General features: G+C 38.3%; 2 protein-coding genes, 1 long non-coding RNA gene and 1 other non-coding gene across 4 annotated transcripts; 1 reads left to right on the top strand and 3 right to left on the bottom strand.

The window, feature by feature from the left end:
- Positions 1 to 65,451: 65,451 nt before the first annotated feature.
- LOC126872365 (protein hairy-like) lies at positions 65,452 to 74,797 on the bottom strand. Its single transcript, XM_050632242.1, has 3 exons — positions 74,146 to 74,797; positions 73,478 to 73,573; positions 65,452 to 68,856 (listed from the first exon to the last, which is right to left on the bottom strand). The coding sequence occupies exons 1-3, from the start codon at positions 74,236 to 74,238 to the stop codon at positions 67,672 to 67,674; spliced, it is 1,374 nt and encodes a 457-aa protein (XP_050488199.1). The 5' UTR covers positions 74,239 to 74,797; the 3' UTR covers positions 65,452 to 67,671.
- A 30,414-nt stretch (positions 74,798 to 105,211) lies between these two features.
- Positions 105,212 to 214,423, bottom strand: LOC126872383 (uncharacterized). Its single transcript, XR_007691960.1, has 2 exons — positions 213,934 to 214,423; positions 105,212 to 106,013 (listed from the first exon to the last, which is right to left on the bottom strand). It is a non-coding gene; the product is annotated as an uncharacterized LOC126872383 (long non-coding RNA).
- A 3,755-nt stretch (positions 214,424 to 218,178) lies between these two features.
- On the bottom strand, positions 218,179 to 219,222 carry LOC126872377 (calaxin-like). Its single transcript, XM_050632264.1, has 5 exons — positions 219,096 to 219,222; positions 218,872 to 219,032; positions 218,734 to 218,814; positions 218,541 to 218,651; positions 218,179 to 218,367 (listed from the first exon to the last, which is right to left on the bottom strand). The coding sequence occupies exons 1-5, from the start codon at positions 219,220 to 219,222 to the stop codon at positions 218,179 to 218,181; spliced, it is 669 nt and encodes a 222-aa protein (XP_050488221.1).
- A 536-nt stretch (positions 219,223 to 219,758) lies between these two features.
- On the top strand, positions 219,759 to 219,832 carry Trnai-aau (transfer RNA isoleucine (anticodon AAU)). The gene has a single exon. It is a non-coding gene; the product is annotated as a tRNA-Ile (tRNA).
- Positions 219,833 to 288,358: the final 68,526 nt, after the last annotated feature.

A 288,358-nucleotide genomic window follows, 5' to 3' on the forward strand; every position in this document is an offset into this window, starting at 1 on the left:
TTGCGATCTTCTAATATATGCCGTGCGGATTAAAGTACGTTGCGATTTGCTTGAAATGATTGCCCTTCCTTCCTCCCTGCCTACTTAGCATCGCAAACACGACAAGATTATACGTATTTTATCTTGAGCTGCGAGATCGAGGAAGTATCGGCAGTCGTTTACACGTTCGAAAGTTGTAATTATCGTAGTTACGATCAGATATCAGTTACAATTTTTCTTACGCATACTACACGACATTAATTGAATGCGCGTTGAACCTTAATCACGAACACGCATGCGATAATTTTCTCGCGCGGATAATCGTTAACGCAATGCAACAAACTTCATGAGAAATGTTTTGCAATTTTGAAAGAAACATGTTTTTTCTGGCTAATAATTTGATCGTTAGATCATCATATTCATAAATTTTCTGTGGTTATTTATTGTTACTGTTTAGATTATTATTATTTGATGGATGCACTTTTAGTATTTGTTTGTTATTGGTGATTTTATGAGCTGATTGGTATATTTTTTATTGTTATTGATCACTAGTGATTAGATCAATATATTTGCGTAAAAATGTATCAGAGTATTTCAGGAGATGGTACAAGCTTGGGGAGATGGAGAATTTAAGGAAAACGCGTAAGGAGAAAAGGATCGTCCGCTGTCAGACAAACGTTGTATCTCGTTACCTCTTAGATGCTTATATCATCGATGCGTTATTTTACGTAATACTACCAGACTATTGAGGTTTTTATTTATGTTTTACATTGTTAGTATTTTCACTGTGTGATCAATTAAATGAATTCTAAGTAAAAGATTAAGAGTTTCATGGTCCGGTGTGACACAGTTAACACAATTAAAGTTTTCGTGCTCTTTTGGAAGAAATATCTTGTTTGCTTTACAACCATTATAATGAATGATTATAATTAATTTCATCAGGAGTCGAATAATAATACATAATAAATATAAATAGCAATAAATAATAATTATAAATAGTGTTCTATAAATAACCATTAATCAAATTCGTTCAAATCATTTCAGCACCTTTCGTAGTTATTATTATCAGTCATTAAACACAGTTTGATTATTCATATTTGCATAGCTATTATTGTTTGCTAATCCTCGAGATATTAATATAAATTGAAAATTGTACCGAACGAGCGCGGTACTATTTTTCATGTAATGCTGAAAGGTTCCGCGATGCCTCGATTGAAACCTTTTCGACCGCGGGCTTCCCAATTTCTAAATTCTGGCGAAATAATTTCAATGCATTCGCCGGATGCGTCGATTGAATCGAAAACTCGCGGCATTTAACAGCGTCATGTGCCAGCCTCCGAGAAAGTCGTTCTTTTCCCGGGTATTCATTATCAATTCGTCAAAAATATTCGGGTATGACCTCGGTCGACGTTCGAGCGAAAACAAAATGCGAAAAAAAAGAAAAATGTAAAAAGGAAAAAAAAGGAAAAAAGAGAATGCTGAATTCGTCGCCGAGGAAGGGGGAAAGCGTGGAAAAGAGAAAGCCGACGACCAGTGGGAAGGAGCAACGAATAAAAAAAAATTTCAGCAGTACACGCTGCAAAGCCGAAATTCAATTTATAATATGACAGCAGCTATTCGATTTTAAAGTCCATTTTTCATTCTCGCTTCGCAGTACGCATACACGTCCTGACGTACGCGTGTTTTTCTAAAATTCAACCAAAGTGTCCACCGTCCCGAAAATACCCTGGCACAGACGTTTAAATCGCCGCTCGAGCTTTCCATCGTCGTTCTGATATGAATCTTAAAGGCTCGACGATCGATCACGGGGATTTCTCGTTTTCATCGTTCCTATCCTGTCCGATCAACTACGTTAACAATACGTAAAGCATGTTTTCAGGTATTGCGAAATCAAATGAAACCAAAGGAATATTTTTAATATTTTTAGTATCGATTCCATGAAATTATTTTTACCGTTCTACAAGAGATGTTTCTAATATTGTTTTACAAAGGGAAAAGGTCTCTTTTTTTAGAAACTAGAAAATGATTGCTTAATCGTTTGGAAGCTAGTCCTCAGAATAGGGACGTTCCTTATATTGCTCCTAAGAAATTATTATTGCTGTTTCATATAGAACTTTGACGCCCTATTTAAACTACTTATATTGCGATAAAATATAAATATTTTAAATAGCTGTTAATCAGAACAATGTTAACTAAATAATGTATCCTATTAAATACACAATATAATCCTTAAACATTTATATCAATACCTTAATTAATTGAAAATATACGATTTAAATAGAAGCATCGTTTCCAGTAGAAATATCTTGTCGATAAAATCTTAAAAATGATCCATTTAGAAAATAAGTTGTAACACTTCACCACGTACGTCAGCCAGAAGTTTCTTCGAGCGCAAGACATTCTTCCTCGGCTGGAGAAATCGTGTCAACGACGTCGAAGAAACTGGAGGAAGTCGGTGATATAGAGGGGGTAAAATTAACCCTCCGATAATTTGCATAACCAGGGTAGACGTGTGCCTGGCACGATCCTAATGACAGGGTCCGTGAGGCAAGGCGCGTCGTTATTAGAAATTATTAGAGGGCACGCTTAAAATCAAGACTCTTTCATGCGATGAATGTCCAGTGATTAAGAAGATAAAATTATTCAGCGAGATCGCACGGGAAATCATTTTAATTAGTAGAGATCGTGACGGTGAATCAGCTGCGCGATTCAAACGTCTTGTCGCTTTATGAAACGAAAAACCCTTCTTATCCAACCGACGGCCAATCAGACCCCCGTTGTGCCACTTTCCTACCATTCAACCGTTCCTAATTAAATATTCGCGATTAATTCGTTCAATTATTACCCGAACAAGAATCGCCTTTTTCTCAATGTCGATGCTTGTTTCCCCCTTTTTTCTTCTTCCTTTTTCCTTTTCTCGCGGTCCTTTTACTTCTCCCTGGATTTCCCATAATAAAGCATTAACGAGCGTAGAACGCGCCTTGAATGTTGCATTTACTCAGCGCGTAAAACGTTTACCAGGCTCGAAACGAACGTCAGACAATTTCCAAGTTTCACGTGAATGTAATAGATTTTTACTCGTGAATCATGCAGAGGAAAATTTGCCAACTGTTTAAAAATTACAACGATGCCACCGTTCACGGCATAAATGCGCTAACACCTTCCCCACTTTTTATGTAATTCCGTTCTGATGTTTCTTTTAGTAAAGAGTTGAAGGGGACTGAATATGGATTTATTTCTTCTGTATATGAGATAATTACTGATATAAAATATGGAAGCAAGGCAAAGTCTTTTTCAGCTATGTGTCTTAAAATGTCTTTTAGAAAATTATTGAACTATTTTTAAAGAATTGTTTTGAAAAATTGAGGGCTATCGTGGATTAAATTATATATACGAACTTTGTTCTAGTTGTATTATTCCGTAAGTTAATAATCATTTCATTGCAATGATATCTGTAACACAGTTTTATATGTTAGTTGGTTAATAATCGATAACCAAACACATATTATTTGCGACAAGGCAAGCTATATCAGTCTTAAAAGTTACAAACCATTGGGAACAGAAATATGAAATTACATAAACATTCACGGTACAATTTTTCAGGAAACAACTTACTTCTACAAATAAATTTAGTTCCAGAAACTGACATAAATAATCATAAATACCAAGAAAGTTCTTTAAAAAACGTTTGCAATGTTACGAATTTTCTCTATATTTTAATATATGATGTCGATCGCTGTGCCTTCAGTGCGGCTCACTGAAAAATAAACTGACGGCGATTTAACGACGCAGCTTCTTAATTTAATATCTCGTATCAACTGCGATCGTGCTGCGCGCGATGCTACGATGTAACTTTTATAGCAACCGCGCTGATTAAAATACCAGGCCGCGACATTACGAATGCAGCCACGACGAAATGAATGCGTTTTGCATTACCGCGGTTTCACGGCCGGTGTAACGTTCGTCAGTGGAGGAAGGGCGACTGCGACCTCCTATCTTTTATGGCATAAAATTTTGTCGAAATGAGAATTGCTGTTGAAAAATTGATAGACCGGCCCGCGTACTGCCCCGTGTTTCCCGCGCTACAGATTGAGTTAAGGTTCATTTGTTCTTTTCCTCCTCTCGTCTCTTCCTTTCCTCTTTCTCTCCGTTTCTCTCCCTCTCTTTGTGTATGTATGTATGTGAATGTGTTGTACACGCGTGTTAGCTCGCCCTTGTTGGCACACAACATCGTGTCCTCGGGCGTTTCGCGACAACGCGACGCAACTTGTACGGAAACAACCCGCTTACAACGCCTCTTAATTCGGCCACGGCTAACGTTGCGCTTTAAAACAGTCGCGTCGCTTCATTTTTACGTTGGCCCGCGTCTAAAAAATTTAATTTCTACAGCCCCTCGGCTTATCAGAATTCCGCTGCGTTTTGGCTTATTCAGTTTTCAATTAACGATTAAAGTGATTGGTTACGCATGAAGGTATTAAGATTCGTAGGGATTTAGAATGGATATTAGAAACGTTTAATCCATTCAGTATCAGTGCCCTTTTGCAAAAGCAGTTGCGTGATACGATTTTGCGAGTCGCGAGCTCCATTTCTGTATGAAAAGAATGAGTACAAAAATTATGAAGATTTTCATGTGAAATATATCAGTAAAATGATATTTTACTTATCTCTTCAAACTGCTTCAAAAAATGAAATTATATCCGATATTGATAAATTTAAAATCAGAATTGATATCGGCTAAGGATTTTTTAAGTATTTCGAACTAATTTAGAAATGCGTTTCAAAACTTTGAGATACGTTTTGAAACATTTCGTATCACCCAATTTACCTCCCAACGTTTAAATTGATAAACAGGCAATCCATTAAACGACGATATTATTATCTCCCATGTTTTAATCTCTCTCACTTGAACATCTACTTAAACATAAACAGGAAACAGTCACTTCGATGAAAGGTTCAAAAAATTCTCCAGAAAGAGATTCTGAATAAAGAGATTCTCAATAAAGATCCTTAATCAATAACTTCAGTCAAAAGAAATCCACACTCTCCTCCCCAAGTCTAAGAAACAAACTCGACGTATTTCAATATAGCACCAGCACCACATACATCGTGACCCTTCTTGCGATATTTCACAACGCGTTAACAGCTCGCACGCGTAGGCTCCCTATCGTAGCGCACTCATTTTACCGGCGTTAAACAAAACTGCCTCACGGCAAACGTACAATTTTCAACGATGCCGCTCGTTTCCGTCATCTAATATTCAGGCTGCAAAATCGCTACGAATATAAGCTAAATACCCTAACGAAAACAGTTGAGAGACTGGGTTCGAAGCAGAGAGAGAGAGGGAAAGAGAGAGAGAGAGAGAGAAAGAGACAGGCAGAAAAAGAGACCAAATGTGGGATTTTTATTGCGAAAGAAATATGAATATATTCTATTAACTCGCACAACACGCTTGAACACAACAACGAGTTAGGGAGAGCTCACTGAAAAGATAAAAGAAATTTAAACAACGAAGCGAGATGTTGCCGAGCTCGCCGTAGGAAAGAGAAACAAAAGTAGTAGACATTAACTCTTACTTATTGTGGCGGATAAAAGAATTAAAATTATTATGAATTTTAGTAATTTTTGTATTAAAAATTGTTTATCATATTGCTAACAGTTGTCTATTCTGTAGCAAGCTTATATTTATTCATTGCTCATATTAAATATAAATTCATTTTGTAAAATTATGTTGCCTTTGTATACCTTGTTGCCTGTTGTATAATCTTATTTTATAAACTTTCTTCCGACACTGCATATATGTATATCCCGTGCTACATTTGAACTGCTCATTTCAACATCAAAGCTATATACCATCTTTAGTTAGTTTTCGATATACGTTCATATTCCTTGCAATACCACTATATAATAAAAAACATTGGATTATCCTTACCGTATAAGTGAATTGTATTAATTAAAATAAGCTAACTTCTTGTTTGTTTAAAGTTTACAAAATTAATGTAACTATTATAATAAATTTATATTAATAAAAGCCAGCAATAGACTCGTTTAAACTTCAAACTTGAAAAATATGTCCGAAACGCACTTAAATACTTTCCAGGATATATAGAACACTAAGAGTCTAAGCTGATCCGTATCAGCATGCGTGGCACACACGTGTATAATACAACCGCGTAAACACGCGTATATCCTCGATGATCCCCCGCACGCGAACGATCAACGTTGCAGGACGAAGTTTGCGATATCTTTATTGTAATAAGATGAGCCCGGGCACAGGAGAAGCTACTCGCTCGATGTCACGAACGGCCTGTGTACGGGGCTTTGCGGCCGGTTTTCCAGTGTGTCGGTAAGTGAGAAGGGTGCTTCTGGACTCTGGCCTGCTCGTAGAAGATCATTATGAGCCTGAGTCGCCATGGTTACCAACAGGCCACCGATCCCGAAAATGTGAGGGGAAAGCCCCAAAGCGAAATGGTCAGCCAAGTATCACGTTTGACTTTAGAACCGATTCACCGATGGCACCCCGTCCCTCACAGTTTTCAATGGAGATTGTTATGCTTATGTTGCGAAGGCATATGGTGTTTACATATGAAGTATGTATGTTTCTTATCGGGAGTTATAATGAGAAATATTTCGCTTGGTTCCTGTTTTATGGAATTGGGGTGGTTTCTAGTGTTTGTTAAGGGTTGTAGAGATGATTTTGTGAAGATTGTTTATTGAGGCTTTCTTTGGACGCTGTATTTGGAATGCATGTCAAAATTAAAATTCCTATTTCAAATTAATTAGTAATTAATATGCAATTCTGTAAGTGAGGCTCCATAATTAAATTCTCAGAGTCGAATTCATTGAAACTAGAAAAAAATAATTCTTCTTGCTTTTCCGAGGAAAAGAGATTAAAACTAACTAAAGATTTCACTTACGTAGAGGAACACTTATTCGTAATGAAAAATATTCATTCTATGCTTTAGAATCATGTTGGCATTGAAGAATACGAGTATAAATTTTGAATTGTAAATGGTAAGAATAATCTTGTTTTATGAACGTCACTTTCTTTACTGATTTTATTAAACAATATGTAATGGACACGGTTAAGTTCAAACACAGCCTTTCGCATATTTCAAAAACTAATATCTTAATTTCCTGTCAATTTCGAACGAAACTACAAGATTATAACGATTAGGATAAAAGATTTTTACAAAAGAATAAAGAAAAAAGATTCTTCCTTCATTAAAAGTAAAACTACAAAGAATATGGAACGCCAGAACGTATCATTAGAACGATCTCGTAATTCAGTAACTCTCAAAAGAAATTCCAAATCCACCACAATTACCGCTGCGATAAATCAGAGCGATCGTAAATCGTAGACAAAACTCCTATTATCTAAGATCGACTAAAAAGGGTGCAAAGGATACGATGAGTAGCACGTGAATATTTTTCAACCGAGCGTTTCGCCGGTTGTGTGTCGGTGGCGCGCAATAAAATCCCATCTTGCGGTTCTCGCGTGCTAAATACTTTCGTTTTTCTTCACCAACGATGTACTTGGCCAGCCCCCGTTATTCCACAGGTGTTTGGCACTTCCGTAAGCGATAAAAGCCCGGCTCCAGGCCGACTTCCCGCCCTTTTCTCTCTCCGGCAATCTTTTCGCGCCACTTCGAGCGAACCACCGTTTCGTCGACGCCGTTCGTTCGCTCCCGTTTACCCTCGTATCTTCCTTCTTTTTTATCTTTTCTTTCTTCTTTTTCCTTTTTTTTATTTTTCTCTCCCCTCTGTACATTTTATGCCATACATACAACATATCGATTCATAGGTGAGTCCCTGGAACGGGAAACAATTCGTCGTACCCGAAGTATCTACGAATGTTGGACTATTGTAACGACACGACCTGTACAAACAACAACAACAACGTCGATAGAAAGAAAGAAAAAAAGAAGAGCTTGACAGGATGTAACGACACACACGAGGATACAGTCGTTGAAGCCGTGGTACAGTTCGGTTATGGTACCAACGACGTATCGTCAGCGAAACGCGCGTAACCGGCCTATGACAGATCGCAGATGGCCGATGGGCACGGCCCATAAAACTTATTATCCACCTTTTACAGCCCGGTGGTAAATTTAAATTGGTTTTAAAAAATTCGCCGGCGAATGGCCTCGCAAAAAGGATCGGGTTTTCGAAATTGACGACGTCGCTGAAACTCGATGGACGAGGCCCTCCGCCTCCGATGTCCATCCCTCTTCCGTCTCAATTCATCCCAACCAAGATTAATATTATCCACGATTAATTTGCCCTTCGTTTGGACATTATCGATGATATCGTCGTGGATATAGTGTATTTTATGCGACGTTTCCTATGTTTTTGAGGATTGAGGAACATTGGGCTGATTTGTAAAGAAATTCATGTTATTGTGTTTTTTAGAATAATTCTTGTAGGATTGGGAAAACAAATTTGTAGAAAGAAACTTGTCTCGAAGAAGATTAATATGCTGATTCTAAGATTTCTGTTTCTATGTATATATAAAGCGAATGTAAACAATATAATGATATATTCAAAGAGATACATGGCGTGGAGAATACCTACTACAATTAAAGAAATTTTATACAATATCTATGGAAGATTTCAGATATCATTGTCTGATGAACAAATAAATCACTCGATTATAAAATGTCAAAAACCTATCAATTATATTTATTCATCTACACTATAAAACATACTTTCCAACAACAGACCCCGTCCACCGTATCATCCATTTCAACGGCTAGACTAAACATGGCGTACACGACACGTACTAAAAATATCTAAAAAAAAAATGGCTAACTTCCTCCCAAAAAATTCGAACTACCTGCGATTCATCCTATTCTCAGAAATGGATGCTTATTCTACTAACCCATTCCCATTCTTAATCAAGTAACAATCCAAGAAATCACTAAACTCATATTTTATTCTACCTATATTGTAACAAAATATTATCAACTAAAGAGTAAACAGAGCAGAAGAACAAAAATATTAAAAACAAGTGAGTAAATAAATAAGGATTGCGAACTCTGGCCTTCAAACTCCTAAAATCACTAACTTTAATTGTCACTATCCATAATGTGAATACGTAATGTGAGAAGTGAATGCTATTGAAGAACAAAAGTTTCAGAATGCCTAATATCACTAACTTCAAGTTTTATTGTCTATATCCTAGAAAGATGTATAGCCGGTTATAAATACCGAAGCATGCACTCATTACATTTATTGGAAAACTTGAACAAATTTCGATGCTAAATATACGATATAAAAATATACGATGCAAATGACATAACTAACCTTCTTCAAGAACAAAAGTTTCAGAAACCAATGCGGATAAATAAAGATCACAAACATTCATCTTCAGTTCCTAAAATCACCCGTAACATAAACTTCCTCTATCTATACTCAAACTTTAAATAAATTTAAACGTGAATATAGAATAGAAGAAGGATGGCAAACAGCAAACGGGCACGTAAATAGATAAGAATCGCGAACACCGGTCTTATTATTGGCCAAAGTTTCGCGATGTTCTCCCCGAACAGGAGGACTGCATTCGAAAAAGAAGGATGCCCGGTCCCATCTATATGCTCCTCTATCGATGCTTTGTACGCGGTCGTGTGTGGAGGTGGACATACAGATACACGGCACATCGGGGCAGGGGTCTACGAATCGATAAAAACGCATCCCAGGCAGGCGCCAGCCAGAAGAGGACCGCGCGGATGAAAAAATGCGAGCGGGGTTAATGCGCTGATCATGTCATATCGAGGTGCTCGCTAAACAAATACCCAGCCGTCGACGGGGACACGACGTGGATGTACGAATGTGTCGACACTCGCCAATCCCCCTATGATCGACGTTACACACAACCCCCTCCCTCCTCAGAAAAAGGGAGCGGGTGCGACAGAAATCGCTCGCCGCCTCGCGATTTTCTTTCGCGATGTTCAACTGTTAGACGACTTTTTATCATCATTTCCAGCGAATCCAATGAAATTGTTACTTCACTGAGAATTACAAGACTCCGTAAATTATATTACAGGATAAGAGTGGTTATGAGTGATTGCAAAATCTGTAAGAACGTTTTTAAAGAGAACGGGTAGAATGTAGATAAAGTAGAGCTACAATTTGCAACTACTAAATGGATATACGTATATGATAAATTATTTGGAATTATTATTTCCTGCGCGTTTCGTAAATTGTACTTTTATGTACGAACATATATTACAGTGTGTGGATTCGATTATTTCACTACATAAAAACTCATCAACAAAGAAGAATTTGTTTTTTAAATTACCAACACGCGTAACATCAGTAACGAGTGAAATAAAAACATGAAGATTTAAAGATATATAAGATATTCGATATTACAGTCATTTATAAAAAAATCCATTTCTAACTACCCTAAACGGTTCTTTCCAAACGTTCATCCTACCGTACCAGACAATTTTTCCAAAACACTGCCTCAAAGAATCAACCCCTCCCTATTTCAAATCTCTGTAACTTTATAATACTACCGATTTTCAGAAGATCCCACGAAAGTATGTTCAACTAAGGAGCACGACGATTGGCGAGGGCTGGCGCGCTCCAGCAACCCCCGAACGGGCGATCCTCTGGGTCGACAGGCAGAGCGGGGGTGGCAAAGTGGCGAAAGTCCGCAAGAGTCCGGGGCAGTCGGTTGAACGCGCGCGTTAAGGCTCGCCAAGGTTTCTCTGATGTAATAATATTTCCATCCAATTCGACCTGAGGCCCACCCCCGGTATCCAGCACCGGCACCCCCTCGATATATGCACCCCCTTGGGTGGCGGAGCTCGCACTCGACCGCGCGCCCTCTCACCATCGTCTCGCGTGCATCCCCACCCCCAAGCGTGCCGGGGGGTGGCACGTCGCTCACTACGTCATCTGTCCCCTCGACCAATCGACGGGCGGCGCGCATTTTTTCCCCGCGTCGAAAAAAAAGCCGTAGAAGCATAGAACCGAGAGGGAGCGAGATAGGGTGAGAAAGTCGGACGGGGGTGGGCGCGTGAACGAAGAGCGGAGCGTCGGAAGAGCGAAAGAGGATACCGATACACCGGTGGTACCGACGGCCGGTTGCGGGGGTAGAAAAAGAGCGCGCGGTTCGGCATTACCCCCGGAGCCCCGTTGCGGACCAATCGCCATACGTAAAGAGGCATTTTTTATGGGTGCCGCTCGGTCGGCCGGTTTGTGTGATAAAAATTGACCTAAGTCCTCCTCTTTTTTTTTCTACGTCGACCCGTCCCCCGCCTCCGCCCGTCGTCCGACGACGAGGATAACGTTACACTGGCAGGACGAGTAACAGACAGAGACGCGTGGACCGGTTGGAAAATGAAAGAGACACGTTGCCGGAACGAACGAACGAACGAGGGAGAAAAGACGAGGCCGTGTATTCGGGTAAGCAAGAAAGAAAGAGAGGAAGAAGTACGAGAGAGGAGGCGAACGAACGAACCGCTCGCGTTGCGCACCGGCTATAACTGCCTAACATTAAAAAAGATGGGCTGTGTACGGGGTGGCGGTGGCCGGACGGACGGACGGACGCGCGCGAGAGAGCAGGATAGGAAGGGGTTAGAGGAGCAGGCGGAGGAGATGGTTGCTGCTGGCACGAGAGGTGGAGAACTAGAGCTAGAGGAGGGAGGGAGAGGGTCGTTGGGTTGCGAACGACGAGCACGGTGAGATACAACTGCGTTCCACGTATGTGTCGTTTCGGGGGTGAGGAACGCCAGGAAGATGGGGTGGGTCGCCGTGAACCTCGGGTTTGGGTAGACCTCTCTCACGCGCTCCGACCATTGGAGGGGGCGCAAAATAATGCGCATAAAATGTAGCGTATTTATCATGGAGATAAAATGATGTGCTCGACTTTCAGGCGACCGACGCTGTTGGCATGCAGGTACAGTCCCGTCAGAAATTCGCCGTGGTTCAAGCTTGTGATCGTCGTAACGCGGTGCAAGTAGCTGCAACGAGACGAAACGGGGTATGAAACGGACTCTTATGGAGGGTGGCCGCGACATCGTGCGCGCCGCAACACGTGTGAAAGTGCCTCGATAACTTCGGCTATTAGAGAGCTAGAGGCCGGCGTACGCGACATTGTAATTGAAATCGTTCGCCCGAGTATGAAACGTGTCTTTCGTTTCTCCACCTTCCGGCCGCGCTTTATCTTCCGCCGACATAAATATCGGCAATCGGGATTGCCTTGCTTAACGCATGCTTAGCAACCGTTCCGATACTCGTGTCGCAAATTGTTTCGTTCCTTCTTGAATTTTGATGTTCGAAATCTTAAGACATTAATATGGTATTTAGACATTTAAGAATGACGAAGGGAAAAAGGAGGTAACTTTTCATACTTGACGTCAAAGTTCAACGTTCAAGATTAAGATTTTTATAAACTCTTAGTTTGTAAATAAGTTTCAAATTTGCAATTTAAAATTAAAAATTGACATTCGAAATTTAATTTTTTAAATTTAGAATCCTAAATTTGAATTTTCTAATTCGAAAAATTTAAAATTTTTACATTTTGGAATCTGATACATAAAATTTAAACAAAGAATCCTCATCTCTGTCCGTTAATCGGTATTTTGGATAACAATTACATCAATTTTTAAACAAAGACTATTGGCGATTCGATTTTCAAAAAACAGATTCGCCTCGTGATCAAAATTTCTGTCTGTCATCGTGCTTTCATGAAAAAGCACGGGATCCTAATTTCCTTATCCAGGCAAAATAGGGAGCCCCAGGACGAATTTTCCAATGAAAAGGGTTAATTATACTACATTCGACAAAAAAATCTCGAATTAATGATTCGTCGATCCCGTCGCTGTTCAATAACATGCATTATAAACACCGGAATACGGGCGATAATATTACTTTCTTCCTATTCAAAATTCATTCGTGTTACTACTCCCTGTCTGACAGTCGTTGTTGTTGAAAAAAATATTCCCGCTATGCGCCTTTGTATTCAAGCAGAAAACGATTCCCAAATTAAACTGCGTAATTGCACGTCCATCGTTTCTATTGTTTTCCTTTCTCGTTAATCATTTCGAATAGCCTAAATTATGCTCTTTGATCGATTCCTTTCGAGTAAAGTTTCATTGGAACATCCTAAGGACCATCCTCAACGGGACAAAATGAAGCTCGGCTCGATCTTGGATCTAAATTCCTGTCAGTGGACGTGTTTACCCCTGCGTGAACCCTGATGGATCGTAAATTGCCAATAAAATTATGAACTTGCGTCGAAAGGAAATTGGATGAATGTCATTCGAATCTTTCAATTTCGGCACCCCTATTCGCGCCCTTGCGTTACCATATCCGGCCCGTTAGCAAAGATCTTGAATCTGATCGTGCTTCTTCGATGACTTTCGATGACGAAAGAATTCTCCTGCTCGATGGTACAACTTATTTATTCCCCTATCTGGGGAATTCTTGTAATACAGTGTTAAATGATTATTATTGATTGACACATTATGCTGATTACTTTAATTATATTATATTAGCACTTGTATTGCTATATTAACAGTTTCTATATGAGACACTGGCGTTTTGTCTGAGGCAATCGAACACTGTATTGTGTAAATATTATAGTACAATTATAATATTGTATAAATGCAATGTTCAATACGCTGTATTTAAGGAGTGTTATTTACAAATAATTTTGTATTTGTGATGAAAACTGGAGTAATTGTATAAATTTCTATATACAAAATTGGATTTCCTATGTACATACAGATTACTATTGCGCGTAATAATCGCCATCTGTGAATAATTCTGCTTTAATAAAGATTGAAACAATTGTGATTTTCTATACACATATTTAAAGTATAATGTGTAATTAATTTTAAAAAACTTACAAGTGTAGATATCTCAAACAACACGCAAGTGGATTAAGTAAATAATACAAAGTTAAAAGTCAGAATCCATTTGATAACAAAATAATTAATTTAAAAGATACGACAATTTAAAGAAAACGATTAATCTTAGACCTCATTTTCTGAATACATTGTTCTATGAATAAAATGTTAATATTCGTCTAGATTAATCGAAAGAACATCAGACGAGGTCGGTAAAGAGAAAATTTTAAATAAGGATAATTGAAAGTATTACAAATGGATCCTGTGGAATACAAACCGGCCGTAAGTAATTTCTAATTACTGAGTGTATTAATTTTGACTAAATCGTGCGCACTTGCACGCAGGGAAATTTCCAAACGATTGAAATAATCAGGATAAGGCAACTTTTCTTATGTTTCGTCGCGGAGTTATTGTAACACATCGTCTTAACTAAAGTGAAACAATTTTAAAGATTCCGTGATTATTAGATTATAAATATTGGTATTATGCAAATTTATATTCTTATAAACATGATCAAACAAGTGCAACCTACACAGAGATGTATTTCGCATACTAAATATCGTAACGAGTGCTGTATCTTGAATATTCTATATATTTTCCCGCACTATGTGTACTTCGAACCTTTAAATTTCTTATTAATGTGCATAAACATTCCGAAAATATTTTTTGAAATATTATAGAAATAACTTATTTAACAGGTTTTCAAGAATTCCCTAAAATTCGATGTAACAGAATGCATCGCGACGTCTAAGAGAGCGAAAGGAGCAAAGGAACGAGACGGTCGTTCCTCTCTACTCCTTTTCAACCCCCATAGAAAGGACCTCATCAATTTCCCGTTTCCGTGGGAAGGGACAAAAAACAAACTTAATATGATTCTGACTACATGAAGATGCAGCCCAGCGAAGTCCTTTGTTTTAAACGAGGGTCGTTTGTGGTCCTGTCTATGTACCACGCGGTTCTATACTTATACAGACGCAACAAGGATCGCGCTCTCACACACAAGGAGCTTTAGCTACTCTGTGTGTCCACCCTTCGTAATTCTATCAGAAGCCAATCACGTCCGGCGGAGAGGGTGCTCTCTCATATCCATACATGCGGAAAATCGTTCAGGCGGAGATGTCGATTTCTGGCCCCGTGTCTTATGAAAATATTGCCCTATTCGTGTGTGGGGGCGAGAAAATAGAAACATCTGTGAATTCGACTTATTCCCTAACTTCGTGGAACCCCACAGATGCGCGTTCTTTAGGATGAAGAGCCCTCCGAAAAGGTTTCTTTGATTCGGGAGGTGTATGGTCAGCGTGAACATACTTGAAAGTAAATGGAATTGAGAATTGATGGTTGCGTGATAAGACGCGAGACGAAGTTCGTTTGTGGATCTGAAACAGAGAAATTATAAAATGATAAAGGAATATTCAGAGATAGAAAAGGGGAAAAACTTTACAATCGACTGAATTGATAATTATGAAAATTTATCACTCATAGAGAGAAAGAACATAAAAATGTGAAAGAAATGTAGCTTTGATAATTACATTTAATTAATTCGGAAGAAATAAATGTTCGGAAGATACTCTAACAACAAAATGTAGAAGAAACTATATAAATTAATTGTAAAATTAATCTCAACTTTTCAAATCTAATTACTTTCATGAATTATTAAAAAGAGGAGATAAATAAAGAAAGCATACCAACATTGTACTAAAAACACCATGACTCTTCAATGACCCACGTATGCACAAAATTGTAAGAAAATTTTAAGGAATATTACGAAATCTTAACATAGAACTTATCGCTTACAAGGTTGAAACAGAACTGACTTTGAGTCTCGGTCATGGAAAGTCGAACAGCCGGAGCTCGAAATCCACATTGCATTCCGAACTAGTCAAAATACCTTACCTGAAAAATGTTATTTTGTGTGTAGATTTCGTTTGTATCTCTTGTAATTCAACGAAGTTAATTACCGCCGAGGTTTCTCTGAGGACATAGGAAATATTCCCCAACTTTTAATTTATTTTCACAACTAGATAAATGATAAAATAAATTGATTAAATAAATAATTAAAATAAATAAAATAAAATAAATAACTATTAAGAATATTTGAAATTGACCGTCGTTTTATATTTCTGAGTGTATCAAAAACACATTAGTCTTTTTCTTGTATAATACGTAAAATTGTATAATTCACTAATATTTAATCGTTTCATTACGGTAATTTTTATTAATACAATTTTAACCTTAACTGCAATTCCTGGAAGTTCTGCAATTTCATTACGGCTATACATACGTAGTAGAAAACGCTCTTTATAAGATTTTCAAAATGTAGTATAATCTTATGTTCCTTGCATTAGACATATATATGATCAATGATCAGATATCAAATTCAATACATTCATTGTACCATTGCCAATGCCTACATACATTGAATATACTATATCGTTTGGGAACTTACGAAATGCATAAAAAAGAAATAGATATGTACATCGTTAAACAAAAATAATAATCTCGTATCTCGTATAATCTCACTGGTGTGATTATAATTAATTCCAAAATTCGAAATTCGTTTTCAAATTACCAAAATACAAATCCCAAAATATCCCATTACATTTACATACGTATAATTGTACGTATAATTATGTGACAATTATATATGTTAAAAATAATTTTATACATTTTATCAATCATCATTGTACGAATATTTTCATTTTACAGCCATGAAAAGCAAAATAGTGAATCTTAAAAATCTGAATATAATTCTCATTCCTTGACAATATTTTCACGTATATATGCCCAATTACAAAAATTCGACGAAAACCATCCTCTGGAAACATCCTGTCACCCAAATCCCCAGAGAATCTAATTCGCCGAGAAAACAGTAATACAGCATAACCGTGCAAGACACATAAAGAGCTTCCGTGAAACGGTGTACAATTCCGTGGAAAGGAATAACGTTAATTCCGATGAAAGGAGGAACATTATCGTTCCGGTTTCCGTGGAAATCAGTTCGCATACGTAAGTGTGTAAGGTGGCCGCGGGGAGTGTAAGCTTCTTTGCCTTCGTCTTATCCTTCGTTATCAAATGTCAGGCACGCTCTCTCTCGAGGTGCTTAAATCCTTCCTGTTCCCTATGTAATATGAGAAAAGTACGCGCGACGCGTTACGTCGGCCGCAGAACAAGTGAGAAAAAGTAGCTTAACGGGCTTTAAATTCACGGTATCTTTCGCGTACGAGAAAGGTCCACTTACAAAACAACGTCCCGTAAATCCGGCCCACCCTCAAACTCTCGACATCCAACCCCTTCTCGCCAGTAGTTGCATTATCTTTCGCGGAAAAGGAGGCAAACATTGCACGCGTCGGCGAAAGCTTTTCGTTTCCGTAATATTTTAAAGTTATCGTGTCTCGCGGCCGCGAATTTATGCCTCAATAAAGTTTTTTGACCTCTCGCGAAAGACTAACGAAGAGGCAACGCGTGTATACACGAGATAAATCGGATTTACGCATCATGTTAATGAATCATTAAACGCTTTATTCCTCTTTCTACAAGTTTCCTCCTTTTTTCGCGTACCTTTTCAGAATTATGAATCCGATTTATGCGTTCGCCGGTGACATGTATGTTTGTCGTTTGGATACAATGTACTATATCATTTTCCTTTTTTATTAAAATTGTCTGTGCACAGATAAAGAAACGAAGAAATGTAGATGTTTAATTAATCTTTAATTCTCTCTTCTATCAATCATTAATTATAGAAAGGAGGACATAAATTGTTCGATTGTATAAAAATAATTAACATGAAAGAATAAACATCTAGAAAAAATAAAATAATATACTTTTTGGAATCTACGTTGGCTAAAATGCGAATACAGGAAGAAACGATATTGCTATAAGTAAAAATTACTATGAAAGAGACACAAGAGAGTAACAGCATTCCCCGTCGACATCGACGACATATGGAAACGACGCGAACTCCATACGAGACACGCAGACGCATCGTCAAGGGGTTTTAAGGATTTCCTCTCCTTTTATTATATTTTTCTTTTTTTTTTTTAATTGAAGGGTTCGACGATACGTCCTCAGAAAGATCGCGGCGGTGAATCGAAGAATCGTCGATACGAGTCTGATGCGGACGTAAACTCCCATTCTGTTACGAGTTTTCGTATACATCGATGGCTATAATTAGTCATCGATGGAGGGTCGATTTTCATTGCAACATTTATAAGCGGATAAAGGACCGTTTGGAAATTCAAGTGTCTCTTTCCCTTCGTTTGGCGTACTCGAGCACAGCGAAAAATCGCGAAATCTGGAAACAAAAGTACGTTCCCGTAAGAAGAGGGTATAATATGGATCTCCATTTGAAATAAGCTCACCCCGGTTCCCTCTACCGACCTCCTAGCACCCTCCGTTGTATCTAGTTTGTTGCGTTTGAATATTCAACGCAAGTTTTTTCTCCTTCTCTCTTCCTTCCCTTGTGTGTTTTTTCTTGTCTTCTTCCTTCTCCTCCTCTTTCCTTCCTTTTTTTTATTAGCCTGCTGCCCCTCGCTCCTCTACGTTTCTCTCCTGCTCGCGCGCGCAACTACGGCAACAGACATCTTTATTCATTGCCTTTCCAAAGATATAATTGAGTAATTATTTATAATATATCTAGAATATGCATGCTTCACTTCTCCGGACGGAATACATTACCGCTCACTACCCCTAAACGTAACCTCTTGTTACCGTTTGGATTTCTAGCTTGCACAGTGGTTAACACAGTGGCTCTCACCATACTGCGTTGCCTTCAGATCGCACCAACGCAATATCTGTATCCTTCTCCCTCTTCTTTCTGTCTTTCTTCCACTTTATTTATTATCTCCGTTTCTCTTTTTTATATTTTTACCGTCGCGTATAAAAAGGGTCGTGTTTCGTTAGATTTGCAAAGCTGTCGGTTATTTCGAGAACAAGCCGAGGAACTGTGTGTAAACGCGTGAATGATTATTAAGAACAGAACCGATACATGGCGAATTAAAGGATGCAACCTTGTAACAAGAGAGTCAGGTTTAAATCACTTTCTGCAATATTGTTTGCGATTGATGAACTTTTATTACGTAAAATTTACTCGATGCAACTTTCGTTAGAACCCTTTGCGATAAATTCTACGTTTACAAAGAACATTCATCAAATCGAACCTCCAGATCCATAATTTACTTCATTTATAATGATCACCGATAAAGTTGCAAAGAAATTGCATAAAATATAATTCCTCGAGGAATCTAATCGTAGATGCAAATTTTGTTACGAATATTTAAATTTCCGTTGCAATAATCCAGAAAATAAATGATTTACTTGATCGTTAGTCACTTTCAATAAAGTTACACAAATCTTTGATAAAGTTGCCAAAGATATGGCGTTAGTTTCTCATCCGGCTTGAAAAAAACGACGATTCGAAGAGCAACGAGGGATAATGAGCCAGAGGATTAATCCTTGGCTTGTCCTGGAGCGTGTAGTTCGTATTACCTGTTTATGATTGCTGCTTATCAACAAACTTAGCGTTCTTCGTGCAAAACGGGCGCGAAACATGAAACCCTGTAGACCGGGAAGCCATAATTTCGCATTAAGCGGTAATCGCAATCGGAGTAAGTAATCGATATATTAGTCGTCCGTTAATTAACGTCCTTGTGATCGCGATATAGACTGGCTGGCCTGTCAACAGCGAAAATTTATGATCACGGTGCCCGTGTTAGAAATCAGCACGAGGCATATCCTTTTCGGGTCGAGCGTTCTGATAACTGGTTTATGCAACCAAGAGAAAGGCTCGCTTCTTTCCTCGTAACGCCAGATAAAAACCGGTCAAATCCCGAGAAAATTATTGGCCGGTCAATCACGACTGGCGACACTGTGTGTTTAGCTCGTTCTACGACGAAAGGATAATCGAGAGAATGATTTCGTGTGATTATCTGATTCGCTGTTGAGAAATATAGGTTGAAAGTTTATTTTATTACGTTGGTGAGATTTGAATTTATTTGATTTATGTGAACGAATGTTTTCATATTTTCTTTGAGTACTCGGAGAATTATTCTCTTAACAATTTTCAATGAGCTCCTTTGATTACCTGTTGAATTGCCGATATATGTATACAGATTGATAAGTTTTTTTATCACATTGTTAGATTTGAATTATTTAGTTTATAAATGAGCGTTTCTACATCTTCTTTGAGTAAATTGTGAGAAAATTATTCTGTTAATTATTTGTAATAATCGTAATTTATAGGTTGAAATTTTATATTGTCACGCTGCAGATTTGAAGTGTTTGGTTTATAACTAAATGTTTTTACATTTTCTTCAAATATCTTTTGGTAATAATTGCTGACAAATTTTTTCAAGATTTCGGCATGTATCATTTTTAGAAATTATTTGAAAGAGCTGTAAGCGCTTATAACACAAGTTCCTTTGAACTGATTTTCATAAAATAATAAAATTATAATAGTGTCGCTACGAGGGATAGTTTTTCGTCTACAGTTAATTTATTGGTTTTGTTGATTAAAGAGAAAAGCTAAAAACAGTAAAAAGTTTCGTATACACGATATAGAGAAAGGGAGGTGCTAAAAGTCCAGCCGTGGCTAGGTGCAACGGGCCCTATTTCACATTTGGAAGAAATTATGGCGTGTCTGTCGCGTGTCTGGTCGCAGTTAAACTGCACTGTTTGACCTAACCCACGTCTTGCCCCAATCTTTTCATTCTTTCCTTTTTCCGTCGTCTTTATCTCTTCCGCTATCAACTATTCACGGCCTTACTAATTCCTTCCATTTCCTATTTCCTCGCTATCGAATAAAATAGAAGAAAATTACTTGTTGATTCTTGAATTTAAGAAGTCTTAAATAATGATTCAAGTAAAATAATCACCAGGAATAAGTATCACTATGACAAATTGTTCAGAATTGTAATTTTATCTTTTCCTGACAACTCTGATTCTCATTCTAAATGTTCTTTAACGTTCTGTATTTTCCTATACTTCGGAGAACATTCTCGACTATTCTCCCACTCAAATCGTGATTCTCAGCTATTGCTAAAAAAATATAAAAGCGAAGCTACATGATACTTGACGGGATCTATTCAAAAGGAACGAACCATACTATTCGACAAAATATTAATTCTATAAAATGGCATTCCCTTCCAATTTGTCTCAAACTTTACAACATGCTCTTTTTAACAATCCAATATCCGCCAGCTTTCTCCATTTAAACAACCTTCCAATAAGAGACAATCCGAGCAAACCCATAGCTTTCAAATACACACTAACGAAGGTAGCATAAAACGTCTCGAAAAGCGGTTCGTCTCGTGCACCATACAGTTCCATTGATCATTCGAGCACGGTCGATCGAGCGATTCCCCGACTAGCCTTTCAGAAAAATGCCAAAACCGTCGATGAAAGGATAGAAAGAGGGGAGGGGGAGGAGAAACGGTGTAGGAGGATACACGGTTGGTATCCCTGAATGGCAAGTTGCCGAAAATGGCGTTGGGAATACATCCCGGCAATTACCATTACGTGCCTGAAGTTGGTTTGCTGGCCGGGTAGCATAATGCTGTATTTAATGGGCAGGCACTGCAGGCCGTGTGTGACACGATATACGAGGCTGAGTCAACATATATCCTGTCAGATTTTTAAAATGCCCTGATTTACAATGACCATTGTACTGTCCGCCGCATATCTATTGTCGCGCCCTTGCCAACGGGATATAACCGGTCATCTCTGTCTAACTACCGTGTTATATTCACAGCGCGATCTCGTGCACCTTACGCGAAAGGATCTTCTAACTACGTCACGTGCTCGCCCAGTTTCAAGACCGTTTCTGCCAAGAGATTCTGCGATAAAGAGAGTTCGATCGTTCTTGCGCAAGTGGACAACTACCATGTGGATAATCATGGGAAGATTCGTGTTTGATCGAAGATTGAAAGTAGTAATTTCGTATGAATATTCGAGCTTCCTTCGTATTTACTTCTTTGTTGGTTAGTGCTCCGTTTGATCGTCGTGATACATCGTAATTCGCTTTTAAAAATCCGAGTTTTAGATTTCAAACTTTCACGATGATAGAACATGTTATCGCGTCACTTTACGTCTGCCCTGAAAACATAGACTGCAACGATAATTATGAAGAATAAAATCATTGTGGTTTGATGTATGTAGAATACGAAGGACGAAGTTTGACTTACTCGTAATGTTGTAATTAAAATACATCTTGTCAAAAATCAGAATGTTTTCGGGCGGTAGTCTACGAACGTGAAATGAATCGACGATTTTTACTTTGGGACGGTGAAATCCGGCAAACTTGAGGCCCTCGTTAAATGGATAATTTTGTACAATATCGACAATGTTAGAAATTCTAAAATTTTGTAACGTCTTACACATTTCTTTATTACGGTATAAATACTGTAACGATAAACGACGTGAAATAAAATAGTAGGTCTAATTTTATAAGAAAATTAGAGTGAAGATCCTGTATTGTTGTTTTTTTATATTATAAATTTTGTCCATTTCAGATAAGAGTGGATCTAATAAGAAATCTATATTTTTGAATATCTATCGATATCTTGATATTCGCACGAAGAACTTTTGTTGAGAATATGTATGTTTATTACATCTCATATAAATATTTGTGGTTAAAAAGAGTAAAATGTTCAATATGTAACAGAAATAAGTCACTTTTACTCGTCAGAACGATACGCAAGAAGGAAAATGTAAAGTAAAAAGTAACGAAACTTTTAAGTAGATACGAGTCATTTGTCGTCAGGCACAGTCTATAATCTGATTCTCTATATCCACTTAAATATGCATCACTTCAAAAAACCTTTTTAAACGGAGCTAGTCCACGTTGCTAAGTACCTCCACATCCTCTATAAATTCACCGACTGTTCCATGAAAGTTCCTTAAATTGCAATATAAGCATCGTAACTAATAATCAGCTTATAGCCAACAACTTCTTGATCGGTAATCTTTACACGGAATATATCTTTGTATTTCCATTTATCCGATCGGAATCAGGCATACAAAGTCAGCAAACAAAGAGGCAAGAGACACGCGGTAGCGAGAGGGTAGCAATTTCTCGAGGTATCATTACATCAATCCAACATTTGTAATAAAGCGTCGCAACACTGCAATTTACCTCGAAACATTCGAGACGACGATTAAACCGTGCCAAACAAAACCTCCTGGAGAATACATTCTTTTTTCCAAATGCTGCCTACCGGATCTTCGTGGTCGTCGAGGAAATACACGTATCGAGAATGGAATATTAACGACGCCCTTGAGTTCGACGGACTTCACCGTCCGAAAGTAAAAATTGCCGATTCATTTCGCATTCGTACACTATCGCTCGAAAGTATCCTGATTTTTGACAAGATGCATTTTAATTACCGAATTATGGGTAAATCAAACAATACATTTGTTCATCTTTTACTGATGTACACATTTCGGAGAATGTTATAAAAATTATTTAAAAGGTGTAAAGATACACGTATCTTTTTATGAAAGATATCAATTTCTAAAAAATAGAATAAATAAGTTATTTCTTGGAAGTAATAACATTTGATGTGTTCTGTTACATAAATGAACTTTACTATTCAAACTAATTTTATTCTTTATCATCATCGTAGATACATATTATAGATTATTATAATACGATTAAATTGATTCTTAAAAGTGAATATATGATAATAAAATCAGCATTTGTAGTCGTCTTGTGGAAAAATCTCTACCTTTGGATTTTTTAATCCCTGAATTATCAGTTCTGATATTAATATAAGTAGCGATATGTTGCAGTATTGCATTCTTAGTAAACTGCAGATATTTATACATTTATGACAAAGTATGCAAAAATGAACACAAATGCAAAAATATGCAAAATATATTTTATAACAAAAGACATACTTCTATCCACGTTTCTATGTCTATAAATATATGGATTTACATAAACATCCACAATCTAATTATTAAAAAATAAATAATTAATAAAAATAAATATTGATATCAATCCCCTCCGATCGGTTTTCAACCAAAAAGTTCTTCAGGAGGGATAAACAGAATTCCAAGTTGTTCCAAAATACAAACTCGATGGTTCTTTATAAATCTGTGGATTCTGCGGAGCAGATAGCAAACCCAAACTTTTGACCGGTAGTGTATGTACGTACGTGGGCACAATAATTGGCCGATTTTACTCGTCCCAGTCACGCACCATCACCCAACGAAACGAAGGAAGACGGTTTAATGAAATCGAAGGCGATATAGTTTGCTTTATGATCAAGGAATTGTTATTCGTATCCGTACAATACGGCACGGCTACCGGCTACGAATTGATTCACCGCGATTCTCGCTGGACCGGGCCGGCTTAATTAAGTTATCGATTTATTTTCTATACATTGTCCAACCGTAAAACCTCCCTTAGCCAGTAAGTAAACGTTTATGTAGCTCGTCACGTTTCAACGAAGAGGATACACAGATGCATTAACTCAACGTCCCCAGGAAAACGATGCTGATGAGATCGAGACGCATACTCGTGAATCCCGATACCAGCGAAGTTACGTACATCTTTCTTTCCCCTTTATTTAAATCACGCGATGGCTATGATACGAGTTCACGCGAACAGAAATCCGTCGATTGGCTAAGGCGAGACACCTTAGTTGCCGTTAAGGGAACTTTGATTCGTACTAATTAGCGTCTTCTTGGTAGCGCGATGATTATTCATAGGTCGCGTTGGATATTTAAATCGAGGGCCCTGGCTACAAAGGACTGCATTTATTCCAGCTTAGTTCGCGGTCACGAAATTTTTTACAAAATTCCGACAGAGTTAACGTAATTTAGTCTACATTGTGTTGTAAATTATTCCGATATCTGATAGTATTATTATTATGTCACTATTATTAAGATAAATGAGTTTTCTTATTCTGAATAAATATATTTTCGACATTTTTAAATAAATTTCACTAATATTTATGCTTGTAAGTATTCTTCATTCATACACCCGTCGTTCTACTCCAGATATTTTTGAATCACATAACACAAACTCCTATCATTTCCACTTATTATCAGTAGGCTATAAATGTTCATGCAAGTTTATATGTTAATGCTCAATGGAAACTTGTCTCAGCTAAATATTATGATGCCATACTTTACTTTGAATAATATTCTATGTTAATTATTACATGTATTTTATATATTGCAGAAGTTGTCATCTTTCATCTGTACTCTAACTGTAATTGAAAAAAAGTTTTACACATACACATACTACTACTACACGTACTACACATTCGATTTTTATAGTATCAAATCTTTATAGTCATATAAAAGTGCTATCAAATGGTACGAAATTTAATATACATGAACCAAATTAATCAGTACGTAAATTCAATGATGTCCCAATACTTTTTGTAACCACTCTATATGCAAATCATTGCAGCTTCTAAGAAAAAAAGACAAATCGAATTCCATCAGCATCCTAAATCCATATCATAGAGTATCAACAAATGTATCTTAAAAATTCGAGCTAAAGATCACAATACCGATCTTGGTAAATTATTTCGTGACAAAGTCTTTTCGCGTGACGTTTTTCAGGGTTTATCGAAATCTCGTCTCGCGTACGGTAAATTGCGAATCCATTAAATTAGGGTAGCGTTCGGGGCGGTCGTAAATTCGTTGGCTAAGTCGAAGACTCGCGCGATGCCACGACGAGGTTCCATGGTAAAAAATCGGTGCCGGTAGCCGGACGAGAAGAGACCTAGGAGTGAAACGAAAAGGCAAGCAGGGGAACGTGGCTGATTGTAAGTTATATGCGACTTGGGTTGCTTTATATCTCCGGAGCAACTTTCTGCTCTCGTAAAGCTGCTTCTCGTCCCGTCTCTTTCGCGCTCGAAAAACGTTCCCCGTCCTTCAAGGCTTGAACACGTCGCCGGTTTTTAACGCTGTAGATTACTTCGAATAATTCCTTCTGATCCCTGCAACATCCCCCTCTCCCCTCGTTCTCCAAACAAAACATCGTTAGCGTCAACGTAATTACAACCTGTGTAAAACTCGTTCAACGGATAATGAGATTTCTTCCAGGTGAACGGACCGGGTAAACGCATCATGGAATGTTTCGACTATTCTGAAGACATCGAAGACGTGATACGCAAAGATTCGAGCAGAAAAAAGGCACGAGAACTTGTAAAAGTTTTGAAGAATTACGAGATTATTGTTTCTCCTGTTTTGTATCATTTTCATATTACTTTTTGAAAAGTTATCTGTTGTTTTTGATTGGTTGAAATGGCTTTCTTCAGATACTACATTCTGCAATTATGATTAAACTGTGGAGTTTAACATTTACAGGAAATTTAAAAGCGCAAAAATGTACAAAATGTAATGTAATAGTGCAAACATATAAAAAGTGTTGAAAGTGAAACAAATCTTTATGTAAATTCCAAGTGCCTTAGTTATGTTAATACAAATATGTAGTTGCATAAGAATCCGCAGTCTAGTAGTAATAATACTTTTCAAGTATCATTATAAATTAATAGAATAAATCAAAACTTTTTAAGCCGTTTTAATAAAGTATGTATTAGATTAAGCAAAAGGTCTCTCCTTATTAGCTATTAAAATTTGTGTGTGTCCATAACCGTAGTAGTTAAGGTTCGTCATTCTGAACCTCTTCGTACACTCGTTTTAATTGTAAACGGATGACGTTATGAATTTTGAATGGGATATTGCGTTACGGTCGTTGTATGTGGGGTTCTGAAAATTCGAGGTGAAAGTGAAATATTGGCAAATATTTGAACGCCGATGATATATATATATATATATATATATATATATATTACTATATATAGTAATATATATATAGTAATGAAATGAAAATAATAACGAAGAGCTAATATGTGAACCGTCATTCAATGATTTTGCATGTATCACGATCTTCGCTTTGTATTTATTCGTGTGTAATTTTTATTTAATTTAAATTTTCGAGAATTTAATTATTCAATGTCAGACAATTATAAGATAAAATTTAAATATCCTGAAGTATTCTAGAATTAAAATTATTCATCAGTGAAGATTACTAATTATTCGAATTATTTAAATAATAAAATATTCAAACGATATTCTATAATTTGATCAGAACATTTGCAAAGAAAGTATCCAATTATTAATTACGTAATCTTTGTCTTCCTTCTTTTTACAGACCCAATTACCTAATATATATATATATTAATTACACATATAACAAAGTTATATGTCCCTACACTTAGTATCTATTCTAAAATTAAAACTATTCATCGACTACCAACTATTCCAATCATTTGAAATGATAAGATATTCTAACGACATTCCACGATTTAATCAGTACATCGTCTACAAAGTATCTACCTTGTCATTAATTTCACAATTTCTATCTTCCTTTCTCTGCAAACGCGATTACCTAACTCATAAAATTCAATTTCCGTAGTAAACCTTAAAGCACAATTCCACTTGACTATCCAATATTCCTCTACAAAATCTCTACACCTAGTATTTACATCATCCCTCTCATCCCCTTCATCCACCCAAGTAGACACACCCTAACCCTTGCCATTAATGAAGTACATATTTAGCAGGTCCTACGGAAGGAACCTTAATGGATGACGATTACTTTCGAAGTTTGAACCCTCTGGCTAGTTCCAAGCCCTTCTGAATCGAGCGGAAATGCAACGGGTGAACGCAGCGAGTGAAGAACGGACAAGAGGTCGAACGTGTTATTCTTCGGATGACCTGAAACACTTCCTTATACAAACGAAGCGAAGTTGAGGTACGGCGTTACCCAGATCTCGGGTCGCTGGCTGATGGCCATAATCTGAGCGGGCTGGTGGCGGAGTTGGCCGCGCGCGCGGGGGCTGGGGTTAACTTATAATAACAGAAGTTGCTCGAGAGTTCAGTGACTGGACAGCGCCTAGAAGCTCGGACAGCTACGACAGGGATGAGGGATGGGTCGTCGCCAAGTGTCCGGCCAACAGAATGTGAGCTATAGTACCGGTACAAGACGTGAGACCTGGTCTCACGTGACCACCAGCAAACTAACCGTGGCGTATGCTGCACAAACAGTGTCGAACTTTGGTGCAAATCGTGAATTTAGAACTTCGATATGTCTTGGTGATACTGCTTGGGAAATTGGCCGGTGCGTCGGAACGAATTTCTTCGACGGATGTATGTCCAACCATCTCCGGCTGGATTCAAGAATTTCGATGGTACCGTTGCTGCTTGGTTGCTCTTCTTACAGATTTAATCCGTTGAAATGATTTTTAGGATGTAATATATATCAATATTCCTTTTCATATGTTTTCATGTTCTATCAAGAATTGCGCTTTTGATAAGTAGTTGGTTGTCCTTCTTGCAAATTTCGTGCATTAGAGTATTGCAGAACTTCATTTATCTCTATTTATTGGAATGAAATTTTAGTTAATATCGGATTAACTAAACTTTTGCTGGTTGAATTCATTTATCTGGGCGCGAGTTACTATTATACTATGTGAACAGAAAATAATATATAGGTAGTGAGGAGAATTTATATATTTATGTTTATTCGCCCTACAAGTCCGGGTAAATGGAATTCTGCTGTAGTTTCCAAATCTAAATTATATATATTATATTGTTTTCTATACATCTTTCTTTTCTCTTACTAGAATGTTGCACTCCTCACTAATTGTCTTCAATATCTTTAATGTCAATGCAAAACCGGTCGTAAACTGAGATTTCTGCTAATTAATTGTTTCTTTATTTCTTATTTATCAGCGCAACGTTCTGACCTGCACCATAATGGTTGATACTTAAGCTTTATAAAATTTATTAACTTATATGGGATTAAGTTCTGAAACACAGAATATTGAAATTGTGATGAAGTCGTAAATTTTTTGGATAAATAGTCTTTAAGAGATGTTAATAGAAAGATTGGAATAAAACCTTTGTAAAATCCCTTGACTAAAATAGAATTTATAGGTAAAAGACGAATTATAATTTAATATGAATATTTTTACTATTACAAGGCCTAAAGAGAGAAAATAAAATATCCTTCTCGGATATGCTGGTAAATAATTGAAAGGATGACATCTAAGATTTACATCTAATATTTACCCAGAGAGTTAGGGTTCTATAAATTACACTGTGGTTGCTCGCCTTCCAGAATCCTCAGAAAATACAGCTTTACATTAATATTAGTATTCCGTTATAACCTTCTATTACAAAATTGTGCTCCGATCAATGAAGCTAATTGCTAGACCAAGTTTACACCAATTAAACCTTGAAACCACTTCAACTTTCAAACAACCATTTTGCTTACTAAAATAATAAACACGCGAAACACGATCTTAGCTACTAAATCATCCAACCAATTCAATAACATACGCCATAAACGTTACACCTTGAAAGTTGCATCTCGTTTTATACCATAGCTTCTAACATTACATCTACTCAACATTTATCCTTCTCTTATCCTACTCGGATCAATTTCGATCAGCTTTCAAAAAATCCCAGACGCCATTATCGTGGCTGGCGAGAATTAGAATAACTCATATTAAATGAGAACATCCTAGAACCTAACAGTGATCGCGTTCGAGTTTCAGTGTTCGAAAGACAAATAGATCGGTAGCCTCGAACCGGATCAGCCGAGATTTTGAAGTAAAACGTCCGCGAGCTATACCGCGATATCCCGAACGCGACGCGGTAGGTGTACTCGTTAGAAAATGTCGAATCGATGTTCTTGCAGGTACTCTGCAATGCTCGGTTATCTGAATCATGGCCTTCATAAACTATCATTGGTAAACAATTAACATTCGTGTAGAGCTGCCCACGCGGTATCGCGTTACCAGCCAGCTTAACACGCTCGTCCGATCGGCCCTAACAATTTGCCTAAGGGCTGTTACCTCGTTAAGTGACAATCAGAGGCGTTGACTTGAAATACTGCCTACTCTTGTCAGACATCCGATGCTGTTGCCGTCGCGTCCGTCTTTTCGATTTGAACGATCGATTATTGAAACATAAATGGAATACAAAGACCTTAAGGTTATTGCTTGATAATTGTTCACATTTAAGTAAATGAAGTTGAATGTTACGATTGTTGCTATGTAATGGTGAAAATTGAGTTGCGTAGGTGGAATAGGAGGCATTCCTTTATGATTCAGTAACTTTTTATGGATAAATATTTCTATAAATAGATAGCATATTCCAAAAATTTGTCCATGAATGGATCTAAAACATATTTTCTAAATTGTTTGATTTGAATATAAAATATTCAAAATAATTTTCATTCAATACGGGGTTTAAAGTTCCTTAATTTCCACAATTTTCTGATACGGGAACCTTCTTCTAACGGGAACCAAATCCTTTTCTATTCATTTCCCGTAGACATGTATTTAAATTTGAATACTCCTCGGAATAAGAAAGAATTTTCAAAACTTTCGATAAAATTAAATTTTAGAAATATTTAAGCTTGAAACTTTCCCTCGTGCATTCAAGAAACAATTTAATTCAGTAATAAGGAACACGGCCGAAAACCGGCGAGTAGTAAAATTTATGGAACGCTTATAGAATAAAGTGGTCATTAAAGTAGAAGGGGATCGAGTACTTAAACAAAATGAACCGTCAGACGGAACAAGCGCCGATCGAAATTACAAGAAGTCCTGCGATTTATGTCGATCGCGTTACTTATACGATCGCAATCATACCACCGCGGAATTGAATATCCTTACGGTGGGGCAAGATTAATTGTTACATTCCGGATACATCGATAAATTACAGCAACTATGATGGCAACTAAATTGCATAATGATACAGTGGCGTATTAATAATGCATATCGAGGATCGGGGTGGCGCCGACGAAAAACTCGGTTAGCTCGATAACGATTAGAGGGAATTTATTTTTCCTTCGTCCGCTGCGTCACCCGCTAATTTCGCCTTGAATCAACCCCCTTCTGACTTAAACAAGGGGACAAGTGGCATTTTTTTATCACCGCTTCCGGGCAAAAACTCGCGAGTTATTATCTTCCGAACTTCGTTTCGACTCTCATTACGAAAAAGTTAAGTCCGACGAATTATCGAGAATTATTAACCCGTATCAGAAGGGTAGAAGACGATCAGAGGCTCGTTCCATCGGCACTGAGATCGGTATCGATATACGTATCAATTAGAGAACGAATATTAATGAGTGGCCAAGCAACCGAGCGACGTGTTACTCTTTACTACATGATCAGAAAGCGAACAGGTATCCGTGAGTATTTGACGAGGGATCTAGAGTTGTCCCAAGCCTCCAACCTGGAAAGGGAGAGAGAGAAAAAGAGAGAAAGAGAAAGAAAGAGAAGAGAAAAATAAAAAGCAAGAAGTTGATTGAATTTTACCACGGCCTCGTGTACCCGCGGCCACATATACACGCGAATACATCGTATAGAAATACGCGGCGAGGGTTAAGCGTGTGTATCGGTATATACAGGTATGGAAAGGCTCGCGGGACACTTGTGTGTGTATTTAGTAGTCGGCTGGGCGAGTATACTTACGGCGGCCACTTTCGATGTGACGGTGTTATAAATGGGAATTGAATCGAACCACCGTCCACGCCTTCCCAAGGTTATCGCCCGGCTGAAATCTATAGGGCAGAGATACAATCTAGTAGACACGCTCCGTAAATTCAATTACGCATTAACAAAAATCCGCGCCGCTGCTATTCACCCCCTTCGCCCGGAGGGGGATAAATTGCCCGGAGATAAGATGAATGGTGACGCGATATTAATTCCGATTTTCAAGCCGGTGCAACGATTCTTAATGTGATCCTCGCTCTACTCCGAGACCTGGATTCTAAATGGCTAATATTCTTATGGCGGTGGGTACATTGTATCCTATGCAGGAATGGGCTTTGTCATGAGAACTGCTATGGAGACAGTATTTTGTGATAAACTGTTTTTATAAAATGGTCTGTAAGTTTATTAAAAATCGTCATTATGGAACTTATGCTGTAAGTAAAATAATCCTTGGTATATAGTAGTTGTAGTTAGTACCAGTGACAAAGGAAATAGGTATTAGATGATTGGTCCTTGCCGATAGAAATGAAGAAAATATTTTACACCTTTGTTAAATAGGAAGTTATAATTCTATAAGGTTATATCGTAATTAAATTATCCCTTAATGTACATACAGCGACTCTAATTGACTCTAGTAATAGAATGAAATAACTCTTAATTTTCAGAGCTGTTAATGATTTCTCGAGTTTCATCCTGCAGGATTAATTTCTTCTTTTGTAATTGGGGTTTTTAATGCAACTTATAATAACTTATGAGAATTAATAAATGCCTTCGACTTGAATTCATATACTTCCAGAGCTTGGAAAAATTGAATTTCCAAAAATAAGACTTCGCATCAACTTGCCGCGAGCACGAATACGTTCTTTCGATTTTCCCATTAAGAATATTAAAACCAATTGCTTTAATTACGATTAGAACCGATGATGTATGAAGAACCATCACAAAAGAAAATTGATTAAATTACCAGGAATAAACTTTCTGCCTCTAACAAAATTAACTTTCCTACATCTTCGACTAGAACTTGATACCATTTAACCCGCATATTAATTATAAAATTATCTCTACAAGACGGATACCAAGCATTGGTCACGTTCTACCAGCAAATTAAAATCTACAAACTTCGAACGAAACTCTAATTTTTCTTTCCAGCGAACTATTCAAAGATATCGCCATCGCAACGAAATTGTTTTTAATTTTAATATTAAATAAAGTAACGCGAAGAATAACGAAAGAAAAACAAAGCAAAGACGGTCTTCTCGAAGCTGAACCGACCATTCGATCTTCCAGAAGAAAATCACACATACGTGATACTCTACGATTGATATTATTTTCACCGAGAGGAGAGCCCCAAGTAGACGCCACAAGGCTCTATACTGCTATTACGCGTTATTTGAATGCGTTACGAGAACACATAATGAAGTGGCCTGCCGGCATTTTATTGTACACCTTCCTGGCAGGTTTTTCGCGTCATTCGGCACGCAGCTGGGTAATCATCCGCTCGGTATGATAGGACTGAGGCTACTGGGCGTGGATAAATCTGTAAGCTCAATAAGGCTAACTGTGATTAAGTGCTTTTGAGGCTGTACAAGACACCTAGCAGCGTTGCAACCTCCATCAACATTTATATCGGTTCCGTGAAAACCGTGGCAGATAGAATCCAACGATCGACACAGGAATCATGAATTTTTCCATAGAAATAGTTCTTAATAATTTTTAGATTTTAACTATTAGAATTTAACTTAAAACCACAAATTTTTATATAGATTCATACGCGTATCAATACAATTAAAAGACTAGAAGCTAGGCAAGAATTTGTTTCATCTACTAAATATTATAATAAGAACAGTACTTTAGAAATTTTATATACATGTATATTTGCATGTTACGTGTATTCTACGTTTTCTTATAGCATTAAATTTCCCATAAATGCATAGAAATTTACAGTCTGACAATTACTCACTAATACATTGCCCCTTATATTGTTTACTATCAATAATTACCAAAAAATTTGTTTCTCCTAGCTCAAAAAATGTTCATTGGTGAAATAGTTAAAATAACTGAGATAATCCTAAGACGTCGATTAATACTACTTCTCGATAAGTCAATGTACAATCTTATGCAATATTTTGTATTATACGTTTTAATTCATACTTGCCAGCCTGTTCTTTGACTGAACGATGAAGGTATGCGGAGAGGATCATGGCGAAGAGAAGCGTACAAATATCCATTTCCTTTATCGCGGTAATTTATCTGTCAAGCGTTTTCGTTCTTAACTAACGGTACCTTTAAGTAACGAGACATTAACATAATTCGTGTCGCGTAAATTAACGGTGATCTACGAACGGACATATGTAAATTGAAGGCTCTTTTTACGAGATCATGATCGAAATATTTGCTTAATATACCTTAACTAAGTTGTTTGATAGACGAGCATGTTTAAGAAATCTTGTTTATCCGTGGTATTCAGAACAGACTATAATTTATGGCATAAATGAGAAAAATTCGGCAAAAAGATAGTTTCACGGTGATTTCAAGGAAATCAAGTCCAACAATTCTCCGAGTATTCATGTAACCGACTAATTACGAGTCCTGATTAATGAGACTACTTATAAATCATCATTATATTATTTACCGTGTAAGAATTAACCTTCCAGTATTTGCTCAGTTGTATGTATGTGCCCACGTTTACGTCAATCTTCCTTCTACCAGTAATTATAGTCAAGTACCTTTAAAAATACCAAATAAGTGCCTTGTATATTCGTCCAAAGATTTTTGCAAAATACAGTATTCCTTAAGAAGTATGTACGCTTTAAACTGAAATAAATCATCAAAGAAATTATATTAAAAAGTCCGTATGTCTTTCCAACTAGGAAAAAATGGATAAAAAATTCAGAAGAAGCTTCTGCGATTAAAAATGTTCTGTAAGAGAAACCTCGCCCCTTTTTTACAAATAAATTATTATTATTTGTTGAATATTAAAGATCCAAAAAAATAAATGAAATTTTGCAAGTGAATTTCGCAGACTACCGCATATTTAATTATGCTATTCAATATAACATTATTAAATTGTAAAATTGTAAGAAATGTTATGTAATTCTCACAGTAAAAAATCTAATCTTTATTTTAAGCATATTTAAATAAGCTCAGTCATTCTGAAATATTCCTCATTGCTCTATTAATTGCTTTCTTTCATCTTTCGAACAGTATTCATTATATTTATACAAATTCCATTATAGCAATGTTTAAAAAATATCTCAGAATCTGAAATTATGTTATAGACTGTAAAACCAACAGCACAGAACAGTTTTCTACACTTAATGGAAATTATTTGCGCAACAAAATTCTAGATCTGCGACATGTCAATTAATTAATAAATTATTATGCAGGAAAATTCTAGCAACGTTAATTAAATACTCAATTGCTCGAAGAAACCAGGTTTCTATCCTTACTCAGTCGAAAACAGAACGTGCAGGAAACTCAAATAATGTAATACTAACAACGGAGGCAAATAAAAACAACTTAAAATGATCTGACTTGTCATTAAAGGCACAATTAAAAATGGTTCTGCAATAAAATTGCATATTAATGTAACGAGTGTCGAAGCCGCGGCTGGTATCCTTCCATCGCATCGCATCGTTGGCGTTTATATCGTCGTGGCAATTGGGAACCCGTCCAAGTGAACCAATTTCAACGCAACACGAAGAAGGTTGCGCCTCGTCTCGCATAATTAGCACGTCGAGAAGAAGCCCGGTTCTTTGTCCAGCTCGGTCTCGCAAGGTGCAGGATGATTTCCACCTCGCGAGGATACCATTACCGCCGCGATGGAATTATACGCACGCAGAAGTCGCGCGGGTAATAAATCATGCTCGTAAAACGTAACGCGAAAAGTACGGTCAGCTGTCCTCGGACCACACCTTCAGAAATTCGTTCCGTGTCCATTAATAAGTAAAATACCCTGCTCCAAGTAGGCCGTACACCACGGTTAACTCGAGCCGAGTAATTAATTCTCGTGTCGCGTTGAGACGTTGCACGGCTACTTTTTTGCAACATTGTTGCTTTCTACACGAGGTGTTGCGAGACTTTCTGATCATTTTATGCGAGCTTGTATAATTCTTGAGAGGGTGGTAGAGAAATTTGTTAAGGATACTGTACCTTACAATTAATAGGAGGAAGAGGATATCTTATCTGTGGTGGTTGAAGAATAGAAGAGAAAGAAATTATTTTGGATGGTCTAAGAGATTTACGATCTAGTGTTACGTAATTATCAAAATTGAAGGTGACAAGTGTGAGATGCGACTGATCTTTTGAGAGGAGTATTACGATATCCAAATACGATATTCCATATTTCGTTAAGGTTTGTACGAATTCGTAATATTGATTTGTGCTTTGCACTAACTTATTATATAAAATTACATACTATGGCTGCAAAAAGTATTTAATACCATTATGTTTATTATAACATCTACACGAAAATTATATTATTTAGTCCCAAATACGTTAAATTTCGTATCATTTAGTAGTATTTTGATATGAGAAGATTCACAGAATTACAAAAATATTACACTGTGAAAACGAAATATTGATCCTGATCAAAGAACTCTTCATTGGAAATAAGGATATGTATCAATACCGTTTGTAGCCGCTGTAGTTATCCAATGATTTAACAACTATGTAATTTATGTTCTTAAGTATTACGCTAATTTAAGATGTAGCAAGTCATCACAAGTTTCCACACTAGTGGTACAATTTAGAAAAAAAAATGAATGTACACGTATAAAATAAATCAATAAGATTGATTAAAATTTGTTATAAAAAGCATCATTTTCTATTGAAATAATGTTAAATATTCGTGAAATATAACATGGTGAAATATCAGTTTGGCTAGTACGAGTTTCTGAATTCAGGAAAGTTTACTTGAATATATACAACATTGATATACAACATTGAAATTATGAATATGTAACAAATGAAAATAAGAATTGAACTGTGGAAAATGATCACAAGAATAACCACAAGAATACATGAAACATAATTATTATGTTATTAGAAACACACGGCTTATTTCCAACAAATTTAAGTGCCACATCGCGAAGAATCGAGCGCGAGCTAATCAAATCCCACCACTTTGTTGATGCCATTAAGCGAGAGGTTAATAACTACGGCACCAAGAGGACAACTCTTCCGCGATTACGGCAATTGGAAGATGCTATCTCGTTGACCGATCAGCCAGGACTTCGATACTCCATAGGCACATTAAAGGACCGTTCAAGAATTGAATTCTCATGTTAATCATCCCGCGCTTTATTTTCGTCTTCTTAACGAGTACAACGGAACACAAAGCGCGGCGGCCTAACGAATACCAAATTGAAGCCAGACTACTTTGTAGCCTGATTAGTCACCCCGTCTCCCATAAACGTCAAAATTATCCACCATGAAAAAGAGCACAGCGAGTAATAAAACGAATTGGCAATTAAAATGCGTGCTGATTACCAAGCAGCTCGGTAAAAAATCACTCCTGCGTACGGTTCATCCGATGACTTAGACGAGCGGATGTGAAACGCCGCCATGGTCCAACTGTTCGCAACAATGTACGATAATGAAGAATTATCGTCGCATAAGGTCCGATGGAATAGGCGCTGGGCTACTCGTTAGCGGATCGAGATCGTAAAAATCATTGCGGTTAAGCGCGAACAGGGCATACACGCGCGCTGCGTTCGTTGTCAGCCAATCGAGTCCCGAATGGTATCGCGACGAGACGAAGAGGAGCATCGCGGCGAATGCGCCCAGAGGCGAAGCTCCGCCCGGAGGACCTGTCCGAAAGAAGCTTGTTTTGCTCGTCAACTGCAACTCCTTCGAGCGGCATCACGGGGCCCATACCTCTTCCGTAAATCCATACGAACTTGTTTATCGCGATCGGCCGTCAGTCGCGCGCGGCTAAGTCCTTAAATCGTGCTCGTTGTCGCGGATTACCTGGTGGATAAGGTGACGCCGAGCCGATGTCGCTGATGAGTCCGAAATATCGATGTCTCGCGATTGTGAAAAGCGGCTCGAGATCCTTTTATAAAGGTTGATACGAATTTACATTTTGAGATTAGGTTTTTGTAGAATCATTTAGATCTAGATTTTAAATAAGTTACTGAATCCTTTGGAATTTTTAGACTTAATTAAATCTAGGATAGATTATTGAGTTCTCTGGAAATTTTTAATTTCTTCCAATGGAATTTTTGAGAATAATTTCTTTGGTATTGTTGAAGTTCATCGAATGGGATCTTTGATATTATTTTCATCATAGCAACACGTACTTGTCTCTCGTATATTTATTTGACAATTTATATTGTATGTCGCCAATTATTGTCTTGAAATTCCATGAATTAAATTAAATATATCCACATCGCCGTAATTGCAAAACACTATAACCTTCTATAAGAATCGCACCTCAGATTTTATTGCCATTTTAATTACACTTATTAATTACATTATTATTAATGGGAATAATTTCAGCGAGACGTCTGACCAGTTCAGTTCTCATACCACTTTTACAGTCTTGCAATCAATGGTCATGTAAAACAAAGTCGCCTCACATGTTTCATATGCACTAAAGAATTTATATTACATCTATAAATAAATAAACAAACATATACCAAATCGTAATCTATAAAAAAATACAAGAACTCCTTTGGGAACTCGCATAAAAAGATACGACATAAAATGGGAAAAGAAAAATGTATCATACATTTCGATGAAAAACAAATGAAGGCCGCATGATTTTCTGAATTTTACATTACCTACTTGGTAAGTAAAGAAAAGCGTATCTTAGTACGTAATTAATATAGAAATAACATACTGTATAAATTCTCAAGATTTTATATGAACGGAGCGTAATAAAAATATTTCATTCTAAAATCGAATAGAATTCGTTTGTATAATCTTGATAAAAATATGACTCGTCGTGTCTTTCTTCTATAATCTTCAAATGTCAAAGCTTGCAATTCTGTTAGGAAGAATAGTTGGTCGGACATGCGATCACTCGGTTGCATTGAATGCAGAATAAACGAGGCGAATCGAGCGGCGTTGTAACAAAGTTAAACGGTTTGAAAGTCCCTTAAGTGAACTGTCCGTGGTGTGTTCACGCCGTTTCAAGTCTACCTCACTGTATCCAATGTAATCGTTCCGCGTGCTAGCCTTCGAACAGTAGGAGCCTTTAAGGAGAAGGTTCGAGGGCACCTATCGGCCTCTCACAGAGCACATATAAGTATTGGGGCAATATTTTAGCGGTACTTTTAATTTCGCCGTGATCGTAAACATTTCGACGAGCGAGGGAGCGCGAACGCTGGCGCGAAAGAGCTCACGCGCGTTACGTGGCATGCAGGAGAAGCAAGGAAACAGAACGGACCAGCCGAGAGCTGTGTATTTGCATATTTTAATGAGGCGCTGCCCGTAGAGTGCCGCGGGAGTTGGACGATGCAGCAGGTAGCCCTCAGTTTACCCTGGCTAACGTCAGCCTCAAATGCCGATGATAATGCGACATGGGGAGCCTAACGGCGAAAATGCGCTCCTGTCGGTGCTTCAAACGACCGCGACCGTTCTCTGTAGTTTGGAAAATGTCCCTTTTTGACCCGTGATTCCGCGCTGTTTCTTTGAAACTGCATGAGGCGACGATTCTTTTATTGTTTTATCCTGTTGCTCGTTTCCTTTAACAATAGTATTGGAAATTTTAAGTTGTAGGATTCTATCAATACATCAGTTCTTTCTTTCGAACGTCTATAGTTTGCAAGTTGGTTTATGAATAATTAAGGCAAATGTTATCAGCAAAGTTTCGAGTAATAAAATATTCTAATCGATTTATATCTTTCGCACGGGATTGTCTACAATATCATATTTGAGTATCCTCACGTTTCAATTCACTTAGAGAAACACACACACACATACACACGGTGTACGAATTTTACTATACTCTATACAGTAATTACAGTAAATACCCATAATTTTGTAATTATATTTTGTCAAACATAAGGAAGTGTTCAAATACACTATACGTACATAAATGTGACGAAATAAATATCATATTACAAAGACAATACAACATAGTTTCGAAACTGTTTAACATTTAAAGTTAAATTCAAATAATATCATATATGATCAATTACAAAATTCTTCATATAATCCTAGATGATATTCTAATAAATTTTCATCTCAAGTTTTCATTCAAAACTCTTTCTCAAATTTTTAAACTATATTTCTAAACGCAAATTTCTAAAATGCTATAATTTATTGCATTTGAAGAACCGTATCGAGAGAACAAATCGATCTGCAGAACAGCAATACGAATCAATTTCCCACGGGCGATGAAAGGCTCTCTGGAAAGGAGTTAAAAATCGTGGCAATAAACAAGAGACTTTGCTAATAAAGCTAGATTACGATTCTCTCAAGCATAGACAAGCATTATCTCGTGCAGAGCGCATTAACTCGATCGTCCGCGCGCAGAGAACTCGTAAACCGCTTAGGTTACTTAATCAAAGAAATACTCCTGCCCGGGAATGCAAATTTTCCCTCATCGAATTATGATCGGTGTTCGATCAACAGCCCCTTTATTACGCGTGGAAACTCGTGTATCTGGATTTCAAGCTCGCGAAACTCGCGAGAAACGCGTCGAGAAATAGACTTGGAAACCGGTCCAAAATACGTTCGTTGCCTCTTCGAACTGAGACTCGGCAGAAGAATCCTTGTGATCTCCTTTAAGCTTCGCGCACCGTCGATCCTTCTCGATCTGTCCTTTCGTTTTGCATCGTTCCATCGGCGCTGTCGAGGCCATTCCAAGCCGAAAGGCGTTAATTATAATTAGCAGAGGCGAGATTAGTAATTAACACTTGGGGGTAATCGCGAGCGTTGCGTGAAGATACAGCACGAGCGACCGTGCAATCGTGTTTATACGTCTCTGTGTGCTCGTTTTTCTCTGTGTGTCGGAATCGTGTATACCGTGCACAGGCTGTGGTTCATCCGAGTGTGCGAACGCGGATAATAACGCCTGGGCTCTCGAGAAGGCTGCCGAGGCAGGTCGCCCGATTTATAACGCAGATAATAATTGCGGGCCGAACTTAATATTCATGAGCCAATCAGATTTGCTCTCCGACTCGACGGGACTCTTGCAACCTCCGCGGGCCCTTTCTTGAGATTCATTGTAGTATCGTACTCGCGCGACAACCACGCTCTTTATGCATTCTGACATTGTATTGTAATCCTTTTATTTTAATCGGATTTTTAACGATCGACGCTTACGATGGATTTTTGAAATATATTTATAGCTTGATGAGTCGGTGGGCGCTGCTACAAGGTTTTCTATGTACTCCGAGATTGAAAGATTATCTTTCAAGAAGGAAATTATTGTATATGGTGTTAAAACGTGATGATTACGACGAATTACGAATTTTAAAACTGATCTGTTTTAGAGAATACTATTTAAATCTTACACTATTTTCATTGACGATGAATGATGTTGAAGTGGTTACCACTTCTAAAAAAACTCTACATCTGGTCTTTTTAGTTTTCTCAAGCACTGAAGCCATCGACAGCGCATAGACAAAAGACTGCGACGAAGTCAGACCATAAACAGTAGACAGGCGATGTTGGCTTCGGGGTTTTCAGTTATTGGGTAACACAGCTAGCGTGCGGATCTGGACCAACTCAAATTGTATTCTTACTTATAATTATACTTCTATTTAAATATATTTTCTGCCTTACAATTTATCCACGAGTTTTCTCTGTTTACACATCGAATAACCTCAACAAATGAAAACAGCAGGAAAGATATTTATAACCTTTTTTTTCGAACTTAGTTTCGACAACTACGAGAATGTGCTGGAATTCTTGGTTGACCGTATTATGAAAATTTTCAAAGTGCAAAAGATAAAAATGCTATCGATCTACTCTTAGATTCCTTGAATTGTCAAATATTCACAAGGATAACAATTCCTAGGTCTAGATATTCCACCTTCATTTCATTGAAAAATTTACAATCTTAGAAACTAGTTCTCTCCAAAATCGGATTTGTATTGAAAATAACAGGTAAGACATCGTACCTATTCTACCAATAGTCGTATCATTAGCGACTATATCTGATAATATAGGTATATAGGAGAATATCGGATGAAATAACCGTAAAACGAATAGGGTTCTATGACGGCGCGATCTACGAATTGTCAGGACGACGGAATGGTTATTATGTCGGTTGATTGCATTCGTGGCGGACAATATTAACGACGATTCGAACGTAAGAGGGTGGCTATCGATGCACCACTTCCTACTGATGAGTCACTTTAACCCGAAGCACGAGCATTGATGCATGCTGGCAGTTAATCGACGTTATGCACCCAGCCGAATTACAATGGAACAACCTGGATACGAATGGTCAATAATCTGGGCGAATATACGTCCGATCGTCAGATCCATCACGTTCTCGAGGAACATCGTTAATTTTATCTCAAGGATTCTTTATCCTGCGCCCGTTTAAGGGCAACGTCGTCGTATATGATTATGGAAGATATATCCGTGCACGATCAAATTCGCGGAATACCATCGGTGTATATAAAGTATCGGTCAACGCGACGGTAACATAAGTATACTTGACTGACGTTAATTGTGCATAATTTCCTCTGTACCCTTCGCCTGATCCGCCTTAACGAAACACGTACGTTACGTCTTACGGCATTTCGGCCCGCATACGAATGAGTTGGAACGAGATCCCGATGGGGAACGCTCGTATTCCTTACATCCCTTCTGCTTTTATATCACTGTTGTTAGGTTTGATTGTCTTCTTGGAATAGAAAATGAAGATATTTTAATCTTCGATGGTCATGAAAAACCAATGTCGACAAATTAACATCAGCTATTTAATAGACAATAGCTTGGCGAATATCCATTTGATCTATCCTTCTATATCACTGCATTTTGAAAAATTGTATTTTACAGCATTACTTTGAAACATATTCAAGTAAATTACCACACACAACAAATAAATGCCACAAACAAAAAGAAATGGAAAGAGAAACTTGAAAAATTAAAAGGCAAGCAACGGCAACGAATTATCAAATTATAATTATAATTATAATTTATTATACCACAAGACACATCGTTGTGCTATCCTCATATATTAACATACTTTAAACATTTCATTCTAAAATTCCACATTTCCCTGTTTCGTTCTTTCGATCATTTTCGATTCAATTTTATTCTTCTAACAAATATCTCAAGTTCATACGCGTGATTTCTCATTTTAAGCGTATATTAAAATCTTCTTGAAACATCGCAAATCCTTTTTGCCTGCTAAAAGCAGAGCGGGATTAAAATATAACAATTCGATGCTCGTAACAGAATAAAATTTTAGGTCTTGGTATATGTACGTATGTATGAGTCGACTCCAGATATTTATACAAATTCATATTTTTTATGAACACGACTGAACAAGTTTCGATTTGTTGTATCAAGGATCATGTACAGCATCTTAGTATTTTATAAGCTATGATCAAAAACATTATAAAGTAAAGACTTAAAATGAATCATAACTACATTCTAAAAATTCTTAAACTGATCTTCTGTCTGTCATAAAGTACCATTATTACCTCTGTTTTTATTAATTTAGAATTATATTCTTTTCGTAGAGTTTTCTTAAAACAATGAGGATGGTTGCAACAGTCCAGTATAAGCAGTGTAAATTACTTACAAAGGTCCTCAACGAGTTTAAAGCTCTCTCTACTTTTCCCACTTCGAGCTTCCCACGCTTCGTCTTACAACTCTGCCACGATTCTAACCTTGAGAAAAATACATCTCTCTACAGCTTTTAAATTCCTCTTCTCATTAGAAAGAAAAGCAAGGGAGAAAAAAGATCATTTTCAAAGCTTCTATACTCTTACCAAAATTCTTCGTAACATAATAAATTTCTTAATTTTTGCTTAACCAAGATCATGAATGTAATATTTCTATAAGTAAATCAGTTCTTTTCATAAAATGTTTATAGCGATCGAAAGTATCGCAAATATATTGTTTACAAAAAATATCCATTTCTCTTCGTGTATTACTTAATCGTTTTAATCCTTTCTTAAATTTCCATTTCCTTCGCCATAACGTTGACGAAAATTCACGCAAGGCAATTCGTCTCCGGCGCGTTTCTGCCATTCGAAATCGCCGACCATCCGCCATTCATCTCTCTGATTTCCCCTTGAACGGGCGGAAAATCGAGGGTGACAGGACGATTGCACGTAACGGCAGCGGCGCTTGGAGGAGTACGCGGGCATAAGTTGGGACCATTCGAAACATTGCGCGGCCACATTTTTTCCTGGCGGCCACGCGCGAAATTAATAACCACAATGAAGCGACTGAATTATTCGCGGCTGGTCGCGCGGCTCGAAAACCGTCGCGGAAAAAAAGTGTCGTCATTTGCAGCGCGCGGATGACATTTTAATCGCGCGGTTGAACTATCGCGAGTTTTCCTCCTCCTTCTGTCTGTACGCGTTGAAAAAAGAATTAACGAACAAACAAACAAAAAGAATTAAAGTAAAGAAACAATAGCATCAAAAAAAAAATTCCCCAAGAGGAGGCGGGGGTGGTTCTGAACGAGGAGTGCAGAGCGTATGACAGAAACAAAAACAGCGGCGGCCGAAAAAAATAAAACTGGGGATAGCAAAAGCAAAGAAGAATAGAAAGGGAAAAGACAGAGAAGCTCGAACAAAAATATGGCCACGATTTTTGCAGCCGGGGAAACTCACGGCGGTGCGCGGCGCGGCGTTTCGAATTTCGACGTTGGATACACGAACGCGGGGACACGGTCGGCGGAGCAGTTTGGCGGTGAACGCGGCGCTCCGAAATGGCCGGAAGCCCCGGGTGTTTGTAAGTTTCGGCTAATAGAAAAAAATGACGAGGTGCCGGGTGTACCCCCCGTGTCCATTTCCAGCCATTATTTTTATTCCGGTGCGTTTTACCGGAATGGCCGCGCGCGCGTCCGCTCCGCCGCCAGACCAGAACGTACCTACCAACCGCCATCTATATATGAAGGCCGCGATGGCGCGGTTCTATCTCTTTCGTATCTCATCCTCTCTTCCCGTCCTGTTCCTCACCATCGCCAAGCGGTTCCTCTCTCTTACCACTGCCACTCTTTCTGCTCGGTCCCGCTCGTTGTTTCCTCTATCTGTCTCTTGCCTTCTCCAACGCCTATCTCTATCCAACCTGATCCCCCTTTACTCGTGTATGGACGATCACCGCGCACTTCGATCCGTGTATCTCTGTCTGTCTCGTTCCAGCAGATTTACACACTTTTTTTCGCGGCCAACTGTCTGTCATTAGACGCAGCACGTGGATCGACGGGGGAAGAGTGGCACAATAGCGCGCGCGAACGCGCGACCAGCGGCAAGTTGCGGGGGTGCTGGTGCATCGGGTGAGAGGGGATCTACCGGCCAGGGATGAGTTTCGGGGGAGCCGGGAAATGCATTTAACAAGGACAGATAGTGATTTAATTTTAAAAAATTGACGGAACGGCACACGGGCGGAGCTGCACACCACTGCTCTCTCTCTCTCTCTCTCTCTCTCCTCTTGTCTCTTCCTCTTTTATCATCCCTCTCTCTCTAACCTTCTCTCGGTTTATACTCTCTCGCTCTTGCTCCCTAATTCTCTCTCTGTCGCTCTCTTTCGGCTCTCTGCAGCCCGCTACGGGGGCATTGATTAACTTTCGACAATGTCAAATCGCCGGCAACGCCGCTCTGCCGACGCCGACTACGGCGATGCAACCTGCGTTTTTTAACTCATTTGTCTGCATTTTCGCCGTATCCGCCCGTCGCCTCCAGCCCCTGTCTCTCCCCTGCCTCTCTTTTCGATGTCCATACACGCACTCACACATCGGTCGACAGGGCTCGACGAGGAGGCGTAGGGAGAAATCGTCCCCGCGACCGGTTCGAATAACGCGGACAAATTACTACGACGCTAGTGCATTCGTGGCGTGTCTAGCCTAAGCGATCGTCGTGTTGCGCGATTTTAACCGGCTAACGGCCGGCGATTTTGCAGATTTTTCCGACAAACGATGCGACCCCGTTGTCCCAGGAAAGTTATATCCCTCGCTGGGGGAGTATTTTGTTACGTAGCCTGCATACACAGCCTCCTCGTATCGTTCGATTCCGTGCATTTTTTTATGTATACCATTTTTTATGTATATATATATATATATATGTATAAAGTATACACTCTGACAACGATAATAGGCAACATGGAAGTTTTCTATAAATTTTCATAGAAATTGTTGGTTTTGCGAGCGCGGGCCACCACGTCGATGACCAACAGACAGTGAGAGAACACCCTTGCCAACGTATCAAGGCATCGATCCGCGGTATCGATTTATGGGCACAGAGATGCCCTGGTCGGTCGCAGCCACCTAAATATTTATAGAATAAAAAGGCCGCGCTTATTACTTCCACGGTTTACCGATATCGCCGCGCCTAAATAACATCAAAGAGCGGGGAAAGTAGCGGCCCGTGTGGAGTGTAAATTATTACGTAGGAAACGACCGGCCGACGTTCAAGCGGCCAAGTGACGTGATCGGGGTTTGGGGGCCGGCAGGCAGCCGTTTCGGTAGGCGGAGGGATGGATCGCTCTCGAAAAGCCGTGACAGAGAGAATCTAAAAACCGGGCAAGTTTCCGCGAGAACGATGTATAGCGACGACTAATGAATTAACGCGCGTGCGGTATGTCCGCTTTGAAAAAGACCAGCGGTGGCAACGGAGGCAGCGGCGGTAGCTTTCACGTTACTGCCACTGCGAGGAAAATAAAGCACAATGTTGAATTATAGGATAGCCAGAGGGCCGGCTCGCGGCGGCTTTTAATGCTAATTTAATTATTTAAGCTTTTTATAAGTCAATTAACGGACGCGCCGTGTTCTATTATCGCGAGCCGACGAATTTCGAAACTTTTCATCTTCCGACGTTTGAAAAGTCGATGGTTTTAAACTGTTTCTCGTATGAATGTATTTTCTGAACAACATATTTAGGTGTCACGTAGAATTGCGCATGGAATGCTAATCGATTTATGTAGCTAGAAAGTTCTTAAGAAGACGGATTTGATCGACAGCGAATATAAAAGTTTGTGGTAGTTAAATGTAATCGCGAGTAAGTGAATTAGTCTCGTGGATTTATTAAGGGATAACGACTATAAATCATTTTGTGAGCTATTTTTTGAGATTTTATCATTCAATTATTAAGATTTAGAAGATGAAAAGGGCGATGTCGAGTTGTCGATCTATAATATTATCCGTCTGTCATTTCCCTAGCCATGTTTTAACTAAAGAATCTATATTTACAAATTTACGATTGTTGAATATAAATCAATTTCAGTTAGATTAATTGTAGTTTTTGTAAATATTAATATAATACTATTTATTTTTACTAAAAATGGAACAGTACGTAAAGAGATAGAGAATCTCCAAATAAATTCTAATAAATATTCCGTAGAAATTTTGACTTTCTAAATATCAAACATTTTAATATGCTTGAGGCTCAAAATATAATTTTCATCCCGCTTTACCTATAGTCTATTTTCATAAATCCGACCGATTTTTATTTTACATTCTACTACACCATAATGAAATCCTAAATATTATCTACCTCTCTTAAATATTATCACCTCTCTTAAAATTCATCATTCGTCAACTCGATTTGCCTCTCTGACCATCAGCCACCCCTCGAATATCTCACCCTCTATTTCTCGCTATTTTCATCAATCTCTTTTACAATCTTCTACTCATTTACCACGTATTTATCGCGAATCACACGAACCAGACTTTCGCGTAAATTTTTTACACACTAACGGCATCATCGGACGATCAGACTGCAGCGTTAATTAGCCAAGACAAAGGAGCACATTACTCCTCGTTTAAACAGCTCACAATGAATCTACATTACCGTCATGTATATAAAACGTTCCACCTGCAGCGTCAGACCCGCTGGTTGTGTCCACGTGTGCAATCTAACCGTAACATCGGTCTTAACACCGTTTCAAAGCTACAAAGTCGATTCACGGTGAACGACGATCGAAAATGGCCAACGTCTACTAGGCGATATTCACGACGTTGCTTCGAATTATAATAAGTTATTAAGTTCAGCCACCGGATCTTGGGAGAGGGGAGGGTGTGCTGACGAGGGAACGTGTAGCCAACGTTGGTTGGCAAAAGGTCGACGATACCGATGTAGAAGAGCGAGAGGTGAAGGAGGGGTTGGTTCGAGGATGATTAAACCCCCCCGAGACGGTAATTTTTCATGTCCGATCATAAATTACCGGGCAGCGCTGGGTTCGCATGCGAGGTGTACCAGTGTGTTGCGAGTTACGAGAAAAATTTCAGCCGGTATTATAATTAGCTATGTTAATTATGCATTAATTTATTATCCAGCACCGCGCGACGTTTTAATTATAATCTTGCCAGGGCCGCGGGGGCAACTTGAAAAGTAGTTTGGTAGTTTCGAGCCGGCGTACTCGGCCCTTCCACCTACTTCTCCTCCTGCCCTCTATCTTTCTTTCTTCATCTCGCCCTCTCGCGTCCTTCGACGTCCGCTACTTTCTCACCCTGGCCACCTTCCCTTTCTTCCTCCTCCTTCTTTGTCTGTGTGGATTCTCAGTCGAACTTTCGTCTTTTCTTTCTTTCCTCTCCTTGGATCGTCTCACTCGTAATATTCCTCTCCTTTCTTCTTATCGTATCTTTCTACTTGCTTTTTCTTTCTTCTTCTTCCTTCTTCTCGACGACGATCGCGCAAAAATAATTTCATTCGAATGCGCCGAGTTAATTAGGTTCCTTCGAGATCTCCAGCCGCTTCGCTGACTCGTCGAGGCTCCAGGTAGCGGTATTATTCCCGTGGACCCTTTATTTCGTCAACTACGCGCAACTTCTGGGGAAAAGATCCGGCTCAAGATGCATTTCTACCTGAGGAAATCTTTTCAGACTTTTTCCCCCTTAACTACGGGCTCCTTCCATTTCTCGTTAATTGATCGATCTTGTTCTACCGACAGATATTTATTAATTTCACCGTGACCTTTGGATCGTGAAGCCAGAAACGGCGATGGATCGTCGAACTTTTGTCAAGTTTATCACATTGGAAGGTTCTAATGTAAAAATACGAAGTGTATTTTAAACCGAATTAAATTAAATAAATTCTGCTAAAAAGTGTCAAAACGATTAAACGAAAGTGTTTTATAGACGTTTCTTCAAGCACGCTGAAGAATCCCCTCTGTTTGCATTATTAATTTTTATTCCGACTTCATAATGCGAGAATTGTGTCCTGGTCAATTTTGAATATCAGATCCCGCTTCTTTATTCGATTAATTTACATCCAGCGTCGGTTTTAACAATAGCGGAACGCGAAAATCCAACAAAGATCGCCGAACGAATACTAGGTCAAGCGATGATTAAACTGAAATTCCACGGATCACCGATAAATTGTATTATACTTGAAGCAATTATAACGTAAGCTATCAATCTGTTAACCAAATTACAATGGTCATTCAAAAAAGATCCGCTCGTCCGTATAATTTTATTTCTCGACATAACTTCGTTTCGTGCAAACGAAAACGGCGTCCTATCCAGAGTTTCCAATGAGAAAAATATCTTCGGACAAAAAGGTAGTTTGATAAACTTAATAATTATTCGGTGAAGACTAGCCAAGTATCCGAGCATCCTTGCGTTACATCTTAATATCTAGTCTGTGGATGTTCGAGGACTTTCAATTATAGTAAAATTCACGGGTGTAGGGGGAGTTGCGGAAGAGAAGGATGAAGCGGGAGGACAAGCGAGAGAAAGAGGGTGAGAGATCGCCAATCCATGGTCGTGGCCGTGCAAATTGGATTGCAACGTACATAAGTATTCAACAAATGAAAATTGATTTTGATGCGGTGCCATTAATAACCTCGGCGCGCGCGGCACCGCATTGCCGGCGTCATTTAATGAATGCAAGAACGCCGAAACCGGTAAAGCGGCGTAGTGTATTTGTCATATTAGAGAAGTCAGGATAGACACAGCCCGTTAAAAGCACTTTACTGTTTCGCTAATTCCATTTATTAATGCAATAATATGACCAACGGGGCCACTATTTAAATTTTCGCGGTCCGGCCGGTTGAGAGACACGCGGTCCGTGCGTTCCATGCGATTTGCACAAGACTTCCGCGTCCTACGCGCAACCGAATTCGCATGTCTCCACGTCTTTTTAATCTTCCCGGTTTTCATCCCACTGTGAACAACCGACTGTTACCAAGGCTGGAAGTGCTTTCATCGCGCGTTCTGCGCGTTTATCAACCGGCCCGGATACGTTTGATCGATCGGATAGATGGAATAATGCGGATGATACAACATTGTTCGCTTAACCGCGACGCGTGCATGCAATGTGTACGAGTAATTTAATTGATCGCACCTATGTGGCGCTCACACCTGTAGCAAACATTTTTTCGTTCTTTCGTGTAATAAGATGCGTACAAAGACAATTTACAGAACAACTACTTCAATAGATAGATTAGAACCTCGCTTATCCGTAGCTCGTTTATACGAACAAATTAATGTTGAGCCTGTATTATCTGAACTACGATCGAACTTAACTTCAATTGTACACATATGAACTTTTAATAAATATATTCTTCTTATAATATTCTTATAATAAATATATTAATATGTTTGACCCTTGTTTTTATTTGAAACAAATTCTACGTGTAAACAAAGGAACAATTGAAATTGTAATACTTAAATACTAAAATTTTAGTAGAATAATAAAACCCAATAATATGAAGAGCTTGTCAGGATAATTATCTAGTGAACATCTAGGTATTATTGAAACTGCTCGATTATAACGAACAAGTTAATACTGAGTCTCTGTTATTCATACTATCATCAAATTTAAGTTCGTAGCATACGTACGTATGTTCTTCGTATAGTCTTCAATAACATCTTCCCCTCCTTCTCTTCCTTCTCCTTCCCTCCTCTTTACATCTCTCATTTGTTGGTCGTTTTTCAATCGTATTTGCTCGAAGCAAATTTATAAACATTAATCGAAATAAACAATAGGTATTGTAAAACGAAAATAATGATAAACATAAACTCGAAAAAGAAATTCAAAATAACAATATATAAAATATACAAAAGTATTGTACACACGTATGGCTTGTGTGTATTTCCGAATCATGTTGGCGAGTTAGAACTAACTCGAAAGATTAATTTCCTATAACAACTCCGAAGTACCAATCTCCAATAGTTCAACACATAATCAACAAAATTGATCTGCAATAAAATCAAATACATTAATACATATTTCATACCCGCGCGAAACTTTTGAACTTTCGAAATTAACCTTTTGGCGAAATATAGGGGGAAAGTGACCCGAACATAAATGTGCGTACGTATACATATATAAGTTCCCATTTTGGATAGGGTATGCATTCAAAAAACCGATAGACAGGAAGAACAGGTGGGTCAGAGTCCTCGATAGCCCCGACCGAAACAATGCGGTTCTTTCCTGGTTTATCAGCTATTTTTCGAGGGAACAGGGCCGAGGCGCAGGGCGAGGCGCGGCCAGGCGCACGCACGATATTTAATTTTCGTCCTGTTCCTGCGTAATAACTGGTTGCGTCAGTACTCGAAGCGACGTGAATCCGATTTGCGCCGAGTATCACGACAAAGCGCATCCCCGGGGGCAGGGTCGAGCCCGCGCTACACCGAGTAGAACTCCGAGGATAATAACGATTTGAGTAGTCGGGACATAATGCTAATTCGCAATTTGCAATTCTTTTTACGCGTTCCAACCTCACCCCGTTCCACCGTTCGCCACCATCACAACCACCGCTGTTGTACAAGCCTCTTGAAAACGAACGACGTCGTGGCCCGGCATGGTCCACGGATGGGACGGGACTTCCATTGGATTTCTTACTAACTATAACACCCGTACGACGCCTCTTGATTACAAATTGCTTATTATGCCGTGGCGCGTTGGGCCAAGGGGTGTAGTCCTTCCTCCTCTGTTCGTACCGATATTCGGATGGTCTGACCGTAATTTTCGATGCATAATTTATAGTCGATTTAATGAGCCGCGAAAAAGGAGTAAAGAGCCGCGGGGACTATTTTTAATTATCTACCGGACGAGAGAGGGGCGGCTCTCCCGATCACCATCTCCTTTCTACCATCTCCTTTCTTCGTCGTTCTTCCGATTCTACCAAGCTTTCCATCTTTCTTCCTTTTTCCGATTTCTTCAATGTCTCTTCTCCTTTCTCTCTCCCTTTCTCTCTCGATCAAAGATACTTTATTACTGGCTGCTTCTACTGTAGTCTTTCCTTTCTTCCTTCTTTTTTACCTTTTCAGGAAGTTAGAGGAGCGAGGAGATGGATCTTTTTGATACACATTATATATGACAGTAGTGTATAAAGTGGTTCGTCATGAATGTTGCAACATTTAATGAAGTATAAATAATTTCGGGCCATGAGACAGTAAGATCAAGTTATTAAAATTCTAATTTCCTGTAAATTGTATGGTTTGATTGAATATGATTAAGATGGACAATGCAAGCTGAGTGTTACTTTGTATTAAAAAATTCACAAGATTTCAGAAACGTATCCTTTTTAAACTATTTAATATCTGCTAACATTTATAACATTATGACAATAAATTGAGTGAAATTTTGTTCTTTGATGTTCAGGAATTTTGAAGAAATGACGCATGTCTTCATTTATGGATCACAAGTGTATACTGTGCAACAAATACAATACACAAAGAGCTATAACTGTTGTTAAACACGCGCACAAACGATGAGTCGTATTAAAATTAATGCACAGATATATTGAACTATTAAATCATTCGTAGCTAATATTTTAAAAACAAGGTAGCCCGTTAAATCTTTTTCTTTAGACTCTCTACTCTAAAATTTCCTCATAAATATCGAGTCGGTAATTTAGACCTACAGATCCGATGGCCATAAATAACGAGATAAGGGATTAACCTTGATGGTATGCTGCGATAAAAGCTGCGATCGTTATATCAGGCCGTTTCTCTCGTTCGATTGACCAAATCAACAAAATCTTTCGGCGGTGCGTGATCATTTGCAGGGTTTCGTCTCGTTCGAAATACATTCGCTTTTAAATTTCGATCGCACAATTTGCGAATTTCGTTTCGCGATGCTTCGCCTGTTTATTCGACCGCGTGTCACCTTTGCTCCCATGGGCTCCTGCGCGTGTTTGACTTGGGCATATATTTAAAGTCGTCGTTTACAAGGCATTCAAAAACAACAGAAACGCGTAAAATTACCTGGAGAGCGTGCGCGAAATCAGCGTACGCATTATGGATTCTCTTTTCTACACTCGTTCACCACGCTGAGCTATCGCACCCTGTCATGTTTTGACAGTTTTGATGATGAAACTACGTACAATGAAAGACTAAAAACATTTAAACGTTTAGGGAAATACTTGATAATAATTATAATTAATTAGTTGAATACTGTATTAATTTCCTACCGTGACCAGTTGTTTGTGACAAAAAGGGTAAAAATGAGAAAAGTATTTCACAAAACATATTTCTAGATTATAAGACTTCTTCATGTGTGTACTTTGGATAAATTATAATAAAAGATTTTTTAAAAATTCGTGACACTTAATTTGCATACGCATATCGTAAATGTAGCTCGAATTCAAATCATAACACAGCGAACGTGTCGTCTGTATATTATTCGTGCACTTCATCACATAAATTGTGTAGAATATCTCATTTAACGTGGCCATCTAAAATATTCTCGTGCTTTTTAATTTCTAAATATTCCATGATAGATTGAGTTATTTGTGTTATCTCTGCTGAATCTATATTTTTTTAAACTTCAAGAGCTATGCATCGCGTGTAAGAATAAAAACGACCTGAAATTATGAAATACACGATTTAAGTTTCATACATCATTTCGTACGATTCACGTAACATTCCCAGAATAAATATGTAGATTCGAAAAATATCGAAAATCTACATCTAATAAGAGCAAACTCGATTCTCAGCTATTAATGATGGATATGGGAAATCCATCTTAGTGCTCCTAATAAATTTTCGATTCAGAATCGAAACAAACATGAAAATCTACTAAATATTCCTGTACCGCCATTACCTCACCCCTTGGTCAGCGAGCAGAATGACGGAAACAATTCCAAAAGAAAAATACGGTTACCTAGTTCTTCCGAGCATTGTAACCCCCGTAACGTGCTCTTCTTTTTTCCCCCAGCAAACGTTCCTCCGCAAACCTCTCCGCAGAGAAATCTCTGGTTACAACACACGTCGCAGGACTAATAAACTATACCTAATAACTATTTCCATCCGGCAGCAATAACGTCGCAGCAACGGAACACGTACTACAGAACGAGCGGCCCTTCTTTTTCCGCCGTTCGACCGCCACTATTTTTGCAATTGCTCTCGCTTCCTCGGCCAAGCCACCATCTCTCTTCTTTCTGTCGCCTTCTGCACGCCGCACGTACACAACGCGGTGTCTGCTTGGTGTTTCACGCATACACGCGTGCCACCCACGGCCAGCAACGCTCGCATGTTGCCCGTACCTATCAATCGTGTTCGGGGGACGCATTTTTTCTCCTCCACCACCGGGCGGACCTCCAGAACGTGAGGCGGAATGAAAATAGAAGTGCAGTAACGCCGACAAAAAAATGATGGAAGCCCCGGGCCGTGCAGTGGCATTTGGACGACCAGGAGGACGACGATGGTGACGAGGCGAGGACACGTCGCGAGCGTGAATCGGACACCGGTTACGCGTTCGACGAAATCACCGATCAGACTTTATGCTCTTGTTGTTTTGCGCCACCTTCTTAACGTTCTCACTCGTTTGATTCGCGATTGCAGAAAGAAATGGCATGTAAAAGGTTTAGAACGGAGTTGAGGAATGTAGAACAGTGGTGAGTTGTTCAATTGTTTGATTAATGTCTTCATTCTGGCGAGTGATTGGTACAGGGTGGTAAAATTATGATTGGTGGTAAATTTACGACTTCAGTCACCAGTAAATTGTTTTCTTGATGTTTTTACTTCTAAAGAATAGTCGGCGTGAGGAAGTTAATTCAGTTACTAAAATGGCTTATAAATCAAATGGTTTGAGTAATGTTTCTATTTTTTTTACGTGCATAACAAATGTTAGAAACATTATACAGTAGCGAAGTTGTGGAATTCCTATATATATTGTTTTATATACACTCGTTTCAACAAGCAGGAAAATTTTTCATGTTTATTGAAAATTTGTGAAAGGAAGAATTGAAAAATCTGAAGATTTTTATGAGTGTCAAATTGTCGTTTAGAATCCCTATCTTCATTTTTTGTAGCTGTAGAGTTTGGAAGAATGCGTGAAAAGTTCGAAATTCGATGACAATCCGTTGACAGGATTAATCCATTATCCGAATCGTTCACCGCCAATTCCTCACCTTTCACGTTCCAACTACCAGTATCCAAAATAAAGAAAGATATTCCTCCAATTTCCCATGTTCCTCGAAAAAACAAACGAAGTCAATCACCGAGAGTCCAATCATCAATCACCGGAGAGGTCCGCGACGCGAGTCCATAAAAACCTTCTCGCCGGGACGTCTGTCACGAATCCATTCTTTCACAGGTGGGTCCAAGCGAGAAAGTCCAAAAAGACAGACAAACAAGTAAAAAAAAAAAAAGAAAAAATAAGAAGAAACAGTCGTTAACAGAGCAACAGAAGTTTCAGGAAAAGACATAAAGCGGCGATGTATACGCGTCCGCGCGAAACGATCCACCCATATCGTTTTCTTTCGCTCAAATTCACACGCCCCTCGCAGCTGGTAGACGGCTGTCGCAGGAAGAAGTGCCGTTTCCGCGGTACACGCGTGTCGTCGTATCTGTTTTAATGGCAAATGCGTTTGTCCCAATGCATCAACCACTTCTGTCCCGATCCAGCCACTCACACAATGTTACGTCATGTACGTTTGTCATTCTGTCTTCCTCCAATGTTCCTACGAGCTTCCTTCTTTCATCCCTTTTTAACCAGTCAACTGGTTTTCCTCCACTGGCACGAGTATAGTCGCACAATAGTAGAAGAGGGCCGCGTGTCCGGCCGCGGAGATGAGAGTAACTGGCATCGGGCTGCATCGTTCCTCCACCTCCTTCAACTCATCCCCTAGTTTCTCTGCTGTTCCCTCTATCCTCGCCTCTGCTTCGTGCCACAGTCGCGTCGGTCCTCGTGCTTTTTTAATGCTAAATGTAGCCTTTTGTTTGTGCGGGTGTATGGGAGATTCGGGCGAGGCGACCGGCCGGCCGAGGGCTTTTTTCAAATGCTAAACGCGCGCTTCGTGTGCCCACCCATTCCTGTGTGCCAGCCGTTACGTGTGGCATCTACAGGGTCGTACCGAACGAGGAAGTCGACGCACGCCCGTCGGCGTGACGCGTCGCGACACCCGGCCCGGGACCCGCTGATCCTTCGGTCTTCCTCGTTGTATGGCATTCATAACGCGTTGCTGACTCGTGGGGTGAAGTAAAAAGATTCTTTCTATAGCCGAGGATTTTAAGGGTTGTGGAGATTAATAAAGAAAGAGGACGATCGTTTGGTTCTTGAAGTTGTAGAATTGCCTGCAATTTAGTCGTCACAGGTCAAAGTGGTCATAAATCCACTTTCTGAAATGTTCAAAGTTTTTGTGCTAAAACACTTGATCGATACCTATATTATACACATAATTTCATTAATTTTCCCTTCTGTTTATTTTGTTCAAGTTAATCGATTTGAAATAATAAGGTGAAATAATCGAAATGACCAGAAGTATGCGTTAATATATAACATGTATGAGGATTGAAAATTTCTTCTTGAAAAATCTTGTAATAGAGTAGGATAATCTTCTGATCCTCTCTTCAGAATCAGATAACATGTTAAAAGTGTCAATATTTTACATATTAATAACGTATAGGGATGCTATATCAGATGTTTTCACAAATTCCTGAAGAAAATTCAGTTGAATATGACGAGTATGTTGATATATCTCGCGGTAGACCAGAATGATCTTACAGATTAAGTTTTCTGGAGATAGACAAAAATGTTGGAGCATTGCAGGATTAATTGAGAAATGGAAGAATGATTATAATCTATTGGAGAAGAATCGGGAGAGATGTATGGAGAATATATGGAGAAGAAATCTTCAAATTCCATTGAAAGAAACGATGAACCATCGTACATTGATATTAAAAATTTGTATAAGGTTCTTGAAACTACATATTTGTCATGCATTCTTCGAAATTCAAGAAACGTTACCTTGCACTCAACCCTAACCTAACCCTGACAACAAATATTAATATATCCTCGATGTTTCATCCTAGTTTCAAAATATCTTCCTTCCCTCTACACTTTCAATCTTCAAAACAATGATTAATCCAAGAATTCCCCAAAACTTCATTCAACGCATTCTTCAAATACCACCTCAAAATGGGACCGTCTTCATTGTCGATCACCGGCTCGACGAATATTATCAGCAATTTCCTCGACTCGCATCGTGTAGTTATTTGACAAACGCTATCAGACGACAAGCGCGGGCAAATCGAGGACGAATCGACGGCGGTACAGACCGACTAGGAAAGCACCAACGGGTGCAGATTGGCCCGTAGCGTATCGAGAAGCCACCGGGTACGTGAAAAGCTATAATGCCACCGAAGCATCGTGGGTGGTTCGGTGTGTGGGTCTGTTTTTCGCACACCGACTGGCCGTTCTTTTGTGCCGCCCGTTATTGGTATTGGTTAGTGTCCGTTTCATCCGCGAGTCGGCGCCAGTGTGTGAGGGTGTAATATTTTTTACTCTTTCCGAACAGCCACCCCTTCGGCCGCCTCTTTGCCCCTCGCTGTTAGCCCGAGTCACGGACCGAGAACCCCTTCGCCCCTTGCCCCCGAAATGGCTCCACGAAAGCGTCGCATTCGTATGCGTGGCTTCGATGGGTATTGATATATTATTCCCAATAGTTCGCGCTCCTTCTCTCTTCCTCTTCTTGTAGTCGGCCTCGCACCCTCCTCTTTCAGTACGTCCCTCTTGCTTCGACCAATTCATCCGCTCTCGCTCTTCGTTTTTTCTTTTTTTTTTTTTTGGTCAGCACTCCGCGTTTTTTTCAATTATAATTCTTTTTCGTATCCAATCAATCATTAGTATTTCCATTGTCCTTCGGTATTTTCATTTGGCGTCGCGCTTCGAGCGAGATAGAACGACGCACGGCGGGGGTGCGACGAACGAAGAGCGATCGGGGGGCTTCCAAGTTTCGACGAGAGGTGCGAGGGGGGTTTCGTTGGTTGGTTGTTTCAGCTAGCCCGTTTTCCGTGGCCCCCTTCTCGCGCGTCCATCGTCCTCGAGCCAGCCGTACGCGTACGTTCCTGGTATAACGATGGCGTCGCCAGCGACGATTCGTTAATGCGATTGAATATTAATTCTCACTTTGTCGACGCCTCTCCACTTTCCCGGCCTATTTTTTTCTCCCTTTCTCGGCCCGCCGATCTGTCTGCCTCCTTCTCTCTCACCTACACCTTCCAACGTTTGTTTCTCTCCGTCGATTTAGTAGTTTCCTCTCTCTTCCACCCTTTCCCACCCTTTGCTTTCTGCATGCGATGCGGACGAGTCCGCCGCCGGACGAACACCGCGGATGACGTATACCCGTCACCGCTGACACATCTCATTGACGGCTGAAATAATAGATGGCTTGCTTCCTCGGCTCGCTATAGCTGCGCGTTAACGATGTATGCAATCCTTTTTTGTCTTTCGGACAACGTTAATGCCGCGTTAAGGACCGGGAAAAATGTTTGATACGCTGATCATGGGATGTGTACGAAGGTGAATCCGGATGAACCGATGGCGGATAAGCTTCTGTGCTTCGCGGGAGGGGATTTTGTAACTCGTCGTTACGGTTGCACGGCGAATCTAACGTGCGATTTGTCGTGAAATATTACGACCCTTCGCGGAGAAATATGTATATGGCTTTGTGTTTGGTGAAAAATGTGATTGTGGGAGATCGGTGAGATTTAAGGTTGAAATAATAGTCACGATTGGGAAAATCTATCGGTATCGGTGTCTTTTGACACGTTCGGTGCGTTCATCTTGGAGCAGAATCGACGTATGTTTCTGTAATAATTTTTGTACTGTCGATTAGGATGTGGAACGTAGATTTTGTAAAATCTTTCGCCAATTTTGCATTCAAAGCAATATTCAAATAGTATATATATACTCATATATACATATAATAGTATATATACTCTTGCTATAGTAAGTTAGTAGATATAGAGTATAATATTTGTAGATACAGTGATGCTTAAAACTGTCTTTTAGCTGTTAATCATAGGCGATAAAAGATTGGAGATCTGATTTACAAATCCGGCCACAAATATTAGGACAGCTACTCGTTACAATATCGTAATATTCCACTAAATTTTATTTTATTTGGAATTTTAGATTATAAGGCATATTATGACACGAATAAATTAACAGATTTATAATAAAATAATGAGGGAAAAGAAGAGGGAGAAAGTATGTTAACATCGCGAAACGTTCAAATACTTACGGCTAGCAGTGTATCTTGAAATGGAGCAACGTTTGATTCTCGCTTACTTTTTCTGAAAATATTCGTGGATTTGCGTCTCGTATGAAACCAAACCAACGATAGGATACTTAACTCAAAGTGCAGCCAAACTCATCGTCATAACCGATCAAAGCACGTTTAAAAAAGCAGTAAAAAAGAATTAGCGAGCAAAGAGCAGCAACGAGCAAGCAAACGGACAATTATTTCCACTCGAACGACAGAAAAGAAACAGAGAACAGGAAAAATCAAACGCCACCCTCGAAGGCCACTGGGGTCGTTATCCAGATACGTTAAGTAGAGATCTGTGGGCGTACACGAGACGGCAGAAAATAACGAGTTGAAAAGTGTAACGGACTGTTTCAAATGTGGTCCCGCGTTATCAGCGCTCCCTTTAGCACCTGAAAATTGCCTCGCGCTTTTTCCACGCGCGACGCACTTAATAAAACATGCTCGCGCTCCTCCCGCTCTTCGGACCTTGCTCATCCTCCGCAGCCCCTTCTCAGTTGCTCTCATACGGCCAAACACACACACGTTGCTCTTCGTGGACTGCACACACGTGCATGTACACATATATACACACGTGTGTACAGTGCACACACGCCTTTAATACAAATCCACGTTTTACACGGTAGCATTCTGTTTTCCTTTCCCTTTCCTCTTCTTTTTTCCCTTGGTCACGCTTCAACACCTTTCCACCGGTCCTTCTCTCTCTCTTTCGAGTTTTTGCACCGCATCGGGAACCAGTCTCTTTATCTTCCTTTCTTTCTCTGCTCCCCTCTCGTTGTATGCCTGTGTTTCTCTCTATCTTTCTTGTTCCTCGTACTTGGGGGTTGCTTTCTTCCTCGTCTATCGTCCCTCATTTCTCTTTCCACTTGCACACAGGCTCGACCAAAACCTCTTTTGCCTCCCTCGGTAGCACGATGCAGAAGTTTCCAACTGCTCCAGCGACAGCCAAATAAATGTCTCTCCTACTCCTTGCCCCGACGCTTCGCTCCTCTCTCGCTACACTCGGCTAATTCGGCACGCGTACACGGTAAAACTTCGTAACCAGCCCCCACTGGGGAATGTTTGGAGATTGGACAATTGGTCCGGATTTTATTTCCGCCTCTCTTTCGTTTCTAGAGAGGGTTGGGGATCGCGCGCTCGTCACACCTACGACGTCCCTTCGGTCTGACTCTTGGCGAAGCTTACGGCCGGCTGGATAATTGAAATTCTTCCCGCGTCAAGTATGTTGTGACGAGAATTTGCGTTACGTTCGCATCGGGTTTATTAGTCGATTTCTTTCTTCATTTCTTCTTCGTTCGACATCTTTTCTATTTCTTGACCGATCGTGTCTTAGTCATAGATCAGGTAGTGACAAAAATTATTTGCGGTGAAAACTTCTGAAATTATTTTAATCGCTCAATTGTTATCTCCTGATAACAAGGGTGCGAGGTCACCAGAGATTAAGCGATAGTAAGTAAGATTGATTCTAGCCTTTTAACTTGAGTTAAACAACAAAAAACTGTTCATTAACCCTAAGAAAATTGTAAACCTCCCATATTGTATTCTTTTATGTTTAATACGTTGTTATGTATTACTGTCATGTGGTACAGCTTGTGTATCAAGTCTGGTCCAAAACTGTTATCTAATAAAAAAATATTGTCAAAAATTGTGACAAAGTTTCGTTTTAGATTTTATAATAAAATTCGATCTTGGTTTTAAATCGTAAAGTTAATGTGAACTTCTTAAATTATTTCTTAATTTCTTAATTTCTTAAATTATCTACACTGCATCACATTTCATTATTCCATAAATTATTTACATTACATTAAATTATATCTTTACATAGCATCAAAGAGATGAATCAAGAGAAACTTGCATCTAGAAAGCACTGCTCGTTGTACTTGACTACACATTGTACATCTGGGAAAATATTTGACGTGAATGTACATAATGAATGACTGACTGCTAATTTTGAATATTAGGTATGAGAGAAAGCATTTGTATTTCACGTGAGGAAGGAAAGAATGTATAGTAATACAAGGTTTTAACTATGCATGACTGAGCATGTTTCGAGGATATGTCTGCTTAATTTGTCTAAATTCTGTAAAAAAAAGGGGGGGAGATTATGTGATTACAAAGAAAATAAATATTGTGTATTGAGCGCGAGCACAACATAGCTGATTGAAACTTACAATATAAGTCACGTTGTATTGTCCCTTTTGTTTCAGTGACTAATATAACTATACTGATCCATTAAAAATGATTTGAATCAATTTATTTATATTATTATTTAGTTCCAAAATTATCTTCTAACCCTACCTGTAAACTACATCAAAATAGCTACATATTAAAAGCAGGCATCTAACAATAGAAAGAGTCAAAAGATAAAGCGTCAAACTTTCTTACATAACTAAGAAGATCCAAGCACTTCTAAAAACCGCCCGATGCAACTCGGAAACTTGATAAACGTCCTCATAAAAGACTACACTTTATCAAAGCCGTCGAGATAAAAACGAAAAAGCGATGCCGTTAATTCCGACAAGAAGACAGCGAACGCCGACGTTCCCATTAGCCGTATCAACTTTATTCAATAAAATCGTTCTCCCTTTCGCTGTCATAGCGGGCGTTGTGCACGCGACAGTCTCCGGTGTTCACGGACGATGGTGTACACGTGTACATAGGACATAGGAAGTGCGGGAAAGGAAAGGGAATACCACGATGCTAGAGCAGAGAGAGCCCGTGGTGTACGTAGCGTTGTTCTCGGCCGATGGGCGTGGACAAACGAGCGGAAAAATGGCGGGGTTTGGAAATGAGATTTGCTGGTAAACCGACAATTTATCGTAGGTATCTGCAAAAGCATCTCTTGACGTTCCTCTGACCAGAGTTATAATTAATACGCTCTCGTCACAGAGCGGCCGACCAATATTCCGTCGCGCCCATACACGTATCGCCACGTACACGTATTTAATACACATTCAAACCTATATACCCGTGTCACGAATGACAGAGAGAGAAAGAGAGAAAGAGAGAGAGAGTGAGAGAGAGAGAGAGAGAGAGAGAGAACGGTTGAACCAGCCGTTATACGTCGCGCGCGCTCGCGGCTCGGCCTCGCGCGGACTCGGCGCGTAACTGGTTGTTGATTAAGTTTGAATGACTGATGCCGCAAAAACACATTAAAACTTGAATGAGTACAGATGAAAATTTAGTCGCTAGGAATCAAGAGACCGCAGAGGCAAATGGCCTGGCAGCCGCACATACGCGCGGACTAAACCGCTCTTCTCTGCCCCTCTCTTCGTCTCTGGATCGGACGCGCGTTTCTCTGTCGTGCATCCCGATCATCGGGACACCGTTACAGTCGGGCCGAAATATAACAACGCGAAAAACACTCCACGATTGCTATATCCGCTGGGCCGAGACACTCGCCCTCGGTTGACCACTGTGTAACGGAAACAACTTGCACCGACGATTTTCACCGGTGATTTTCCTCGATCTACTCCGCTCGTGGAGAGATCGTTCATCGTGGGTTTGGTTAAAGTATTTTTCGCGGGTGAAAACTATCGTGAAAATGTACTATAGCGTTTCTTGGAATCTCCCTGGTTGATTGAAACAGGCAATTTGGCATTGGAGAATTTTGAAGTTGAAGAAGTGGAGAAATTTTTGTACGATCTGATGGGCGTCTTTCTTCGTCGTACCTAGATTAGCAGTAGATTTATTCTTTGCAAATTAAACCTCGGCAGATCATTTATTTATTGATGAGATTCTGAAAGAGAGACTCCTTTCTTTCTCTTCTTCTTGCAATACCACAGAAGAGTATTTTTTGTTCTTCAGAAATTAAATTACTCTCAAAGAATAATTGCTTTCTTAAAACAGGCTTATCATTCTATCGACGATCAAGCATGAAAAATCGACTTCTATCCTGAAGAATATATCGCAGGTACTTTGTACTTTCTGTACACTCTCAACTTCGTTTCTTCAAATCGATAAGTTGTAGATTGCAGGATTGACAACCGGCGGAATAAATCAACTCTCCGTCTCTTAAACTAGGATCAAATTTAGAAGTCAATCTTCCCAAAGCTTTCCCAGTACCATACATTTCTCCTGTTCTTACCAATTATTCACTCTGATTCGCCATAAAAATCTTGTAACTCGTGTCCTAATTGGAGAAATCCACGTCAAACTCGTCTCCGTAAACGTATATACTCAGGATCTGGCGTTCTTCATCCAAAGACGTCGCCCCGCCTCCCAATGCGCAGATAACCAACGAAGGCAGAGAAAGTCCAAATCAGGCAGAAACTGCAACTTCGATCCAATCGCGATTCGAACGATCCATCTCGTCGTCGAGGCTCTTCTTCGATTGTCATAAAACAATTGGCCGGGGAGATTATCGCGATCGGTAGCGTCGTAAATACTTCAAAGATCGATCGGAAATCGCAAATCCAGTTTAGCGACCGATCGAGGACGGAATGGGAATGGGCATCCATCAACGTGCGCGCAATAGTAAAATGGCAGAAGGGGGAGGGCTAGCACAAGTGGAGCAGAGAAAAGGCATCGTTGCCCGTAACCAAGCGGGATGATCGTTTCCGTAATAAAAATCGTCAACCAGATCGTAGCTCACGTACAGATACCAGGACCCGATGTACACCACTCCCTCGTCGGCCAATCAGCTCCTCCCGTTCCGCCGTTTAATGTATTCAAATGTAAGCGGTAGCAGTGTTTATGTCTTGACATTGCAAATTGTGCCGGCTAGGCCATAACTTATAGTAATTGCTGCGCACCGAAGTAATTATTTATACACGTGATATAGCGTATAGATGTTCTCCTCTCTCTCTTTCTTCGCGTCCCTGTCTTCGTCTGTCTTCTTCGACGAGATGGTTATTCCTACCACGGGGTATCTGTATCTCTCGGATGCTACGTAATTCTGAAGCGTGAATATCGAGAAGGGGGTCTGCCTCTTGCGGAACCCGCGATATTAATCTCGAGCCGTACGCCCGACGAATCGGCGACTTCGATGCCTCGCGCCACAGACAAGACGGAATCCGCCGCGCAAGGAAAAACTGCTGCTCGCCGTTTCTCGTGTCGATTGGTGTCGTACTTATTCTACTTCGATGTTCGAGTGCAATATAATGGTGCGATTGAAAGAAACAAGAACATGATCGATTGTCTCCCATTTTAGTAAGATTTAGTAGAACGAAAGTGTAAATGAGTATTCAATCACTGTTTTGGCGATTATTCGCCGAGTCGAAAATCGAATATCCAAATAATTTAAAAATACTCTGAGAATTCTGGTTCGATAACCGCGGAAACAGTGAGCGAATTATGTTATGCAACGTTCTTGTAAGTGTTTGGTTCGGTTCGAATGACAGAAAGAAACTGGTGATGTGCAATTTCTCGGCTATTTTTTGTAATAAAGATTATTTTCACGTGTATGAAGATAGTTGGATTCATTTTATCTCTATTGATCATATTAGATTGTCCAAAATGTTTCTTTCGTTTCATAAGGAAGTAATAGACGCACGATGTTTTTTGTTTTATACTAATTTATTGAATTATGCACGAACATAATAATAGAAATAGAACGAAATGGATCATACCTAATTCAATAAAATAATATAAAACAAAAATTGTTGCTCATCTATTATCACCTTATGATACGAAAGAAACTTTTCGGACAACCTAACATATAAACATCTAGTAAAAATTTGGTAGAGGAAAGTAAGTTTTTCGTGAAATATTTGAAACAATATAAGTTTAATTTTGATACATAACGAAAAATGAATTTTCCATACTATCTTGTTTCCGTCTTTATCGAATATCGAAACGTCGTTATACTCCAAAAATATTTGTTCGATTCTTTAAAAAAAAATGCGTTTAGACCAAGCAAACGAATACTTGTTCTCCCATCTCTTTAGTAAAATGAAAATATGAACGAGCATTATTTCGTCGGTTGCCGATCGTTCGCTCGCATTCATCGCGAAGAAACTCTTTCGGCGCAAATAAGTTTACGAACGGATTGCTCGATAATTGTTTATACTAAACGAACGCGAGCAAATGCTCTCGTCCTCGTTTTACATTCTTGCTCGTTTAACAAACAATTCATACGTAAGGTGAAAATTTAATAATTCTTCGTACTTCCGTCACTTTTCTTCGGAATAATAGAAGTTCATATATTATATAGATAAGGATATTCAATCGGTAGGAGTTTTGTTAACTAAAATTTCGTTCCAATAATTGGAGTTTAGATATATGTAGTTCTATCATAGATGGAAATTTCTATGATCGAGTATCGAGGTTTTGTGAGATGAACAGGAAGATATAGTTGTCATAATAATTTATTTTAGTGTGTTTTAGTGTATTTCGGTATTGGTATTAATCACTATTAGGATGTTTTGTAGAGAAAACGACGAGCTGTTTGACATTTTGAAGGATACTGAAATATAAATTTGTGGGAAGAATACGGAAAATGAACGGGAAAACACTAATTTCTAGTTATTAATTGACACGTTTTGGTAAAAGTTACGTATCATGTATTATTATAAATATTTTATGCATGTACATTTCGTTTTTGTTTAATTGAAACACAATTCCAAAAGACGCAAAATATAATAGCTATCTACGTGTATACATATTATCTTCCTCAGATAACAAAAAATATTTTTTCAATGTTATATTTCTTGTCGAATATTTATAAATATTTTCGAAACAAATAAAGGCAGAAATTAAAAAGTAATTATCTTTTTTAGACCTTAACAAACTCGTCTCTGAAAAGACTAAAAAAATACGTAAGTTTATTTTATTGGAGAAATATACACTTTCAGAGTAACGTTCGTTTTCATTTCTTTTTCCGCTTTTGAGCAGACAAAAAATAAGCGATATAGAAAGTATTTTCGGTGACGTAACATGATTTTGTATTTACAATAAATTTAAATATTCTTCTAAGCAATTCGTCCATTTTGAATACTATAAAACGTTAAAAGCAGAATTATTCATGTCACAATGGTTACAATATGTCGCTCTAACAAAACTGTTATAGTAGGCAATATTAAAATATTTCATACTACATGCATGTATTAACTTCGGAGATTTACTTTTAAAGTTATTGCTGCTAGACCTTGCTACTCTATCCATTGGCAATAGCAGAGAGAAATATAAGATCACCAATGTAAGATCACTTATCAATTAAGATAAATTTTAATTAACATGGCCGCTATCAACGAGCAAAATTAGAAAGTTGTCTAACTAATAGTCAAGCAATTTTCTAGAAAAACACCGACACAAACGTACAGCTCTTGTTCCGAATACTATCGTGGTGCCATCTCGACCAACGCGAACGAACTCCTAGCCATAAAAAAATCGCGTGAAATTTTTTCAAAATACATTCACCTTTAGTCCACCGTCATAAACCGTGTAATCGATACATCTCTAGAAATTCTCAGCCAACTTAATTTTACAAAATGGACGAGCTATACGCGTACGTGACGCTTCGCCCACGTATCGATAGGTCTAGAGTCTAGAGAAAATTACGGTGTTTCTCCTTCTACTCCCTCTTTAGTCCCATAAATCACGATCGAAATTAAGAATTTCAGCGACTAGAAGGGAAGACGCGCTCGTTCGTCGAGCAAACGCTAAGGGCATTCAACAAATTTCACGGTGTCTGTCGATAAATCAGTTTAAGCATTCAGCCGATGAGAAAGGGGGTGGTTTTGCGGTGTAACAGGTGGTTGAAATTCTCATTCGCCGCGCCTTTTTACTCCTTTATCGGCAAAAAAGGAAAGAATAAGTTCCAGTTTATGAATCGGAGCGCGTTTAACGCTTCTTAAAAGGATAAAGCGGCCCCGACGGCTTTTTCAACAAGGGAAATTGCTCAGCCTTTTACGAGACTACGGGACATATCGATAGAAAGATCAGCTCAGACGATTTTTCTTTCTTTTTCCTTTCTTCTTTTCTTTTTACTCTCCTTTACACTTAATGAAATTTATATATCAAGCAGAGATTCGTTTCTCTGCGACGATTTTTATCGCACTCTTCTTGTGAATCATGGAATACGGGGAACAACGGAAAATATTCGTTTCATTTCTGTTTTCTTTCTATTTTCCCCCCTTTGTTTTTATCACAAAAACTGGCAATAATTAACTTAATTCGTAACGATAGTATTACATCGACTGAAAAAACACATCACTCTTTTTAAGTTCTTAGATTAAAATACAAATTAAATAAGATCGGCGATTATTTACATGACTATTCACAGTGAAAAATTTATCGTACAATATATAGTATATTAAAGCTTGAAAGTCTTTGTCAGCGAGGATACAAGTTGCATATTCCTATCCTGTGGACGTTACAGCTAATTAATCGTCGTCGTGTCTCTTCTTAAATACTATTTCTTTAAATTACTAAAACTACTCAAGAAAGACTTACATTACTAAACAGTCGGGATCCTTATTATATATAATCATGGTAAAACTAGTTTCAATAATATCCTAAAATGTTTGAAAAGTAAACAATTATGTTTCTTCTAAGGCACAATTTTCAATGTAAATGATCATAATGTATTAGCCGAGAATCGTTTTAAACTGAGATCTCAACCTGGCGACATCTCAATTGTGTAATACTTCTTTATAATAGCCAATTATTGTCAATTTTATGTACTTCGGTTTAAAAGGAATTCCTCCACTTCGGTTCAAAAAGAAACAAATTTTTTTAAAGGAAGGGAAATTTAAAAAAAAATGAGAAGGCACGTTATATTTAAATCACCAAGGCCTCCACATATCGCCGTTGACGCCAGAAGGACCAGCCACCGCTACAAATTTGATAGGATTAGGATTAGAATTTCTATTAGCCGAGCAAGTCCCTCTACTTGACAAATCCTCCACAGAAACCGGCTGATCTTCCCCGGATTTTAAGGGACCGTTAGAAGAATTCATGGTAGAGCTGATAGGTTCTTGGTACCTGGCCTTCTTATCAGAGATTACTAAAAGACAATCCGAGCTATGTCTCTTGATTACCTCTTTCTTTGCCACCATAGAATCGGTACAATTATACGTTTTGTCTGTAATTACTGAAAGGGGTTGTCTTAAACTGTACGTCGCCAGTCCATTGTCGCTTAACGACTCAGAAGATTCTGCAAATTCTTTTTTGTTTGTATAACTCGTGTTTGACTTAGGTTCCGCAAAAATTGGTACTGGCGACTTGCTATCGCTGGTTGAACTAATCTGTGGCTTTTGAGTCTCTGGCGATGAAGAGAAGCTCTTGGAAGCTGGACTCTGATCGGGAATCTTGAATCGACGTTGTTGCTCATTAGGAGAGTGCGCTTGAGGATAGTGTTCAGATTGTTGACTCTCTTCACCATAGCTCGAGATGGATGTCGATGGACTCAACAGAGGACTCTGTGACCTATGAACAGTTGTGAAGGCGGAGCACTCTCCAATTCTAGGGACAGACTCGGGTGCTGGTGGAAAGAATGGAAAGTTTGCCGAAAACGCAGCCGATTGTGGTACCAAAAGAGCTAGCTCTCCGGTCGGCAGTCTGCTAGGTATCAACTGAACACCGTTTGGTATCTGTATTCTGGCACTTCTATTATTATTCTCGTCGCCATTCTGGAAATCACTCTGGAAACCGACCTTCACCTCCGGATAGAGCCGTTCCGGCATGTAGGGCACGTAGTGGCTGTAGAACGGCGCCATTTGCTGGAGATTGCTAACGCAATTGTTCAAATGTGATACCAGTCGTTGCTTCACAACAGGATCCACGTTCTCGAGGTGACTGACGTACCGCGATACTTCGGTAGCACATTCAGAAAATCCGGAACGGAATTTCGTTAGCACCACCGGATCGGTAGCGACCGCCGTGCTCAATTGCTGACGCTGTACCGCTTGTAAATGCTTCACCGTCATCTCGAGGATATCGGCCTTCTCGAGTTTAGAATGCCTCGTCGGCTGTAAAATGAAAAGAACCGCACATTAATAATTTATTTTTTGAGTTACGAGTATATTTTCATTGATTAATTTCGATTTCATATGCGTACACCGACTTTCTATAAGATTTTTCGTACAATACGACGCGATGCCAGGGTAAAAAACGAATCTCGAATGCAGTCGGTAATGCTGGAACTCAACAAAACACGGTCGAGAGGGGGAGATCTGTTTTATCGACAGGCGGTGGAAGCAAGAAATTAACCGGTATGATGAAAAGGTCGTTTCCAACATGTTCAGAGCATAGCAATCGGAGCCGTAACCCCAGGCTACCCTTCACAAGCGAGCATTAATACCGATCGCTCCATCAAGAAATCTGTGACGCCTCGGTAACGCCCACGTAATTGACTTGATACGACCTGTTACCTTAATAATAGACTACCAACTTCGGTAGCTAGTGTAGAGCAATTTTGTAGTTAGCCTACGGCCACGCGTGTTACATTTTGCGGGAATTTTTTCATTGCGATTCCCTATCGCGTAACTTCTGCATCGCTCTTATCGACTGCATACAAATCGTTTTCTAAACGACCAAATAAAGCAACTTTACGATGAGTGATATTCATATAAATTAGAAACGAGTTCAGGGAAACGTTTTCGAGACACACATTTCCTCTCGAAGGAAAACTGTAGCAAGTAGAAAAAGCTGAATCTTCCGTGGGAACCCGTTAGAAATTCGAAAGCGTCTCCAAAGTTTTTTCTCCACGGAGCACAACACTAGCCCTTTCAATATTTCTCAGATTGCCAGCAAGGCAATCCTACCTTTCAGAGGATCGATCGTTCAATACCGATGCACAACAGCGAAATCCTATTGTGCCCTTCCTGTAGCACGATCCTCGTCCCAGGATCAGCCGAGTGCTCGCATTTTTATGGTAAACTAGCGGTCACCTTTAAAATAGGCGTGGGAGTCGAAGAAGAGATCGCTTACACATTGAGGCTTTTCTCTCCCCCCCCCCCCCCCATTCTCCCTTGAATAAGCTTCCATTCGAATGAGAATAAGTTGACGAACAACAATGAGTCTTGAAACTATATTCGAAACGGCAAATTGCACCATTCAGCCTTTCCATTGAAAACAGAAATTATTATATTTATCCACGATTAAAAATATTGTCCTTGGAATATCAAAAATATTAATTGATCTTTACATATCCTTTATGGTACTTAAGTAGGATCTAAAAATTTCAGTCGTTATGTTCACGAACAATCCGTTCGAATGTTTCATTGCTTCAATAATTTCAAGAGCCATCGACACGGTACAAAAGGATACAATTATAAAACTATTGCAGGATTCAGTTTAATGTAAAATTACAATTGACAAATCTTCTAACTTTTCTAAATCCAAAACTGATATTTTAATATATTTATCGAATGCTGTCAGAAACCATAGAAAGTGATTAAAAATGTTTGACGTCTCCGTAAAATAAAGTTCACGGATGAGGTTCGTGCTACAAGCAAACACCTTTCAAAGGTTGAGAGGAAGAAAATCGATGCGGAAATCGATTTTCCCGTAAGCGAATACGACACCGAAGATCAGAGGAACGAGACACCTGCTAAAAGAGCAACTAAAAGCAAAGGCGTCGAGCATCGCCTCTTTTTTTCCTCATTTTTCTTTTTTACAGCGATCGGTGCCGTCTTCGCGAAGTTGGATCCTTAAAGATGATACGGTCAACAAAGGAAGGCTGCAACCCGAGATGAGATTCTTTTTTCTTCGTAATAATTATTTCGAGGTTCCCACGAACGCGGGGGGCGTTTCGTACGGGCGAACGGGACGGACACTGGAGCGAGCAGGTAGCGGAAGTCATCTGGACGCGGAGGAGAGAACGGTGAGAGCGCTTCGCTCTCTCGTTATGGCTCTGCCTGAGAAATCAATCTCGTTGGATCGAGTTACGCGGTGAGGAGCGTACTTATGTCCTCGGATGTTGAGAGGAAATCTCGCGGTTCCAATCGAACTTTTTATCGAAAATTGATTTTTTTAGATCCCATGATTTTTTATTTGCCATATAACATACAAAACTCAGAAATTAGTTTGGCTTCAAAACTTTTTAATCTATTACGTACTGTATGTAACAAATTCTGAAAACCTTGTTTTCTTGTTAGATTTTTTAATGTTCCAAACAATGTTACTGGAATTTGAAAAAGTTACTTTCTAGCTTTGAAATTTTTTAACCTTGCAACTAAGACAGGTTTCATATTTTTTAACACTCTGAATAATTAGTAACACTCAACGAACATGTTTAATTACAAAATCCACGTTATTTTCCTTCTAAATTTTCTACTGTTCCATTACTAAAATTTGAAGGTTTATTATCTTTGGAAGCTTGTTAGCCAAGTTTGCTAACCTTAAAATTTCCTATTCTTGTCGAAACTAACTCAGTGTTCCAATGTTTCAACACAATATTTAACAAAGATACTAGTCAATTAGTGAAGTTTCACAGTTATTCGAAACTAACGTAATTAAAATCTGTTTAAGACGGGAATTAAATGGAATGTGGCTGACACCGGTCAGGTACGCAGCCGAATAGATCTGAAGTGCCATTGTAGAGTCTCCAGTGGAGATTACGCGTTGGCAAAGAGGACTTCCACCATCCGTTCCCACGCCGAGGCGTCTAAAACACTAAAACTAAACCCGTCTACCTCTTGCTACCACTAGTTTACCGACCTTAGTCTCGATTCTACGGTCGAAAAACAAATCGTATCGCGCAGGAGGAAGGCGGCGAGGGAAAAACGAGACGGCCTGTTCAAACACTTCTGTGCCAACATCCGCTGCATGACCTCTTCCTATCAGTTTAATTAAAAGATCGACTCTTGACCTTTAGGCTAACAGTACCGAAACAATTTCGACCGACTGATGCTCCGTATATGACTGATGTGGCCGATTATAATTTCGGCCAATTTCAATTGTCACTTGATCATACGTGTGAATTATAATAAGAAGAAAAACTAGAAGAAATTTAAGTTACATTGCGATAAATGATTAAACGAATTAGAATTATTGACAATCATAAAATTGCTAGGATAAAATTGTTATAAGGGATGTACAAATTTGTTTGTTTATATTGTTTGAAGTAATTATATAGAAGAATATACCCCACTGATTTCAATGATTTGAAATCCCGATGTGGTCGGAAGCATGATTCTGAACAACTTTTCCTACACATATAATCTTCGCTCGACTTTAGCTTCTGAGATATGTTCATAAAAATACTCTTGCTACTTTTTATCTTACAATTAGGTTTAGAGCCAGGTTTAGATTAGATTTATGTATGGACATGATGGTACTATATCTGTATTTGTGGCTCTCGCATAGCTAAACTAAGTTGAGTTCCATTCTTATCTCTCTATGTTTACAAATTGAAACGTAAGACGTATGAACACATCACAGCACGAATACGCCTATAAAATCATCATATCCGTACATAAAGCTAGCTCAACTTAACCTACGCCAAGAAAAAGAGGTAACAAAAGTATTTTTATGAATATCTCGGAAATTAAGCCGATGATTATATGTATAGGAAAAAGTTGTTTAGAATGTTAACATCAACAAAATATTCGAAATTCATCAAAATCGGCGAGGTGTACTCTCTCTTCTTTATACGTAATTACCGTGCTTGATAGTGACTTAATACAGGTAATGCTATTGAGTTATTTAACTTCAACGTTTGGATCTTATAAATGATTCTACTAACTATCCTTAGACACTTTCGTGATTCATAAAGGTATTATAAATATTTTATCATAGAAAATGTATTCTGAATATCGTTATTTATTTTACTATTGTTTGAAATATTATTCAGTGGCCTAAATCTTCCTTCAGTTTCCATGAATGATCCTATGGAACTGACACTGATTACATACATACAAAATGATTGATTTAGAAATGTAAACAACCACATTCATCTTCCTAAAACATATTATCTAAAATCTAACCAACATTCCAAAGATATTTCTCAATTGAACATTGTCAATGTGTCACGCTACAATGGAACATATCGGAAAAAAGACCAAACACTAGAAAAAATAGCAAAATAAAAAACCGAATACGTTATCCAAAAGAATAAAAAAGAACTACAAATACATATTGATTGTCTAGCCTATGAATATCAACGATTCTAAATATCATCGAAAGATCTCTCATCAGGATTCATCAACGCGCGCAAAATCCCATCAGTCTAAGTGGCAACGAGAAAAAAAATCTACGTTCGGTGTCGGTCGACAAGAGAGGCTGCGCATATTTTCGTGTTATCTCCCGTAAACTCGTATCACGTCGCTAGATAAGTCGTGTACCGGTCACGTTTTCCATGGCACGTTTCGGGCGCCGGCGACAACGTGGATTCCACGAGCGCTAGCTTCAAATCACGCGTATAGGCGCACACTCTCTTATCGTTTCGCGCGACCATTGCTGATGTCTGTTGTTCGTTCCTCGTCAAGAAATTTCGCCTCTCGGGTTTAGTTCGATTAAGCGATTAAAACACTTTGTCTGCTCGCGTGACATGTAACTGGTACGACTTTTCGATCGATCGCGCGAAAATCACTATTATCAAACAGACCGATAAATGGCGCTCGACGTATGGAAAATAATGCTACTCACGTCTTTTTTCATCGCCTCGAGTATCAAGCTCTTCAGCTCATCCAGACACTGATTTATCCGAGCACGCCTCCGCTTCTCCATGATGGGCTTATTGCTCTGCAGTTCGAGAATCATTCCAGTTATGAAACGTTCGGTGATCGTTGTAATTTTGATAGTTGCGGTTTTGGTAATTGATTTATGAACGAGTCACGTGAGAATTCGTGTTTCTTTAATTGAAATTGTATTTTATGATATTTAAATATTTAAATTAATTTGGAATCCAACGAAAAGATTTAGAATTATACAGGTAAATAAGTACGAGCGTGTAATTTTAGAAAGTTCTTGATTCCTTAAATTTTAAATCATTTTTCTTTTTTAATATATAGCACGTGGTTTCTTAAAGAAAATATAGGTATATGACTTGTTTTATTAATATTAATATTAACTATTGTTTGAACAAAGTAGCCAAAACATATCTAATATCTTTTAAGTTATAATAAATGAGAAAAACATTAAATTAACCTCCATAAATATTGTTTGCCACTCAAAATATTGAAAAATAATGATTTCATAACGGAAATACGAATAAGAAAACTTTAATAAGACCTCCAACGAAATCCCCCATTACTCTATTCTTTGCCCACAATTCCGCAACAACCAAAATAATGGAGATTCAAGCTAATTTTTACCCTTCTTAATTCCGCCTTGGTCATCCCTGGTTGCGTGTGCGATTCAGGTTCCTCCTCGCTGCCTGACATTTTGTAATTATAATAATCCACCATTTATGCACTACAGTAAAAATCACTATAACAAACCACACAAAACTCCACGTCTGAAAACGTCTTCCAATTCGTCTTTTTAACGATCCAAGATCACATCCACGTAAATGTAACTAAACTATATTTTCAAAGTAATAAGAACGAATAGTATTCACAATATTTCTTCATAGTTCTTCGTGTGTACATCCCGATGGTGAAACTCCAAATGACGAACTGTCCTAAAGAAGGGGATGATCGTCAACAATACTGACGACGTCCTTCTTGGGGTATAGAGGGTAACTGTTTGACGTTTTGGATTCCGAAGACCGCATGCCGATGCACTCACCGTGTCTAGAGTGGGGTGAAGTGCGTTCTGGAGTGGGGTTCCGGGATAGCATTGGAGAGGGGAGGTCTGCGGACCTACTGAGACTTGTTGATGTGTGGGAATTCACGCCGTCCCCTAGGACGCAACGAAATTTGAGTCTTTCTCCTATCGCGCTTCTTTCGTCCTCTTACATCCACCTCTTTTCTTTCACATGACAGTTTCTAAAAATTGGGAGAATGATCAGTATTATATATTGTAAAGCTCATATTTAATTTACCTGCCAGTTGTAATACTGAGTTGTTTGTAAAGTTGCCAGGTAAATTTATATAAAGAATCTAATATAAAGTATTTTTTTTCATGATTCAACTGGAAAACCATTCATATTGCAATGGTCTTTAGCGTCACGGCTATCGTATAAGGTAAAAGTTTGATAATATATTTTGGTTATAGTAACGATAAAACATATCGATAAAGATTTCCTGTTACTGATAAAATATGTACTACATCAAAATTTCCAAACTATTATTCTTATCTTCGTTGCTAGAACCTCTCTTCTTCCTGTTTTAGGATTTCTCTAAAATCGTAATTACAGAAGACTAATTTACAACTACCCACAAATTTCAATGTCATCATTTCTCATTTAAGTCACGACGCTTTATCAAGGAAATTCAAAATCTTTGGTCGAAATCCCACCGATGTGGTTTTTGCGCGCAGTTCCGGTAATCGTGCACGATATCGTGTTTTCCCATGGGGTTGCGTGCGCGACGCGCGCGTTTCTCCACAGGGTCATTGCGTAAAAGAAAGAGTTCATTGATGAAACTGGCGGGCAAAGGCATTCGCGGTGCATGGCCCGACGAGTAAACACTGTTTAACGTTTCAGAAGAATTCTCACACAGGGCCCTCATCCTCCCGTATGCATCGTTGGCAGCGTATCGCGCTGCGCACGCCAGCGTAGCTTATGACACACGTATACACACGTCCGGCACACGGTACCTTTTCCCTTCTCTGTTCAAACGTTTCTTTGTCACACGCATGCTATTAACATGGCACAGAGTTAGGGTCGATCCATGATCTCTAATCGACTGGCCTCTTGCAAATGCTTCGTGACAACCTTACTTTTCTTTTCTTCATATTTTAGAGCCTCGCTTATCTTTTTTCCTTTCTGATTTAGAAATTTGGGACAACTAATATTTCAGTCTGTTTGACAGGCAGTATACTTGTTTTATTACCGAAGAAATTGAAACAAGAATTTTGGAGAATTTTTCGGATATTTTATTGAAGTATTCTATGAAATACGGTACTTTTGTAGAGTTGTTAACGTAATTTAGAATAGAGAGTATCTTCGTTTCAGTATTAGCAATTATTAGACTGCGAATGCAGGATGACTGTACTTGTGGGAAACTTGAAAGCGCAAAAGTTATATAAAATATTGAAAGTATATTAACATTTAAATAGTAAAACAATTCTCCATTTAAATCCCACTTCTTAGTTTTTACTAAATACGTATTCCTAGAAATATGAATTTCCATAGATATCTACAGCCTATTAACTATCATAATTACTAAATACAAAAATGGAAGAAGGATTGACGATTAGAGAATGTCTTGTTTCTTCCAAAATTGAAACATTTCTAGCGCACGAGCTAGAGGACAATTCAAATAATGTTGCTGTCCTGCCTCGGAGTATCAACACCGTTAGGGCATACATACTGGAATAATAAGTAAACTCCGGGCAAGAACAATCTCGCCACTATGTGCAACCGTCAAACTAAGATGAATTTAAATTTTCCGGATTTCCTTCGACCCTCCTCTTAGCAAACATTCTCTGTATCTATTATTTTAAAATATATTTGACGGTACAAAAATTTTGTACTATGAAAATGAAACGTAAAACTTGATAAAAAAGCGTTTTGTTAAAAAATGAGAGTATGTGCCAATACTTTGTAGTCATTGCGAATCAAATTAAATATACAGGTTGAAAATGCTTCATTCTTTTAAACAAATGTTAATATTTAAAAGCTTCATATATCTGTTTAAAAATGAAATCGACGACACTCTGTTCATTGGAAAACTTCGAGTATGCTACAATAATCCATATTACTGTTCTATTTATTATATTGCAGAATGGACTATTTTTACTCAGGGTCGACTGAGAAGAATCTCAACCTAACACGAGTAAAGCTATAAAAAAAAAAAAGAAAAGTCCTACGACAATCGTAAATGCGTGTAGATGCGAGACAATAAACGCCAGATATTTGTTTCGCTGGCAAAATCAGTTACGGCCCGTTTCAAGAGGCAATGGCCACCGTAATAAACAGATAAACCTTTATGACCCACGATTATTGTACCGTAAGCAAACTTTTACTTTAAAAGTTCGGAACTGGCCATTGCCAGTCTACCGACTTTACACTACTTGAACGTCCTTTCGACTGCTGATTTATTTCGTTTATTCTCGTCAGGTAACCCATAACGATTTTAGAATAGATACGGAAGTATATTCATCAGATACACAATTTATATCCCAGCTTAAAAAGCACTTCACATGTTATATATTTTAATTTATTAATAATTCTTTGTAAGCAAACTGAGTTTGGTGATCTAAGAGAAATTTAATTCTTGAGTTACTTTCCTCCCTACTTTTATTTTTGTCAAGGAAAGTTTCAAATATTCGATTGGACGAAATATAACAAAATATAAATATTTATTTTCCTCGGATCATTCTGAAATGTAGTAAAATACAATGTAGTAAAAAATGAAAAATAGTAAAAGATATACACAAGGCTAGTTGACGAAAATTAATAGTAGAGCTGAGACAAATTTTCTCAGGACTCTCTGAAATCTAAAGAATATAAGTCTATGAAGTATAAAAAAATATATTTGTCTATTATCGATTATTATATCTAGAGATTCTAATAGGTATCTATTATCAAGCATCTGTATTTTATTTCACGCGTGAAACAAGCATTTTGCCCGCGAAATAATTCAGTTTATTCGAAATGAAATTCTCTCACGGTCGAACGTTTCCACCGAACCCGCATCAAAATTTTCCCGGACACTGATCATCGGCAATGGCGAGCACACAAATTTCAGACACACGAACCAACGCGATATTTGTCGAAGAATTAAATTTGCATGCTCAATATGCTTTTCATTATTCGATATTCGGCTGAATTTCACAGAACGTGGCTGTGTTTACCGAGATCCTACATTGTTGAATCAATGTTCGAACATTTATCTTGAAATTTCATTCACGTTTATCTTCCAAACGAACTACCCTGTCAGGACACATGACTTACAATCCACATTATCTCTTCGCATCAATAAAATTTTTATTTATTAATGGCTTAGATATTCGTCGTCGTTTGGATTTATTATCGTTCGTCATTATTGCTTTCCGAATCAATTATCGAGTTCATATATCATAATTTCCAGACGTGACCGCGATAAGCAAGCTACGGTTCAAACAATTTTCAATTGCGTCATTGCGTCACAATATGTGTGTGCGTGTGCGACGCGATAGTTTCGCGATAATAAATCGGTTCTCGAAACCAGCTGTGCCCCAACTCCACGAACTTCCGTATTAACATTGCTCCACCGTATTATACACGTGCGTGCAAAGCAGATGCACGAACAGCTAGCCAATCTGAAACCTCTTACGCACGATTCCAGATCGAAAAATCAAGATCCAACCCCGATGAGATCATGGAGCGAATAAAAGCTGACGTTTCTTTGCAAATAAACAGGGTGGCCTGCCTTGTTTCTCAGTCTGTCGGTCATCGACTCGCTTTCAAATTTTTGCAGATCGGCGATAAAATATTCAAGGGGCAATGTATGAAACCTTGAAGGTTTGTAAATTTCGTGAGGCAATTATTGTTTTATAGTGCTTGATTGTGATAGTGGAGATTGCTTTGAAATTTTGCTAGACTCTAGACGAAAGTTGAGTGTATTTTTCTTTTTTTCTGTTTGCAGTTGAGTCACGTACAACTATGCTGTAGAATTCTGCATTGAACGGAAATTAATCAGATTTTGATCGAGTCTTTTGAAGAATAAAATATAATTTTAATTTATAGCTTCCTGTGCTAAAATTGTTTCTCTATGATCTTGTGGCATACGAACTGTCAATTTCAAATTCTTCTATTATGTTTGCATCTCACATACAACATTCCACATTTGAATGAAATCATTTGTAAATGAATTGTTTAGAAACTATTAAGTGAAGCAATAAGTTCGTTCGCTTCTCATTAATATACGGTGGATATATATTTGCAAGAACGTTACAAGAATTGCTTAAAAACTGTAAAGATATTTCAATTTAATAGAAAAAGGGGATAAATAAATTACTCCTTGGTTAAATGGATTTTACGTGGATTAATTGCTCAATTTAATATAATATAGCTAACTTTACACATTGAAAGGTAGAAAAAATGATGAAATTGCAGATACTTTAAAAAATTTATCTTGAAATTGTAATTCTTTTACGTCATCTGCTTTAGTAAATAATCTTGTGAAAGTTAATCAGTCGTCTTTTTGAAGTTAAATGTTAACTAAAAGATGAAGGTGATTAGTTTAGTTGGAGAACTTTTAACGAGCAGGAAAAGGATAAGCACTTTAAAACTAAGTATTCTACGATTTTATTTCGGGTACCAACCATCAGTAAATAAGTGTATAATGCGTTACGCTAAACTACAGCTTTGTCCCTGGGCTGGTATATTATTGCGTAGCCATGAAGGACCCCCTGAGTTACAAGAACGCCGTAGTAAAGACCCCTCCTTAATTCTGCATCTGCAAACTCTGGACTCAGAAGTTTCGACGAGGGTAGACTGGCTTTTACAATAAAACAGGCCGCGGCCTTGAATTTCTTTTTTTTTTTAATTTTATTGTCTCTCTTGTCACGACCGATGATCACAATTTACCGTTAACGTTCCTTATAGCACTTCTTACTAAGTGTTTTATTACCAAATCGGTTATCGAAGAAATACTAAAACGTTTACATCAAAGTATATTATTGTGACAAATGATGATATGTTCTATTGTAAATCGTACTTGAGAGATGTTATTTTATGTGTTAATTATCGCACACAAAGATTAAACAACGTTGCTGCGTAAGAAGACGAAAGAAGATAGAGTGATCAATAATTTGTGTTTTGGAATCGTTCCTTTGTATTTCAAGATGTTATTTGAATCATGTTGTTGTTTTGCCTCGGAGTATCAACATCGTTAGGACAATTTATTATTACATAATGTAATGATAAATAAACTCCGAGCAGAACAATGTCGCCGTTACGTGCAACACGATCGTAAGGCGACCAATTCTTCAGTCTCAGTTTCGAGCGATTTTATTAGCGATCAATACACAGTCTTTAGCGAATCAGTTTGTACCGAGCGTCTTAGTATTTAACATTCTCTGTATTTATTAATTATTTTTAAATGTATTTGACGATTTCAATACCAAGTAATCTCATCATTTAAACCACATGATCAATTAATCTCTACAGATTTAAATATACAAACCTTAAGAAGATTACTTATAACGATTTTGAAAGATTTCCCTCAAACTTTACAGGTTAATTTCCTGCAGATTCAAAATAGTACAAATTACAAATAGAAGAATCAGTCTCAAACTTTCTTACAAATCTAATTTTCGAAATGAAGCCTTATATAACGGAACAAAAATTATTACAAATCTCGAACTTAAACAAATTTACATTCAGAATTACGACATATATGTATTTTCATCCTTAAGAATTTTCTTCTTCTTCTCCATTATTCCAACTACAGAAACCAGTATGAGCTATGTATGTCCCAAGTATGTACTCAATATACCGAAATGGTGACAATCACAAGCCATGCTACAACAATTTTCAGAACTTGAAACAGTCTGACGAAAAAAGTTCTCATGAAGCATAAAATATATTTTCATTCCCATGATCCACAGTTTCCCATAAATATTCGGAGCTAGCTGTCATAACGGAAGGCGTTCGGTCAGATGTCGCGACCTCCTCATTAACCCCAACAGGCTGCTTAAAAGAGAGAAAGAGAGGCAAGAGGCTGGAGTGGTACGCTTGACCACAAAACCTCTTGAGGAAGATCAAGAAGGCGAAGCCACGGTCTAAATTTGGAACGCCCACCCTCTGCTACGAGAATCGATCTTGAGATACACCTGCAGCGAAAGGTCCGACAGGAAGGAAGCACAATGCCGTCCCCTAGAATCTTAAAAATCTTTGCTTCCGCTGGCCGAGCGTGGGCTTCCTAGTTTCACAGGGATCCATTTAATCGATTTCTTTCTTCGAGCCGGTTCCCTCGACCGTCTTAAAATTAATTTACTTTCACACGATTAATCCCGACTGTATTACGATCGTCTTACGGGTTGTCGGGATCCATGTAAGTACACGCGAATCGATCGAGCTGAGTATAAAGAGTGTGAACGAAGACTGAGTGAAACCGAGAGTCGCCAAAAAAGGCCGTTTTTTGTACGGAAGATATAAGGTTTCGTGGTGTGTGAAAGGATGTTAAGCTGAGAATATTGCACGTAAAAAATACTGAACGATATAGAAGCCATTGATAAAATTGCTTTAATTTGTTTTATGTACATACGCATTATGCATTACGAATAAAAAGATAGAGGGTTTCAATACAATAGAATTAATTTGTCTTCGATATCTTCCCCACTACTATACTTACAGAAAAATTATTTATACCACATAATGTCCCCCTGTATATCATACAACTTTTGTACGAACATTTTTTCGATAGTTTCAATACCTCGCGAGATTTTCACCGTCTCCATTTAAATCTAACACCTCGTATATGATACTATTCCTTAAATATCTTAAATTGCTGTAATTTCGCAAATTTCTAAGTTTTAATGTATGAGAAACTGTGAATGATTATCTTTTTGATATCTTTTGCATGTGAAAATTATATAGTAATCTTTTGAAATCGTAAAAAGATTCTACAGAGAATATAAATAATTGGTAAATTGTATTAGATTTTTCATATTAGTATTAATAAAGGAGTAACGTTCTTTCTATCAATATACGACTTTACTCTGATATTTTTAGAATGATTCATCTTTCAAAAATTAAACAAAGAAATATTAATGATTGATAAATTGTGTCACATATTTTTTACGTGTATCGCAGCACTTCATTCTACAAAAAAACTCGGATACAATTTTAATTGTGTCAGAAAGGCAGTGTGTTAGTAGCACATCTCTATATAGAAGCAGTGTAAGATCCGTTTGAAAAAATGCGTGTGTGGGGTCGTTTTTAGCCGACATCTGGATTACCGTCGCAGGGAAATGCTTAGATTGTGAAATATAGGAAAATATAACTCGTTTCCGTGGGAGTTCAATGAAAAAATGTCTCGTTTGCGCGACAGACGGTGCCATTTATTACCATGGGGTATTTGTTTCAACGGGTGGGGTGAAATACCCATGAATTCTGTTGTAGTAAAAAAAATCAACCGTCTGCTTGTTTTACATATGCTTTCAGGCTTGCCATACACTAAAATTACTTCGGGATATTTTTTCTCACATTTCGACGATCAAAGATTTCTTTTACACATTTCATTCAAACAAGGTGATAGAAATTTAATTTTTAATAGTTAAGAAGCATTGTGAATATTGAATTTCTCGAAGGCTTATGTTTATGGTGTCATCTTACTCATTGCATGGAGAATTGAAGATCTATCGTATAACGCTTCTAAAAATCTTGATCGTAGATCGGAAGAACCTTATTCAACTAAATCAGGTCAGTGTGCCGTGCCGCTGGGAATTGGGTCGTGTGCTGGACACACGCAAGGAAAACGATTACAATAGCGAATTCAGTCAGGTAATGTTGGAGGTAGCTATCTTCGGAAGTACTGAAACCGTTTTTGTATCGAAACAAATCCCGCTCAACAGCCACACGCGTGACAAATTTCACAATAGATTTTAAAGAAGTTTTTCAATTCTCGTTACCCGCTTTTGTACTATATTTTATAACTTTTAACAAAGTAAAATCAAACCAACTCTTTCAGACACATTTATCAAGATGTAGTTATTCAATATATACATAGTAAAAACAACTACATAGATTGCGAATGTTTCTACAAATTAACATTTCTATGAATATAAATGAAAAAATAGAAGCTAATTAGAGGTTTGGATTACCTTCTGAATTTTCTAAGGAGTATTTTACATTAAATATTGTTTATATTCTTGTATACAGTGGCTATAAAAGGTATTAGCACAAATTCTTTTTCATAATATCAAATTTTTTTAGATATATGATAAAAATAATGCGAAATTCAAGATATTTCGATTTAATGAATTATAATGCAAGTTTTACAATAGATACTATAACATGCCAATATTTTTCGTTTATTCTAATTCGTTTATTCTAATTTCGTTTATTACGTGCATATTGTGCAATTTTGCATTTTAAAATTCCTAGAAGTACACAAAAATTCATAGTGCTAAAATGCTCATCACTAAATGAATTTTCACCTCTCGATAATGTCCATATCACCCACCCAAAAGTTCATTGATAAAATCCAAAGTAATTGAGCATCCAGTTGCATCGCGTTCCCAACAAATCACCTAGGAAATGTCGTGCATCCGAAATCTCTGCTCCCTTGGTCCACCTCTCGCAGTTACGTCTACCCCTTTGCATCTCTGTGCACACCTAGTCACCCCGTATTCTTAGTATACTCCCTCCTTTTCCGGAGAATGCTTAGCTCGGTTGGCTCGTAGAAGTTCGTAGCTGGCTCCTCGACGTGGCGTAAGGAATCACCTGGCTTGGGTTCCCACGTTTCTGCGATTCGCGTTTCGCTTCACCCTTTTCGCCTTATATTCCGTCGTTCGCTTCTGGTCCTCGGCCGTGCCGGGGGATATTCCGAGCGCTCGTAATGCCGCACACGATGGAAAAGGGGGATTCCACCTGGTGGGGGAAGGAACGGTGAAAAGAAAAAGAGAAAGGAGAAATGAAAAAGAGAGAAGCATAGTGGCGAGAGCGGGAAAGAAGGAAGGTGGAAAAAAAGAAAACGAGACCGTGCCTCGTGCATCCATTATGGGGCCCTGACCGCTACGAAAGTGCGCGTGGCTGACACACGAGGGACCTGCGATAGGGAGCCGGCATTTTATTGGCGAAGGAAAAAGAAAACGGTGCTAAGTCGGGATCGCTTCGTCAAACAAGCAGGTATGTATTTGCATAGAAAGGCAGAAATTTCATTATGACCTCCCTAAGACGTAGCATTAACTGTTTCCCTTCGAGGATCGTGGGAGGTTGCCAAGACCCTTGTGGGAATCCTTTATAAACTTTATACCATTCAGGATACCTACCTGGTGAGCGAGTGACGCTTGCAGTAAGTTCGTTTCTCGATTTATGATTTTATGACATGTACTTCGGGAAGCGCTCCAGAGAGCAACTTTGCCTTAACGATGGATCTGTGAGGGAAAAGTGGGTCATGTGGAAGTTTGCAAAATTAATTAACATGTGTCTGTCAAGGGAATTTTATATATATTTTGTATATATAAATATTTTATATATTTAAATATATATAAAATATTATGTATAAAAACAATATATATAAAAATAAAAAATATATATATTTTTTATTATATATATACATATATTATTCTGTCCGCAATATATTGAAATACCATTTAATTTTTGCAAAATATTATATATATTATATTGTTGTAGACTGTATTTATATATTACATTGTATTTGTAACAATGTAATATATGTCTACTGTCTAAGCTATTCATATTATTGAAAATTTGTTGGTCCATGAAATTTATCACATTTTAATAATTCTAAAAAATTGAGTAAAACCGTTCCATGGTAGGTGACTATCGTGGCAGGCAACATATTAAAAATATGTAGCTACGAGTAGATGTTAGTAATGTAGAAAATCTATGTAGGAATATACAGATATAAAATTTGTTGCAAAACAGCATTGCGTGAATGAAAGACAAATAATGATCCTAGAAAGCACTTAATCGAAATGATAGCTAATAATACGGTGAAAAACGATCCTATATGCCGTGGAAATAATATTCAAAATATAATAAAGTAAGAAGCCACCTACATAAATTTTAAAGTGAAGTTAGAAGAATATCCACAAATCATCCGAGAAATATTTCTCGTTAATAAATCATTGGTCTTCGTATTGTTCCATGATGAAGTTGAGATTAAGAATTCTTGAGACTGTTATGAGTATAGTAATTCAATCTTTTCAACACATCCGGCACAACTAGGACCACAGGGTCCAAACATGCGAGGTGAATGGTATTAAGAATCTGTTCACGAGTCCGTTAAAATCATTCGGCGGTCGATCTTTAGGAAATACGATCTGTTTAGTCTTTGCTGCTTGAAAATGAACCCCTGTCGTTCTTTCGTGGGACCAGGAGCAGAAAACTGTCTGTTCCAACTGCATGAACGATAATCCGCAGTGGGGATTGTTTTCGTATTGTTCTTGTAATTGCCTCCGCTTCCAAGAATGCTACGATTTGCTAACGAGGGTTAAGTCATCCCTTTCTTAACTGAGAATCTCAACCGGAAGTAAAGTTATGTTTCTGCTAATGAACATGATCTTGTAATACAAGCTGTCTCTTCTTAGTTTAGTAACAGATGAAGATCACACGTGATAAATATGATGAGTGCATTTTTGTGAATTCTATGAATTTTAGTAAAAGGCAATAGTTTATTATAATATGGTTGGAAGAAGAACCGATTCGTTACATTCGAAGATATAAATTTATGAAGTTTCGTAAATGATATTTCCTAAAAGAAGTTTTGTAATGGATCAACAATATTATAATAACATTTTTTAAATATAATAAATTCCATTTCGTAAAATTACATGGTGCATATGTGTACTTCTTATTTTATAATTCTTCCCTTTTCTCTATAATATAATAGTGGCTCACGAAAGCATCTGAACGGTCTTAGAATATGCGTTAATATGTTACACAATGCATTTTAAAATCTCATTAGCTCTACGATAAGACACACCTATCATGATTATATTGGTAACATTTGAAATGGAACTGAAAATGTACACATATAAAAGACGCGAGATATTAGTTGGAAGCATTCACCTTGCAATTATCACCAAGGTATTAGAACAGACAATTATTAACTATATTAATTAATAACCCAATATGCGAGACTATTCTTAGCGCTAATTGTATGTTGAAGACTAATCTTTAACTGTCTACTAATTTTTCATTAATATACATTTGCATTAAATGTCTTGTAATTTCTATATAAATCTTCAGATTGATTTCAAATTTTACTATTATGATCGCAATAGTGTATCTACCGTGTTAACGAAATTTAAAAAATTTCACATGATGCACATAATATATCCATAACAAAGTTCTGTGGCGAATGTTAGAACACTTTGGTGAGCCATTGTATTGAAGCAAATATCTTTAAACTTAGCATGGCACGACATAGCTGAGCATCTCTAGCATTCCTGTAAATCCTCAGCTGAAAATCATGAGCATTAGATTGCACAAGCGAGAGACAAAGGACTTGGCGAAAGCAGCAAGGAATATCACGTTGGGCCAGCTTTCGAAGCAAGTTGTCGTCTGCCGTGATTTCAGCGAGGTCGACTCGCAACCTCACCGCAGGTTGCTACAGCGACGTCAGCTACGACCTGGTCACAGGAGAGCGCCAACGAGAGCGGCGACGCGCACAACCTTGGTCCTCGTGGATGCGCTCCTCGCAGTCAGGCGTCTCCAGAGAGAGAGAGAAAGCTGGTGAGAACACACCGCGCCACGCGTTCCCACCATCCTTCTCGGCAGTCTTCGTCCATCTCTTCGGACGTGTTCGGCTTTGGGTTCCCGATATCGGCGCCTGGGCTCCTCTACACGACGGGCCCATGGTCTGCCTTTTTGTTGCTCAAAATTGGCAGCTTCGTCGGGCCCCTGTTTGCTCAGCCAAACGCCAATGATCAAGATGTCGCAATAAACCTTCGCAACTAGTTGCACGATGAAGATTCTTGAGTCCTATGTTGAAAGCAGGGAGGGTTAATTTACGCCAGAACGGATTTGGACAGATGTGTTGTCTTAGGATTAGACGAATCTCCTTAGGAAATGGAAGTTTGTGATTTGAAAGTAGATTTTCTTTTTCGGGTTGCAGCTTTTTAGGGATAGTACAGTTTGTGTGACTTCTTATTGAAGAGATATCTTTGGATAAAGTAGCAGATTCTTCGTACAATCGGAAGTCTGTGTTGCTGGAGTTTATGTTATTATTTACAATTTTATGTTATTAATTTCCATTAATGTAAATGCATACATATTTGGATAAAATATTAATTTCTCGTGGATTTTAGATATTTATGGTCCTGTAGACTCTTTGTCGGATCACTCAATGACTTTCTGCGCTGCTTCGCTTTCTTAATGTAGAAACGTCTTGAGATCCAATTTTCTATATAATTCCTCCCTTTGATTTGAATAATTTCATAGCTGCTCTCTATATATATATTTTTTAATTATTTTACACACATCATACTTTATTCTTAATGAATCATAATCCAAGTATACATTGCCCTCTTCCGTTTAATCGCCCTTAAATGTGTTCCCTGGGAAATTCTATATTCAGCAATCTCTATTCCTAAGACACAAATAAGCTACCATTAACGACTGATCTAGCTTGATTTCCGACAGTTCCTCATGTAATACTATAATTTACCTACGAAACAATCTACCACGCATCCTAATACAAACTTTAAATATCCACAAGTTTTCGCAGGCCATAGTTAAGAGAGAATTATATCCCTTATTCCTCTGAATTTCAAGGCGTTGAAGGATCAGCCGAGGCAGCAATTAAAAAGCACGATGTCCAGGTCGAATAGTTCCTTGTGCAAGCATCTGCTGTCCACGATGATGTAACATGACGTTTCAACAATAGCTCGTTCGTTGAAGCGGCGATCGACAGGTCCCGTTCCTCGAAAAGCAGCTCTATGCAAATTTTCCAGGACGTCCCATCGGGGGACACGGCACCTTCGGTGAAATTTGTCACTTTAGACGAGTTAGTTCACGTAAGTAAACCGGCTACTAGGCCCGCAGAAATCGCCGCTGCTTGTCTCGCAGCGAGAACAGAGGTATTGTCTACGCTTTAGTTTATGTGAGAAGGCTGCTTCGTTTGAAGAAAAAAAAAAAAAAGAAACGAGCGTAGCCTTTCTATTGCTTTGGGTTAGGTCTTAGCAGCTTCATTTATTTCGGTGCTGTGCATTATTCGATGTTGCGAAGCCTTCTTTGGAACACGAAGGTCTAATTGGAGCGAAGAGAGTACGGCGAAGAATATAGTATTAATGGTACAGCTATGTTGAGAGTAAACTTTCTTGCGGCGTAGAATATTCTTGCAGTGAACTTTTCTGCAGTATAGAATATTCCTTCATTCTAATAAGTTTAAAAATAGCAGACTGCCTTGGTACACTCTAAACTAATTCATCGTTACTTTATACATACGGAAGTTATTAATAGTTTTCCTCTTTAATATTGCGCATAGTTCAAAATTTTATCTTTAACATCTTTCAATGCAATATCTTCAGCATCTTCAATACCCTAATATAATTAATTTTCAACAAGAATCAATGCTAAGTTCAGGAATTACTTTTGAATAATCTCTGCGTCAAAAAGCAAGGAATTAACAAGTCTTACGGCATACCACTGTGATTATCGTAACTTTCGGTAACCCAATAGTAGCCCAAACCTTTTCTCTTGGAATAGAAAGATGAGTAGGTGATTAACTTAATACAAGATACTTCTGAATGGAAAATTCTCATAAATCTTTATGTCTTTGAAATGTCAGAACATTTATACTTCATATTTTTTTATGTAATTCGATACTAACAAAGATGGTTGCATCAGCTGGAAGAAATATTCTCGTGCTTCGAGTCTGAGGCATTGAACAATGCATCAGTCCAGTAGGAATCGTAGGGGTCCTTCTTACAGCAATCTTCGATTTGAAATGGCCTTCGGCTCCCAAAAATAACGGCACGCGCCAGAAGTCTGCCTGCAATAGATTTATTGATTTGCGGAATGCAGCTGGAGCGAAGAAACTGATGACGCACGAGGAAGACGTGGTTGACCTGATTCGATTATGTAAAATTCTAGGAAAACGTTTTTAATTATGTATTTTTGTACCACGATTCAGGACAGGGATAACAGAAACGCGCGAAAGATTTGTTAGAAATAAATTATTAAAAATTTTCTCATCTTTAATATAGAAGATATAGGTGTCATTATAAGTTCATAAATAATTTTTCCATTTAGAATTGACAATGAATTTATTATTTACATGAAATTAATAGACAGGAAGCAATTTTAATATAGATATAATCGTAGCAATCAATTTTCTAATTTCATATTATCGTTAATAATGACCCTCAAGCTTTATTACGTATAAAAGCTATCACGTCTTCCAGTCCATGATAACAATTTTATATTAATTACAACAAATATACATCCTTATAAATTTCCTATTCTTTTAAAGGAAACATACCATTTAAACAACCCAACAAAAAAATCTCTAACCTCGACAACAAGCTTGGGTACTGCCAGAAATCGTGACAAAAGTCAATCTTAGCGGGATACACGGATCATTTCAAGATGCACGCGCTATCTACCCAGGCTTTGGATCCTTACCTCTTATTCCGACCTGTAGAGAAATCCCTTAACAACATTCGTCCAAGAAGGGTGTCGCGGCCTTCTTCGACCCTACGTTAAGAGGACCACAAACCATGAACGAAGAAGGGTACATGCACAATGGTTACGCAAAATACATTTCTTGCTGGTAGTGAAAGGAAGGGGATCGCCTGGCACGCGACCAACGTCACCTGCCTACGTTTCTCTACGGCCTACCGAAGTCCTTGTATCGATTTTCTTCCACATGCAGCTGCGATGTCGTGCTTTCTTGCGTCGATCAGCGGACCGAAACGATTTCGTGTCGTTATCTGTTTCTGGACAACATATGGCAGAAACGTTGAGATTCTACTAAGTTTCGTGGGATTTCTCGAGGTGATTTCGCGCTACCTTCACTTGGAAATCCGAAGGCGTTTCCGTGCACCTGCTACTACTTGCTACGATTCGAATAAATTGCTTTCCAGGTTACATATGGTCCGCTAAAAATTTTCTCTGCCCCTTCAACCTTCGTTTCCTAGGATTTTGTGTTTTATCCGAAAAATCATTGTGAATTTAAAATATTGAAATGTAAAATGTAAACGCAAGAAAATGTGATTGAACGGTGTTTTATTATGAAGAGGTGGTAGTAGTCTAAAAGGGTTAATGACATTTGTCTGGAACGTTGTCGCTTGATTGTTTCTTTTTAAGAATCTTCTTCGCTGTTTATTAACGCCTTGATGATAGACGCCATACTTGAGATGCCATGTGTCTTAACTGTTAGTGTTGTATAGTGATGCCTACAGACATCGTTTGAGACCAAGGAGTAGTTGCTTCTCCTCATACTATAAAGATATTTTAATTCCAAAATTACACAAATTGTGTCCTTTTTTATTTACTCTGTATACAGAGAAGTAAGAAAATTAAATATTGTTTCAATCGAACATTTCGTAAGTCAAGAACTTAGGTTAACTTCCATTTGTTTATCACGTGTGGGTCTTTCAGCAATTGTTAGAACCAATAGTATCTACTTTGTTCTTTAATATTTAATACACATATATCTTTACCAGATGTTACTACCAAAACTAATACGAAAAATTAAACCACGTTTCAATTCTGCTATCCAAGCATAAATTCAGTTACCTCGAATTTTCCGAAACCCCTATCAAATCAAATTTCCTCCCGTCGAACAAGAAGAAAAAAAAAAAGAGAAAAAGAAGCCGAAGAAGAAACAAAACTAAAGGACTTAGCATTTTGAATGGCCCCTCGCAATCCGTAATAATCGTCTCTTTGATCGATTCTCGAGGCCGCCACGCGAAGTCACACGAAGGAATCCCAGCACGCATCAGAGACCGTGCTGATAAATGCCCGAAAAATTCCAGGTGTAAGTGACACCGGGCCAAAAGAGGAACGCGTGCCGTTTTCCCACGTGTGCACCCCTCGCGTGTGCGCCCCGCGCAATTCCACTTCATTCTCCTCGCACCATCTCTCCTGCTCCTTCTTCTTACCGCTTCTCCTTCGAGTTGTGATTTCTTTCCCCTCGATCCACGACCCACACACATACACAGCGTGCAGATGTGCTCGAGATTTCGTGGCCCCCTTCGGTCAATCGACGTCACGCCACATGACGTGTGCATGGCATGACGTCACGAGCATGTGCCACGAAAACTCACGTGACGTAAGAAATAGGGGGACACGAGGTAATCATTTCTTTCTATTCTTTTCTTCTTCTCTGCCCTTTCTTCCTTTATTCGCTGGTTTCGAGAGTCGTCCAGGCTGATGATCCCTGGGGGTCGTGGGATCGTGAAATTTGCAGATGTAATGTACGACAGATGCGAACGAGCACGTGTGCGTCTTGATACGTGTTTCTTACGTATGCACCGAGGAGGAAGCGTGTGCTATCGAAACATCGAGGGATTCCGAGCAAAGACGGGCGAGAACGAGTTTTTGTTCCGGTTTTCGACGTTTTTATGATATTTTGGAAATAAGTGAAGAATGAAGGAATGAAAAGAACGAGATTGGGGTAGAATGTAATGAATCGGAGGAGTTTAGTAAGTAGATCCATGTTACGTAACTTTTGCAAATCGAGGGATTTCTTCTTTATGTACAAACTCGGAGTAAAATCGGTAAAAGAAATATTTAGATCGCACGTGTTAAGTTTCATTTTTCGTTTCTTCGAGATGGTATATAACGAGACGACAGCGTCTTAACTATCGAGCTTTCTATCGAAGGCGGTCAATGAAATTTCGCTCGTCATACTATGTGCATTGTCTGTTCCATCTGTCTATATTACATCAAATGCAGACATTATATTACAACTTTATATTCAAATAGCGTGTTTATTTTGGTAGCTAATAAAACCAAGTCATACTATTGTTGTATAGTTAGGGATAGATTTCAAATAAAAATTTAGAAAACTTCTGAAAATTATGAAAACTGAACGAATTTTTATGTTACGACACTGTTTGCGAATCAGAGTCCAGAGTCCAGTTGAGCTGAATGAGAGTCATTTCAGAGCTAAGTAACCATTGTTTTTTTTTCATATTATACATAAATGCAATGCAATCTAATATTTCTGGAATATTCTCGGAGAATAAGCTGCGGTGAAATTATTATATAGACGAAGAGTATTCTATGCATCCGTGCTCAAAGAGCGAAGTGATTCTACGTGCCCTCGTATTTTTCAAGAGTAGGTTAATCTTTCTCGACATACAGGATGCGTACAACAGCTGGCAGAGCGGACTTGTTATTGTTAAATTTAGGATTATGCAAAATATGCCGGAATATTCTGCAGTTTGCTTAACTGGCACATGCATTTGCATCTAAAGACGCGAGGTCTTGCTCTTTACTCGATAATTAGAGTACTATTTTCTATGATAATCCTGTTTTTCCACAGAGAAAGAAATTAACGAGCTTAGATGTTCGATACTGAATTAAATATTATTAATAGGCTATCATGGCAGATCTTCGATCATTAAAGTATCGCCGGTGTGCTATTATATTGAAATCGTTCGCCATGAGAATTCGATACCAGGTGCTTCCACCATACACATGACATGTGCATGATTGCGAGGCTATCGTTATGGGAATGTTTCAGTTCAGATACAAAAGCAACTTTGTTTTTGCTATCTACAGGCGTCGGTAAAATAGTGAAACTTATAAAACTATTTGAAATCAATTACATACATTTTTTAACTGATTCGTAAAAAATGATACAAAGCTACGAACCCGGGCTATTTGGAAATAGCTATCGGAGTTTAATCAAAATTTTATTAAAAATTTAAGTTTTACGATGAAATATTGTACTGTCAAAGATAGTATTATTAAAATTTATTAGGTATCAAACGCTGAAACTATGTAGTTTTATATCTGAATTTCTTTAAAAAATGCAACAAATCTTGGTGATAATTCTTAATCATTTTTAACCCTATTGTTTCAAAAATTTCACGTAATTTTATCACGCTATTAACTGGTTAAATTTTAATTATTATGGTCACATTTTCTGTTTTTTTTTTTTTTTTTAATGTTCACGATTGCTTCAATTAATTCTGCTCGTTCGAGGACCATAAAGAAGCGAGAAGTGTGTTTTTGAACCAGCAGGTAGCACGATGCGACTTTAATTTATATTTAACGAGAAATAATTACGCATTTGCATACGACATCGTGTGTTGGACCACCGTGAGAATGCGCGATGAGTTATCAGCACAATTCCCATGGATGCCTCAACACCTGGCAGAATGCGGTCGAGGTGGGAAAAGTTTTGTCCTTAAAAAGCCGGGATCCGCTCGCAATGGTAGGTTCCAACGTTTGTTCCTATAGACAATAATTGTCTGTTAATAACGTCCGGTGGGTCGGTGACGCACATGGCAAATAGTTTAACTCGTTGTGACAGATGTTATTAGATGAGCCTCGTTTTAAAGAGGCGTGTTACGCATTGAATATGATTAATTGTTCAAAAATATAAATATACAGTAGATCAATACAATTTTTAGATATTACGAAGTATAATCAAAGTATGATCCTTCTTGTTTGTATAAATATTTTATAAAAAGATTAGATAACTATAGTTATGGTGTGGTTTAATATATTTCAATTTTTAATAAGTGTTACGAAATAGATTGACGTCTTATTGTAAATGAAATTAAATAATATTTCATAGATAAGGTGCAAGATAGGTCTATCATCCAATATACTTTTTGCCTTATTCGTTCTAGGTTTAAAACACCTTTCCATGTTAGTGTCGTTTTCAATTTTATCGATTCAGGATAGAACACGATTGTAGCGCTAGTAGTGGTTGGAATTAGAACTACGGATACTGAACATAGACAAGACATACGCTATAAAATTAATGTAGATGTTTTATATATATCTCGATATGTACTTATTCCAAGGATAATTAAGTGTAATTACAAGTAGAATTAGAATTTGGTATTCTAATTGGTAATAGCTGGAAAAGTGAGATTTTAGAAATAAATAGGAATAAATAGGAATTAAGATAATTATATTTTATCTAGACGAAATCTTTTATCATCTGTTAGTAATTTAGTATTTCTAGATACAAGTACATTGACTAAGGACTGATAGGATAGACCTCATCACTGACGACGTACAGAACCTTTCCTGTACTTCGTCTGTGATAAAGTTGGTGATCCTCAAAACATAGGACTCGAATACGATTCGATCGTCAACTTGAAAAAGCACTGAATGTCATTTCTATTCCTGTAGCTCGTTTGTAAACTTACACGAATTTTTTCTAACTATAGATTATTATCTACTGTAGGTCTAAAGAAGATGTAGCATGCTCTAAAGCTTCAAGCGCTCTCCGTTAGGTGTCGAATCGAACTTATGTTAGTGGTTCTCAATGTATTAAATATAAGTTTCACATCCTTTACAAAAATTAATAAGAAAACAATAGCGATTGAAAGACTACGTCTTAAACAATTACAACGGATATAGCAATATATTTTCTCGATATATTCACATATATATTCTTCTTCTTTATAGCCATCATAAAAATTCTACCAATTCATAGAAATGCGAAAAATGTATAACATTTCTGTATAAACTGTCTCTAAGTAATATGTTTAATACAATTTCCTGTACACATCACGAAATCTAGAAGCATGTGAAAACTGTAAATCTTCGAACCGGAAGCAACGCCTTTTTATAACGGACACAAGGCATCATTTTAAAAACGCATCACAGGTAAGAATAATTCTTTTCATACTCTGGAGCATACAGCTTCCGGAATGCATTTCAAGGAAAAGAAATCCTGTTATGTAATACAGTTAGCTTCTTATGAAATTCTTCACCTGCTGTGATCCTGCAGTTATCACAATTGATCCCATGTCGCAACAGCGACATATGTACAGGAAACAGACATTTTTGTTCAGATATCCCATGTAATATGTACACTTATCTCTTTTTAACAACTAAATACTTTCATCAATTCTTAATATCTATTCCATAAAATTTCTATTTTTAATATCCATTCATTCCAATTCGATGTTTATTTCTTAAGGAAATATTCCAAGAGAAGAATGAAAATTAATGTTTTGATCTCCACAAATTCTTAATAAATTGTATAATAAATGATGATTTCTCAGAAAAGTAGCAATTCTTTTTCCAGCGAATTATGAGCTCGTCTTCCTCGTTTCGTGTATCATTCAAGTATCATTTTGCATCAATCGAATAAATCAAAGTAGTTTCTTTTGTAATATCAACGCCTACTAGATGAAATAGATCAGAATGTTTTCTCTTTATTGTACAGGGTGGTTGGTAAGTGGTGGTACAAGCGGAAAGGGGGCGATTCTACGCGAAAAAAGAAGTCGAAAATATAGAATAAAAATTTTTCGTTTGAGGCTTTGTTTTCGAGAAAATCGACTTTGAATTTTCGCTCGGTACGCGTGCACTTTATCACGTCTCGTTATAACGGATCTTACTATAGATCGTTGTATCGATGGGAAAATTAAAAAAAAAAAATTAAAAAAAAATTTTTTATTCTATATTTTCGACTTCTTTTTTCACGTAGTATCACCTCCTTTCCGCTTGTACCATCAGTTATCAACCACCCTGTATATTACATTCTTTTTTTGTACACGCATAATTCATGATAGTTTAGCTTTCAATAAGAAGATCATAAAAAAATTAAATCATTCCCGAAAAAAAATCTTCCTCGGTTCTCGTGAATGATATTCAAATAGCATTATCATTGATAATTCGAATGGAGTACTTTCAATAGCAGACTTCACCCACCATGATTATAATTTTCTTTTCGTGATAATTAAAAGTACTTTGTCGCCCTTTCCATGAAATTATACGGCAAGTATTTGCACAGCTTGTTTTCTCAGAAACAGTACAAAGTAACCAGCCGTGTGTGTGGTCGAAAATTAAACACATAATAACCTGCATCCTCGTGGATATCCGTCGCATTTAGCCACACTCGTGGCTCCCTTTTTTATAGCGTGCTACGAATGTTGGCTCGCCGCTCTCCTCGTTAGCCCAATTTTACGATCTAGCTCCAACAACCGTTATTTTTCGTAATTCCGTGGCCAATTACGCCACTATAGTTTCGATGCTCTAAAACTGCGTCGGCCAGGGTAATTACATCGGTTGCAGCGTTTTATGGACTGCGACTATACGGACCGTGCCGTGTTTCTCCCACTCTCCCCCGTTCACCGAATCACCGAAATTGATTGTAATAACCGAGCGAAATTACGAATGCCATGCTATTACAGAGTAATTCGCGGAAAAAAGTTCGAAAAAGAACAACCCTACCATTCACGGCGTGTGTTACGACCTAGCAAATGGATTTTTATACTCTATATTCTATATAAATATCTTGTTTTTCTTTCCTCCCTATTTAACTGATATTTTAACCTCGATTGTTACACAATTTTTGACTCGTTTAAATGTGATTTTTATTAACATTACCTTAAGCTGAGTTTAGGGAAATTGATAGGTAGGAGAAAAAAAATTGGTGTTGTAACTAGGGTGAATATTATGGAGGATAGATAATATTTGCTTCCTGTTTTTTGAATAGAGATCATAAAAAGCATTAAAATATCCTCTAGGAGGAATAAACCTATATTCCTGTGATTTATCGAGTAATATTCGTTTATGTATTTGATTACTCTCCTCTTGAAGATTCAAGGTTATCTCCTTGAACTTCAACTACCAGCATTCATTAGTCAAATGGACCGGCACAAGGAAAATTAATAGGATATACAGCGCGTCCAATTAGACCTTCTGGTTTCAGCAAAGGAGGAGGGCTCATAATTGCTTCTAAGGATATGATGAACTGCCTGTCTTTTTCGAGTCTTATAAACTACCGAATACAGAATTTACACTTAAAAACCGATAAGCATTCATTGTTCAGAGTCGTCAGACTTCTTCATCACTCTTTTCTTCAAGTATTTCGAATTTGCTAAATCGTATTGTGTCATAAGTAACGTATAGCTATACATTAAATAATACAAAATAATTTACTAATTGTAGTAATATATCAAGTTAGTACTTTTATAATATGCCTAATCTATTTCAAAATTCTTTACTATGATCTAATGAAATTTGAAGAAAGTATTCGAAATAAAGTACAATTTTACAATAAAATCTTTCAAATCACAATGGAAGTAAGACATCTTAATTTGGATATTCTAACATCTTGCTACGCCTATTTTTCTGTAATTAAACCATTATATGAAAGAAATTCGTATAGTAACACAAACAAAAATACAAACAAAATACCTGAAATAAATTTGCCACATTTCACGTTTTAACTCTATTAATACGTTGGCCGTCACGGTGGCCATCGATGAACCACATTATTACATTTGTAACCCTGTTCCAGCTAACGCCGGATATATCCGGCATGCATGAAATAATCCACACAGTTTAACATTTGCTATTTCTAGCATACGCCAACTCATTTGTTAATCAATGTTACTACATCAAGTATGTAAAAACAATATAAACATTTATACAATAATTGCGATTCGTCAAAATATGACACTAACAGTTAAATAATTGTCGCGTTGCTTGCCTTATTTATTAATATAAAAATGATTATTATACTTTCCCTCGCATATTACTTAGTCCATAATTACATATTTTAATATACCTAATGCAATTCCAAGTTTCGATGTCTTCAAAATATCTTTTGAAAAATTTGCGCTTGTAAAAAATTTCATCATCCGCAACATGCCATAAAGATTAAAACAAGATAAACTTTATGGGCTAAAAATTTCTCAATAATGCGAATGATTTGCCAGGAAACGCGCGCAAATATAATATTTTGCAAAAATGAAATAGCGATACGATACTTTACTATGGTGTAGCATATGTCAATCTATTACGGCTCCCAGGGCAAGATATACAAAATTCGTATGGCAGTCAACGTGTTAAATCATATTCAACAAATCGCAAAAAAGATATTTTCAATTAAGATAATTTAAACATCCTTGCATCTTTCTACGCCCTCTTCTCTAAATTTTAATTTCTCCCGTTCGAGTACACCTTCCAGGATACTCGTGGCGATAAATTAAAATCAGCTAGATCCGCAGGAAATATAATACCAGCATACAGTGCTCTAACAAAAGAAGAGTAGATACACGAACGCAATTAATGCTACTCATAGCGGTTGCGTGTTTAACAAGTTCGCCTTAATTGCACGACGCGGTGCTGTGCCTCACCCTCACCGTTTCTCGAGAGAGAATCGCACGGGGCGAGCGCGTGGGACTTGCTCCGCAGGATCGGAACACGTGGTAGGCATCGGTTCACGAACAAATCCGAGAATTACCGAGTACGAACGACCAGAGGAACGCACGATCCACGTGTGGAGAGCGTGCCACGCGTGTACGGGTATTTGTTGGTGGGGGAACCCGTACAACGGATGGAAATGGAAGGGGATCCATTGCATTCCACGAAATGACCACTGGACTCCTGCAGTCCCGTGGCGGCCTCTTGGAGACGTTCAAGGAAGCGAACCAAACGTCCTGCTTCGCGTTTCGATCGTAAGAAAGTTTTGCTTTAATGCTTTATCTTCAGACATTTAATAAAAAGGTTGGAAATTTGGGGAGGAATTTTTTACTATGCTAGAATTTGTTATGATTAAGAGTGTGGAGTGGTGGTTTAAGATTTATGAGATACATTGGCTACAGAAAATTTCCGTACACCTTTCGATTTATTACAGTATGTATATAACAATTAATTGAGTTCAATTGTATTAAGCTTCATATCATTTAATAGTACTCTCATATTACGAAAATGAATGAAATGGAAATATGAAACCTGATGCTTCATTGTAAAATAAAGGAAAATAAGTCAGAAATCGGGGAGTTCTGCCTTTTGAGGATTAAAGGAAGAGTTTTCTTCTTTCGAAAATGTTTTTTTTAATTTTGTTACATAAGAATATAATTAACATTTGGTTCTCAAGAAACAAGTAAACCACTTCCATCAATTCATTCATCACAAGAAGATGACGTAAACAATGGTAAATTTTAAAGAAAACTTGAAAAGTACCACGTTTTATAACCATTACTTTTATATACTTTACAATTTATAGAATTGATTAACGTAGCTCCTGAACAAGTGGTCCGATTAAGGACCAGTTTTTAATAATCGATTACATATATTTATTCTTATCTGAATGAAAATGTTGAAAGAGAATGTATTCCGAAAAATCGAGGGAAAGGGAAGGATACTGACCAGAATGTACAAAATATAAAGTATTTGAATAATGTGGCATCTGAACGATTCAAACGTTCCTCAACGTAAAAAAAGGAGGGGAAAAAATAAAATGGATAATCTTCTTCCTTCTTCGATTCATCTACAATTTTTCAGTTTAAAAATACCATCCAACTTTCTTCATCGTTATATACATAATACAATTTCCCCTTGTGGCTTGTCTATCGAAGGAAACGGAGAAAAACGGCTCTGTCCGGCGGTCGCGAATGTCTCACAGAGAAGGCATGCAGCGCGCAAAATAACCCGACTCGCTTTTTCCCGCAGTAAAAGTTAATTTGAACTTTTTGCCGGGTCCAGCTCGTGGTCTTGCTGAGCTCAGGTCGCGATCTTACCGTGTGTCCAGATATTTTGATGAGCAGAAACACAGTGGACCTGCCAGAGAATCGTAATTTGAATTAGCCGCGAGAGCCGAGGTTAATGATCCCTAAAGAGCAAAACCACGGTATCTGAATACACGAGTCGACGATATTACGCTGATTTTACAAAAAAGCGCCTCACAGCTATCCCAGCACTGTGCAAACACACAAAATTCGTTTTTCTTTTATTGCGTTACGATATCGATAAACATCGTCCAATTTAATGCTCACCTCGTATTAATCGAAAAGAAGTTAACGAGAACTGCTACAATCGTCGCCGCCAATTACCATTGCTAATATTATCGTTACATTTTCTTTGGCCGAATCGAATGTCACGCTTGGTTATCATTTTGCGATACGACTAAATGAGTTAAATTAAACGAACACGTATGTATTTGATATATCTCTTATATATACTGTGTATATAATATATCCATCCTTCCGGATTGGGAGCTATATAATTGTATTTACTATCGATAAAACAAGCCATTTCTAATGAAATCTCTAATTCTTTTGATTGACCAGGTATGTTATGAAGAGACGTTTTAATAATAATGAGATAAAGATGTTATCAGATTGCACTAGGAATATTTTGATGACTATCTACTTCTAAAATATTACTTCGTATTAATTAGTAGGATTAGAGTAGGGTTATAGAAAGATGTTTGTGTAAATAAGAAGTTATTGTTCTCGATAAAAAAATATCTTGGATGATGATTGACAGAATAATTGGCAGATAGATATAAAAAAATACCATCGATATTATTGTGAACAAATATCTCTAAGCATACGTGCGTTACATTATTTCTATCGAAAGAATAAAAAATAATTACATTCCTTTAATTCAATAAATTTATGCTTGGGAAGATTAACATTTAAGGAAACAATAATTCTCATCTACTACCACCCCTAAAATCTTCTTATCATTCTTCATAATTCATCTACCGTCAATAGCTCCTTCGATTCTAATTTTCCCTACACAATACACATCCTTTGAAACTTGGATTTCAAAATACGAGCTCGAATTCACCTCCAGGGTATTACAATCCGCTTGTTGACGATGCATTACAAGACTATCGATAGTTTATGAATATCTACAAGCACGAACGATCAGCGTGGCATACGAAACCGAGTTGTCGGCATTTCCTGGCTCACAGAAAAGTCTCGGTAGAACCAACAAAGAGGAAGGGAGGAGAAAGAAAAAGATATGAAAGAAAGTCTGAAGATCTAATCGCAGTCCGGTGACGTGAGTTACGTGGGTAACCGTTGTCGGCGAGAGACAAAAGTGAGCTGGTGCTCGGCTTCAGGAGCCCCATGCCGCACGATCAGCAACACCCTTAACCGCCATATCGCTGGTTTCATCATATTTATACACCTTGCCAGGTTGTTGCTTTCTTCGCGCCGTTTGAGGCTTCGCACGGCGTTTCGCTTGTTCGTTGCGTGCTCTCCATCTTGATACGCCTCATCATAAGTGTCATCGACGTTCTGTGCACGTAACATACGCGCGACACTTTCCGGGACGGCCCTCGTGAGAACTTCAGGGACGATCGATACTCCATGTTATCGGTGAATTCCAATTGATTCGCGGTTCGGTAGGAAATCGTGTTCAGAAAAAAAATGGTTGATTCTATGGAAATTTGGGAGTATAATATGTATGTGGAGAGGAGGACGTAAGGGTCGAGGTGAATGTTTATGAGCGATGTGAAGGAGGAATGATAACGATACCTATAAATATTCTTTTGGTACGAAGAAGTAGGGAAATGTGGAAGCATCGCGTATTTATCTAGGTTTGGTAGATATTGAAATAAGGGAAAAATATGTTAACTTGTATAATATAAAATGTCTGTTTGAAGCATTCTTTACGTAGATTATATAAAAAATTAAGTGGTTTGTTTGTATTATGATTTGAATACAATGAATCTCAATTTACCTTATTTTTTGTTTGAGATAGTATTGAATGCCTTTTAGTATCCCCTTCAGATTTAATTAGTATAATAGTATTGATATATGTAGCGCTTCGAAACCGAATATGCATTTATAAAAAAAGGTAAAAAAATGAAAGATTGGGAATCTTACTCAAAAATCATATCCGTCTATTAGAGAACTTACGACATGATTTATTACGATTTCAACAACACTTCAATTAACAGACATACTTTTACGAATAGTAAAGTTATATTTATATAAATCGAAAGGAACGGGCAATTATATTACTTAATAGAACGGTAATAGCATGGGTACATTACTAAAAAATCGATATACAAATTTTTGGAGAATACATATCGTTCATTAACCCATACTTTCTGATACTTTTCATCGTAACTTACGAAAGACATAAAGAATCTATATGATGGTTCTGATTTTACCAACCATAATGAATTTTTCAATTAAAAAAATGTAATCTTATACAGCCGGCACAGATTGCTTTGATGCAATTGAACGCACGTTATAATTGATATCCCTATCCTAAATGAACGTACATTTAATTAACATTCCAGCGGTAATTAATTCGTGAAAGTTTGTTAGAATCGGAGGAAGGATTACGTCACTAGTGGACCGGAGAGCTGATGAGTTTCTCGAAATTACACGTGGCCACGAGGCAATTTTTTCTTTCCGAGAGAGTCCAATATTTTTACACTTCCAGCAAAGGGGTTAATTACGATCTACGAGGGTCAAGGGGGAAGAGTCTCTCTAGAGGAGGATCGAGGCCGCTCTTTGCTTTTTGGCTTTGCCGATTTTACACGGGGAAGATAGATGAGCCAATTACGGAATCGACGAAATTTCACACCGTGGACGAAAATTCATTAGGGAGGTTCGTGAGTATAAATAAATTTCGTACACCTTTCCACGCCCATTCAGACAAAGGCAGGTGTCGGCGTGGTTTCTCGCTACGGACGACCACGTGGTTCCAGGATGGATTTACAATTTCAGGAACCTTTCAAGGGAAAGCCTTTCGTTGAGCTCGTAGGAATCCAAAGAATTCTTTAAAATGACGATCACTCGGTTTCTCGGCATCGGTTACATGGTAAGAACACATAAGGAGAGAGAAAAATTTAGATAACGAAGCAATACAATCCGTAAAACTGTAGTCTCTTCGACACGCCGAAACTGTTCTTTTAGTAGAGAAATGGGTTGATGTTGATCTGAATGGTTTGAACAAATCTCATAATATCAGGAAATTAGTTCGACCAGATAAATAGAGATGTTTAAGTAATTAAAACATATCCTATGAATTAGCTGACTTTTTTGAATTAGACGTGTTAGAAAAATTAATTTTATTAAGCGCGTCTATCCACTATATAGGTTAATTAGATGCATCAAATAGATCACCTTTGATAAATTAGAATAATTCAACGAACCATGGATAACTTATAGATAAATTCAAATAACTGAAATAAATATTCAGAGTAATTTAATAATCTGGTCTTCAAACTTAACAAGAATTAACTTCGTCAATGCCTTTAATAAATGTCTAATTTGATCTTAGAAAGAATTTTATGGCTGAAAATTTACACGTGATAAGCAACAAAGATAACGATTTTTAATTAAGAATATTACAACAAGAATATTCAATATGATCTTTTTTCAAAGAAGGAAGATTTCGCGGGAAACGAAATAGGTCAGGATGTTCCACGTAACTGGCGGATATCTTCCCCTTATTCCGTGAATTTTTTATCCGGCAAAAAAGAGGAAGATAGTGAACGGTGTTTTTTATTTCATGGCCGGTCTTCATGAGCGGTATACTCGTAAATTCATCTTTTAAACCCTCAGCAACGTCTTCTCGCTGAGTCGGAGACTTCTTAGAGGCCGTCGAGACTCATTTATTATTCAGATTTATAGCCAGACTCGAACTGACTCCCACAGATCGGCAGGTCTTTGCGAAAGTCTCCAGTGGCCGCGAGGCCCTTGAAGAGAGAGAACCTTGGAAATTCGACGTTTTTGCATACGACACGATCTTCGCTCGATTCGAATGAAAGCGGCGCATAACAAGCGACTCGCGTCGGATCTTTGTGCCTGCCTTTTGCAGAACACGCGTCTCGCTGATCTTTCTGAGCGAACAATCCCACGTATCTTATATCCTGTGTGTACCACCGCAAACTTGCTACAATTCCAACGTTGTTACTGTAGTAACGACATACTGTATATTCGAACGAGCGTTTTAAACCATTCACACTAACACGAAACTTTAAGCGAGCCACCATCGAGAAAGAGAGAGAGAGAGAGAGAGAGAGAGAGAAGAGATCCATCGGAAGTCCCCTAAAAACCGGGCAAACTCGTTAAACCTTGTCGTTGAGGCAACGTCCTCTAATCGCAATGAAAGCACGATACAGGAGGCTGACTTGTTTTCGTTCAAGCCCATTGCCAGGGAGCAATAAAAATAATTAAACAATCGCGAGAAACGAGCAGTGACAGCCGGCTGGAATTCTTCGAGTCGGCATTCGAACGTTTTACGTGGTTTGGGCGGCGAGGGACTTTAGAAGAGAGGGAGAGAGCAGCGTGCGCGAGAACCGGCGACGGTGAACAGACGGAGAACGGATGGAAAGAGAGGAGAAGGCAAAAGCGGCGAATGGATGGACAGACGGACACGAGGCAGACAGTATCGGATTGATCTTACCGAGTGAACCCAATTACCCACCGAACGGCCAGATTTATTGTTCAGACGAGGCCCTGACTGAGGGCTCCTGATGGCCCGATGGTGGCAGCCACTCTTTACGACGGCCCTGGGTCCTCTCCTGGACCAACGCGATCCACTGGATCCACCGGTGTGCTCTCGAAGGGAGTCGTGTCGCTTTGCTCACCCAATTATCAGCGGGTCTGACAACGTAGAACTAAACCTTCTGCGTTTGACCGCTACCGTATCAAACATCGAGCCTTTCTACGCTATGAGCCGTAGGTGCCAAGCGATTCGATCGAATCTCGGGATTCCCGGAGACCCGCAATGGATCATAAACAATACATAATTGACGTGATTTATCGGTTGGCCTGGACTATCTTCGCGGTCACGCGAGTGATCGACGCTGATACGTATCTCGTCAGCGGCGCTCCAATGGATTGGAGTTTCGATAGTCTCTTGCTCGATCGCGATTTCCTATCGTAGAGTTTAACTTGTAACGCCGTAGCTAGCGAGATGTGGTTTCCAGACCTATCGCTTTGGATTTAACTCGATAGGCTCTTGCGTAACTGCAATTATCGCTTGAATGCTTGTCGGCATACGACAAGATAGAGGATTGTTCCTAGAAACGCAGGGCGTGTTTCTTATGTACGATTAATTTGTTAATGCTGTTCGACCAGTGGTTATGGAGATAATTGGTGCGAACGCTGAATGGTTGGATAAATGCTACCGTTAATGAAGGGAACGCGCGTGGTAGCTTTTACACAAGATATATCCGACGATAAACTACAGCTAGCTAGAGGCTAGCGGTGGAAGTTTACGTTTGATGGAAGAATATGTTGTAAGACAAGTTACAGTTTGCTAACTTGTAGCGGGTTTTTGTGGGAGTTGCTATGTTAATCGCGCATGGCATTTTCTTTGCAATGTTCAGATTAATTCGAAATAGAAAAGATTCCTTTCACTCAACGCTGTTTAAGTAAAATAGGCAGCTTGATAATGTATGTAGATGTCATAATTTGATTTAGACGACGACGATGCAGTACTGTTATGTAATTTTTAATAAGGTGGGTTATGCATAGGTTTACGAGGAGTACATTATCAATTCATGGATAAGTATACCGGCTTTTTAGTTACACTTTTGAGTAATAAAATTTTCTGCTAAATTTCATAACACCTATTGAGAATAGTTACTAATAATAAAAAGAAACATTCATATTTATTGTAGCACATCGTAGGTGTAATAAATAGATTGCAATAGACTACGGTGGATGCGAACGAATTATTATATCATCTACGAGAAATTAAAAGTGTAAGATTGTACCAAAAATAAAAAATATCTCAAGTATCTCAAATAAAGTATTTATTATAATATTTAGAAAAAGAATAAATTCTAAAAAATTGAGAAATTCAAAAATGCAAAAGAAGCACAAAGCGAGGAATCTGGCTTAGGAGACCCAACCCCATAACCAGAAGTTTTAATGGTTCTCCAGAACTAAAGTTGACTGAAAATAGAGCGTTTCCGCGTCGTCAAAAGTGGCGTTTGGCCTGACGCGCGAGAGTTATGCAGATCGACGACAAAGGGGTGCCTGTTTGGCGAACGGCTGCAGCTGGCTGTCAGAGAGGGCGGGCATACTTTAGTCGAATGGGACCAAAGTGGAAGGATTCAGGCTCTTTGCGAAGCCGCCGCTGCGCTGCTGTCTCCGACGCACCGCCGCGATGCTAACTGACGCCTTAGAGGCCACTGATTGAAGTATTTATTGCCCTAGCCCTGGCTGCCTCGCCTTTATGCCCGTGTAATGATCCACTTTTGCATGCAGCCCTTATCTACGCAGCCTCCTGTGTGGCAATCTTCGGTCATGTCCACTTCTCCTTGGTCCACGTAGAAACCCTCCTTCTTCCGTCTTGCGTCCATTCTTCTTGCTTTCCCAGATTACGAGCAAACTTTTTAATTTCTTTATCCGCCGGCTCCAGAGAGATCAACAGAGATTTCTTGCCACGGATCATTTGCTGGGAATGGAAATTGCAACGGAGTTGGCGTTCTCTCTGCCGCGGCAAAAAAGTTCCCTTTTTGCGTCGTGCGTGGACTCCACCACCGATTACGCTTCTGATCTTCACAGTTAGAGTGTTTCTCTTTCATGAAACCACCTGTAAAAATGTTTTTTATGTAGAGTAGCAGTGTAATTAAATTCGTGATGGTTAAAATTTGTATAGACGAGATATTTGGCAAAATTTTAAGAAGCAAAAGAAATGTTTTAGTTCGTTCTAAATATCAATTTCGTTAATCTACTCTTTACTTTTCTAAAATCTTCTTTCAAGTAAAAGGTTCCATAGTTGAAGAATCACATCCATTTAGCATACAAAATATCCCCCTTTTTTTATCACAATTAAATTTAGCAGAAAAGTTTCAATGCAAACATGAAAAAAGGTATTTCTATAGAAAATTTTTATAGCAAAATCCAAGACTAAAAATTTACAACATTCAAGCAGCTACCGAAATGTCAATGTTCTTCCAATCCTATCTGTCCTCACTTTCTCTTCATCTCCCGATTAAACTGTTCACAATGCCATTTTCCAATCGATTTCACGATGATCGAATTAGAATATCAGGACGTATCCTAAACACCTTATCACCGAATGGGCGAATTTGTTTTGTCAGTAGTAATCAAAGTCCACTGACTGGTTTCGAACAATTACAACTGGTTCCGTTTATTACAAACTGGAGAAACGTGTCACGTGCAACTCGTTTCTCTTCGTAAGCAGTTGCTATCGAGTACCGTGCCGATGTTATTGAAATCCATCTACGTAACACCGGGCCATGAACAACAGTCCAAAGAATTAAAAAAGAAAGCGAAAAATGGAAAAAAGAGGAAACGATAAGAAGGAACCGGCGATCGTAAATCAAGTGCGCTTACGCGATCCGCGGTGTCTCGCGTAGAGAGGCAAGGGAAGGCAAGAAGTTGAAACTGAAACGTCGAAAGAGGCTGGCAGTCCTATAATTATATTATTACCCGCTGCGTAGCTCATGACTGCGAAGCCAATTTGTCTTCGGCCGCAACGAGTTCGTGCAATTTGTGATTTATCACTGTCCCTCGCCCTCCCCCTCTCCTCTCGCCTTTTCCTCTTGTCCGAGCCCGCCGCGGCACACAGTTCGAAACCGTATAATTTCTACAGCGTCGCGCGGATCCTACCGAGCGGATTCCGCTCGCCAGACGTCCATTCTGTTCTCGATACGACTGACTCAAGAGGAAGTTGCCAAAATGAGTTACATAGATAAATGATCCTTCAGTCGGTTACGAGCCGATCGCAGCGATCTCTCGGTTGCTTCCTCTTCTAAAGAAGACCTTACGCAACCACAGATCTCTATGCGCTTGAAAATGATTCTGAGCATAGAACTTTGATCACAAATGTAGATAAATTTCAACGCTGGATTATGTATTTAAATGATGCAGCATATAATACGTGCAGATCACGATCTAAACTTAATAAAAAATTTTTCTCAATATATCCTCACATCTTTATACGCATCTCATTTAAAAATTGTGGACCCGAATATGAAAGTAGAGTAGCGCACTTTAGACTTGATCACTACAAAGATATAATACAGTTACGATTTCCTGTAATTCCCATAAGCTACGATCCTTGCGTTATTATGTATATTGTCATATAGAGATTGCAAGTGTTCAATTCTTAAGGCATTAGGTCTCTGCTGATTATTATGTTATTATAAATAAGCTATTGTATTCAAGATTGTAATTTTATGTGGCAATAAGCGCAAAAAAAAAAAAGGGAAGAAAAACGGAAAAAGAAAGGCGTGACCTTTGAAGGTCCTTCAGGTTAAGTATTCTTTAATTCAAAATTCAATCCCTGAGTTTTCAATTTTTCTTTGATTATCGAAGTATCTAAAGCTCCTCTACGCTATTAAATACAACTTCCTAGTCCCGATAACCTAATATAGACAGAGTCCACCTTCCTGTGCTTTTTTACACTTGAAAAAGCAATTCATAATGTTGAATTTCAAAGGTCAATTTTAAAGACGGGAAATTGCAATTTTCTCCTCGCTTTCACAGAAAGATAAATTTCATCACTTACACAATTTTAAGAGAACACCAAAGAATTAATTGCAGCAATACGAAAAAGAGAACAGTATAAAAGGATATTAAAAAGACAGCCTCGGTAACTAAAGGTAACAGCGAAAGAACATGTGAAAAAGAGATTCCAATAATACAGAACGCAGCGGAAAAATAAAAACGCTAAAATGTTGAGATCGCATCAATGAAAGAATCCACACTACATTAATAAATAAAAAAGATGTTACATTAGTACAACAAGCAATGCAACGACATAAAAAAGGAAATTGCAACAGCAATTTTCTTTCTGGTGTATTTATGACAGGACAAATGCACCAGAAAGATATTCCAGAACTAAAAAGATAGCAAAAAGAAGCACTTTGTAGAGCCCATTCAGACACCAAAAATCATATATATAAATAAAAAAAAAAAACCCTCATCTTCACCAAGAGATAAAAGTATAACCGTCAAAGTGTTTCGGCCAGGGGGTCAGTTTAATGACACCCAGAGCGACGGATGAAGAACGATCGCACAAAGTCGGAGCGGTACGAGACCGAACGTTGCGAATCACACGTTGCCCGCTAGATGATAAATCGCGGGGCGGCTCTGTGGAGTTCACCACGCGATAATTAAAATCGGTCGATTATAAGTGCATTTGGCCGCGGTAATAGTCGGTTGCCCCGAATTCCCTCAAATAGCTACGTCTCAATTAGAGTTTCTTCCCTTACAGTTTTCGAGGCCTCATCCCCATGTTAGTCCGATGCTCGCGTTTAATTGGTCGCGCAGTTTTAACGGAATGCAAAGGGAACTCCGGTGGCTTTCAGGGAACAGAAGAGAGCAATTACCCTGGAATTAGAGCGGTGGCAATTTCAGTGCACGAATTACGCGTGCGAAAGAAATCCTCCAACTCTCCGAACGAGGAGAAGAAGAATGTCAGCGTTCTGGAGCCTCTTCGAGTCCTTCTCGGACAGGAGAAAATGTTGAAAACTTTGGCAGAAGAGAAGGCTTCGTGTCCTTCTTCTCTCTTCCCCGAACGGTTGATTAACGTTCCCCAGAGATCGACCGCTTCCATGAATACAGATGGCAAAATGAAAAGTTTGTTTGCAACAGCTGTTGTCCCTCGGGCTCGAATTAAATCAATTACGCATCTCGTCGTCTTTCATGTTTTACGGTCGTTGCGATTTTGTTCCTTGAACTACTTCACCCTAGGAAACCCTGATAGGGAGAGAGAATCAACTACTCATTTGACTCATTTTTACTGAAGCTGTTCCTTTCATTGTATTTTTCTAACTTTCTGTAGTTTTTATTGTTTGCTACTTTACCCACCTTTTGAGTGGGAGCACTGATTGTAATTAAATTCTAGTATCATTGAATATCATGGAAATGGTGTACATTTTACTTGCTCATATCATTTTAGCCCTTGCCACGCCGTTGTTGAGTTATGAGTAATACAAAATGTACTGAACATAATTCTCTTGTCAGGATTAATGGAAATTTCATTTTCAAATAAATTGCTGTCTTAAAAGAGAAGATCTTTTGTCCTGAAAAATATATTCGATAAAATACATCCTTATCTATTGCACTTAAACCCTATACTTATCTTGAACGAAACCGAAATATATTTTCCTAGAGTTTTCACAAACATCTAGACTGCAAACGTTTATGCAGATCATGAACATAATTAAACATATGGAATCTAAGCAGAGATTCATTTCATCCTCGAGTGTTATAAGGAGTACTATACTTCAAATACTTTATATAGATACCTATCTATATTTGCGTATTAGGTATATGCACTCGGTACATTTTTTCACATTTAAAATGCATAGAAATGTATAATTTATTACTAACGTGTGTCTAAATTTCCAAACATTCTAAACTTGTTCACGTTTCTCTCTCCCACCCCAAATTTGAAACTTCCATAGGTAAACAGTTTCGGGGTCCACCGTTTTTCCTATTCGTTGGTCACGACGAATTACCGATTTCATCGGTGCAAATTAAATTTTCACGTGACGCCGTTGCTGGCCCCGGTCATTAAAAGTGAATTTAGTCGAGATTGGAGCCCAGTGAAAAGCAGGGCATAATGGCGCGTAGTCGAAAAAAGGCGAAATGGCGGGACGGTAGCGTGGAGAAAAAACCGAGGCACCGTGTAGACAGGAGGCTCGCGCGCGAACCCGACAATGAGATTTGCATTTTTATGCACGGGTGTCGTCCGAAATTTTGTGGCAGTGTGTTTTTGTCTGGGAAGAGGGGCCGGTCGGGCACGCGACGAAAAACCGCGTATGGTCATTTTAAATTCATTAGGCGATTCTGAACGGGGCCATGAGTGAATCTGGTCGCTATAGGGGGAGGAAAGACGATTTACCGCCGCTTTCCGGCCCGCACGCCGTGATTCTTCGTAATTATTTTCAGTCTTGTTCCTCTGGTGGATCAAAGCGTGTACGGATACGAAGTTTTGAATGGACCGGGGCGCATAATGGCTCTAAAATTCGTCCATAATTACCCGGGAGTTCAACGGGTGCGCGGGGAAAAAATTTCAATTTACCCGCGAGTACGAGAAACAGCTCCAGCCATCGAGGAATAAATTGTTCCGCGCCAAGACGGTCTGTCTTCTTTGGGGATGTTTGCGGTTATCGCGCGTCGCCAGCTGCGCCTTGACAATTTGGTTTTGTTACTGTTTCTTCTAGCTGATATTATTCTAATTTACATATGATTGTCAATGCTTGAAGATAATTAATGTCTACGCATACCTATTCCGGCACAAAAAAAAAATAAATGTTCTCATTCAAATTAGATTCTTATATACAAATTCATATTAAAAATTCGCAGTTAGTTTTATAGTTAAAAAATACGTTTGCGGCAAGAAATTTAAATATTATTCCTATTCTTTTTTAATTTATTTTCTTAAATTATTACATGAACAACTTAGGAGCTACATGCTTACCGTAATAAATTGAAAAATACAGAAACATGACGTTACAGACATTGCTTTTTAAGTTTACAAATCCTCTAAAATTAAATATAAACCATGTCCTTATGTGGATGAAATGAAGAAGCGAATAAAAGGCGAAGCTGATCAGTTTGGCTCCTAAAAGATGCATATATTTTATTGACTATATGTAATAATAAAAATACAGATACGGAGTCTGTAGAAGAGTATAAACATTAATTTTGTTTACGTCAAAAATTGAATGTTTAGAAGTTTGCATATGTTTAAAATATATTTTATTAAAAAAATCTTCATATTCTGTATCGATATAAGGAACGATTCGTATCCTTCGTTTTACTCTTGTTCGATAGCCCATGGATCAAGCTAATCAGCCTAAAGTTGGTCGATTTTCAACCAGTCCCGCGAAATTTGCACAAGACCGACTTTTTCGACAAACATCAGGATTGTTCGTTACATCTAAGTGTCTAACAAGCCGAAGATACGGGAGCCACGTACTGCAACGTCGAGTTAATTAATTCGCGTAATAAGGGCGGGCAACCGTGTGCACGGCCATCCGCTTAATTAGGTAATGATCCGATCCATTGAAGTTGAATGCGACTTTCGATCAATCTCCACGGCGAGCCTAATTATCGCAATCGACCGGCAGATGTAAAGTTATCTTTGGCATCTAGGAATCTTACGATTCTCGTATACCCTTTTTCCGATCGGAGAGCTCGAGTACGATTGCTCGGAGTTAATTTAGTCTGTTGGGAACACGGAGATCCTGCAACATCGGCAATCGAATCGTCATGGTCGATTTATATCTCGCAGATCGTTATCGCTGATATTTACTTTCATCTGTCTCGATTGAAACGGCTCGGTTAATTGTGCTAAAATTGAATTAAACGGACTGGACATTACTTAGGACAAACGTTAATTAGGAATGCGAGTTCCAGAAACTAGACAGATTCTTTTGTGAAACGGTGTTTTGAGAATTTTGTGTCTAGCAAGATGAAAAAATCTCTAATAAATTTGAGGGATGTCCAATAAATTCCTGTTGCAGAGCATTGATTTATGGAATCGTTTACTAATAAAACGTTTCGTTGTAAAGTACATATCTACGTAATAAAACGGTTTTAAGATGTTAATTACTCTATTTCAATCATCCATAAGCAGTTATTAATTTACTTATTGAAATTGAGATATAATTATATTTCAAATAAATTAATATAGAATATTACACTATATTTTAGAATATAAAATATTTTTTACATTTCAGATTTTATTTGCCATTTGTCAACTACCATAAGACTCTAATTAAAAAAAAATCACAATATAGAAGAACGTTACGCTCAGTATCGAACAATTCAATATTTCATTAAATCTGAAAAATTTCGATGTGTACATATTTGCATTTATCGATATGAAATAAAATTTCAGAAAATATCGCGCGTTTTATTAACAACCACCCGTGTCGCGTCTTCCACGGAAGAAAGCACGAAAAGAACCAGTTGTACCTGTCACTACCTTACCGGTCCGGCTTTTACACCAAAAAACTTTTGCAACGTAAATTGCCTTCGAGTCTCTACAGTGCTTCTCGATAAAGTACCGCGTGGCCAGAGGTTCGTAGCACATTGCCGCAGTGTGCAACCCTCTTGTATCTCGTTGCATCTAGCGATGGGCATTTCATGCGATTTCCTCAGAATTTTCAATCAAATTTATCGATACCCATACCGTACACATTCCACAGGTAATAAAATATCGATTGCTTCCAGAATCGGGGAGATCTTCGAAGATGCAAACGACGGAGATTTCTGTCCACCTGCACAGTTAAGATTTTTTCTATATGTCGATACCTCGGCGATACTGGAAACTGAAGTTTATTGGAATGTACCATATGGATGAATGAATTTTATTACATTCTGTACAACCTTCTTTAAGTTTCCTTTATACTGTTTTGAAGTTTGAAGATCCGGGTAGGAATTACAAAACTAATGATAAATTTAAAAAATTCAGAATTAAGAATATAATTATACAGTTTCTTTAATAGCGAAACCGTAAAATTTAATAAACGTACAGCATAATTAATTTTGTACAATAGAAAATTCAAGGGATTTAATTAAATTTAATTAATATAAATTTGTAGTAAATAAATTTTAATATGTCGCCCCGTTAACCTTAATAAAAAATATTGAATAACGCAAAATAAAATACGAAGTAAAGTAAAAATAAAAATATTGTAAACTAAAATATAAACGGAAACAAAATCGTATGAAAATTTGATTCTACCTCCAAAACAATTATTCTCCATTTACTTTCACACATTTAAGATAAATATACAAGCAAAGTAACAGAATCCACTAACTTTTAATATTTAATTATTAATATTTGATACTCCCATAAGCAAAAAGCTTAACTCGAATTCCAGTACACCTTGCTCCCATCGCTAGATCCAAGGCGAACCAATCCGTGTTTTCTGCGGGACCTCGTCGTTAGAAGGATGTTACGAGAAAGAAAGCGAGACCACGAGAACGGAGAGAGAGGCGAAGGTGAAAGGGGAGCGTGCAGAGAGTGTGTGAGAAGGATTGCCAGAGATGCTGGGCTCACGGTGACCTGTGACCCGCACGGTAACTCACCGCCCACGTTGCACCTGCTTCGCCGACTATCGCGCTGCTTTATTGGTTTATCTCGACTGGCTCGAGGGGTTTATGAACTCCCACAGGGTGAGATTTTACGTGAACCTCGTCCTCCGCGTACCACCTTCTGGGAACTGGTTATATGTAGGTCTTAATCCTTTTATTTCCTTCTTATTTCTCGCCGTTTTTACGACTAGTCTCGCTGATATTCCAGGTTGAATTACGCTATGTCGATAATGAACTTCAAGACCACCCTATTGGTAGGCAACTTTACTCTATAATTGTATATTCAGTTTATTTGAGCACGCCGCAATTGCTGAAAGGAATTAGTTCATTAGTGATGATTTTTTTTTTATTTCTTCTAATTTCATGTAATTCTTTTCCTGTAATTGAATTCTTAGCTTGTCTGCTTCATCTTGGCACCTATTTATTCTGCTTTTGAATTAATTTGAAAATTCTTCGCTCGTTTCTCTTTGAATAATTTCTATCAACAAATATATCGCATAATAAATATCACATTCGGTGGATGCTCCTTAATCTATAATTAAAAATCTTTCCTACTGTATGTCGCTTATATATCAACTTATTTGATGTAAATATAGTTGTGTAATATTCGAACTTTTCATTCAAACCTTTTCCATTATTTCAGAATATAATTAATTTCGAAATAAAATAGGTGGTTAAAAGTTTTAATTCCAATACAAATTAATTTTTAAACATCTTACCTTCATGCACGTACTTTTAAAAATTGGAACAAATATCTGTTATTGAGCAAACGGCGCATGATTGATATCAAACAATTAAGGTCCACAGGAGTAACAATATGTAAAATCAAAAACTCGTTAAAGAACATCGATACAGAAATGAATAAGATTGCTATAATTAGATCGTTAAATATTCTCACTCATATAAATGCGTATATATGTATGTATCTACAAGGTTCCGCGTATTTGCGGTGAGCTAGACTCTGCCTCGCGATTATCTTATTTATTGTCGCATCGAAGACTATTATTAGCGGTAAATTTCTACTTTAAAGCGGAGATAGCGACACGATGAATGCACGCTGCCACACACGATGCTCTTTCGAAATTACCATGGCTGTTAGTAATTAGTTGTGCGATATGTTGGTTCAAGTTGCTTCTGTAGAATACTTTTTCGCGGAATTTTTGAGATAGAAGCGGAATGTACTCAACGAATTTTATCGATATCGTTGGAATTAATTATCAAACAGTGCCTGCAGACTAAAATGTTCGTAGGAAATATGCGATTTCAGTGTTCAATTTGCTTGTATCACGATGGTTCGTTCCTTTGCCTTCTTTTATAGACGTGCTAATTAAAAATCACTGTTTATGTTTCCTCGTTAATTTCGAGAATGCAGCTCAATTTTACTACCTTTGCGTCTCTCACGACCTTTATATCTTTTTATGGAATTAAACGATGGTCGGGGTAGAACAAATGCATGTTTTTCAAAAAATTATATTTCTCTACTAGGACTCAACTGTCACCATAGTTTTCTCGAATTAAAGATTTTTCGTGTCGTTGATGCAATATTTTCAGAGAACTTTTTAAATTACACTGGCTCAAGAAATTTTAAAGAATTAGTAAAGTAAAACCATAATATCCAATTCTACTTAAAAGATAAAAGACACCATCTTACTAAAAAAAAAAAAAAAAAAAAAAAAGAAAATAGAAATAAATATCTTTAAAGGTCTATATTTTAGATCGTTGACTTAAAAATTTCTAAAATTTAAATTGAGAAAAAGTTTCAAAGAAATAGGATTTAAAATAAAACGCGATAAAAAGATTGAAAGTCGAGGGTAAGTGTTCCAGTTCTGTGGGAGTGTACAACAATCTGGAGCACGATCGTGAAACACTCGTTTGATTTAAGTGAAAATACTTGGTCGCCATTATCGCAATCTTGCTGATTGTTCGATTGCGAAGGACGAATCGAAGACTGTTCTTTCTGACGATAACCCTAAAGATACAAACTTAACTGGTTTGGTCTCGATAAGGGAAACAGACGAAATAGTGTAGTGTGTATCTGAAGTTATTTCTTTTATTGCTATCGCTTAATCCGTACCATTAACGACTATGAAAACGATGTTACACAGACTCTCCACGTTATTTCTTTAAAAGTAGAAACTTCGTTTCTTCCTACTTCCAATAAATATAGTTGGATAGTTCGAAGAAAATTTGGTTTGGCCGATATGTAAAAATTAGGTATTAGATTGCGATGTGTATACGTTCTATTTTCAGCGTTCATATAATAAATCTAAAAACAGGAAAAATTTATGTTAAAACTCAGTATTATTTTAATATTCAATGAATGTTCTTTGTTATCTTCCCAAATTTTTACATTTTGAAAGTACTAGTAGACAATATTTAACTGAAAGAAAGTGTAAAATTTTCATTCTAAAAATCTGAATAAGATGGAGATAAAGTACGATACTCTTTGCACTTGAAAAGATTCTCTAAACATTACAGAACCTTCTTCTAATTAACCTTTATTTTATTTATATAAAATATCTTTTTCAGTTAACGCTCCGTAACCTGATTTTCCTATTAGCACAGTCAACAACGTTATATAAAAATATTAGAAATTGTGCGAGAAAATGTATCCTCTGCATTGTTTTGCGAATCGTATCCATCGAGTCGACATTCGCGTGCGAATTACAATCGGCGCGAACGATATCAATGTTGTAGCACGCGCGAGTACTCGCTCGCGCCACGAGATTACCAGAACGTCCACGAAATGTACACACGATGGACCACACAGAATATCACCTGCAGTGCGGCTTTGCACGTGATACACAGGATAATACGTAACGCGTGAGTCGCTCGACCGGACTCACGGCATAATTCGCGGCTTCCGGGCGAATACAGGACCGTTCTGAGTAAGGCATTATCGAATTTCAGATTCGATTCAGCCAGCCCTCCGCCCGTGTACGCCATCGCGTATAAATATTTAACGTGCCGATCGTTTCATTTGGCCCTGAAATACGGCCAGTAATTTTTGATCAGTCCGTATTCAGGATGATTGGCGTATATAAAAAACAAAACGAAAATTGTACATCGGAAAACGTAGAAATGTGGAATATTTTTGTCTTAAGAAATTGTAATTTCTTTAATTTTTAAAATTTTTCAGTTTAAGATATTAAAAGAGATGCGTTCTGAATTATTATCAAAATGTTTGCTGAATAATAGGATCTGACAAAAGTATATGCTGATGATTTTGTACTAAACATATCTAATTTTATATGTGCGGGTAAAATATGTACTTTCATAAATGATTCTCTCCAAATGCAAAAAAATAACAAAGCTGAATATTACACGATGGATGCCATGTCGTCGCTCGTTAAGCACAACGGTATTTAAAGAGTCAAAGAAAAATTCCAAATAATTTCCAAATAGTAACCAAATTATCTACGAAAAGAAACCTCAAGGAGAATTGTAAGCAAAACTAGAAGTAAAAATACGTTAAAAAGAATCCTTTTTATAAGTATTCCAAGTACTTTATCGTCCACGGAATAAGTACATATTCATATATCTCTGTAGGTACCCCGAAACTAATTTTACCGCGGTAAACGAATATTTTACTCCGACATCCGTGCAAATTCTCTTCCCAGCGGCCTTGAACAAGTTGCAATTATCGAGTGGATCGTAGATCAACGAATTTTTCACTGAATACGCGAACGAAATGATCGAGTAGCCATTACGAAGCGGTGCTCTCCCGCGGAGACTCTTTTTGTCCGTGATCGTAATTAAGCTCGCGAGCTTGATAGAGACAGCGTTTTAATTAACGTATTGCATTAAACTGCCGATCAAGTGAAGGTGACGCCACTAAAAGAGACCTCGGCATCCAAGTTCCCGATGAAATTGACCCGTCAAACAGGTGATGTCGATGAGGCCGCGTGTCGGCATTTTTGCAGACGCCTTTGACCGCCGGCTATGCCTTGGCTATCTTCGATCGACCGAGCAAAATCGGATCGAGCCACCATCATTTCCCGTTACCACGTTTCGGTCTCATCGGTTTCACGACATTACTATCATCAGCGTGAAACTTCTTGTCGGACATAGTATCGTCGCGCGATCACCTGTTTGCCGCGAGAGATAATAATAAACTGAACGATCTCGTTCGATGCGACCGGTATCGATCGGAAAGTCTCTTTTATAAAGGGCTAGGGAATCGCTGAGGCTCGTGGTTAATGGTTTAATTGAAATAGAGGAAGAGGCTGCGCTTACGCGAAGATCTCCCAGTGGAGAATACAAGTGGCTTTTGAAGATATAAAACGTTGTATAATACGATGATAGCAGGGTAGATAAAGTCTGAGTTTTAATTGGAAATTTTCCAGAGCATGCAATTTAATTCGTTCCGTGGTGAAATTGAACTTTTTGGAGAATTTTGAAGATGCGAAAAGTGTATTCAATATACGATATTTTGCAATTAAAAGTTGACGAAGTTAGGAGTACCAGAAGCGATCGACGAGGAGAAGCATCTCACGGTCCATCTTTACAAACACGAGTACCACACGTCCATCAAATCTCCTCTGAAAAGCACACGAGTAGGACCTCCCTGTCGGAGTAAGACGTCTCGCAGTGTAATCGAAGTTATGCATGCGCGCGGTTGCGGTCAGCCACGGGCGTAATTGAAGAAAGCGATTTTTTCCAAGGGTGGCCACCACCACTTCATTAAGTTCCACGCGGGACCGAAGATTATCGATTTCGTTCGGTACCGATATCGAGCCACAGCATCGTGATCTCTATCAGTTCACCGGTCTCTCAAAATCGACCTCCCAACCAGGCCTCCTGTTCGTTGCAACACGAGGGGCAAAACGATCTCAACATAATGAAATAACCATAAACATGCTTGCACCATTATCGAAGTATCTTCTTCGGTGGCCGTCCGCTTTGGGTCTACCAGTCACTGGAAGCCGCTTCTACACCAGCTTTAATGCGAATTCTGAACAAATTCCGAGGGCATTCGTGGCCGCGATATCGTGAAAACCAGGTACCAGTCCTTAGAATTCGTGGATCACTGCAGTTTATCGTATTCCCCCGGTAGTAGGAGAATATAGGTATCGATATAGCCGTGATGAAACGCGTGGGAAACACCAAAGTGATTCCCGCGTGTATGCTCGATGCGTCGATAGAATTGCTCTTTTTAATGAATTAATTTCTGCCTCGATCTGGGAACGTGTTCTCTCAAGGATGATTTAATAAGAGGCGAGATGAGATTTCTTCTCTGGAGGTGGAGAGACTCGATGGTCCTACACCTTCATGTTTCTTGCGAGGGTGAAGTTCGGTTGTTTCTTACAGGCAGTTTCTCTATGAAGTTGGGCTGTTTCTTACAGACCGCTTTTCTGCGAAGTTGGGCTGCGGTTTACATACCATTTCTCTATGAAATAAGGCTCTTATATAGGATAGATTTCGTTATTTTAAGACACTGAAAACAACATTGAAAGAATTGGAAAGAATTTTATAAATGCCACTTATAAGAAATATAGAAGGCACTGATTATTATACTTTAAGTATAAATTCAATTTTATTGCCGGAGAATTTTACCGATTAAACGAATATTTCATAAAATAAATTTCTCGTTTTCGGTGATGCTACATATTTAGCATCCATAGAAGTCACGGTTATACGTTGTTTCGTGGTATACGCATATCTAAAAATTCGAATGCTACAATAAAAAAATGGGCATACAGGAATGCAGAAATGCCCGCCTCCGCAACTGGAAAGGAATGACTTCGTTTCAGCTGATGGCAGCACGAAGCTTGGCATTATAATTATAATTGTTTATTCGACTATGAAATATGAGGGTAATTTCAGATGTCGTTAAAGGCTATTAAGTGGAATAAACACTACGACCAGGCCAGATACACATTCTTCCATCTTCCCCGTGGTGCAACGCCGTAAATCTACCTTTATAGCCGTCGAATTCGCGCTGCGAATTCTCTTGTTCTGCCATTCGGAAGATCCTCCGAAATTCGCGCGCGATTATTGCTTTACATTGTCAGTTTTTAATAGTTGGATCCGCATAAAATAACTACCTACATTCGTCTCTGAGTCGTAATTCGTACGAGATGCATTTGTAATACAGAAACGAAAGGAATATTTATTACAAAATTGATCTGTGCAATGTGTCGTAAAAGTGATTTTTAGAAAACTAGTTTAGAAGATATATATGTTGTTATACTGATGCCAAGTGTGGATATGAAAAAATTATTTCAGAAAGTTCGCAGTTTTTATCAAACTGAAATGTGAAAAGAACGTATGTACTCAATGTAGTCAGTGGACATTATATTTATAATAGTTCTGTAAGTCCCAAACAAATCAATGTATGACATGATATTTTAAAAATTAAATAGACACTGTAATAAATATTTCTGTAGATTGTAATATTAAAGACTTCGAATTCTTCCAAGGTAGATGAATTAATTCTCATCTCAATATCATCTTATCCATTCTTCTTATACTTGTTGCGATCATCGAATTCTTTATATCTTAATCTCACTTTCGTTTCAATGAAGAAAAGAACTCTTAATCATTGAAGAAAATCTTCAGCATAGAATTTGAAACGAAAAATCGGGCATATCCATAACGCTTCTCTCGTATCTTCTTTAAACTTGAAAAATCTTCTACCGATAAAAAGATATGGTTCGATGAAAAATGACCTGAGATACGCACCGAGGTTACAAATTCTTCAGCAACGATTAAACACTCATTAATTTCGTATAACGACCCCAAACATTTCAATATCTAACGTACAACATTTTCAACTTCCAACATCTTTACCAATTTGCTCTTCGTGCGAATCCAAAGTCATGTACTCATCTTACGACGTCGTCCCATCTGAATCTTCAATTTAAGCACTCGTAAAGTTGTCGCATTTGCGAAACATAAATGCTAATGCCACACAGCGGCGTGCAGAGGTCTTTGTGATGAATAGCAACACGAGCGGTCGGTGTTAGTCGCGGCTTGTTCCTATATTTTTTCGTGGCTCGTGAAATTAATTGGAAATTAAGCGCGCTGCCACGGCAACGGTGATTCGCCATTTTCTGACCGTAGGTCTCCCTTTTCTCCGACAGACGGTCCGGCCCCCATGTATGTATATCTTTGATCTACGACAGCTCGTTTCTAGTTATTGGCCGTTCATGGAGATCCCCTTTCGCGGTGTTCGGCCGCGCATAAATTATCAAGATGTGGAAACAGGACTGAGAAGCTTCGAGACGGCGTTCGCGCGTTAAGGCTTCGTGCTGTCAACTTTTATTGAGACTACGGCAGAGTGTAAATTCAATTAAGTCGGGGGAACGCGAGTATGCACGCTGTTTAATGATTACTCGACACGGGTATGTAACGTGGAACGAATTGCAGTTGTGAGCATGGTGGAGTTGATCACGATTGCGAATGCAGGTAGCCGTTAGTAGCTTCGACTACCGTAAACTCGTTTTCGTAAAGCTGCTTGGGCGAAATTCGAGTTATCATTAGGAGAATTCACGCGTCGTGTTGGGTGAGCAGCTGGGAAATATTCTGCCTTTGACGGGGATCATATGTTGCGTAGCGTTGTAGTGGAAACTTAGTAACGGAGAAGTTCGAGTTTACGCGAAGTACCATCTGCTTGACGGTTTGAAGTATGATGTAAAAGGAACTGAAATTTATGCAGTGTCATGCGATTCCAGGTTTCTATATTTGTAGAAACTAACTTTGTAATTGAAAGCTTCGATAAGGATTCTGTCATCTATTGAAACTTCACATAGTCGACGAAATAATAAAATTCCCCTTTCGTCGAATTTGTATATAGTACTTGGAATAATTTGATTTTTAATCAATGAACTATACATTTTTGATGACATAGAGTAAACTCCTCTTTCTTTTAAATCACATACCTTTCTCGCTGTTAACATGTTGTGACCAATTATTAAGTTACAACTACTCCTGACTGGCATTATAAAGATATTGCCAACGATGGAATACGAGTCCTACAATACTTCTTCATCTATCTACAATGTATTAAATTAACTTATAACTTACGATACCGAATTGTATCTGCTCCAAAATTATTTTTCCTTATTACACACTCTGCGTGTATGCAATGAGGTATTAAACTATCAAATCTTAGTGCCGAAAACAAAGGTCTTTGGATCTTAGAGTAACAGAACCTTGTATGGATATACCACCATGATACATGTTGTTCGACGTAAAAATGGTCACTAATGAACTTAGCACTTGGTGTGACTTTAAAGAACAATAACAGCAATAACAAATTACCTTCCCAAAAATATACAGAAAAAATTCCCTTTCTTTTAAGGAACAAAGTTCCTGCTCGTTGCCATGAACTTTCGATTTTTCTTAACTCGAAACATGATCGTACTGTGAGCTGGTCCAATTAAACGTTTAATAAGCTTCCAGTAGTACGAAATGTCGGCAACAGCAATAATCTTCGAAAGTTTCATTAAACTTAATAACTTTAATTTCACGAAGGAGTCGTACTTTTGAAATTACACGCTGCCCCACGTAGAGAAAATTCGATTGTTGGTTGCGTTCGTAATAATTCGAGCAATTCCAAGACTATAGTCTGTTATTAGCGAACTTTATGGATTGGCACGGATTGTAATTAGGTCTTTATCGATGATTACGCTGGCACGCAGATTTTTATGGTTTTCATTCGCCAGATGATTGGGCATAGATTGGTAGGTGAATATGGCGCAGGTATAGGTGCTAAATGCTTTCAGTGGTATATCGAAACAAAAGCTCTCGCGATAATTATTGGCCAGCAACGGGATGAGATATCGTTAATGTCCAATAAATTAGAAAGAACGATGATACTAACAAGTATTACAAACGATTAAGCTTGTTTCTAATAAACACCTGACCAACGTCCAGTGGTTCCATAAATATTTCCCGCGATGAGGAATTTAATTGACCTCGGATTAATGATCGTGATAACTATAACGGCCGTTTATATTTGAAAATATTGATATTCGAAAATTGCATATTGTACTTCGCAACTTCTGACAGAACAGTTCACATTTTACGTTAACAGCTTTTTAATTTTGATATTGACAATTTTTTTTCTAATTCTTTACTAATTTAAGTAACATAAATAGTTATGTGACATATTTGTGATCCTTCGGGTTTTGATCGTGTTTGTAACAACAATATGTTGTGCTTTGTTCCAACATTTCGGGAACGTTCCAGTTTATCTCTTCGGAGCAGATTTAAAAAACACGATCGTAACCCGGGTAACTATTAGTATGTAGTCGTGAAAATTTAAAATCTAAAATAAATAATTATAATTTTAGTAATCTAGCAATAAACTATTTCCAATCGAAAGTTTAACAAAGAATTGCAATTGTATGATTTTTGCTCCTTTTTAAAGATCCCACAAAAAAGATGATAATTACATGATAACGACATAAAAACGATAAAGTATATAACATTTGTTTGGCTGTGTTATTCAATACGATATAAAGAAAGAGTTTCACGAGGCGGCATCAATATCGAACGATCCCCGGAACAAGGCCATCGTCCTTTTTCATCCCGGCTGTAAATTGATTTCGTGTGGTGGCGATATTTCATACCGTGTCGCGTTCTTCATCTGTCATTCTCGCCGTTCTCTTCTGAACATGAATCACGGCCTGAAAGAGAATCATTTCACCGACAACATATGAGCGTTGCGGGCTGCCGCGATGCCAGTACTAATGAATGAACGGAAGCTACGAGCATGGGCCCTACTATCCTCGCCAAGATGGTAGATAAGATTCAATTACATGGAAAAAAGCACGATACAAATAAAGACGCGTAATCAACCTGATCTTTTAACTGCTTTGTATTTTCGCCGCGTCAGAAGTCTCATTTCAGACTATTCGTGTGTTAGTAGATTTTTATCTTATGATAGGAAAGTGGCTTTCATAGGAAATTGTTCATAACTTAATAAGGAATAGGAGAAAATTGTATATACGAGACAGAGGAAAATAATTATTGAGAAAATAGCAGGAAATGTGATAAAATAAAACTCGAGGTCACTAGGCTCAAAAAGAAAATATTTTAATACTAAATAGAGTAATTTATCATTCACGACTTAAAAATCAGATTACTTTCACATTCGTATTTATTATTCATTGCATCGCCTTTCGACTATATCTGCAACCTGGTGCAAGCCACAACCGGTAGAACTTTATCAAGATATTGAATCAATTTTAAAGATGCTATTTAAAAGAAGCCACTGAAGCCAGAGTAAAAGGGGGCGAGTGTGTTTCTTATTGAAAATCTGAGAATGTCAATGGCGTTTGACGTGGCTGAATACATAAATCGCTTTCTTGCTCGGTTTCACTTTAAAGATAACGAGTAAGAGAACAGGTTTTGTAAGCGGCCGTACGTGCTGCCGGGCGTTACATAGTGAAGACAGCGATGATCGTGTGATAACGCACAACCTGGTCTTACGTCTCGAAGAATCATTGTAGTAGCTACAGTTTGTGCTAGCCATTTCCGGCAGATCTTGCATCGTTACGTGCGAGTAAAAAAGCGAAATCTCCTAGTATCGATTCAGGAACGGACGAACGAGAATGAATCGAGCAAGCTCGATCGCTAAGGGTAATAAAGCTACAAACACGAAACCTACTTCCTAATAACATTTTCTAAACATTTATTAGTTTATTGTACTGTTATAAGTATTTGGTACTCTGTTACTATGCTTTTTAAAATTAAATCTGGAATCATAATTCATTTTATAGGTTTGATATACCTTTCATGGACTGCGGGTGCATTTGTACGAAATTTGAAAATGCAAGGATATATGAAATATCTAAACTACAGTATTTTGTAATATTTAAAGATTCAAATAAATTTCTGTGTATTGTTAAATCTTATTTCTGTGGTCGTATTCGTGGAAATATGAATTTGAATTAAGATCCGCAGTTAAGTTATTTAATATTTAGAAAATGTCAAGGATTCACAAATCTAAAAGGTAAGAAACTTCAAAGAATCCAAAAAGATCTAAAAATCTACGATCTACCAATTTCCTTCACACACGTAGTCCTACCATTCACATTATACAAGATATCATCTACTTTAACATTCACTATCAACCTTTAAAGAAACATTTCTTTAGACAATCTATCGACCAATCTACTCGCTAGTGGCAGTCTATAAAAATTAATTAGTATCGAATTAAACGATCAATAGACGTCGAGATTTCGCGCGAACGTCGACTGAATATCAAACGGGCAAGGATCAAGCGGATCTAATCTAGGAACGCTTGGATCCACCGGGTCCTAAACCTGGAACCGGTCGCCAAGGCTGCTCGTTCCCGTCACGGCCTGGCCCATTTTTCAAAATCGTAATTGCATTTTTTATCCTGCTCGCGGCCTACCAGTGTCCCCCTCTTCTTCTGGTGGTTCCTCACCGTGTTCTCTCTTCTCATGTATGCTACGTTGCTGCTGTTGCTGCCACTTCTGCGGGCCCCGTGGCCCGGGAGGCAGGCATCCATATTCATACGGAATAAGGTGCAATTAAACTCCGCGAGGTGTCAGCTACGAGGAGGGCATTAATCACACAACAAAGCCACATTTGACGCACTAACCGCTGCGGATAGCATTACACATGACCCGCGTAATAAGCCCGCATTACGATGGAATGATAATTTCACTCTGAGATTCGTAATGATTCGATCGTTCTCGCTTGGAAATGTTACCTTAGAATCTCGTCTTTGTTACTTCGTACCCTTATCTCTTCTTGTATTTTAAGCTTCTGCTTCTTTCTGCTCCTTTATTTCTTTTAGAGGGTGTTTAGGCATGATAAAGTCGCAGGTGTAAACGAGTTCTTGGTCATATCGCTATGGCGAATCTTTTTTTTTTTTTGGAGAAAGCGAATTGTATATGAGTTAAAATAGAAGTTAAAATGGTGGTAGCAAAATAAGAGAAAACAAAACGAAACAAAATAAGAGAAAAATAGATAACGACAGAACGACAACATAGCATCTCATATTTTAAGCCGACCTTAAATAAGAAAGAAGACATTTTAACGATGTAAATATCGTACACATCTACGATTACTGAATAGTAGCCGAGCCTAACATAGTATTGTATAAGTCTATGAGATACAACTATATACTATGGTAGCGGCTAATAATTCTCAGAGGACTATGCGACTTTAAATAAATAAAATAAAAAGAACAATAATGTAGAAACATTTCTAATTAGCTCCCTACATCCATCCCACGAAAGAAATAAACGTAATTCAGAATACTCGTATTTTATAAAGAAAGCGATCGTGTAAAATTACTCCAAGTCCCGTTACTCTGGTTTGTCCCAATTTTTAGTCGGTAGGTAGACACGTTCCATGAAAATTTCATAAGGTAATTCAGGCTTATAAGGCCCCCACTGTGGATGTTGTACGCTCGTCGCGGCTTTTATTTTTACTTCCCCGTTTGCTCCGCGACATAATGCCTTGCAATGTAAAAATACTCGCAAACGCTTGAACAAATTATGCCGCAGGTGGCCCTCGAGAGGGAAAGTAATGTCTACATTTACACGCAAGCATGCAAATTGCCCGGTGAATTTATTACTTATAAATGTGAGATTATTCACCGGTGATTCATCTTTATTATAACTGCGCGCTCACCGGGGTTGCGGCTTAATTTCTTTTCACCATATTTTTGCCCGTGATTGATAATCGGTCTCACGACATTGCATCACGTTGGCGACGAAAAGTTGCATGGTTATAACAAAATGAAAGTCCGAAGACGATTTAAGTACATCGAGGGGGAGAACCATGGCAGTGAGGGTTAATCATCGGTGAAATGAACGGCTGCCTAATCTACGGACTTCAAATCGGTCGATGATTTAGGAGGACCGCGCGATTTATCTCCTCGTTATTGTACCCTCGGATCGAAATTACTCGTTCAGCCTGTGACGATCGATACCACCGATCCTTGATGTGGCCACTGTCCCATAAGCAGAACGCAATAATCTCTTCGAAAGAAATTGGTTTCGCCGGACATCGAAAATTCTACTTTTTCATTTACACGATGAATATAAACAATGTTCTTATAAGGTAGTATTCTTACAATACGATCGAAAAGAATTGAGAGAGGATCTATTTATAATCAATATCAAAAAACAATAAATATATTGTATATTTCACGAGAAAAATCAAAGAAAAATTAATACCGTACAGTATATTACTTAAATAAATGGATATTCTTCAAATCCACTTATTTCCATTAAGATCAAATTTGTCTATTCACATGAATGCAATAGAAGAATTCCTCTAGTTCGAATAATTTTGGAGATACTAAATCAAATATATTTATCATCGTTTTAAGGATTTTTTAAAAAATATGAACGATTACTGATAAAAGGAAATACCTATGAAACATATTTTTTTAAACTAATAAATACCAAACCAATACCAATAGATTATATACCAATAAATCAAAACCAATAAATGTCGTATGTGTAAATAAAACAAAAATAGTGTAAGTACTTGTATTAATTTTTGGAACTTAACCTTATTTCTCGTCCTAGTTCTTCATATAATACAAATTCTCATAAAACAGTCTTTTTCAAAGAATTTAATGACCATATTATATAGAAGTTACTTGCACAAAGCACAAAATACTCCCTTAATTCTGTAACATAAAGTTCTCCGTTTATGCGGTTAAAGAACTACGTTTATCATGCGAGCGTTACGTTCAAAAATATAAAGGGATTCGCGCGAAAAAACAAGACCGGCCCGCACAACGAAGCTCGCTAATTATTTCAAGCGGACTTTTTCACCAGGACAGTCGGCAATTAAGCGTCCCCCGTCAACTGGTTAAATTGTACGCTTTTCCACGCGTTTTTATTTCTACTTGGCCTGATGTGGTTCGTTGTGCGTGTATGATTAATTAACAGCCCTGAGAGGAACGACAGACTGTGATTAAGGATACGTCGACCGTAGTAATAATTGTGCTCCTACTTTTACCGACTTGAAAAATTCGCGTTCGATGACGCCAAAGTTCATTGGAACAACTTCCAAAGACTTCCAAACGTTTTCGTCCTTTTTCTTTCTTCTTTCCCCTCTGCTTGGTCTGCTCGCTATTCGAAAGGAAAGGAAGAAAGCGCAAATCACGATCCGATGGTTCGTTGGCTCTGTCGAAGGTCGTGAAACGCGTGAAAGCGGCCGTGGTAGAGGAAACTTTCATCTACAAAGTCTCGTAGGTGTGATTCTTCATAATAGCGTGTCAACGACGCGAAACGTTACGAATCAATTTGTACGGGTCTAGAAGACGATTCACCAGCACCGAAATAATGTTTCACGGTGTGGTTTGTATCGAGTTCCAGGGAGAAAGAGAGAGAGAAGGTTGTCTTGAATAGCCCTAGGACACAAGGGAGGAGTGACTTCGATGGAATTCATCGTGTCGATGGGGATCGCCGATTGTAATAAAAAGGAAATGCTGAATGTCATGCCAGCATCGTTCCACGAACTTGCGATTTTCGAGGGGCGGCAGTGCAGATTAGCATGAATGCGGTGTTAACGGGTGGATGTACCTTCCTACAGGCAAATCGGGAATAACAGTGACTGATGCTGTATTAATACGTTCTTCGTTTTACGGGTGGATTGTATGGATGGTCAGGTGCTACGAAAAAGGTTTTTGAAAAGCTTTGTACAGAATTTTGCGTCATGCAAGTTGAAAGCATAAATGGTCACATCTGTCGAACGATATTGCTGAATAAATTTTTTGATGTTTTACAACGATATCGTGAGGATACATTGTTAATCATATTTGTTCAATGATGTTGTATAATAAAATTTGTTGACGAGACTGTAGAGACATTTACATATCCTTTCTTATACGTTCAGATTGGAAATTATTGCTACGGTATAATTTGACGTTTATGTCTGTGTGTGTCATATATTCTGAAGAAATTCTTATTTATATAAAAATTCTGCAGTAAGTAAGCTGGTAGAGAAAACTGCGATTAAGCAACGTTTAAAAGCTTTTATTAAAAATTCACAAAAGAATTGACTGCTTTCTTCTGTTGCAACGATACTAAAAGATGGATAAATAATCACCATTCAAAGACGGAAACAATATCCAACCCAGCCCACAAATATATTCCTTACATTTATACAGTTTATACCTCACAATGTATACCATCTCCTTCTGCCAATTCCGACACTCTTACATCACACTTTACGGTTCAATAAATAAATCGATCTCTGTTTCTTCCGCCATCTTTCAACTTAACCGCCAATAGCCGATCGAACGATTTGAAACTTCTCCATCCTTCCATCGAGAAGCAACCATTCACTGCTCCACCGAAAGTGTTACGTAAAGTTCCTTAACGGTGCCCGGCAGCGATCGTTGAGAAGAGAGGAGCATCAGGAACGAAGCCAGTGGAAGGAAGCAGACATCTCCTCGCTCGTAAACAACGAATCCTTTTCAGAAGGGACGAACGAAGCCCGCGAAGTGGCGCATCTGCCGGCTCGTTATCTAATGGCGGCTCATGCCGGCCGATAATTGAGCCCGCTGCCACCTGAGGCGAGGCTCCAATAGACGTTGCCTTATTAGGCTCGATGCTGCGTAGTCCGCGGTAGCCAACCCACGAATCGGTGTTATGTATCGATTCTTGATTAAAATCCACCCTTCGGCTGCCACCTCATTACGCCTTCCTCTCCGTCATTTCGAATTTCTTCGAGTTCCTTGTTTATCTCGATATCTGTTTGTGTTTTCACGAAATTGAACAATTTATCGGAGGCGACAGAAAGAGTTGCCTTATCGCGACGAATATCGTTGCGTTAAGAAACGAGCGTAAAACCGAGTGTAGGATGCAGGTGCAAAGTGATACTCGACCTTACGAAGTTGATCTTCGTAAGATATTTGTTGATCATGAGATCTTTAACTTTGGATCAAGGGGAAGTTTTCTTAGCGTAGGGATGAAAATGGGATGGAGGATCGTAAGAAATTGAAATGCCGAATTTATAGTAGAATTCTAGATTTCGTAGTTATAGTTTGGCAACTTAGCTTGCGAGAAAATACTGACAGTAGTGTAGATTGAACTTGAAAGAAGCAAGTTAAATATTTTAAAATAGCCATTAGTGCAAATATTACGAGTAGAATATATTAGTTCAATACTCTAGCCGTCTAGATGCTTTTGCATGACATAAAGTTTCTATTTCTTAATGCTTCAATAAACGTTTACTGCGCAAGTAACTATTCCATTAATTAATTAGGGTAATCAAGTATCGAGCAATTTGAAAAGTTTACACAAATATCGTGCAAGTTTCTAGTATACTAAGTATACTACATTTCTAAAGTCCAATAGTTTCACAACCACCACTCCGAAATCCAATACCTCGAGCCACAGTGCTAACTTCGATTAATCCTAAATTATCTGAACCACTTCCTCGAGAACTGAGTCTTGCAACAACGCTAATTGGAGTGAGCTATCGAGGCTCGAATTACCGGCCACCCAGAACGGTTTCAATCCGTTGCAACGATCCCAGGCAATTTATTGATCCCGTCGATTCTGTCGATGAAACGCTTCTTAACAAGCTTTCCGCATGAACTCGCGCCATCAGGATAAGCAAATTGTTGCCAGGTCACTGAGTAACCTTATCTACGATACAATTACGATATCAGCTTGTCCAGCAACGTTGTAGTTACATCGACTGATAGAAAGTATTCCGACGTTGCGTGAGTTACTGGGGTTGTAAGTCTCCCTTGGAGGTGCCCGTATGCATAGAAACCGACAACCGTAATAAATATACGCGACTGAATCAAGTTGCATCGCGACGGAAACGCTGGATACAAGCCAGATTATACCTTCTTCTCCGTACGAGTAGGTTCTGCCTTTATGAAGGCCAAAACGTGTATTTCATTGATAAATTATAGCTTTTTTTAAAGATAAAAGTTACGGAGGAGTTACTAGTTTCTGTGGGAAGGTTGAGTAGAATCTATGAATGCAGCAATATGTTAACTCGACATTTTCAGATTTTCAATTTCTCAAACATAATAACCTCTTTCTTTGCGGATCTTCGTATTTATATCAATTTGAGACAATCTATTTGCTTGAAAACTTACTCTTTCAAACTGTGCCTTTGATGAACAAATTTGATCAACCTGCGTGATTATAGGACTTCCTTATTGCAGAATGATCTGATTAATAGACCAATGAAGACCATAAGCAAGGAGTTTACACGACAAGATGGAATATTTCAATAATTAGCAATATAATCTGTATTTTCCCGAAAGACACTTTTTTATATTTTATGCTAAAAAACTTTTGTTAGGATTATTTTCTAATAGCCGACGATAATACGCTTACCACGAAAGCAACAATTTCTATAAAGTTAAATGCAAGCTGCAAAATGTACAGCAAAGAGAAAAATAAGTGGAATCTGCAACAATGGGACTCCCACGAAAACTTTCACCAAGACCGACGATAATCCCGGTCATGTTTATGGCGACCACTTAGCATGTCCATGGGACTGTTGAATAAGGGAACGAATGGAAATAAACAGACACGCGTAAATAATGCAAAACGAGGAACGGACGAAAAATTGACGGTCTCCGGCGTAGGCTGGCCGATCGCGTATTCACCGATTTTTCATACAATATCCCATTTTCGCGAGCGTCGCCGCTTCGTCTGCATATAAGATGATATCGAGGCGTATGGTTTCACCATCCCTCGGGGAATCGGGCAGGATCGTGTCAATAAATCGGATGGCGTGCGCGAGCGCCCGACCAAAGAGGAAGAAACGCTGTTGCACGAAGAGAGTGTGTGCAACGAGAGAACATCTTGAAGGATCGACAATGTACAGTGGCTCCCAGGCATGATCGTACGCGATCGAGAACAGCAACCAGTCACGGCATTTCGAAGATTTAGCTCGAGGTTTCAGGAAGCATTTTGCACCTCCCCTAATCCAGTTATGAAACCATGCTTCGGGATTTGACCATCTGTTCCGCGCTGTCTTTATAAATCGTTCGAGTTCCGGCTAGTAGCTTTTTATAGACAATTTTGTCGCCCATTTGGTTAATATTTCTTGTGCTTCTGGTAAACTATGTACTTTCAACTTTTTTGTAGGACGTAAATATTAATTTTAAAATCACCATATTTGGTGATTCGTTCCAGTTTTTTCACACTACACCGTGAAAGAATTAAATTGCTATTTAAAAGTGTTTAAAAAATGTTTCGTGTATCCTCTTCCCGTTTGTCACTCTATTGTGCATCAATTCACAATCTTTTTTCGTCACAAAATTTATCGACAGAGAGTTCCGTAGATGTGTTTTCTCTCTTTTTTTCATTCCTTTTGTATATCAACAAATTACCTATTTCCAATTCCATAGCTGTTTCTGTCAAAAGTGAGAATATTCACGATATAAGGATTTACAGGCTCTCTTGAAAACCTCTATTACATCGTAGTAATACATCTCGAGCCACCGGTGCAATCGATCGTAAATATACGCACACCATCCAACACAAGATCTAAGGGAGCAAAACTGTTGGAAGGTTTTCTGGATAACGATGTCATCAAGCTTTTTGCCTGTTGACCAACATTGTACACGTACAACGAGTCATTAGAATGGTACATCCTGGGGCTGCAGAGGAATTTCGACGGCGGCAATAATCTAATAAATCGGCGAAAAAGACGTATGTACGAGTTTGGTTGGCGGATGGAATAACTGGCGCGCGGTTATCGGGCTGCTGCATTCCCGATTCGATGTTTACGAGGCCGGTTGGACGAAATTTATGAAAATTATTCGCGGCTACCTCGATTTCGCGTATTCATGCGCCAACGTCTTTCTCTCTCTCTCTCTCTCTCTCTCTCTCTCTCTCTCTCTCTTTCTCTCTCTGTGTTTCGATTCATGAACGTAGCAACGACATCCGGCCGGACCTTGTATTCCCATTGTTCTGCCCGCGACATGTCGAAATTTCCATACGCGACGCGGGGTTATCCAATAAAGTCGGACGGAGATATTCCCGCTGACTTCGCTCGACTTACTCACCCGGAAGTTTCTACATCGTTGTGTTCTACCCTTTGTCGATGCACCTCGTGTTGCCTTTTGTATACGCTACTCGTCGACTGTATCGTTTTCAGGATAAACTATTATACGAATAGTCTACAGGGTAATTTCGGCGACTGGTGATTAAATTGCACCGTCCTTGATATGGATTTCAAACTCTAATTCTAGTTCAGTTTGCTAGCGGCGTAAGTTGATTGGTGTTTGTGTAAGTTGATGGTACCAGTGAGTTGTATTAGTGGATCGAGGCGCTAAGTTTTAGACTCCAGAGAATTCGTAGAGTCAGCTAATTCTAGAAGGATCGACGTACATGAAATAGTTTTGGAATAATCTAAGTATTTACTTCATATTGATGAAGTTTAAAGCTAGAGAATTTTGCAAAAAGTTCTTGAATGAGATTATATACAGTGCGACACAAAAGTATTCGTATCATCATCAAAATTCTCATCAGTGAAAATAATAATTAAGTTTAGTTATATCGACATATATCATCATTGATAAAAATTTTGATATTTGCATCGTAAAAGAATAGTATTCCTTCGAAGTCGACAATCAGAAGCGTGCGAATATTTCTATAACTTGCAGTATTAGAATACTTTTGAACTATTTTCGTAATCTTGAAATTGCAATTTTTAATTAAAAAGTAAGAAAGTTCTTAAAAAGTCAGCAAAATTTGAATCACGGTTGATAAGTATTAAATATATTAATTTTCCAAGCCTGAAAGCTGATTTTACGAGCATAAGGAAAGTTTGCAATATGGGAGTCAATTATCAGGAAATCGATAAATTATCCATTACATGTTTTTACATTTACAACCACATAAGTATCTCATGGTAAAAAGTGTTATTTCACGTGGCTACATTTACTTTCTTCCTGTTTACTTTACACGTGCAAACACGAATGGATTCTCATGAACGGAAGAGAGAAATAAAAAGGAGAATCGAATGGACCCGAGTGTGTTTCCATCGAGATAAACGCGAGCATTGCGGTGACTATCGTCTCCCTTCACTGACCATGTTCTTCATATCCCACGGGTCTCGCTGCTATCGGCGTTTCTTCATCCGTGACCGGAAATATACTTCTTGCCGTGTAAAAACGAGATGTAGAGAGCCGTATGTCGACCACAGACTCATCAGGATTATTGTAGTCTAGCGGGTGTTCGTATAATTTCAGTTGCTTTAATGTCTCTCATTTTGGTTGATATTTCATAGTCCAAAGAATTTTAATATCAGAAAAAGATTCGCCTATTCTGAATTATTGTTTTAACTTTTTTAGACGAATGAAATAAAATATCAGTTAAATGAACTTGAACCGTAAAGACAAAGAATGACGAAGGAAAAATCATTTTATTTGTATTTTGTGCAACATCAAAATGTCTTGAAGAACATAGAACTACAAAAATACAACTTTCCCACTCAAATATTTCTCTCAGCATGTAGTTTCGAGTAGCAAGATATTGTCAGAAATGTTTGAAAATATAATAAATCTTCCAGTTCGTCTTTTTTCATTTGAAATTCCAATTACTCCGAACGTTTCCTCGGTTTTGAAACTCATCTCCCTTTCCCCAAAACTAATCACTCGCACAAACTATAACACTCTCTGCCCTCCCAGCGAAACTCGTATAATTTCAACTTCTGAATTCGAGCTACTCCCTCCAATTCCTCGTTGTCAGAAGCTACGTGTTCAAGCAGCTCGTCTATCGAAACTTCAGAAACTTGAACAGACAGGAAGTTGAGTTCGCAGATAATTCAGCGTGAAACAGCCACTTTTGCGAGCCGACTGTCAACCTTCCTGGAAAACGATCTTTCAGAAACAGAAAGAGAGAGAGAGAGAGAAGGAGGGAAAAAATAAAAAAGAGAACAGAAGCAGGCTTCATTTTGTGAGCGTCAGTCGAAAGATTGCTGAACGCTTCTTTCTTTCTTTCCATGTTTTTCAACCGGCTGGTGATTCACGCAGTTCGATCGTCCAGCATTTTTATTCGCGAACGAGATAGCGCTAATGGCGCCCGCTGAGTTACGCGCTTCCATGGCCGCTGGTTAACCGGATGCTCGGTTATCCAGCCGTCAACCTGCCAGGGGTACCACCTGCTGCGAGTAACCTGCGCTGGACACGTTCCTAAATCCCAGATATGGCACGTAGGGGATTGCTTCTCCTCCTGTTTTCAGCCACCCTCCCTTTTTCACCTCCACTATACTTTTTTTAGATTAAGAATACCGGGGTTTGATTTGAGTGTGCGGTTAATGGGCACAGTCCGCTGTTTGAATTGATTACCCCAGTGTAATTAGGGTGGGTATTGTATAAACCGGGATATGCTTTCACAGAGGTTTTTGTTTCGGAGAGATATTTTATTACCTCGTGAATAATTATTTGATTGAATTAAGTTTTTATTACGTGTACTATTGTATGCATTACTATGTATTGCTATGTGTTGTATGTGTTGCTTCCAATTAAGGTTTCGAAGACAATTTTGTTTCAGAAGTTATTGCTATTTCCTTTCAGTATAATTATGAATCTTTTTCATTAAGTTAGTACGTTTATTTATGCAATTATTTTTATATTATTATTATAATATGATTCCTTTCTAAGAACGACTTTTTGTTGAATCTGTCTGGACTAGAATATCCTATTGAATTTTCCATTACTTGAATGTAATTAAGTTTTATTACGTTTCCTTCATGATTGTAGGTTTCATGGGAATGTATATTTTACTGTGGATACACCTACCTTTGATAACGTGTACCTAGATACACGTTATAGAAAAGCCGATTTTCGTCTCTAGGAATCGCCTTTGATTTTGTACGTTGCATTGAATGTGTTAAACTTTCTAACTGTGCATGACTCCCTCAATTTTTTTCGTGCATTTCTTTTTCGACGGATCTCGTTAAAGTTTCGCATTCTTAACATTCCTTCTTGACATTTTTTCTTGAACCTTGTTTGAAAATTCCTATTTCTCTTTTGAAACATTGATGTCACAGAATGATTTCCCGAAAGTGGTCTAAAATTCCATACACAAAATTCCACAAAGTTCTCCGCTCCGTCTATTTCTATTTCTATATTAGTTTAACTAATATAATTCTCCTTTATCTTTCATCTTAATGCCCCCCCCCCATACAAATTTGTGAAAAATTTCTAATCAAAAATTACACATTCACGAGCAAAATTCTGTCTTCGACTTTATTCCTCATCGAAATATTTCTCTTCTTCTCCCGTTGTTCATGCTACTATTAAGTTAGTTGTAAAATCGAACAGAGTTGCCAGGCGATTCCGCTTTGAAGGCCAATTAAGGCCGATTCGAAGGATCCACGCAGCTTCTGTTCCCTCCCCTGGTTGTTCGCGATCGGGTCCAATAAATTCGTCTTTTTTATATCGGTCGCTATTAAGCCTCTTACGCGACCAGTTAAAATTTTATTTTCCTTCATTATTTATTCTCGAACGACGCAGGGTCCTGCAGCGCAACGCGCAACATTCTCCTGTTGACGCTAATTGAACAGGGTCTCGGAATAATGCAACGATCTATCGGCGATGCCGCTCCCGGCTTTTCCCGCGGGAATCAATCAGAACTGCTTCCCTCGCCTGGAGAACCTGCACCTCGATGTCATTGCTTAATGGACGAAGCTCAGTGAATCAAGGGAACGCGACTAATTCGTGGCTCCGCTTGATTGACCGATCCAATTTTCGATGCTAACCGACGTAGAGAACCACGTCGAGATTATTACACCGAGATTTAGGTAAATCGATTAATTGTTGCTTTGTATCATGGGCAGGTTTGTAGTTTTGACATTTCTATCGGATCACAGTGAAACTTTAAACATTAGTCAAGAATAATGGAGATTTAGTTTACGTGAAAGAAGAAACAGAAAATTAGAAAGTAAGTTAACGGCTATTACGTATTTATGAAAAATTTAGAGATGTAAAAATACATAGAATGCAGATAATCTGCGAGAACGTTTAAAATATTCAAAGTATAGTAATACTGTAATAGCCTTTGTAATACTTAATAAATAAAATAATTTTTATGTAAGTGCCAGATTTTTTATTGTATTGGTGAAAATATGAATTAGGATAAATATCCGCAATCCAATGATAAGTGATATAGTTAATTCTAAATAGATTAATCTAAAAATTCGTACCAGTTCGTAACACTAACCACATTTCTATTGAATGGTAATGAAATTTTAAGTATCGGTAGAACGATACATGTATGCAATCGATATCGAGAAAATTTCAACTTGAAAAGATAGAATAGAAAATTAAAGCGGTAACAGAGATGAAATTAGTAGTGATTATACCGATAGATATGCAAATTTAAGTCTCAAAATTACGAAATTTCCCTATTAACGTTAATTAAACGAATCACAACGCTTTTTTGATCCCCCAATGCCTTCCTACCGGAGCCAATCAGAAACAAATCGCGCAAAAACCCGGATTTATGGCCAGTAGGCGGTACAGCGAGGATCTCGGGACACCAAAGAACCACCAACCCACACAAGAATTACACCAGAAATTTAGCTATAAGGGGTTAAAAAATAGATCCTCTGGAACTAGTAGAACTCGAATAAACCAAACCAACAAATAAAACAAACATGGAAAAAGTAGGGAAACAAAGAAAGAGGTAGAAAAGAGAAGATATAAAGAATGAAAAAAAGGTAAAAGAGTACGAAGAAGCGGAGAGAAATATCTCTCGTGTTCCCTGAAGAGGATCAGCGTCGCAGGTAATTACTTCGCGGCTGCACCGAGAAGGCGATTTTTTGCCGGCATGTTAAGTGTGTTCCTTAATTGAATTAAAGGTTATTTAATATGCTTTTAGCCCGCTATCTTGGATCCCCTTACATACTCCTAGAAACACGAAGGGATCCGATCGATCGAGGTAGCCACGTCGTGGTACCTTCTCTCCTCTTCACCAAACCACCGTATACGCTTTTCTCTTCCTTCGTCGGCGGTCCGTCTCCCTAGCGAAATGTCACCCATAAACCTGCTACGTCCTGAATTATGTCGGGGCCTTATCGAAAATACGGGCTTAATTTCTGGCCGCCGTCGCGTCGTTTCGATTACAAAGCGAGAGGCTCGCTCGCCGAGGGAGAGATTTAATTGATGCGAACAGCCAGCCGATTGTCTCTCTTGGCCCGGCGCTGTGTTCCATCAGTGCTGCTGTAAATCCTCGAGAAATTAACGATTCCGCGCCAGACCGTCACCGTTTCAGCCGCTGTCCTTTTATTTCGGACCACCGACTTTTGGCGATCGTTGAGTACAGAAGTTTGATAGTTTAGTGGAATAATCTGAATGGTGGAATTTTTGGTACATTCCGCTGTTAAAATAATGATTCAGTGCACATTGTGACCGTTTGAGCGATTTTTCCTCTATTTGGAACTAAATTTGATGATCATCGAATATAGAAGTTTAATAGTTTAGTAGATTTTAAACGGTGAAATCATTGAAAATTTCATAAGGATAAACCTTTTTGTAAAGTTAATACGACTCAGCATCAAATCATAGCTGTTTGAATGATTGTTTCTTTACTTAAAGCTTGAATTCGATTATGACCGAATATAGTTTGACTCTAAATGTAAAGCAGATAAACATAGAGATATAATAGAAATTTTAATTTTGTAAATTACTTTAACAAGTCTCTCAACCTTTCCATATAACTAATATAACCAATACTAATTTAAACATGGCAAAATGATTTTCCAATCCGCGAACAATTATTCTCTTTTAGTCAGTACCGTTGCACCGCCCAATGTTTAATCGACGTGACATTTTTCACGCCGTTGCCGCGAAATTAATCGGCTGCTGAAAAACAAATTTGAATATCAAATGACCGGGCTACCGGATACTAAATTACGAAAGTGGCTGCAAGCTGTGACAAGAAGTTTCAACGACATACGCCAAAGTATTCCGCGAATACGTGCCTTAAATCAGGTCGCTGGTATCGGTCCTCGAGTATATAGAGGGACAACCGGTGGCGGTTGCGATCCATGGACCGATTGACGGGGTGGTTAAATAGCCGATGTAATTTAGCCAGCCTCAAAGAGTAAATAACCTTCTGGTCGGCCACTAATTACCACCGGTTTACCACGAAATATCGACCCAAATCAACCTTCCGTCAATCTACTGGATGTAGGATCTGATGTTTCCAGACCTTTTGAAGATGATTTAAGTTAAGAGAATGCAGAAATTTTCAATCAAAATTGATCAAAACATCTTTTATAATTAAATTGTCGAAAAGAAATTGTTCAGAATTAAAGATATGCATTAGTATAAGTGTTCGGAAAATATAATAGTATAAATGTAAATATTGTAGTAATTATGAATATAAAAGAAAAAACAAGATGCCCTATAAACGTAGGCTCACGAATATTTCCTTAGCATAGTTAATAAAAATATGAAATTATAATTTCAATTCAGATTGACAATGTTTGTCTCGATTTCATTTCAAAGTGCTCAGCTGTAAAAAGTGAATTCATTATATTTGTAAATTTCTTACTAATTTCAATTTCAGTGAATGGACTACAAATTACTGGCTCCAATTCCTGCTACATATTTATTTTATTTTTAGAGAATGTGTTACGACGCCTAAAACATCTGCACGCCAGCCCGCGCGACCGGACAACAACCGACCTGCGTAACGGCACTTCGACCCTCAATAAACCGAAGGACCCACCATAACTTTCACTTCCCTGCATTGTTTAGCCATATGTCTTCAATCCGATTGTCTTGAAGAATTGCTAAAACCTAAAAATATGCTCGAAACACAGTCGGTTTTATAGGTGTCCTTGGGTTTATTAGTCGCCTTTAAAACACGGAGAAAGCGGGTATGCACCCATTAGGAAAACCCGAATAGCCCTGTAATAAAACAGGCTAGGTTTTCTCATACACACAGTCATTTACGCACCCCGATGGTAGAAGACTCCCTACTCATCCCTTCGAGCAGTAGTGCAGCATGACCAATCGACACCGCGGTTCGTTACCCTCACTTTTCCTAACGAAAGTGGGACCAACGAATCCGCGTTCTTTAGGCACAGGGGCACACCCACACCGAACTTTCTTCCGTATTAAACAAAAGAGCGACAAACAGTCTACCAGCTAACGCCTAACGCGACGGTCTCCAAACTAACGCCTAACGCGACAGTCTACCAGCTAACGCCTAACGCGACAGTCTCCAAACTAACGCCTAACGCGACGGTCTCCCAACTAACGCCTAACGCGACGGTCTCGCAACTAACGCCTAACGCGACAGTCTATCACCTAACGCCTAACGCGACGGTCTACCAGCTAACGCCTAACGAGACAGTCTACCAGCTAACGCCTAACGCGACGGTCTCCAAACTAACGCCTAACGCGACAGTCTCCAAACTAACGCCTGACGCGAGAGTCTATCACCTAACGCCTAACGCGACGGTCTGCTAACTAACGCCTAACGAAACAGTCTCGCAACTAACGCCTAACGCGACAGTCTACCACCTAACGCCTAACGCGACGGTCCACCAACTAACGCCTAACGCGGCAATCTACACATAGCGCGAGAGTCGCATACTTCACACAAATCCTTTTGTAACTAAGTGCTTGGAAATATATACTTTATAATACTGTGAATCCCAGTGTTATACCAAATCAATCACCCCTTATTATCCCACCGGAAATCAGGGGATCGATCAATTCGTGGTGTCGATTGTTATAATCGTAACGGGGATTTACGACCCCCGTTGACGACTCTCCTCGCGAGTACGTCTCCCCGCGATTGGTCGAAATTACATGGTCCTTCGAGCCGGATCTCGTGCCACCAAAAAGTGCACTAACCAGTGACTATACAGTGTCGTGTGAGATCCAAGTTCCAACCACTTAGTCAACTGAGCAAGGGAACCGCCATCGGAGAGAAGCACCTCCGTCGCGCAGCATCTACACGAGCCCACGCCGCATCGTAACGATTAGCAACAGAATCCCAGATCAACGTCCATTTGATCAAGGTAAGGGCGTTCATTATCAAAATCAAACATGGCCCAAGCTGAATCAATCAGCACGTTACGGCGGAGACGAGGCGTCCTAGCCCGTCGACTTGCAACCATAAGGCGCGAACTCGATGAGTACGAAGCGTCTGGGAAGGCAAACAGAATCTTCCTAGCATCTTGCCGCAGCTCGTTCGATGAGCTTTGGAAGAGGATACTCGAGGTACAAGAAGAGTTAGGTGTGGTAGATGAGGGGGAAGATGCACGGGTAGATTCGTTATCGCAAGAGCATCGGGAGCTTGACATGCGGTTCCGAGAGCTCTTTGAACAAATATCAGCAACAACCCCGTCGACTACAACAAGAGGTGAGACATGCCGGAAACCAGAGCCGACCACCGTTCCAGAGGTCCGCGTGCCCCAATTCGACGGTGCCCTCGAGAATTGGACCTATTTCTACGACACGTTCACATCCATAGTGGACCGTAACGAAGGTTTGACGAATGTCCAAAAGTTCCAGCATCTACGCTCATCTATAACTGGACGGGCCGCACAGAGTATCCAGTCATTAGAACTCACAGAGGCCAACTATTCCATCGCGCTTGATACACTGAAGGACAAGTTCAATTGCCCCCTCCAAATCTGCATGCGCCATTGGAATCTGATGCGCAATTATCCGGAAATAAAAAAGGAAACTCCAGAGGCCCTGGAGGATTTGCTGGAAACCATCAGCGTAAATCTAAAGGCGCTCGAACATCTAAAGGAGCCCGTCACTTCAAACATAGCGATGATCGAATTGATCGCGTCGAAGTTGCCCGCGTCCAGCCTGCGTAAATGGCAACGCACACTGCCCCGCCAAAAGGTGCCATCCTATCAGCATCTGATAGACTTTCTCAAAACACGGGCGAACGGGACTCAATTCCTCTCTAAAGAGAAGGAATCAAAAGGGTCAACACACAAACACCGCAGTCAGCGGACAACCATACCGCATGGGCGAACCCTTGCTACAACCAGCAGAACGGTGGTGTGTCCGACCTGCAACGGACATCACGAGCTCAGACACTGCAAAATATTCAAGGCCAAATCAGCGACCAAACGTTTTCAAATCGTGAAGAAGGCGTCGTTGTGCATAAATTGCCTAGGCACAGGACATTCGCCGACACAGTGTACATCGGGTTCGTGTCGTATCTGCGGTCACCGACACCATACGTATCTACACCGCGAAAAAACCCAGGTAGATTCATGGTCGTCGAGCGGTCGATCTTCGAGCGGTCGATCTTCGAGCGGTCGATCGTCGAGCGGTCGATCGGCAAGCGGTTGGTCGCCGAGCAGTCGGTCGTCGGACAGTCGCTCATCGAGCGGTCGGTCGTCGGGCAGTCGCGCATCGAGCGGTCGGTCGTCGGGCAGTCGCGCACCGAGCGGTCGGTCGTCGGGCAGTCGTTCATCACAGAAGCGAGCCTCCACCGAACAATCCCCATCGGGATCATCGAAGTCGCGGTCGTCCCACAAATCGAGGCGAACTTCCGATACTTCACGGAAGCATACATCTTCGGCTCCAAGAGGTACGAAAGAGCATTCCTCGTACGAGTCACGCTCAGCCCGGATCCGGAACACCACCCCAACCTCTTCATCCAAGTCCCAACCGGGGCAAAACTGACTGTCCGAGACTACGACAGCAAAGGGGATCGGACTAACAAACACATCTCCCCACACCCCTCTGCATCATGATCTGTTGGCCACAGCACAGATCAAGGTTTTAAACAAACAGGCACAACCAATCCGAGCCCGAGCCTTACTCGACACTGGGTCGAGCATGAACTTCATGACCGACAGGCTCGCGAACTCCCTCGGTATAAGGCAAAGGAGATGTGCGATCCAGATCGGAGCCCTCGACAATTTGAGCACCACGGCAAAACGTTACACCACGGCCACCATCACGTCGATGGACGGCGAGTACAAGAAGACATTGAAATTTCTTGTTATCCCGGCCATATCGATCCTCGTACCAAGCGAGCCCATCGATCCCTCGAGTCTGGGATTACCCAGAAACATTCATCTAGCCGATCCACAGTTCCATTGCCCAGCCCCGATCGATGTATTACTTAGTACCGGATCAACATTCGCGTCGCTGTGCATCGGGCAGGTCAATCTGGCACAACCAGGCGAACCTGAATTACGCCTACAGAAAACACGCTTCGGCTGGGTAATCGGGGGGAGTCCTACGTCCCAAACCGCGATAAATACGTTCCACGCAACCACAACGGCTCTGCAAGAGGACCTCGCACGGTTTTGGGAGATCGACGAGGGACCGGCCACTACTCATCTTTCGGACTCGGAACGACTATGTGAAGAACATTTCCGAAACCATGTCCGACGAACCAAGGAAGGCAGATACATCGTTGCATTACCGTTCAACGAAAAGCTTTCCTCACTAGGGTCATCGAAGGCCGCTGCAATGAGCAGGCTCGCCTCTCTTCATCGCCGATTCCAACGCGACAAACAATATGAAACCGCGTATAGTGCTGTGATTCAAGAATATTTAGACTTGGGTCACATGACAAAGATCAACACGGATCACGCCACCGACCACGGATATTATTTACCACATCACGGCGTGACCAAGGAATCGAGCGACACCACCAAGCTACGGGTTGTGTTCGACGGCTCAGCTTCAAGTACCACGGGAGTGTCTCTAAACGACGCCCTTCATACGGGTCCGAAATTACAAGAAGACCTGAGGAACATCCTATTGAGATTCCGGTCATTTCAATATGTCCTTACCGGCGACATCGAGAAGATGTACCGCCAATTCCTCCTACGTCCAGAAGATCGTCCCTACCAAAAGATTCTGTGGCGTGCCGACAACGGAGAGATCGAAACTTACCGACTCAACACCGTAACGTTCGGTCTATCCGCAGCCCCGTATCTGGCCATCCGATGTCTCAAACAGTTGGCAGAGGACGAGGGACCTCGATTTCCGAGAGCAGCACAGATCCTACGGCGAGACTTCTATGTCGACGATGCGTTGACCGGAGCCGATACGAAGGACGAAGCCCTATCAATCAGGAATGATCTCACGAGATTACTTAAGCTAGCCGGTCTAAATATCCGCAAATGGGCCTCAAACGATCGGGATCTGCTGAGAGGGCTACCTGAGGAAGACACCAAGCAGAAATTACATCTCGGTGAGTCATCCACGTTAAAAACACTCGGCGTCTTTTGGGATTCAGCCGACGATACTATACTATATTCGGTCAAGACGAACAGTGACACTTCCCGAATCACAAAGCGATCAATCAGCTCAGTCATCGCACAAATATATGATCCACTAGGATTGCTCGCGCCGGTAATCGTTCGAGCAAAAATGATTTTGCAACAAGTCTGGACGTTGAAGGTAGATTGGGACGAATCCCTTCCGTCAGACGTACACACAGCATGGATCAAATACCACACCCAATTGCCGTTGTTAAATGCGGTAAGGTTCCCTCGGAAGACCATCCTAGAATCCGCAACGAAAATTGAGCTCCACGGATTCTGTGACGCTAGCGAAAGGGCATATGGGGCGTGCGTCTACGTGCGGACGACTGACCGAAAGAACCATATTTGGACTCGACTCCTCACGGCGCGGTCGAAGGTAGCGCCGCTCAAATCGCTCTCCATACCACGTCTCGAATTAAGTGGGGCACTTATTTTGACGTCCTTGATTTCGTCAATACAACAGGCCCTGACGACCAAGATATCGCGAATAGTTTACTGGACTGACTCCACCATCGTACTCCATTGGATCAGGTCTTCGCCGCACACCTTGAAAACATTTGTGGCGAATCGAGTCGCTGAGATACAGACCAAGACCAATATCTCCGACTGGCGTCATGTGCCTACCGACGACAATCCAGCGGATCTCATCTCCCGAGGCCAGACGCCCAAGGAATTCCTATGTCCGTCCATTTGGAAAAACGGGCCAAGGTGGCTCCTGCAAAGCGAAAGCTATTGGCCGGTTTGGAGCCCGACACCGGTAGTCGACCTCCCGGAGCAAAAGAAGACGATCTGTCTGAGGACGAGTGTTAACGACAACACTCTCCTCCATCGCTACTCGTCTTGGCCAAGACTAATAAGAATCGTCGCCCGGTGTCTTCGATGGAGACATAAGCAACACCGAACTGCCCATCTCACCACAGACGAACTGACCGCAGCGCACAACAGGTTAATAAAAATCTTACAATCCCAGCATTTCGCGCCTGAAATTCGGATCCTCCAAAAAAATCGAAGCGAGGACGTTGGAGGGAAACTACAGCCATTAAACCCCTTCCTCGACGAAGATGGGCTACTCCGGGTAGGAGGGCGACTAACCAACTCCGCCATACCCTTCAGCCAAAAACACCCGATCATCCTACCGAAATCCCCGGTGACAGAGCTAATTATAGAACAAGAGCACCGGAACAATCATCACACAGGGACCCAAGCTACCCTATACGCGATGAGACTGCGCTATTGGCCGATCGACGGCCGTAGCCAGGTATGGCGCACTCTCAGAAGGTGCGTCCGCTGCTGCAGAGCCAACCCTCCACCAGTGGAATATTTGATGGGTGATTTGCCAGAGGCGCGTATTACCGAATCGCGGCCGTTCACGAACGTCGGAATCGACTACTGCGGCCCATTCAACATCAAGGAGAGGAGGGACCGCAACCGACGTAAAATCAAGACGTACGCCGCCATATTCGTTTGTCTGGCGACAAAGGCGGTCCACATAGAGTTAGTCAGCGACCTAACCACCGACGCCTTCTTGGCCGCGCTACGCCGTTTCATCTCGCGGCGAGGATACTGCGCAACGATCCTCACCGACAACGGCACCAATTTCGTCGGGGCTAATCGGGAGCTGCAAGAACTCCGGACCCTATTGCAGTCCGACGACCACCAGGATAGGGTACAGAATTTTCTCGCCGACCGACAAATACAATGGCGTTTTAATCCTCCGAACTCACCACATTTTGGCGGCTTATGGGAAGCCGCAGTTAAATCGTTCAAACGCCATCTCATCCGCGTGGTCGGCACGGAGCTCCTGACCTTTGAACACCTCAACACCCTTGTGGTCGAAATTGAGGCCATTCTCAATTCACGCCCACTGACTCCCATCTCATCCGATCCGAAAGATCCCCCTGTCCTCACTCCCGGTCATTTTCTAATCGGTGATACCCTAACCAGTTTACGGGAGCGTGATTTCAGGACAGTTCCATCAGGACGGCTATCCAGTTGGCAGCGCATTCACCAGATTAAGCAGCACTTCTGGAGCCGATGGTATCGAGAATACCTAAACGAGTTAACCCGCCGCAGCAAATGGGACAAGGGCAAACACAACATTCATGAAGGCACCGTAGTAATCCTCAGGGAGGACAACGTGCCCTCTATGCAGTGGCCTTTGGGCCGCGTAATCAAGGTCCATCCAGGAGCCGACGGAATCATCCGGACCGCTACCGTGCAGACGGCAACAAGCATCCTGGACCGCGGCGTCAAAAGACTGGTCCCCTTACCCATCCACCCAGATCCAGACGAGGCCGAACGCCCACACGGAGCGAAGGAGGTCACCAACGACACACCAGACTCCACAGCCAGAATTTGATCGGTGCCCTCTCAACGGGGGGAGGATGTTACGACGCCTAAAACATCTGCACGCCAGCCCGCGCGACCGGACAACAACCGACCTGCGTAACGGCACTTCGACCCTCAATAAACCGAAGGACCCACCATAACTTTCACTTCCCTGCATTGTTTAGCCATATGTCTTCAATCCGATTGTCTTGAAGAATTGCTAAAACCTAAAAATATGCTCGAAACACAGTCGGTTTTATAGGTGTCCTTGGGTTTATTAGTCGCCTTTAAAACACGGAGAAAGCGGGTATGCACCCATTAGGAAAACCCGAATAGCCCTGTAATAAAACAGGCTAGGTTTTCTCATACACACAGTCATTTACGCACCCCGATGGTAGAAGACTCCCTACTCATCCCTTCGAGCAGTAGTGCAGCATGACCAATCGACACCGCGGTTCGTTACCCTCACTTTTCCTAACGAAAGTGGGACCAACGAATCCGCGTTCTTTAGGCACAGGGGCACACCCACACCGAACTTTCTTCCGTATTAAACAAAAGAGCGACAAACAGTCTACCAGCTAACGCCTAACGCGACGGTCTCCAAACTAACGCCTAACGCGACAGTCTACCAGCTAACGCCTAACGCGACAGTCTCCAAACTAACGCCTAACGCGACGGTCTCCCAACTAACGCCTAACGCGACGGTCTCGCAACTAACGCCTAACGCGACAGTCTATCACCTAACGCCTAACGCGACGGTCTACCAGCTAACGCCTAACGAGACAGTCTACCAGCTAACGCCTAACGCGACGGTCTCCAAACTAACGCCTAACGCGACAGTCTCCAAACTAACGCCTGACGCGAGAGTCTATCACCTAACGCCTAACGCGACGGTCTGCTAACTAACGCCTAACGAAACAGTCTCGCAACTAACGCCTAACGCGACAGTCTACCACCTAACGCCTAACGCGACGGTCCACCAACTAACGCCTAACGCGGCAATCTACACATAGCGCGAGAGTCGCATACTTCACACAAATCCTTTTGTAACTAAGTGCTTGGAAATATATACTTTATAATACTGTGAATCCCAGTGTTATACCAAATCAATCACCCCTTATTATCCCACCGGAAATCAGGGGATCGATCAATTCGTGGTGTCGATTGTTATAATCGTAACGGGGATTTACGACCCCCGTTGACGACTCTCCTCGCGAGTACGTCTCCCCGCGATTGGTCGAAATTACAGAATGTGCTATTATAATCTTGTAGAAACAAACTAGAACAACCAGTGACACTTACACGTGGTACAAAAATATCCCTTGCATAAATTTGCATAAACCTTTTGTGATTCTATTTTATCAGAGAAGAGTTAAAACTCTTTACCAGTACTTAACAATTTTTAATAAACTGATCAAGAACAAATTTAACAATGAGTGTACTATTTACTAGGTAAAATCACCATGAACTAGTATCACACCTATTCTCGCCAAAAAATCAACACGAACATCGCCCCCTTCTTCGATTCCAATTAAATTAATTATCTCCAATTAACCTCGATTTCTCCCATCTCCCTAAACTTAACCAGACCGTGTAAACGCACTTTATTAAAGGTACACAAAGGAGTTGGTCACGGTAGGGTATGGGTACCATTACCAGCCCGGTGAACTCGATTTCAAATCGAGCCTGCTTATTATTTCGGAGAGATCCCCGCTGTCGGATCTTTACGTAAGCCGACGTGGTGTCAATCAGACTGACACGAGCCACATGCAAGGCAGTCACGATCGTTAAATCGGGCAACAGTACACACTGGCCGTGCACGAATGAGAAGTCAGCTTCTCGCGTTAATTGTTGCAATCACTCTTCTGGCAGTAGCGCAGTAGTTACCTATAAGGAAACCGTGCAGACGATCGACTTCACTGAAAGACGCCAGAGGTTCAAAAACGAACATCGAAACCGGAGGATGCGAATCGGAGGATGCAACACTGTTGCGGTACGATGCATTGTGTTGCGTTACTGGAAATCGATTTTACGGTCTTCCAACTCGAGGAGTTCTTTATCTGATCCCATGGTTGCGATAGGATAGCGGTGTTTCGTTCATCAAGAAAGAAGCTTGGTTCGTTCTAGCTTCGTGTTAGATTGGAGAGTTCGTTGGTGAACTCTATTGGTTGGCTGTTGGAAATTTTTCTTATTATGTGCTTTCTTTTTGTCGGTGGAGGCTGTATATACCTAAATTGATATGATTTTGATGAGAAATTTATAAAATGAAGCTTTACTGTAATTTATAATTGTCCAATATTCAATAACTCACCGTGGCTTATTATATATTCAAATTACATATTAAATAATCTATTGGTATTAATCAGTATATGCGAAATTATTCGTTAATTTCGACAGCACGGATTTATTCGATCCATCGAAGATTTTAAGAATAAACTTATTTCGTGAAAATAAACTTAATACTCGTATTTTTAATTATACAAACTTATAAATTCGTTCTACTTGGGCCAAGAATAATCCATTCAAAGGCTTCTCTCTATAAATATATAATATTCAAAGCTATTGTCCACGGAAAAATAATTTACTAGTCTTGAATACAATGCTCAAGATTACTTTCTAGGTGGAAAGTGAATTAGATCGAAGATAACAATTCGCTTCGATACACAGTTAATCGTGTGGACTGACGTTAAAGAACCAGAAAAGTTAAAAATTTCGACACAGTCTACGGGAATAGAACGGCCGAGGTATCATATTTCTGGTTGAATCTAATTTATTCCGACAGACGAACAGTCAAAGATTTCTAGATTCCGTCCTACCTGCGAGACTTTCTTAAATTGCCAAGCCGAAAGATTTCTTTGGAGGAGGAGAAGTTATTACTAAACAGCGGGGTGTCCGACTATTTCATGTTACTACGTTCGAATAACAATTACACGCCGAGCAATTATATTTTCCCCAGTGATGTCGGTCCCAACAAAGATTGACAGGTATCATTTGTCTGTCAGAAACGACGCGAATAATTAACATCCTCCTTCCACTCGTCCGTCTCTAATTAAAGGACCGATTGGTTCGTACACGAGACGATCATCAACGTCATTGACTATTTTTAAAGCTGCAAATCGATATGATTCAAATGTGGTATTTGCAGGGTCATCGAATATTGCGAGATATTATCGTATCATATTCTTATACAAGCAGTAGCTTTTTGATATCATATGACGAAACTTGTTTTTTCTTTTTTATTTGAAAAGTTCTATCGTATAATTGTTTTTACATAACTAAGAGCTTTCTAAATATCAGTTGATGAATATCGTTTCGTTCTGTTTGACTCAAGAATACTGGAAGGTGGAACTTTTAGGTTTATGCCTTCTCTAAGAGTAAAAGAAGCTAACTAATTGTTGAATTAGTAGATAGCAGGCTCGTAGACTTAAAAAATTTGTAAAATATGTAATTATGTACTATTAAAGAGTGAAAGACGTCGTAAGTGGCAAAGTAGTACAAGTAAATGATAAGTGTACCAAATATTTAAAAAAAGCTTTTAAAAGAAAAAATACTTGAAAAAGCTGTAAAAAATAATCTTTCAAAGAAAAATCTTTCAAAGCGTACTCAGAAATGTCCAAAAAGTTATTAAACAAGCATGTGAAGGAATATTTAAAAACTTAAAATGATGTAAAAGAAAATGGTTCTCTCAGAAGAAGATTCAAAGAAATCATCACTACTAAACAACACTAAGAAATTCCTTTAAAAAATCACCAAGCCTTCGATGAGAAGTATCACTTATATTATACCAAAAAACTGAAGAAAAATAACAAAAAAGAAGTGTCGCGAGGGGGCAATTTTAACACGATAAACCGCTCTTAGTCGTAGGTGGTAGCCGTGTCGCATTTCCAAAGGCTGGATTCTCCGTCAACTTTCGATAATTAATCAACGATGGAAGATCACTATCGCGGCTGAATTATCCACGTGTAAACTAGCCGTGTGGCTTGTACCTCTATTGTACGAGCATTCAACCCTTCCATTGTGACCGCATGAGAAATCGTCCGACGTTCGAACGGTTCCGTGGGTTTTGTTTTACTTGGAACGCTTCCTGCGAGACGCGTGCAGACCTCCTGCCTCAGCTTCCCTCGGGAAGCAATGTATCGCGCCGTAATATAACGACGAGGAAACGGTGGGATCGGTTTGTCGGGGCATACTAAACGCCTCGTTGGAATATCTCATCTCGACGTGCGACGCGGTAAATTGTCGTGAACGAATGGGAGGCGAACGTGAAATGTGATATTTACATTGTAAATAGTTTTACACTAGAACCTCTTCTTCTGCTAGAGATGCGAACATTTTTAACTGTTGTGAGAGGCAGAAATTGCTTCGACCTTTTTCATTTAAGATACATAGGCTCACGAAAGAATTCGAACATTTGTAGACACTTTTCATGTTATATGTGATATTTTTTAATTTCATTAATATTGCAATAATGAAACTCGATTGTTAATGATCGTATTGGTAAAGTTTGAAACAAATCTGACAAAATATATAGAATATATTTTACAAAGGTTACAAAAACATTTCAACAATTAATTATCCATTACATGAATAAATCTCAATATACACTGAAGCCATTTTTATACGTTTTTATTACTTATTATACGTTTAAGATAGTTATTTATACTGTGTATTACTTTTTTACTACATATATATATGTTCATAACAGATAAATATACCCTGTAATTTTCGTATATATTCTCAGATTTGTTGCAAATTTGCCCAATATAAAAATTGAACAGTCGAGTCTCATTACAGCGCTAATGAAATCTCAAAACGTTTTATGAAACGCTTCTGTGGTAAATTTCCAAATATTTTTATGAGCCAACATATGTTGCAGAGACATCGGTTTCGCGTAAATTTTCTCTTTGTTCGGGGAGGAAGCGCAGAATTTTTTCGCTAAAGTGTAATGAATACAGGCCACATCCCACAATTCGCTTCGCCACAAACGATCTCCGTTAGCTTGGAAATTTATCCTGAAAACACTCGCCATAAAAAGAACGGCTTCCACATTTTCAGGACTTTACGTATCCGTAATTAACCAAGGTCTGTTCGCAGGTGTTTTTAAACGCGCGAAAACAGCGTGTCCCGGTTTCCTCGTGGACCAAGTGGCATATTCGTGTCCTTTATAAAAATGTCCACCTCGTCGTTCGTAATTATCCCGGACGTCGTTGATGAGATCGCTGGGAGCAACGAGGAATGAAGCAACGTCTCGTCGCGAGATCTACGCCAATTATGTAAATTCGCCTGACCAATTAAGCTTTTCATATTTTTTTCTCCATTTTGGTCTTTCCTCCTTCCACGCAGGACGGTCATCGTACATCACTGCACGCCTCTCTTTTTCATCGTCGAAATCACACGTAACCTAACTGGCGTACCTTTAATTCGAAAATTATGACTGGCACGTGGAATAATTTGAACGCGTTGATCGTTATCGTCGGACTGAAGGGTGCTGCAGCAGGGGGTGGAATGGATGACGCGGAAGAACCGTTGTAACACTGCTCGTTTTCGAGCTGAACCCTTAAACGTCCACGTCGAAACGTTGGACGACCAATCATCACGGACACCGTTCACTGACTGAGATAAGGATCAGGGAAAAATCATAAAAGCTTGCTTTTTCGGACAGCTTGCTCCTCTGCATACTAATTTCGACCATTCCATAAGGATTAGTTGTAAATTATACCTTTATGTTGCTTCCATTCGAGTTGATTGGCTCGTAAACAGCGTATAGGTAATTTAGTTCGAATGGTCGTTGTCATTAGATACTACCTTTTCGAAGTCGTAAACGAATATTTCTAAGGGGCTAAATAGAGTTTTATAGGAAATTAATCTCGCAAATGTTAACTATAGAGTATCTATACGAAATTTAGTGGCATTTAAAGTTTCATTATCGATCAGAAGTCATTTTCAAACCGCTTGTCACCTTTCTTTTATTCCAAATGAAGTCTGATGTCAGATATCGACTTTTGAGAGAAATAGAATTGAGCCTTAATGGAGTCGTAAAATTTCTATAGGTGTCACGAAATATTTTTATCTTCTATCCTGCGAAAACAACTAACTTGTTCCAAGTCCGAAAGGTGTCCGAGATGACGGATGGGTGGTCACGAAGAATGCCGTAGGACAACGATATTCCTTAAGAATCTCCACGAGAAAACACCTGCCCTGTACAAACAATTTTTCATCGTAACCATTCCTCGCGTCTTACATCGTTTCTGGTTGTCCGTGTCCTCCATGTTGGATCTACGACATCCATCCATCACTTGCTGCAGGTACTTTTGGTGTCCCTTCCGTTATCATCTCGGTTTTATCACTTATCTGACTTTGTTTTCCGTATGCTCCATTAATTCGTAACATTGTTACGCTTGTTAAAGGTTCCAACCATTGCCAGAAGTTAAATTCAAATGACACTTTAACTATTAACATCCATAATAGTATTCTCAAGGTACACTGTAATTTTATAAACAGAACGGGTCGATTATTATAAATCTCCGATGATATTTCACGTTACAAAGAATTTCTGGTAACTCAAATCAGAATCATTGTTTAAATCTTATTTGTTTCATTGAAATTATGCGAAGATCTTGAAGACTTATAACAGTGCGTCGAAGTTCTGAATATTTTTAGTAAGCAGAACAGAATATCAACGGTGCATCAAATTTATCGAATTTTTTACCGATTCACAAATATTGTAACCAACTATGAAATATCCACGTTATCTACATTTTAATTCTCATACACACCTACGTCTGAGTTTTGATACTTTGCTCGATATCGACGAAGCACGTGTTAATATCTTCTCATATCATCATAATAATTTCGCATCAGCTTCTTTTGGTGTTTGCCTCACTATTGCCTTCCATCGAATCCTGGCATAATCCTCGCCATGCATTCCAGCTCATGCGTGTCGAAACGAACAGAAGTAACATGTTTTAGTTCCTCTTTTCTCTCATGACACCAGGGTATCCCATTGTATAGCAACGTTTGTGTACAAAATACGGTATTGACACGTTCAGAGATAATCATTAGCGTTCATTGTTGACGATATATATGTCGAATAGTCCCTAACGCTTCATTCTGATGTTCTGGCACGTTCTAAAGAGATCAGTTTTGAAGGATTTCGTGAAATCGGCATACCATGCTTCCGGCCTCGTTATCGCGTACTCGCCAAGTGAAAGACACCTCGGTTGAGTCACGTTTCCTACATAAATACAGCCTTTTCCTACCTCTAACTGTTGACACACGAGAAACCCACCTTGTGCGTACAACTGAAGGAGTAACGATCAGCAAACCTAATTCAGACATCAATCTTTGCCGTAGGTGATGCTTCTTTCCTTTATATGGCGTTTACATTGACACCTTTTAATACTTTCAACAGTATTCTTTATTTGAGGTTACTCAAAGTTCTTGACATATTGCACAAGTATTCTAATATCCCGCTTAAGTAGCACAGAATTTTATTCATCGATACATTAGAGGTGATTTCGAAGAAATTGCTATTTTCCACAATTTCCTTCACTAAATTAAAGTTCAGTATGTATAGAGAACATAAATTGTGTTAATACAAGTATTATTTCTTAGCAGATTGTACCGTATCAATTCTTCTTCCTTTGTCTTAAAACTTACTAAAATTTTTGTTTAAAATTTACTACGAGTCATTAAATGTATGTTTAAAGGTACAAAAATATTTTGGACCACAAGATGTATGTACAAATTCGTAATCATGAGAACCATACCAAATCTGTTATCGCATAAAAACACGTTTAAATATTTAAAGCCTTCATATGCTTTTTTCATTTACGTTATACCAACTTCCATTATAAATTTTCCATCAAGCACTTGTTATTTTTAAAATTCCACTTAAAATTCGTTAATTTAACCATCGTTACCAGAGTTACTTAGCGCACGAGATTAAAAGCTCGCAATTAGTAAGTATTCTGGGCAGTGGAGAAACATCCGGATCCTCTGTGGGGTTTTAATAATTGGAGCACGTGGAACGCGATACGACCACGCACAGGAGTGAAGTACGTGAGCGTGGCCGAGCGACATGCCGGTAGAGTACTTAAATCTGAAGAAGCCCGAGGGGAGGCGAACGAGAAAGGAAAGCATCGGCCCTTGGAAGGCGGTGCAATTACAAGCAGCGACTTTTAATGGACCTGCCGGGAAATATTCTGCCCGTTTTCGCCGTGCCACACGTACCTACACTCTGTTCGGACAAGACAATTAAAATTAATTGTCCTTCTTGTTACTGTACACCGATCACCTGAAAATATTCCGTCTCTTGTTCCCCAGCTGTTCCATGGATTCACTTTTTGCGGGTTCCCTTCGCCAAGGAATGGAGTTTCGCTCACGTTGGGGAATGTTGAATTTTTCTCCTCTTTTTTTCCTCGAAATTTTACCTCTGTGAAGGTTTCGAAATTCGTCTTTCAATAATTTTGTCAAGAATGGGATTATCAGAAAATATTAAATAAATTAATCTTAATCATCTCAATTAGAAATTCTTTGTCATCAATTTATTAGAAAATGAGACACTGTATTCGTCCATGAATGCAATGTTTCAACTCATTCTAATTCTACATCTTTCAATAATTAAAAAACGTAAGAACCAGGATTCTTATTAGAAACTTCAGATTTTTCAGATCATTAATGTATCACAAACAAGACATCAGAAAATAAGCCACGTTTTTAAGATTTTGAGTTTGGTGTATTAATAGAAATTCGTAGAAAAATATTCGGCTTATTTTTTAATTATTGTAACATTTCAGACATATAAGTAAAAGTTTATAGAACTTTTTCAAAATGTAGTACATAATTAGAATTCTCTTAAACAACCGACAGTTCTTATTTTCTGTAACGACTATCCATAATATAGGTGACTTTGTATTAAACTAAAGAATGTTTTCACCTAGAATTTCATATACCTGTTGCATATTCATGGTATAAATATTGTTGAATAATTAACGCACCAGTGATTAAATCACTGAGGTATCATCGAATTGTCAGACTACGATGATAATAATCTCGAACTTCGTTCGCGCGTGATACTTTCCACAGTATAATATCATAACTTCCTTTGAGAAATATATTTGACAAACTGGTCGATAAGCTCCTTCGAATTCATGGCTTGTACACGTTGGTAAAGAGTTAATAAGTGCGGAATCAATGTCAGGAATCCGATTAAGTATACGAAGCAACTTCTGCCGAGCAAGTGCCATCAATTTACTTTCCTCGCAGCAGATAGGTGTGCTCGTAATTACCAGCCACTTAATTAAAAGCGAAATTTCCTGATCACCTGTTGATCGTCAACTCGTTTTGGCTTCGCGCAGCCACGGAGGGAATACACGGCATAACATGATTAAGGCAATTTATAAAATCCAGCTTAATTCCACAGGATTCGCAGCAGTCTCGCGTTTAATAGCTGTAATTACGGGGTGTAGTTTTGCACCTTTTCAGACCGCCCTTTGATGCCATGCTATTTATTCCAACTTCGCCTAATTGCGCAACTGTATAACGTACGCCAAAAAATCAGTCGTGGAGTTTCAAACTTGATGGTCCATAGGGTTATTCGAGTAATTTTCTCGTTTTTGGTATTTTTTCTTGCTGCAATTAAAGTACACAATGTTTCCTCACTTTTTCATCACGCATACATTATATATATGTATCACATACGTTAAAGATTGATAGTATCTCATAATATACAACGAGTTTGGTTATTCTGTAGGAATACTTAAATAGAATTTTAAAGCGATGTTTAAGCCGAGTCAAGTGATATTAATATCACGCTATAATAATATGTGGAAAATTCAATATTTCAACTTAAAATAGATATCATTAATAGAAATTTAGTCATTGCAAATAAATTTTCTACGATGTGATTGACGCAGCATTACTGGCATTGATAGATCATTGGGATATGAGGTGTCATTGCTCTCGGATCATTAAGGCTGTTTAAAAATTTCACGTAGTCATCGAGGTTATGTCATTGATGCTCGAAGTCATATGAAAAATAGAAAAGTTATCATGACCATGTTAATAGCACTTAAGATAATAATTAAAGCTATGTCAAGGAAGTCATAAATTGATTTTTAAGCCTTCATGGTTATGTTATTTATCGACAAAGTAGAAAACTCTCAAATTTATTTCGAAGTCATAAAGGTACAACGTATGTGGCTAAAGTGTATGTGTATACACTTTATACTGCATCTCATTTGCATCGGTATAATTAAGAGTAGAGGTTGTTTGCAAAAGCAGTATATTAAATCTCTTCTGACAGTGATCCATATTTCAAAATTCATTGTAATACTTTGTTACATCCAACGTAGATATTATTTTCACCTTCTGTCCTGAATTCGCGTTCCAAGCTTTTGCGGAATGCTTTACATTGTTCGTGGTTGCAATGGAGACCATTTGGATTAAAGTTGCCCAGGAAAGGCGTATGGTATCCAATTTCCGAGAACGCCATGAAGGCAGGTGTAAAATGTCGCAATTAATTCTCAGCTTGAAAAATTCTCCTTCATTCACTGGCGCGAAAATGGAAACTCGTCTTTTCAATAAACCGAAACTTAAATTTCTCTATCAACGATGCTAATTCATCTCCAGGATGAATAGTTCAGCGTAATTATTTGATGTTATCCGACGTTGAATGTGAAAAATATCGTAAATCGACGTTTATTTTCTCTACAACTGCATGTTGGTGTAAGAGACTTCTTGTATCAAGAATCATCCACTTCAAGGATCGCGTAGCTATCGCGAACACGGCTAGAAGATCGTTGCAACAAGGTTGCGAAACAAGACGATTAATGATCGGAGATCGTCGATCGAGGGAGATCATGGGAATCGGAACGCTGGTCGAACTCCAGGCGTCAAATGCATCTGCATCGATCGATCGAACACGTCTGCCTCGTAAATTTCCTCAACGATATCGCGGGAAGTTCAGTAATGAGACGTCCATTATTTTTACTATCCTCGAATCACCGGTCGAATCGGTCGACTGTCGCAATTGAATCCCGTATTCTGGCGCTGTCAAGCAAACCAGCTGGAACTTCGATAGATCCTCGCGATAGAAACGGTGAAAGGCAAAGCTGGACTGTTTTCGTTCAAATTGTCGATTTAGCGTAGATTGAATTTTTGACACGATTGTTTCAAGAATTTAATTTTTTTATAACACAAAGGGATTTAATCAAGGGACTTTTATCAGTACGAAATTTGCATTCATCTTTTACTAGCGATTTCACATACTCAACTAAATTTCTTTATACTCGTGCAATAAAAAATTTGATTCTTTTGAGACACAAGAAAGTGTAATTAATTTTGCAGAACGGTCTATAGTTAGTTATTGATTTCATAATTTGTTGAAATTTCTACAAATTTTTGTACTATTTTTAACTAATAACTTAATGTAATTGAATTTTTATAATACGAAGTGGTATAATATTAACTTTCTACGAGTATATTCAAGCAATTACATACTGCCTCAATTACTTCACAATGAAATCTTCCCATAAAAAAGTTCCCATAAATACGAGCAATCAACGATAAAAAGGAGTAGGTAATCGTTAATCGTAATTAGATAAAGCATTGCTGCACAAAAAAAGAATTTTAATACAACTTCAACAAGCACGATCATAACGTCAAAACCTCGGAACATCTTTCAGCATTTACGTCGTGGCAGCCGTAACAATTTAACGATGAAGATGAGACAGGACCTGATCGAGACGTTCGATGAGGTGACAGAAGAAGGGAACGAATTTCACGTTTTCCTAATAAAATTCTACGATCGATTAGCCCGATAAAGAAGCAATTCCTTGGCAGGAAAGTTCGCGTCACGATAAATCACTGTCGAGGTAAGTAGAGGGCGGTAATCGACGTCCAGGCGAAACTCGTGGCGCGTTCTATCCGCCAATAAAACGCTCAGTAATTGGCTCTTAATAATCTCGTCATGACTTGGGACTGCGAGCCTGATCGGGATGCCCGCCACAGTGCTCTGTTATTATCTACGACGATTTAATTACAAAATTAATGCGCCCTATTAACCGAGTAAGCACGGGCAGACGATCGAACCGTGAACGAGGGGCAGAAAGGGAAAGGACAGAGTAATTTCAGAGTATCCTGTGACGGACTGTGTTCTTGGAAAATGATACTGAAGCGCAGGGTGCTTAGATGCGATGAACATTAGACGTGAGTCCTCCAATATCACTTCAGATAGTAGAGTAAGATAGAATTATTTGAGTCAAAAGAATTTTTCAATTAAGTTAACAATACGCAATTTCCCTTATAATTCATCAAATTTGATTATGAATAGATAGTGGATATTTATGCGAATTAATATTTTTATAAAAGCTATTCTACGCAGAAATTTACTTTATCTGTTAAATATTATAATGAGTATTCCGTTTCGATTATTTCATATATTTTTTTCATATTATGTATATTTTATGCATATTCCGTGAATTTTTTTCTCCTTAATATTTTAAAAGTCCAATTATGAGCAATTTTTGAACAATCTACAGTAGCCGACTAAGCTATTCGAACATTTGTAAACAACCAGTTATGAATATATTATGCGTGTTATATGAAACATTTTTGAATCTCATTACGTGAAACTACAGTTTTACGTGGAATTGTATTTTGCAAGCTACTATGTAGGGAATGCAGTATCTCGTTACTACATTTCCTTTTATTTTTTGTACTCCTTTTGTGATTCTCATGCTTGAAACATAATTATACCATTTTTACAAGGACCTAGTTCCATTGAAAAATTTTTACTTGTTTACTGGTAAGAAATACGTAGTACGTAACAGTTAAGACAGTTTTTGCCAGTTTTATTGCAGGTGAATTTTTGCATATTCAAATTTATCCTGTTCCAGGGTTGGAGGACTTTCAGCATGGAAAAATTTCTAGCAGAAATTTGACTATCCAAATATTTTTCACTACCATGCCCTAACTCAATCGCATTCGTTTGTTTGCGTTTATATTTCATATTCTACGTATTTTCCCGATACTTTACCTCGATGCGAGATATCTCATGTTTAATCGAATTTAATTCAATTTCAAATAACGCATATACGATGTAGTTAAAACAATTTATGAGTGAAAAAAAAATGGTGATCAAACATTGGAAGGACTATAGAAATAACATTAAACCAAAACACGAGTGTTGTAGAAAGAACGTTATCAGATTGAAAATAAAGAATAAAATTTTAATTAATTCTTGGGTAAATAATAATGAACGAAAATTAAATAAATTATAAATATTTTAACACTGTGTTTAAATTCGAAAAACACAGCCTTACAATTTGTTGAAGCAACAGATACGGAACACAAGGTTTCATTTTATGATCAGCACGCGATATCGAGTAAATGTAAACTCGATAACGACGTAAGTGCATGTTTTGTATAGCTGGTAATACCCCCGCTGTGCCATTGGTTTTAATTAAAAGGCCGATTTATCTTGCTACGGATTACTACGTGCCGATTACAAAAGAGGGTATCGTCGCGTGTAACGGGCGGTTTTCGTTTGACGATCGCCACGGCTGATATCGGTTCGTTTAATTTTAATCGGCATCACTCACCCGTTAATGCAATCAAAAGAAACAATTCAAAATGTTTGGTACGCGTAACACGTTGCGATTCCTAAACCGGATAAGATCAAAATAAAAGGTATTTTCTTTTATGTGAATCCGAATATGGGAGCACTGTTTTTAATTGTAGAAAGTCCAATTACATCCGGATAATTCGTTAGCAATGATTATTCACGATATAACAATCTGAAATCTTCCTATTTTGTATGTGTATGAACGAATGAATGTTTTTCTTTTTTTTTTATATAATTCTGGATTGATCTTTACTAATTATTTTTAATGCATAAAGATAAGAACCAAATGTCGAAAGACTCGATGGAAAACTAATATGAATGCATTTTGTTCAGGTATGAGATATTTATTAAATTGTTTGGAAACATTGTAGTGTTTTTGATGTAATTATTAAATTGGTACAGACTTTCTCTTTTCTCTGTTTCTCTTTTTTTTCTGTCACATTCGAACAATACATTCTGCCCTTACTCGAAAGAACGGACTTCCGTACATCTGTCTGAACGGACTTCCAAACAGACCGCACAGAAACTGTGGTATAGCACAATAAGGTATCAGCTTCAAAATATGCAACAAATACAAAACGAATTTAGTTAATCAATTAAAGATTCAGTTCCACCTGTGAGATAAAAAATTTATTAATAAATTTTTGACAGGTTTTTTCTTGAGTCAGAATGGACCAGGCGAAAAAAGCCAGATAAGAAATGAATTATTCATGGATATGTCTCTTTCGCATGTTCTTATGTTCGACCACCGGGGTATGGTTACTGTTCGAAATCGCAGTTGTTACACAGACCACCCTGAAAATCGTATTAGGTTAATATACCACGCAAAATCACGCTTATAATGAATGGATAACAACAGTTTTTACGAGTCCAATGGTTTCGTCGTGTTTCTTTCGACCAAATGCATCGCAGGATACTGTCGATCGGTTTCGTTATCGCTAATATCGAATATGTATGGAACCGTCCGTGATTCCTTCCACTGAAACGACTCTTTAGTTCGATTCAGAAGAGTAATCACGGAATCTAACGAAAACTATCAACTTCCGTGATAAAATCAACGAGTTCGACTCTGTTCTATAATTTTATCGAGTTTCAATTCGAAATAGTTTCTACTTTCACGGATCACTGTAACAAAGTTAAATTGAGTTTGGGAAGCGCAAATGAAAAGTCCTATCTGTCCCAATAATTCAGAAAATCTCGTAGTCAAACTATCCAGCAACTTTTATCTTACATTACATACTATGTTGTCCATAACATTTTAAGTGGCAGTTCTCGGAAATAGTCTGTGGTTATTCATCATTTTTACATCTCTCTTTGACATTGTCGCGTGTTCTTTTTATCTTCCAACGAAACTTGGACTCCATCAATACGAATTCCATCCTACATTCAATAGGTAGGTTATTCATATACACAACAAACATACACGATATATATATGAAGCTTTCGGAAATATTTTAAAAAGATTAAGCTAAAAGATTAAGCTTTTTAAAAATATTTTAAAAAGACTTTACTTCACCTTAGTTCATTCCATCTTCTCCAAATTTCAATTAGCGCTCTACTAAAGTGAACACCTATTCATTGAACATATTTATCTCAACGTAAAGTTCTATTATACGAAAGATTATATAAAATGGGAGTATCAATGAATTTCTATTGTACAATACGTTCAAACAAACAAGCTTCTATTATTAGTTTATTTAATTGTAACAACTACCATTAAATTGTACAAATGGTATCCACTGAATAAAATCAATCTCGAAACGCCTGAAACTGTTCCAGTGCTAAATATCAAATGTTACATTAGAATTATTATTTTATGATGCTCGAAATCTCCCTTACGCAAGCGGACAGAGAACAATCTTAACCTGGTATGAAAGAATCTTCGGCTTCGTAATCGAGACGATTAAAGATTGCCATAAACAGCTTCAGGCTGTGTTGCGTTATTTCGTACATTGTTTTCGCGGGCGTCTTTGCCTCAGAAAATTTTCCTTGCATGTCAACGAAGCGGGCAGGTGTTTCTGTTGGTTCCTTCACGGTCGTCGCGTGGCAGAAGCGGGGTCGAGGCGAGACCAAAGCGAACTCCAAGCATTACCGGCTCTCTGCCTCCTCTTTTCTTTCGTTTTCTGTCTCTGTTCTTCTTCAGAGATCGAACGAAGAACCCTCTCTGCTCCCTTTTTCTCTCTTCTTTCATCTTAGAACATGTAACTCCGATCTTCCTTGTTTCAGACTCTTTCTAGCGTCTTCTCCTCTTTCGCTTGAGTTTGTGTGCTCCGTTCTCTGTCGTGGCGAGTGCCTTGGTCCCTCTCTGGTTCTCCAGAAGAACGAGAACTGCCATTAGAAGCACTCCGTTCCATGTAATTTGACCACGGACAATGTGGACCACACGAAGCGCGATGCTTACCTACGCTACGGTACGCAGAGGTTCTCACAATTGCTAGCTAGTTTGCAATATTATTTATATTGAAATTGTAGGGATTCATTTTGCGAGAAGAATATAGTAAATCTTAATTTTCATGATGTAAATTTCGATCAATTTCAATTAATTTGTTTAGAAACTTTTTTTTAATTCAATCCTTTTCGTAACTTTTAAACGAAAATTTAACTGTATAAATATCAATACGATGTTCATATTTTTATAATTGATTAATTGAATTTGCGTTGACATTTCTTTTACATCAAATTGAACGAAATAACGACCAGCACCAGACAGAATGACAAAAGACAGTTGTAATAAATTCTGATTCCATTTATTTTAAATTCTCGTCTCAACATTCTTTATTTTATCAAAATTCATATAAGAATTTAAAATACAATTTTAAATAATCCTAGTCCTATAAAAAGTATGGAATTCCTCACTCATAACAAAAATTTAATACACCTCGTATTTTGATTTAGAAATTAAAGACTTTAAAATATCGTGTTATATGGTATTCTCCTAACTCAACAAGAAAATAATTTTGGCGCTTATTATCCCAATCCGATGGACTTTTTGAGATACATACAGAATATTCAAGTTAAAGAAACACATTCAAAATACGGTACTCTTAATTGCGGCATTGAAATCATGCACCATCGAGGCTACATCGGTAAATCCTCGATAAACCGATGAAATTACGTCATATTGGTTGCACAGCGAGAACAGGACGGATTCTTTTCACGTTCCATTGCGAGGCAGGTGCACAATCATAAAGCGTGTTTCGATGAAATGTTTCGCGACCAAGCTTCATGCCTTACATTATTACTGCATTACCGCTGATGCATCGTTGCTTGCAAGCATACGTTATTATAGTGCTGGTTCGCGTTCGATACTTGAAAATCTCGATGTCGTACGATCCCGAAATTACAGTACACAGTCATAAAGGCGTACCTTTGGAACGTACAATTGTCCAGAATGACGAGTCGTCAACGTGGCATTATCATTATTAATTAATCACGAATCCATTACGAAACCGGATTCTTCGTAATTTCAAGACGTATAATTGAAATTTCTTTCATTTTTGGGTATTAAACTGAACTGAAAATAACGTAGGAAAAACATTAATTGATACATCTTCCTGTAGAATTATCAAACAAGCATTTCTTGTGATAACGTTCATTAGGTAACCTAATGGCTGGACTGCGTTTACTCTAACTGAAGGATGCAGTATAATTAAGATTTAATATTCTAGATGAATATAATGGATTAATTTTATTGTTCACGTTTGAGCATCACTGAAGACAGATGCTACTTCTCTATGCAAAGCAAAATCGCTGTTCTTCGGTGTTCACCAGTCTTTGAAACCAGAATCCACGCGCGCGCATATAATTATAAGACGATCATCATCGTTCTCCTCGTCACCAGGAGGATCTTAGCGCTCCGTTCGCCGTCGAGAACGTTCCAAACCATCTGCAGAATTGCCTATTCATTATATTCGAGCGCGACCAGGACATTACACGAATCGAGTCTCATCGCTAATGAATCATAATTTAATAGCAATCAAGCGACACGAAAATGTCTTATTTTCCAAAGACCGAGGAGGTCTGTGTTAATAAACAGAGATAGCTATAACAAATGTCTTTCGGAAGATGATCGTGCGTCAAGATTTCGTTATGCAAATATGCAGACAGAATTTTATTTTACGAACAAGGAATCCAGACGCGCGTTTGATCATCAATCACTTTGTGTCAAATTTGCAAAATAACTTCGATGCGATTATCATTCAATTCGCCGATACTCAGGTAGAAATCATGTATCTGAATATGGTATGATGAAGAAAATTATCCGACGTTGTCGATGCTTTGCTGAATCACTATGGTTTTCATTGTAACACGCGACTTTCTGTTACAGGTGCGAGATATTCATTTCTCGTAAGACAGCACAATGGCTTTTTAATAGATGTGCAAATTGCCTTGAGAAAATAATAAAATTCAGCTACGTTTTTCTCTCCGAGATAAATTGAAAATATTAATGGATGAAGATATTAGATTGCATAATGAACTGTAGGAAATATTATTTCATTGATAGTAGGATTCTTCGATTTTTATATTAAATCTGTGAAAAGAATAGTTTGTCAAAGCCACTATTAATTCTATAGGAAACAGACATAACGTCGAAATTTGCGAAGCAATCAACTTCTACCATCTGCTATCGCGTTCAATCGTGTTTTCATTAAAGAAATCATTTTGCACAGGGAGGTCACAACGTCATCAAATGCGCCGCTCTCTGGTGGAGGTCCATGTTGCGATTAATGAAGGTACTGCCGAATCACTGGCCGAAGATAGAAGCTGTTGCACATGCGAGCGGACATGGTAGGCACTTTTGACTGACTTTCAATTAGGCTTCTTTGACCATGACAGAGGTTCTCAATTCGCTTTATAGAACATTTGTTATTATTTAATTGCAAATTATTCTTACTATAATAGCAACTCATAATAACTTAACAGTGATCAAATTTAATAACTCCAAAAACATAACCAAACAAATTAAAAGATATTCGGAAACATATACGCAATGTCAAATTACTGTTCAAAAGTAACATATCTATTTATGATTTATTACGGTTTTCACTATTTTCAGAGCAAGAAGTAAAATAATGAATTTTTGCTATATTCTAAAGTATGATTTGCTAGTGACAGTAGAAAATATTTGGAACGGGTGCAAATTTCGAGTGTACACGAATTTCACGACGTAAACATCCATGTAGCCATAATGTTCGAAAAATCAGAAAATTACGCGAGCCGAAAAGGATAAGTGCCGTACGAAAATACCTCATTTGCATACCTTTGACTCTCTCTTTTTCTGCCGCCGTAATAAAACATCCTTAAAGAACGGCCAGCCACCGATACACGTTCCTATAGATCGCGCCTTAATTGGCGGAATATGCCTTACGTAATCAATTCAGAGGCTAATTGGAATTATAGGGATATCAGATTTGGGTAATTAAGAAAGGACACTTGATTACATTACATGCAAGCGGTTCAGCAACTAAGGAGGAAGATCCATCGTTCCAGTAAAGAACGGTAAAATTAAAAATTGTTCAAATTATTGCTTATTGCTCGAAATTACTAAACACAACCCTTTCAGAGTATGCACTTTGGGAACAGTTAATTATTGCAATTTAAAGAATTCTTTTTTAAGTGCCTCTTCTAGCCTTCTAGTGCCTCTCATCGATTACATCGAATCGAGATTTGCAGTGAAGAGTTCTGTACTATTTTAACACCCAGTAATCTATGAATTCTTCAAGACGTGTAATCTATGTTCTCTCATAATCATCAAGAGTCATTACTATTACTTGTGAGCACACGGTAAAGTTTTTTTTTTTAAATCTAATACACGTTCTCGATTGGCTCTTGCAGTATAGTTCGATTTAAAAATACTTCCTATTTTATAAATACTGAATTAAAAAAATCATTAATCGCGTAACAATTATATCAATTGTTATTCTTCATATTTATCTATCATTTCCACCAATTTCTATTATTCTAAACTCCAAAAGTCTTCGTTAATGATATTATTGCTTCTCTAGGTGGATTATTAATGTATTAAATTATTTGTATAGCTAGGTCCTGATTGCAATAAAAGGAAACGATGGTTATTGCAGCGGTGGTAATTTTTTATTAGCTGTGATGTTTTGCGAAACAATTCCTGCCATGGTTTTTGTGAAAAGAAACCGTGTATCGCGAGGACCATGCACTCACAAAATCACGTCCGTCCGTGGTAGGGTCAGGACCCCGGTTTCCCACAGATTACGACGAGGCATGCTCAGCAGGGAATGCCATTACATTCGCGATCGCCGATCTTTATGATTCCATCCAACCAAAAAGGTCGGGCCAATCTTAAAACCACCCCACCAGCAATCCTCACTGACAGCTACGAGTCGTGCCACAATTTCGGAACAAGTCAACCAATCTCTCTTTTTACATAAATGTGTAGCAATATTTAGGAAAAAAATAATACCGTCCTATATATGTACCGTGTGTAAATTTGTGCAAGAATAGTGAATTTTTTCTTAAATTAATTTGTGGGTATAATTTGTTTCTTCATCATTTGTATTAAGTATACCATTGTAGTATCTCACCTAAACGTATTTCGCAATAATTTTCTTCTTTCGTATTTTTTTTGCAGGATGTCTTCGATAAATTAAACAACGAATTTGCTAAATAGTAAATTCAGGTGTAGATGTTAATTGGTAATGAAGAATACCGAATAGAGAAAGGTTTCCCAATCGACATCTGTGTAATGGGCATATCATATAGTTATACTACTGTGACACTGTTATTGCGGCCGTTGAAGTCCCGAAACATTAGCCCGGCGCTTTCGCTTAAAGCTTTCGCTTTTCGACATTTAATCGTATCAATCCCAAACCACAACCAGTTATTATCTTACATTCTATACTTTACCTTCCACAGATCACTGTTAACAAATATTTACAATTTATTGAGAAAAGTAACTTCTGTGCTTAAAAAATCTATAACACTCCCCACCGTTATGTATAGAGTAACGTAGTAAATACCCCAAATTACTTCGATAAATTGCATGAAATAAAAATGGATTCCTCAACAAATTCTTTACATTAAAACACCAACAAGCATTTTACAAACTATATTGTATGCATTATGTATTTGTGGTTCTTCGGGTTTCAGTCATGTTTTTGTTAGCACATTGTGCTTTATTTATGAAACGTTGGAAGTATGTCATCTAATTATCACGACAAAAATTTAAATTCTAAACTTAAAATTGTTACGAAATTTCATGGCCCTTTCAGAAAAATTTTACACACAGATCGTCGAATATTTGGTCAGCCGAAGTTAATGCCAGGGGTTAATACGCGTAACAAGAAGAAATTCTTCTCTCGTGACAGTTCGTTCCGTTCCCTACTTAGAAGCCGATTCAAGGTCACAGGGCACGCGTTATACGACTGACTCTTAATTAGAGTTTGCGCTACACGGACGAGCGAAAGTTAATCTGGGACGCGTTTACGATCGCAAAAAACTATCGACTGAAATTGGAGACGCGCCTATTAGTCCGTGTAGTGTGTCTAGCGGCGATAGTCGACTGCATATTGGCGGTCTCCGATCAAAAGCAAGCGAACCAAAGTGATTGCGAGCGGATATGTTTTTTTTTCATTGTACTAGCCACCGGCCTTGTTGCTGGAATGAGTTTTTAGCGCAAGATTCGTCTCGGTGATAATCCTCTAACGGCTACTGGTTATTGCTCGATATATAGAGAAGTCTGGAACGGTAGGTCAAGGTAATCCGATACCTTTCAAGCCACGTTCCATCGTAGATTATGCCATTACCTTGCCTTCCAAGGTATTCTCGATCGTGTTTCATCGTATAGACGAAGCGACCAAGCATGGTAACTTTATTTGCTCGTGAAAAGATGTCCACGTATCGGGTTGGGACATAAAAAGATTAAAAACGTGTTAAACGAAATGGACGGTTTTTATTTCGAAGATGTTGAGAAAGATTGAAAGGGTTCATAGAATACGAGACGCAAGGTGTTACATTTTTTGCATGTTAAGTGGTGTTCTTTGTGCATTTCTTGCGATACCTAAGTGAACGTAGTTATTAATATAAAGTAGATTTCTGACAGGGTGATTCTATCGAAATATGTCATCAATCTTGCCAGTGAATAGGGCAAAGACGTATATCAAATTTAACATTTTAGACGTCTTCATTTTATTTATGCAAAACACCTGTTCAAGAAAAAGAAACACTAAACCTTTTACCGTTGTTATACAATAAAAACACCTAACAATTAAAAAAACAATTATACTCTCTAATAACGAAATGGCGTATATTACTTAAAAATTTACTACGCTAAAGCAATAGAAATAACCAACAAAGCCAAAGTGGATCATTCTTCACCAGATGGTCAAAAAACACTATCGAATCTATTACTAGCGAATGCAATCTCTCGACCAATCAAATTTTCAAAGAGCTAAGAAACGAATCACAGATGTTAGGTGAAAATCACCGAAAGCGAACGCTTCGTATTTTTAACTCGTTTTCGATCACGGCGTCTGAGTTACGAGGAGGATTCCTCGAGCAACTTCTGGGCCATTGTGTGGCTGGAAACGCCTCGCCACGCTTTAACGCGTATAACACGACGATACTTTTGGGTACCCACCACTTTCCTAGCACATAACTTCTACCTCCGGCACCGGTTACGCCTATGCCAACTGACTTACGCCGAAAAACTTATGATTCGAGCGGAGCAGGTATGCCATTTCACCTCGCTGCTGGACCGCAGCTACGATTAGTTGTCACCATAAAGCACAAGAACGCTTTGTTTGGGAGCCGTTCTAATTTTCCGACGGTGCTTCGTGCACGTGAAAACACATCGTTTACGTCACATAATTCAAACTGGCCGGGAACAAACGCTTGAAATTTATTCGCCGTAACAATTGTACGATTATTGGAAAATAATCTGAAGCAGATGGATTACACGGTCACCGGTGAAAGTTGCTTTCGTGAAGAAAGTCGAGCCTCGCGAAGCGCCACTTTTCCCCCGTGTTCTTTTTGGATATTTTACGAGACGGTGTGGGAGGACGTGAAATAGAATTTCGCGCGAAGAGATAAATTTGGGTGCCTTTGGTGCCTTGGAAAGACAGCTGTGAAAATGGAATTGGTTTTTAATTTTATGGAAGGCGGATACAGGATTTGTTAATAATGTGTAGAGGTTTATGTGTAGAGGATGGTTGTTACGTGAGGTTTAAAGGACGAGATTGCTCGTTGTTGAAACCGTCGAATATATTTAGAATAATAAATTAATGTACAGCTTGTATACGTGAGTCGTTAGTACAAAGTATAAATCGCAAAATAAAATCGCGGATAAATACTCGTTAATGCTCGTCGCGTAACTCCGTAGATACTCGTGAGATACTGTTAGATTCTCGGAGATACTATGTCGCGCGACTAACTGATTGATAACTGGTTATTAACTTATAGAGACTGTCTCGTTCGCGATCGCGTCCGTAGTTTATTTATACCCGTCGGAGAGAGTCGGAAAATTTGAATTCGTCTTCATTCGACGGTTGCATGTAGCGGCAACACTGTTTTACCCGAAGTTTATTTATCATTACGTTTCTGCGTCAAGGCTGTGTCAATGTCCTGAGGCAAAACAACAACATGAGACGCTCTCGATTCGCGTCGTCCTTTGACTCCTGTGCCGCTACAAATGGAAGAGGGTAACAAGTTACAGTTTATGGAATAATAAACTCGGGAATTCGTATAAATAATGAGAAGATCGAGAGATTATTTTATACGCTATTTCTGAAGGAATAGAACGAGGTAATGGGAAAACTATTTTTGCCAAGAGGAGTTAATGAAGCTTCTGTTATGACAGAAACTACAGAATCATTAGAGTGATTAGTCTGAGGGGATCAAAGGGAACGAGCAAAGATCGATCGAAGATTAAAAGTTCTCGATAAAGAGACCGCTTAAAGCGTGCCTAATGTGAAACTATTAACCCGCCAATTTCTGAAATTAAAAATTCCTTATTCGATAGCGTTTGAAAGAGTAAAATGTTATCGGCCGTACCCATTTGCGACGGGATCAGGTAAAATGAGCACGGAGAGTATGCGAGAGATCGATCTTCGAGACGAACGAGATACTGGCCCGAAGATCGATCGACTTAAATTAAAGATTCGCGATAAAGTCTAATCTAAGCACGAATCTCGGATGCAACGGATCTTTGATTAAAGTGTCACTCCTTACACCATAGAAACGTCTTTCTCTCGAGATGAAGATAAGTTTGTTTCGAAAATTAACATGTTTCTACAATGTCGGTTTTAATAAAGCAGAAATGGGACAGACACCCGCTAAGGTCGATTTGTTGGAACCTTGTACTCTTTACTTACTACATGACTCTCATATAAATGTTATACAACTCGGTTATTATTCTATTGGTCCAAATACTCCGACAGAACATACATTTCCACGAAAATTGAGAAGAGAAATTTATCATGGAATCACGAGATGGTACGACAAATGGACAAATATCATGTTAAAAGCTAAGCTATTTCAATTTCATGAAAGTAGAGTTCTCTATTTGAGAGTGTTTCACTGATAAACAAACTTCAAACTTTTAGGTAACAAGTAATATACTTATTTACAAATCTGAATTTGGCTACATCAATACCTATCGCTCCATGTTTTCAATTTACGTTTTTCCACCAGTAACGCTATCTTTTCACTGAACTTATCAAACAGGACAAATTTATTCACAAGCAATATACGTCTATTACACTCTACGCCTATGCCAAGCGCAGAAAACGCATCCTAGATCGGCAACTCTATCGCGAATCTCTAATTTCGAATCGATCGACGCCGGCCCCCTCGGTTTCGTCTAGGATCGATCGTGGACGAGATCCTACGGGGTCCTTCCTTTTGTGCGAAGGGCGCGCTTATTCGGGCGCGGACATCAAAGGGCTCCCTCGAAGCGACCTGTCTGTAATTACAGACACGAGGCGTGGCCCTGTGGAAGAACAATAGGACCGCTCTTTATCTCCCTCCCCTCTCACCCCATCAGGCGCGATGGGATCTCTGATCTGCGCGCTTTTCGGCCCCTCTGCGATCCCATCTACCCGCCGCGAAATATCGATCGGCTATCGATCGTCGATAAGACGATTTTAGGCGCTAAGGAGTTTCCATTCGGACGGCATACATTAAGCCGAATGGCCCTACCCTGCCACCACCCAGGGGAGGATTTGTCAGATCTGAAACACTCCAACATTCGACGAAAATGTTGTCTTCCGCCATTGCTCCGGAATATCAAGAGGATTGCAAGGGATGCTGCGCGAGATACGACGGTTTAATGATTTAATGCTGAGTGTCTTGTACGGCAATCAATGTGTTTAAGGATGACCGTTGGGTGTGTTCTTGGATTTAGGATTTGAGTTTGGTAAAGTCGGATATTACTGTATTCATCTTGCGATAGAATTTGCAAATTTCGTTTGGAAATGAATGGACACATTTGAAAAATTCAACCGAAATCTTTATGTTTTCTTGAATTTAAGTTTGGAGTTTAGTGGTAGTTTCTTTTGATAAAGGGAGTTTGTAAATTTCCTTAAAAATAAATGGCTCCAAGAAGAGATGATTATTATAAATAATTTTATAAAATACGTTATTCGTTATCACAAGAGTATTTTAGAAGAACTATTTTCTTAAAAATATTTGAAAAGTCGATGATCTTTATCATCTCTATATTCATTTTATAAAACAACGAAATAAGAATTTGGAAATTCATACAAATAGAAACGTTACGAAATAAAAATCAAAAATGTCTAAAATAATAGTTTCAAGATCTTAAGAACAACTTTATATGTAGGAAAATAAGCATAAAATCTTTTATTACTCTTCCTTCCTGCAATCTACGAATACCATCAGTATTCACACGTGATTAGATCAATTTAGCGTGTAAAATGTATCATTCTTAATGAGCCATGTACTTAATAAATTGGAACAAGTATATAATAAAAAGAATCAACAAAAATCGCTTTACTGATCGTTTAGATCGCACCAAGAGATAGACATAATGGGCATAATGCAATGCTCGTAAGTACCTATGCACCTGACACTTGGCGAACGCCTAAATATATGCCTGGCCGACTAATTAATGATGCCGCCGAAAAAAAGGAACAGTGTGAAACTGTTCGATCCAGGATGCACTGTGTTTCGTATCGCGGTCAATTTAGATAGCCATCGAGTGGATCAAAAATTTAAACGAGGATGGGGGTGAGCGTAATATTCCCCGTCAGTATTATAATTAATGAACCTGATGCACTCTTACTGTTCCTTTTTTTTCAAACTTTTTATTCCAGTTTATCATTGCATTGTCTAATAAAATTCCGATAATCGTATACAAAAATACCATTTCTATCGAGATTACCACAGCGACCAGACATATGTTGGATCGGTCGATCCAATCGAAAGGAAGATAGCTGCGGAGCGGACCGGATAATCGACCGTGCATCGCAATATCGCGAGTCTTTATCAAGCGTGAGATGGAGACAGGAAGTAGTGATCGATCGGGTGAAAATGAGATGCTTGGGCATTGATCGATCGAGGAATTCGTCTTTTGTTTTTGATACTTCAGATACGTAATCGATATCTTCTTCGTATCGAAATTGCTCGCGCTCGTTAATCATCCTGTCAGAATGTTTAATACATAATTGCAAGGCAAAGCGACGAATGCTCTGTTTTTCGAATAAGTTAATCTGGGATCCAATTAAACCTGGTGCGGTTCTTCGATCAGTTTCGGCTCCTACGTCTTTTCGTTAAAACATCCCCCAATTTACCGAAGGATACAAACAAGCTGTTATTTTACAAGGTCTTTTTTTAAAAAAAGAAAATTCTTAATCCCTTAACGCTTATGCCCGTGAGACACGAACCAATCATCATTTTTTTTACAGAAACACTTGCTTTCTTGTTTCACTTCCTGCCACGCATTTTGCATCTTATTATATTAAATTGAATTGTAAGGTGTATAGCACTGGAATTATAAAAAGATATATTATTATATAGCGAAGAAGCAATTCCACGAAAAAAAGTTGTGCATCATTGATCGATTAAAGTATAAAGTGAAAAGATAAAAAAAAAATTGTACATTAAGGTATTAATAATAATTCTTAAAAAATTCTTTAGCGATCACGATGAATAATGCCCATACCAACCTACTGTTACAATATACGGCATAATCAATACTTCAAGCACCTCTAAATAAGGTTTTCTAATTATCTTACCAGCACATCCCCATTCGCCTCATTCCCTCTACCAACAATTAATTTCCCTTATCTTCCCGCAAGAATAGTTGCACTTCTTCCACCCGATAACTTCACAAATCAAGGAGTCTCCTAACAAAAACTTTAATATCAAACTCCATAAATCCAGCCCGAGCAACGAGGAGTAAAATCAAGATCCCAGGGAACAATACCACGGCTTCCAATTCCGCCGTTCCATCCAGGATGGGCGAATTAAAACGGGTATACCGTGCGGCTCGTGCCTAATTAAAATTAGCAGAACAATGCCTTTGAAATAAGAAGAACGCCCTTTTATACGCTGGAGGGTGGGGAAGTCGCATAGCCGCGAATGTTCGAGGGGGCAAAACCGCGAGTCACGGTTAGAAATTGGCGAAGGCGGAGAATAAAAAAGGTAGCATCGACAATACACAGCGAGCTGGACCGTTATTCTGAACGCATGAAGACGTCCCGGGGCGCGATCACGCGTGAAAAATATTAATCCACGGTGACGTGGACGCTCGCTAACGGGCGTCGTGTCTGTCAGTCACATTGGTCCCCGGAGAAAGACGCATTGCCGTGCACTTCGCTCGCTAATAAGCGGTTATGTCAACCGAGCCACCGGTAGATCGGTGAATGATAGTATTTTCGGCGGTTCGTACCTCCGTCAATTATGCTAAACTAAGTGCAAGGATACAGCGCGGACGACAATGGCGGCGCGGCGCTACCGCGCATAGTGACCGCGTCCAACAGAAATCGAATCGACGATCGGCGAGATATCGCGCGTCGAGAGAAAGATTTTGATCGATTATCGGGACGTAGATGATGAATAGCAACGAGTCTCACTCGCTGTCTCATTCTTAGCCTTTGATCGATGTCGATCGCAAAGGATTAACGGCAAAGGGACAGGTCGATCGATCCTGATTCTACAACCGTGCCTCGCGAATGCGATTAATTTTCTTTACGGAGCTTCGTGGTAGTTTTTTGGAGAGCAGATGCGGGCAAGATCGATGGATTAACTTCTTCTTTCAGGTACTTTGACCAACGTTTTGGTTTTTCATTTTAATTGACTAGCTTGATTTTTTGAAGCGTTGTGTACATGCAGTGCTATTTGCGCGCTAATCATTTAGTTCCAAGTATATGACATTTCATATCATTTAGCGGCACTTACATATGACTAGAAAAATGTGATATGAAAATGGAATATAAAACCTAATAAAAATACACTTCTTTGGAAAATAAAGGTATGTGCAAATACTTGTTGTAGGCATTGAGCTTCTTCTTGTGTTATCTTAGAATGTGTTGAAATTAAAAAAGAATGAATTTAATGTATTAATAGATCTTAATAGATCTGGTATATTAATATAATATGGTAGATCTCAGATATTAATAGATCTAATAAAGAAAATCGCGAGTTCTCTTAGGTCTAATAATATGTCAGTGAACATATTCAATTATATTATAGACTTGGTGATTCCGAGTAACCATGCATGTTCCAAGATCAATTTGTTGTTTTACGTACTTGTCTCGTTCAACGTTCGACATCACGCGAGAGCCTCGTTTTCCAGTCGTAAAAGGTACAAGAATCAACCTGACTGCCAATAAGCTACACCTGCCCTTCAGATTTTTCAAACGATCCGCATTAACCGAGTCATTCAAGCTTGTTCTAACACACTTTGTGGTCTGACATGCAGTTATTAAAATACAAAGAAATATATCTTGGATAATTTTTGTATATTAAATATTCATCAAGCGGTTTATTATTTCCACTGCTTATTACAGTGTTCACACTTTAACTCGTTACAAAGCAACTAAACCTCTTCAGAAATTTATCAAGGCCAGGAAGAGATAATTATCTTCGTTCCCTTTTATGGGCTATAATCAATGGGGAAGTATTAATGTAATGTTGTGGATATTATGGTTAACTATTCACGGAAGGACTTCACAGTTCAATAGAGATTTTATATATTACTTTTACATTCAGAGATACATTACATTGTATAATAAGCATTTTATTTGCACGCTAAAACATGCTTTGTACTTTAAAAATATTTTTTTTATATATATCAAGTTTATTTGCTATCAATTAATTACCGGAGATTATAAGCAAATGTGACGTCAGTACAGACTTTGAGCAATACGGGGTGCGTTCCTCCATACTTTCTAACTTGAAATATATTCAATCTTTCAGTGGCTTTATTGTTTAGAAAAACGACGGGAGAGTCTAACATGTGGCGCCTTCTGAACCTTGATATCTGTAGGCTATTGTATAAAAGATTAGTAGCGTGGAGATTCGGATGAATTTCTAACCTAGGTTTAGGTTTCGAAATTATAAGGGAATATTACAAATAACACTCTTCCAAAGATCAATATTTCCTCAATACTCTGGCTACGAATTAAACATTCAACACACATCGCTTAGCCAAGTTCAAAGAGCTTTTCAATGCCACTTGTAAGCACCTCCCAAGCTACCGTAAAGCCTCTCGCGTGGCGCGAACCTGCGAATCGCGAGCCACGCAAAGGGAAAAAGAAGGAATGGCACGGAATGGTCTGCCCACGTAGAGGTGGTTCCGTAATAACGGCTAAGTAGGATCTTTATATTCCTAGCCGTGAGGCAGAGAACGTGGCCCCGATGGGAGAGCGACTCAGAAAAGGCAGAGAGACGTGAACGACTACGAAGGAGAAAGGCCAGACACGGTAGAACAGAGGCGCGAGCAGAGAGATGAAAGCAGCGAAGAAGAGGGAGAAAGAAAGAACGAAACGGGCGAAAGGGAACCGAGAGAACAAGCAGCCAAAGTGAGTCTCATTTTAATTAGCATCAGCTGGTGCGACGTGTACTTAACAACTACGACTCGCCGTGGAGGAACCCGCGAGCGTCTGCGTCGTCTTTCTTTCTCTTCACCCTCGCGGCGCACACAGGCTGGAATTCCTCGCGAGAGATGTTTTATTCAGGGACACTGCGGGCCTCTGCCAGGGCAGAAACGAGCTGCTGCCCTTCCACCAGCCGTTTAAATGCACCAGCCTCAAGTAGCCGCTACCGTAATTTGCATACAATCCACGCTGATTCGGCTCTTCAACCGAAGAAAGAGCAAAGGGGCACCCACGAGCGCCTCTCGATCCTCCAAACGAAAGCAAACGCCTCTTCGCCTTCCTGAAACGAGCGCCTTCTTGAATCCGGTCATTTCGATGGACGCGTGCTGCGCCAATTACTGTCCTGGCGAAAATCACTGTGTTTTGAGGTACAAGTTGTCGACGAGGGCAATTGGCATCGTTCAAGAGAACATTGTGTGTTGCTATTCGATTGGCTTGATGAAAGCATTCGTAGCATTTGGAGGGATGATGCGCATACGTAGGAATAATCTTATAGGAATGTTTGAGTGTTTTGGGAAGAGTGGTGATATATTATGAAGAGGATTTTAAAATTCTATGGACTAGAATCGAATAAATCAAGAGTTAGGTATGGGAATAGTTTAGATTAAAATTGTGTAGATGAAAAATTGAAAGGTTATTAAAAGTTTATTAAAAACTATCTCGAACTATTTGAGTTATCCGTATAGAATCAAGATTAATTGCTTGATTTCTGAAGAATTGAATACCAATTATGTGCTTTAACGCTGAAAGTGAAAAACTTAAAGAAATTAAGTAGATCAATTTAGCTCCTGCGTGACTTATTTATAGAATACCTAAAAGTAAGAAGAGTATTCCTCCTAATACCGGCGTAAATATTTTATCAAATTTCTTCCCCAAAAGTCATTAAATGCTAAACATTTTGATAAATAATGAAATCTAAAATAAATAACATGACTAATTTACAAACGAGCCAAGAAGCGAATGTCGAAATATATAGAAAATTTGACCGCACACCAAACAGTATATAGATTAACGTTTTTAAGATTTTCGGAGAAAACCGGGCACTAAAGAGCAGCGCAAGAAAGTTAAGCACGGTGGGAGGATCGCTTAATTTGTTTTTAATATTCGGGAAAAAGACAGGGGAGCAGTAAATACTTGTAACGTGATCAACCACGTGCAGGCAATCTGCAGTCAGTGTGCTTAACTTCCGAATTGCAGGCATTCGCCTAAGGAGAAATAATCCTTGTAGAAAAGCATCAGCTTCTTCGAGCCGCGAGCGACTCGATTTGCAGTCTTGCTACTGTTTCATAATTACAATCACTCACTTCGAATCTACCAGTAGACGCTTGGATTCATTTCGTTTTGTCATAAACCGTTCTACTCTAGATTTCTTCCATATATTTCTTTTTATTTTTTTCTTTCTTTTTTTTTACTTTCAGATTATGATACACACCCCCGCTAAAGCTGACAAGATAGTGCCTCCTAAAAGCATCCCGCTAAGTCTAATCAGTCGACGTCAAGATGACCTCCGGTGAATGATGAGGAGAAGAGTAGGACAAGACGTTGCACGCTACTTATGCATTATTCATTCGTGTAATGCAGCCTGAAGGGGACTCGCTCAGAATTGGATTTTGATGAATTTAATCTCGAATTTGCTCTGGGCTCTGTGCACCTCCGAACGGGATTAACAAGTTCTTTCGGTTTCGTTGTAATCTTACCTGACCACGTGTTACTTTCGCTATCCTGCGGTGGTTGCCTCTTTAAGTATCGAAGCAATTTTACAAAATTTATCTTTTAGACACTTTTTCTCTGCTTCTTCGTAACGACAGGAAGAGAAAATCTAGCAAATTTCTTGGAATAATGTAATTATTAATATCCTACATAATATATAATATAGAGATTCCAGGAGGAAATTTGTATAAGAAATCCAATGAGCGAAAATGTATTTTAATTTTCCAAAGGATTTCAATTTTATAAGCTTTAAATGCCTGCCGTTATACCTATTCACATGATTTTTATATTCAACTCCCCAAAAACGCTAACTTCTCACCTACGCCTCGCGCAACACGCGCGACACAAAGAATAAGCGACGATTACAAAACACGCTCTACCAGAAGCACCATTCCACTTGATAATTGTCTTCCACGTGTATCGCGAGTTTAAAGGAATTTTTTAATTAATCCGAAGGAAGATACGGAGGGCTAAGGGTCTTGCAGCATCACGGGCCGATCGAGAGCAGCCTGTAAAGGGACTGCTCGAACGTATTGGTGAACAGTGGATTCGGTGTAGGCGGAGAGTCTGTACGTTCCTTGTCGGTGAAACGAAGAAGAAGAAGACGAAGAAGAACCAAACGAGAAGAAGAAGAAGAAGACGATGAAGAACCAAACGAGAAGAAGAAGAAGAAGAAGGAAGAAACAGAAAGGAACGATGGGATGGTGAAACGGAGAGGCTTAATTAATGAGACGTACGCGGCAGCTGCAGATACCAAGATGCATTGTAAATACACTGAGGCCAGAAAAACTATTGTCCCTGAACGAGATTTATACCTGTCCCAATTACACTCGCGTCGGACTGTTCAATTTTTTTCGCTCGCTGGACAATTCGTTGAGCTTCGGAGATCTTTTCTGCATGAACCCCGTGGCTCGATAACGTTCCTCCGTTTGGTCGACCGCGATCGTTACACTCGAGCACACGCCAGACAACAAAATGTCCATTCCAACCTCCCCGATGAACGTCCAAAACGTAAAAAGAGTCGTAAAGCTCACCCACGCGGATTAACGTTGGCGCGCAAGAGTCGCCAACGTTTCCATCCAACGTTGTATCAATCTTCGCCAAAGTACGCCACACAGGTATTGCTCGTGTAGACCAACGCCTAGCAATTTGTTTCTGCGATATTGGCTAACGACAGGAGAACGCGGTGCACGCGTTTCAACAGGTGTCGAGCGGCTAGCTGGGGCCTCCGGAATTTAAATATAGCAAAGTATTATGGGTCCAGAAATTGATGGACTTTGCGTGCATAAAATAGGTTGCTCGCAGATCAGGGTGTTGCGGAACGATCTCGTTTAGAATTTCGATTTTTGTTACTGACGTGTATAATGATCAATGTATTAGCAAGTCGTTGATTTTTCGATTAATCGTGATCGAATATGATGAATTCTCTGTGAAAGATTATTATGAAAATGTATGACTGTCGACACGTTTTAATAAACCGATATTTGAGAGAGAAATTTTGTAAACTGTATTATCGTGTGTAGTGAAAATTGGATTTCGTGGGTTATTCACTAGAAGCGAACATCAGATACAACATTGCGACCGAGTAAATATATTACCTTAATAAATATCTGCCAACTTACCAGTCAATGTACGTACATATTAATTTGATGAGCAAGTGTATTTATATTGCGATTATTCATCTTTGACGAGTAATGAAATTCAAACTTTTATTAGCAGAAGTATACCTACTACAATATCTTGTAAACAAATATATCTTGGCTACGAATAATATGCACATTCAAAATCTTACGTAATGCATATATTGACTAAGCATTATATACATTTAGCAAATTTTACACTTTCGCTGACATACACAGAAACATCGTAACCAAAATCCTAATAATCAAATAATCAAATCAGTTAGAAACTATCAATAATATCGTAGCCAGCTGAATGACAAAGGAACCAATTTCAACTTGGCTAAATAATGCTTTCTTCCAACGCGTAGCTCGCGCGTTAGCACAAACAACGGGTAAATTACATTCTAGTTAATTGTACATGCAAGCCGCGTGCGACGTCCAGCAACGTTGAAATACCATTATTACGGGGGAAGTGTACTCGTTGGTCGCAACATATACGCATAATTACGGTAATTACGCTCCTAAGTACATTTCGCGTTGCTCGACGACCTGTCGCCTCGGCATGTTCACGAATTCCTGCGCCGGCACACGTAGGATAATTCTACGTCATTTTACGCGGCTTGTTTGAATTGTCCACGACAGCTGTGGTTACGTGCGAACAGGATTTTCGTGAAATGGCAATAATCTCGCCGACTACTCTCGCGGTGGCTGTTGTCAGAGAGTAATGACGGCTTTAAACACAGTAAGCGATAGCCCGTTTCGACATGATAATACCATGGCATTAGCATCTTTATGTGACATCACGTATGAACGCAAAGCGCTTGCTGATTTTATCGTGGATTTCGCGCCGGCCATCTTACACGTACGACACCGTGTAACGCTGTGCCGTACCTGTCAATAAGTATACGACCACGAAGAAATCACCATTCGTACGCTTCCATCGTGTCGATTGCGACTTACTAGCTTTCCTCCGCCGTCTCTGCTTCCATCCTATCGCCAAGAATTTTAATGCAGCCGATCCCTGTAACTCTAAATGCAACGCGTTGCACTTTACACCAATGTTACAGGAGGTTCGGGCTGTTTGCTCTTCCGCAAAAGTCGTAAAACTGACGTAATGAACAGAGAATAACTGGAGATTTTTTTGCCGAAAAAATGCATGCGTGCGAATGAAATTTAAATAATAAACACTTCTGAAGAATGCAAGGGAATTTATTATTCTAATAATTGTATTGTCGATCTATTGTCGCATGTATAATTTCAGATACAGAAATAAAAGGATAAGTAGTAAGAGTAGGCATCGATGAAGTTTGATCGAACTAGTGTTATATACCTTAATTTTACTTAATATATACTACTTAAATTTTATTTATAGTGCATAGATTATTAAGTAAATAATTGAAATTAATATTTACGTTTTTGTACAAACAAACCGTATTTTCACTAATACCTGTTCCATTACCTGTCCTCTTATTTACTCCCGGCTGTACGTATCAACGTAAGTCGAAGTAAAAATAAGAAATATTTTTCGTGCGATTCTGGTGAAGTTTTTAAATCCCCAACCTTCGATTTTTTAATTTCTCTGAAGTTGCGTGTTAGAATATTGGCTATATGCACTCAAGTATTTATGCAAGAAATGTGTGGAAAGCTTCTTGAAGTTATCTGTAGTCAAATATATTGAAGCATCAAGCTTGAGAAATACAACTTCCAATAAAATGTTGAACATATGATGTTCAATCCTCTCTGTAAGAAAACAACGATAGTTTTGTATTCAGAGACACGGAAATATGGACTTAAATTTTCAACAAGTATAGTATTTCATCCCCTCGACTATTATACTTTGTCCGACTTTACGACTACGCTATATTTCTTTCAAAAGCAACGCATAGTTTCGATACGAACAATAAGATGGACAAAAGAACGATTAGGAACTATAAGAGGAAAGCAGCGGCAAGTTCGCATAGGCAGAACCCAGTGTGGTTGAACGATGTCAAACCGAGTAGTATAAAAAGTCTCGTATTTTATCGCGAGTTATGATTGCCAGCGCAAAGAAAATCGAGCCACAATTTATCGGGCCCCGCGCGGCTGTCGTAGCTAAATCATTTTTGCCCGATCTCGTTTGCTGCTGTTCTTTGCACAGCTGGACGTGAGAACCAGCATGCGAAATCACTGAATATATTCGCGCGGATACGAAAGATAAATTACGCCCGGCGTCACACTCGTATGTCCCGGCTTATGCTTTATGGTTATCGATTAACGTAATTTCAATATCAGTTTTCAATGCTTCTTCCCCCTGATCTTCCATTATCCAACCCGTTGGATCCTTCTTATTCGCATTCTTGTTTCTCATCGGTGTTTTGTAGCGGAGAAAAAGAGCATGCGCGTGCTCTCGTTGGCTTCCCTTTGCGATACTCTGCATTGAAACGAGCGCAATCCGATTCGAGGGATCGCGTTTGATTCGTTGACGTTTCAGCTGGCGTAATTCCGGCTTAATGAAGTATCACGTGGTGCTCTGTTTATCGCGCAGGTGTTGCGATTCCGAACAATGAAAAATACATAAAAGCAAAAGCAACAGAATCAATTTGTCAGAGATAGACCGACATTTTCTAAATATCCGTATATTACCATCCTCCTGATGTTCCTCGAGACTTCAATAGCGATGAAACCAGCTCTTCTACCTTAACTCGCAATTTGCATGCTAAGATTCTGTACAATTAAAATAGCGATATTTCCCAAAATCTTCCAAAAGTATGCCAGGTAATATAGCGTGATATCCGAGGTTCTGTTTCGTTAACTACTTCCAAAAATTTCGAACTTTCTACTGGAACGTCCCCAAAATGATTCCCCTGTCGCATGCATAATGTAACAAAGTTTACTCGTCTGGTCGATAAAAGTTCGTGGGCTTGTAACAGAACCGAGTCTCCTTGATGGTCCATTGTCGAGAAGTACCAGCATACGATGTTCTCTGAACAAGGGGTTAGCGTGTCTCGCAAAACGTTGGTTAATTGGTGAAAGTATAAAGGCTACGGGTTGAAGCCTGTGGTTACACGAGAATTATTATTTACAGCGTCGTCGATGTGATTCCTTGTAAAGTAGAAGCCTCGAAAAAGCAATAGCCAATGGAATGCCAGGCGGTGAGCAGCAGCAGCTGGCCGATGCGCCGCCAAAGTGCTCCCGTTATTGATTTACGTTGATAGCTTCTTGGATCTTCGGTGCGCGACTCCTCTTCCCTTGCACGCTTGCGTACCGAGGCCAGTGTAAACAGTGCGTAAAATTACTTTTTGAGTCCGTCCATCCACGGCGTTCCGAACAGTATGCCGTTCCAAAGCAAATTACCCAAGCATTCACCAGCATGCGTTTAGAGGGAGCTTCGAGTTGTGCGGCGATTATCGTGATATTTTTATTGAGCTCCGCCAACGTTGGTTTCGCATCGTAACAGGCAAGCTGCGTCATCGAGATGGAGATCTTCAAACTCCAACGTTAATTGTTCGCTTCTGTAATTGCATGGGCAGCTCCACGCTATACAAGTTACGGAATATACAATTGTGGTCAAAAGAAAGTTAAAAACTGGAACTTGTATACGTGTATTGGTAACTTTATACAAATTGCTTTTCACCATATTAGTCATCTATATTGAGATATACATATTGTCGCATAGTTCAACTTTTGATCTAATCTTAATAACGAACCAATATTTCAGCTGATAAACAGGATTGTATTTAATCGTAAATATACACATCAAATATATTACTCCATAAAAATTATATAAATAAATTCCCACTTTGATTATCGAAATCCAACATAAAATAATATTAAAGCACCTTACACTTTACATCATAAAAGTCATCACATATGCTCTCATCATACCTTATTTTCCATTCCTACCACAATCTCTTAAAAAGTGCATAAAAAGACACCCTCCGCGAAGAACGTAAATACCAACAAATAGATTCCACGCTAGAGATGTTCAGTAGTTTCCGTGAACTATTGATATCGATTTGTAATCAAGCGAGTGGAAGATCGAGCAGAATCCGACAGATCGGAATTCATCCTGTGTGTTCCGCGATGTTACCCCGTTTTCTACCGCCATCCGTTTCATCGCTTCGAACCGATAGCTTTCGTATTGTGCGAAGGACGGGAGAAACAACGCCCCTGTTACCAGATTTTTCGAGTTCTGGCTAATTACGCGTTGTAAACACTGGTCCCAGGAAAATTTATGTAGCTCGTTTGCTCCGAGGGGGATGCGCTGCCTTCTTTCGACCAGCTACAGTCGAGTGCTCAGGTGCACAGGGCAATTACGCAATGTTTCCGGCCGCGTCGCCAGCAGGAATGCATCGGTCGAACGCGGTTCTTCCACCCAGCGGCCATAGTTACATCTTCATGCACGAATTTCGCGGAGCCAGCCCGCAAATTTTCGGAATTGCCCGATCTCGCTGCGGGATTCGCGAATATACGAATGAAATTAAAATGAATATCGAGGTTCGATACACCTCAGGCAGAGTAACATTTTTTTTTTACGAAATCAAAAGTTGTTGCCTTCTTGTATAAACAGAAAGCGCAAAATGCATTAATACATACGAAATCGACACGAAAAATTACACGTTTCTTCGAGATTTCACTTAACAGGTACGAGAATCGTGCTTGCGTGTATTGTTCGTTGTTAAAAAGTTGGATAGCAGAAGAAGTACAGGTTTACTCGAATCAGAAAACGAGAGCACAATCTTTTGTGATACGATATTACAAATAAGACACATACATCTCCAGTATTGGTTACAATTAATTATCGACATTTACAAATCAAAATAGGAACGAACATAGTATATTCCCTGTTGAAAAATCGACGCCTCTAACAAATCTTCAATCTTGAGATACCAGAGAAATTAATTATCTTTAGTAATGGAAATGTTATTACTCTACCTAGTCGAAATATGATATTTCCACAAGAAGTCACGATTCAAAAGTAGATTTAATGTTTTAATAGTAAACAATGTACATAAAGAACATTTTATTAGAGACTCCTAAAACTCGAAGATTGTCATCCAAATTTTAAAAGAAGATAGTTCCATTACTAAATGATCCATTCATTAATAACTTTTTCACTTCGATATGCCACAAAATGTTCACTTTTCCTAATCGTGTCACTCCTGTGGCAAATCATGAACACATTCTTCGAAGGCACAAGTTTCTCGATGGTGATAAATGTTTCATAATTTAAAATTGAGCTGCGTTTCTATGGAAATACGAGGTTGAAACGCGAGATTCGATGAAGCTGGAAAGTGGTCGAAAGCCTCGCGGGCCGAGTCAAGGAATCGTGAAGCTCGGTCGGTGCCGAAGTTATGTGAAAAGGCGAAGCTAACGTTCATATATCACGCGGCTTTAAATTAGATCACATAATAAATTCTTCCCTCCCGGCTGCTTGGTAGCAGCATTCTGTATGCATAGGGTAGCCAACATCTTGCCAGGTTACTTGTTGCCGTTGCAGGTTCTCGCTCCGGGCACCGACATACCACCTTTGATTCCGTGAAGAACAGCCCTGCTTTTCGATATCGGAAACTTCTAGCAGAATCAACGTTCGATGTGATGATTATAGACCCCGTTGATCCATAGTGATTTATTTAGTCCAACGCTGGTAGTGATACTCTTATTTTCGAAATATTATTGGCGTTATTTATTATCGTATTATCGAATTATCGAGTTGCGAATTACCGAATTATCATTCAGTGTGCGAACCTGGAATCGAATATTTTATAGGGAATCACTCGCGAACTTAGAATTTTATTAAAAAATTTGAAAGATCAGTTCCTTCTTTGTTGCATTACACTTCAAGTCTGTGTCTAGACTACGCACCTTTTAATTTATTGCAAATTTTAACGATACTAACTAAGTATAACCGCATAAAGCATCAACAAATTGTATCCTTCTGCAAGAAACCAAACAAATTCTACTCGTAAAAAGAAACAAAGTTAAAATTTGATCAAAAATATACAGAGGTAACGCGCCGTTCCTTTGCTATCACGAGCCAATTTCCATTTCACGAAACTCTGGAAGTTCGTGACCACGTTGGCCGAGTGCTGTCCTCAAACGATCATTTTGACGAAGAAGCAGGTTGCAAAGAGCGAAGCCCCATTGTTCAGCGAACAATCGACCGTCCGCTGGGTAAATTGGCAAAGTGATAATTTGCGGGTCACGATTAAGACGTGGCATTATAAATCGTCGTCGTGGCACGTTCGTGGTGCGTGACCAATCGGCCATTAAGGTAACGTCCGGATCACGCGAGAGGTGCCGGGTTAATTTGCGAGTCGTGTTTCTCTAAAATTATTTCCAAGCTACCCGAGATTCGCACGCATGCCACGAGGAAGCCCGATTTCTCCCTTGCGGCTCCATGTTTTTTCGACGATTTCTGGAATTCGAGTCCCGCACTCTCCCGCATGACCCACTAAACGACGATGAAATTTCACAAAAGTCGTGATCACGCGCGGACTGACACACGCTTTAAAATGATCTTTAAGATCGTTTATGACCTTTTTAACTCGACACGCTTAAGAGTCTCCCGAGGATATTTGCTATAGAGTGGTCGTAAAATTTCAATTACGAAGGAGAGTCGAGGTAAATTTGCACGGAGCGAATTGGGTAATTTGTGACACACAAGCGAATTTTTGGATAACTTTAAAATCGTGTCTTAAGATCGCCTGACTATTTTATCGGAGAACTAAAGTTACCATTTTTGAATTTTGATTTATGAAACTTTGCTTCGTAGTTTAATAGTATATATATTTTCTCCAATGGGTAAAATTATTCTTAAAAATTCAGCATTCTTATACAACATTTTAGTTGCCTTTTAAGTAAAATTTCAAAATGGTCAAGAAGATTGTTCGTGTAAAAAAATCACGAGAGCACGTGCGTGACACGAGAAACACTCGAGGCCAGTTTGCATCAAAGTATCGCCGCCTCCTCAGACCGATCGCCACGTTGTGTCGTGACATCTGGCACACGGCAATCTCGTTTGTCTCGTTATAAATCGGCGAAATTGGATAATGCGCGCAACTTTCGCGCCGCGCCTTCATCTTCCGCTAAGAATTTTACATTCCGTAATTTACCGTATCTCCTCCGAGGCAAAGAATAAACGAATGAAACGAAACGTGAAATAATTAAAGAGTCTACACGATGAAATTGTGGCCTTTCGCAATTTTACAAGTTCCCTTCTACTCTCACGTTGTTCAGAAATTCGTCCCAATTTGGCAAACGCGATTGACTTAGAAAAAAGGAATTTAACGTAGAAATCGTAAACTAGTACACAGAAGAGTCTCTCTAAGACCAAACGGATCAACTCTATTTTTTATCAATTTTTTTAATTTCGTTTTCAAGATTGTAAGAATATATCTCGATTTCGTTGAAAGTTACGCCACTGGTCGGTGGGTTCCATCGTCGCGAGGATTCACCATGGCAATTTACGCCTCATTATACGGGGTTACGCTAACAAGGCGCGGCCAGAGAAGGAAGCTGAGACGCGTTTACGTGAAATTGCGAGCACAGGGACCGCGATGACTCCGTAAACTTGCGCACGAGAAAGGGCGTCGCATGTTCGCGCCAAGATACGGTTGCGTACAACCGCGATTAATTCGTCAGGTTATGAGGTTCTCCGCCTCTTTTATTCGTTCTGGTGACGGAGAAACGAGAGATTCGCAAGCATGTAGACGAGTTCACGCTGCGATGCTCGACAAACGACACTCAAGATCTTGAAATTGGTCGACACGACCGAGCGAAGACAGCTCGTGGAACATTATGAGCACGCAACGCGGAATCTGCAAAAAAGAAATCGGATTCGATGGTTCTTATTCAAGGAGGAAGGAGGAGTTTTGGAGCTCGTTTGCCCAGGCACCGAACCTTCTTCTGCACGCGTCCCTATCATTTTATTTCCAACCGATGCGATATCCCATCGTGGTTGAATGCCTCGTAACGCGCACACTCGTCTGTATATTGAAATTTTAAGGGTGAATATATTTCCGTGAAACTTTCGGACGCTTCAATGCGCACTGACGGACTGGGAATTTACAGGAGAATAAGTGATTCCCTGATGCCGCTGCGATGTTGTAATATAACTGCACTTTGTTGTTTCGGTAACGTTTCTTTTAATAATTTTCCAAGATTATGTTTCTTTTCATTGTGGCGAAGATTCTCCTTTCGAATTTTCATCATGAAAAATATCTGTGTTGTAGCTTTAAGAGAGTCAGCGTTAAAATACAGCGATGTTTACGTATATTACACTTATTACTTTAGGATACGTTACTTCAATTAAAATTATGCAAGAAATATTTTTTAATAATTTCCCAAGGCGGAGTATCTTTGCACTATAAAGAGATTTTACTTTTGACTGTTATTAATTCTTTGATCGTGAAAATAAAAAATAATCTACAATAAACCTAGACTCTATACAAGATTCAAGTTTTTAAACAATCTTTTAATTCCACAGCCAACCTCTGATATCCAAAGAAAGATACTAATCTACATGTATGTATCGTAATTAATAACTAGATTAGATATATCATGCGTATTCTGTCTACTATTTAATTTTCCCATAAATGCATAGAAATCCGCAGTCTATTAACGACTTTCATACTAACTAATCCACCAGTATGTTCTCTACAGGAATTATATCCCCAGTCTACGATATTATAATCCAACTTTCCCGCTATACAATCTATCGAATCTCGAAACTCCAAAATTCTATTCACCTATCTGAAAATAAATTTCACTAAGACCTAACTCGAACCAAATTGTTCTACTCGATATTACCACGAGAACCGCTGACTTCCATCCAACTACGAAACCCCGAATACGAATCAGCCCACATTGTTTTATCGTCCTCGAAACATTTCTCTGTCCGTTCAACCGACGGGCAAGACACAGAGAGTTCCGCGGGCAAATAGCATTTCACGTGGAACGCAATCGGCCGCGCGAACGGGGTCGATTCGTTGACCGGTTTGAACTTTTCGCGAGAAAAGTTAAAGTCACGACTCGGTCCGGTGAACACGAGTGGGCAGCAGTTGGTCCAGCATCGCAGGCGGGTGGCCTGCGGACGTGACTTTATGCGATGTAGGACTCTCGTTCGGATCCACGAGCGCCGGTGATATAACGCGCAAGCGACCGGATACAATAGAGTGCCATCCTCCGGGGTACAAAAGAGGACCAACGTTTCTCTCAGCCTGGTGTTCGCAATTGATGATCGTGATTCAATTCCAAGAAGTTCGCGTTGCGATGCGTGGGCGATCTATTAAATGTGATGTGATTGATAATCGTTATTCGTTCGCGGACGCGTGATATCGTTCCAATTGCGGGTTGTTCAGAAGTTTTAAGTTTGGAGCGAGTATAACTGGTAATTAGAATCGTCGAGTTTTCGAAGTCGTGATTAGAGGTACTCTTTGAATTAAACTTATGGTTTTGCTTCTGATGAAGAGGTTCTGCGAGTAACTTTCTTAGGAACTTTCTCTGACCTTTTCATTGAAGATTTAGGAAAAGAAGAGGGCACAAAAATTTATGAACTGATAACGTGGTGTGTCTAAGGTACAAAAATAAGTTATTACGTTTTTCTATTTTAGAATTTGATAAATATAATATATTTAAAAGCTCAAATACTTCACGCCTCTTTTAGTATCATCGTCTTTAATAATATTTACGATCCATTAACTAAATAAAAATACTAAAAATAAATACTAAAAATCAAGTTTCTATTCCAAAACAACCTGCTTAGTTAAGACCACATTCTACATCGTATACCAGACACCATCTGGACCCAATACCTACACAGATTCGAACAAATTTCATCGAATGAGATATAATCGGGTCTCGTTAACACAGTCGCCTAACTTCGAATGCTCGATTTACGCCCTCGGAACTGTTGCGTCTCGTTCTTGGAAGTCAGATGTGCTGTTTGAGCGTTCCAATTAAGGGAAGACACGAAACGATCGAGCTCGAATCTCGAGACACAGACCTGGGAATCGTGATTATCACGCCACAAGTACGTTACGTGACTATCGAGGCTTACCGAATCGAGCGAGCGGAATCACGGCCGAGGGCAACGTATCCGTGACAATAGTCGGCTTATTTCTCCCACGGTGTCAGCACGAGGTCCGTGAAAATCGGCCGACGATGCTTCGAATCGATTTCAACCGCCTCGAAAAACGGACTAAACCCCGATGGTGGTCCCGAGTCATGGATCGGTGGCGACGAACGAGCCTGATCAAAGCAAGGTTCGTTAGGAATTTCAGCCGGAAAATCTCGATCTTCGAGATAAGGTTGTATCGATCGTTTAGTGTTCTCTGAGGTTACGTGGAGAAAGTAGGAGAAAGAACGAAAGAACAGGAGAAACGTGGATTCTTCTTATCGTGGGTATCTGATTTGAAGATTAATTGCGTGTCGAGACTGTTTCCGATCTTAACTTATTCGAGGTACTTTAAGGGAGGTTTTCTAAGTGACTGGAATTTAATTTGATGTTTCCTTCGTTGCTTTTAAAATAAACTTATAAAAGTTTAAAATTCCTCGAAGAAATAAAATCAGAGAAAACATAAATCGTTCTTGAAAAATTGCATTTAAGAATAGTATTTTACAGTAGACACAGAAAACGTTCAACTAAATCTTCCTTTCTTTCAGCATATACTCGATTACACATTTATCATTCCCGAACGAGTACAACTATCCAACTTAATTTCTTCAAAAGTTCATTTTATGAGTAGCAATTCAATCACTCAATGTCTTCAGATAAAAATATTCCTACACTATATCACTCTTTGCCACTCGGTTAACGCTTCAATTACAAGCAGAAAAACTCTTCCCTAAATCACGTGTCGGCTTATCGGCTAATAAATCTGGAGCTGACAACCAAAGAAAAGTATCATATGGACCACATTTGCAATCGACTACCTGAATCTCCGCAAAAAGAAAGATGCTCATTGTGTTCGATTTGAATGCAAGAAGCAGCCACCGAAATGTGCTTTATCGCAGGTACGATAACTCAACGTTAAAGCGGAGAAGCCGCCGTATTTGATCCATTTAATGCCGCGACGACGACAACGCGTTGTCCCCGCGGGATGATTTGTGGCGGCGTGATTCCTCGTTTTCTAATGCCGCGGCTGGAAACCGGGCGATAAATTAACGGCGATACAGGCCGCGATAAACCAAGAACTCGATCGCCGCGCGAGAATGAATTGCAGGCGCGTGTTCTTCGTGGAAAACGAAGAAGGATGGGGCGCAGGTGTAAACGCCGATAGGCGTAGGAAACTGGAGAACGCGAAATTCGTCTGTAAATCTCGTCGCCGCAGGGTTCCACAACACCAATATCGATCTGCAATTATAATCTCTGCCGCGTAGACAGAGGCGACCAGTCGTTGACATTCTACGAGCCCGAGAGCTCCAGTATGAGGAACGTTCCCGTATCGCAGGCAGTATCGTGCCTGAACGAGTTAATTCAGACAAGTACTGGGAGATTAATTGCACGTTTCTCCTGTTCCCTTCTTTGCACATTGTTGTAAGGATTTATTAAAGCAGTAGAATTTCAAGTGGAATTTCACGTAGAATTTCAAATAGAATTATTTCTTCGCAAAGGAAAAAGAGTAATTTATCTCTATGTTTTAACATTCCTGTATTTAACATTTTTAAGATTTAAAAATATCTTACAAAAATATTGAACGTTGATTAAAATACTGAAATAAATTTATCCTTCTGAAAGAAAATTCTTTTAGATTAGAATCATAATCATAAATTCCAAACTTCGTAATATTATTAAAGGGAGGGGGAAGAAAATTTATTTCTAATTTACTTTATCTTCTTGTAATATTACTATCTTCTTGATATATTGAAACCGTATCTTTAATTTATGACGTATATAGATCTTGCAAAGTAGTCCATCGTGTCATGAATATTAATACTCGTCGGGCTTTTTTTTAAAGTGGTGATAACATAAGGATAAAGTACATGTAGCCCTATATTAAAAGAAAAATATAATAAGCTGCACCAGGAACTTACGCGCTCTGGTGACAAGTTTAAGAAATAAGATGTCCCTTTACTCTAATGTTATGTCCTAATATCTTTATCATTTCGGATTTATAATATTCTCAAAATTCTACAAAAAACATGCCAATAAAAATTACTCATAAAACACGTACAAATTTAATTTATTAACCGCGTAATCGGTTTATATAATCGGAAAATATAGATTCTCTACAGAAGAGAATTTTCTTCTTTCGTCTGCGCAAAGTAAAACACAGAGAGGGCAGGATTTGCCGAAATAAAAAGGGGGCATCTGTGAAATCTGAAATTATGCAGATCGCCATCCATAACCCGGAATTTTGATGGCTATGTGCTCCAGATTAATATTAATTTAATTCCTTACTCGCGGCTATAAGGGTAGCCGGACGTTCGCTGTTGCACGTTCCTTCAAAGGGATTCCTTCGTTTTTTACAAGCAGACTAATGATTAAGAGCGTGGAACTCGGGCATGCTTCGCTTCTGTTATTACGGTTCGCTTCGCGTACGATTGTCTTACCATTGAAAAATGTTGCCTTGATCCTCAACCAACCGGGTTATTAAAATTTATCCAACATACCATCCGATCGCGCGGTTGTAATTAAAATGTACGGTCAACTGACTCGAGCAAAACTCTTTCTAGAAGACTCCAAATATGACGTTTCAAGAGCAACGTTCTTAGACGTCTGAGAATCTTCCAAGCAAATCGGCTGGCCTTGTTGAATATTCAGCCTTTAAACGAGACTGTTCGGTTCGATATCTCGTTTTAAGGAATTACAAATATCTCGAATAAATATATCCGCATTTTGTTCGAATCGAATACAAATTAATTGTTTGTTGCTTGGATTAATTTTACAGTCCTTTTAATACCATTGCTTTGAAAAAGTTAATACATTAAACTGCCAAGGATCTGATTAATGAAGAATCATACGAGTGCCGTAATTGAGTTATAAAAAATGTATTACTTTCAGTGCGGTCGATATTTTTGCTGTGCCTCAAAGGAGAGATCGAGCTACGTCTGTTTCGTGTATCGGTGCGCCTGAATACAACGGACCCGGTTATCACCGTTGTAGTTTCAAGAACCTTGAATCTTTTCTCTCTTATGCAAACGTGAACCTCGGAAATTTTCAAATTGCTTTTAAATTGCCTACCACTCACCAATTTTAAGACTGGTTTTAAATTGCAATTACCACCGATACGGTTTTATGCTATAAAAGTTCCTTTATTGACCGAGAATTTTTAACTTTTTGTACATTATATACACCTGTGGTATGTCATCGGTTTTTACTGAAATGTTGGATATATTGTCATTTTATGCGTATTTTTTAGAGTAACTTTACATCAATTAAAATTCATACATAATCGTGTCGATTCCTAAAAAGTACAACTATCTAGATCCCCAGATGCAATCAAACCGAATTCTAACTAAACTAACTAACGAGAAACTAGAACGCAATAATCCTTACAACAATCACATCTGAGATTTTAACATTAAACACGCATCCAATATTCAAACCAAGCACTAACTCGTTACACTCACATCGACAAGAAAGCTCTCAAAAGAAACGCAACGATATATTGGACACTGCACTGGATACCACCCAAACCTCTCGGCTCCTCATCACCAAAGAAACAGTATACGTTCTCCATTTTCTTTAATTAAAAGCAAATCGGCACACCTTCACATCAAGGCGCGATAATCAAGGCGGCTCGGTAATTAAACAAACCATGTTCTTTTCGCTGGTTCTCCATCCGCTGTTTAATGGTGGCTATCTCGTTGGAGCAACGCGTGAAAGTGCGTATACACGTCGACGAGCAAGCGTGATATCCGCAACGTGACAGTGAACGTTCCCTTGCATGACCCCATGGCACGCACCTGCCTGACCCCGGCCGACCGACCACATGCACTCGACCAACGCGATGCACACTACCCACGCGCCTCTACGCAACGCTTATGCAATTCTTGAAATATCTCCAAAGAGCATGCAAAGGGCGTTGAATCTGTACTCGCCGCGAAATTACCGTAAAACGTGCAAGGATCGAGAGGATCCACCTGAAATTATTTGGCTATCGGCGTGATGGAGATGCCGAAAGATCTGAAGGTGAGTGCATGGATTGAGTAAGACGCGATTGGTATATTGGAATAAGTGAAATTTGGTAGCGTGTTTATCGAAAGTGACCGTGGAAGGTTGAACTCTTAAATTTGGGAAATATTAATGCAGCAAGAGAAATTTTTGCAGCGTAAATTGTGAAAATCAAATTATTTTCATAATCGAACCAATTTGCGATAACATGGGGCAATCTTTTCTCTTAACATGAGATTGAATACCTATGTAAACGATTCCTTTTGTGCTGTGATTGTAAACTTTTGTGAGTTTCAATATTGAGAGTTACATTATTTGTGGAATTCCGATATTAAAGGTATTTTCTACGATTACAGCATTGAATTGCTACAACAATGATTTTATTTTATAGTTACAAAATTAACATGGATACCTTCCTTCTTTTATGATTTTAAGTGGTTGCAAGGAGAATTCAACTAAATAAAATGTATCTATTCGTTAAATATTTCTATAACAAATTCACAAGATTTAGTATAAAATATTTCACCTACATCTTAAATTTTAATTCCCAAAATGTCTTCAAATTAAAAAATTTTTAAAGTTATCAAAATATCCAATACGAATACACAATACACTTCTAATTGTAGAATCAAGTACTCAATACTACAAATAAAAGAAGTTAAAACGAAATAAAAGAAAATGTAATTCCGTACGAAAGGTAAATCTTCAACAAACTTCACCCGTGATTGTTCGCAGATTACTCGATCGAAAGTTCGTTTCTTCTTTCCCTCAAATATGCCTCTTTCCCTTTCCTTTATCGATCAGGCACCGATGAAAATTAGGGCGGAGTGCAGAATGGCTCGAAGTGGGATCAAGATTCAGAAATAGTCGATTCCATGAGATTATAGGTTCGATTAAAGCGGCGCGGCGGCTGGCCGGGCGACGCTGAAATTACCTGGGCAGCTCGTAAAAATCATGAAAACCGGGGGGATTCCCCGAGCGCGGGCAAACAGCAGACTTTATGGTGATTGAAATTTTACGGAACATGCCCCAACCACGAAGTGTAAATCTCGGCGCGAAGCCGATATTATTAAACGTTTCATTGTAATTAACAATTGGTAGGGCGAGGCGGCTTGGATTAGGAAATCTTAATTAAAATTTTATGCCGGTTAATTTTCAGTTGGCCGCTCGTGACGCCGATGTAAGAAACGCCGTGACTACCATTATCGATGAACCATCTTTTCAAAGCTTCAGTTCCTTAACTTGATCTTGATGTGAGTAAAAAAACAAAAAAGGGAAAAGTCAAGTCTAGGATTTATATCGTGTTCGTTACGGTTGATAATATCACTGAACGCTTTTTACGCCTTAAAAAGCATCGCTATTTAATTCTTAATTCATTTCCTCGCTCAAGAAACTAGATAACTTTTCTCAATGTTATACGCCATTCGAGACTTTAACTAACAACCCATGTAACGTTTAAAAATCCATTACACATTCTCCTCTAAGTCGTAGTCTTGCTATTAAAAGTGAAACTGACCAGGTATATGCGTGTACGTGTGAGTGAGTACTTATCGGAGACACATCTCATAAATTCTGTTTTAACAGGATAACATCGATTAAAAGCTTTACGACCAGTTGGATCTTATCTGGGCGCGTGGACACATGGACTTACAGAGAAGCTGCCTTTAATAGTTATCGATTGGGAATCTTTGGTATGAGAATTCTGGAACTAGAATTTATATTCTTCATGGGGTTTCTTGATTCTAGAAGGTTGAATCTGGTAGTAGAGGACCACCCTTGGAAGCTGCAACCGGCTGCACGCACAAGCAATCGTGCTATCTCTAATTCAGGAACTTGTTTAATTTATTAACGAAAATAATCAATTGGACTCTTCTCTATTTCTTATTTTAACTAACGTGAATTTAAATATTATTTAAGCCAATTCTTAATACGTGGTTACGTATCAGATATCATAAGTTTGATAAAACATTACTAAAAATTTCTTGTAAAATTCGGGAGATTATAATATTACAAAACCATTTCTAGTGTGAAAAATCATTATGTAACAAAAATTGAAAATTTGCTCTACAAAAATCATAGAACAAATTATCAAAAAACAAAACAATAAATCAAGAAATGGTTACAAATCGTCAATCGTTCAAATGAAACTTGAAAGCCAATACACAATTTCCCAATTGCAAATTAGGCATGTACCCATTTTCTGGGATCGGTTCGGCGAATGCCCAGAGGCGCGTTAAAATATTCAAGCGTGCAATAACGACTGTTACCCATGGTGTATTTATTCCCATCGATATCCAACGCTGCCTATGTTTATTATCAGTCGCAGACGGTCAACGCAATTTCTGCGGTCCAATGCGAACCGCCAGTAAATTCAGCCGACCCACTTCTACGCAATTTCACGTGGCAGCTTTTCGTTATTGCCGCGTCGTTACACCGTCGTTCGTCGAGTATAACTTTTGCCACGACGACCACGAGAAGTTCGATTTACAACACGAGTCTCGGAGAGTTCGTATCGTTTTGGTATCTCATGCTGGTCCACGTGCATCGAAAGGTATGTTACGGTGCAGAACAAATCGACACGGCCCATCGATGCTGTTGCACTTGCGATTCCCAAACGTTTCACCTGGCCTGGCGACCTGTTGACCCTCCACGTCAAGTACGTCGAGTCAGGCCCGGCCTTGGACCACGAAAATGAGAGGAGGCATGATTTATAATGGTGTAATGGGAGCGCGAGATGATACCGCCGTTATTGTGGAGCCGCGAGGCATTATTGCGATGCCTGACCTCGGACTGCCTTCCAGGCGAATGCAGCCTCCAGAGAAGATGATCCTTTGAGAAAAGTCGACCGTGATCACACGAGATTGTGTGGTGGAAAAGAATGTTGAGGTGGAGAGCTTGATTACTAAATGCGAATAAAATTGATAGTTAGCATAATAAATTGAGAATAAATGGAAGAATTGACATAATAATTCTTTATAATTCACCAAAAAGAACAAATGATTCTTTGATCGTTATTTTCTGTTGCACCTAGAAGTTTAGAGAAATTAATGAATTATCTATATACAGTAAATGTTTTTATATTTATGAATACAAATGACGAAGAGTACGTGGAATACGGTATATGTATGAAACGTATACAGAATATGTTAATACAATCAAGTACAGGAAGTTTATAATGATTAATAAATCGTATTCTTTATTACCTGAAATCATTTAATAACATACTATGATTGAAAAAAGGAAATTGTATCAAGTGTAAAGAAAAAAGCAAAATTCGATAACAAGTCCACGATAAAGATTAATTCTTTTGCAGCATTCGAGTTATTTCAACTTATATAAAGATATGTTTGAATACTGCAAATAAGTATCTCGTTTGATAAAGTGTGCTCACTTGATAAAAAGATAAAAGTAATCGCAGGAAACAATGTATATAATTGCGATCTCACCATTACATTCAATTTCCAAGAAATCATTACTGGTCGCTTGGCCGTTCTCGTCGAATCTTCTCTCGACGTATTCGATATCTATTTCTCGATGAAAAATCGCGACGACGCCTATGAAGACCACGAGGCGACCTCGGTTATTACCATAATTACGCACTATGTACAATTAAGCGTACTCATCGTTGTAATCATGATTACCACCTTCATCAGAAGCAGCAACGGCAGCATCATCATCATCATTATCGTGGTACGTTCGGTGCCGCGTTTCTGTTTCGAGAGGGTTGCATTTAAAAGCCGCGACCAGGACTATAATTTCCCGAATAATTCATAAAATAATGCCCGATGTAATTGAAATAATTTCATATGTACTTGAGCGTTTAATAAATTAACCGTTGACTGTAATTTCGACGATAATTTCACCGGCAAACTGGGCGCGATCTTGAATCGATAAGCAGACTCTCGGCCACCGAACCTGCCACGGCCACTAAAGTGAATAAATCAATCAGGTTTCAGAACGATCCACCAGGTTTCTGCGCATCACTGACAGAAAGATCGTTGCTTCTTGATTGAGAGATGTCGTCAGTTAACTTATCGTCCATTTTAATGCGTACAACTTTCAATCAACATTATTCTTGTAATTATAGTGCTTTAGATTATTATTAAAGATGTAATGCTATAATTTATAAAGTTGCAGAAATTTCGACATACTATATCCAATATTACGTAAGTATTCGCACTTGAAGATTTTAGAAATGGACATCGAAACGACTACATACATACCTATCTGATGTGTTTTAATCAGACGAAATGAACAGTGAAAGTACAATTGAATGATATACATTATCGTCATTAACGAAGAAAGTTTCTTCAACAATTTACAGAGTGATCACAGTTGCACATTTCCTGGAACATCCTAATGTAGCATTCGTATACCATATTGCAGATAATCAGCCGATTAATCACTTTCTATAGAACATAAACTTAATGGCGTAAGATACGACAGAAAGCGAATAAAATATAAGCGAAGTCTTTAAGCACAACAAAGGGAAGACTAAAACGACGTTAATCGCACCACGTATACACTGTGCCGTTTTCATTCGCGAAAGATGATCGTATGTTCCATTTCGAAAAGAAAAAAAGCGCGCAGGATCGATCTCACGGCACCCACAGTGCCTTGTAATTCATTATCTGCTACCAATGAATAATCTTCCGGTACCAAGCAACCCTGTGTTTCATCTCTTGGCCATCGACAATGTAGCTCGCCGTTGCACGTACAGATTTTTTCAGAGAAGAGCCTCGAGAACTCAATCCACTTGTATCATCGCTGGAATTACCTATCGAACAAAGTCACCGTGAAACAGCTGCAACGTTTGACGTTTCATAAAATCACTCGAAAGATCAAAAGGTTTCTGCTTATACTAAGATGGCTCGTAAGTTTGCAATTCTCATTTCAAATTTCTTGTCATTTCATCGGGATAGTCGAGGAACCTGAGTTTTCTTTCGAGATCAATGTCTGCTGATGCTTTCTGTCCCTTTTCCGCTATATTGAGCAATGTTCCACGCCGAAGACACCGGCTACCCAACGGCTATTCAATGATTTCATAAATAACCATTATTGTCCCGTTTAGGAGGGCCACCCGTTAAATTCTTTCAAAGTAAAAGAAACGGATATCATAATTTCGGGGCTGGTTTGAAGCGGGGTTTAAGATTGAAAAATATGTCATTTCGAGAAGAGGTCCTCGGGTAGATTCCGAGAAATTGAAACGACATAGAGAAGCTTAAATTTCGAAATGATCGAGCGTGATGAATTAGAATCAAAATATCCTGAATCGAATATACACCCTTGTTCAGGAGTATTGAGAAATTTATGGAAAAAGTAGGAAAACTTTTCAAAACTGCTATCTTGTATCATATTTCATATCATAATAAAATCAATTATTTCAAATAAAATTAAATATTTTTATATTATCTCTATTTATCATATCTTTTAATTTTCTTTTTCATCGTCAGATTTAGTATCTATCTACTCTATTTATTAAGAGTTTCATTCACGTTGCTAATAATCATAAAAAATGATTTCAATTTGATCAGATTTCTGAAAGTTCCCTTATTTATCACAAATTACTTAACTACTTTAATTAGTTTATTAATGATAAGTAGATTGAACAGGTGTTAATTGAACAGAGAATAATGTTTGTTAAACATGAATTAATCGCAGCAAACGTATAATAATTAACACAACTGAATAATTAATCAAAGACTCTCATCAACGCAATCCGCACTCTCTGACATCTCAACTCATACTGCTGTTAATTCGTTTATTGTCCCCTATCAACCCCTTGTCTTTTGTCTTAGCCTCACTACATACACGCGCAGTAACCGCTTGTTTATAATCCGCACAACACCCCTCAGGCCCCTCATCCATGATACTACAACATCAATAAAGTTTAACAAAAGTAAAGATCAACACATAATTCTTCTATAATCCTTACAAATTGTTCGATCTTTACAAAGTTTTGTCCTGCATTGCGGATCGTTATCTAATAGGGGTACAAACAAAATGAAAGCAGCTTGATATTATGTTTATGAATGTAGGTGTAAAAAACCTCTTTTAAACATTTCTTTTATCGTACAATTCCTTTCGTCGATGCTCCTCCGTTTCCAGTAGACAAACCTACCGTGCATAATGTTGAACATTTGTCGTTTCAATAAAATTTATTGGACATCGCCCGTCAACGCGCAAGCGATGGCCGCGACTGATAACGCGTGACAGTTTAAAAACACGAGACGGCTGTCAATAACGAATCTCCGTTGCGTGGTACCGCGAGACGGCAATGAGGAAGTCGTCTGACCTGCGGGACCACTCGCGTAAGTTCACACGGACGTAAATTTACCTGACCCGAATGGGAGAGACAAGAATCGCGGACGACAGAGGCGCGAAACCGCATATGACTACTTTTTCTTTTGCCTCTCCGACTGGGCCGCGTCATAAATGTCGATGGTCAAACCCGGTAGGTTCCCCGGACTTTGTCATTTCGTGTTACACGCGTGTGCCAGCAGGAAACGTAAATCGTTACAATGTTGAAAGTGTTCGTGGGAAGGGAAGGTCTTATTACGTGAAATAACCGATGATAACGTGCGAAGAAATGACATTTAACTTCGTAGAATTTTTCAAACGTGGGTGTGGAGAGAATATTTTTTAGTACAAAGAGAATTTTTACAACATGGGACATTGGTTTCTTCTCCCACAGGATTGTATAAAATATTTATGAATACAGCGATGTTGGGTAATTTGATATCTATGCTTTTCAAATGGAGATTGCTATCTAAATTGAGTCTTGAAATGAGTGTTATGTAAGACACATTCAAATGAAAAGATGTATGGGTGAAGCAATTATCGGCATTATTGTGCAGGATGTCTGCATATAAAGAGTACTAATTAAAATTGTTGCTTGTCTTCGAAAGGGCATTGGATAAATTAATTGTTCAAGTGCGTACATAGAGAAACGTTTACAGGCGAAAGGATACTGGATTAATTAAGGTAATCCAAAGGATGAAAAGATACTGACTTGTAATCTGATGGAAAATATATTGCATCAGCTAGTGTAATATTTTATATAAAATGTCAAAATTCTATATGAAACTAAAACTGGTCTTACCTGAAATGTGGTTAAAGGCGAAATGTGAGCAGTTTTTTTCACTCGCCCCATCAAGATTAACTTATTGCATTTCCACTTCACGAAACTGCATACCCATCACTTGCGATACATTCTTACTTCTAATTTATATTCTGCAAGTACCATGGATCGCAGTATCAATTCCAACACGATTATTCTCGCGAGCATGTGATAAAATTGCACGTTGCTGCGTCGTGTAGCGCACGCATAAATTGCTTTCTTCTTTTAGTCTCCTTTAACAGCCTTTTTTATCCTCCCTATCAGTTTCTCCCTTCGTCTTCAATTATGTTCCTCAACTTCAAAATCTCTTCGTTATTTCACTTCCCTGTTAAAAACTGCTTGTTCCTTTCGTATTATTCCATAGGATTTCATTGTTTGATATTGTATGTTCATATGGATCAAAAAATATTACTTCAATTATTGGAAAAATAAGATGCCTAACAATGTTTTCGACAAAAAGCATAAGTGGAAATTAGATTAAACCATCCTCCATCGAAAGACACGTTTATCAATTATAGATATTTTTCAAACCAAACGCGTTAGTCACAATCCATGTATTATTTACAAGTTCATCAAACTGGAAACAGATTTTGTTTAGTCATACAACAATCGAAAGAAAAATTTTCGATGTAACATATGACGACGATGATTTTTATTATCATCTTTCTTATTATTTTTATCCTTCAACCTTTACATTTCTCTTTTCAATTCCACAACTCGACTTCCCTAAACATTTCGCATCTTCACCCTTCTTCCCCAACGCCTCTATATTCTTACTCTATTCCCTCCAACAATTTCATTTCCTTCCCCTCTTTCAATTTCCTCTGCCTCGTCCCTCTCCTCCATGACCTTTCAGGTTCCTTCCTCGTTCATTCCTCATCTTTCACCTTCCTTCGCAAACTTGTCCCTTTTCTCCCTTCGCTCGGCGCGGCGTGCACGAAGGGTACGGTAGGATACGTGATTACCAGCAGCCTCCGTGGCAGCAGACAGTGCCCAGGGGTTAGGGGTCGTCCCGCCTCGGCTTACCGGCCAGGCTGCAAGTAATTGCAGCCGACTGCAATCCCGGGAAACCGCATCCTGGCCAGCTTGTAGACGAAAAATTGAGCGACCCACGTGAACGAGCGCACCGTTCTGCGTCGGACTTTCGCGTCCACGCGAGAAAGTCAGCATGGAATTTGCCACACGAGTCGCTCATCCGATCTTAATGGCGGATTATCACAGATATTATTGCGGCAATTACACGATGGACGAGATATCGAGCGTTTCGTGCCGGTCGAACATTCAATCGGTTCTTCTTTCTCATATTATTCTCGATCGAGTATCGTGCTACAAGCAAACGGTTGGTTAATGGTTCTCCAGGTTCTTTATTGCTCGTTCCCAACGATGAAAGTATTCGTTGTATCTTCTTTTATAATTGGTTTATTGAATTAGTAGAAGGTAGGATGTAATTTTGCATCGTGACGGTGATTGCATTCGGTGGAATGATAATAATTTTTCGTACACCTGTTCCGTCGCCGTGCCGTTTCATCTTTATTGCTGTTAATTTTCATGCATTAAAATATATAAATCCATCTTCTCGAAGCAGAGTGTTAAAGACGTAAAGAAATTCGAGGTATGCGTTTTATCTTTCTTTGTCAGTTTCTCGTCGTTATTCGCCGTGTAATTTTCAGGATGGCGGTTATGACGAGAAGACAGGAATTTTGACACGACTGGGGACACACGCGTGTGGTATTGTACCGCATGTCAGTTGGGAAATTATTAGTTATTATTGAAATTTGCGACCGAGAGGTACAATTTTGCGTACAGACCTTTTGGTTATTCAATGGAATATCAGTTAATAAAGTCACACGATCACGCGCGAAGAATTCTCGCTCTACGAAGCCGACACCTGCGTCATCGTGCCCCCTATTTACCACGTATCAGGTGATGGTAAACTCGGCATCGTTTTACCCAAACCGGTCATTTCCCCCTCGGCTAAAGTGTCGATGCAAATCTATTAAAATTTCTGAATATATATATATATATGCTTTGAATGCAACATCGTCAATGTAGACTGCGTTGTTAGTAACGAAGCAGAAAGTATAAGAATATATTTTACTACGATCTCACTCGTGTTGCACCATTGATTTAATATTGTTAGTGAAATTTTACGAGGTTCTTGTAAAACAGGTACGAGTCTGGCGACGAAGTAAATGAAATTTGACCAATATATTTTACAAGTTACGAGCTGTTCGATTATCCTATTTAGCGAAAAATGATAAGATCATAAAACAGAAGTCTATATGCTATAACTTATACCTTGGTAATTCTCTGTTATTATTAGTTGGTCAATTCATGCACAAGAGCATCATCATATATGCAATTTTAACAATAAAAAGATAATTAGTTTCGAAGCTATTCTCTCCTCGTCACATCATTCTCTACACCGTGAAAGAGTTAAAACTTCATTCACTTTCTAATAATAGATGGAAACCGATACAGTTTCATTTTCATCGAATAACTAGCCTAGTTACGAGCATAAGGAGAACAAGTAGTCTGGTGTTGAAAAGTCGATAAATCTACAACGACCAAGTATGCAAACTAGACGAGTCTCGATCATCGTCCGTAATGAAAGATCGAACCAGCTTCAAGCAGGCACAAATATCCCATGAACTCTCGCGTTACACTCCTCCAAGCCATAAATACTTATCTCTAAGCACGCACCTGTCAGCGATTCATCGTTGTCCGGAAATTGATCCGTTCGTAATTCACGGTAACTATGATCAGCGGCAAATCAGCCGTAATAATGAGTATTAAATAACGACCGCCGTTATAGACCAGTCGATTCCCATGTATTGTAATCAAGTAATTCGCGGGCTTTATATCGCCTTCAGCCACGCGGTACCAGTTGCTTGGCAAAGTTGCCGAAGATTCACCGAGAATATCAAGATATCTTTTATGTACAAGCCTCCTATCGATCCGTATCGATAAATATCTACCCAGGTATAGCCGATATCCGGCAAACGTATACACTCATCGGCCATACTCGTAACGATTATCGATCATTTCCGCGCCGCTGGCCCGGCCGGGTCAAAAGTTAATGCAAAATCAACGCCAATTCGTACTGCTGCACGTTCACTATGATTTGCTTCGATGTTCGTGATGTATCATATGGTGGAAAGTGTTAGATAAGAGCCAGAGTTGCAGATTTGGTTTGTCAGGATGATAAATTTGTACTTGAGTTGGAATATTCCAAGTCGATTGGTTTCTAAAAATTAAGTTACATATATCATCTTAGTGATCTTTTTCCACTTTATTAGAATAATAGGAATGTATTTACGTTACGTTCGTAAGAAGATGTTACGTAAAGAGACTCTGATGTTTATGCATTTATAGTTTTAAAATTAAAAAAAAGTGCATGAAATACAGGAAAATATATAGAATATTCAAAGTATGGCACTCGTTATAACGTTCAGCGAGTGTGTTTACATTTCATTCCTTAAGCTGCATTCACAAAAATATGAATCTGCATAAAAACCTCTAAAAAGTAAATAAACAATAATTAATAGAACGCCGACTTAGATCTGAAGAAATTGACTTAAATTCTTTTGTTTTTCAACCATTGCATTGTGAACAAATTGTTTCAGATATAGTGCAGACTTTGCAAATGCAGTGTTTCCAATCTATATCGGTGTGCCAATTCTTGTATGAATACTATTCAAAAGAAAATTCTGAAATTGAAAATCTCACGATCTTCAACAAAAATATGTTAATAACGAATTTAACTCAGTCAATGGTTTACAATATGTAGACACAGTGTCGTATTCACAAAACTACCTCCGCTATACCTTCATGAGTCAGCGCAGAAAATATTTTCAAAACACACTTTGAATATCAAAATTTGAAAGCGGTGGGTCGTGAAGGCGGATCCTCTTTGATTCGATTGTCCGTGCTGCATTAGAACCGACAACGACGACGACAATGGCCTTACAAGAATATTTGCAAACGACGTGATTCCATTGTCGGCGTGGAAGGCTCGTGGATTCCATGGGATACATGGAAAGTCGAGTTTTGAAACGCGTGACGACACTCGTATAATGGCTCGCTAACGACTCAACATCTGTCGTGTAGTTATTCGAGGCAAATGACGCTCCGACGCCTTCCCGCAGAGCGAGGATCTATCCATCTAACTTTTTGAACGTTCTTCCGCAGTTTCCCCTGACATTTCGTAGCAATCCGATGCTATTTCGTAACTCAATACGAAAAATTAACAAATAATTCCCAGGGAAAATTCATGTATTTCTTTGCCAATACATCCCAAATTCTTTAATTTTCTAAATCCAAATTATTCTACAACAATAGAACGATTTAAAAAAAATATTCAATATGGCAGTAACATATATAGCAAAAATAGGCGAATTAAGAATTTAAAAAACAAAAAAAAATATTTTTAAGAAGATCGAAATTGAGAAACTTTTGATAAAAATAACCTACAGGTCTATCGTAAATATACAAGATGGAGTACCTAAATATCTCTGTTATTAATGGTCATATGAAAAACTTCAGAGGACAATGCTTGAAGATGCACATGCAATGGCAAACGACATTCTTCTTGGAAGGCATATTTTTATCAGATTTTAAGATCTTGATCGTTTTTCAAATGGAATCATATATATTTTAATATAAAAAGTTATTATCCTATTTATATCGAAAAAGTTTAAGTATTTTAATTTTCATCCCGTATAACTTATCGTATGGAAGACAAGAAAACAAATAGGAAATAGAATTACTATAAAATTTTCCAAGAAGCTCTTCAGATTCTGCAAAATTTTTCTTTCAATTCCTACCAACAAACAGTTCCTACTTACCTATTCCACATTTACAAAATTGTTCCATAATAAAGCAGCGAAATTGTTTGAAACGCGTTTGCGTGCAGGAATAGAATAACGTCTATAGTTTCATTTTTTTATGGTTCCTATTTTTGCTATGGTTTCATACTGCTACGTCAAAGACGGTGAAAGCGAGATCTGGTCGTGTTCGCAACGAAGCGATACGAAACAACCATTACCGGTGCCGTAAGGCGAGGAGGTTGGTAAATCGCGATTGATATGCAAATTCGTCGCATCATTAGTGGCGCGTACGTGCGCCGGCAAAGAAGCAAGAGGAGGTGTGACCATTGCAGGAAAGAGGATTCAAAGGGTGCACGCTGTCGTACATTCACTCTCGAAAGAAGGAGACACGGATGGTCATCGGTCGTTAAAGTGAAAAATTATGCTTTCCTACGATCCTCTCTTTCCCTTCTTCCCGGATTCAAATTCAAACGGTTACATCTGCACAATGGTCAGCTGCACGGGGTCAAGCCAATTAGAGACGAGATGTCGTGGTGAGAAAGTAACGACGTAAAGGGTGGGTGAAATGGAATTCTCGTAACCGATATGCTGGTACGTAAATAGGTTGTTATAATTAGGATGTGATTATGGAACCATGCGAATTTAACGGAAGAGGCGAGTGGATGTTATTCCTGAAAATTCTTCGAGAAATTTCTATTTTGATAAAACTTGTTCCAAATTAAATCCTAAAAAGAAAAGGAGCATTTTTAAAAGAAAGAAAAATCAGTTTCTTCGTCGCTAATACATGAATCACAAAGTGGAATTGGAAGCTCATATGTCAAATTAATTTTTCAAGAAATATTATTTCAATAATTATGACAGACAAAAATATTTTAAAAATCGTTCAATGGTTTACGATATTGCAATAAGGAAAGCTTCATAGAACATAAAGAACAATCAGATGCAACCAACCGCATGTATTAATACCCTTCCGGTTTCATAGAAAATACAATATAACAACATTTCCTAAATACACCAATAAATATTCCAGCAGGCTAGCTAAAGTCTATTATTTCCATGTAAAGGAGAAATTTGCTTGGAAGACTTAATGGGACGTGAACAAAAGGATCGCTCCAATGGTTATTGTCGTCCTTATATAATTACCATCAAGTTCAAGTTGGATTAATATAAGTACCTACAGCTTCATCGCGGATCCGAAGAGAGCCGGTGACGACGAGAAAAGCACAAACGCACTTCTGGTATTTAGCGTGAAGAATGGCGCACGTCAGCATGATGGATAAACTCGGTTTCCCGACGTACTTTATCGTAAATGGCGGACGGAATATTGCGGAGGCGAAAACACAGGTGGTCACGGCTGTGCATTACACGGAGGAATACTAGCTTCTAAGTAAGAGATTCCTTGGGAATAATTAAGAACATTTATTTCCAAGCAAGAAGCTCGTTAGCAGTTGCCATTGCTAGGAAAAGTTCAACGTCCCTCGTTACGAATATTCAAAAATGATGAAAGAAGCTACATACCCGTAAAAAGAAGTATAACAGTGGAAGTTCTCAAATTTAATGGAGATTAAAGCGAAAAAGTTTTGCATGAATACTTATAGTAAAATAGAAATCAATGAATTTTATAAAAGCTCGTGAAAACTGATTATTGAATTTTAAGATTGCTTGCAACACTCTTGATCTGTGGTTTTTATTTATTTCGTTTTATCCATTTTTCAATTTGATATGGTTTCTATATTTCTTGACTCTTTCTTTTTTTCTGATAATCATTGACCATAATTTCTAATATATTTCTCAATGATAAATCTGTCTTTCTAAAAGTAATAACTGCAGAAGAAGATAAAAGTTAAAGAAACAGCTTGGCATTTATTTAACCCGTTCTATTATACAAGAAGTTTCTCGTCTCACTATGCAAATCTTCATGATAATCGCGCAACGATGCAATCGTTATTACTGCTATTAAAACGAAAAGAACAAGAACCGACGATTATCTTTCACCATATTACGCGGAAAGTTGTTAACATCGACATTGGCTAAGTCCATCGAAACCAGCTGGATCTTATACGTCGAGGATCGACGGAGGATAAAGTCAGCCGTATCTTTTTGACGAGTCAAAATGTTTCTTCTCTATCCCCGTCATTATGCTAATCCTACCGTATTTTAAATTTCATGCCGGCTATGCGACCTATTTTGTGGAGACCTGTCATTTTCCCCGCGGGTATCCTGACAGAATAATGAGCCATCCTGCGAGCATCGGCTTACGTTCAACGAAACGAGGAAAAACGAGTTGACACGATACTATGCAGTATCGTTGGATTTCATGAGAAAATAAATTAAATAAGATTCTGCTAATCCATCAGAGAATGTAAAGATAAATTAATATCTTTTTCTTTGTCTTTTTTAAGAACAATATTTTTGTAAAACTACATTACGGTTTAAAAAGTAGAAATAATATTTTTAATTTCTTCACGGTTAAGTATCAAGATGAAATTTCTCTATAAATTTACCTTTTTCGATGTAGTGATTGTTTGGGATATTTTTACTGCAAATAATAGTTTCTAGAAATCTACTTTTTTTATAATATAATTTCGAACAAAAATTGATAACATTGCGCAACATCATATTTTTCAATATTTTTAAATACTTTTATATTATTGCTTCTTATTTTGAATATTTTTTAAACATAGTAGACGTAATTTAAAAATAATTAACAGAGATCCAGCAATTCAAACGGCTCGTTGCAGCATTTATTATAGATTTAAAACTTCCGTTTCTCAAACAAAAGTTTCCTCAAATATACTACCACCGTCTCGCCGAGTACTGTTCGCAGAAATGCGCATCGTACGAGAGCAGGCACTCGAGAGAAAAAATTTCAAGCACATAAAGACGAAAATAAAAAAACCGAGAATCCTGGTGCAGTTGGAATCAGATCGTTCTTACGATCTCTCCCAAGATTCCCCTAGGGAACAATGCGAAAAGCCAGTGAAGAAGCATAGTCTAGCTCGCTCCTTGTGAATGAATGGCCGTGCAATGGATGTTTAAACCGCTCTCGATATCCCTCGAATGTCTGTAGACGTTCGACACCAAAGAGGGGTAGCGAAAGGAAAAAAAATTAGACAGAAATGACCGGATGTGGATAATCCCTCCGGTTACCCACGGCTACGAATCGTAGCGAAGAGTGTAGGATGAAGAAAAAGAAGGGGAAAAAAGAAAGAAAACAGGACGAAGAAACGAGCAACGAGAAAAAGAGAGGAGAGGATGTCGCTGAAAAATGGACGATGCACGTTTCGCAGTCTGAAGAGATACGGCGCTGAGATCCGGTCGATGCGACGCCTAATCCTGTTTTGAAAACTCGGTCTCGCATGACCGTGACAAACTCGACACCTACAGATAGTTTATGGCGATGGCTCGATCCTGAGCCAAGGATCCAGCGTAGCTTCGCCATTATCTCATACCGCTTGTCTCGAAAGTTTTGCGCGCCTCGTTCGAACAGGCTGCTGCTGGCAAGCCTTTGTATCGGAGGCGAATCTCGCGCGTTCTTCTTTCTCGCGTTCATTAATTGACCTGGTTATCTGCTGACGCCGATCGAATCTCAAGGGTGAGCGTTCAATAAGGCGCCACGATATCGGTCGTTCATTTTTTACGCGCCTTTTATTCAGTCCTTTATTAATCTTCCTTTGTACGACCGGTCAGATTTGATAAATATTTGAAGGAAAACATTCGCGGCTATCTTGATGGAACCCAATACAGGAAACGACTGCTTCGCTCATTTGCGTCGGATAATTAATTAGGAACGTGTCGTTGGAGAAACGATGGAGTTTTGAGAGATTCGTAGAAATTTGTATGGAGAACTTCTCGTATACCTGAAACGAGAACGGAAGTTTCAAAGTGTTTAAGGAAGATTTTATCTTTAAACATGCATTCATAAATATTCCGATCTGCCAATGTAATACAGTTTGAATTAAAATTGAACATGTTCATCCAGCCTGTTCGACAGGTGCGTAATCTGAGGTCGCGTTTCTTTAAATTCCGTTATCTCTTTTCAATTCGAGTTACGTTTAATATTTCACCCAAATTAAGATATTTATCATATAACTCTCTCAAAAGTCATTTATCTAACTGCATTTTTATATCCGTACAAACAGCTGCATGAATGTATTTTTGGATAATGCATAATATATATTGATCCAAAGTTAAATCAAGTAATTTAATAACCATAATATAATCATAATAGAAAAAGTTAAATGCAAGATAACATCAAGATAATACTTCGATTACTTCAGCTACTTAAAATTTAATCTTATTTCCACTCAGGAAATTTGATAATATGAAAATTGTTTCTTTTATTGTTGCATCGATAAAAGATTGAAAAAGGTTCTTTTTTAATTATTGAAAAATTATGAAAAAAAATCTGGATTAACATTGTAGAACAGCACTCTTCAATGGGCAATATTAGTGACATACGGAAACTATTATATTATTCTTTCAAATATCTCGAGACGTAGATTTTGAACTTGTATTATCCTCTAACTCGCCAATTTAAATAAACCGAATTCTTTTCACGAACCTGAATTTAATTTCACCATTAAAAGACACGTTTCGAGAATTAACAATATCACGATAAGCCTGTAATTCAAACGAAGACCGCCAACGACGCCACTGGGGCAGAAATGCAGGCAGTTGCCGTGCGAATTTCGGTCGTCGCTCGATTTGTGAGACGTCCGGAAGAAAATTGAATCTGGCCAACGCAGAAACAAACAGTTTGAGTGACGCGGGATGGTTTAACGTGGTCGTCCGTCACGACGCGTGTTTTATACGACGAGATGAGGCCACGCGTGACAGACAGTTTCCCCTCTTCCTCTTGGAAATCTGTCTAGTCGCGTGGCAAGTCGCGGGCGTTACCCGAAGCACGCCTTTCAAAGATCCTATCGTTCCTGTCTGACGTTCCCTTCGTCCCGTTTCGCCGAGCTAATTAACTCCGTGCCACGCGAAATGAGAAACTCCCTCTCCTGCTCCGACTAGCGTAGTACTATTTTCGGGAGAAACGTTTACAAGGAACTTCAACGTCCCTGTTTTTTGCTCGAGACCTGTTAAAGGGTTAAAGGAGCAGTTTCCGATGCTTAAAGACACGTGTTTCTGGAAATATGATGAAGTGATGAAGTTCCGTGTAAGATTTAAAATGAAAATCCTTGTGCTTTAGCATTGTTAAGGGTATACAGTGTGTCACAAAATATGTAGATATTTAACAACATCCAATAATTAATTTTCAGACATTATTATAACCAATCTATGAGCATATCATTAATTCTCGATATTCAATTCTATTTACCTAAAAACCATACCATAAGAAATGGGTGTTCAGAAAGCAAAAAGACTAAAGGATATACTATAAAAATCACAAAATATCAGGAAAATGAACGTAATAAATTCTCGATACTCGATTCTATTCACAAAAAAGCAATGTTATAAGAAGTAAGAACTGAAAAATCAACAAAGCTAACGAGTAGATAACAAAAACTACAGAAGAACCGAGAAATAAATCTACGAAGCTCCTGTAATCCATTCTATCCTGTAACAGTAGCAACAAACCACTCCTTCATTCCGTCTCTCTATCAGCAAACACTCATCACCGCCTAATCCCGGCAACAATCCTCGGCATTGTTCCCAATCTGGCCGTGTACCCGTATTTACCATCCGTTGCACCAGAAACAAACCGCTCTCGTATTTCCGTGGACCATAATTCTTGCTCTCCGATCGCCGTACGTGGAAACTGACAATCTACCAAGGAAATGGGTCCGCCACGATAAATCAGCGGATTCGTTAGCGGAATCTTCCTGAATCCATTTGTCCGGCAGTTGTGTCAGCCGAGTAGATCCCGCTGTTTCGACAACGCGGTGTCGTGTTCGAGCGGGTGACCTCGTCGTTTTCAAGTCCCTTCTCTTGCTTCAGAGTAGCAGACCGACTCCCGACAGTCTCGTTCCTCCCTTGGGACCGGTGGTACGCGCATCTGTACGCTTCATTGAACATTCCACGCGCGAGACATTGTGCAACCCGTCGCGACTCAGCTAGAGCAGAACGGCTGCATCGATATTTATGGATCTCATGTACACGCAGACCGAAAGCTGGCTGTGATTTTTCTGGCCAACTAAACAATCTGGCGAACGATCGGCCGGTTCATGGTCCACGCTTTCCCCTATCCTTTAATTAAATTTATTGGTGGCGCGGCGGCCGACCTTTCGCCTGCTTCCACCATACGCGTGTCCCCACGTTTGTATACGTGGCAATCATAAATTTCTGGATGCTTGATTTATCGATTTACACGATTGATCCCTCGTAGGTGTCTCTATATCGCGGGCGAATGATTAACGCTCGATGAACGCGATTAAGCAGTCCCGATTTCTGTAGAATTCGTGGGAGAAGCGATCCCGCGAGATTTCCAGATTGTTTTAGGACTTTGAAACTACTGTGGGTAATTGAGATTGCACAAAGATGAATATTTGATACAGGCTGCGAATATTAGAATTTAGATCAATTACATCCAAATATCTAAGATCCTGCAAGACCAATAATACGATAAATGACAAGTAATAACTACACAAAATTATTGTACCGCTTTGTAGTTAAGAATAAGGAATAATACGTGTTAAATAAATTTTTCTATCTGTCGAAATGGAAATTTGCATAAGTGTCACAAAAATTGTAATTCTAGCTTCCCAAAACTTCCTGTAAGGTTCTCCTTTGAACTCTTCATATATAATATATCTTGCATCCAATTTTCTTTTCCATAGAAGCACAAAATTCTTATTTCTTATTACACAAACATTGTAAAAACTGTGATTCTTCTTCTAAAGATTTTAATCTTTAATAAAGTACCTTAAAAATACTCCAAATGTTCCACAAGACAAAATCGATTTTCGGCTTCGCAAATTGCGCGTTTGACTGGATTCGAAGGCCAGGACGTCACGTGTTGCGCGAACAAGAAGCAAAACATTTTTATTTCTCCTTCCTCATCTTTCACCTTTCCTAAACCCTCCCCGATTGCATATGAATACGTGAATGCGGTCTACGCATTGAATTTGACATGGATCGTGCCCCTCCACGAATTCACCAGGTTGGATTTATCGCCAAGGAAAAAGGCTCGTAAGATATTCTCGTAATCCTTTGGCGTGGATCACGATGGCGGCTCCTTTGATGCGTGGGCGTGGGCCACGCAAATCGAATCGGTCGTCATCTCATCACGTTCTGTCCGAATCACAACCATTCCACGTAACCAGATGTGATTATAATTTATGCCCTTTTTTCGATCGACCTTGTCGACTTCCGTCGTATGATCAACACTTTTGATCATAAAAAATGGTTTTTTATATGTATAATTACACGTCAATTTCCCTGATTTGAAACAGCAGTAGCTAGTAATCGAAGCTACAGTCAAATAAAATTCTTTTAGATTGGGTATTTTGGAAGACCATTAGTTCTATTAAATTTACTTATTGCTAAATACTTACTTATTTTAATAAAAAATATAACGTGACCTTTTCTTTGTAATTAAATAATTAAGCAATGAAAAGTCGTCACTCTCCGAATCTAAATTTTGATTGACTCACTTTCACTCGAAACGTTATAAATCATTATTAGGTTATTTTGCTAAAGATTACAAAATGACGACCTCTTGGTAATAACATAACCGAGCAATTATACATTCCTGAATCTACGTCATGATTGATTTAATTTTATCTAAAAGTTCACAAGCTATCGCTAACTGACATATTTGTTTCATGCCATCCTTGCAGTATTTACGTATGGTAAATCGTGTAATTAAACGCGATACTGAAAGTTGAACGGAGCGGTTGGTTACGTTCTAACCAGCATGCTCTGGAAGTTTCGCAATATATATACGGTTAATTCCCGTAGCGTAGATGCTGTCTTATGAATAGCGTGAACGTGTGCAATGAATCGTGCAGCGCGTGCACCTCGTGGAAAAGATATTCCATAGAAATCTGGGTTATTCCGCGCATCCGACGTTGATTATAATTTATTCCGGTCCCAGGCAGAAACGCTTCCGTCGTCGGCAAAATAGTCTATCTTCGAGATCGTGTTGCAATATATCATAAGTCGTGATTTCACCGTATGTAGAATGTGAATCCCTGCTATGGTTTACTTATTGTTACATACCGTGTATCTTCCTCAAATCGAAATAAATATCTTCTCTTAAGTATTATTTCTCGGTTTAATCATATTAAAAGAAGTATTTATTTCTTCGATACATTGTCTGAATTAGTTTTTAAAAATCGTTTCATGACCTAATCAACAGAAATGATTGAATCGTAGTATTTTATATTTTAAATTCTATTGCAGTTTATATGCAAGTATATGCATGACAAATAATTAATAATAAATAATTTTTATTGTACTGTATCGTCATTATGACTATGTAATAATTGCAGCTTTCATAGCAACGAAGTCGGAGGACATACTATTCCTCCACTATGAAAGCATGGAATATTATAATTTATTCTTCAAAGCACAATATTGATCATTTAATAAATTAGTGATAATGAAAGGTAGAGGTCTATTATACTTGAAACATTAATAGTAATAGTAAGAATTGAAATTCTAATAATAATACAAATTGGAACATTGATAACGATTTGAAATCAATTTACTTTATTATTTAATATTGAAATTGTAGGTTCTCTACATTTCATTTCAATAGAAGAATAATAAAATTAAACAAAATGGGAAATGTTATAATTTATTCTTAGAATGGAATTAATTGAAGTATAACACATAGAGATACTTACATATTCTTGTATCCTAGAGAGATTTTATCCTCTTGAGAAAACACTGACTCTAATACCGAAAACGAATATCAAAAAAAGATATGTATGAAAGAAAAGAAAAATAAAAGGCTACAAGCTCGTCCGTTCGGTTTACTTTGTAATCGACGAACAAAAACTTTAATCTCGCGTGTTATCATTATAATTAATAATTATATAATTTAATTGAGCTATTGCACTCTGAAAAATATTTAAGAATTTATTGCACAAGAAGCACTGACTCTACTGATCGCATTGCGCGCGGTCACAAAAATTTTCTGAAAATAAAACTAAAATAGTCAAAGAGGTTAGGTTTAATAGATGTAATTGAATTGATTTGCAAAAATTATATCGTGAATGTTCCTTACCAAAGACAAAAGCACATTTTGTAAGAATAAACTACGTAATGTTTTATAAATATGCAAAAATACTTGTAAAACATTAAAAATTCCCGAACTAAATATGCTTGAGCGTAATGACACCACACAAACTCGCGTCTAACCTTATTTCGAAATCCATGTTATCGCGCTTCCTCCCAACCATGGTAGAAAAAGGTTATGTATAATATTTACGAACCACGTTACTAGGCAATTTACAACCAAAACGTCACCGAAACGTAAATGGAAATGTAAAGGTTATTTCAATTTCTTACTCGAGTCGTTTTCAAATTACATATTTAGAATTCCACAATATAAATTGAAACAATAAAATAACACGTTTAGTCTATTTAATATAAGAAAATGAATTAATGATAATTAATTAATATTAGTACTAAAATTAATGCAAAGAAACGTTCTTGGAATCTTTTCTAGCTTCATCTTGGTATTTTTAATAAACTATGTAATTATTTATGATAATTAGTTATCTTACATATTAAGTGATTGTGTGATGTGTGACTGATTTGACAGACATATGTATGTATGTATGCATTCATGTATATCATGAAATAAATAGAAAAAGTATACCAAATATTATCAATGCCCCAATTGAAACGTATATCTGAATTTATTACAATAAATTTAACGTTACTAAACCTCCATGAAAAAGCATCAGGCTGTTCGTTAATCACCATAACGTTCTTATATTAACCTCCTTATATCATCCATGTCAGCAATAATCTTTATGCAAGAAAATCAAGAATTGAAGACAAACCTATAATGTTGATACCAATTATATTAATATAAAATAATAATCTCATTCGAATCTTGTCTCGAAAGTAGGATTCTGACCACCAAATAAACGATCCATGACCGAAGAACGAAAAAAGGTCGAGTGACTGATTTTGTTATAATAATGTTCCATAAAGTACCAAATAAACGCGTATTAATGAAGCGAAGCTAATATATAATAAAATACACTCGGTAACGAAATAACAAGGGAACTAACACTTAAATATGTAATAAGTTACCTTAGGTTACGTTACGTACCATTACGTCTTATCGGCCCGATTTTCGATATTTGACTGATGCCCCCAATCATGGCGTCACTACGCGAACTTTTAATGGGTGGAGATTCCGGTGCGCCTCTTAAACATAACCGCGCGTCGAATTGAAATTCCGTACGCTTAGAAATTTTATATTATTGAATGTCTAATAAACAAAATTAAGAAATAATAAAGGTACATAAAATTAATTTTAGAGAAACATAAGCAAGAAATTGTTTTTTATATAATATAATTCCAGAATATATACTTCATAAGTATAGATTATTATAATTAGTAATTATTATCCATATGTTTTAGGAATTGTTAATATTATTAATACTGTCAAAACAATCACTATTATTAATATGAATATTATAATATGTTACGACCGTTCGCGGAGAGACGCGGTCGCTAGGAAAACGCGTCAGCGAGAGGTGTAAATTCTCACTACGATTATGTTAATCAACGCCGCGAAATAGTCGTTCCCCTGTTTCGGTTAAGATAACAGAGGTGGTTTAATGAATGTAACACTGTATTAACAGGTTAACATAGAATAATATATTTTATAATAATATGATGAATATGTTACAGAAATTTGACTCGACTTTGCGATATCTCTAGATAAATTCGTTTGCTCGTCAGATTTGTCGAAGTGTCACGTTAGACTCGTCAGAAGGAACTGAACGCCCTTCGATTATTCCTTTGTCTCATTTGGAAGACGACCCCCACTCTGCTCGGATCACGCCACCGTTCACGTCTATGATCACGTATGCCTCTTCTTGTGTGAAAACGTAACGGTTAAAAATCGACGTTTCTAGAGCTCGCTGCTTGGCGACAACTATGCTCTCGTCGATACATTGTATATGATCCGGCGGGCAGATAAGACGGTTTGCCTGCGACGTTGAAGGACCGCGAGCGACGGTTAGAAAATACAGCCTGTGGTAAGCCTCGTGGCGTAACATAATACGTTATTTAATTATATTCACATAGCTATTGCTAGCTAATTTCAATAAAAGATGTCAAATGAAAAGATCGTCCTAGAAAAGCGTTCTTTGTTTCTTTAATTAAAATACGTTAATTAATGGAAAAACTGGAGGAATATTCAATCGTATGAATATTCGTATTAAATATAAATATTACTTTGAGAAGAAAAAATATATTAAAAGTAACTTTTAGTGTTTCCACTACAATTGACTATAATATTCCATAGAACTCTCCAAACTGCTGTACAACTACATATAGCACAGAGGAGAGCAATGCATATGGCCACTTTCCGCGTGCGCGACCTACGAATTTACGAACATCCTGGACTACCACTATCTTCCCTCCACTTGGACATGTAGCGCATCCATGCCGACACAAATACGAACATTTCGCTGTCGACACGCCACGGGCATGTTTTCTCAGCTGGTGCCCTAACTCTCGATCTCGAACGATCCTCCTTTCCCCGTCTTCCGTGCTATGGTGCAGACCTGGTGGATCCTTTCAAGACACGGTCGGCTACCCACAAAGGATCTGCCCTTTCATACGCACGTTATTATACTCTTTACAGAATATCGTTCCACCTTTTCCCTTTTAGAAGGAAGGAGAAGGTAGAAAACGCAGAGAAGGAAGAAAAAGGAGGACTCTCAGCTTGATCATGTGCATGTTGGTGTTTTACACGTGTATATATACATACGCCTACGCTTTGTGAATCGAACCTAAAGGCAGGGTGGACGTTTCGACGAAAGCTTCGAGATTTTCTTGTTTAATTTGTTGTTATAGCTGCTTGAGACGCACAGATCAGCCCATTCGCTCAGTCTACGATCCTCAAACATTCATTATGTTTTTTTGTAACACATCCACCAATGCGACTAGAATTGCGGCTTTTGCACGCCACCCTGTTTGCTCTCCAGTTGTGCAAAGATCTGTATTTCACCGCGTTCACCATCCTGCTAACCGTCTTTATTAATCGAGGGAATACGAGGGCGGATTATGGGGTTGCTATTGTGCGTGTGATGGGGGGGGGGGGACTGCGAAATGTGGGCACTGCCTAAGGAAAGAGATTGAAAATACTAAGCGATTAATGATGTAATAACTTAAATATCTCTGAATATTCCAGGATTCTTTCACTTAGAAAGTAAAGAACAGCTTTAATAACAGCTGCAATTAAGACATTTTATGTCTTACATCCAGATCTTGAACTTTATAATTTTTTACTCAATTCTCTGCTATTTCATTACTAGTATGTACAATTAAGAGGATACAAATTTATTAAATACAAATTTCATACAGCTTGCAGAATGTTATATAAATTGTAATAATTAAGAGACGTTAGCATATTCAAGTAACTATTTACACAACAAAAGCCGGCGTTCGTATTATCATATGTATTTTTCAACTTGAATAAGAATGAAACGATAATGCGTGATGGACTGAAATTGAACTCACGAAATTCAATTGAGCAATTAATCACATCCTATCGACGATTGCATCACGCTTTGCATCTGATGCGATTACGAGATGGTATTATCGCGGTCCATTAGCGATTGTTTGTAAGAAACAGCAAGTCAATTTTCCGCGTTCGATGAATCGTGAGAAATTCAGTTCAGACAGTCTAGAAAACTTAGTGAACCGTTTACAGGCCCTAGACGGATATCTTCTGTCTGATTTGGCACATTTTCCTCTCCGCTTTCGGAATGTACTGTTAGCTTTCCTCGACGAGCATTATGCTTGACAAAATCTCACGACGAATTGGAAGATACATACATAAACGATGTATTTCCTCTTAAGAAATTATTCTTCGGTATGGATGGCTCCGTAGATTGTCAGTATCTTCCTACACGATCTGTAAAAGTAGACAGGAACACGTGACGTGCGTTTCTCGAAGGAAATACTGGACCCATGCATTCTAAAAGAAGTTGATTTCTCTCTTTTACGGCGGTTTTGAAATCCTCCTCTGATACCGCGCCATCGCGATCCACGTCTAGCTTTTTTATTAACAAATCTATCAAGTCCTATAAAACGAAGAATATATTACAAATATTGGATTGAATCGAGAGAATTTATTGAGAATTTAAGGAAAATGTAAAAGATATTGAAATTCGCATAGCAAAATATACTATTTTTCTTGTGATTCAATTATTAAAGCATTCTAGTACGATACCTGCACATATATAGATTACTATACCTTCACAGCTTCTTCTGGGTTTTCATCATTCTGCAATTTAATTAAACATCCGCGCATCATAGGAAATATATGCTCCTTTTTTAATTTGTGAGTTCTCATGTTATCGTACACCTAGAATTGAATTTCGGGAAGGACGGTAAGAAAATTTATTAAGGGAATAATATTGGTTGAGCGTAGAAAGATGGTTGTATACTCTATAAGCAAAATGAATTTTTTCATCTAAAGTTCCGCGAAGAATCACCGACAGACCTTCGACCCATTGTTCAGAGTATATCTAAATTATAGTTTACAATAATTAATCGATATTTAATACTTTTAAACAGTTGTTTACCTGCAAAGCATTTCGTTTGTCGACGACGGAAAACATTCTGTCGATCAATAAATGACGAATATTTTTTGTGAAATCCAAACTAGCGTGGAAAATGTTTCGAAATATTAATCTGCTTATTGGACCCAGCATTTGCACGCATTTACGATGGATAATTGACAAAGCTACCAATAAATTAATCAGACCAATAAAAAACATGAAAAATTGTGACACAATGAATTTCTAACCTTCAACTTCTCTCACATCAAAGTGCGTACTGCGTGCCAATCTTTTGAACCTTGGCATATTTTTCGTTCTGTAAACGATTTCTGCCAAGGTGTCATTTAACATATCTATTGGCTGTTCTGCCGGCATTTTGAATAGTTATACTTGTGAATTTTGGTCACGAAATTTGAAAAGGCAAGTTATCTCTTGAACGACGTCACGTATCTTCAGATTTGTTTTTACACTACGATAGATTTTTTCTATTATTTTCTAATTTCATGGTGTTCTATGTATTCTGGTGCTGATGATGACATTAATGTAAGGATAAAATATTTCTCAGAGTCAACGAATGACTCTGCACTTATCGGTGCGCATGTTGACGCTTTTCCGAGAGCAACTGGAAAAAGTCCACTACCTTGAAACATCTTATATACAAAGGTATAGGATAACGGGCGAAGAACAACGAAGGAATCTGTCTCATTGACTTGGCAATGAGAACCGTGCATTTTGTAACAGCGAATTTACTGTATCAAGTTGTAGTCAGAGATTGACAGAATTGTAGAGTCAGCATAGTGTAGTTTTTATTGCATATACAAAATATTAACATTTTATAAAATATATTTCTTATATTAGTTTACTTGTGCAATACCCCTTATTAGAAGTAGAAATGCACTAGACATCGCAGCGGCCCATTAGCTCAGTTGGTTAGAGCGTCGTGCTAATAACGCGAAGGTCGCGGGTTCGATCCCCTCATGGGCCAAGTTACTTTTTTTAAATTTTATTTAACATCCAATGCTATAATTTTCTATGTAACAATTTGAGCAATAATTTTATAATGCTTTTGAATACATAGATATATAGATAGAAGAAAAGTAATCACTTGAAATTAAGGTTTACTGTAATAATGTATACTGCACTTTACCGCATGTTGAAATAGCGCTTCGTGGTTTACTCATATTAATTTACATTTGTACATTGAATCTAGTATATCTTATGTAAGGAGATCTGAGTTTCTTCTATTAACAAGTACTACGTTCATTCAAAATTCAATATCTGCAATATATTTTATCTCCTCTAAATGACTGTCACTTGCTACATACTATTGCACAATCTTCTATCGTGAAAGTGATAAGAAACTTCGATTACCCAACTCGCTGCGATATCTGGCTTGCAAATCCAACACAAGCATTCATACCTAATCCTTCTCTTCCAGAAAGTTTCACGTGGAAAGTTGCCGCGAAATAACTCACAATAAGAAAGATCATAAAAGATTCTCACGTGGTTACGATATTTAAGTGAAAAATAAATTTAAAAGCAAGACCAATGATCGGTCAACCGCTTGGCTTTCGTATTTGTTTCGGGAAACTGTTCAACTATTATAAAGGGACGCCAACAAAATTCTTCCTAAGTATATCTAATGACATCATTTGGATGAACCACGGAATATACACAACATCATGAGAATTTCGTTTATCCTGTAAAAACATGGAAACGACTTAAGAAACATCCGCAAAGGTGACCATGGAGTTCTGAGGACATCGGCCATGTAGAAGAGGTTGGAGATACAGGACTGGAATATTATATGGGATTCGAGGTCCTATGGGAATAAACGAACAGAATACGAAGTTTTGGCTCCTTCTCCTGTCACATGCGAATTGTCGCGTGATGTTAGAAACCGACGGTTACTTGGCTTTGAACGTAGGACGAAGATTTACAGTAAGATATACATTAAGATTCTTGGAAGAACGAGGTTAAGAATTTATGCAGGGTTGCATGGAAGGTTGAAGTTTTATGTGAATGAAGCTAAACTTGTGAATGAATATAAATTGAGCAAAGCTAGCTACGCGATGTTCATTGTGATTCCGTGAAGGGTGGGATAATTGAGGAAGAAATGGATTGTGCTTGGAATTAATGAACGAACAAGACCTGTATGCAACTAGTAGCTGCATGAAATTAATCGCGAATTTGTGCAGCATAGAATAATTAAAATTTTAATATCTTTCTTTTTTGGAATCCTTTTAACAAACTTGAAATTTTTCAAAAAATGAAAGTAACAAGAAATTTCAATGTTCTTTTATTTTCAATTTATAAATTGTCAATCTTACTTGATGTATTTCCATCTTTGTCACATACTTACGCTCACTTCGAAAATCTCATCTAAACATTACTGTTTCCTGTCAATCGCATCTTAACATTTTTTAGCGATGTAAAGATTAATAGAATTTTACCATAACCGTACTATGTCCATTTCTCATCTTTCTTTAATCCTCCATCGCCACCGCTGAATTTTCAGCAAAGTGAAAGACTCCTCCAACCTATGGCGATGCAAACGTAGCATCATCGAGCATACTCGCGAGGCATTTCAATGATCCGAGCTCGGGCCGACCCCTGTCACCGTTAAGCACTCAATCAAGCCCAACAGGCTTCGAGCGAAACAATGCGCGTTCGTGTGTACTCGCGAATGAAATCTTGAGTCGCGCGTGGGCGTCGCGCTTGATAATATGCATTCGCGACGAACAACGAGCCTGATCCGCGACGACAGACCAAGCGGGGACGCACGAACGGCCGCAAGAAGTTCCCTTCTCGCACGGTCCCTGTAATCACGGGCTCATTAGTCCTCCGCCGGCGGATAAATAACGACGAGGGAAGAAGGCAGCCGCATTGTTTCGCGTAAGTGGGCATCCACGAGTACCAACCACGGTTGGATCGGTTTCAACGAAAGGCGCCATAAGCAGTTGCTCGACTGGACCTCGTGGTAGGAGGTGGAGAGGGGACGAAAAGAGGGAGGCAAGACGCGATGGAGAGAATTCCTGGTGTCTTCTCGGGCTTGAAACCGAACGACCGTAATCTTGGGCTATCTAACGTTGTAAACGTAGCGAGGTGATGATTTGCGACCTCCCCGCAGCGAACGTGGAACGCTCGAAGGAAGGAACGCCGGGGCCAGCCTTCTCTTTTTCTCTCCCCCTGGACCCCTTTAGATTCAATTTCGCGGGGCGTCAGCACGCTGACGCGACGTCCGCCCACCTTCTTGCGGGACGTTGATGTACGATACGGTGCACCGGGCCGGACGCGTGAAACTTCGGGAGATTCGCGCGAGACCGGATTGTTTTTCGACCCGTAAACGCTTTGCAAAGTAACGCGTTCGTTTTCTTTCTTTGGATACCGCTGACGGTTTCAGCTGGCCGAGAAGAGATTGAAACCGTGAGGAAAGAGGGTGGAGATGAAGTGTTGCTTTTGTAGTTTAATGGTTTGAAATTTTTACAAGTTTTGCCAATCGTGGAACAGGACGATTTAAAGCCAAGTGTTGAGTAATACGATTTTGATACGAAAGTATGTAATTAAAGAAGATATGATGTTTTGCAATATAAGCGATATATAATAATTTTTCCTATATATTATATGTGCATAGTTTCTTTGACTTTTAGCAAAATTAATAAGACCTTTCTTTGAAGGAAATAAAGAAGCTCGTAAGATGTTTCATTTCAAGATATTATCATGCAACTCGTTATCTAAATAGGGTACTCATTGCATTTCACCACAAAGCCATAAATTTGTAGCGGCAAAATCATAAAAGTGTTGTATCGATGAAATGAGTAACGTAATTTCAGCACAATTTCATGTTTCTCTCAACGTAGAATGTTTCATTTTAACGTGAACACCGAAAATAATACCAACATCTCGTCTAATATGAAATTATAATACATATTTAGGAAATAAGGGGTACAATCTGTATAAAGAAAGACATTGTACGATTGACAAGCTCTTTATATTAAAATAACACATTATGAGATTCCAAAGTTAGTGATACCTTTATAACTATTTTACAACTATCATATAAATTTTATTTTATTTCTCGCACAAGAAATTCTATTGCCACCATTCCCACAGCCGAACGATCGCGGCCAAAGGCTCGCCAGAGCGTATCGATCTTTTGAAAACCCGCACTCTTCGCTTTTTAAATGTTCCATGAAACAACGTTGTTAGTCCAGTAGAAAACCTGAACCAGTGAAGGTATATACAGCCTGGCGCATTAATTAAGACACGGACAGGCCAGTAAGAGTTGCAATATCTTGCGAGGTAGCTCGAGCGGTTTAGGATCCAGCCGTGAGAAAGACGCATCCTCGCGCATGTTTCACAATCTACATTTCACAAGGTATACGGGAGCGGATCACGTCCTCGATCGTTTAAAGCTCGATTTCCACCGGTGTCCGAGGAAAAACAGGCTTAAGTGAAAATCACAATCAAAACTTTTTGATTATCAAAGAATACGAATGTTTGTTTTGTGATTGAAAGAGTGCATTTTTATGTGAAAGCATTTATGAAAAGCATTTATGCGATATTTGAAAGTAGGAAAATTCAGATAATGCAGATAATATACAAGGATAGTATTGCTAAAGTATTAATTACTGCTTGTAACATTTAATAGCTCAAATAACTTTCTATTTAGGTTTCAGTTTTTTATTTATATTCATAAAAATATAAATTTGGGTAAATATCCGCAATTTAGTGATTACGATAATAGCAACTTAACTAAGCTTTAACAGCTTACTAATTGTTTTTGAAATGAGATGAATTCATTCACAAATAGAAACATTGTGGTTAAATCTAATGAGAAATTCGAGATATTGGAGACGTTATACGTTGGTAATATAATCTTGAAACTCCTTGAATGCAAGTGAAAAGCGAACTTAAGTATCTTGTGTGTATCGCGTTCCAAAGAATTACGCGCGGTGCGGCGGGAAGAATTAAAGATCGTCTATGAAGAAAGAGGCACGATCGGGGAGGGTGGTTGATCGAGGTTAACCTGTCGTTACGCAAGCATCAACACGCAACGTTTTCATCGCTTACTCGCATAGATTTCACGTACCGTGGCTTTCATACTATACGAGCAAGATAAAAACTGTGTAATTAGAAATGTTCTCGGTAATTGGTCGAGATCGTGGTTTTGAATAGTTTAGATCGATCTAAGAAACGATATGTCGATCGAGAAAATAACGAGGTGTTCTATAATGTTTCCACTAGCATGACTCCGAGATAAGCATAGTTTGATAGCTTTGATGAATTGGGTATTGTATTGGGGATCAGAGCGATTGCAAAGGATGTAATAAGAGGATACATGTGGTATTCATATGTATATCTCAAGAATATTACAGGTGAGCTATGGCATTCGTATTAGATCTACATTAAGTTATTACATTTTGAATTTTTTTTAAATTTAAATTACTACATTTTTTAATTTTATCTAATTATTTTAATTGATATTATTATGTCGATCATATATCTAATATTCGTTTATCTATTTAAGTATCTAAATCTGTAGCAGACATTTATAAAATCTCCATTTATCTTACAAAAAGTACATAAATTCCTCGAGAAAGGAAACAGTGATATTAACCATTACTACCATTCGTCCTACAACTTTCAAAACCTTTCAAACCACTCCTTCCCGGCCATATACCTTGCAGTTTCTAACCCTCTAACCAAGTTCTCCCAAAAAGATCATTAACAAGGCTGGAATTAATTAGAAATTCAAATCGCGACGAGCCGTGGTCCCATAAACAAGCGGATGCTGATCGAGGCTGCACACGAGGGCCAGATAAACGCCAACATCTGAAAAATCGTGCCTGCCCTCTCGCGCTTAAACACGCGGAACTTTTTATAGGCGAGGATCGCGCAGATTCGGCGCGAGCTGGTTCCCTTCGCGTCATTTACAAGCGGTGCAAGCGGTCCATCATAAATTTGGCTTCCTATCGCCGGCTGGGATCGTATTTATCTAACAAATAATTATTCCCGATTATCTCGCGGGCTGATGCATGCGTTGGCAAACAGAGATCAAAGATACGGCGACCGACATCACCGTGGGCCTTTGTTTAACGCTTAAACCAAGCCGAAAGGCAGGCGGTCAACAATTTTCGCCATTATTTACGATGTGGCGCTGCCTTGAGACGCCACAGGCTGGTGTGCGTACACGTGGGTGTTGATGCAAGGGTTGAGCGCCTATTACCATGGTTGCCTTGGGGGTAAGACTACCCCGATGCCCAGTGCAATCAAATTTTAGAGTTATTGCCGTGTGACTGCACGTGTTCCACGGCCATGAACGAGCGGGCGGTTTCACGATGAATGTTTGCTCGTGTCGTTCGAGACGTGAGGCTTCGCGGTCCTTTCATTCCAAACCAACGGCTCCAGCGATGAGTGATATTTATTTGACGTTAAAGTGCACTCGCCTTCGGTCGCTTTGGTCACAGGATGCGGGAAAATAGGGGGAATTTGGTCAATAGACGTGAAGAATGAATTTATTGCAACGAGAAATGTATCTGATGAGAGGTTTTGTCCGCGTTGTGGAGTTTAGGAAACCCTTCTAAACTCCATGGAGGATGCATCAATGAATTCTGATTGTGTGAAGTGTGATTTTTAACATAAAAGAAGATTAGAGATTATAGTTGTGTAGTCCGCAATTTAGGGGATTAGAATTTTTCTTAATGAATAGATTTATCGTTGTTCCAGTGAAGAATTTCGGCTGTAGTGCGGTAATGTAGTATGATTTGCATTTTGTGGGAGCAACATTTTTTGTGTGAATGATAAATAAAATTGTCGAATGGAGAATAGATTGCTATTTTGAGAAATAGCTGCTAGAGTCGTCGAGTAGGGTCAGGTAAACTTTTTCTGGGAACAAGCATTGCTTCTGTCACGACAAAAAACGAAAATCAAACAAAGATTTCCTCGATGTAGGAGGAGATTGATTAATTGCCTGAGGAAGTAGTCCGTGAAATGTTTCCTTAGGCATTCTGTAAAAACAGACCTGTAGCGCGTGTTAAATTCATCAGGGAATTTCACCCTTCTTAATGACCCACACTTTGCTCACTCGAAAAACGGAAAATGATTGATGATCATCGAATATTAATTGCTGAAACTTCGTTGGTACAGCTGCCAATGTTTTCACAATTGTCGAACATCCTCTCACGTGCAGTTTCCATTACTGCATTTTTTACATTATAGTTACAGTTATACATATATCAAATAATATTGTTTCGATATCATTACTTTATTTTTCTAAAATTTCCTGTCAAAGTTCAATTCTGATTTTAAAGAAATTAGCTTAGTTCTTAAAATAGTTTTCATCATTGTCGCTTTTCCATGTCTTAAACATTGGGAAATTTATCGAAAGATCTCAATTTGAAACATATATTGTATGTAGATTGTAAACCTAAAGAAGCAAGATTTTTTCTTAACAATATTATTTAGTAAAAGATTCTAAATTGCATCGTGTTCATTAACACTAATTAAGGATATGCGCAGATACTTAGAAGGATATGCGTAGTTACTGTAGATTTTCAAACGAATATTTCTTTTTCATTGCAGAAAAATAAGTGTAACAAACGATGTCTCCACAGATTGTTAGAGTGGCCAAATGCCACGAGAAAGAAGCTTTTAACCATCAACTCACAAAGAGCAACCAGAGAATCTCAGTTCTCACAAGACGATCGTCGACGGGCGGTTCGCGTCATGAACACGCGGAATTGTTATGTAACAACATCGTAGTAAGTTGTACGACAAATGTCGAACGAAGGCTCGAACTAAGTGAACCGTGAATCGATGGGATCACGGGTTCGCAAGCCGCTCCGTTAAGAATTCTTCTCGTTGCCGCGTTTTCCCCCATTGTGAATGGAACACCTTTGGACCTCATACCGGGACATTGTGCAACTTTTACGAAGAGAGAATCGACGGTCCAGAGAACGGAGGGCTGCTTTTTGTACGATGAATGCGTGGGTGGCAGAGTCACACGCCGCCAGAAAACTCGAAATCCGGTCTAATAGGGCGTTCCGACGTTACAACACGGCTCGTTAGATTTCTCGAGCGCTGTTTACCTCCTCGCAGGATATATATTTGCAATGGTATCTTCCTTAGAAAAATATTTCGAACCGCATAGAAACTCTGTGAAGTCTTCTTTATTCGTATAACCGATTTGGTGTTAATAATCCTTTAACGCTAAAACTGCAAACAACTAAAGAATAACATTTTTACCAAAGAAATAACAACGAGAGATATTATGGGAATAGGGGAAAAATAAGCCTTTATCCATATAATTTATAAAAGATATTAAAAAATTCCAGGAGATGCATGTGTAAATTTATAAAATTGTTATGGGAAATTATGAATTATTTTCAGCATTTTCGATTTGGTTTGGTAATTCCACTGTTAAAATTCCAAGAATCTTGTAAAACTAATTTCTTTTATTTTAATCGCCATATTTTTTCTTTGCGATCTATTCGTGGAAACATTTGGCAGAATTAAAACTAATGTTTTCGGTAACTGAAAGAAGCGAAAGTTTTTAAATAATCTTCAAATTCAGTTGTACAATCTATAAATACACGATTGATTTCAAATGGCGTGTAACAGACCGCCCCCTATTATCGCGAGCTTACATGAAAAGGGTGACGAGAACATGAATAAACTGCTGGCAATTTCCGGTGTATTTATAACCGAAAGATGCGTTCAACCCTTCTTATAAATGGACCGAAAGGGATCAGACAAATGGGGTGTTCTATGTCTGGTGTTTCGAATAACAGTCAACAAGTTCGCTTACGAAAACCTATCATCCGCTATCAACGCGTTCGTAAGACTGAAAAATCGCGCCAACTTTGTCACGATGCCTTTTTTGACACAACTAAATCAAGCGAGGCACCTTAAGAAGTGGTGGGCGTTGAAACGCAGTCCGTCTTGCCGTAATGGCGTAAGTTCGGTTGTCGTCGGGTACAGGAAAGCTTCTAGTACTAGATCGAAAGAATAAATTGCCTAAGTCAAAGAGAAAAATGAGGAAATTATTCTGGAGTCTTTTAAGGCGTCCTAGGTGTGTTTCGTAACTTTTTGTCGCCTGTTCGTTTATAAACTTATGGCGAACGTGGAGCTTTAGAACGTTTATTGCGGAATATCTTAATCAAGAGAGTTATTTTGATTGAATTTATTCCTCAGGGATAGGACATCTTACCGTATAAGAATATTCCTGAAAGTAATTTTCCGTGCATGAAAATCTTTACGAAGCTGATAAATTGATAATTACTTGTAACGGATTGTAACTGATCGCTTGTTAAAAATGGAAGAAAAATTTTTTTCTAATTTTTGAGTTTATGTTTTTATGGACAATAGATTCGCCTTAGAAAATATTTTATATACGATTATATAATCTACATCTCGATACTGCATAGAAGGGGGCAGATGTCCACCGACAAACGGTGGCATAAGAAATATTTAATATACAGGAGTGAAAGGGCCAGTCCTAATTTTCAGTCTGGCCAGCATCCAATCTGAGTCGTCGAGATCCACAATGCCGCTCTATTTCCTTGACGCGTACACAATCGCGTCATAGTAATCCTGTTAGGAGACGCTTCGCTGGCCAGAATACACCCTGCTGGGAGGAGAAAAAGGGGGTGCCATCTCTCAGTCGGGACCAACCAATCTCAGCCCACGTTAAAGCCAACTCGATTTATCGCAAAATAGGTTCTGCCCGTAACTATCATCGAGTAGATCTGCCCGAGACAAGCTATTACGAGGTTTGCAGGAGAATTTTATCCAACTTGAATGATAAGCTTCAATTATAATAAAATTTATGGATTTTAAATATTCGATATTTTTAGTATTTACATACTTAAATGTTAGACATTTCAAATATTCGCATCTTCAAATGTTCAGATTTTCAAATGTCTGAATTTTTTCATCTTTTCAACTCTTCTCAAATTTCATTCTCGGCAAAGCTAAAACTCATATTTCTTTTACATATTTGCTTCATTCTCGTTTTCAGAATAAAGACAAAACAAAATTATTTACCTTTACCGTTCGAATATCATGTTATAAAGCTTTGATCCTACCTGTCCAGTTTACACACAACTTCCACGTTTTTCGATAAAACTCCCAAAAAGTATGATTCAGAGGTAACAATCCCGAAACGCTTTTCAGATTTTCGTCCAGTAAACAGAGTTCCCTATTCTCGAGCCAGGGGACAACATATATACAGAGAACTAGTCGAATTCCTCATGATCCGTTCCTCTATGCATACACAGAGAGAATCTCGGAATGCTAAATAACAAACATGACCGATATGTGGGCATCGGAATAATTCACACTTTTGTGAGCGCGTAAAGAACGTGTTTGACAGACATCCCGTGACAAAACGCGTTTCCCCTGTCCAGTCCAGGTCTGGCGAATAATCCTTTCGCAGTAAATTACACTTTTAAAGGAGGCTTTCGCGAAGATCGGCCACGAGTGGCATTAAATCCCTTACACCCGGTATTGTGGAATCTGCTTGTAAACAAGATTTAAGGATTTGTCCCATAGTACGAAAATATGATAAGCCTTTCGTTTCTCATCGTTCCCTCCCCTTCGTCTCTCTTCTCCTTTCAACCCCCTCTACGTAACCCCTTGTACTTGATCTTCCCTCGGACACATCGTCGTGTTTATGAAACGTAAAACCGTGAAAAAGCTTGCAAAGGGGATTTTAAACTTAACCATCGTGGACATATTCAGCATCAAGCGAAAGATTGCTCGGGTATACTGTTGGTAGACAGTTGGTTTCGGTGCATGGACCGTGGCTGCATACGGTATAATATCGCGGAACATGATATTTTTAATCCACTTTTTCTACCGAATATCAAGTACACATTCGGCTCGATCCAGGAAACTTAATATTTGATCGAGGCTCTCGTGTTCCACTGATTCCCGTATTATTTCTCCAAGCAAGAAGGGATTACCCTGTGAACGGCTATATATTTTTTAATCCCAGCCGCGCCGCCCCGTAACCGGATCACGCCGATAGATCGTGGTTTATCGATCTTAAATTACCGATACACCGGTCTGGAACTGGGTCGCGTACACCCCTTTTACTCCCACGTGCGTACAGGCTTCTTCGTTTTTCGTCGACTAACCTAACAGCCGACGCATTAAGAATTACCCCTGGCGACGGGGAATCTCGATTAATCACCGAGAATGCGTCCCACCGCGAAACAAGAAAAAACCACTGACAGTTTATATATGCACGCCGCTACATTCAAATATTTTTTCTCGGGTTTTAAGGTTTTGATGATGCGTATAATTTATATTTTTAAACGAGATGACGAGAGATTTTTATTATCGAGATATTTTATCGTTAGCTTACTTTGGGCGAATTGTTGTTGAGTGATAGAGTGTTTGGAGAGACTTAGAAATTCGTGGAACTTGTAAAGCTTTCATTAATTTTATCTTTATTAATCTAGAAAACTATCATTCTTTCTCGAACTCTCAATATATCGTGATAAAATAATTCTCAAACGAACCTAGAGTTACATTTCATTGATTATTTTATAAAGAAGTATATATGCATAACTATCATCTTAAGCATTTCTTCATATTTTTTAAGTAGCATAATACTTCTGATCTGACTGCCTATCGCTTTATAAAAGTCAATTTAACCTTTCGTCGATTATATTCCGCAGATGTGAAGTACATCCATAACGATTCCAAATCTCAACGCGCTATCTTACAGCAGAAAATACGTGGCACAGGAATGATTTCGAGTAATTTAGCTCGTTGCGATGGTCTGTATCAACTAAAACAGAATCGTAAAGCGTAAGTCGTGGCAATGATTTGAGAGAGGCCTGTAATCTAAGGTGACGACCTCCATCAAAATGTAACCTTTGTGATTCGATAATTCGTGTAATTGCGACTTTCGCGGGCCGGAAGTTTGAGAATTAATGGTTATTCCAACGATGCTCGGTTGGCAGGGATGAAATCGATGCACGGTTCCTGGACCTTTGCCACTGAGACTATTCATCAAATATCCACGTGACCGAATCCTTAATTAAAGCTATGCATACAGCGCAATTAGAAACACCGTGCTATAGAACGGTAGGCGTTCATGTTCTTTGGCAAATAATTTATACTTGGACGAAATGTTTCACAGACTCTCGACGAATCGTGCTAACAAGGATCGATTTCCTGATAATTAAGGGGGAAGCCTACAAATTACCCGCGTTTCATTTGTAATATTTCATAACCAAACCTTGGATTTTATAGGAAAACTTGCGGCGAATTGCATTACGTACGCTTCTGTTTAGTGTCAGCTGCACTTTCAAACTTGAGGGAAACTGTTCTAGAAGCCTCATAATAAATAGTTCGCCGAGGCATCTTGTGAAAAATTAACTTCGAGGAGCGAAGTCGAGAGTGTGGAAAATTAGCTGCTACTGAACAAGTAATTTCAAGGAAATAACTTTCCAATTCACTGCTCCCTAAAGGTTGTGGAAGGTGACGTAAGATTGTAGAGTACTAATTAACTGTTGAGTTTTGGGCAAAGTGATGACGATCACAGATGTGATAGAAATAGTGCTCGACATTTAAAGAAATTCGAAAAATATTAGTGGTTAAAGATAAAAGAATTAAGTATTTAACGCCACTAACAAATCACAAGTAATTTAAAAACATTTGTTACAGAGAAATAATCTTACTAAATACGATTAGCAATGAAGTAAAAGCTCCTGAATGTGTTAAGAAAATAAAATTAAATAGCGTAAATTCGCAACTCACGCTGCAAGGTTCGCGATTTAATATAGACAACTACAAGTAATTCATATAGTGAAAACATAATCTTCCTCGTCAGAATATCCACACCAAGCGTGTCACGTACGAAATACGTTTCTCTGATCGTATACGTTGCTAATCATCGAAGGAACCTCGATATGTTGATCGTCACGTACGCTTCTGAATTTGCCAATCGACTTATCGATGCCGATCGTTTAATTGACGTTGCGGAGAAAGTGTTAATCCGACGTGTTAAACAGATGTCCGATCGATACGCATCTTTAATTTCGTTTCGGTTCTCCTGTAATTGGCTCGACGAGATACGCTTGTGTTCTCGTTATGCTTGAACGAGTTTGCTTTGTTAATATCGAGTCCCGTAGCATTGTTTCAATGTAATAATATCGTATCTGATAAGGGGCATGTTCCTCGTCCGTTCGAGATCACGTAGCCACAAGATCTCTCCCCTTCACCATTTTCTCCTTTAACGCTAATCAAATCGCTTTATCGATAGAAAGTGTCAAGTAAAAGGAAAGAGAAAGTCTGCTATCGGTTTTGTATCTGTTGTTCATTGTGTTCCTGGACGACTAAGTTGTCAATCGAAATCGCGACGATTTTATTTCTATGAGTTTTAAAGAGTATCAATAACTATGAATTTTGTAGGGGAGAACTTGTTTTGTTAGAAAATAAATTGCAATACTTTGATTTAGACATTATGGGGTAATGCATGAATACTTTTTTGGTCCTATGTTAATTTTTATGAACGCAGATCTTTATAAAGTGAGAATTAATTTTGTGAAGTTTTAATATACAAACCTAATATGCAATATTTAGCAAATATTGTTAGAAGTTCATAGAACTTGAAATATTTCACTTTCAGGATAGGTAACTTCGGGATACTGAATTAGTTCATTACACCAACTATTAAATTTGAAAACTTATCAAACACATGGAATATTATACTTGGAAATTTGCCAGACTTCAAGTATCGTATTTGGTAATTAACTAAATGGAAATACTCTGTAATGTAATGAACTTCAAGCGTTTTGTTCAAAAATTGACTATACTTTAAATATCTTATTCGAAATACGAATCGTTATACACAGAATGTTACGGCGGAATAAAACACATGACGGAAAATTAAGGAGCGTCGTAGATATTACAAAGAGAAAAATATTTCTCTTCAAACAGGAAGCATAAATTTGCGAGAGCACTTAAGCCAGGAATGGAGATTCGTAATTTTGATTGCAAGAGAAAAATTATACGCAACTTACGATTATTATTTCGGCCGATCGAGGATCTCTGATGCAACGTGAAAGTACAACTGAAACGCAGTCAGTGCAACCATAAACGTACCTTATTGGCCATATCGAACGGTACTAAACAATAATAATTCGCAATTTCGAAATGTAGGAATGTTTTATAATGAATGTTGTATAGCAAAATACCCTCATGTATCATGGTACTGTAGCTCGTAACAAAGGAAATGAAGATTGTTTTAAAACGAATGGGCACCGATCGAGGGGTACAGCAATCAGAAAATCCATCAAAAATCAATCAAGGAAATCGGTGATCACTATTATTACTTTTCTTCAGCGAACGTTGATAGCTTTTGAGGGTTCGTTATTCATTCTATAATTCCGTTACTAAATTAGAACCGATCACAAATAAAGAATGAAAGGTTACATGATGCGATATAATATGCCTAACAAATACATAATAATTGAACTTGAATTATTCTTTACTTCATTGTACACATACTGCTTCTTAAATAAATTTTGATTGATGAACGTTGGTTGCTTCTTTCCTAACACATAAGTACCTAAAACTATCTTATTCTCCTATTTTTTTTAATTTTTTAACGATGTTAATGATATAACTTCTCTATCAATATAATATTACCTACTGGATATTACGTCAATATTTAGTATTACTTAACTGTTATGCTTGTTGTTGTTATGATCATTATTAATTTTGTGAAAATTCTCAGGATTTAAGATTTGTGGAAGATAACAAACGTTTCTGTGGTATATATTTCGCAGAAAGACCATACTAATGGTTTGGAAACCTGAAAGTGGCGAAAGACTCGCGTGCCACATGTCATAAATGTGAAAAAAGAGAAAAATGATGCGTGCTTCCGGCGAAAAGAATTGTATGCCGATTGTATACGATTGTATTTTGAGAAAAGAAGGTCGCCGATAAATGTAACCAATAGTTTTGTAGTTTTCTAAATAAGACCCAGTGAATCTTTTTCATCTGATCATCGATGTACAAAAGTGTAATGACCAAAAGCAGAATTTCTTTGTAGTTGCCTTAAAGTATACCATTGAGAAATCTTCCAAGTCTATTGTGTTTTTCACAAGTGGAGGAACAATGAGCCGTATTCTTATGAAAATCTCCAGCGGCCACTTAGTGACCACGCTGTTTGTCTCGAAACCAGTTTGAAACTACTACCAGGAAAATTTAGTATCTATCAATTCATCCGTTGCTTTTACTTTCCTTATTTTCCTTGAATTAATTTAAATGAAATTCGAATTTGAAGTTCAATTCTATTTAAACTAGCATTTCACATTCAAAATTTAAACTTCAAATTTCACGCGTAGTTTCAAACGTGGAAATTTCTAATTAATCAACTTGCAAACTTTCTCCTCTAACTTCCATTAAATCTCTTCCCATAAAATATCCTCTCCACGAGCAAATCTTTGAAAGATTTTGAATATTCTCTATTTCACAATAAATTTTTCCACATCAGACATTCTATACTCCGAAATTTAATTATAGCATGCGAATGTGAATCGGCAATACTTGCTTTATTCTTAAAGAACCTTGCCCTTTTTTTGTTTATCTACGAAATAAATAAAAATTAAAATTTAAAATGATATTTCAACTCACTCGGTACAAAATATGTATAGTGGCTACGTAAAGTATTCGTACAGCATTGCAATTATTATTGCATTTAATTATTTAACTATTTCTTATTAGGTCCAATTATATTAAGTATCATATCACTTATTGTTAGGGTTATGATTAGGTTTTCATACTATGAAATGATATGCAATAATTGCATACTATGAAAATGAAATGTAAGACCTAATAAAAAAAAACGCTCATTGGAAGATAAGGTTATAAATATATACATAATAAATGTATATAAAATACCTTTTGTAGCAACTGCACATTTTTTATAGACTAATAGACCTATTTTTCAGAACTCGTTAATTTTATTTTCCTTAAAGCTCTCGTAAACTCTTATCTCAATCTGAAAGAGCAATTCACTCTTTCCAAAATCCCTTTGCCACTCTATCAAAGCAATTTCCTCTGGAAACAGGAGGCAAACTAAACGTAGTTTCGATCTCTAATATCCGCGCTTCCATTCCATTCCTTATTTTACTTTACAATCCCTGACTCGGTTCTGATAACGATCGTTAATAGGAAGTTTGTTCAATTAAACTACCTAGAACTCCGATTCGAAGGGGCCGTCTCGTCGGGGTCATCGCGGTTGCACGAGGTGCTCGAACAGTAGAAAGAGACTGCGGTAAGATCAGCGGGAGGGAAGGAGAGAGGCAAGAACGTTATTTCTATTCCACGGAGAACTGGTTCTACCATTGGAAGAGGCGAGCGCGCGCCGCGCGTGCCACTCGCGTGTGTCACGTGTCTCTACAGAGAGGTAACAGGCAAAGAGGTAACAGGTAAGCGGCAAGGCTGGAACCGCAGGTAAATACACTCTGCGTCTTCGTTGCGGGGACGCTCGTAAATCCACCATGCAACGCGAATTATTGCGAAATTAACGGCGGCGGCTCGATCCCGCGGCGCACGTGTTGCGCGATTAACGCGAAAAAAATGAACGCGTCCGATTATGCAGCCGGCTGTGGCTGCGCGAGATAAGCACTGTGTTTTATCGTCCGCTCGGTTTGCTTCTGATTATTCGATGCTTGATATTTATCGTTGAGTTCTCTCGTTCGAAGTTTTGTTGTTTGGAGAATTTGATTTTGTGATTTAAAAGATATTTTGGGGCATGGATAATCTTTTCTTTTTTTGATAAAACGTTACTTCTCTATTTGTTGTTACAACTGCTTGTGACATTTTTGTTACAACGTGTGGGTAAAATTTTGTTTGATATTTACAGATATTATGCAGGCACTTCGGGAATGTCACATTTAAACTCGGGTGTTTAATGCAGGAATGTATTCGGGTTCGTTATGTCGTTGAAGTATTCGTAATTTATGTTTCGTCGGTATTAAGAAATTATCATTTTGGGATATGACGGCGTGCATTTAAGAAATTGTTTCAGCTTCTTTGAATCGTATAATATATCGCAGCTTGTAAATGACTTCGAAGTCATAGCAGATTAGGAAACAAGTCTCCTGTAGAATTCGATGCATAAATTTGCAACGTTGAGTTTGCATTCTTCTGTAGATTAAACTAGTACCCTTTTTCAAAAGGCCAATAAAATGAAAGATCAAAATATTTGAAGAATTTAAAAAAACAGATTTACATTATTAACATTTGTAGGCTGTTTCTAAATAATTTTACATATATTCCACTATATTTAACTACGTAATTATCAAAAAAGAAAATCCGGAGTCGTGTAAAACCAAAAATAAGCAACACTACATAGAAAATACTTCTCAAAAACATGTTCATCTCTCATTAAAAAACCAGGATATTGATGCCTCGTCTCTCGCTCGATAATTTACCAACTAATAACATTAGTAAATTAACAAAAGTTACAAATTATAAGTTATACATTTCTCCTTTACAATTTTACGATAAGATAATCATATAATTTGCAACTTATAAAATTTAGTTATAAAATCTCCTCTCGTTCGTCACCAATCTTGTTACTATCATACAAGAAAATATATCATGGTGTCATTTGTCACTTGTGACTTGTAAAATTAAAACTAATATTAGACCTAAAATAAAAAAAATAGTGATATTTGACCAATTGTGTAAAAAAGTCCAGTAGTACATGATCCACGATACTTTTGCACAGTACTGTAGTCATAACACAGAGAAATAAAACTCAGCAAGGAACTTATAATGGAGTACTACTCGAGGGAAATTCTAAATTATTTAACGAAACATTAAGAAGCACGATAGCGGCAGGAGCCACGCGAGATCCTACGGTCTTTAATCTGCCGGCGGAGCTAAGCCTATTAGGGATGCGTGCGTGTAACCACGAAGCGGGTCGCGGTTGCTGACGCGGATGCAAGAGGATTCACCCATCTTTGAGGGCCTCCGTTTCGATTCTTGGTTCGAGGAAGGAACGCGATCGTTGATGCTTCTTGTTATTCCACGTAGGTTAAGTCCCGACACACGTATGCGCATTGCACACGGTCAAGCGTGGCCGCGCGCGTACCACACCGTGGGAAGCGGCGTACGCCGATGGAAATGCTAATTTTATGCGATTCCTTCGAGAGTTGCCGCTCCTACGCCTCGCTCCCCGGCGCTCGCGCGAAACGTGGTTACGCAATAAAACCGGCAATAATTGTGAGAACGTTCTCCGCTCGATCGAGCCAGTGCAACGCGCTGCTACGCACTCCCTGCGTGACAACCCGCCATCAGGATGGACAGAGTCTTAATTCCTGACGACCCCGTGCTTCGCTCTCCACGCGATTTACGCGGCTCTCGCGGTGCATATCGTGCCGAGAAATCTGAATACTCCGTGATTTACTCGGTGGAGATGAGGAGAGCATGCTGGTGGTGGTTTTTATGGGAAGGAAGAGTTTCGTGGAGGTCAAGATGATATTTTCAGTGAGAGTGGTTTTTACCAAGCATGTTTCGAAGGCTTTGTTGTTTGGAAGTACTTTATATCTTTGATGTTATACAGTGAGTCAAGATCGAAGCCACGAAATTTATTTAAAAAAAAAAGGTATAGAGTGTTTCAGGATACAAATTATATAATGGTGATATAAATAAGAATATAAATTATATAATGGTAAAAGACATAGTTACGTGAATGTTATACGAATTTCATTTTTGTAAGGTGTATAGCCACTTTTGATACCCACCATATTTAGAAGCGATGAATTATATTTTTTAAATTCATATATGGTATCTCAAGTTTTCTGGTGTAAGGTGAAATCGAATACGTCAACTAAATTTATTTCAATCTCGTAAAATGTAAATTATAATTCATTAGAGATGCTTTAGCGCACGATTCTCTGTCTCTTAGTCGAGCTACATGAAAATGGTTTCTGGAACGAATATCTGAAATACTTGAAGCTCTATTTTGGAATTCGATGCTATTTCGGAATTTGAGGAGATCTAGGATAATATTTCGTGCTCTAGGGTTTAAGCAAAGTAACTTTATCCCAAATGAACGTAGTAGACATTGGCTAATGAAAATATTATACAAATTAATGATCCCTTTTTATACCACTTATTTCGTAATAATTCTGCAATATCTAGAGGCTTTCACGAAAATAAGTTCTACCATACAAGCCAAAGTTAAAATTGTGTTAAAACAATGTTCCACCAACTATTTGACTATCGCTTCAAAAACTCAAGATACTTCCTTAGCCCAAGTAAATTTAAAAAATGGTACGGAATGATAATTTATCAAAGCATAGCTGGAATCCGTAGTGTCCAACCCTAAATTCGCTCAAACCCCTTAGAACATAAATCAATGTCCATAGCTGGAAACGAGCATCGTGAAAATTCGGTCTGATTAACGTTGCGATGTCTGCCCTCTGTTTTAATATCCACCCAAAGGATTTCGGCCAGCCACTGGCGTTTATTAAAAATAAAGAGTCAGGCTGGTCCCTCCTGGAACGGACGGTCGCGTCGCCTTTTTACCATAGACGGGTAGATCGAGATATCGCGTACCGGAGGTGGAGACGCCTGGTTCGAGTTTCGTAAAATAAACAGCGAATCGAACCACGCGGTTCTAAGAATGTTTCGCTCGATTATGAATATTCATGAGATCGGCAGTGTGGCGGAGGCTGCGTACGTGTCTCCCGCGGCTTCACCACACTTTTATTTTTCTATAATAATAGCGTCCTGGCGGCACGAATTGGCGGCGGTACGATGTTCAGCGCGCCGCTTAAGCATTTTATCGGATCATTTATATCTCATGAAGAGCCATAAAGACACGCGTACACTGGAGGAGGGATGGTGATGGTGTTTTGCATGAGAAGTGGTCGAAAATACACAGGAATTAATTAGGTTGCCATAAATAGCGGACTCTATCGCCCTTCTCTTTTCTCTTGTTTCCCACATGTTTTCTTTTCTTTTTCCTTTCTTTTCTTTTCTTTTCGTTTCTTTCTTACAGGGAGGAACGATTCTTCGACGTTGATACTTGTGGAAGACTCGTTTCGCGCGGAGGCGTGTTTGTTGAAAGAGGACTTTTGACACTTAACCGTGCCACGTAACGCGCGCTTAAAAACATATTTCAACGTCGTAACGAACCAATGAATACATTAACGTTCCCATCTTGTCGATCCCTTTTCGCAAACCGATCCTTCTACCGATTTCTTGTTTAATTTATAACATCCGCGAACGAGATGATAGAAAGAGAGAATTAACTCGAGGAATTTGCATTTCCCTGCTCCGCCTATTAAACAAAGAGCTCCGCTTTTATGGTCCCTAAATCATCGTACTGACTCGGTCGGTGCTTTAAAGAACGATCTCTTTGCTTTTAGCACTTAGACCATGTTTGTTCACGCGTGAATATCCGGTATAGTTGAATAATTACATTTTTATAGTAAAGTCAAGTCTAATGATATCCAGACTATTTCAAGACGCTTTATTATCTTATTGGAAAAAGATTTACAAATTGTAAAAATTTGTTTATTGGAAAAAGGGAAAAATCATCAAATGAAATACTAAATTCTGTGTTTAATCGGATGTTAAATAAAATTACAGAAAATATCTGTAAGCGATTAATTTCGAAAGCTTCATCTTTCAACAATTTACAATTTTGTCAACAATGCTATTGAATTTATTGATATCCAGGCACGTAAAATTCAAGAAAAATATTTGGAAGTGATCAATTTCGAATGTTCTTTTTTCCAAACGAGATAACGTTACTATTTTGTCAAAAATATTGCATAAATTCAAGCATGCAAAGTTCGAGGCTCGATATCGCATATTCAATATATCAGGTATTCAACCTTCGGAGTTCGCGAATTTAATAGTCACATGGTCGATTTGAAAGCCAAAGAGAGTTTCTATTTCACGGTCGATTCTCGCCGATCTCGGATAGCCGTTAATGGAAAATCGCCTATGAACGCACAACTTTCCGGGACAACCGGCTATTATAACGGATTGGCAACGTATCATTTCGCCTCAGTCCCCTTCTGCTTTCGATCCGCTCGTTTTCCACGCGTGTGTGACACCCAGCCACGAGTTTCGATAAATATGCAAAACAGGCAATTCGCTTTTAGGGAAAGCGAAACGTCCGTTTTTCTCCACGTTCATATGTTCTTCGGGTTCTGTGGCCGACTTCTCATCTCGCGTGGACGTTTTAATAACGTGCTGAATACTTTTATATAATGTACATGTCTGATGATGAAAGTTTGAAATATTGGACCGTTTCGTAAGTTTTGTCGCGTTTCTGTTAAACTCAATTCGATCATTAAAATATCATCTCCTCGTATGTGGAAAATAACTTTTCTATCTCTAATTTATGAAATCTCTGTAATTTAAAATTAAGTCAAAATTGTTTAATTAAAAATTTCCTGATGCCTTGAAAACTACCTTTGTTCGTTAACTGAGAATTTCTAGATTCACTGGATTAATCATTTCGCTGTTGATTTCTCTCGATTTTGTCTCTCATTCGATATCCTTTCACTATTCTGTCAATCTTCGAATTCAATGGTGAAATTCATATGCACAGAATGCACATAATATTATGCACAAAAAATATATGGAGAACATTCAAATTATAACTGAAACAAATTTTTACATAGATTCCATTTCTTTAACACGTTATAATATTTAAATTTTGCAAAATATTATATTGTAGTTTCGCATACACGTGCAAGCCATTCACTTTATTGAATATTCTTCAGTCCATAAAATTTATTTTATTTTATCATTCTTGAAGAATTTAGTAACGTGGGTCACCAATGACCACCGTGACAATCAACGTGTTATCTATGTTTCTGAGAATACAAAAATTTACACTAATATGCGCAGTATAGGAATGAGTAACGGGGTGCTGACAATAGCCAATTATTAACGATGGTAGTAGATTTCGTTGAACTGGTGGCTGCTTTCCCAGAAAAAAAGCTCTGTCACGATGAACCCGACGATCGATCGATCCTTGAAACAAAGGTCGTTCTATCTTCTTCTCACATTGACGAGAAATAGAATGAAAAGGTTTGGAACGTCACGGGTGTCAGTTTTGATTTGGGTCGAAGAAGGAGCCGATTCGAGCGATCGATAAGGAAAGTGCTCGAACGGTAGTCTGTAATTAACGACGTTAAAGAGAAGGATTTTCGTTTCTGTTCGCAGGCTGCAGCTGCATTGTGAACGTTCACGCGCGCCTTTTCTCTCGTGGTACCGTGATAAGCTGCAATTAAATTGATTGGCTCGCGGAATTCAGCTGTGAACACACACACCGGAATATGCATTTATGCCGGGGTCAAAGGTTGCCACTAAGGGAACTGCAAGCGCGCGAGAAAAGTGTTGAGACCTTGAACGAGAGCGTGAGTGCCTCCGCTCTCGGAATTGATGCAATAAGAAATAGTTTAAGAGATACGAGCATAGAAAGGGTTCGTTTTTACTCGAGCGTTTATCTGTCGTGGTAGAGGAATGTTGACCGAAGTATCGAGGCGATAAATAGTACTCAGATGGTAAGTAGATAGTAATAGATTGCTACAATCGGGGAAGATTAAAAGAGCTTACTATGTAGAGCTAATGATAGACGTGGAATTTCCTTTATCGTGGAATTTTCTTTATCGTATAAAGTCATTGATCGAGCAGCTCGAGAGGAGAAATTGATTCGGAAGCGAAGAGGACGGTAGTGAATAGTTTGTCATATAATAATATGTCATTTCTTGTTTTTCTTGCAGCCAGAGGCGATATAATTTGACGAGTACTATGTCCTGCATATTTTTCCATTATTCGTGATTCGTGTGAATTTATACAGAAATCTTATTCCTTTGTCTTTAATAACAGAATTTTCAGATTTCTAACTGTTAATCTTTTCATTATATCGAGTCTTTACTATTGGATCAATTTCTCAGGAAGCAATAGATTAGTTCAGATAATAAGGGAAGAACAAGTGTTAAGCTGTCTTCTTTATGAATATTATGTTGCATTAGTATTAGTATATACGTATATATTAATAAGTCAGTATCATTAATTGCTTTACACTCTACGTTCCAAATTATTGATGTATTTACACCCATAGCGTATCTCTATTAATATAGTTTCAACGAAACAACGATAATGGTCGAATAAATCCACTGCAGTAATTAATTAACCGCAATAATTTGATTCCAAATATCAACTAAACGTTTTACTAAATGTTTACAAAATCTACCAAACACGATCCCAACAGTTATTTCTTTCCTCCGTTAAATTGTTCCCCCACCAATACCTGTCGTCCCCAGCACTCCTCCTTGTTAGTCATCCAATTTCCAATCCACACTAGAGCCTCACCCAATACTTACTTTGCTTAGAAAAGATACAAAAACTGCTAGTTGCAGCTTCTAAACACACAGTAGAGGCAGCGTTTCAAAGTACAGTTTCTCACGAGGAAGGTGAAAGAAGGTGTCTAACTTGCCTAAACCGGTGATTGTCGAGCGAATCTATCCGGCTGCCGAGCAAACGGCGCGGTTGCCAGTCTACTTTTTCAACGGCGCGCCTGCAGCGATCGCGAAACGTGTCATTAGAGCAGCGTAAAAGGGAGCATCGATAAGAAAGGTGTTGAGAGCGCGAGATACGAAGCGGACGAGTCTTCGACGAGATACGAGGCGATCGCGAGGTGTTAAGAGGCCGCTGCGTTATGAATAGGCGTTCCACGCGAGCAAACGAAACGGTAGGCGTTCGTAACACGTGGTTTCCTTTTATCGGTCGGGCACAAATCATCGCGAGAAACGAGGCAGTGCAGCACCCATCTGCATCATCCTTTACGATTCGATGATGCACCGTTTGTAGAGTGTAGTATACGAGAAGATGGTCTCTAAGCTGTGATTATTTCAATGTCGGCAGTCACGTAATGCGTGTACTTACAAGAAGGGTGGAGTACTGGCGCGTGTGCTGCGTACCGTGATAGTAAATCGTTTGTGGTTTGGGTCAATGTGTAGTTCGAAATAATTATTGGAGGTTTAGAGATGTAATTGAGATTGATCGATAGTTGAAATGGTTTGTTTACGTGTAATCTCTCTTTTGTTGGATGGAAAAAAACGTTTGTTAAGTGTAAAGAATTTGTGAGACTGTGTTTCACGTACCAGATATCAATCAATTTGGTAGTATTATTTTAATTAATGTAGGGAGAGATAATGTCCTAGTAATAAGTATCATTACCTGATTGAAGTCATTCTAATTAAGAAATACGTGGTTCCTTTAGCATTAATAATTTTGGAAAGCAATTTAATCTTAAAAATAATCTCTGGTGCAAGTATTATGATTGAAAGTTCTAAATTAGTAACTTTTGTTAGTTACTTTCCATATGAAATTTCGAGACAAGGACTGTGGTATCATGGATAGCTCGCAGTTTTCGAAATCAGTATATGCAATTCGTTTAATCCAAGAACAATCAGCTTTTCACAGTTTTGATTCTCTGTCTTCGATCATCGAAAGTTTTTACCAATTCTCTCAAATGTCCATAAACGCACATCACAATTAAATACAGTTATTGTGAATGAATATCAATCGTACATACAAATCCACCTAAAAATCATTTATATTCCCTGTACATATATACCTCACATAACTTAAAAATATTCCACCCCAATAAGAGACCCCATCGAAACATTATAATTCAACGAACACAAAAGAGAATAATTACTTTTCCGGTCTAAATCATTTCAGCACAATGCAGCACCGAAACAGAGGCGAAGCGATTCAACGGTCATGGTCCAGGAGCATGGATATTCGGAGCGAAAAATGATCAGCAAGGAATCGGCCTTGGGGCGGCATTTCGCGCGGGTCGCGCAGCGTGGAATTAACCGGTGCTTGGCCCTTTTCTAAAACCAACACGTAATTATCTCGCCGACGGTTGTGCGGTAATTTTCAACCCGGCGGCCCTTTTTCCACCGACAGGTACCGGACCGTGCAGATAACCGATATTTACATGGCAGGTGATATCAATTATCGTTCCAGAGGCGCCGCGCTTCGCCCCGGGGGCTGAAATTGCAGCCGGGCTTTTTCGGCCCACTTCTACCGCCAATTTACTCGATTCGCGCCTTCGACGACTTTTTTTGCGGAGACTTCTCTAGCCTCTACATCGATCGTCCCAGTGAATCACGGCTCCCGAGTCCCTTCGATTCAATAGGACGCCGCGCAAAAAATAATCCACCGTCCCCTGATATTCGTTTTCAGCCGGCGATTAATTTTCACTACACCATCCACCGTTGTCTGATGGAGAACGGGATTCTTTTGAATGAAGAGACTATATATTATTTTTAGGCCAATGGAGAATTCTTTTGGATGTTCTGCTGGAATATTTTCGGCGTTTTGAATGGATATTCCTTCGGCTATGGTTTACCGAAGGTGATTTGTAATAAGTAAATTGTGGGTGATTATGCATTTATGGGAAATTTTAAAGGGCGATAATATGCACAATGCACATTCTTCGCAAAATCATACACGGTGCTTTCGATTTTTTTATGCGAAGAGTAGGAGCGTGATATATGCATAAACGAATATAAGAAAAGATTGTTATGTGAAGTTTTGAAGTAAACGCTTCGTTACACGCAACGTGAATTATTGCTTTTATTGAACACGTTTTGAAATAAGTGTTTGCGAATGTCAACACTGTTCATTTATGTTTCTGTGAATCTACGGTTCTAGTATAATTCCTAATATAAATTTTAGTTTCACATAGAATTCCCAAAGTTACCGACGGAATTGTATGAAGCTTAGCATTTAAATTTTATGTTCGCCATACATTACTAATCACCCTCCTCAATTAGCCCTCGATACCAATCCTATCACCATTCCACCAAGATTCCACGTAATAAATTTCGCCAAAAACCCGGCATCGATCTTGGGGAACAAAATGGCCTCTCCAGGAGTGGACCAGGTCCCAGCACCCACGCTTTTTCGGGGAACAAGCTGGTCTCTCTGCTCTTATTTCACTTGGAAGAGGATTGGGCGTGACGCACCGTTGCAGCTGAGGCAAACGGTGACTCGATAAGTACCGTGATGGTCGCCCAGGGCAAAAACAAATAATAATTCGGCCAGGAGAAGGCCTGTTGGTTAGCGGCGTTTGCCCCAGCCAGATCGAAGCAATCTCACCTTATTTTCGGGGCGACTATCGCAATTTTCAGAATGGTTGTCTCATCACGAAAGCTCGACTCTGACTCTACCTAGTGAATTACAGGGCGCCCGTCACCCCATCGTATTACGGTGTTGGTTTTCGAGCCTTTTGTGTTAAAAAGACACGTGTAATCATCTCTCTCCCGTCGATGCCTTTCCGGTCTCAAGGAACCCTGCCGGATACCACAAACTGCCGTTTACCGAATCTTGAATGCTCCCTACTCTCCACCCATTCCTTGCTACCTCTCTCTTCGTCCTTATCCTTTTCTTCATTCCTTCGTTTCCTTGGAACACGTGAAGAGCCCTGCTGACGCGCAATGAGCCTCATAAGATTTCAGAAGCTCAGGCTACTTTTTCTTTCTCAAGTTCTTTTTCTTGCTACCGCTGCACAATGTACGTTCGAATTTGCATGAGAATCATAGAGAACGTGCGTCTCGATAACAGGTGTCAGGGTGGGCTGATGCTGTAGGCAGCCAAATTGTAGACCGTGCAACCGTCTGCGGACTCGATCGCGTGATTCGATTCTTGCTTGAGTTTCGAATTCGTGAGTTTAAGTGTCCTCATGAAGGTAAGTGAGAGTACATTTCGATCGGTTTCGTGCAATGAGTTTGTTTTAGGCTAAGGAAAAAGATCGTTCGAACGGTTCATTTATTCAGGCATAATAAGAGGCATCGCTTGCCAGAATCAAGAGGATTAACTTCTTTTTCTTGAATCTCAGGCGTACCATGCGTGAGAATGTTGCATGTAGGGAGGTAAAGATGACTTAATGATTTGAGCAAATTAAGTATAGCGGATTATTATTGAACATAAAATAAATCGTTAAATGAGATAAATTTTTATAAAGCCTTTTGGTACTATTTGTATTCAGTGTACATGTATAAATAACTGAATTTCTCAAATTTACATACTTTACTTACAAACGCGCTTACTCCACTTCTTGATTTATAACAATTTCTAATCATTTTATCAGCATCACTTTTCATATTCACTGCCTATAACAACATAAATGCATTATCAATAATATAATAATACTTTTAATATCCAAATTATTTCCACTTTTTTAATATCCAACAAGAATATCGCTTCAATTCTTTGACGCTCGTGTTTGTGCGAGATAAATGCACAAATCATTTTTAACATATTTTTTGTACTAATGAACAATCATGTTTTCGTATTTATAGACACTTGTTTTTTTTCACTTCCCATTATGTTTTGCATCTTATATGTAATAATAATAATACGTAGAATAACAAAGAATATATTAAGTTATAGTCAAGAAACAATTCCACTAAAAAGAAAAAAAAGAAAAATGTATATTTCTGATCAATTAAGTCGCAAAATATTGTACTTTAAGATATTAAATAAATTCTGTAACATTTAATTCGATGCAGTACGAATAGAGTCAGGGTGACTACCTCAAATCCCATTTAATTTACCATCGTTTCCTTCACATCCTCTCCAATCAATCATCGCAATAATTCTTCTGGCGACAAATGAGAGTAATCTACCCTCCCCAAACGTCACAAAACCCTCATATCCCCATTCTCTGGTTCACCTCGTGCAACTCGATAAAAAGTCAACGAAATCGTCAAATTCCCCGCGAAATTCCAGCTGCAGGTGCCTCGATTTGAAGTCAACGAACCGAGTCCCTCTCGTTTCGAGCCTTTAAACGCGGTTTACTTTATGATTTATAAGATCCATCTTCCCACGACAAGGGGACAAAAGAAGAGAGAGAGTGTTAAATGTCTCGCGGAACGCGCCTCCACGCGCACCAACGTCCCGCCCTCCTAAGATTGGCCACGCTTCTTCCCTTCCTCAAGTATGTTTCTGAAAGATGCGATTTGTTTTTGCGCGGTAAAATTGCTTGTCTTCGGGAACGTCTTCCGCAGTGGGCCGCGTGTGCGCACCTTTGATGCGTGTATTTTGCACCGTGGAAAGAGGAAGAGAGAAAAGAAAGGACTAAAAAGCGAAGGCTCGTTTTGTCCATCGCGAGCATAGAGAGGAAGGAAAGGGGCGAAGTTCCAAGTGGCAAAAAGACACGCGCCGCGAAATTCGTTTCTGGACAAAGTGGCAGCTGGATCGCGCTGATCACAGGTCCGTATTAACGATGGTCGATGGAACGTATCATTATGGCCGGCGACTCGATAGAAAAACCGTTTGTCCATTAACATTAATGAAATTATTCGAATCGCCGCGCGCTGATAACACAACACGCTGACACACGCGAGTGGCTCTCGTTATTTAACAATTTAATTCATTTGCCGGGATATATTTATTTTCGCATGTGACTTTTATAGTTGATTGAGAGAAAATTTGGCTTTTAATTTGGAATTCTATACTTGATGAGAATCTATTTAAGTATGTTACGTTGGACTGTTAATGAATTATTTAATATTCTAATGAAATTATACAGGCTAATTTAATGCGATTTACATTTGAGATAAAAGATATCGACCGATGTTAATAACGTTCCGAATAATAAAATATCTATATCGAGTTCGTTCGTTTAATTACTGTTTGAGCGTCAGAAGTTCCGAGAAACGGTTAGCGTGGTAAACCTTGCGCGTTATTTAAATTACGTCAACAAATTAACTATTAGCAACGCGGCCTCTAATTATAAAAATCGCGTGGGCGGTGCTTTGGCGCCATAGGCCTTCATCAATCATCCGTCAATCCATGACCAGAAACCGGCGGTTCTTTTAGATTATCTGATCTTTGTCTAGAAAGATAGACTATAGTTGCAAGACAGGTTGATTCTACAACTTACAATTAACTGCTAAATCGTGGTTCTGTATTATTGTATAATAGAAAATTGCTACTCAGACGTTGCTAGGTATTTAGAAATATTCTCTTCACGGTACAAAATTAAAATCAAATTTGTCGAACAGAATACGGGTAGAATTAAAGAAACATCATACTAGAAATTTCTCAACAATTTCAGGCAAAAATATTCTTAAAATCTTTAGAGACATAAGACTCGCTTCATTGAAAAACTTACTTCTGATTACAATTTCATCCAAAGAATCGATCTCTAAATCTGTTAAGGCTCATACAGAGCAATTTAGTTGAGTGGCAAGTAATTTAGTAAGGTATGATGTGTAGACGCTAAAATTTAGTCGAGTAGTTTGGTAAAACAATTTGGTCGAGTAGATCTTTCATCAGATTTTCCAAGACGAGTAGAGTTCCTCTACCACTTCTAACCAATTGCATCTGTAACTCAGCTGTTCTAATTCTGGACGCTTTCTCTCAACTAAATCATTTAGCAGTACAAACAGTCGGTTTTCATTGATACTTATATACCTATTCACTTATTTTATCGCCAATTGTACGAGCCTTTAATCGTGTTGCATACACCAAGCTCAGGTACAGAACACGTGAAGGATAAAAGATTTATGTTATCCGGATATTGTTTTTTCGCCAGTTTCGTAGAAAAGAAATTTCAAACTGTGTGTTAAACCCTGTGCATGCACAATAAAAAATCATCGTCTAGAGGAACAGCTTCTTGGTTGCGAAGGTTTAGCGCGGTTCGCGGCAAACGGCGGGGATTTTTTGCCGGCGGTGATGGACAGGAATGATGAATCGTGCAGAAGCGGTGCCAGTGTCCGGCCGATTAAAATCTTAAGACTCGGCGGTACACGAAATCGCGGCAGTAAATCATGAAACAGAGAAAATCGATCTTCACGCCCAGTCTTGACAGAATCTGCGCGCGGATCGCCACGGTTACCTCGGGGCTACGCTTCTGGCAAAAATTCAGTCCGCGATCAAACAACGAGCCGGACCTTAACAATTTTCGCCTGCCCGTTCTCTTGCACTACACGGTGCACTTTTGTATGTGCAAGGTGTTCAATCGGGGATGTAAAAGGGGAAGTTGAGAAAAAAAAACAAGAAAAGAGAAAAGAAGGGGAGAATAAGAACGACGAAAATGCATCATCCAGAGCATCGCCCGCGGTCGATTCACCCACGTCGACCAGGCGATCGAGTTTCGAAAGTGTGTATGATGAGTGTACAACGGTGATGCAACTTCATCGACGCGGATGGTAAAGGTTCCGATGGTTCATTGAAAATTGTACGAAATTACCCAGGTGCGCGGAGTTAAATCGATGGAAGGATATTGAAATCGTTTATCCAGGATGAAGGCATACGCTTGTTTCAAGGGATGAAACATGGTATACACTGACGGAAAGAATGCATGAATTTTATATTTAATAAATCTCTCAGTCTCTCGTGTTAATGACTTCTCGAAATTTTTATGAAGTGGCATCATATGTTTCTCAATTTTCTTAGTTTAATAAGAAAAATGTTTTGAACCCTTTATGGTCCTATGTGGAGTATGACTCGATATCATATTTCGTATATAATGATGTAATATGTGTGTAATATACTTAGTATAATTTAATATTTAATTTATATCTCCATTGATATGGATAAACGTGGTATCCCACTAATTTACTGTTAAAATATTGAAATAATACTGATTTAATACTACATTTACTGATTTGAAATTATAGTGAGTGACGAAATTACCGCGGATCAACTGGAATGAAAATTCGAAAAAAATTTTAAGGACCTATATATTTTCAATTTAGAAAATTTCTATTTGGATTTCAGATCCATGAAATGAAATTAAAAATTACATCCAACACATTACAAATTTCTTTTTATAATCTTCAAATCGTGATCATAGCATTTAATGAGATGAATTGTAGATTATATGTTGCTTTATTTTTGATGGATTGAATATATGTACGAATTTTTCAGAAATTTAAATGTAATTTCTTCAGTCATGCAAATTTCATGCAAACAGAAAAAGGGTACGGTAAGAGGTGAAAAAATTTAATGTTGTATATTCAACTGTATTTGGACGAGCCTACCTAGAGTTTATTCATATTTCTCCCGCATTTTAGCAACTGGCCCCTGTTCTGGCTAATTCCCTGCTGTTTGACGAACGGTCTGACGAGCCGCTCTAAGTTAACACAGATTGCTGTTTATCCTGAGGTTGAGCGTTAGTTCACGTATTGGCTGAAAAATATGAGAATTTGAAACGCAAAAGTCGAGTGTTTTCCTTGAAACTACTCGTGGCGTTACCATTTTCACAGAGGTAAATTATTTCGAAACCAGAACAACTTTTCCTCTGTTTCTCATTATAAACTTGCGTGTAAAATTTCAATTTCCTTTTCTTACTTTCGTCACAATTATCAAATTTATAACATGATCATTTTTATATTTAATAATTGTTTTGCGTAACTCTTTTTTCTGTTAAAAACGAATTATATTTGCTAAATGACAAAAATTATAACCGACCTAATTATACTTGACTTATCTTCATTGACTTCTAATTCCATAATTATGACAATTTCTGGTTTAATAAGCTACAGTAAGAAAAACAACTTCCATAAACTCCAAAGAAATCCCAACAACTACCATCATACTCCGGATAAATTCCAACATCGTATAAAATAACCAGCGGTTAGGTGCAATCTAAAATCATTCAATTCCGATCGACCTTAGTCTCAATTTAACGGCTGTTAAGAGTATTTCAGGTTGCGTTGTTTCTACATAAATTGCTCTAAAAGCTCCACAGAATAGGGATATAATTTATCTCGGGCGATTCTCGCTGTCAAGAAAATTTGTTTCCAGATCGTACGATTCGAACGGGTGCGGGACGGCCCGTTTCAAAGTAGACAGTTCCAAAGTTTCCGATCGGGTGTTTACTCCAAAGATGGAATAATCGCGGCCATTTTCTGATACGTGTCTTGGCTCCGCGGCAATTGCCGAGAAAATTGCAGAAATACCGAGAGAAGTGGGTCGATTATATCGCGTTCTGTAGCGGCTAGCGTCAGAAACGTTGGCCGAGGCGCGACTCAGCCAGGTTACAAATGACTGTTAACTGTATGGTTTTCGCTTTTATCGAGATGAACGATTCCTCACGCGCACCACTAACCGAATATCGATTGTATCTGTTGCGAGAATGCACGATAATCCATCGAGGAGTTCCACTGATAATCACAAAACGGAGAAAGAAAAGAGAAAAAGAGTGTCCTGGTTTGCCATTGAAAAGAAGATTCGTGTGAATTAATGCAATAATGCATATTTACTGTCTATCTGTAATTATCGGAGATCGAATTAATATTTCTGCTGAAAGAATCCTTTTTCTATAGATAGTAGGTCGAGTGAAGATTATTGTTCTGGTTCGAGTGTTGAAAAATGATTGAGTTAGTGAGAATCGATTTTGTGCTTATGAATAGTGAAGTATATATTGAATTGTCCTATATATGTTTGGTATTCTTTCTTTCTGTGGAATATTGGAAGGAAATTTTTTTATTTGTTTTGTTCTTTCTTCCTCTCCTCCCTGTTTCACATTAGAATTTCAGATAATGTTGCGCAAAATTTTTTTTACGTATCTACTTTAAGTCATATAATTTATTAAGTTATATTGTAGATTCTTATATACTGTCGGTTCTTAGTTGACCATTGTTATGTTTTAGTTAATTTGATTGATTTGATTGATGATTTAGTTGATTGAACATCTGTATTTTTTCATTCAGTTTTGAATTCGTATTTTCTTTCATCGTTTTATTTGGAAATGCAACTATATCTTTAGCTACACCTTCTCCTATGAAAATAATATTCTTTTCACGAACAAGCGTAAATTCCAACGACTTTCGAGAAAGGAAACTCCGTGCTACCTCAAAGACGAGAAATTACACGCCACAGATTAATTGCCATTCTACAATAAAATCAGCGCGAACAACAGAAAAATTCTGCCACTCGTTAAATCCTCGTTCCATTGGCGACTTTTCACCATAGTCACTCAGCATCTACACTTTCATTCTATCTATGGTAGTGAAAAAGAGAAGAACGCTGAAGCAGCAGATTTTGCCATCCACTTTGCCGATTCGCGACGGTTTTACCGTTCTCCGAACAATCTCTCGCGAGAGGGAGAGTTGCCGGGCCTAAACACGACCACTCCTCGAGCCTGCCAATTATTCCCTGCCACACGTCGGCGCACTGATGGAACAGGCCGCGAAAGAGGCGTAGGGACGTGATAAATCTCCCTCGGGGAAAAAACTAGCTGCCCAAAAATATATGCAAGCTGTAGATGGATGGGTGGAGTGCCAGGGCGGTGCCCGGTCTCGAACAGTCTCGTCTTAGTTTGTTTCTCAGGACTCTTTTTCGACGCTGTTACCACCGCGTTGCCACCCTCTCTTCCCCACCGGCGTCCTTTTTGTGAATTTTTTACCGATCGAACGATTAAGAGGGGGCGGCGCTCGTCAGTCAAATGCTGAACTCGTTTCTGGCGTGTATGCAGATGGGGTACGTATTGTCTTCGATGTGTTCGAAGGGTTCGATGATTTCGACGCAAGATACCGGAGATTGTTCTTTTATTTCAAACGTTTCGTTCGGTTACTTGTAACAAGACAGGATTAAGCAGCATCTAGATCTAATTAAAAGCAAATTATTTAACCCTCAATCGGTATGAAGCAGAATTGTAGGTGTGTAAATTAACTCGGTGTCTCTTGATTTACCCACTCTTATTTTAAATTCAAATATTGTATAGTTTTATGTTCTAAAAGGAATTTCAGTTTAGAAATTAAACTTTTATAAAAACAAAGCTTTCGCTATCTGCCACTTCTATAAAATTTTCCTGGTTAACCTTAGCGAGACCTAGTTTTCCTCCCTGAGCCAAAACCATAACAAACAGTAACCAATTTTCTAATAAACACATCTCAACTGAACAAACAATTTCCTTGCCGTATAAAAACTGCGCGAAATATTTCACACAACCTATCCACCACACATAACCAAAACGAATAAAAGCAATCTGAGATATGCGTTTCTAGATTGTGAGCATTTAATGTTATTTGCTTTTCGTTGGTGCGGCGCTACAAAGTAAGAATAAAAAGCGAACGTACTTTCGCGAGCATTACCAAGTCAGTTCGTTTTGCTGCTCGCAATTGATGTAACGGGCGAAAGATACGTCGAAAAAGCCGCGGCGGAGCCGCCGCCACGCTCGAACCAGTTATTATTCAGCGTAGCACCTGTATTTGCAAAGACTTGGTTATTTCAAGGTCCATCACGAGGCACGCCGTTCTACTTCTACTTTGGTCCTAGTAAAACACTTCTGGAAACCTTCGTTTCTATCCTCTCTATTCGAGAAACCTTGTTGCCATCGGTAAAGTCGCTAATTTCAACTTGTCGTTACAAATGAAAGGGTTCGCCGAGTCTGTAACGTTCCGTGGCACAAATATTTGTTATTCCAGTCGCCGGATGTCCTTAAGGCCACGCGGAGGGATAAGAAGCGTTCCGTTCCTTATGGAGCAGCCGCTTGGATCGCAATGGCGTCGACGCACTCTTCTTTTCCAGCACGAAAACGCGGCGCTCGTTTGAAGTCCAATGCTGTTTGAACAGCGGTCATTGTCTTGCCTTCCCTTTCTCTTCCAGCGTCGTTTTCTTCCTTTTTCCGTTTTTGCTTCCATTCTTCCTCTCTCTTTCTCTCTCTCCCGTTGCCTCGCTCCCGAGTTGAACATCGCCGCTACCGAAGGCGGCGAGAAGGCAGCTCGTTTCAGATAAGAACCGACTTAAAAGCTTCCCCCGGGCTCTCGCGAAAAGCATTTTTTTACGACACCCCACGATTGAGGTGTCTTTGCGCGGGGACGGTTGATTTAAGAGAGATGCGGAACGTTTGGCAGACGATTTCCGGGCCTCTTCGTCTCCCGGCTATTTCGACTTCGAGTTCTTTCGCTGGATTTCAATTGACAGTTGAGCTCCGTTGCTCTTTCTTTTGCTTTCTCGTCCTTTTTCTCTGCACTCGGATCGAGTTAAGTAGCGAGAGATTTAAAAACGGGAAACTTCTTGTCCTTGCATTTAGAATGAGTGATAGTAACTTGCGGTTGTTATAAATTGACTGCAGATGGCTTAAAATAGTTTGGGTTAAGTTATTTAATCCTTTAATACCTATGCCCGTGTGTGAAACACGGGCGTAGCCAATCAAACAGTTAACATATTTTTTGTGTCAACAAACAGTCATATTCTTTTTCATATTTGTAAAAATACTTACTTCTTTCATTTTCTGCTTTGTGTTTTGTACCTTATTGTATTAAAAATGTAATACGTAATACTAGAATTATAAAAAATGTATCATTATATATTCAAAGAACAATTCCGTTAAAAAAATTGTGTATCTTTGGCCAGTTAGATCGAAAAGAATTACGATAATTTTGTTCTACGTTAATTTTACATTAGTTTATCCATTAAGGTTGCATCGACACAGCGTTTCATTCGCAATTTTTGCATGCAATTTACAGCATTGAAATCTGCTTTCTCCGATTGCGATTACGAAAGGGTATTCCAAAATATTCTGCTTGATATTTTCTCGTCGCTGTTTCTTTTCGTAGATCTCAGATCCTAGATCCTCGATATTTAAACTCCTTTCGTTGTAGAATCTAAAATTCTACTGAGTTTGAAGAAATTGAAGTATTTATAACACTATGATCAAGTAATCGTTTTACGATAAATTATTCTCATACGTCGTTTCAGCATTCTTAAAGTTGGAATTGTGGATAATTCTTCTTAAATGTGTCACTAGAGAGAATAATTTTTAAAGATTAACGTCGGTATCGACGATAAAATGGGATTAGAAAAGGATGGCGTGACTCGCCATTAAATCGCAATGACTTAAATGGCCCGCAAAACCACGTTCTATTTAGTCACCTAATATTTGACTTTCGCCAGATTGGACTGCGGTACCCTCACGTCCCGCTACCACCGTTTGTTTGCAGTCTGCCTTCGGTTACGGCTTTGCTGCAGGTTGATTTAGGATTTAAGGATTTCTACGTTTGTTGTTCGAAGATCACGTGGATAAATATACTCGAGATGATTCCTCTATTTAGGGAATCGCGGGTGGCCCTCCTTCCGAATTCATCTAGCGAAATAACGCTACTGAAGTAGATTAAGTCGAAACTATATTTTGAGAGAAATCACGTATTTAATTCAAATTATTGTTAATAATTTTGTTAAAGCGTTAAATTTCACGCATTGTTCTCGCGTAATATTAGATTTACATTTTCTTTTATATTCATCTTACAATTTTATCTGAAGTCTATTGGAAATCAAAATTACGTTTTACTAATAACAATGACTTTCTATTTTTCTATTTATTTTTAAATTTTCATTGCACGTATCGTGAAATGGGATTTAATTAAATTTTCTCTAATATCAAATCCTTGATTTCAATCACTGAGAAATTTAATACAGAAAGTAATTGATAGTTGCTAGAAATTTAATAAAATAAATCCGTTATCCGATAAATGAAATCAATTTTCAAAAATAACCTCTACATACAGTTTCTTACAAAAGTATTCGAACACTTACCACAACATCTTTTTTATTATGAGCATTATTGATTGTATTATGAGCATTATATCAAACTTTCTCAAATTTCGTTAGCACTGTTCTATAGAAGTTACAAGATATTTATTGCAAACACTTAGTGGGAAAATAACACACAGCATGAATAATGGTTGATTATACATTTAGTACTATAGATGATCTCGCCACGTATCGTAGCTTTTTAATATAGTGAATAATTGATTGTTTAAATATCTTGGTCACTTTTGCGAAGTTGTGCTTCCAATATGTATTTTTATATGTATTTCCAGACCCACTTCAAATTTTACCAATCTAATGACGATAGTCGTATCTCGTTGCAATACTGATGAAATTTCAAAATATTTTGTATAATATGTGCATAACAAATTTCTAAAAGTATGCAAATACTTTCGTGAGTCACCGTATATAAAATTTTCTCCGTAAAGTCTCGAAGCAACGAAAAATAAACTTCTCGCAGGTTAAAAATTTCCGAAAAACGTTTCTTCTTCCAGACAAATCGGAAGCGCGGGATCGTTTATGCAAAAAACGACTGCCGACCACGGGTCAGCTCTATTTCCTTAACAAAAGTTTACCATGAGAAAGTACGGAAGGTCTCATCGAAGCAGCCGGTAGGATCTCATGTTTGGATAGTCTTTAACTGATTATTACACCTGAATGGAAGGTCGTGAAATGGAAAAGGCCAGCATGGCCCTTGATCCGACCGGCCCACTTCCTGTCGAACCAGAATGGGTAGATTCGGAAGACCAACGGTCAATGGTAATAGTGATGAATGTTTCCTTCGATGAGAGAAGGAGAGAGACACGCATCGATTCGCCATTTGCGACTAGTCTTATCCGGTACACGAATCTGTATCTCTTTCTTCTTTTCTTTGGTCCTCTTTCGAGGGTCACTCGTGGAATCAACGAGATTCGAACAAAGAATCATCGTAGATTCGTTGATCCTCAAACAAAGATCGTGTTGGTGATCACCGACCGTAGACTAGGAAATGGTATCTCGATCGGGAACCGTGTTTCTAATCTTCGTTTCTTGTTTCTCTTTGAGAAGAATTTGTTTTGTCCGTCTTTTTGGCAGTTCCGTAGGATGAAAATGATGAAATGAATTTAATATAGAAAGCTATCGAACTTTCGTATCTCGCATACCTTTTTGCAAATCTTTACGTTTATGTTTAAGATTTCTATGGCATTAAAAGATTGTACAATTTCAACGGAAACAGATTTAGTAATAATTTTTCAAATTTTTGGCGAATGAAAAATATAAATTTCTAGTCATGAAATTGGTACAAATTCTTCATATATGTATTTTATACAAAAGTTGATAAAAAATTATCTCTGTATCTTATAAAAAATCTTTCGTATTTCCATCGTAGTAAGTTCATCGAATTTCTTTTTATAAAAAATTGTAAATTAGGCATACCACTCTGTAAGGTTAGTGACAATGAAGTAAGTAAATTGATATTTATGCAAATTCATATTCCTATGGATACAATTTAAAAAATTGTTTTACTTATTAAATATTACGAAGAGTACCATGTTTTGATTATTTTATACATTTTTGTACATTTTGGGCGAATCTCGTGAGAAATTTTTGGGGAAGGTCTAATTTATACACCTGATTATGTCTTTCTCTGCTAGAAGTTTGACTTTCTGGCTTTGGGAGGTAAATATTTCGCGTATGTACTTGTTTAATTTGTATCTGCAACGTTTGAGAGGAAGGTTTGATTTATGTTGGCTCAGCGTAAGAGATTTCAAATTGGATATGTGTTAGTTTGTAGACTTAGGATTAGTTAATTTCGGAAAAAAACGACTTTAAATGCAAACTCTGAATCTTAAACACTAAAAAATTTGTATATTTTGATATTTGAGATAGGAAATTTGGAGAAGGAACACTCTTTTCTTTGATGTTAGAACATATCTGTGAGTTGGGACGACTGCTATATATACAAGTAATAGTGTGAGATTTGATAACCAACGATTGTGCAACTTTTTAACTTGTTTCGACTATTGTAATGACGAATAAGTAAAAAATTAATGCCGATATATTTAGGTATAGTAAGCAAAGATCGCATGCCTTTTAATCCCGGTGATCCTTCTGACGTTAAACGAACATAACGATATTCGTTCAATTGGATCAGCTCGAGCAACGATTTCGACGAATCACATGGCAAAATGTGCATAATTGCAACTCGTTACGCACGATCATCCCGCTTGTAACATGTTCGCGCTGGACGTTATTATTTCCATCCAGTTGATCCCCATTCAGTCTCGGGAATGATCCGTGACGGCGAAAAATACACGTTGCGTAATGGAACTTCATACCGGTTAGCTGAAATCCGCTTTTTCGCGCGTATGGTAATTTCTGCCGCGGCTGATTAGCGTTTTTCTCTGGTAACGCGTTAAAACGATTCCCTTGTTGGACAGGAAGTATAATTCAGAGTAATGAAAGCGGAGTGGGACGTCCTGGAATCGTTTTTATTGGCACGCTAATGGAGCCTGAGGAAGATTGAAGAGTCACGTGTGCCGACTGGATGTGCCAGCTTCGAGGAACGTCTCCTTCCATGTGGTTTTCTACTACCGTGTATCAGCGACAGGTAAAATATATCAGGTCGCCTTGGTATATACGTTAACTCGACCACAGACCACACTCGGCTTCGGTAGATTGAAGTTCTCTATAGCAGCTGCGAGGATGTTGCTAAGCCACTAACAACACGAACTATCAAACCTGTGATGGTAAACGGTACTTCAAGCATCGACGTTTAGGCTTTTTCCCTTTACGAGATGTGTCTCGCAGGCGAAAGACAATTTGCTACAACGCAATTTGCCGAACGAAGTTCCACTTGAATAACGAGGAGGGTATCAGGTGTTATATCATTGTTTCGATGCAATTTTGTGAATAATGGGTTCTTAATATAGATGTTGAGGTAGATAAGATGATGGGGTAAGCGAATTTTTTGAGTATGTTATTCGGTAGAAAGAAATACAGTAATTTGCATTGTGAAGGATTCTGTATTAGAAGGTGTTAAATTGAATGGAAATGATAGGCATTAAAGAATATTCAATAAATACAATAAAACTCAAGAACTTAAAAAAGAAAATCAGTTTCAAACTCCGTTCCCTTAAGCTCTTGCGCTTTAATAACGAGTCTGATTGGCTATAGTAACAGAGATAAAAAAACATTCTAATTTCAGCAGAAAATAATTTTAAATTGATTACAAAATAGCAAAGAGAATGATTCTAATTTCTTGGTCGGTAGTAATATCTTCAAATTCATAAAATTCAACAATCCATAAAAAAAATTAGCTCAATAATTCACGTTTTCTTATAAAATGTTTTCCAACCATCCTTTTCCAAAATATTTCCCAATTTTTCCAAACAAAATCTGCAGATCCTTTAGTAGAGAAGCTAGCAGAGCAGGAGAGAGAAAATTTCCCAACAGAACGACTGCAGAAGCTGCACGAAAACGCAATGTAGATTTCGGAAGCGTGGCCACGATTACAGACACGCTGCCTGTCAATCGATTTGTCCCAGATCCCCATCCATCATAGTGTGCAGCCAGCAAAAGCTGGGCCCAGATATTTTGCCCTCGTTTCATTATCCGCGTACTCCCACAGGAATCCAAAGTAGACAGGTCGTGACATAACAACGAGTACTATGAAAGGGGCACATTCACGTCCATCGGGGTTAGGAAACGGCGGCTGTGTGGGTAGCACCTTTTTTTCCACCTTCGCCGAGCGATTCCTGCTTTTCTCTGCGTCGAACCTGCCGCTCTTCCGCGACAATACACGCCATTGTTGCTGGCTGTTTGTTCGAGGGCTGTCACAGAAGAGAATCCCCGAAGAGGAGGGGATGCTGTCGTGTGGCTGTGCGCGTGTTTATTTAGGATCATCCCTGGCAACCAGCCAGCATAATTCTACAGCCTCCTGCAGCCTCCTGGAAAAGGCCCTGATACGGATTAGAGACCTAACCGCTACATTCGGACGTAGTTCCGGTCACGGAAGTCGCCTTGTCACGCGAAACTCTTTTGGCGAATTATTCCGTTAACCTGGTTTGCTCGATTAACGACAACTGGAACAAGGACACTCGTTTTTTGGATTTGTAGTATCTCTGGCTCTTTTATTTGGTTTCACTCTTTCGAAGGAGGAGGAAGAACGGATTAACAAATTTGACATGGTCTGGTGATTATTTTTACATTGCACACTTTTCTATTAATCTTCTGCTTTTATTGCTTGTTTTTATTAGCCTTTTTAATACGTTTAATTCTAAATATCGATGGAGAGAAAGAAAATGATAGTTCAATATATGAAGATATTATTTCTTATGGGAATATAGCATGTTGTTCAACTAATAGGACTTATTCCAAGTTTATGAATTTGTATTACTATCTCTATAAGTTTCCAAACTTCCTAGTTATTATATAATGGCAATCTTATTATTTCAAAGGCTAGGAAATGTTAATATGTTGTGTGAATCTCGTATTGTCTCTAAGACAAAAACCAAACGTCAAAATTACGAATTAAAAATTGTCTTCATTTACAATTACTGAAAACAATATTGATTGTTGTTTATATAAAGATATAATTACATGAATCTATTAATTTCATTTGAATTATATTGATTTATCTATAAAATGTTCAAGTACATATTACAGACCGACAGTTCTAATCTTAACGTAGCTCCTAACTGGTTGTGTTGGTAAAGAATACACTAGCTTTGTGCTAAAATGTGAGAGAATTTTAAATCAATAAAAAATGTATTTCTTATAAGACGTACGAAAATTTTCCTAACTAATTGTAAATCTCTCACAAATGCATGAACATCTACAATATATTTAAAAGATTCATAAAATCGATATTTCTTAAAAAAAAAAAATACAGTAGCAAGTTCCACTCACCAATTTCACTAATTTCACTTATTTTCTTGAAGAGAAGTGACTTTACCCTCGCTTACGTCATCCCTAATGCAACCATTGGACAGGAAACCAGGTGGTTAAAGCCGCAAGTGCTGTTCGAACGCTTTTAATGAACCACCGTCGACAGTTCAATCTCTGGATAGTGTCTCTGGCACGACACGACAGTTGGCGATCTTTCGGGGTGAAAGACGGGAAAAAGGGGCGAAATTACACGGTCGAGAGAGAAGGTTTCCAGGACTGGCGACTTTTTGTTCTCGTTTGCGACTATCTGGCGAACTTCTGGCCAGCAAGTGGTCTCGGTAACAAAACACCGAACCGTGTGGGGTTCGACAACAAACAGGAACTGGAAAGGGCGGTGAAGTTATCCGGTTACTTGGCGCAGCTTGACTCGATACCACTGATTTACTGACGGAAGTCGATTAGGGACAATCTTACAGTTAATTAGCGAACCATCGTCGCGTGACAACGTATCGAAGATTACCGCGGATTCGAGGGCGTAACCCTCTTCCATGGCAATGATTTAGTACGATCGTATGCAAACGCTCTGGACCGAACAGGAAAAGCCCCTTCATCTCGACCCTCTCTCGTGCTTCTGTGAGTAATTCATTTTCTTAACGGGAACCAGAGTAGCTTTTTGTCAGATATAAGTAGCTCCTGAACGAATAGCTATTGATTTTTTCCTTTCTGATCTTTTATGTTTATGAGTTGTTGAAAAATTTTATTAACTCTCCATATGCAAACGATGGCAAATTGAATGGTCGATGGTTTCAGCGAAATTTAATCTTCGAATTTTTATTTTAAGAATATTTTATATTTATTAATTTAACGGATGCTTGTGTAATGTAGCAAAAATGTTCATAAGTGTCTCAGAACTTTTAGTGCTTAAAAACCTGGAACACTACAGAATTTAGACTCAGGTTTTTTTTTATTTAGTTCTTTACATTCACAATTTGTCCGATTTGGACATTTGGTAGAATTATTTAGACCCAGGTTGCCTAAAATCGTGGAAAAGATATTTTACTCTATTTCTATTTCTCGTACTCAAAAGGATAGTATTAATTTAGACGAAAGACTCAGAATTTTATAGAAAATTATATGCAACAATAATGAAATTTTCATTAAACTGTATCAATTATTTGTGTTTGAAATAACTATCCTTGTCTCGTTCCATAAACGAAAGAATTTCTCTGCTTTGCATTTGAAGACATGAACACGTTCCCAGTTATCGTATATCGCGCAATAAAGTAGATTCATAAACAGCAACTGCTCACAGCAAAACGTTCGGAGTCAATGAGAGTAGTACGTGCTCGCTTATCCTTACGATTTCCATTTATTCATATTCCATTCGCTACCGAATTACGTGACTCGAAAATGTAATTGAAATTCCTCCATTTTACTCGAAACTCGCTGGAAAAGTGTAAACACATCTAAGTGACAAAAATTCGAGGAAGAATGTTATATGATAATTGGTAGATCTAGAAACTTGTAAACATAATAATATAAATTTGTAAACGCAGTAATTGAGGGGACATAAAAATAAATTTATATTACAGAGATATAAAAATAAGTTTATACGATTGCATGGTGGATATTATTAACTCGTTTCCAGCGTTAATTTTAAATGACGATGTTTAATACCGTTCGTTTATTTTAAAGACAGGAAGAATTATGCAATGATATCTTTGTTACATAAAATATATAAGAGATTAGAATAAGCGTATAGAGTTTTTAAAGATTTCTACAAATCTCGAGACAGTAGTGAACGTTTGTTCGCACCAGTTATCGCGAACATAATTTTCGAAGTTTAACAACGTAACCAGCACGTGCCTTGTCTTTCTTCCACACCCATCGCACGTGTTCGCCATGGTAAAAGTGTCGAGTGTCCTTTCCAGAAAATAATATATCCATTTAACTTCTTACGGCTCTGGGATATCTTGTATCCAAGTCGAAAGGGAAGTGGGTGTTGCGGGGTGTGCCCGTTTCTACCGACTCTCGAATAGTCGCAATGAAAATCCAAACCCCATAGCGGGATTAAGGAGTAAAATCAATGGTGAAACGAAAATTCTTTGATAATTATATATGAGAACTTTACTTTCATTCCCTATGTTATTAAAAGAAAAAGAAAAAGATATAAAAAATACATATAATGATATTTATATATTAGAATTTATTTTCAAAGTTAATCATCTATCACTGTAGCAGTATTACTTTAAATTCATAAAGATCGTGCGTCACGTTTTATCCTAATTTTTTTTTTTTTATTTAATCCTAATTTTATTTTATTTTATTTTATTTTATCCTAATACACGATATTAAGTTAAATAATACGAAGTTAATTAATGATAAATAACAACAACAACGACAATAATAATAATAATAATAATCATTACTAGTAATCATTAATATTACTACATTAATACTAATAATATGATCCTTTGTATTTAATATTATCTAGTCGCTAGTAAAAGATACATGTCTTTGATTATTCTATCCTTTGTTATTTCACCTTTCTAATGCTAATTGCCAAGAGAGCATTGTAAATGTTTCTCAATTATTTTAAATAATATCCAATTATTCAGCACAAAGCTCGTTATATTCTACATAAGTACAATTTCTCGAAACTCGAGAGTGCGCTAAAAGAACTTGGGATAATCTTATTCTCAGTACTCCATATACCCGTAGCATTTCTCTGAAAGCGAACGACGAAGGAAAAAAAAAAAAGAAAGGAAGGAAAGAGAGAAGGAAAATTTTACCAGCGAAAGGACGCGTCTGTACTACGCTTCGCATGGCTTAACTGCTAAGGGTAGTTAGACGAGTCGAGAATGCATTCAGTGCCCGGAAGTGGGCGGAACTGCAGCCTGCGCTTCAGCATTGTATACAAGGACTCGGTTTTTCCCCGCTCATGGGCCAGCTATTATAGAAAACGATAGAATGAGAGACAGATAAAGAGGAAGAACGTGTAGAAACGGCAAAAGTACCAAAAGGACATTCGATATCCGTAATACCGTAATAACAAACGCTGCGTTTTATGGAGCCCCGTTCTTACTTCGTGTGGAGAAAAAGAGAAAATCGCTCGAACATTCGTGATCGAAATGGTGACGTAAGGTTGCCGTAAGAAGGAAATCGGATGTTCGCGATTTTAAGGGAAGGTAAGTGGCTGGTTTGACGCATTGCAGCCTATTGTCAGACTTGTGGAATTAGCGTGCTTAACCGGAAGCTGAAATGGAACGCGTGACATGCTGGGAAAAGTCTTCGTATTTGACAAAGGACTGCGATTGAAAGCAATTCTTGAGAACGTAATATTTTTTACCTGATTCGTAACTTTTTTTGGTCGCCTAGATATATTTTAAGATAATTAGTAGATTGATGACTTTTATTCACTGAAGAGAAGAGAAAAGAGAAAAAAAGGGTATAAGGTAGTTACAACATAGTAAGTACTCTTTATAATATTTCACAAGTAAGACAATCGTCTACCTAGGTTCTATTTTGTTAATTAAATATGTGTTTGCATAAATATGTGAGTCTAGTAATTAGTTTCTTATTTAGGGCTAAGTGTATTCTATATACAGTGTATAAAGTTGCTATTAGATTTATTCAAATATTATATTGTTGCTTATCGAAGATTACACAATTCCCAGATTTTGTTTTCAGTCCTATCAGAATTCTTAATAAATCCTTCAAGAATTTTTAATAAATATAGATATAGATAAAAAAGCATTTTTCAATTTTTGATAAATATAAATATAAGTAAAAGAATTGAATAAATATAAATTGAATGTTTAATAAATGCAACGAGCAACATTCTATACATTGCATTTTACTATTTAAATTATAGAAATTAAAATTTCGATTTTCTTTTTAACTGTTTGGGTAAAATCCAAAAAATCTCCGATATTCACATATTTAAAAGTGGAACTCCAGCTTGCGCCATTCCATTCATTGGGCACGAATAGTTTTAGAATTGAAATAAAACACTTTGCCCGTGGCACGGTGCAGAATTTCCCATTGCTAGCATTTTTCCTTTATAATCCTATCTAATTGCAGATTTCTCGAATCACGGGTTCGGGTACACAAAACTTTTCAACCAAAAACCATTTTTTCTTCTCGCTAGCAAATGATAGAGAAACCGTGTTGAAAAATTGCAAACATCTTAAACGTTGTATTACGTGACCGTAAAAGGCCAATTTGGAGTACAATGGATTTTCGCTGAGCTCGTAGTGGAAGATCATCCGCTGTTCAACACATGCACACAAGAATCTGTCTGCACTGAAGCCACGATCGAGCTTCATTAAAAATGAGATTGCCGCAGCGCGATCTCGAAATGGAAGATTAGACAGCCAGACCTCTTATTTGATTTGCAAATCGATATTTTTACGTCTTTCTCTGTCACGATTATCGCAGCCCTGCATCTCGATGATATTATAGTTTTGTCGATCGTTTTATACCATTTGGTAATATATTGTCTATGGAAAAGAGAAGGACACTAATGAGCTTATGGAGTTTTAGCGATGGTGAAATTCTTAATGGCTCTGCATCGATATAAGTCACGCCAGGTGTGTAAAAGTACGGGTTTTTTTAGAGTTGGGTAATAAAATTTTTTTAAATCTTCCTCTATAAAATACGTAATTTAAAAAAGCTGAAGTAACACTGGCTACGTTCCAAGAAGAATAAAAGTTGTTGCTTGTACTCGAGGAGGAATATGGAAAACATCGCTACGTTTATTCGTTTTTGAGTGACACTCAAGTTTTATGAGAAACTGTAAAACGTGTAACGTTGAGAATAAGGACGGAGAACCGAAACTAGTTTCATGCAACGTCTTCTACTAAATTAGATTCGATACATTCGTACTACACAGTATACGAGAGAATTTTTACAAATATTCAAAAATCCAAATTGATAAATAATTTTAGCACTCAAATACATGATTTAGTAAGATGATAGAAACAAATTCGCAAGTTTTTTGAATATATAATGCTACCAATGAATCGATCTTTAATGTTAGAACTATTCATCGAAACTTTTGTTTTACCAATTACTAAAAACATACAAATGTTTTTCTCAAAATTAATGACAACTCAGTTCGATAATTCTTATTTTAACGAAGAACGCAGAAGCCACTGAACAGAATATCCTCTTCTCAACTGTCATTGAGATTATCTCCCATATCAGTACAACAGATAAAAATCACATAAATAAAAGGTACAGATCATTCAACGTCTGATCCACGAAGCATCTTTAAACCCCAAATACCGAATAAAAAGCAAGAGGACCTACTGTATTTTATTGTTTCTTTTGTCTCCGACAGTGCACGGCTTCTCGAGCAGGATTAATTTCGCCGATTGAATCACAACACGCTTTTGAAAATGCTCTTATCCGGTTGGTCCCCAAAGTGGGCACTGGAACGATCAGGTTTCGTCGAATCTGCGAACCGGATGGCGAACGATAGCACGTGGACAAAAAGGAATCTTGTGGTGGTTTTTAAAACGATAGAAGCTGTATCTCGACCGTACCTCCAACACCGACCATTGTCAACCAAATCGAACAATAACGCGCTCGAAAGGATTCTGTGCGCGAATTAGGGTAAATCCTTTCCTTCTGAATGTTCGCTCTAATTCAACAAGAACTAGCCGCAACGAGAAACGCAGCGGGAAACCATTCACGAATTCGCCCGTGAAGAAACGAGTTCAGAATGAATTTTCGAGATTATCTGGTTAGTCGTTAACGGAGCATTGAGAATAACTCGTTCAGCATATTTTGTCAGCAGGACAAGTGTCCTGTCACAACATACGCTCTGTCTGACGAACTTCGTCATTGGTTTTTCACTTGTTGGATGATGATATCTTTGAGGAAACCGTAGAATATATTGATAAAGTATAAGTAGGTATATTCATATAAATAGAGAAATTCTTTACTGTGGAATTCTTCACTGTGTTTGATCGGGAAATACGTAAGAAAATAAATTTGAGTATCTTTTTTAACGAAAGAGATTGACACTGATAAAGTTATAAATTTGCGACTACGTAATTTATTATATTATTTTATAATATATTTTAATAATTGAGAAACTGGTTAGTAAATAATAATATTTCTCAATATTTCTTAGCTCTTTCCTTTTTTACCAGTTTTTGCTTCCAAAGAATTTTCTTTTATAAATTTAGTAACCCAGATTTAAATAAACTAAAACTTAGGTTGATTTATTCAATTATTCTACTATACCATTATTCAATTATTCTATATTCTTTGTACTCTTCTATATTTTTCTTTGTACTATATCACATCATTGAATCAAACATTTAATTATAAACAAAATCTTTCTTTCTTCAATCGTTTAATTTACTTCTTCCAAACGAATTCGCCATGAAGAAACAGTGTTATTTCCTCGTCACAAACGCGACACTGCCGGTGTCGAAGATCACAAGAATCCAACGATTGTTTCCAACAAAGCTCTAGGCGGCCATAATTACGCTAGCACCTTCAAAGGCTAATTATCTTTGGACCTGAACGCCCAGCTTGTCGCCCCAGATGACCGTCACCTTTGGCGAGAGGTTACAAGTCGATGATTAGAAGTCGCTTCTTTCCAATTAGTTGATTTCCAGCTTAGTCTGCTCTCTTATTAACCGTCGCCAAAAAGCAGAGAAACCACGCGAAAAACTGTCAGAAAACTGTCGGGTGCCGGTAATTACCCGAGAGCGCGTCGAATTTCGTCGGAGACTCTTTGACTCTCTACAGAAAGGGGTGGAGATCACAGCAGGTTTTCTTGCCTACAGTGAATGATTCTGGAATGACTCGGCCGCAAAATCTCGTACACCACATGTCTCCGCGAAACTTGCAAAGAAACTCTACCTTCTGTTCTTCCTTTATTTCCTTCTGGATTAGTCGAATTAGTCGAATCAAGCGTGAAGTCGCTGCCGGCAAGGGTAGCAGGGGGTGTGGTAATAATTTGCGAAATGATTCTCCGATCTTTGGAATGTGAAAGCCTTCTGTGATTATGGATTCCGTTTCCCAGATGTTTTGTATGGTGGAAAGTGAAACAGCGATTTTTCTTCAGTTTATTTTATATTAGGATTTATGTGATATGAATGTATAAAGTTGGTATAACAAAGTTATTAATTGATTTCTTAGAAAATACAATACATATCAATTTCATTTCTTTTCTTGATTTAATGAAATAGAGTAGTTGATTATTTATCGCGTAACAAATTTCTTCCAAGGTTATTTCTGAATAAACAAAAGCAGCTTGTCGCTTATCTTGCTTGCTATTATTAATTTATAATATTATATATTATAAATACACTATATAATAGTATTATTTATAATATTTATAATATTACATATTATAAATACATTTATATATAATAATAATAGCAAGAAAAATAAGCGAGAAAAATAAGCAAGAAGAAATAAATTATTCTTTCGTCATGTTTTAATTTTCATATTGCCCAATTGCAAGAACAAAATTTCTGTCCGTTAAAAACAATTTATGATTGACACAGTTTATATGTTAAAAATTGTGCTCAGTCTATTAATTACTAATAAATTAATCAACTTAGAAAGAATACGTGAGATACAAATAAAAATTGTGTAAAACTCAGTGGTAGATTTCACGTTGGATAAGCCTGACCGCTTCAGGATGTAGAAAATTTAACACGATTCAGGCTACCGTAGCACGGATTGGTCATAAAGAAGTCGAGAAAGCAGCGTATATCATACGGCGAATCTGCGAGATAAAGTTGTTTTGCAATTTTAATCTTTTCGAGGAAGATCCTTTTGAAGATTCCACAAGGCATTAGGAGAGTGAAGCTTACGGAGCACGTAGAAAGCACCGTTATGTTAGGCTGGCTTTCTTGAAAACGACCCTTCAGGGCATAGGGCAGAGAAACCCTGCGGTGGCCGGCAAATAAATTCCGCATGCCCATAAATAATTAATAGATTCGTTACGTGGGCGTGTGTAAATCATCGGTAGACACGCGAATCTCTGGTTTTCGGTTCGCTCTCGTTGCAGGCTTCCCGCTGCTTCTTCCAGAAAGCAAATCAACGAAATTCGGCCGTAAAAATTCGTCGTTTCGAAGAAACATTAAATAAGCCACGGCAATAAAGTTCTAATCCTCCTTTAAAGCCTGAAGAGCCTTTAAACTTTAGCCTTTTACTCTTGAAATATTCCCACTTCTCTATTTTTATTTTTATTTTCATTCGTAAAAGGTGGACATTAATCGATTCTCTTGACTCGCGTGATATATGCCGAGCGGCTGGAGAATTCTGAGAATTTTGGCATCACTCTCCGAAATAGCATTTGAATTCTTTTTTTTATAAATAAAAATATTCCTTTATTAACAGTTACTTTTAAAAAGTTTCCAAGTATTCATCATAATCTCTTTGGCTAGGCTATAAAAAATTTAGTTAAAATTGACATACTACGCTTAAATCTTCTTTTTAAGTAATACTTACATTGCCGTAGGAGCTTTTCTGTCCTTATCTATATAAAATGGGGCAAACTATTCATTCTAATTAAACGCAGATAGATCAGAAACGCAATTTGATCGAATCCAAGAATCATTCGGACAAAATTTCTCATCTAATCCATCATCCCATATTCTCAGAATTTCATGGAACACCCTTTGCAATTATACTCCGAATACAGACATCAGTTTGATGTTAAAAGAACGAACAGGGGAGAAGAAAGGGACCCAGGGGTGCGGAATGAACATTTGCAAGATTTAAAAAAAAAATATGAGAGATTCGTTGCCACGAATGGACCAATTTTCTCATTAAACTAGACTATAAGACCACACACCGGAATCCCAGTGTCCCTCTGCCATTTCCACGACTTTTTGATCCGCCCAAACCCTTGGAAGTCACCGCGATGATTCACAATCCCGTGGTGCATCCCCCTTGGGCGTCGAGCTTCCGGTTCGCGCCGGATAATGATAGCCCTCGAATCCGAAAACCAAGAAGCAGCCTTCTCAAGACTTCTATTATACGCCTTCGAACGCGAAAAAATTTGACCTGCGAACATGCAGCAGATCGAAGCGAAATTATCGTGGCTCTACCGGAGAATATACACCTGCCTCCTTCTAAGGAGACAGGATGCTCCTCTAGGGATTTCTATTCAGTATCCTTTATTCGGTGAAAGCGAGATTCATGCCCCCAAGTGGTGTTTCTTAGTGAAGAATGTGAATTCACAGTTTTCTCTTCTATTATTAACGAGATAATCTTCAACCCCCTGCGTTCTTTAAATCGAGGCAGTCGATGGACCGCTGAAATTTGTAATTAAAAGTTATGAAATTAATGGTGATTTTTTCTATCGACGAGGGGGAAAGATTCTTGAGTGAAGAATTATATATATTTATGGTTTTCAAATAGTTTCAGAAACTATAATGTCTCCAATTAAAATATACAGGAGACAGGACAAATTATTGCAAAAATATAGTTCAAATAACTTGATTACCCTCCAGTTGATGAATTTATAAAATTCATGTTTTCGAAGCAAATATCTAACAATGCTTTACTTTCTAGTATATTCTCAAATATATGTACATATATTATATCTTATATATATATCTAATAAAAGATGATATCTTTTATTTTGTACACTTTATCCTTTTATCTCTTCATTTTGTATTTTATTACAGCAATTTCATGAATATAGAACAACCAATTATTCTGTATACTTCCAGAACACACGAATAATTTCCAAAAAAGACGCTCATATCCAAGAAACTATTTTAGAAAATTATAACAGACCTAATATTCAACCAATTCAAAACACCTACCCTTTTTTTACCATCCACAATCAACCATCACGTCCAATCACGGCTCTCAATCGTTGGAAATGAAAATAAAGCAATTACACGTTTCACGCGAAAAAAGCTGAGCATATTGCGCAAGCGTGTCAAGGAAGAAGATGCCATGAAATGGAATTTGAGGTCGATTCGTAAGGAAAATGGCCGCGGCGTGCGCGTCCGCGGAATTCTTCTGCGAATTATGGCGATGCGACAAACAATTGCACGCCCGTTCGACGAAAAACCGTTTGGCGGCCATGAAAGAGTGTAAGATGCGTTCTTCTTGTTGCTGAAGGAGGCATCTTTTGTGACACGGCAATTGCCGATGCCAGATGCCTGGCACGATCCTTCTGCCTGCATTCCGTTTCAGGGCGACGATTTGACGGCGTCGGTATTTAAAAATTACCTCGACACTCTCGCCACCGCGATCAGACGGTGTAATTACTCGGTTTATGGTTCTTAATTCGCTCTGGTTAACCGGTCGTCGCCGTATTCGACGATATCAAATGGGCCGCACCAAAATTGCCTTAATTTTTATGACTCTGTTCAGTTGCTCTTAAAGGAAAATGGCCCTTTCGTTTTGCGCTCAAGAGAGAGTTCGAACGTGGCAACAAAAATGGAAGTTACTCCATCGATGAAGTCGTACTATAGTCATTTGGGAATTCCTTGGGTTAGTTCCGGGACAATTAAGTTTCTGTCGGCTTGAAATGACGTTCATTTCGAATTCTTCTCGTTTAAAGTTGCATACTGATATATCGATTAGGTAGGGATGAATTCTGTACTTTTACGAATAAAATGTACATCTTTTTTTTCAAAAGTTTCGGAATAATCTTGATTTGAAGTATTGTGCACTGTAAATTACGGACGTGAAAGCATACAACTTTGTTCTGCATCGAACAATTTTATTTCGATGTAGAATGCGAGATTTTGGAATATTTTATATTAATTACTAAATTACTAAATTAAAATTAAAATGAAACAACTAAATTTTGCTGATGTAAAAATACCTAATATATTACCTACAAAAATTCAGATCACTCTCAACTAAAAGTGATCGTATCTGATTAATGACAATCGAAACAAGCACTTTGCGGTTGATAATATCTATTTAAAAGATCAATTTCTATTAAAGTGTCCATTAAAACAATTGCCCATTCAAATCACAATTAAGATTCGACTTTCCCCAACTAAATAACCACAATCGTTATTGAAAATGGCCAAAAATTAATTTTACCTCGTAAACACGCGAAATTAGGAGAAACTTCCACGAGATATATTCAAGTTATGATTATTGCGATTCATCCTGCTATTCCAATCGGATAATTTGTTTCACCGGTCGCCGTTAAAGTAAGCCGGACAGTAACTCGCGAACGGGCACACAAACTGTCGGCAAATTTCCTGTAGAAAATCGCACGTGCTCCCCGCGATTCAATTCGAAATCAGGCCGTTGGTTTTTCTGGCCTGAATTACGATTAGGCATCGACGCCGAGGGGACGCACGAACAAAAAGCGAAATTGCAGTATTTACCAACGATGACTCGAAACAAGTGACAAGACGCGTTTAAGGGCGAAAAACGCGAGGGCCTTGTGATCAAAGGATCGCTTTCGATTATAATTTGGCTGCACGCAAAAAGGTCCACGATATTACCTACTTTTTCGTAGACGCGAAAGAAACGTTCCAGCCGGATTCCCGTGGTCGCCTCTCTGTTTTAGTTTACAATTCGCCATTGTATACTGTCAATTTCCTCGGCTTCGTATCTTTTTTTACCACGCGCTACGAAATATCGAATATCGTATAAAGTCTTGTTACAATGGAATTACATAGATTACAGGTATAATTGGATCAAGGGTTGCAGTTTTTATTCAGTTTCTTTTAAATATAATTTCCAAAGTCTAAATTATGAACGATGATGCAGCTGATCTATTTAGGTCAGATCAACGGTATAAATTAAATCTTTACACCCAAGTCTGTACAGGGAATGAGCATAGCTCGCAAATTTCTGGCACATTTTTTGGACTAATAAACAATTACGTTTTTGTGATCATCAAAATTACTTGCTTTCTTTGGTTTCCTATTCTGTGTTTCACATCTAATTGTATTAAAAACGTAAGACATAGATCAGGTATTTTATATTAGACAAAAATATTATTATATAGCCAAACAAAATTCCATGAATAAAAATTATGCATTCTTGACCGATTAAGATGAAGAAAGATTGTACGTCAAAGGTTTAAAGTTTCAAGAGTTACAAACAAAGTTATAAATTCAAGGTATCGACTAAGGATTACATAAAAATTTCACTTTCCAAATATTTCCTCGCCTACAGGAAACAAATCTCGAATGTACCAATTGTTCCTAACTGCATGTTACGTATCTGAATCTATAGAGAACGATAAGCAGATGATTAACAACGCAATGTGTTTCGACTGTCGCTGTAAAAAAAGAAGCGGCAAGCCGGATTCAGTACCGACATAACGCTCTCGTTTGGTCATAATATTTCAGTATAATTATATGTAAGCCTCGATCCGTGGGCATTCCATGCGTCGCGTCGCGGTGGTAACGGGACGAACCGGTTTCAATAAGGCGAAGTTAATTAGCTGGTCGTTAATACGCAGCGGCCCCCTCGTTGCGGCGACGTTTACGTTTTAAAGCATCGACGGAAAACGAGCAGCAAAATTTCAATTTAACGAAACTGTAATTGTCCACGGCCATATACGTTATGCGAGCGCCGCAGTTGATGCATCGCGCGAGGCGATCATTAACACGAAGGACGTTTAATAAGGGCCATCATTAATTACCGTGCCGAGCCGCAAATTACTCTCAGCAGGCACGGACCTTGCAACCCAACAGCATAAACTGATTTTTCTACGCTCGATTTCAACGTCGAGATATCGTAACCGAGATACCATTTATGTTTCCGCGTAATTTTCACGCCTTTGCGTTGTGAGTTTCGGACGTGGCATTTCGATGTTATCCCGGTGGGTCGTTTATTTCTGTTCTGACTATGCGTCGAACATGGTACTGGAGATTCCCGATAAGCTGGAAAAAATTAATTTAACAATTAATAAACATTTTTTCTGCTATCTCGAGTATCTTGGGCGACGGTATATCCGCGAAGATTCCTGCGGCTTTCATTTTTAACGAAGATTAATTTATTCTTTGTAGTTTTATCTGAATAATATTTTATAGGATAGATACTTAAAAAATCCGTGGCGTACTTTTTATGTTTGATATAAAATGTTTCGATAACGAAATTGATCATCAGATAAATTTCTCAATATTTTTTAGATGCTAGTAAACATTTAAAAAGTCATCATCTAGAATTAGGAATACTTTAGAAGATACTAAGATACAGTAGAAGAGTGAAATGAAAATAAAAATGATCGTATCGAGATCAACTATCTGCATGTTCTGTCATTCATTAAAAATATTGATATTCCTAATCAAAAATTCTGAGAATATATTCTCAATGAATAATTCTATATAATAAATTCTGAGAACCACATTTGCAAACTGAATCTCATTTTCTTCCAAACCCAAATCTATAAACCTGCATTTAACCCAAAGAAGCAACTACAACATCTCTTAGGAAATACATCAAAAAGAGAAAAAGGAAAGAAATATGAAAGAACACGATGCATCAGATGACTCTCGTATCATGCTTACCGATCGCTACGCTAAAAGCACTTCTTTCAAAGTATTTGTTGCTCCCGTCACTTGTTCGACGAAACGCGGCACGGCGCAGTGTGGTAGGGACGAAAGGGCGATATTGGGGATGACAGGCAGCCGCATTAATTCTAATTAATCGGCGTCCGTTCGCGCTTCGCGATCGGTAGTTTGCACAGGGAGGCAAGAAGAAGCCGTGGAAGCCGAGAGAAAGAGCACCAGTGGCGACTTTCACGCGCACGCGCTGTGGATCGTGCTACGCGTGCCCCACTCTGTTTCTGAGATCGAGCGCGCACCTGCGTCCGATTGCGTGACTCTCGCGGCTTCTCTTCGTTTTCCTTCTGTCCCGCGCCATTGAGCCGAATCACGACGCGTTCTCGCGATTTAATGCAGGCTTTTACGATTGTCACTGGGGCCGTGCGATAATCGCTTTGCCGTTAATACAGACTGTCACGCGAATTTTATATATTTTGCTCTGGGAGCCGTCGTAAATTGAAATATACCATACCCTAACATTTAATTTTCGCGAAATATTATATCGTATTTGCGCGCTTTTTCTCTGGCTGTGATATCATTAACATAAATCATTCACATCGCTGAACATGTTTTACTCCGTGAAATTTATCCTACTTTAATCATCCTAAAAAATTTAACAAAATAGAACGTGGGTCACCGATTAGCACCGTAACAGTCAACAACTGTGTACACATTAATAATCATAAGAACGTTTCATATACATACAAATTTATGTATAACGTACACAGTTTAGAGAACGCCGTTCGTTAGCTATGGATTTACGCGCTTAATCGCGCCTAATCGCGCGTGCCACGTGTTAACTCCTTGCCTTAAGATATTATGTAATGCTAGTGATGGATTAGAGGCTTAATTCAACACAGTTTAGTCTCACCTTTAATCCTAGCTTCAATTGGCAGATTGAAATCCATATTGGTGTAAATCAAGATCTTAAGAGCTTGAATTTAGTCATGTATTTCAAGTTTGAAATATATTATCCCTTTAGTTTCATAATTAATTAAGTTATAATTCTTTCTCTGCCGCAAATACGCTTTTATAACTTGAGAAGATATAATAAATTTGTTACATTGTAACAACAAGGATAAGATATCGGTTCGTAATGTGACTTACAACAATATGATTTTCAACTGTTTAATTCTTCAGAGAGAATCATTGATTATAAATTATGTATAATCAGACTTTGTGTGTTTATCAGAAAGTTAAATGTGCAAAATTATGCAGAATGTAGATAATATAATGGAAATATAGAAAATTCCAAGAATAAATCATTCGTTAAAATATTTAGAGGATGAAACGGGTCTCTATTTAGATTCTGGTTACCGTCTACATATGCTTTTGTTTGTATTCATAAATATTTAATTTTATATTAACATCTGTTGCCTGTATATAATATTTCATATATTTTGTTTTAATAACGAATAGCTAAGATTTACCAAAGTAGATATTCCAAAAGTCATAAGGCAAGAAGTTAATTATGGTTTTAGAATTTTCGTGGTTCGTAGCTTTTTGATATCACTTTAGGACTTTTTGCAAATGCTATTTATGGAAAGTTATTCAGATTGATTTTTGATTCTCCTACAAGTACATAGCATTTTTTGTTGGTAGATGTTTTACTTCGTCAGATGTTTTGCTTTCGCTTTTGGCATAAATCTTTCGTATAAATTGAGATTAAAGGGGGAAGAATTTATCGAATAATAAACATTTGCTTAAAGAGAAGAGAGGCAGTTTTATCCGACGAGTGAAAGTTAATGAACTGGGTTAATTGAAGCTTTTCAGGGTGATGGAAATTAAATTTCTTTTCAATCAGTAAAAATATGACTCGATATCAACAGCCTTAATAACACTTTATCCCTCTAAACCGTCGCTATAAATTAAGAGGTATATACATGTAAATAAGATATAAGTATAATAAGTAAAATTCTCTGAGATGATGGAAATTGAATTCCAATTTTTTTATCAAGGAATGGTAGAGACACGAATACCAAAAAACTCAATCTTGGTTTTTATGCTGGCCTTTTCATAAAACTTTAATTTTCCGCAATATCGAAATGGTAGGTGGGATATTTCAACTAAAGAGGACAGTATACTTTTCACACAAAAATCCTTTTTTGTTCCGTGACATTCAATACTTTAAATTTTCAACATCTTTATAAAAAACTCCAGCAAACGCTTCAGGGTAATTTACGATTTTTTTCCAGAATGTTAATAAACTTTCACAACCACCCATTTCTCAGCTAATTCTCGTTGAAGTAATTAATTCCGTTTTCAAACAAGTCATAGTCGTACATATATACATACATAAGAACAGACCTAGTACTTTAGATCTTCAACAACTCTATAAGACATTACACGGAACATTTTCATGCAAGTTACAATCTTTTTCCTTAAGAGCGTTAATAATCTTTCATCGACCTCGTCATTCGATCGCCCATTTACAAGCTTATTCTCGCTGAAGTAATTAATTTCCTCATGAAACGAGTCATAGACTTGTCAGTAGACATGTTGTATACGTATGACCACCAATCTCGACGAACGCTACGAAGAGGAGAGGCAGGTGTTCGATGCACCAGAGATCCTTTTCTCGCGCGTTTATGCGCGCACGTGCTTTATTGCTTCGACTCTCGGAGACTCTGGCGCTCGTCAATCAGCGAGAGACACTCGTCCGTTCTTTTTCTTTAGCCACCTCCGCTTCTTCTTACTTCGTCGGCGTTTCCTTCCCTTCACCCGAATAAGAAGAGGTCACGGCCCAACGAGCAGGTGGGCAAATGCACGCAGCACGCCCGGATGCGGAGCTGACACGCGTTCAGATCTCGTGCTCCGTTACATAAAGATCTGCCATGTACTTACATACTTATACTGGCTGACGGCGGGATCTGAATACTTTTTGCGTATTAAATTTTTACGATCATTAGATGACATATTTGTGGTGCTCTGAAGAAATGAATACTACTGAAAGCACGAACAGTATTAGAAACACGATGGAAACTCGAAGGACGATAAATATGTTATCACAACATTTACCATAGAAAACTTTTACGTATATAGAAGCTATGACATATTTACTGCAAACTTATATTTAGTAACAAATTAGTATAAATAAGCGTTACAGATGGTCTCATAGAATATTTAGGCTTACCAATGTAATGGATAATTGACTATTTAAATACTTTTATGATTTTTGCGAAATATATACTTACGCTAAATATCTTGTAGTTTCTATATACATTTTCAGATTTGTATCAAACTTGACCAATATAATCGTAATATTTGTATTTCGTTACAGTACTAGTGAAATTTCAAAATGTTTCCTATAATATGTAGTTTTCGTATCTGTCCCGAAGAAGTAAACTGGAGTGTTCACGAGATGTCGAAACAAGACCTAACGTATTAATAAAAACAGGACCAAAAATTGAGAAACTGGAAATATGTTATTTAATTATCGTGAAATTTTAGAATTAGAAATTTTAGAACAGTTTGTAAAAGATTTCCATAAGTGCCCGAATACTTTTGTGAGTGAATGTATACATATATTACATGCTTGTTCTTCCTTTCTTGTGTCGTCTTCTTGCAGTTCCACTTTTTACTCGTCGACAACATCGGTGTAGGTAATTCGGATATCGGAACTTTTTGGGAAATCGATCGAGAGAATTGACGTGGACCGTGACGAATCGGACGTGACGGACTTCCTCGGTGCTTGTAAGAACCATTTCTTGTACAGCCGGTCTGTAATTGTGGTACCTTGATATCGATGCTGGAGGAGAGGATAAAAGAGTTTTACGTCAACTTTTTTTGAAACAGCAGCAATGCTGTATTGTTTAAGGGATCGTTTTTTAATAGTAGTAAGTAACATTTAATTTGTCATTTGGTAAGAATCAAAATGCTATGATCTCGATAGCCATATTATTAAATGTGATAGTAAAAAATGAAAAAATAAGTTGATTAAAATGATTCAATTCAATTTTTAGCTGCTTAATTATTTATACTTTCATTTCTTAATTTTCTCACATTTTTTTTTCTTCAACTTCCTAACCCTGTTATTTTCTTATTTTGTGAACCGGGCATTTCAAATTTTTACCTCTTCCAACGTTTTACTTTATTATTTTACATCTGTTGTTTCCAATATTTAAACTTCTTAACATTAACTTCACTTATTAGGGAACTTTTAAATTCCTGAGATTCTGCCACACGTGCTGACTGATTATTGAAGAATAAAGGAAGACTGAGAAAGAAAATATAATAGGTAACGAGGAAAATTGGCGAGCTCCTATCATATGAACTTCAATTATATAAACTGTTTGTCTCCCGACAAGTTCTGATAAACATTTATAGAAAATTTAAAATTGCAAAATTGCACATACATAATATGCAAAAATATACAAAATATCCAATGCAATATAATATTTATTTAATAAGTTTAAGTGTATTTACTTTTTCCTTTTAGAAACTTATCATTTTAACTATATCTCTAAACGTGTCATTATCTATTAAATAGTGCGGTCTATCATGCACTATCACTAATTTTACGCATGCATCCACTATGGATAATCTAATTTCGCTTTTTTACAACTTTACTTACCACTATCATTAAAATTATTTGTGCTGTGTCTTCCTTTCTTTAACATTACTGGTGAATAGTATGGATAGAATATAGAACCGAAATGAAATCGATATCAGAATCGACATTAGAACCGCAACCGTAATCAATATTAGGTCAAAACCGATATATAACAGTTTGAAACAGCTATTTTCGGATCTTTTTCAATCCTTGATTCATTATACTATGGTTTTATATTTATTATATTTATTATATTATGGATTTATTATATGGATGAAAGAAATTTCTACTTACAATTAAACTCCGTTTCCCTGAATTTATAAAAATAGAAATATTCATAAAAATTCGCAGTAATCCAACAATATACTCCACACAGAATCCCCATTATCGCCCCATCTCTCCTATCTCAATCCCCTAAAACATAATATATCCTATACCAGTGGTCGGATGATCGATCGGCATTCTGTGTCCATTAACCTTCGTACTCGTACACGACGCGCGTTGTCGTCTCAGTCCAACCGCCTATGTATGTCTGTATATAACCGAAAGACGTACGACTAGTCGCAGACTAAACGAACACGGGGCACTGTCGAAACGATGTCGGTCCTCGCCTTTGTCCATGTGAACACGTCCATCAGGCTCTCGAGCGTACTGACGAGGAGCTACAAAAAGCGACGATCTCGCCACGTCCGGGAGTTGCCGGTGTTGCGTTTCAACTCGTCAAGACGCACGCCGTACTCGTCATTAATCAAAGAAGGGGAGTAAATGATTACGCCGATGGCACTCGCCGAGGTACATTACGCTAGACCGTCGTGATTGGACGACTGATGACGGATGAGCCTTTGAACAGATACCTCGGACTTGTGCACACCGACGACGTCTTTCGAAGAAGTTTGGTTACAGAGAACACTAACACGAATGAATGTAAATGTTAAGTAACCTTCATTGTTACAGTAGAGAAGAACATTTAGTGTTACAGTAACGTAAAACATATGGTGTGTTACGTTTAAACGGCAACAGTGGAATATCTCTTGAGGGATTGAAGCTATCAAAAACATGTTCTTGCAAAAGTTGTATGACATAAAGACGGACATTATGTGGTATAAGTAATTTGTATTTAGAAGGGGATCTCAAGTTAACTTTTTTAAATCGAACCCTATATTTTTTTATTCATCGTATGATAGCGGATGTTGAGAGAAATTCAACGACCTGCCACATCATATCACTCCGTATAGTAAAAGCTATAAGTCAGTCAAGCTATAATTATAGCTTTTTACTGTATAATTACAGCTCGAGCCGTTGTCACTGTGTATATTTCAACACTATATATCCTCGACCGCGTTTCTATCGCTCGCAATGTCCGAGTTATGAGTGTTATTTGGCTAACCCCTTACGTACTACTTCCGTAAAGACCGAGATCAATGGAGGGTTGGCTATGTATACGGTGATCGATGATCGAGAGATAGACCTTGATGGGTATGGTGAAGATACTTGTTACTGATAAGGTGTTTGGGAATCAAAGTCGACGCTGTTCGTGTCCAATTACCGGGGACACATTGTGGTTTGGGAAGATAAGGAAGTTTTGTTTCTGATGAGGAGATTGTTCAAGAGAAATTGGGAATGATTGGATATTTTGAATGCTTTTATGAAACGTTATTTAGAGAATGTTTTAGCTTGCGAAAGTAGGTTTCATGTGAAAATAAAATTTGTATTTTTTCCTGGAAAGTATTTCATGTTTTAAGTTTGAGTAGACGTTGCATCGAGTAGGCACCGAATAGACATAGAGTTGATGCATTACGATGTCGTTAAAATACATGAAGTTGTCATTCGATAAAATAACAGTATTATCTCAGGTAGAAGATATGTAACACTATTGTATTGCGCATTTGAGTGTATTAATATTACTAGAGTACAGGGTGTAAACACACAAGCGAATGAATGAAGCGTCTGTCCATAACTGTCTTATTTTACTTGAAAAAATGATGCGTATATTAAAGCATAGACGCGTATATTTCTTCCAGATATATTTTAGCTTAGTTATAGCTAGATGCTTCAAACTTTTAAACATGTGGAACAGTAAATAACGTAGAAATGATTTAGATACATGTATCTAAATATGTACATGATCAAATACATGATCAAACAGATGTATCTTATTCTTTTAGAAACGTGAATATACTGAATCGTTTCAGCAATTCTGTCTCCAAATATCATTTCATCATTTGCACACCAATAGATTTTCAAACTTCAAAGTATTCGATTTAAATTGATTCATAGAGACTCCATGGAACTTGATTTGTAAGAAAAAACACTAATGTCTTAGCTTAGAGGCTCGAATATGTCGATCACTTTAGAAGTTATCTTCTATTCCACCATTTTCCACCAATAAAATTTCAACTTTTGAAATATTTAACATGAGATGATGTATAGAATCCTATGAACCTTGACTCCTAACAAAAGACAGTAATATCCTAACTCAGAAACTTTGATGCACTCACTGATCATTTTACAACTCACCCCCGCCTCAAGAATTTCGTCAAAAGGCACCACTCCATTCCTTCATCAAAATTTCAAGCTCTAAAGCATTCAATATGAGATGATTCACAGAAACTCTACAAAACTTGGCTTCTAACGAAAGACGTTAACATCTTCGAAAACTGTGATACACCCAGTGATCGCTTTACAACTCACCTTCTCCTCAAGAGTCCGTCGTCAACCTCTCTCCATTACTCTCGGCAAAATTTCAAACTTTGAACCTTCTCGACCGCGATTCTCTTATTCCTCTCGGGAAATATCCTCGAACGCTCGATAAATCTCGCGAAACGTTTCTCCATAACTCATGCAAGTCTCGATCCCCGTTTCTTCCTTGACGCTCGACTGCAACGTAGCAAAACGTTGTAGCACTAGGCGCCGAGAGAGAGAGAGAGACAGAGAGAGCATATTCAGGGCTGCATAAAATCATGGAGTCGCGGGCGTCGCTAGGCTAGCAGTATAGGAGGAGGAGAGAATAATTTGCAGTCGCTTTGTGAGTCAATGTAGCGTAAGTTATAATTTTATGCGTTTCCCGCAAACGAGTTTGCCGCGGCGCGTCACGTTGCTCTGATCCTTATGTGATTCGCACACCTGCAATAACATCGGTGGGTTTATAGCGACGACCCATGACCCAGACCGCGTTCGAGATAGAGAGGCTGCTCGATGCGTCGAAGGGAGCTTATAGTAGTACGCCGATTATCCAGTCATTTTCCCAGACCCAGACTCCGAGCATCGCCTTCGTGTTGGTCTGGATATTATGAGAGACGTCCGACGTCTGTTTTGATTATTACTAGACTGCGGATATTTCTACAAAATCATGTTTCTACCAACAAAATATTAGAAAAAGAGGAATATAAGTATAGAATTCCAAAAAATAGACTGGCGACATTTACGCAGATGCAAATTTTTCTCATCATAACTAAAAAATTGGAACCTCAACAAAAGATTGCAGATTTGTATGCATTTATAGGGAACTTTAAAGTGAAAAATTGCATAGATTATACATAATATAAAACAAAATATAAACTATTTAAATTATAGACTTTCTATTAATATTTGATATGTAAAACAATTTTTATACCTTGTCTGTTCCTTTGTCAGTTATAAATATTCTCAAAAATATGAATTTGCACAAAAATTCACTGTCGAATTATAACGTACATCCTACATTGGATATTTTATACTTTTTTACACATTATGCGCAATCTGTTTATTTTTATATCTTCATCTTCCCATAAAAGTTACAAATTTCAATCTACGAATATTATAAGAAGTAGCACATTTTGTATACTCTATGTATCTTTACGTACTATGTGCATTCTTTTGTATATACTTCTACACCCTTAAATTTTATATTAATGGATAATAATTCGCAAGCCAACTATTACATTCGGCCATCAGACTGAAGGCAGAAACTAAAGGTTGGAAGAGAAGCTTAGTGTCGACTGCGAGAAGAAAGGAATATCTCTGATGCTTGTATTTCTTCTCCATTACCTTGCTTCTTCTTGCTGGCTTGAAGAGGAAATGAACTGATGCGAAGAACATGTTGAGTGAGGCAAAATCAGTATCAGTTTTAAATGATAAAATGAAAAAGCTGAATGGTGTGAAGGATAAATGACTTCTGTTTTGTAAGGTGGATGAGTCGAGAATTTTCTCAGGTCGATGATTTCAGTTATTTCTAAAGGGATTTAGTTTCTACAATATAACGATGAGGATGGAAGTTAGAGAATGAGCCTTTGTAATATAGGCAAGAACATTTTTCGGATCGTAATTTATTTTTTGAATTAAGTATATTAGATTGTGTTTAGAAAGATTGCGAAATTTGAGAAAATTTTCATAACTAACATTTTGTTTAATTACCATTTCATTCAATGACATTTTGCTTTATACAGTATTGCAGTATCGCAAGAGTGATTTTACTTTATGAACATTTTTCAAGAAATTTGTCCTTATTTTCCGGTAATGGGCCACTTTTAGTATCTTTCACAACTCTTTAGGGTATTCAACAAGAAACTTTTCGTCACTTAGTAAATTTCGGAAAGTTCACAATAAATAAAATTAGAAGTACGCCATATTTACCAACTGAATCTGATAGAATTTCAATATAGGAAGATCCTATAGAAACATTCCAATGAAAATGTAAAAAGTATATTAAAGAATATAAAATAGAAATTCGATGCAATTATCGATCGGAATAAATTTGATGTTCGCAAGTTGATAAAAGTCGAAAGAATCGAGTCGATGTCTACGCCAATGTTCATAGGGCCTCATCTCTCGGCATGCACATTAAGAGGTCACGCTCCGGCAGGTGGTGTACACGTGATTCACTCGGTCGCTCGCTTCGAGCTAGCTATACCACCCCTATTCACTCACACGAGCGAGTTAATTGTCGCAGGGACGTTGATTTAAGGCCTCACTCGGACGATCTCCCTCGCTGGGATAATGAGAGAAGCACCAAAGCGACGAAGGAGTCCTCGCGTGGCTTATATTACGCGGCCAAGACTCGTCCAACCGCGACCGATCTGTTTCACAAAGGGAGAACCAGCTACCTTTGATGTGTCTCCGTTTCCTCCGACCTTCCTACCTTCGCATAGGTACATTATGCAATTTGTCGAATGTAATACGCTTTACGTAACTCCTTGCCGTGTTTCGAACTTGTTTAACTAACGATATCCGTAGGGGATGGTGATAAGATGAGTTAGACAATTGAATTACTGAATTAGTAACACTTGACGCGTTGTAATTAATACATTCGTTGCTACTGAAATATGTTTATCCTTCTTTGAGAATTTTATATTTTCTTTCACCAGAAATTTGTTTATTTCAAATAATAATTATTGTTTGAATATACTACTCGTTGATTTATCTATACTCGTAGGTCTTTCTGTCGAAATAATAGAATGGACGCAGCATATGTATCGATAGCAGGGGATGTGATGAGAAATGAAACGTAATGTAAATTAGAAATGTATTTTTATCGAAAATATTGGAATATGAAAAATATAGAATATAGAATACGAATATATGAAAAATGGAGGTGGAAAGATATAGTAAAACGTTGGAATAAAAGAAGAAAAATATACTGAAAAATGCAGTATTCTCCAGTGAGATATAAAAATTTAAATTGCAGAAGAAATATACAAAATTTCCCGTATAATAATAAGAGAAAAGATCATCTCACAACGTCTGTAATATTTCAACACTTTCACCCAACCCCCTCCACTATCAAACTTTCAAAAAACCATCCCTGGAGAAAAGAAACCGGCAAACTTCAGTCCTCAATTTCACAACTTGTATTCACACGACAAAAAAGTATTTCAAACCAAGACAACACAATCAAGAAGGCAATTGTACGGACCAATAGTGGCTTACCAAAAACCAAAAGAACTTGGTGACATTCGTTTCGGTCCAGGTCGGCCGGAGAACACCTCAGGGTCTTACCGGGAGCTCATAAATCTTCTTAAATATCTTCTCTATCTGTTCATCATCCGCGCAACTACGGGCTAAAAACACGAATCCGAACAGCTGCCGCTTAACAGTAGTTGTAATGGTCATGCAGAGTGCGCGGGAGTGCAATCGGACTTCATCTTGTTGCAGGCTTCTGGCCGAGGTGTATACTGGGTGGTCATCAGACTACTTATTAATGAACAAATATGAGAAAAGCTTCAGAATGTTGAAGCTTAATTATACGAACATATATAATACAAAAAAATTTTAGTATAGCGGACAAAAGAAAGTGTATCAAGTAGAAGAAGAAGTACAAAAAGACACCATAGTTTACAACATGAACTTATATTCGAAGTATCCACTATGTACTTTTCGCAATCAGTACAATCTCTGAAACGTTTGATGCTTTATCTCAGTAGTTATAGAGATTCTTTTAACTCGGGAATCTTTTTACGAACATTGACAAATTTTTTTTATTTGAAACAATGGAAGTATAGAACGTTGCACTATTACGTGTAAATATTTTTACTGGGAAACATTTCCTCGAGCAGAAAAATTCCTACTTCTAATGATTGAAATATACAAAAAAAAATTATATGTTTGACACAAAAAAGATATTACATATATACACAGTCTTCTCTATCAAATTTTAAAATACAGTGTCATCGTTTAATTTTTGTGCGAAATTTTAAACAACTAAATGTTTTAAGTACCCTGATGGTCACATGGTATATACATCATGAAAGCGATGGAACGCAAGGCAGTCATGAGCGGCTTCGTTCATTGTTCCGTTGCTTCGTAGCCCGGAGCTCTGCTCGTTTTCGCTCCATTTCTTTCGCTTTCTCAAGGACGCATCGTCTTTTCTTCCTTTTCTCCCTTCTTATCATCGTCTTCCTTTTTCCCTTTCGCGAAAAGGTGCCACGAGCGCCGCTTACCTTCGTTAACCTCTTCTGTTCATCCTTAATGAATGGTCGTTTCAAAGTCCAGCCCGTTGCAAGATCACAGCTTAATGGGGGTTAATTCGAAGACGAATTTGAAAAGACTTACGAAGGTGGAGTTGACCTGCTGCCTTTGAGTGGTTTGAAAGCCGGGTGAAATGTAATCGACAGGGTTTATTCGTAAAAAGAATGACGATGGTGAAAATGTAGTTGCAACACGATATTAATACGATATTAATGGGATGTTCCATAATGACTTAAACTTTGTAACAACATTTTATATTATTGAAAAATGCTATGTCATATTGTAAAACTTTACAGGTAACATTTTAATATCACATGATGTTGTTGAATGATACAATAATTTGATATAAAATGGTAAAAAGCTCCAAATATTATATTACATTATCCATTACATTTACAAAGTGCTCACTAATGATTTAAACTTTGTAATAATCGTGTACATTGTGCCAACGTGATGAATCATATACTAAAAACAGGCATTTTTACTTTCAATGTTGCACGAGGTCGTAGAGTTATTTAATACAAAACGGCAAAACAAGTCTCCATATTTTAAAATCACTCTGTTACTCCTATGTTAAGTTTTAATCCGAGGCACTGCGCTAGTTTCAAACAGTTACAAACTACTTCGCTGCAATTTGGAGCTTTATGATGATGTAGTATAAAGTTGCACAGGGCCGTTTGTAATATAGAGAACCGTGTTGATTTAACCATAAGTTATAAACTGGTACGTTGTGATTTAGTCGTTTGTAGCAATGTTACGAGAAGTTGCGGAGTAGTTCGTAATAATGTTGCACATAGCTACAACTTGGGAAGCAGTAATTCAAAACCGCCTTGGTGTTCCTATACTTTCTCAAATATCATTTAAAAAGTCGCAGTCCTTTAGTAAAATAACTTAAATTAATCTTCTTGCACATTATAACTTACATATACATAATATATTGACAAGCTATAAATTTTAGGTTCTACACTTGCAGTATATTTGTACTATACTTTTATTATACAAACAGTTCTTTAATTTTATAATATTAAGTCAAATAAAACAATCAATTAATTTATCATTTTCTAGATTAGGATTTATTGATAAAACTCCGTTTAATTTATTACGAATAGAGAACTTTTCTTGTCCTTTCTAAGCAAACAAGATGTCTACGCTTGGTCAAAGTTGAATTAACAGTCAAGTATGGTTATCTAGTGTCTATCGATCGTCCCAGTAAACGCAAGTTGCAGATATTTCGTCAGAAGGGGATGTAATGTTGGAAACAAGAAGCACATTATATGCAAGAACACATGTTTGAAACTTATGAAACAGCGTAACTTAAAAATCGCAGTTGCTCAAAATATGCTAAATGTCCTTTATTTCAGGTTTCTATCCGATTCTACCTAACCCTAGAAACCATAATTTTCGCAGAATTAACTATCTTATTAAATTTTCCATTCTGTCGTATCCACTAAATATTCAACCAGATCAGGAAACTTGCTCCAAAAACGATTCGAACTTACCAACCATAGGAAGGTGCCCCACCTCCAGCTTCTTGCTCACGTACGACTAAACCTGGGTATAGTCGAGGAGGATATGAAGCGGATGTGACGGTAGGACGATTTCACGAAGAGGAAGCACGTACTTCGAACGAGATCCGCTACTTCGGAACGATAGTAGGATGAATCCTGATCGATCGTAATCGAGCGGCAAGGCGCGCCAAGCCGGCGTGCCAAAGGTTAAGGAATCCTCTTTGCGCGGCATTCTCTGCACGTTCCTCGTAAACTTCTTCGAGATCGTTCTCCCTCCCTTCTTCCCCTCACTCCTCGTCCTTTTCTCACTCAGCTTACTCTTGGAGCACACACTTCCAAGGCTACACGAGTTCGCCGTTTGCTACAGGCTCGCCGGCTCAATCGAGCGCACGACAAGACACAGTTGCAATTGCTCTTGCTCACGGATCTTCCCTTTCCTTTTCGTTCCATCCTGCTTCAGCATCCTTCTACTACGTAGCTCGTCGTTTATCCTGGCCCGTTCCAACGCCAACGATCGTGCACGACCGCTCTGGACACCGCAGCTGCGTCCAGTCCAGCCTTTTTCCTGCGAAAACGATTGCTGTTTGTGCTTGATGGGATCGGTCGAATTTCTTTCTGACGTTGTTGGGTTTTGATTTTGCGTAGTGGTGGAATGATTGTTGAAAGTCTAACGTGAAGAATTTGCAACAACGATTTTCATCTCATTGTAAACGAATTAACGGCTTTTCTATGGAATTTTCTATGGAAATTCATATTTTTCGAAAGACCGCAAAAGATTCACAATAGACGTGAATGTATGTCTGGCGTAAAAAGTTTAGAGTTTTAAGAGCATATTTTAGAATAAGAGATGTTTGGGAATCTCTGATCGATATTAGAGATACACTGCTCAAAATAATTGTAATGGGAGAATCGCTAATACGTATAATTTCATTATTCTAATCAACAGCACTTGATAGATTGATCTGATATTCATGTGATAGTGTATGGATATAAGGAATACGCATAAAAATTAATATGATACGGAAAATAAGTCTTCTAATTGTTTTCAGCAATATATTATTTACCCAGAATGTCATGTTCCTTGAAAGTTTCCTTTATTTTTAAAGTTGCTACTCGATTTCGATAATTTATTAGATGTTTAAATAATTGGTATTAAAATATTTACAGAATAAGACGTTTATAACCATAAAAATTGTGTTTCAATTTCGTCAGATTCTCACACTAAATTTCACTTGCCTTTATCAACCGCGCACGAGCTCCAACCACATCCTCCCACCTATTACCAATTTTTCAATCTTGAACAATAGCATACCAAACGATTCAAAGAGTACCTTTTCATTTCATCAGATTTCCAGGCATCGCCACTCAATTTCCATCAACGAAAGTTCACTTAGAAATAAATTCCACCGCGAAAAGGCTAAAACATCTCACCTAATGTAAAAGGTCGCGCGTAGACTTGGACACCTATGTTGCGAATCATCGAACGCGCCATTTCCATTGTTAAGTTACAATCAATACATATACGCGTAAGC

The sequence above is a fragment of the Bombus huntii genome, chromosome 13 (genome assembly GCF_024542735.1).
Source record: "Bombus huntii isolate Logan2020A chromosome 13, iyBomHunt1.1, whole genome shotgun sequence".
Classification (NCBI taxonomy): domain Eukaryota; kingdom Metazoa; phylum Arthropoda; class Insecta; order Hymenoptera; family Apidae; genus Bombus; species Bombus huntii.

What these genes read in the sequence shown, in the direction of transcription:
- LOC126872365 (XM_050632242.1), bottom strand. Translation starts at nt 74,238, where the DNA reads ATGGTGGATTATTATAATTACAAAATGTCAGGCAGCGAGGAGGAACCT. An exon ending in CCAAGGCGGAATTAAGAAGG is followed by an intron (nt 73,574 to 74,145) that starts GTAAAAATTAGC and finishes CTCGAACTGCAG; the next exon opens with AGCAATAAGCCCATCATGGA. An exon ending in TCGAGGCGATGAAAAAAGAC is followed by an intron (nt 68,857 to 73,477) that starts GTGAGTAGCATT and finishes TTCATTTTACAG; the next exon opens with CCGACGAGGCATTCTAAACT.
- LOC126872377 (XM_050632264.1), bottom strand. Translation starts at nt 219,222, where the DNA reads ATGCCGGCAGAACAGCCAATAGATATGTTAAATGACACCTTGGCAGAA. An exon ending in AAATTCATTTTGCTTATAGA is followed by an intron (nt 218,652 to 218,733) that starts GTATACAACCAT and finishes ATTCAATTCTAG; the next exon opens with GTGTACGATAACATGAGAAC. An exon ending in ACCCAGAAGAAGCTGTGAAG is followed by an intron (nt 218,368 to 218,540) that starts GTATAGTAATCT and finishes TTCGTTTTATAG; the next exon opens with GACTTGATAGATTTGTTAAT.